General features: G+C 48.9%; 12 protein-coding genes, 1 non-coding gene and 3 pseudogenes across 22 annotated transcripts in view; 9 read left to right on the top strand and 7 right to left on the bottom strand.

Annotated features, from left to right (window-relative positions):
* CFAP144 (cilia and flagella associated protein 144) overlaps window positions 1-5,204 on the top strand; it is a 7,945-nt gene extending 2,741 nt beyond the window's left edge. The window contains exons 2-4 of the mRNA XM_065929644.1: window positions 369-428; window positions 4,263-4,366; window positions 5,094-5,204. Of these exons, the coding sequence (XP_065785716.1) occupies window positions 369-428; window positions 4,263-4,366; window positions 5,094-5,204 (275 nt within the window). The remainder of the gene's footprint in view (window positions 1-368; window positions 429-4,262; window positions 4,367-5,093) is intronic.
* LOC136153221 (high mobility group protein B3 pseudogene) lies at window positions 1,028-1,730 on the top strand (annotated as a pseudogene).
* A 6,675-nt stretch (window positions 5,205-11,879) lies between the features above and the next one.
* On the bottom strand, window positions 11,880-18,584 carry EBNA1BP2 (EBNA1 binding protein 2). The gene is made up of 9 exons (XM_065929628.1): window positions 18,342-18,584; window positions 18,175-18,258; window positions 17,804-17,973; window positions 17,087-17,210; window positions 15,430-15,519; window positions 14,415-14,490; window positions 14,097-14,190; window positions 12,193-12,355; window positions 11,880-12,055 (listed from the first exon to the last, which is right to left on the bottom strand). Exons 1-9 carry the CDS (start codon window positions 18,405-18,407, stop codon window positions 12,005-12,007), a joined length of 918 nt encoding a protein of 305 aa, XP_065785700.1. The 5' UTR covers window positions 18,408-18,584; the 3' UTR covers window positions 11,880-12,004.
* A 389-nt stretch (window positions 18,585-18,973) lies between these two features.
* Window positions 18,974-84,084, top strand: CFAP57 (cilia and flagella associated protein 57). Its single transcript, XM_065911616.1, has 22 exons — window positions 18,974-19,130; window positions 23,251-23,567; window positions 24,902-25,188; window positions 27,368-27,575; window positions 31,926-32,078; window positions 36,024-36,163; window positions 36,959-37,124; window positions 37,841-37,954; window positions 44,202-44,414; window positions 45,735-45,908; window positions 48,545-48,706; window positions 52,722-52,877; window positions 53,989-54,082; window positions 54,694-54,884; window positions 59,419-59,592; window positions 61,001-61,159; window positions 64,043-64,186; window positions 70,584-70,700; window positions 72,238-72,372; window positions 72,454-72,597; window positions 79,012-79,141; window positions 83,873-84,084. The coding sequence occupies exons 1-22, from the start codon at window positions 18,974-18,976 to the stop codon at window positions 84,082-84,084; spliced, it is 3,747 nt and encodes a 1,248-aa protein (XP_065767688.1).
* A 12,614-nt stretch (window positions 84,085-96,698) lies between these two features.
* TMEM125 (transmembrane protein 125) lies at window positions 96,699-99,380 on the top strand. The gene is made up of 3 exons (XM_065929614.1): window positions 96,699-96,838; window positions 98,145-98,294; window positions 98,542-99,380. Exon 3 carries the CDS (start codon window positions 98,684-98,686, stop codon window positions 99,341-99,343), a length of 660 nt encoding a protein of 219 aa, XP_065785686.1. The 5' UTR covers window positions 96,699-96,838; window positions 98,145-98,294; window positions 98,542-98,683; the 3' UTR covers window positions 99,344-99,380.
* Window positions 99,381-108,983: 9,603 nt separating this feature from the next.
* C1H1orf210 (chromosome 1 C1orf210 homolog) lies at window positions 108,984-113,206 on the bottom strand. Of its 5 annotated transcripts, none has more exons than XM_065914754.1 (5): window positions 113,066-113,206; window positions 112,440-112,749; window positions 111,099-111,160; window positions 110,093-110,208; window positions 108,984-109,953 (listed from the first exon to the last, which is right to left on the bottom strand). In XM_065914754.1, the coding sequence occupies exons 4-5, from the start codon at window positions 110,109-110,111 to the stop codon at window positions 109,631-109,633; spliced, it is 342 nt and encodes a 113-aa protein (XP_065770826.1). In that variant the 5' UTR covers window positions 110,112-110,208; window positions 111,099-111,160; window positions 112,440-112,749; window positions 113,066-113,206; the 3' UTR covers window positions 108,984-109,630. The 5 variants fall into 5 exon arrangements, with proteins under 5 accessions (XP_065770826.1, XP_065770821.1, XP_065770825.1 ...); XM_065914749.1 differs by having other exon boundaries at window positions 112,533-112,749; XM_065914753.1 differs by lacking the exon at window positions 113,066-113,206 and having other exon boundaries at window positions 112,533-112,921.
* On the top strand, window positions 112,510-118,787 carry LOC136153080 (hypoxanthine-guanine phosphoribosyltransferase pseudogene; annotated as a pseudogene).
* An 18,712-nt stretch (window positions 118,788-137,499) lies between these two features.
* Window positions 137,500-158,218, top strand: TIE1 (tyrosine kinase with immunoglobulin like and EGF like domains 1). Of its 3 annotated transcripts, none has more exons than XM_065914714.1 (23): window positions 137,500-137,634; window positions 140,577-140,894; window positions 140,990-141,100; window positions 143,147-143,302; window positions 143,458-143,589; window positions 143,749-143,889; window positions 144,109-144,237; window positions 145,021-145,166; window positions 145,385-145,529; window positions 147,615-147,773; window positions 147,943-148,080; window positions 148,268-148,564; window positions 149,091-149,381; window positions 150,084-150,274; window positions 152,540-152,750; window positions 152,904-153,014; window positions 153,223-153,413; window positions 154,388-154,501; window positions 154,611-154,681; window positions 155,821-155,861; window positions 155,963-156,059; window positions 156,145-156,244; window positions 157,682-158,218. In XM_065914714.1, exons 1-23 carry the CDS (start codon window positions 137,577-137,579, stop codon window positions 157,751-157,753), a joined length of 3,420 nt encoding a protein of 1,139 aa, XP_065770786.1. In that variant the 5' UTR covers window positions 137,500-137,576; the 3' UTR covers window positions 157,754-158,218. The 3 variants fall into 3 exon arrangements, with proteins under 3 accessions (XP_065770786.1, XP_065770792.1, XP_065770800.1); XM_065914720.1 differs by having other exon boundaries at window positions 137,501-137,634; window positions 140,660-140,894; window positions 143,147-143,325; XM_065914728.1 differs by having other exon boundaries at window positions 137,526-137,634; window positions 140,660-140,894; window positions 157,682-158,217.
* A 14,488-nt stretch (window positions 158,219-172,706) lies between these two features.
* MPL (MPL proto-oncogene, thrombopoietin receptor) lies at window positions 172,707-187,186 on the top strand. The gene is made up of 12 exons (XM_065929601.1): window positions 172,707-172,785; window positions 172,952-173,084; window positions 173,427-173,605; window positions 174,119-174,417; window positions 175,053-175,215; window positions 175,591-175,717; window positions 180,251-180,429; window positions 180,588-180,730; window positions 183,057-183,216; window positions 183,400-183,496; window positions 185,552-185,639; window positions 185,830-187,186. The coding sequence occupies exons 1-12, from the start codon at window positions 172,707-172,709 to the stop codon at window positions 186,115-186,117; spliced, it is 1,935 nt and encodes a 644-aa protein (XP_065785673.1). The 3' UTR covers window positions 186,118-187,186.
* On the bottom strand, window positions 179,247-179,349 carry LOC136156742 (U6 spliceosomal RNA). Its single transcript, XR_010661226.1, has one exon. It is a non-coding gene; the product is annotated as a U6 spliceosomal RNA (small nuclear RNA).
* Window positions 187,187-192,057: 4,871 nt separating the features above from the next.
* Window positions 192,058-196,301, top strand: CDC20 (cell division cycle 20). 2 transcript variants are annotated; one of them, XM_065914679.1, is made up of 11 exons: window positions 192,058-192,187; window positions 192,360-192,548; window positions 192,662-192,810; window positions 192,897-192,993; window positions 193,152-193,280; window positions 193,381-193,577; window positions 193,688-193,782; window positions 193,924-194,152; window positions 194,316-194,441; window positions 195,367-195,484; window positions 195,830-196,301. In XM_065914679.1, the coding sequence occupies exons 2-11, from the start codon at window positions 192,368-192,370 to the stop codon at window positions 196,006-196,008; spliced, it is 1,500 nt and encodes a 499-aa protein (XP_065770751.1). In that variant the 5' UTR covers window positions 192,058-192,187; window positions 192,360-192,367; the 3' UTR covers window positions 196,009-196,301. The 2 variants fall into 2 exon arrangements, with proteins under 2 accessions (XP_065770751.1, XP_065770742.1); XM_065914670.1 differs by having other exon boundaries at window positions 192,106-192,548.
* A 129-nt stretch (window positions 196,302-196,430) lies between these two features.
* Window positions 196,431-201,131, bottom strand: ELOVL1 (ELOVL fatty acid elongase 1). Of its 2 annotated transcripts, XM_065914699.1 has the most exons (9): window positions 200,978-201,104; window positions 200,179-200,271; window positions 198,392-198,451; window positions 198,067-198,257; window positions 197,770-197,850; window positions 197,592-197,648; window positions 197,396-197,501; window positions 197,173-197,309; window positions 196,431-197,002 (listed from the first exon to the last, which is right to left on the bottom strand). In XM_065914699.1, the coding sequence occupies exons 3-9, from the start codon at window positions 198,435-198,437 to the stop codon at window positions 196,781-196,783; spliced, it is 840 nt and encodes a 279-aa protein (XP_065770771.1). In that variant the 5' UTR covers window positions 198,438-198,451; window positions 200,179-200,271; window positions 200,978-201,104; the 3' UTR covers window positions 196,431-196,780. The 2 variants fall into 2 exon arrangements, with proteins under 2 accessions (XP_065770771.1, XP_065770762.1); XM_065914690.1 differs by lacking the exon at window positions 200,179-200,271 and having other exon boundaries at window positions 200,978-201,131.
* Window positions 201,132-201,268: 137 nt separating this feature from the next.
* Window positions 201,269-206,026, bottom strand: LOC136153056 (transmembrane protein 258 pseudogene; annotated as a pseudogene).
* Window positions 206,027-215,159: 9,133 nt separating this feature from the next.
* Window positions 215,160-220,392, bottom strand: MED8 (mediator complex subunit 8). Of its 2 annotated transcripts, none has more exons than XM_065929577.1 (7): window positions 220,356-220,392; window positions 218,926-219,044; window positions 217,840-217,984; window positions 217,162-217,302; window positions 216,886-216,967; window positions 216,268-216,516; window positions 215,160-215,537 (listed from the first exon to the last, which is right to left on the bottom strand). In XM_065929577.1, the coding sequence occupies exons 1-7, from the start codon at window positions 220,359-220,361 to the stop codon at window positions 215,473-215,475; spliced, it is 807 nt and encodes a 268-aa protein (XP_065785649.1). In that variant the 5' UTR covers window positions 220,362-220,392; the 3' UTR covers window positions 215,160-215,472. The 2 variants fall into 2 exon arrangements, with proteins under 2 accessions (XP_065785649.1, XP_065785657.1); XM_065929585.1 differs by having other exon boundaries at window positions 216,277-216,516.
* A 75-nt stretch (window positions 220,393-220,467) lies between these two features.
* On the top strand, window positions 220,468-273,865 carry SZT2 (SZT2 subunit of KICSTOR complex). Its single transcript, XM_065914757.1, has 72 exons — window positions 220,468-220,565; window positions 233,338-233,463; window positions 233,764-233,937; window positions 234,234-234,404; window positions 238,013-238,144; window positions 238,913-239,054; window positions 239,463-239,569; window positions 242,771-242,981; window positions 243,198-243,368; window positions 243,726-243,960; window positions 244,146-244,275; window positions 245,187-245,329; window positions 245,575-245,727; window positions 245,861-245,975; window positions 246,187-246,404; window positions 246,502-246,717; window positions 247,107-247,185; window positions 247,390-247,484; window positions 247,748-247,916; window positions 248,086-248,200; window positions 248,318-248,431; window positions 248,621-248,791; window positions 248,914-249,008; window positions 249,251-249,374; window positions 249,466-249,630; window positions 249,720-249,924; window positions 250,201-250,316; window positions 250,425-250,671; window positions 251,488-251,629; window positions 251,763-251,855; window positions 252,002-252,080; window positions 252,181-252,474; window positions 252,643-252,784; window positions 252,960-253,055; window positions 253,143-253,206; window positions 253,438-253,623; window positions 253,948-254,115; window positions 254,203-254,290; window positions 254,395-254,466; window positions 254,644-254,845; window positions 255,670-255,769; window positions 256,489-256,618; window positions 258,420-258,572; window positions 258,674-258,776; window positions 258,862-258,967; window positions 259,053-259,164; window positions 259,708-259,826; window positions 259,934-260,098; window positions 260,339-260,423; window positions 260,558-260,722; window positions 260,811-260,978; window positions 261,485-261,618; window positions 262,022-262,188; window positions 262,302-262,399; window positions 262,482-262,614; window positions 262,714-262,844; window positions 262,977-263,077; window positions 263,151-263,327; window positions 263,515-263,782; window positions 263,886-263,965; window positions 264,050-264,175; window positions 264,279-264,478; window positions 265,794-265,884; window positions 266,112-266,192; window positions 266,275-266,349; window positions 268,565-268,778; window positions 269,118-269,271; window positions 269,411-269,533; window positions 269,638-270,043; window positions 270,158-270,274; window positions 271,652-271,720; window positions 271,882-273,865. The coding sequence occupies exons 1-72, from the start codon at window positions 220,539-220,541 to the stop codon at window positions 272,023-272,025; spliced, it is 10,287 nt and encodes a 3,428-aa protein (XP_065770829.1). The 5' UTR covers window positions 220,468-220,538; the 3' UTR covers window positions 272,026-273,865.
* Window positions 272,703-275,523, bottom strand: HYI (hydroxypyruvate isomerase (putative)). Its single transcript, XM_065914820.1, has 8 exons — window positions 275,198-275,523; window positions 275,008-275,119; window positions 273,876-273,990; window positions 273,483-273,561; window positions 273,345-273,394; window positions 273,171-273,240; window positions 272,949-273,083; window positions 272,703-272,850 (listed from the first exon to the last, which is right to left on the bottom strand). Exons 1-8 carry the CDS (start codon window positions 275,394-275,396, stop codon window positions 272,777-272,779), a joined length of 834 nt encoding a protein of 277 aa, XP_065770892.1. The 5' UTR covers window positions 275,397-275,523; the 3' UTR covers window positions 272,703-272,776.
* Between the last annotated feature and the right edge of the window lie 4,541 nt (window positions 275,524-280,064).

The following is a 280,064-nucleotide window of genomic DNA, read 5'->3' as shown; positions in this document are numbered from 1 at the left end:
CAGACCAGTCTGTCCAAGAGAACATTCCGAGATAATGAAAATGTTCTCTGTGCTGCCCTGAATGGCAGCCAGTAGCCATATGTGGCTGTTGACCACTTGAAACGTGGCTGTGGGACTGACTTTCAATTGTTTTAAATTTAAACTACTCAAATTCAAGTCACCACACATGGCTGGTGGCCATCATCAGGACAGTGCCTCTCAGATTGTAAGGTCCTTGAAGATCCTACACCCTAGCACCCAGCATAATATCTAACACTGGACAGACACTCAAAAAATGCTAAATGGGTGTCCAGCATAGGGAGGAAGAAAGGGAAAAAGGCCGGGGAGAAATTTTTTTAACTTGAACCTATGATGCTGTTTTTCTCTAGTTCACACAATCGCCAGAAAGCCCATGTCTTGGCATGATAACCTGGAAGAACCTGCAGATGGTAAGTCCAGGATTTGAGAATGACGTTGAGACAGAGACAGAGGGCAGCTGGCTGGGATACTCTCAGGGTAGTGGTTCCTTAGGGCAGGTCTCAGTCCTCTGATCATCTGAAAGTTGAACTCATACTGACAACAATTACGAGAAACCAACATTTTCAAAACTGCCAGTTTATTAACTGTCAAGCCAAAAAACATGTTTCTCATGGCCCTGACATTGCATTTGTTCATCCATCCAATACTTAGCTGATAACAAGCACAGGTTCTGGAGCTCTACTGCTGCTGCTGCTGCTAAGTCGCTTCAGTTGTGTCCGACTCTGCGCGACCCCATAGACGGCAGCTCACCAGGCTCCCCCATCCCTGGGATTCTCCAGGCAAGAACACTGGAGTGGGTTGCCATTTCCTTCTCCAATGCGTGAAAGTGAAAAGTGAAAGTGAAGTCGCTTGGTTCGGCCATTCATTAACTGTGTGACTTTGGGCAAGTTTTTTTTTAACATTTCTGAACCTATCTCTTAGAGGTGTGAGAATTAAACAATGCATTGCAAGTGTTTAAAACAGTATCTGGGGCCCTGCGCTGCCCAGACTAGCAAACCATACAGCCAAGATGGCTAAAGGTGATCCTAAGAAATCAAAGGGCAAGATGACTGCTTATGCCTTCTTTGTGCAGATGTGCAGAGAGGAACATAAGAAGAAAAACTCAGAGGTCCCTGACAATTTTGCTGAATTTTCCAAGAAATGCTCTGAGAGGTGGAAGACTGTGTCCAGGAAACAGAAGTCTAAATTCAATGAAATGGCAAAGGCAGATAAAGCGCACCATCGGTAAATGAAGAATTATGGATCAGCTAAGGGAGGCAAGAAGAGGAGGGACCTTAATGCCTCCAAGAGACCACCATCTGGATTTTTCCTATTCTGCTCTGAATTCTGCCCCAAGATCAAGTCTATAAACCCTGGCATCTCTATTGGAGATGTGGCAAGAAAGCTAGGCGAGATGTGGAATAACTTAAGTGACAGGGAGAAGCAGCCATACATCAACAAGGCAGTAGAGCTGAAGAAGTATGAGAAGGATGTCGCAGACTATGTCTAAATGGAAGTCTGATGGCGCCAAAGGTCCTGATAAAGTTGCCCGGAAAAAGATGGAAGAGGAAGACAAAGAGGAGAAGGAAAAGGAGGAGGAGGATAAATTAAAAAAAACTATTGATCTGTCTCCTTGTGAATACCTTAGAGTAGGGAGTGCCGTGATTGACACACCTCTTCTCCAAGACGTGTCTGTTGCCCTCATTAGGTTTAATTACCCAGTTGGATCATGATCATGTCGTAGTCTCTCCAAGTGCTCTAGAGCATTGTCAGTGGTTTACAGGAAGTGGCCATGGGTGTCTGGAGCACCCGGAAACTGTATCAACGTTGTACATATTTCCAAACGTTTTTAAAACGAAAAGGCTCTTGTGTTCTCCTCATTCTGTGCACTTTGCTGTTGGTGTGACAAGGCTTAAAGATGTTTCTGGCACTTTTTTAAAAAATCTGTAAGATGGTGTGTTAATTCTATGGTCATTGGCTAGAAATCCCGAGTTTTCAACTGTACATATCTATGGTTTGCAAAAAGAACAAAGAAACCGAGGCACACTCTTGATGCTCCTTGCTTGGTGTGGAGGCTGTGGGGGCGATGCCTTCTGGAGGGGCCGTAGCTGAGGGCATGCACTGTGGGGCTGGACCTGTGAACACTGCGGTGGGCATCCATTTAGCTTCAGGTTGTCTTGTTTTTATATAGTGTCATAGCATCCTGTTGCCATTCTAGCTGTGGAAAGAGGGGCAGGGGGCAGCTGGCATGAGAAGTGTTTTGGATCCTTTTTAGTTGAAGTGCAGTAGTTTTAAACTTTTTTTTTTTTAACAAACCATAGAACTCTTCATTGTCAGCAAAGCCAAGAGCCACAGCACCAGTGAAAGTTCAAGAACCTTCTATACTAAACAGATCTGCAACGTTCTTTTTTTGTATGTTTAGAATGCTGAAATGTTTTTGAAGTTAATTAAACAGTATTACATTAAAAAAAAAACGGTGTCTGGTACATGGTGATCGGGACATGTTATTAATATTATTTTCATTATTACCCTGTGATAGTCACTAGAATGGGGCTGGGAATCTCATACCATAGGCAAAGAGATAGACATGTAAATACCCAGGTAAACACAGCAAGATTGGGATGGCAGCAGCATAGGAAATAGGTGCCCACCACAGACAGTGAAGTTCTGGGAAGTCCTCCTGGAGAAGGTGAGGTGGAGTATGTTAGGTGTAGAGGAATGTGGAAGGACATTCTGGTTACACGGAAAAGCACAGAAATGAGACACCAGCATGGCCTAAGAGCTGTGAGTAGTTTGGCATGGCTGTGGTAATACGGGTAAGTGGGGCCACATTTAAGAATGAGGGAAGAAGAGACTTGATAGGAAGCCTAACTCTTCTGACAAGCTTTCCTCCTTCCCCTCTACCTTCTTAGGGTGGAGTGTGATAGAGGAAGGATGTGTGATTTATGTAGGAGACAGGGCGGGAAGTGAGGGTGGGCAGGAGGAGTGAGGATTTCATAGCATCGTGGAGACAGACAAGTAAATAGACTAATAGAGAATAGAAAGTGAGATTGCCGTCTGTAGTGGGGACACCAGCCTGGCTAGAGCAAATGATAGTGGCTGGGGACTTGCAGCAATAAGGAAAATAACAGGTGGTAAGGAGTTCATTACCAGCCTCCTTGTATTCAGGATAAGCTCAGTCCAGTGCCAAGTCCTTTACTTTTTAATTCCATTCTCGGACATCTTGCTGAGGTAGATATCTTCCTCCCATTTTGCAGATGAACAAAGTGAGGCCCAGAGACGTTAAACCACCTGTCAAGCTAGTAATAGAAGGGCCATGAATGTCTGACTACAAGCCAGCTTCTTCCCCTTGTCAGACTACCTCCCTCAAACTGAGACTGGATAGGGTAGATTGAAAATGAAATCTATTCAGTCCTTAAGGTGTAGAGTTAGAAACATACCTGGTGTTGACAGCCATGCAGATTTCAATCCAGAAGGATCTGGCCTCACTTCTTATAGTCCAGCGCCTCACTGTCTCTTCTGCAGCTTCATTGCCCAAACTTGCTCATGCCCCAGGGCCTTCGTTCTTGCTGCCTGTGATGTGCTCCTCCTCCGCCTCTCTCAGGGCTAGCACTGGCAAAGCATGCAGAGAGGCCTCCCCGAGTCATCCTAAGTAGTGTGCCCTGTCTTCCCCTGCCCGCTGGCCTACTCCCTTCTTCAGAGTGTGCATCACTGCCTGCCTCTGTATAGATTTTCTTTTTCTTTTTAACTTTCCATTTTATATTGGAGTATAACCAATTAATAATGTAGCTTCAGGAGCACAGCAGAGCAACTCAGCCATACACATACATGTATCCATTATCCCCCAAACTCCCCTCCCATCTAGGCTGTCATCTGACATTGAGCAGAGTTCCCTGTGCTATACAGTAGGTCCTTGCTGGTTATCCACTTTAAACACAGCAATGAGTACATGTCGGGTTTGTTTTTATACTTGTATATTGTGTCCCCTGACCCCTCACCCAGTCTACATTACCAGGAGACCAGGAACCATGTCTATCTCACTCTGCTCTGCCTCCAGGGCCCAAACAGTGCCTGGCACAGAGTTTGTTCTCAACAGATGTTTATTGGGAGATGGGTGGAAGAACCAGAGGCCTGTGTCTTGAAGTCTAGGCAAGCCTCTGAGGCTGGTGCGCTGCCTGTCAGGAGGATGTGCCAGAGTCAAGGGCACAGCATCTCTCGTTGGTCCCCAAACCTGACTTCTTTGTAACCCCTGCCTCATCTCCCAGCCAGGTTTCTAAATCTTATCCACCACGCTGCCCAGGGACCAAGAAAGAAATACCCAGAGACACAGACTGAAGGTCAAGAGATCGGATGGGATTCTGAGCCTTTGGTAAGTGGGTCTCCTTTACTTGGAAGGTCAGGGGTAATCCAGCGATGTTTAAGGAAGCAGTATGGAGCCAGCTGCCTGGACTTGAACTCTGGCTACCACGTACTAGCTGTGTGACCCTGGGAAGTGACCAAGCTCTTTTGTGACTAAGCTTCCTCCTAGTACAATGGAGATAATCCAGCATGTCTCTCATAAAACTGTTCTGAGGATTAGATGAGACAGTGCTTAGAACACAGTACCTGGTATGAAGTGAATACTGCTAAGTGTGGATTAGACAAAGCGTGCTGATGACAGATGGCCTGAGTTTGCTCTCCCAGGTGTTAGTAGAGTGGTCTCGGGCATGTCACCTACATCTCTAAATTCTGTCCCCTTCTCTGGAAAATGTGAATGCTATTAACATGTTTTTGTCATTGATTGGAAAAGCACCACTAAGTGCAAGGAGCCTGGGAAATGCAGTCTTTAGCATATGATCTCCCTAAATGATACAGGGCTTCTGTTCCTAAGAAAGACACAGGATTTTGAATAGACTTGAACTTGAAGAACTTCCTGTCACACTTGTCTTTCAATTTTGATTATGTTGTCTTCATTTCACAAACAGGGTTTAGCAAGAAAAAGCATCAGGGGCCACATATCAGGAGATTGGGACCTGAGTCAAGTCCAGGTCCCTACAAGACAAGGTCTTCCCACTTCCCCACAGGCTTCTTTCTGACATCTGCCGCCTCCTCTCTAGGTCAACCCGCAACGTGATGACCGCAGGCTGAACCACTTCAGGGTCTACAATGACATCACTCTGTACAAGGCTAAAATGTGGAGCTTGGGAGAAGACGATCGCCACAAGTAGTATTCCCTCAGCACTGGCAATCCTTGTCATTAATGCCTGAAGTGTGTGCTGCCCAGGTAAATAAAGACACTTTTAAGCCTTGGTCTGACTGTTTCTGTGTCCAGAGTCTCACATTTCTCCCTTTTGCCCAAGTTCACCAGTCCACCTCCTTAATCTTATAAGCCAGGGAGAGAATTCCAATTAAAGATGGCAAACTAAGTGTATACAATATCTCCTCTGCCTTCTAGACCCCGATAAAGGATAATAAATTGATTTTTTAAAAGATAAATGAGAAACATTAGCAACCGAGAAAACTGAAGCCAATGCTTAGAAAATGGAAAGCTGGTGGAAGAGGGGGGAGGGAACCACAAAATGCGAGCTGAGTGGGACACCTCTGAGCACAGAGTCCTGTCCCCCCAGAACTCTGGAGAGGGGTCAGATTCTGGACAGAATGGGTGTGAGGCAGGGAACTGAAGGAGGGAGGGAGTCTGCTGGGAGTCCCATCGCACACCCCAGCACCAGAGGCCTAACTGCTCCCATGCTGGAGGTTTACTCTTGGAAGAATGGGCAAAGGCCAGGGCTCAGAGACAGTAAGACGTGGGCTAGAAGTAGGTGTGAGCCTGAAAACAATCAATGAACATCTGTGAAAGGAGGGATGAACCCCTCACCCACCAGGCTGCATTTTTACCCTGGGTTTGAAGCTAGAGGGCTCCTTTTTGGGAAAATGAGCCAGCTCTAAAGAACTGACCCCCAAAGACCCCCACATGGTACCATTTGAAGGTTCTGGAAAGAAAGAACCCGGGACCATCCAGACAGCTGAACACACAGAGGTGCTGGGAGAGTCACTCACCCAAGGAAGGCATGGACATTCCATGCACCACACCTCACCTCTCCCCCGACACCTGCCCAATACCTTGCTCTCTGTGTATCTTCTATCTAGCTGTTCCTGACTTATGCCTTGAAGAGTGAAGCCACATACTGCTGAGGTCACTCCTGCTTTTTGAAATTGCCAAGACTGAATGGAAGCTGCAATCCTGAGTGGCCTCACCCTGACGGACATTTTCATACAGTGATGGGCCAGATCAATTATTAGTGACTACATGGGGATCTAGAAGTGTGCCCGTATCTCATGACTGTTACAGTGCATCCGCTGTAAGGAATCCATGGTCAAGGACCAGGGGGTGACCCGTGATATCATAGAAAGAGATTTGGTCTTTGTCATGGTTCCTGACACAGAACTCCTAAATCCTTTATAATTTAAGTGATAGGGGTGGTAGGAGGGTCTTCTGTTCTAATGAGGTGAGTCTTGGCATCTTCTTGATAGTTTCAGGATAGTGGGCTGCTCCCCAGGAAGACCAAACTTTGGTTAGAAACTTAAAACTTCCAGCCCCACCACCCAAACTCTGGGGAGGAGGAGCTCAAAATTAAATTAATCACTGATAGCCCATGATTTCATCAATAATGCCCACATGGTGAAATCTCCATAAAGTCCCTAGACTGCAGGGTTTAGAGAGCTTCCAGGTAGGTACACATTAAGGCACTGGTGGGGAGAAGGAGCAGTGATTTAATTATCAGGACTTGTGGCTTGAGTGTGCCTGGAACTTGGATGCACCTGGTCTTCCTTCAAAGTAGTGTAGATTATTGCTCAGTTCCGTTCAGTCACTCAGTCGTGTCCGACTCTACGACCCCATAGACTGCAGCATGCCAGGCTTCCCTGTTCATCACCACCTCCCAAAGCTTGCTCAAACTCATGTCCAACGAGTTGCTGATGCCATCCAACCATGTCATCCTCTGTTACCCCCTTCTCCCGCCTTCAATCTTTCCCAGCATCAGGGTCTTTTCCAATGAGTCAGTTCTTTGCATCAGGTGGCCAAAAGATTGGAGATTCAGCTTCAGCATCAGCCCTTCCAATGAATATTCAGGGTTGATTTCCTTTAGAATTGACTGGTTTGATCTCCTTGCAGTCCAAGGGACTCTCAAGAGTCTTCTTCAACAACACAGTTCAAAATCATTAATTCTCCGGCGCTCAGCTTTCTTTACAGTCCAACTCTCACATCCATACATGACTACTGGAAAAACCAGAGCTTTGACTAGATGGACCTTTGCTGGCAAAGTAATGTCTCTGTTTTTTAATATGCTGTCTAGGTTGGTCATAGCTTTTTTTCAAAGGAGCAAGCGTCTCTTAATTTCATGGCTGCAATCACCATCTGCAGTGATTCTGGAGCCCGAGAAAATAAAGTCACTGTTTCCATTGTTTCCTCTTCTATTTGCCATGAAGTGATGGGACCAGATGAAAGATGATGCTGTGAAAGTGCTGCACTCAATATGCCAGCAAATTTGGAAAACTCAGCAGTGGCCACAGGACTGGAAAAAGTCAGTTTTCATTCCAATCCCTAAGAGAGGCAATGCCAAAGGATGCTCAAACTACCGCACAATTGCACTCATCTCACACGCTAGTAACGTAATGCTCAAAATTCTCCAAGACAGGCTTCAGCAATACGTGAACCAAGAACTTCCAGATGTTCCAGCTGGTTTTAGAAAAGGCAGAGGAACCAGAGATCAAATTGCCAACATCCACTGGATCATCGAAAAAGCAAGGGAGTTCCAGGAAAACATCTATTTCTACTTTATTGACTACGCAAAAGCCTTCGACTGTGTGGATCACAATAAACTGTGGAAAATTCTGAAAGAAATGGGAATACCAGACCACCTGACCTGCCTCTTGAGAAACCTGTATGCAGGTCAGGAAGCAGCAGTTAGAACTGGACATGGAACAACAGACTGGTTCCAACTAGGAAAAGAAGTACGTCAAGGCTGTATATTGTCACCCTGCTTATTTAACTTCTATGCAGAGTACATCATGAGAAACACTGGGCTGGAAGAAGCACAAGCTGGAATCAAGATTGCCGGGAGAAATATCAATAACCTCAGATATGCAGATGACACCACCCTTATGGCAGAAAGTGAAGAGGAACTAAAAAGCCTCTTGATGAAACTGAAAGAGGAGAGTGAAAAAGTTGGCTTAAAGCTCAACGTTCAGAAAACTAAGATCATGGCATCTGGTCCCATCACCTCATGGGAAATAGATGGGGAGACAGTGGAAACAGTGTCAGACTTTATTTTTTTGGGCTCCAAAATCACTGCAGATGGTGACTGCAGCCATGAAATTAAAAGGCGCTTACTCCTTGGAAGGAAAGTAATGACCAACCTTGATAGCATATTAAAAAGCAGAGACATTACTTTGCCAACAAAGGTCCAATCCAGTCAAGGCTATGGTTTTTCCAGTGGTCATGTGTGGATGTGAGAGTTGGACTGTGAAGAAAGCTGAGCACTGAAAAATTGATGCTTTTGAACTGTGGTGTTAGAGAAGACTCTTGAGAGTCCCTTGGACTACAAGGACATCCAACCAGTCCATCCTAAGGGAGATCAGTCCTGGGTGTTCATTGGAAGGACTGATGTTGAAGCTGAAACTCCAGTACTTCGGCCACCTCATGTGAAGAGTTGACTCACTGGAAAAGACCCTGATGCTGGGAGGGACTCGGGGCAGGAGAGGGGGACGACAGAGGACGAGATGGCTGGATGGCATCACCGACTCGATGGGCATGAGTTTGAGTGAACTCCGGGAGTTGGTGATGGATAGGGAGGCCTGGCGTGCTGCGATTCATGGGGTCGCAAAGAGTTGGACATGACTGAGCGACTGAACTGAACTGAACTGATGAGACCAGATGCCATGATCTTAGTTTCCTGAACGTTGAGCTTTAAGCCAACTTTTTCACTCCCCTCTTTCACTTTCATCAAGAGGCTCTTAATTCCTCTTCACTTTCTGCCATAAGGGTGGTGTCATCTGCATATTTTAGGTTATTGATATTTCTCCCAGCAGTCTCGATTTCATCTTGTGCTTCATCCAGCCCAGCATTTCGTATGATATACTATGCATAAGTTAAATAAGCAGGTGATAATATACAGCCTTGACATACTCCTTTCCCTATTTGGAACCAGTCTGTTGTTCCACGCCTAGTTATAACTGTTGCTTCTTGACCTGCATACAGATTTCTCAGGAGGCAGGTAAGGTGTTCTGGTATTCCCATCTCTTTGAAGAATTTTTCACAGTTTGTTGTGATCTACACAGTCAAAGGCTTTGGCATAATCAATTAAGCAGAAGTAGATGTTTTTATGGAACTCTCTTGCTTTTTCGATGTTCCAACGGGTGCTGGCAATTTGATCTCTGGTTCCTCTGCCTTTTCTAAATCCAGCTTGAACATCTGAAAGTTCACAGTTCATGTACTGTTGAAGGCTGGCTTGGAGAATTTTGAGCATTTGCTTGTTAGCATGTGAAATAAGCACAAGTTTGAACATTCTTTGGCATTGCCCTTCTTTGGGATTGCAATGAAACTGACCTTTTCCAGTCCTGTGGCCACTGCTGAGTTTTTCAAATTTGCTGGCATACTGAGTGCAGCACTTTCACAGCATCATCTTTTAGAGTTTGAAATAGCTCAACTGGAATTCCATCACCTCCACTAGCTTTGTTCTTAGTGATGCTTCATAAGGCCCACTTGACTAAGGCATTCCAGTATGTCTGGCTCTAGGTGAGTGATCACACATTCATGGTCATGAAGATCTTTTTTGTACAGTTCTTCTGTGTATTTTTCCCACCTCTTCTTAGTATCTTCTGCTTCTGTTAGGTCCATACCATTTCTGTCCTTTATTGCATTTCATGCAAAGATGGGCACAATAAAGGACAGACTGTTGCTGGATCACTGGATTTTCTTGAGTGGTCATTAACTTACAAATCTCCCAAACTCCCTCAAAATTACCTATTTTTAATCTTTTAGTGGGATTTCTAAACTAATTATCCTACTCTATCCCTATCAGATTCGCTTTTAACATTGCATCATTTGTACTTTCAATGTCACAAAATGCCTCCAAGAGCCCCTTTAGTGTGAAGGTTCCTGTCAGTATGACTTCCTCTGGGACAGCATCATCCTGTCCACCACTTTCCTCACTCTGTTTAAGTTCACACTCAGCTCTCCAGCTGCATCTCTTTATAGTCCCAGATCCGCAGCCATGTCTCCATTCCCTCGCAGCATATTCCTCCCACAACTCTATTTGCATCCTACTCAATTTTACTTCCAACTTTATCACTTTCCATTTCTTTGGTCAATTCCCTCCTTCAGTCACTTACTTTTGTAAAATGCCATTTGGCTTTATTGCTGAAGATGAGGAGGCAACACAACTGCACTCTTTGCCACCTGTGCGTGAACTGAGTAATGCGTCCAGTGACCAATCACCCACAGGCTTTGAAAGAAGCAATTTGGGGTCACTAACCATTATGTATCTTTTACGCAGTGGTTTTATGGACTGAGGAGCCAGCAGCAAAATCTTTACTTTCCACAGTTACTTGGTTAACAATACTTTGGTAACTGAAAGGTGAACAGTGTTGTCCAGGAACTGCTATTGATACGGCACCCTGACAGCTGAAGTCCATGCATGTTGGTACAAAGCAAGAACAGCCTGGACTCGGCCATGGCAACTACTAACATCCTACCCATCCTTCAATGTATGGAAATATACTTTAAAGCAATGTGAGAGCAAATACTGAATGTAGCCTGATTATACTTTAAGAGCTGGAATGGTAAAGTGATATAAATAAACTCTATAAAGTATATCTCTGAATTTAAGTGATTCCATTTGCTATAAAAAGAAAAAAAAAGAAAAGAAGGTACATTATCCAAACCCTTCAGAAGTACTCAGATCAGTCATTTACTTTTGTCCCTACTAGTGTAAACTCTGTCAACCTTAAAACTCCCCTATGTTCCACACATAATTCAAAGTTTCTTACGCTAAGGCTCCTAACTGGAATTACTATTCGTTACCCTATTCACTACTACTGTACAAATTGTCAAAATATGTTGGAGTAAAACACTGTGGTCTTCTGAGAATATGACCTATGTGCTTAGATTTTTGTTCATTGAAATTAGTTTACAAAAACTGAATTCATTCTCTTTGTTCTAGAAACAGTATCATACGAAACCAGGGAGATCTTTTAGGTACCAATGATGCTACAAGAAAACCACGCAAAACTGAGTTGTTTTTTCTGCTTAAGCATCTAGAGTTCTCAGATACTTGTAGCCTCAAAATTTCTAAACTGGAATGGAGGCAGCAGGGGCAGGAGGCAGGGTGGGAAGCTGTCTTCCCCTCCTACCTTTCAAGACAGAGAAAATCCCAACACGAAACATGGCCTGCTCACAACCTTCAACCTGCACACAGCTCCAAGCCGGCACTGGAAAACTTCAAATACATACACACCACCGTGGCTCACCAGACATTATGGAGAGCCATCCCACTCAGCAAAATAATCCCACAAAGGTATGTACTCTTCATTAGATAGCAGGAGTGTGCTAAGCATTTTGCACATATTAACTCACTGCTGACAGGAACCCTCTTTGGTAGATTCTATTATCATGTCTATATAGAGATGACAGAGCACAGAAAAATCAACTTGCCCAGGTCAAACAGCAAGTACACAGCAGAGCCAGGTGCCAAACCTGGCAGCTTGGCCCCAGAGGCCATGCTTTTAATCTCCACAGGGCTCGTTTATTTATTATCAATAAATGGCAATATTATTTAATATGTAAAAGTAACTTCTAAATCTTTTAGTCCTGAGTTTTTAACCAAGAATATATATTTCTCTGAAAATTTTTCTTTAAGTTTATTAAAAGAATTTTTACAAAAAGAAGCTAACAGAAGGGATCCAACTGCCTTGTGAAATCCCAAGTCTCCATCTCTTTTTCTTGGTGTTTGTATACAAAGATGCAGCTTGTTTAGTGTCTTCTGCTCTTCATTTTCTCTCTTGTCCGTTTTCCAGGTCTTTTCTGCAGAAAAGGAAAGATCACGTGTGTTCACCCAGCAGTTGGCCTTCTGCCCCAGGGTCTGGACACAAGGAAAGAATGGGAGGGAGATGGGAGGGGTGGGAGTGGAGGCTGCTCCAGCCCCCTCACTCCATACTCACATTTGATCCTTTCTTTCCAGGCCTCTTGAGGCCCCTGCCATGAGCTGTCTTGGCCCGGAAGCTGGATACATCATCATAGCTCTCACGAGTGTTCCACTTGGAGCCTTTCTTCTTCCCGCCATAACCAAACTTCTGGTTTTTATAGCGTCGCTTGGCATTGGGCCTGGAAAAAAAGCAGTCTTATAGGTTACCCTCAACACTGCAAATCCTGACAAATGCTACAATTCAACCATACCCTCAGTTTCCTATCTGTAAACGAAGCCCATAGATACTACTATACCCAAAATCTCATCCTTGACCCAGTATTTCTACTCTATAAACTCCCCAGACAAGATCATCTACCTACAGCCTTAACCACCAAAGCAGGAAAACAAAGCAAGAATCAGGAAAAGATCTATCATATGGCTCACCATTTATCTTCAGAGCCCATGGACTATAGCCCACCAGGCTCCTCTGTCCGTGGAATTCTCCAGGCAAGAATACTGGAGTGGATTGCCATTCCCTTCTCCAAGGGATCTTCTGCACTCAGGAATCAAACCCAGGTCTTCTGCATTTCAGGTAGATTCTTTACCGTTTGAGCCATCTGGGAAGCCCCATTTTTAAACTAAATCTTATTAAATCACCCTCAGTTGTTCCTAGTCCTCTCAAGGATATTAAATGCGGTTAACGTTTGAGTGTAATACATGTTAAAACTGATCGTCCCACAGGAATCTCAATTCACCATATCCTAAGTCATAGTCACCTCCCTCCTAGACTGGTTTCACCTTCTGTATCTACAGCCTAACTTGAGGTTGGTGGTCCTACCATATACTCAGCTGCCCACACGATGAACCTAGGGTGGATTATAATTCCTTTTTTCATTCTCTGCACCCAGCTCAATTACTGAGTCCTGCTAATTTGACCTCTTGAGTATTTCTTCAACCAATTTTCTCTTCTCTACCCCTATTACCACTTTCAGGTCACTATCCTTGTTCTCTGGACTTTTGTAATGGTCCCCTGATCAATTTCCCTGCCTCCCTCACTTACACAAGTACCACTGTAATACTGAAAACATGAAAATGACCTGCTCACCATTTTCAGTAAAGTTCATGAGCACCTCCCCACTGACTGCTGGAAATAGCCCAGGCTCCTCACAGCACTGCCCTGCACTCAGCCCAGGTCCTCCCAGCTACACCTCACCACTCCTTGCCTCATGCTGTAACCCCCATGACACCAAATGCTGGCTGTTCCTCACACACCAACCTGCTGTTCTCACCTCTACACTTCTGCTCATTCATGTTCTTCCTTCTTCCCCAAACCCATGTCTCTCCTGCTCTCCTGGTTAATTCCTACTGGTCTTTCAGACTAAGCTCTGGTGAACCCTTCTCCAGGAAGCCATCCCCAGACCATGGCACCTATTTCTAAAATGGGCTTCCATACTTCTCCCTCAATGCCTCTATCACAGCATGGACTATATTATATAGATATGATCATTCTCCTCAGGATGGGTGTCCAGGAATGCATAAAGGTGAATTAAAAGAACCAATAATAATATCCAACATTATCACTTTTATTCTTTCTAATATTAAGAGGTACTTACAATTTTTTTTTCATTTTCACAAATGAGGAAATTAACATTTAGGAAGGTGAAGTAACTTGCTCAAAGCTACCCTCCTAATGAGAGACAGAACCCAGATCAGAACCCTAGGTCTGCACACAACCCTCACACATGAGGAATCAACTTCTACTGCATATTTACTGAAATCACCTCACTTGAACCTTCAAAGACTGATGTGGCTGAGTGGGCCCATCACACGGCCCATAGGTCGGGCCATAGGCACAGCCAGCCGCACTCCTTGCAATGAGGACACACCATGAACTGTGGCCTTGCATGCACCACCACCAAAACAGAATGCAGCACTCACCCCTTCCTCATTTGCTGGCCTTTGGCTCCTTCTTTTGTGCTGCGTGCAACAGGCTTCTGATCTCCCTCAAGGAAGTCCAGTTTATCAGAGAAACCTAGGAGTGAAGTACTTTGATCAACACCATAGTGTTTTAAAAAAAGATTCAACTTCAAAAGAAGGATGTTACTTATGGAATTGGTATTAAGGGCACATCTTGCTCTGCACACCATTGTCAAACGTTAGGTCCAATAGTTCCAAATCAATCAAGCCTTCAGATGTGTTTGATAGAATCAGCAGGTACCCCTGCTCCCCTGCAGCCTTATGAGAGAATACACTCACCTTTCTGATATTTCTTAATGGCACTCATCATGTGTGATTTCTCCTTCTGCCGCTTCTGAAGAACCTCTGTTTGCACCTGGATGTGGACAGAGGACTGTTACACCCACTCAAGGCTGTGACCACCACTGAGCACTGACTGTGTGCCACAACCACGTGAAGGCTCTAAGTATGTTCTCAATTTCTCATCCCAACAACCCACTGGAGCAGCAATTCTTATGACCCCAAAACGAAGCACAGAGAGACGCTATAATTTGCCTAAGTCACACAGCAAGTGTGGAGCTGAGATTCACACCCAGGAAGTCTGTATTCTTACCCATGACACAACCTGCTACAAAACTGCACAAATCATGTTTATGTCAACATCCAATTCTCTCCCTAATTATATTAGGCAGATTAAATACCTGAACCACTGTTGCTAGGCATGAAAATATCAACAGAGAAAACCATCTCCCCCAAAACAAACAAAAAAAACCTTTAAGGATAAAAAGAGATGCTTAAACTCTAAGGCAGGGTTTCTCTATCCCAACACTATGACAGTTTGGACAGGATCATTCTTTGTCAAGGGGAACATGGCCTGTCCTCTGCATTGCAGGATGTTTAGAAGTCTCCCTGCTCTCCACCCACAAGCACCAACTGCACACTCCCCACCAAGGTGTGACAACCAAAAATGCCCCCAGACATTGCCAAATGTTCCCTGGTCAAACAAAATTATCCCCCATTGGACTGTGCTGGGAGGTCAGGTTTGGAATCCACTGATCTGGACCCAGCTCTTCACTGTACAGGTGTGCAAAGTACAGCCCAGAGAAGTGCCTGACTCGCTTGTAGTGACCATACTACTTCTGGTGACTCACAGGTGTCCAGGAGGGATTGTGTTTGTGGACACGAGCAGCCCATGCTGCTATGAGGGAGTAAACACACAAAGGAACACACACCAGGCACAGAACCAACTCAGACTAGGCAATCTACGGACAAACACCCTCGGCCCCATCCCAGCCCTGTCCATTGTCCTTCCCACCTTCTTTCCATATTTTCTAAGTGCTCGCAGCTGCTTAGCTTTTTCCGACTTCTCCATGGCGGCCTGCTTAGCCTGTAGTTTCTGTCGAATCTAAAAGACAAAATGTTGTCAGCTTATGTTAATTGAAAATGGCGTGGAAGCTGCTTAGGGTGCACTGCAGTAGGGAGCAGACACACTCTGGAGTTCTGCACACTGTGGAGCTCAAAGGAAACTTGGGAATCATCCACTCCAAGCCCTGTGTTTCACACACAAGGATAATAAGGCCCAAAGGCTAACACCTTTATCCAAGACACCAAAAGTCTTACCCTTGGAACCACAACATCAAGGCGACCTTCTTATTCCCAGTGTGCTGTTTGCTCTGTTAAACAAAACAGCTTGCTTGCCACTGAATCAGGAGAAAAGACTAACTTCTCTCCATCCATACCATCTGCAGACTGTGGTGAAAGCAGTATACAGCTTTAGCCTCCTTCTCCAGTAGACCATCTGCACTATAAAAACTCAAACTGATATCAGGTATCTAGCTATTTGCATTAAACATACACATTTCAGTTAAAGAATGAACAGTTATGACTTTGAATGTGCAGAAATGGGTCTGGGTTCATCTCTAGATTAGCTTTCTTGAATACCACTGAGACAAGAAAATCCAGCTTGAGATTCCAAGGGAACTATTTAAATATATCTTAGATTAGACGTTGGTAATTCTCTGCCTCCCAAAGTTGAATAAGGACCAAATTCTACATAACTGTCCAGTTCAGTCACTCATTCATGTCCGACTCTTTGCAAACCCATGGACTGCAGCATACCAGGCTTCCCTGTCCATCACCAACTCCCGGAGTTTACTCAAACTCATGTCCATTGAGTCGGTGATGTCATCCAGCCATCTCATCCTCTGTCATCCCCTTCTCCTCCTGCCTTCTATCTTTCCCAGCATCAGGGTCTTTTCCAATGAGTCAGCTCTTCACATCCAGTGGGCAAAGTATTGGAGTTTCAGCTTCAGCATCAGTCTTTCCAATGAATACTCAGGACTGATCTCCTTTAGGATGGATTGGTTGGATCCCCTTGCAGTCCAAGGGACTCACAAGAGTCTTCTCCAACACCACAGTTCAAAAGCATCAATTCGGTGCTCAGCTTTCTTTATAGCCCAACTCTCACATCCATACATGACTACTGAAAAAACCATAGCCTTAACTAGCCTTAACTTAGCTAACTGTAAATTATGCCAAATCTGAGCCATATATTAATCCTTCATTTTACAGCAGAGAAAAACTGAGGCTCAGAGAAAGTTAACTGTCTGCAAGTTATAATGCTGCCCCAGCAATGGCAAGAAAGAACTGTTGTCTTTTCCACACACCATGCCACAACCATGCCAGCTAGGAGATGCATAAAGATCATCTTTACCCTAGTGACCACACTTCTTACATTATCTTCCTCCCTTAACTGCTCATACTAGGAAAAAGTCAACCTTACATTTGTCCAACTGGTGTTGATTAGCATGAATCTGACATAGACAACTGAGATAATAATTGTCCTCTGACAGCTGGCTCCCTATTAATGTGCTTATGCCTTTGTTTGTTTGAACATTAAGGGAGACAAGCCAGCTGTATAGACTTAAGTACAAAGCCTCAGCCTTCCACAGAAAACCTTTTCCATTTCTTACCTTCTGCATCTGCTGATCAGACTTGGCCATCTCTGCAAAGTAATCCGCAGGCCGCTTGGTAGGCACTTTGAGCTGATGGAGGCGGGGCAGTACCGTAAGCACTGCCGCCTGGGCTTGACGGTAGCTGAGGATGAAGGACGAAGCGTGAAATGAGCTAAGGCAGAGAGGCCTTACATCCTTCTCACTGCCTCTCATAAGGTAGCCAAGGTCTAAGAGCCCACAACACCTGACCTCCACCAGCAAGAACACACACACACACACACAAAAATGGTAATGAAACCTCATTAACTCATTAGGAGAAATCTTTTAAAAGGGGTGGGGAGTATTGCTTAAAATGAATTAGTAGTTTAATAAAATGACCACTTTAGAAGTGCTCACTAACTTACAAACGCCAGTTACACATTCTTATTTAGTCACTAAAAAAAAAAGTCCATAAAAGGATCCCGCATAAGAAACTTTTTGTTTTCATAATCAACTGCACAAAAAACTTTAAAACTTAATATTTGAAAATAAACTGGACTTTAAATTGTGACTGCTGGACCACGGGGTTTTTCTCTCAACCACGGAGCATCTCCTACTCTTTAGTCCAAAGAAGCTTTCCTCCCTACTCCCAGGCTTAGGACACCTCGGAGGAACACAAGCTCACGGCCTCGATCCTCTTCCCCACTCTCTAGCACAGGGACCCACAACCTTTCACACACTAGAAAACATACATACAAGTTCATCTCACGCTTAAAGTCATCTTCTGGATCAACAGCTTTCGGATCCTGGTTCTGAGATGTTGACTGAGGTCCACTGATTTCTGGTACCGGACCCAGGGTAACATCAAGCCTTTCAACCCATTCCAGATCCCGCTTGAATTCAGCCAAACACTGCTTCAGGCCATTCTAGGAAATTCAGACACCAAGCTCACAGAAAGGTAACAGGCCAACAAACGAAGTGCCAACCTCCAAGACCCCGACAGGTAGTTGACCCTCTTGGCAATGCGCAGGATGTCTTTCCTGGAACTAGAACGCAGTCTCTGGAGCACAACAGTGCCTCGCGCGCCTCCCAAGTCTAGCATCCTCCGACCGGGCCCCCGAACTCACCACGTCATTCACGGCCTTCTTCGGCCCCTCTAGCACCACGTTGAGGCCTGGCTTTAGAAGCCCTCGGGAAAACGCATCCTGCAACTACAAGGCACGTTCCGCGGTGAGAACGGGAGAGTGAGGAGCCCTCTCCCTCGCGCAGCCCCGCGAACTCGGATGATACCTACCTCTCTGTCGGTGACAAGAGAGTCATCAGAATCGGAGTCCGAACCTGAGAGCGGGGGGGTGTCCATCTCACCACGCGCGAGTCCACACCCACCGAAGGAAGCGGAGTAGCCCGAGACGCCCGCGCCTGGAAAAGGGCGCCCCTCGCCGCGGCGGGTTTGCAGCCCCCTGCCCTCCTGCCGCGGACCCACGTGGACTCGAACCGCACCGGAGCAAACAGCTGCTCCTGAGCTCTCTGAGCAAAAGACTTCCGCTTCCGGGTGCTGACAGACTTCCGGCTTGCCGTTGCTATAGGAACCGCTCCGGCGTCGGGGAGTGCCGGTTGCTTCGGATTCGTAGGGGCAGTACCCTGGACACACGCGTGGTCTGGTGATCCAGAGAGCAGAAGCTTACAGGTGGGAGAGATCTCTGGGGGTCGTCCAGAGGAGCAGGAAGCCGCGAGGGCGAAAAGAACGAGCAGACGCAGGAGCTGGGTCTGGGGCACCGGGCGAGTTTGCTAAGGGGAGGGGGCGGAGGAGCAGTTCGGGGGCGGACCCACGGGCGTGTCGCGGGGAGGGTGCGGCAGGGTGGGCGGGGTTTCGCGTTTCTCCTTGCTCACCAGCTGCGTTGCATCTTTAGCGGAACTACCCGGACCATGTCCACTGTGGTAGCTCAGTCGCTGCATGTTTTTGGTCTTCGATCCCACGTGTCCAACAATGTCTTCTTCTTCGATGAACAGATCATTATATTTCCTTCAGGAAATCACTGTGTGAAGTACAATGTGGATCAGAAATGGCAAAAATTCATTCCAGGTAAAACTGTTTCCAATCTGACACCTAGGTAACCATGTGAACCAAATATAACACCGTAATCCCAATAGGACGATTGAAAGAAAACTTTTTTGTCCAACTTGACTATACATATAGTTTTATAAATGTAGAAGAAATACATGTCTACTTGCCTTATTTTAATGTATAGATTAATGAATCATACATACTTAAAGTCACATGTAAAATCATGTTAATTTAAAGGTACTTATTTTCACTGTGATCTAATGGAAAAAAATTCTTTTGAAGAGTTTCATGCATCTTCATTATCACTCTCTTTGTCATCACCAAGGCTGCTTTTTTACTTCTCTTTACAGTTTTCTAGAGTACACCACTTTCATTACAGACCTTTTGAATCCATTTATGATGAAGCCACTGGAGATTTTACCCCAGGTCAGAAATAACCATTTGTGTACTGTAACATTTGGTTTTGTTCACATTGGTCCTGCAAATGATATATATGATTTCCACATCTTAGACACTCTTTTCCACTGTTTTCTGCACTCAACCTGTTTTATTGTGACATGCATACAAGAGACTGTATACTACATATTTGTAGTATTTAAAAAACTATAGTAAAATGAAAATCTGCAAATCTACCAAAAGGAGAGCAAATAATACAGTACCAGTTCCTGTGTTTCTCCCTGACATCATTCATCTCACATGTGCCCACTCTCACGCCATCCTGTAATTATTCCCTTATTTCTCTGTATAGTTTTACCACATATTTAACTGTGTGGCCTTATGTAAGATATTGTTTTTGTTTGTGCTACCTTCCAACTTCGTATAAATGTAATGGTAGTGTATGTATTCTGTGACTTGCTTCTCTTGTTTAACAACATACTTCGAGATTCATGCATTTTGTACATGTTAACTGAGTTCTTTTTATTACTATGCAGTATTCCCTCATGTGATTCTAGTGTCTCAAATATATTTATCCATTCTAGTGTTGATGGACATTTGAGAATCAACATTTTTTTTTTTTTTTTTTTTTGCTTCTCTGGTGGCTCAGATGGTAAAGAATCCGCCTGCAGTGAGGGTTCGATCACATTGGGTTCAACTTGGGTTTGACTGCTGGGTTGGGACGATCCCCTGGAGAAGGGAACGACTACCCACTCCAGTATTCTGGCCTGGAGAATTCCATGGACAGAGGAACCTGGCAGGCTATAGTCCATGGGGTTGCAAAGAGTTGGACACGACTGAGTGACTTTCAGTTTCATTTTTTTGCTATTTCAAACCGTACTGCATTCTTGCATTCATGTGTTCTCATCTACTTATGCAGAGATTCTCCAGGGCACACACCAAAACAGTACTGTGGCCGTACTCGTTCACAACTGCTGTTACCCCACAACCTCACCACCCCTTGGCTATTGTTCTACTTCCTAATGTTTTGTGCATTTACCTACTACTAATGAGGATGAGAATCTTTTCACATGATTAAGGGGCTACTCCTGTTTAATCTTTTGTGAAATGTCTTGTTTAAATTTTTTATCCATTTTCTGTGTTTGGGGGGATAATTTTCTTACTGATTTATGGTCACACTATATTTTCTGTATACTAATCCTTTGTCAGATGTATACACACTACAAATAATTTCTCCCAGTTTGGGGCTTGTGTTTTCTTCCTCCTTATGGTATCTTGATGGACAGAAATTCTTGGTTTTAATGAAGTCAAATTTATCAACCTTACTCAAGCTTATTAATATATTCTCCTATATTATCTCTTTGATACGCTTCACATTTACCTTTCATCTTTTAAGCGCTGGGTTAGGAGGATGCTGAGTGTGGGGGAATAGTGAGGAACCCAGTATGCCTGGAGCAGAGGGAATAGAGGAGGAGGAGTGAACGGTGAAGCAGAGAAGTAGGCAGAGCAACATCACATGGGCTTTGAGAGGAAGGGCTCCTACTCTGAGTAAAATGAGAAGCTGGGATGGAGGATTCTGAGCAGAGCGACATGATCTGACTTATGTTTCAAAAGGTTCCTTGTGGCTACTGTTCACAGAATAGATTTAAGGAGGGACAAGGGAGGAAATAGGAGACCAGCTGAAGGACTGTGGCTGTAATCCAGGTGAGAGAACATAGTGGCTTGGAGCAGGTAGCAGGTAACAGGGATGGTGAAAAGAGATCAAAGCCTGGCTCTATTTTGAAGGTGGAGGTGACAGGTTTCCTCATCGACCTGATGTAGTTGGGAGAGAAAAGGAAGAAGCAAGGGTTTTGGCCTGAGAACTGAAAGGATGGAGTTGCTGCTAATTGAGACAGGAAAGGCTGCAGAAGGAGCAGGTTTTGTGTGGAATGTTAGTTTTTGACATGTGAAGACTGAGATGCCTGCTAGATATGCAAGACTGGGATGCCTGCTAGATAGGATCTTAAGTGAGCACTTTGATGTCATTTCTTGCCTGGAGAGTTCCATGGACAGAGGAGCCTGGCAGGCTACAGTCCACGGGGTAGCAAAGAGTTGGACCTGACTGAGCGACTAACACTTTTTCAATTTCAGTTGATGTCAATTGTGGATTCAAGAGAAAAGGCCCTGGCTGGTGATAAAAATTTGAAGGTTGTTAGCATAGAGGTGAAATACAAAGTCCTTAGAATGAGGACTTCCCTGGTGGTCCAGTGGTTAATTCTGCACTTCCAATGCCAGGGACATGGGTTCAACCCCCGGTCAGGGAACTTAAGATCCTATAAGCTTGCAGCATGGCCAAATAATAATCTTTTTAAAAAATCCTTAGAATGGATTGGATCACCCAGGGAGTAAATGAGTTTGTGAAAGAAAAGAAGGATAAAGATTGGGCAGTGGGGCCTTCCTACATTTAGTGCCAGGAAATGAGGAAGAACCTGAAAAAGAGTCTTTGGAGGAGTAGCCAAAAAGAGGAAATCCATATAGGAGGTGAACATATTTCAAGGAGAAGTCAGTCATCAACTGGGTTAAAACAACGGAAAAGCATTTACAAACTGCAATCAGTCAGCACATGTTGAGCACCCACTGGGAGTCAGACACTAGTGATTAAAAGAATGAATAAGCCGGAAAGCCAGGGTCCCAGGCCCCCAGGAGCTCTCAGCATTGTAGTGGGGACAGGTATGTATTCAAATGGGCATCGGGACTATGTAAACGAGCAGGACACCTTCTAGGCCAGGTACAGCCCTGGTAAGAAGCACAGAGAAGGGGAGTAAACTCTTGTCCTTTGCCTTCTCCTGGCAGTCTTGTCTACACTCACACTTTCAACTCCCCACCATGACTTTTACCTCAAATCTGTATTTCAGTCCAAACATCTCCCCTAGCTTTCATCATATCAAGCGGCCTGCTAAGACCTCTTTACCTGAAAGTTCCACAGTATGTATCCCACACACAATATATCCAGAATGGAATTTATCATTTCCTTTCTTCTCCCTCTTTCCTTGAGACTCTACTTTGCAAGGTATCAAAACACATGATAAAGATACGATTTAGTTCAGTTCAGTCACTCAGTTGTATCCGACTCTTTGCAACCCCATGAACCGCAGCACACCAGGTCTCCCTGTCCATCACCAACTCCTAGAGTTTACCCAAACTCATGGCAACCCACTCCAGTATTCTTGCCTGGAAAATCCCATGGACGGAGAAGCCTGGGAGGCTACAGTCCATAGGGTCGCAAAGAGTCAGACACAACTGAGCGAAAAGTGGAGGAAGAATATGGAGTGCTGGCTGTTCAGGGCATAAAGGCCTGTTATCTGACCCTGCTGCACCTTCCAGACCCATCTCGGTCACCCCTGGCTCACACAGGATGCTCAGCCATTGCCCACTGTGTGTAGTTCCTCCACCCTCTACACCGTTTCTCACTTCCACACCTTTGCCCTTCCTGACCTGCCCCACCCCCCATCCTGTTCCCACTTTGTCCTCTTTTAGGAATCCTTCCCTGACTTCTCCTCCCACCACGGGCTCAGTGAGGGGCCCATCCTCGTTATTTTCAAAATAGCCAAGGCACAGTTGTACTGAAGGATACAGGGATCAACGGTTACATTTCTGCACTTTTCTCCTGTTGCCTTGGCAGCACCCACTATGGTGCCTGGTTTGTGCTAGATCTCGGTGAATGCATGGTCACCCCTCATCAGCCCTTCTGCTCTCTTTGCAGGCTCAGACAAGAGTCAGGGCATGTTGGCCTTGGCCATCAGTCCCAATCGGCGCTACCTCGCTATCTCAGAGACCGTGCAAGATAAACCTGTCATCACCATTTATGAACTGTCAGCCATCCCCTGCCGGAAGCGCAAAATCCTTAATAATTTTGACTTCCCAGTTCAGAAGTTTATTTGCATAGCTTTTTCTCCAGACTCCAAATACCTCTTGACTCAGACCTCACCTCCAGAATCAAACCTTGTCTATTGGCTGTGGGAAAAACAGAAAGTCATGGCCATTGTTAGAATCGACACTCAGAACAATGCTGTCTACCAGGTACTGCCCGGAATAACAAATATTATGCAAATTATTAAAAAATAGTACAAGCTGTCTCTCATTGAATGCTTTCTATGTGCCAGGGATAGTGCTGATTTCTTAAAATGCATTTTGAAATTTGCCACACAACACCATATAAAGTATACATAATTGTTGTCTCTATTTTAAAGATGAAAGAACTGAGACTCCCTGACCCCAGGGCCTGTGTTCTTTATTTTGGCCCAGAACTGCTTGCTGGTCACAAGTCAGGTTCAGAGGCAGTTTGATCAATTTGCTCTCTCTCCCCAGACCTGGCCTCTCCTGGGCAGCATTTCTGGGCAGTGGGAAGACTTAAGGAAGGTGGTGTGAGGTCGTAAATGTTTAGGAAGCTATCTGTGAAATTGCAGTTATGTGAGGAGCAGAAGTTTCTATTGTGCTTTGAGGGTGAAATGCAGAGGACATGTCAGGAGGCTGGTTGGGTCCCAAGGAGGCTTTGCTTGGAGCAGTCAACCTGGTCTGAGATCTAGTGCTCAGTGTACAGGGCCACGCGCTCAGTTCTGTTCAGGTTCGGAGATACTGGCTAATCAGCATCTTGGGCACAGACTCTGTTATTCTCATAAGAGGCTGGCGTGTGAACCAGCATGCCACAACCAGAACACACATCATCTATCCGGTGTGTTTCCTCCCTTGAGAAGTGAAATTGTTAATCAACAGGTTGCTTGGTGATTACAGAATCAGAGCAGAGACAAGTAGAGCCTGAAGATTACTTCATCCAGGTCATAGTAAGGCAGGATACAGCATCCTATTCAGAGCAGGGAGCACCTTGTCTCGAACAGATTCAGGAAAATTCGCTGGATGCCTGCTCTGAACCTGCCACTGGGATACAGAGATGAAAAAGGCATAGCCCCTCCAGGTGCTCACCGTCCAGTGGGGGGGACAGATTGCCTTTGACGGCAAATGGGGATGAGGGTAAAGGGAAAGGAGGCCTAATCCCTGACATGGGGCTCCTTCGCTCTGGACAGGTCACACAGACCTGCCTGACCCTCATTTCTCTGTTTTTAGCTGAGGTTTCATTCTGTTTTGCTAACACAGAGTTTGGTGATTGTCAAGACCTGTTCATCTTGCTTTTTGGTTCTCATCAGATGACTTTTGAAGGTTTTCTAATTTGACTCATGGACCCTACAAATATAATGGACATAAATCTGTCCTCTTATCAAATATGTCTTAAAATTATATGATTTAGTGATGTTTAAAGGATCCTGTGAACTACTTGGACTAACTAATAATTAGTTAAATGGGAAATAATTTCATCAAGTTTAGTTTTATGTCTCTTTTTCTTCTTTCACATTTTACAGGTGAGCTTCAATCCCCAGGATAACACTCAGATTTGTATCACTGGAAATGGGATGTTTAAGCTGCTCCGTTTTGCTGAGGGAACCCTGAAGCAAACTAATTTTCAGAGGGGAGAACCCCAAAACTATCTCGCCCACACCTGGGTGTCCGATGACAAGATTATTGCTGGCACTGATACGGGCAGACTCTTCCTCTTTGAATCTGGAGATCAACGCTGGGAGACAAGTATCGTAGTCAAGGAGCCCACCAGCGAGACGAAGAACCTGGGGATGATCCACGAATCAGAGAGGTAACAATGCCCTCTGGGCTGGAGCTCTTAGAAAAACACACTCATCTTGCCAATAGCATCACCCCAAAACAGCATTCTTTAAAAATCATTCCCTTATCTTTTCTAGTGTTCATCCATATTCAGGGTCAAATTTGATGTTTATAACCAAAACCTAGGTACAACTATTTTTATTTTTATACCTAACCTCATTTTATAAGTGTTTCCCTGGTGGCTCAGATGGTAAAGAATCCATCTGCAATGCAGGACACCCAGGTTCAATCCTGAGTTGGGAAGATCCCCTGGAGAAAGGAATGACTACCCACTCCAGTATCCTTGCCTGGAGAATTCCGTGGACAGAGGAGCCTGGTGGGCTAGAGTCCATGAGGGTCACAAAAAGTCAGACACAGCTAAACAACTAACAGTTTCACAGACTGGTATGACTTAGTATTCAAAACTACCTATTTTCAAAAATATGTTTTCTCCTGGCTTCCCAGTTTACTAAATCAATTAAATAGATGTCCAGCAAGCCTTTGCCATGTGCAAGGCATCTTGCTAAATGCTGGGGACACAGGTCCTCAGGACTTTATAATTTGATAGGAAGCAGCAGACTAATAAGGAAATACAAGGAAATGTCAGTCAGTATGACAGAAGTGTATGGACCAGAGTAGGGGCTCAGGATGAAGCTGTCAGTTTTACCTCTACTGCAGCCAATAATAGTCATATCTCACTCATATTGGACAGTACCACTGTGTGGTCTAGACACTGCCTTAAACACTCTGTATATAACCTCATTTCAGCCTTACCCACCCTACATCAAACATATTATTATCCCATATTGCAGACTCTAAGAGGTTAAATGCCTCATCCGAGATCACAGCTCTGTTAAGTAACAGGCCAGGATTCAAAGCCAGGTGTCTGATCCCAATACCTGAGCCCGCAATCAAAACGGCACCCTGTAGATTCCTCTTCCTCAATGTCTTTGGGTTCACCCATTTGCACCACCCCCTTGCCAATGACATCTCCTTTTTGTCATGATTATGTTGAGAACTTCCTAATAAGGCCATTTCCATCCAGTTTGCTGTGTTCACCATCTTTCAGTGAGTCCAGGACTCCAAGAATAAAGCTCAGACTCCTGAACTTGGCCCGCATGCCCCTGCTACTCTGACCCTTCTCTATATCTGCCGCATCAGCGTTTGCCTCTGTCTACTGCATATCCCTCATGCACTCTCCTACTTCTGGGCTTAGTCTGCCCCTACACCGACCCCACTCCCCTGGACACTGCCACATCCCTCTTTGTCCTTCCGGTCTCAGCTGGGAGCCCCCAGCCTCTGCTCATCTCAGACAGCTGTTCTTCCTCTATATCTGTTCTTAGGTGTTCTTGTTAGCTGATGATCGGCCAATGCCATCCTACTCAGCAGTCCCTGACAGTTCTTATCATACACCCCCTAGACCATCAGCTTAGGAACTGGGTCAACTTATTTATTATTGTTTCACAGAGTCGTTAACACAACATAACTCTGGTAAATGTCATATGAATGAATGAGTGAATGCAAATATGCATAAATGAATGGAAGAGAAAGAAGGGAAGGGGAGGAAGAAGAGAAGGAAGGAAGGAAAGAAAGGGGAAGGGATGGAAAGGAGGGAAGGAAGCGGAAACCTGGATTTAAATCTCAGCTCTTCCCCTTACTCATTGTGTGATCTTGGAAACAACCCCTCAGAGCCACTTTTTTCTAAACAACAAAATGAGTATGATAATAAAAAAACTGACCACAGAGGATTGCAAGATTTCCATATAAGTGTCTAACCTTCCATCTCCCATGGAGTGCCAGTAGCACTCCCAGCCAAAGGGGCACATTTAGGCCATGGGCAGGGGGCTCACACTGAGTGGTTTCTCCCGTGTGCATGCATGCTAAGTTGCTTCACTTGTGTCCAGCTCTTTGCGACACTACTGACTGTAGCCTGCCAGGCTCCTCTGTCCATGGGATTCTCTGGGCAAGAATACTGGAGTGGGTTGCCATGCCCTTCTCCAGGAGATCTTCCTGACCCAGGAATGGAACATGGGTCTCCCACATTGCAGACAGGTTCTTTACCATCTGAGCCACACTCCCACACCCAAGGACAGTCCTTCTTTCTCATCCCTGGCACAGTTCATCTCCTTGGAATGGTCTCTGTTATCTGCGTGTGCTATTTTCTTTTCCAGCCTGATCGAATTTCCAGCAGTCTCTTCCCCAGTCCCTTCCTACGAGCAGGTCATGATGACCAGCAGCCACAGCCAGCTCTCGCTGCCCCAGGTGTTTGCCATCGCAGCCTATTCAAAGGGATTTGCCTGTTCTGCTGGGCCAGGGAGAGTTCTGCTGTTCGAGAAGATGGAAGACAAGGAGTTTTACCGTGAGAGCAGGGAGATCCGGGTAAGGAGGGGAGGAAGCAGCAATGCTGGGGTCCAGGGCATCTGTTCTCCAGGAGCAGAGCACTGACACAGTGTGTGATGCAGGGAAAGGGGCTGAGTGCAGAGCACAAAGGGACTCGAGCCATCTGTCCTGAGGGGAGTTTTAGGATGGATTGGACAGAGTTGCGGTATAGAAATAGGGAGCTCTGGATCTGAATCCTGGGAGAGAGCTTGGGTAAATTGTTTTCTCTTCAAGTTCAGTGTTCCCATAATGTGTATGGATATTTCAACATCAAGAACACCACCTGGTGTGGGACTTCTCTGGTAGTCCAGTTTCGAGTCTGCACTTCCAATACAGGGGACCTCGCTTCTGGATCCTCAGTCAGGGAACTAGATCCCACTTGCCACAACTAAGAGTTTGCATGCTACAGCTAAGATCTCATGTGCCACAACTAAGACCCGGCGCAGCCAAATAAGTAAATAAATATCTTTTTAAAAAAAAAAAAAAAGGAAAAGAAAACTACCTGGGCTTCCCTGGTGGCTCAGAGGGTAAAGCGTCTGCCTGCAATGCAGGAGACCTGGGTTCGATTCCCTGGGTTGGGAAGATCCCCTGGAGAAGGAAAAGGCAACCCACTCTGGTACTCTTGCCTGGAAAATCCCATGGATGGAGAAGCCTGGTAGGCTACAGTCCATGGGGTCGCAAAGAGTCAGACACGACTGAGCGACTTCACTTTCATTTTCACCTGGTATGCAGCAGGCATTCAGCAATCTTTGGGGAAGAAATGATACAGACCTCTGCAGAGAGAGATTTCACCTGGTTGGGAAAGAACCAGGAAGGTTTCAGAGTGTTTGAAGGTCATCTTTGAAGAAGGGTTGCAGAGGATGGATAACATTCGACAGGAAGACACAGATCAGGAAGTCCAGGTGAAGGGAAGAAATTAAGCAAACATACCGCTGACAGGGAGCAATGGTGTGTTTGGGAGATATCTGTTCCCCAGTGGAGGGGCCTTAAGTCACTGAAGGGAACGAGAGGACTAAATAGCTGGTAAAAAGATGGCAAATGCCAGCGTGAGAGTGAGTATGTAAACGGGCAAGGCATCCTGTTTTCAGTGGAGACGGTTTCCTGGCTGAGTGACTTCACATGAGTTGCTGAATGTAGCAAACCTGTGTCTCTTCATTAAGGAAACAGCTCACCCTGGTGGTTATCGAAAGGATTACACATCTGTGTGATCACTGGATGCAGTTCAGTTCAGTTCAGTCGCTCAGTTGTGTCCAACTCTGCAACCCCATGGACTGCAGCACAGCAGGCTTCTTTGTCCATCACTAACTCCCAGCATTTACTCAAACTCATGTCCATCACGTTGGTGATGCCATACAACCATCTCATCTTCTGTTATCCCCTTTTCCTCCCACCTTCAATCTTTCCCAGCATCACGGTCTTTCCCAATGAGTCAGCTCTTCACATCAGGTGGGCAAAGTATTGGAGCTTCAGCTTCAGCATCAGTCCTTCCAATGAATAGTCAGGATTGATTTCCTTTAGGATTGACTGGTTTGATCTTCTTGCAGTCCAAGGGACTCTCAAGAGTCTTCTCCAACACCACAGTTCAAGAACATCAATTCTTCGGCACTCAGCTTTCTTTATAGTCCAACTCTCACATCCATACATGACACTGGAAAACCCATAGCTTTGACTAGACAGACCTTTGTTGGTAAAGTCATGTCTCTGCTTCTTAATATGTTGTTTAGGTCATAGCTTTTCCTTCCAAGGAGCAAGCGTCTTTTAATTTCATGGCTACAGTCACCATCTGCAGTGATTTTGGAGCCCCCAAAAATAAAATCTCTCACAGTTTCCATTGTTTTTCCCTATCTGTTTGCCATGAAGTGATGGGACTGGATGCCATGATCTTAGTTTTTTGAATTCTGAGTTTTAAGCCAACTTTTTCACTCTCCTCTTTCACTTTCGTCAAGAGGCTCTTTAGTTCTTCACTTTCTGCCATAAGGGAGGTGTCATCTGCATATCTGATGCAGTGCCTGTGCTTAATAAATAATACTAGTTATTCTTGCAGTTAGGAATTAGTCCTGAGGTTTTTTGTTACTGGAGCCAAAGGGCAGTGAGGTCTAGGATCACAGCAGTGAGAAGCAGAGAGAGCCTTCGTGAAGGTTAAGTCTGTAGGACATCCCCTGAGTAGATGCCGGAGCCCAGAGATGAGGAGCTCTCAGGTAGGTTACCCAGGCTCAGATCAGGGTGCTGGGAAAGGACGCCAGGAAATAGGGGTTAAGAGCAAGGTGGGTGGGTACTAGGGGGAGTTGGTAAGTTTACTTTGACTGTAAAGCAGTTCATTCTTTTGTGTGTTCATTTATTTAACAAATATTTATTGAGTCTTTGCTATGTGTCAGGCTCTATGCTTGGGGCTGGGACATAGATGAGAAGTAACCACACTGAGACTTGTCCTTAGGGCTCAGTCAACTAGCAAACAAACAGACATGAACAGATTGTTGGATGAGGTCAGTCCTATGAGGAAGATACAGCCGGGAAAGGGCAGGGAGTCAGAGGGGCTTCTGTTCTAGAAAAAGTGGCTGGGGGAGGCCCCCCTGAGGAATGTTGACCCTTGACCAGAGACAAGGATAAAGTGAAGCAGTTTGAAACGTGGTTTGGACCTTGGGTGTGAGATCACTCACAATGTATCCATGGCACATGCACACTCACACACAGGCTCACACACACACACATATGCACACACATACTCATATACACAGCCATTGTGTTTGGCTTCTATCTGGCACATAGATGATGCTTAATTTTCACTGTTTTAAGTATTTATTATTGTAATTACTCTGTTGTTTTCAGGTTTCCCTTGTGGCTCATCTGGCTCCACTGTGGCCCATAGTGTGTGAGACCTGGGTTCGATCCCTGGGTTGGGAAGATCCCCTGGAGGAGGGAAAGGCTACCCACTCCAGTATTCTGGCCTGGAGAATTCCATGGACTGTGTAGTCCGTGGGGCCACAAAGAGTCAGACACAACTGAGTGACTTGCGCTTGCACCTTTGCTGTTGTTTTCATTGGATCCTTGTGTTAGGTAAAACCATTGAGAGAGAAAATATAGAGACAAAAAGAGGACTGAGGACAAAACTTGGCATTTCTCAGTTTCAAGACTGAGACAGGATGAGAGCCCAGCAGGACACTGAGAAGGCGAGGTCGTTCACTCATTCAGTCAACAAGTGTCTGTCGGTCACCTGTCGGGGCCAGGCTCCGGGGTGGGGCCTGCGGTGGGCGCATCGGACGTGGCGCTTCCCCCACGGACCTCACTGTCTGGGGGAGGGTGCGAGGCCACACCATGCCGTCCCTGAGTGCCTGCCGTGGGCCAGGCCCCGCTCCAAGCAGCAGGGGACAGAGTGGGAACAGACCAGGTCCCGGCCCGCAGGCTCCTGTCCACTCTATGCAGTGTGACACCTGGGACAACAGAGGGAAGCCCTGGGTGCTGTGGGCGCATTGAGGGACTGTCAGGGCCACTCAGCCAAGGGCGGTCAGGGAAGGCTGCCCAGAGCCCTCGCTGCCCAGAGAGAGCCGAAGGAGTAGACTCCATGAGGACGGGATAGGAGGTGCCAAGGAAGACAACGCCACACAGTGGGGGGCAGCTCAAGAGTCCAGGGTGTTCAGGGGAGGAAGGTGCCAAGGTCACTGCTGCAGGCTCTAGGAAAGCCCAGAAGATGAGGGCTGAGGAGGGCATCGGGCTTTGGTGATAAGGAAGTTTCTGATGTTCAGGAGGACAGTTTCAGTAAATGAGGCAGTGGAAGCCACGTTATAAGGAATTAAGAACTGAGTGGGTAGTGAGGATGCAAAGGTGATATGTGCAGACCAGCTTTCAGTAAGTTTGGTTGTTCGTGGAAGGAGAAGAAAAACAGGCAGAAGGAAACCTCGTTTAAAAATGTCCACTAGGAACTCCAGGCCCCCTGAGACTGCTGCAGGAGCTGCGGGACCCCTCCCTTCTCTCTGCCCTGTCACCCACCCCCTGTGATAGAAAGGCCTCAACCTTCCTCCGCTGCCCTGAAGCGCACTGTGTACCTAGTGCAGGTAGGCGCCTGCACAGAGCTCCCACCCGCGGGGCGAGAGTGGGGGCCAGACTGAAACAGATATACAGGTGGATCAGTTCCACCTGTGCCGCTGCCTCATTATTCAGCCACTAGTCACTTAAAAGTGAGTAGGAAACCCACAGAAACTGAAACACCTCAAAGCCTCCCTCTCCACATCCGAGGAGCATCCAGGAAGCAGGCTGATCAGGAGTCTGTAAGCTGCAAGTATCCGAGAGCATCTGAAAGTCCAGGATACCCGCCAATGCAGAGGCCTGCTGACCGCTGTCCTGTGTCTTGGGCAGATTCCTGTGGATCCACAGAGCAACGACCCAAGTCAGTCGGACAAACAGGACGTGCTCTGCATGTGCTTCAGCCCCTCTGAGGAAACGCTGATCGCCAGCACCAGCAAGAACCAGCTCTACAGCATCACCATGTCCCTGACGGAGATCAGCAAAGTAAGTCTCGCCAGCAGTGCTTCCTGCCAGCCGGGGGACGGATCACCACTAGGCAGATATTAATCCAGTTCCTGAGCATAGGCCCATTCACCCCTTTATAACAAAGTGAAAGAAACTGTAATTTCAAAATGTCCTTGTAGGAGCACTCTAATACCCGCAGGGGACCGGGGTGGGGGACACCAGAATCTGATTGTTGTAGCCTCTTTGGGTGGCATCACCGACTCGATGGACATGAGTTTGAGCAAGCTCCGGGAGTTGGTGATGGACAGGGAAGCCTGGCGTGCTACAGTCCATGGCGTCACAAAGAGTCAGACACAACTGAGTGACTGAACTGAGCCTCTTTGGAGAACACCGTGGAGGTCTCTCTTGGATTTGAATTGTACCTATCTTTTCCTCAGCAAGCAGTTGTACTTCAGGTGTTTAATATACTGCAGTACTTTGTGCAGTCCTGTGCATAGAGATGTTTATGTGTAAAGGTTTATCGTTGCTTTTGTTTTTAAATAATAAAGAAAGCCGGTATGAATACGCTGTAGATATTGTGGCAAAAAGGATAAAAAAGAAGCACTTTGTACTTATAAAAGGTTCACTTTATCAAGCAGACATTACAGTTTTAAATTTGTATGCAGCTAATAGCATGGACTCAAAATATAGCCTGCAAACTTTGGCAGAACAGCAAGGAAAAAAAACACCTACAATCACAGGAGGTTTTAATATATCTTTCTCAGCAATGATGGTTTTTAAAATAATAACCCTATTGAGTTATTCATACACTATACAATTCACCTACTTAAAGTGTACAATTCAATGGTTTTTCGTACATTCATAGAGTTATGCAGCCATTACCACCATTAAGGTTAGAGCATTTCTTCACTCAAAAAAAAAAAATGCTGTTTAGCTATTATGCTCCCATCATCCCCATCTGCCTCCCCCAGCTCTAGCCAGTCACTAATGTCTTGTATCTCTATAAATTTGCCTTTCCTGAATGTTTCATAGCAATATGTAGACTCTTGTGACTGGCTTTCTTCATTTAGCACAATGTTTTCAAGTTTCATTCATGTTCGAGCTTGTGTCAGTACTCCATTCCTTTTCATAACTGAATAATATCCCATTGCATGGATACATCATTTTTGTTGGTCTAATCATCAGTTAATGAACATTTGGGTTGCTTCCACCTTTTGGATATTATAAATACTGCTGCTCTAAACATCTATGTACAAGTTTTTGTGTGGAAATACGTTCTTATTTTTCTTGGATATGTATCTAGGAGTGGAATTCCTGAGTCAAGTAGTAACTCCATATTTAACCACTGAAGGAACTGCCAGATAGTTTTCCCAAAGTGCCAAACTGTTTTATATTCCTGTCAGCTGTGGACAAGTGTTCTAACCTCTCTGTATTTTTGTCAGCACTTATTCTTATCTGATTTTTAATTTACATTCATAACAGTGGCTGGTCTGTAGTTTTCTTGTGATGCCTTTGTCTGCATTTGGTATTGGGATAATACTGACCTCACAGAATGAAGTGCAGAGATAAGGAGGAAAAGAAAGAGTTGCTTTTGCTTCAACACAGGGGAGATTTGAGTGTATTTAAAAGCTTTTAGGCTAATATGTAAATCATTCTGTCATATACCCCAGACTAAGACATTTTTATCATTTCACATGGGGGGACCTCATTCACAAGGACTCAGAAAGGACTGATGATTTGATGGCTGGATCTTCAGTCTGTTCGCTTTCTCCATGTAGGGGGTGAGCTCACTGCATAGAGCTTCTCTCCCTGCTGTTAGGCATACCTCTCAGAGGGAAGGTTGCCTGGAAAGGAGGGAACCAGACCAGAGAGCGTGATCTTCCGTAGAATGGAGTGTTTTCATTCTCTCTCCCAGGATGTGTAAGTCTCCTGCCTGTCTCCACATGTACACTCTGCCCTTAGGCCCCTGAATTACACTCTGTTCGGCTGCCAGAGTGATCTTTTCAAAACCCAGATGTGGCTGTCACAAAATTCACATGTTCCACCACCTCCACCTTTGTCACAGCCTCAACCCCTCAGTGACCTTCCGGTGCTCTGAGAAGAACCGAGCTATGTGCACGGGGCTGGGTGATGTCTGGTCCAGGCTGCGCTCTGCCGCCCCATCCCGTCACTCCACCTGTAGAACGGGCCCTTTGATCACTAGGAGTCTGCCTGTTCCCTCTGCCGAGAGGCATCAGCACACCTGCCTCTGTCTGGGGCTCTCATACTCTCCTCTCCCCCACGTTAGTTCTTGTTAGTTCTTGCTCATCCTTCGAGGGGGAAGAAAGCTACTAGGAATGTGCTAGTAGAGACAGGGAGGTTGAAAATATTAGAGAAAGTAGGGGAAGCAGGCAGAGAATGGGAATAATCTGTGCCTACCCCCTGTTGGCTCAGATAGTAAAGAATCTGCCTGCTATGTGGGAGACCTAGGTTTGATCCCTGGGTCGAGAAGATTCCCCTGGAGAAGGAAATGGCTACCCACTCCAGTATTCTTGCCTGGGAAATCCCATGGACAGAGGAGCCTGTCAGGCTACAGTCCATGGGGATGACAGAGAGTTGGACACAACTGAGTGACTTTCACTTTCACTCTCCACCCCCTCTTTCTGACAGCCCAGCACTTCTTTCTGATATAGCAGAGGCGGGTAGACTAGATGCAGGTAGTTTCTAAGTGGGGAAGGGTCTGAATTTGAGGGAATTGCCAGCTCAGCCTTTGTCTTGGCTTGTGAGCAAAGTGTATACACCTCATTGAGTTTCCCAATTTTCACTCCTCATGCAGAAGTCCCAGGTATAATGCTTCTGATGACAAACACCTGAAATCTATGGAACATGCAGACCCGTGCAATAGGATACATTTTAACTTAAAATCATTCACCCAGTTCTCCTAGCTGCAGCTGATGGAGTCATACAGTCTCTCTGCAGAGAAATTTGGGAGTACTCATTAAGATCCTTAACACCATTCAGACCATTTTGCCCTGTATTCCATTTCTAGAAATGTATCTGTTGTGTGGGGCCCAACCTATTGGTAGTGAAGCCATCAGCTAGGAATGCTGGAGGCACTCACCCACAGCTGCATCTCTCCCAGCAAGCCCGACACACACTTGCCCCACCAGGGCCAGTGCTGGGGCCAGACAGGCCCTTTTGGTTCTTATTACAGTTGAAGGATGCTCTTGAGCAAAATCCATCAGGGAACTTTGAGGAACAAAATTTCTTACTCACAGGTTCTGGAGGGTACATAGCATGCCCAAGGGCCATATGCAGTGAGGCCATGGGTAAAGAGAGAGGCAGACCGGGGCCTCTGCCTTTATCAGGGTTTGGGGATGGGGTGTCAGAGTTTTGAGAGTTCACTATTTATTTAATGATCATTTAGCCATGAGTGTGAGAATTAGGGTACAGGAAGAGTGGGATCATTCAAGAAGTCAGTTAATTAAGCATCCAGGACTTTCTACAAAAGGGATCCTCAAGGGTGGGGGCAGCAATTCTTTAGCTGGTTGTTTTGCTGGTAACTGTGTCATACAACTGCAATATGTTTATTCAAGCTGGAGGTCCTTTGAAATAGATGCCTTGAAACTCAAAAACTTACTGTCAGGAACTTACTCTACAATATCTAAAGAATTAATCAGAGAGTTACACAGACTTACTTGCAAGAATATTTAGTCCATGTTACCCCTTGATAGCAAAAAATTGGAGACCACCTAAATGTTCCCACAGTAGAAGAATGGATAAATTAAATCCTGGTATATTTATAGGATAAAATACTTTATTGCCATTAAATTGTTTTAAAATAATAATAGCATGGGAAAATATGCATTATGTTAAAGCAACTTGCCCACAGCCTGATTTCTGTGCATCTGGGCCAATTAACATCCATAAGCAGTAATGAGAGCTGGAGTGCCTGGCCAGTCTCTTGCTTCCTCTGCTCAGTCTGATTCTGTGTGATTTCTCCAGGGGGAGCCTGCCCACTTTGAGTATCTGATGTACCCGTTACACTCGGCATCCATCACTGGTCTAGATACTTGCATCCGCAAACCCCTCATTGCCACCTGCTCTGTAGATCGGTCCGTCCGCATCTGGAATTACGAATCAAAGTAAGAAATGAAAGGCTTTGCTACTGGGGTATGCAGGATTTCGGCTGTTAAATTTTTCCATGCAAATTATTTTAGAGAGTTTTCAATTTTAATTACTTAGAAGCTTTCAGCTGGAAACCTTCTATAAAAAAATCAAGTCTGTCAGACTTCCTTTTTCTCTTTTCACTCTTGCATGAGCTAGAAAATCACTTTGTACTTTATTAAGTGTTTACTATGTGCCATACACTATGCTTGGCCCTGGGGACATAAACCAATATCTCACCTCCTTCCATACCCTCCTGTGTCCTTTGACCTTTCCTGTCCTCTCACCTTCCCCACCCCCACCCCCCACCCTCACTGGATCAGTTCTTTGTTTCATGGAGCTCTCCAGATCATTGTTTCCTCCTTTCAATCTTAATCACTGCCCCAACCACCCTCAACTTCCAACGATATTATCCTCTGGCCCCAGCTTCCCTGAGAATCTCCAGCCTAGATTGGCCCCAGAATGTAACTTCTTAGCTTTTACATATAGCTGCTGGGGCTGCTAGGGAAAGAATTGTGCAATACTTCTGAGTTGGAGATCTGAATGGAGTTGTGTCTTCAGCATCCCTAAACACCCCTTGATCAGTCCCTTCACATGCTATACTCATTGCTGAACACTGTCCTCAAGTAACCAAGATCTAGCAAAAGAGGCACCAATAATTACAAGTAATAAAGTATCTCAAATGCTGCTATAAAAATACATACCAGATACAATGGAATGCTCAAGAGACTTAGTGGGCTAGACTTGTATTCAGTAATGTATCTTTTTCACAGTTCTTTGGAACTATTTAAGGAATACCAAGAAGAAGCTTATACAATCAGCCTTCACCCATCTGGACACTACATTGTGGTAGGGTTTGCTGACAAACTACGCATTATGAATCTACTTATTGATGATATACGTTCTTTCAAAGAATACTCCGTCAGAGGTTGCAAAGAGGTAAGAACTTCTGGAGGTAAGTATCTTGGAAAGTCAGAGTTAAAATATCACGAACTAACACAGCTGAAGAGGTAGACCAAAGAATGTCTTAGAGAATTTTAGTGGCTTAAAAAAATCCAATTTTTCCACCAAAGTTACTGAGTATTTTGGTCCTATCCCTTTTCTTTTTTGCCCACCAGAGTATATCTTTGAACCAAACCGTGTGAGATCCCACCTGCAATCTGTCCTCTCTGTGACTGTGGAGTAATTTTTTTTAAGCATTGAAAAGAAAGTTATCACATATTCAGAGTCACAGTTGGGAGGGCAGGGTTGGCAATTGGGAGGGATCAGGGAAAATGAGCAACGGTGAAAGACAGTAGCAGCCTATCTGATTTCCCCCATCCCCATCCCGAAATGACTCACAGAAACAAGACAGAGCTTTAAAGCATCACTTTCCCACTCTGAAACTTCTTCCACAGGCAAAATGAGTATTCCACTCTCTGATCCAAACAACTTCATGACTCATGCACATGGTGGCATCAGCATCTTGGCCAGTATGAGCTATAGGAATAGTGACATCAAATAGGCCAATTCTGAGTCCTATTTACACCTTCCCCAATTCCCAGTCCTACACACAGTGTCAGCATGAACTCTTTGGGAAAAGAAGCTCTCGACTATAACCTCCAGGTAAACCACTCTTTCTTTCACTCTTGCTCTCTCCCTGTATTTCCTTGCAGTGTTCCTTTAGCAATGGAGGTCACCTGTTTGCTGCAGTCAATGGGAACGTGATTCACATTTTTTCCACCACAAGCCTAGAGAATATCTCAAACCTGAAAGGACACACAGGGAAGGTAAGTGAGTGAGCAGTGTCCAGGGAAACAAGGGCACAGAGTCAAACATCATGCTGGCCAATAGGGATATAAGAGAACAAAAGAGAAGTGATTCTTTTCTTGTCAGAGGTCCCTGTCTAGTTGAGGGAAAAGACAATAAAACAAATGCACATACAGATTTAAGTACTAACTGCAGAAAACTCAATGAAAGAAAAATATGGGTTGTTAGAAGAAGAAGTGATGAGGAGTTGACATCATGAAGTTTGGGATGTTCACAAAGGCATGGTCCTAAGGAGTGAGTCAGAATTAACCAGACAGACCTAGTGGGTCAAATCATTGCCAATAGGGATCCAAAGACCCTGAGATGGAGATTGCTAGAGGTGGAGGAGGAACTATCTGTGGTACTGAAACATAGGTATCAGGAATAAAACTTGGCATGAGCTGAGATTGGTGAGGTTCGCAGGGCCTGAGTTCTTGAAATCTTGTTCATGGAAACTTATAGGCCTTGGTAGCTCAGCTCGTAAAAAATTCACCTGCAATGCAGGAGACCCCAGTTCCATTCCTGGGTTGGGAAGATCCCCTCGAGAAGGGATAGGCTACCCACCTCCAGTATTCTTGGGCTTCCCTGGTGGCCCTGCAATGCAGGGACCCCTGGGTTGGGACGATCCCCTGGAGGAGGTCATGGCAACCTATTCAGTATTCTTGCCTGGAGAATCCCCATGGACCGAGGAGCCTGGCGGGTTACAGTCAGTGGGATCACAAAGAGGCAGACACCACTGAGCGACTAAGCACAGCACATACTTTATCCTCCTTTTTCCTTGAAATCACTGAAGACTTTCAGGCCAAGAAATGATATGACCATATTTGCATTTTACAAGATTACTTTGGCTGCTGAGTAAAGATTGTATTGAAAGGGATGAGGGTAGAAGTGGTAAGGAGATTGTTGTCTACATGATGATAGTATTTTGGAGCAGGATGGAGCTGGTACCAATAGGAAGAAATGTATGCATTCAAAAGATATTTAGGAAGTTAAACCAGTAGTACCTGAAGGTAAAGTGGATATGGAGCATGAATAAAAGGGAGACGCCAAGGACTGAAAGGGTAAGAAGTCAGCAGATGAATTTAGATAGGAAAAGCAGTGGGAAAGAGAGGCATTTTAGGCAGCATGTCACAGGTGAGGGGATGGGAGTATAGAACAGGACGGTGGTTTGTGGTTTATAGGCTGAAACACTGAGCACCTCTGAGAAGTGATACAAAGAGGAGCTGGAGAAATTTGTTGCATCATGGAGTATGTGTGCGCCATGCCAAGGAATTGGACATTAGTCTGTAGGTGATGAGACATAACTGGAAGGATTTAAGAAAACAAGTAATGGGATTAGATAGATAATTTTCCAGACAGTATTGAAAATGGTTTAGCGGGAAGGGAAGCTGGAGTGAAAGAGGTCAGCTAGAAAGTGAGGGTAAGAGAGGAGCTAGGAACTAAACCATGGCTTTCATAGTAGGGACAGAGAGAAGAAAGCTATGAAGCTCCATTTTGGACATGTTGTTTGCTGTGTCCAGGAGTGTGGTATGTGAGAGTAGAACTCAGAAAGAAGTCTGGGCTAAAAATCTCAATTCAGGGAATTAGGTGGTAGTTAGTGGAAGTCAGAGGCGTAGATTAGATCACTAAGCGCTCGTGCCGAATCTGAGATCTTGGTCAGGAGAGAGGTGACCAACATGTAAGGAACTGGTAAAGAGAGAGACTGCAAATGAAGGTTCAGAGAGAACCTGGAATCAAAGAATGATATCAAAGAAGCCAGGGAACTAGTTTCCAGACAGATAAAGAAGTCAGTGACCGTTGACTTCAGCAACTTACAGATCATAAGTATAAGTGCTGTTACACCCAAGGGTATTGAGAGCTACTGAGCTTCCTCCACTCCAGCAGTGTGATTGCAGAGACATAGAGGAAGGCACAGCAGGGGAATGTGATGCTCTTTTTAGAACCAGGCACATCCCCATAGGAAGCCCTGCCTCACCAACCCAGAGGAGCAGCCATTTGTTCCATCACTTTACCAGAATTTATAGCACTTGTCTCTAATCAGAGATATATGTTAGGTTTACAGGTGTACTATTAAAAGAAAATACAAAAACAAACAAAAAATATAGATGGAGCATGCAGCTAAAACCATGCGTATATGGAAATTTTTAACATTAAACATGTATTGGAAAAATGACAAAGATGAAAATCAGTGATACAACCATCCATTGAAACAGATAAGAAGTAGAACAGCAAATTAATTCAAAGAAAACGAATTGAAGGACATCATAAGGATAAGAGCAGGATGGAACAGAGAACATTTACACAATAGAAGATCATCAAAGCCAAACTTTGTTTTTTGAAAGCCCAAAATGGACAAACCTTTAGCAAAATTGTTTAAGGGAAAAAAGAGAGAGAAGATGTAAGCAACCAACATGGGTAACAAAAAGGGGGTAATGAAAAGGGGTTATCACTACAGGTCCAATAGATATTTTAAAAGATTATAAGAGAGTATTATGAACAACTTTATGTAAATAAATTTGAATAAATAAATGAACTGACAAATTCCGAGAAAAATTGAATCTTTAATTTAAAACCTGACAAAACTGTCACTGGAGAAGTATATCAAATTTTAAGGGAAGCATGACACTAATCTTGGGCAGAAAAAAAAAAACTCTTCTAGAAAATTTTTTTTAAAAAGTAAATACTTGCAGCATTGTTCTAGGAGGCCAGCATAGTTGTGATACCAAAACCTATCAAAGACATCACAAGAAAAGAAAATGGTAAACCATTCTTTTGTGTGAACATAAAGATGTCCTAAATAAATTATCATCAAACCAATCCAGCAGTATGTTAAAAGGATAATACAACATGACCATGTTGATTCATTCTAGGAATAAAACATTATTTTAGATTTTGAAATCATTAGTGTATACCACATTAATATAGTAAGGATGAAAAAGCATATGCTTATCTCTATAAATCCAAATCTAATAATCAATAGCATTAACAGTGTATCAGTAACATAACAGATTTAAAAAGTACTTAAAATAATGGGAAATGTACTTTATTATAAAAAATCTTGTATAAGACATTTATTTTAAAAGCCTACAACAATCAGCACACTTGATTATGAAGTTGTGGAAGACAGAGAACAAAACATGATGCCTTCTGTTAGCCTCGTGCTGAGTTCTATCCAGTGCAGTAAGGCACAAAATGGAAATACACATTAGTCCATGTGTTGTGCTTTGTCAACCACTCAGTCATGTCCAACTCTGCGACCTCATTGACTGTAGCCCACCAGGCTCACCTGCCCATGAGAATTCTCCAGGGAAGAATACTGGAGTGGGTTGACATGCCCTCCTCCAGAGGATCTTCCCAACCCAGGGGTCGAACCCAGGTCTCCCACGTTGCAGGTAGATTCTTTACCATCTGAGACACCAGGGAAGCCCAACATTAAGTCCATGGGGCTGCCATAACAAAATAGCCCAGACTGGATGGCTTATGAAGAGCAGAAATTTTTCCTCACAGTTTGGAGGGTGGGGAGTCTAAGATCAAGGGGCCAGCCTGATCAGAAAAGGGCCCTCTTCCTGGTTTCAGACTTCCTGTAGCCTCACATGGTGGAAGGAGCGAGCTAGCACTCAGGGGCCTTTCCTAAGAGCACTCATCCCATTCATGAGGAGAGCTCTCAAGACCTAATCACTTCCCAAAGGCACCACTTCCTAATACCATCGCCTTTGGATGTCAGGATTTCAACATATGAATTGAAGTGGGGCTGATGAGAGGAACATTCAGACCATAGCAAAATAAGAGGCATGAAGGTTGGAAAGGAAGAAATAAAGCTATTACCACAGACAGCATAACTGAGTTTGTAGAAAATTTAGAGAATTTGCAGATAAACTGTTAAAATTAGTGAATCTGGAAATATTGTTGGAAATGATTATATTTAAGTCCATTTTTACATAATAGTGACAAACAGTCAAAAAATGTGATTTAAAAGGTAGAGCTCGGGCTGAGCCATGGCTGAGGATGTGGCTGGTAGGACTGGAGTCGTGGGAACACCCACAACGGCATCCAGTTGGCCAGGAGGTTGGCTACTTATGAGATTGATCAAACGTGTTGGAGATATTAACGTATTGGAGATCATGGGAGCCAGTCACTCTGTTGGAGAAGGGAGTTACAAATATGGAAAAGGGAAAAGGTTAGAATGTTTTTTTATTTGGCGGTTTTGTTCAGTGACTTGGTAAACGAATTCTGAGAAGTCTTTTCTTCTCCTGCAGTGGGCAGCCTCGGATGTCGCTGCCCGGATGTTTTTTTTCTTGATCTTTTAGCCTGGTTACCTAGGGCTTGTCCCTGGGCTGACCTAATCCACATAATTAGTCATAGATTATGCTTAAGGCCCCTTCCCCAGTTATATTTTCACCCTTTACTGTTGGATTTTTGTTTAGAAAACAGAAAACTGTGATTTTCCTGTCACGGTTCATGGAGTTTACGCTTTTGCTCCATGTTTAGCCAGAAACTAGTAGTTTCGAGGTTCCTTCTCTGACTATACCCGAGAGGGTGCAGCCTCAGCCATGCACACCACCTTCGAGGCTGCCAGGCATAAGCATGATGTGATTTCTAAGCCTGACTTCCTGGGAAATGCCCCTGGGCCAGAAGCTTATTATTCAGTTAATGTTGGTCAGAGGTTGTGTTTAAACCCTTCGTGCTGGTGAGGCTTCCACCCTGTGTCAGTGGGGTTTTGTGCAGCATAGGAGATGCTCTCAAGTGTCCCCATATCCGGCTCTGATTGCTCCTGAGTGCGTGCAGCAGAGCACACACATCAGCCTCCCTGATCCCCACAGTTGTCTCACATCCCGGAAGGGCTCTCTCAACCCTCTCCTTACCTTGTTCTTCCTGCCATAATTCTGTTACTGCTCTGCCATTTTGCTTCTATCAGGGAGTTTCCAGCCTTCTCTTAATTGCCCTCCACCTAGATTTCCACCAATTTAGATGATGCCCGTAGGATGGAATTCTCCACGTTCTGTTCCAAATAAGTCAGTCTCCTCCAGCAGAGCTGTGGAGCTCATTGTCTTACGACCAACGTCCCCCTGGGAAGAAGTTCTGCTCTACCGCACCAGAGCAGGGGTGAGAGGTGGCAACTTTCTTTCCCAAGAGTGACCTCCTTACTCTGTGCATGGCGCTGGCAGCTGGAAAGGGGGTGGGATCCCTCATCTCTTCAGCTCTCCCCTCATGGTGTAGAACCCCCACTCATTGAGTTAACTGGGGCAGGGGCAACTGGGGTACCAGTATTCTCATGTTTCCTCACTTGGAGTAGAACTTCCACCAACAGGTGGGGACCGACTAGGGGAAGGGAGATGAGGTCCTCTTGGCCACATGTGCCTGGAATAGAGCTTCTGGGTGGGGATAAGAAATGCTAGCAGGTTTCCCAAGATGAAACCATGTCCAATGACTAAGATCTGGGGGAGAGAGGGAGCCCCACCTTTTGGCTACAGCTGCCCAGAGTACACCAGAATAAAGTGTTTGAGGAAGAGGAGTGTAAAGGAGTGGATCAGCGCCTATGTACCGCAGTCTCTGTTCCTCCAGAGATTGAGTAGATTTTGTTGAGTGAATGTTTCTACATTTTCGATATGCCCTTAAGACAATTGCCAGAGACTTTAAATAACTGTTTTTGTAAACTTTTTGGCCACACCACAAGGCATGCTGGTTCTTAGTTCCCCAACCAAGGATCAAACCTGCACCCCCTGCAGTGAAAGCATGGATTCTTAGGACCACCAGGGAGGTCCCTAAATAACTGTTTTTATGATTTTTAACAGTTACGTGTTATGTAAGGGATAGGCCAGCTGAGGTTCTTACTCTGCCATCTGGAAGTAGCTTCTCTATGCAATTTTTGCAACTCCCTGTGTCAGTGGGGTTTTGTGCAGCAATCAATTGATTGCAGCATTATAGGAATTATTATGATTCAGTCTTTATATTCATAAAGTGAAACAGAAATGAGAATGTCTTATCTTCAGTATTTTGCAAACGTCTGAGGAAATAGAATGCTAACTTTCCTGCGAAGCTATGATTTGTGTTTACTGAAAGGTATGTACCAGGAAAGGACACTCTGCCTCAGTGTAGTGAATCACATAAGGGGTTGTCCTCCTCTTCTTGAGAGGGGTGTGTGTGTGTGTGTATGTGTGTGTGTGAGAGAGAGAGAGAGAGTGAGTGTACATGCGCACTCATAACTGGGCACGTCTTCCTCCCCTGTAGATTCGTTCAGTTGCATGGAATACAGATGACAGCAAGCTGATTTCTTGTGGCACAGATGGTGCTGTGTACGAATGGAGTCTGTCCACAGGAAAGAGAGAGACAGAATGCGTGCTCAAGTCCTGCAGCTACAACTGCGTCACCATCTCTCCTGACAGCAAAATCATCTTTGCTGTTGGGTCAGACCAGACTCTCAAGGAGATTGCAGATTCCTCAGTGAGTCTGCCCCTGTCCCTCCTCTGGGCTGCTGCCTTGATCTGCAGAAGACAGCTTCCTGTGTTTACAGCAGAAAGGGGTTCTCCGAGAACAGGGCCCCTTCTTGGGAGAATACCTGCCTTCTCGTTCCTAGACCATCAGCTCAGTAATTGTTACCTCTGGAATTTCCTTCCCAGTGCCCACCTGACTCATTTAAGTTGCGGGGCCCTTTTCCATTCCTCCTTCGCTTGCTGACTGTAACTTCTCTCTCACCCTCCAGGGAAGGCGGTCAGCAGCATCTCTAAACTGCGCTCTAACCCTTGATTTGCACCTACTTCCATGGGCTAAAAACAGAACTATAGTTACTGCTATCACCTAAGCTTGCCTCCATAATTGTTTGGAAATCCCCAAAGTCTGAAATTTTAAAATTATGCACATTGGCTCCCAAATAGTTAAGGGAGGAAAGAAGAGCTTGGCAAGGACACTTCCTGGAAAAGGAGCAGTGTCCTCCTCCACGGGCCCAACCAAGAGGAGGGTATCTCTCCAGTATGCCCCCAGGTAGCCCCCAGTGTGGTGGTTTCCATGGTGCTGCACCAGAACAAAACTTCTTAAGGGGAGGGCCATGGTTCACATCTCTTGGTATCCCTACTAGGTAGCACAATGCATGGCCCACAGAAAACACTCGGTAAATAATTGGTGGCTAGGTGGCTGGGGGGGTTGATGGACAGTAGGGTGAATGGGTGGATAGGTGGTGGGTGGATGAGTGAATTAAAGAGTGAAGGAATGAATTAATTCCCTGAGAGTGTAGTTTTGTTCCTATAATGGACATTAATAACTATTTGCTGAATAAATTTATGATCCACATCCCATTATTAGTTTGAGATACACGATAGAGTAGCAGTCGAGAGCATACTCTCGGGAGCCTGAGTGTAGGTGGGTGAGTTGAGGTAACTTACCTAGCATCTCTGTGTCTCTGTGACTATGTTTCATCATCTTTAAAATAGGGATGACAGTAACTTCCTTAAGGGGTTTTTGTGAGGGTTAAATGAGTTACAGCCTGTAAAAGCAGTAGAACGCTTCTGGGTATCTTACGAAAGTTTCCTTAGTGTTATTCCTAACTCCTAGATCTGTTTACTCACCAGTCAAGCAGCCAAGAAATATTTAATTTGTGCCGTTTTATGTGCTAGACACTATGCCAGATGCTAAAAGGGATGGAAAACGCACATTTTTAAATCCAGAAGTTGCCCTAATGTTGCTATTAAAAGCAAGGAGGAGAGTGACATGGGGATGCTGGGGACACAGTTCAGTCCCTCGCCCTGAACAGAGCTGGCTGTGTTTCAGGTAATTCGAGAGATGTCAGCATTTGACGTCATCTACACGGCCATCGTCATCTCCCATTCCGGGCGCATGATGTTTGTGGGCACCTCGGTGGGAACCATCCGTGCAATGAAGTACCCACTCCCTCTGCTGAAAGAATTCAACGAGTACCAGGCCCACGCAGGTCCTGTGACCAAGGTGAGGGGGACCATTTCCCTGGGGTTCAGTCCCAAATTCAGCTCTCGAGAGATCCATCTGGTCCTGCCCTCTGCGTACCTGCTTCATCCCTTCTCCCTCCCAGCATCTTTTCTCTCCCCTTGTTTATTAATCCAGCCAAGCGTTCAGTAAACACTTAATGGCTCTTAATACTCTTTGTTTGAACTACTCCCAGGAGTTTGTCCTAGGAAGTGGTCAGAGGTGCCCCTGAAGATTTATGTTCAAGGTTGTTCATCATATTATTTTGCATAATAATATGGGCCATTTGAGAGATACTGGAGGGCCCCCACTCAGCTGTCCTCTACAGGCCAGCACCCTCATGTCCCAGCTGCTAATGGCTCACAGCTGTCCTTCTCCATAGAGTTGCTCTGGACTAAAAGGAGACATAGCCTGGAAGATGAACCCCCATCCCTCCCCAAGGGCGATAACATGAGCACACATTTGTAAATTGTCCTTCCATCCCCCCTTGTAAAAAAATCAGTATCCATGTTTACAATGGGATCCTGAAGAACAGGCACTGGGAAATGTGTTCTCTCTCCCTCCTCCTTCTCTTAACTCCAATTGAACAATACCAGCCCCTAAGGTTTTTCATTAAGTCCCAAACTTTAAATTGACTTGCCTGCAGACACATCCTTATTAGGAAAGGATTTTTTCATTATAAACCAGAACATTCCTGTACTGAACCTGAATCTTGGGTCCAAAGTAAATTACTATCACATATCTCTCCGCTTGGCTTTAGAACCACTAAATTTTGTGGATGTTTACTTTTCTGATCATAAAAGCAAGACATGTTTATTTTAGGAATAAAAATCCTAATATCGTCATTAATATAATGATGCATTTTCTTCTACATTTTTGTGCATATGCTTTAAATAAATTAAGATCATACTGTATGTACTCTTTTGTTGGCTGCTTTTTTAAAATTTGTGCTATTGTAGGCATTTTTTTTGTACAATTAAATAGTCCTCAAAAGCCTGATTTTAGCAGCTATTCAAATATCCTCTTAATGATGGATCAAAACTCATTTATCTCATCTCTTACAACTGGACGTTTAAATTATCCCATGAGCTCATGGATATCCTAGCCTGTAGATTCCTAGGAGTATCTCTGTTTCCTAAGACTAAATGTCTAGACAGAGAGTGAATCCTGAGGGAAAGAGAATGGCCATTTTTAAAGTTCTTGACACATTTTGGTGATTGTGAGAGGACAGTTTCCATAGTTGATACTTCAGTTTTCATTTTTTATTTTGAAGTAAGTATAGATTCACAAGAAATCTAAAAGACAGCATCAAGGTCTTGTGTGCTCTTCACTCGGTTTCCCCCAATAGTTGCATCTGATGTACAGTGTCAAACCAGAAAGCTGACAAGGTGGGGTCCTGAGCCATTTTTTCTCATGCATAGATGTGTGTAACCACCGCTGCATGCAAGACACAGAACTATGCCAACACCACAAAGAGCTCGCTCCGGCACCCCTCATAGTCCCACCACCTTGCCTAGTCCTCGGCAACCGCTAAGTTATTCTCCATTTCTATAACGTTGACATCTTGATAATTTTATGTAAATAATCGTACAGTATATGTATGAAATTATCAAGATGTCAACGTTATAGAAATGGAAAATAATCATACAGTACCTGGAGAAGGAAATGGCGACCCACTCCAGTATTCTTGCCTGGAGAATTCCATGGACAGAGGAGCCTGGCTGGCTACAGTCCACGGGGTCGCAAAGAGTCGGACACGACTGAGCGACTAACACGCAATCAACAGTACATGACCGTCTGAGAGGAGCTTTTTCTCACTCAGCATAATACCTTTGATCTCCATGTCAGTTATTTCATATATCAATACTTTATTCTGTTTTCTCTCAGTAGAATTCCGTGGTAAGGGCATGCCATGATTTGTTTAACTGTCTACCCCTTGTAAGATATTTGATTTTCCCCCCATAGGTTTTGGGCTGCTACAAATAAAACTGCTATGAACAATTCCGTACTGGCTTTTATGTTGACATAAGTTCATTTCTCTGGGGTAAATGCCCAGGAATACTGTTGCTGAATCATATATTGCAAGTATGTTTTATCTAGTTTTTCAAGAAACTGCCAAGCTGTTTTCTATTCCTTCCAGCAATACACAAAAGATCCAGTTTCTCTGCACCATTGCCAGCATTTAGTATTAGCCGTATTTTTTTTTTTATTTTAGCTGTTCTAATAGGTATATAGTGACATCTCATTATAGGCCTCATTTGCATTTCCTTAATGACTAATAATATTGAATATCTTTTCATGTGCTTATTTGCCATCTGTATTACTTCTCCAATGAGATGTCTCTGTATCTTTTGCCCACTTCCCAACTGGGTTATTGGGTTTTTTTAACTATTGATTCTGTAGTGTACCTAATAATTGACTCTAAAGATTCCAAATCCACAGAGAACATATACATAGCCTTATCTTTTCATTCATTCCCAGAAGCCCGTGAGGGTTGCTGTCTCACTCTTTTCTAAGATCAAATCTTCCTCCCTGGGAGGCTGTGCCTGGGCTTGCGAGGGGTGGGGATCTTGCACAACCACTGACTCAGTCCTGGTCTCCACGGCCTGAGAAATCCTCACCATGCTCCTTCTCCTCAGATGTCGCTCACCTTTGACGACCAGTTCCTGCTGAGCGTTGCCGAGGATGGCTGCCTGTTCACCTGGAAGGTCTTTGATAAGGATGGTCGGGGAATCAAGCGAGAGAGGGAGGTGGGCTTTGCTGAAGAGGTGCTGGTCACCAAGACAGACATGGAAGAGAAGGTAAGAATTTGGATCTGACGAAGAGCAACAGGGAAATTGCCTGTCGGGCTGCGTCCATTGTCCTGAGACCAGCATAGAACCCCTCTCCAGCCTGGCTTCACCTGTGCCCAGTGCAGACCCCCCCCACCACCCCCGCGTCCTGTGTCCTTCCCACCCCGCCTGTGCTTCTGCCACATGGCCACTCTGACTCACGCTGAGCTGTCCTCTCAGGCGGTAACCTCGCTCTCCTCTCCTACTCTGAAAGCAGGTGCTGCTGCTGCTAAGTCGCTTCAGTCGTGTCCGACTCTGTGCGACCCCACAGACGGCAGCCCACCAGGCTCCCCCGTCCCTGGGATTCTCCAGGCAAGACCACTGGAGTGGGTTGCCATTGCCTTCTCCAATGCATGAAAGTGAAAAGGGAAAGTGAAGTCCCTCAGTCGTGTCCAACTCTTAGCGACCCCAGGGGCTGCAGCCCACCGGGCTCCTCCATCCATGGGAGTTTCCAGGCAAGAGTACTGGAGTGGGGTGCCATTGCCTTCTCCTTGAAAGCAGGGACTGTGACGTAATTCGCTCTAATGACCAACAGTTTCCAGCACATGCTAGGCATGTGGGAGACAGACAGTCAGTAAATACTTACAAAACTAACGTGGCACTTTGAATATTCTAGTTGTATCTATGAAACTTAAATAACAGCTGGTATCTGGAACCTTCTTTTAAAAAAAATATAAAAAGAAAAAGCATTTATAAAACAGTCCTGAAATCCACTGCTTTCAATAATAAAACAATAAAAGTAATATCCAGTAACCAGCCTTTTTTGGGGGGGCTTCCCTGGTGGCTCAGTGGTAAAGAAGCCGCCTACCAATGCAGGAATCACAAGTTTGATCCCTGGATCAGGAAGATCCCCTGAAGGAGGAAATGGCCACCTACTCCAGTATTCTTGCTGGGAGAATCGCATGGAGAGAGGAGCCTGGTAGGCTACAGTGCTTGGGGTCACAAAAGAGTTGGATACAACTGTGACTAAACAACAAACCTTTTATTTAGGTTTGCCACAAACCAAACACTGTGCTAATTACCAGTACAGGAGACACAGGTTTGATCCCTGGGTTGGGAAGATCCCACAGAGGAGCAAATGGCACCCACACCAATATTCTTGCCTTTGAGAAATTCAGTGGACAGAGGAGCCTGATGGGCTACAATCCGTGGAATTTGCAAAAGAGTTGGACACGACTTAACGACTAAACAACAACAAACCTTTTCTTTTAGGTTTGCCACAAATCAAACACTGTGCTAATTACTTTATGAGTATTTTCTCATTTAAATCTCACAACTGGAGAAGATACTATTGTTTTCCTCTATGTTCCAGGAAATACTTTTGGAGAGGTTGAGTGGCATGTCCATAGTCACTGAGCTATTAGTTAGGAGTAGGCCCAGAGCACCAATCCAAACTTCATCGACAGCCCACTTCCATAATCATGACCTCAGAGTACCTTCCCTCCTGCTGATGCAACCAACAGTCCATCACATGTTTGGAGCGCGCTGAGCCCTGTGCTCCCCGAGGAAGAAGCCCACTGAGTGGTATTTTCTCAGGGCGTACAGAGCATGCACAGCTGTGCACTCACTGCCGTTCATCCAGAGTTTAATGTGCATTCATTGAGTACCTGCTGTTTGCTGGCCACTGGGGATGCATGTGTGGAAAGACAGGCCGGGCCCTGTGATCAGGAAACTCACAGTCACACGAGGGACAGAGACAAGTGAAAGCAGCAGGGCTGCAGTGCCCAAAGGGCCCCAGAGTAGGATGACAGTCCCCTGGCGATTCCAGCAGCTCACTCCGAGAGCACCCTGGAACTTTCTGCAGGAAAGGGAAGTGGGAGGAAAGGCTGAGGGAGACCCTGGGGCAGCTGGGGTCCAACCTCCAACAGGCAGACACGTGTGTCTCCTCCTCCTCCTCCTTCTCCCCTTTCTCTTCTTCCCAGAGGGGAGAGGCGGACACCCAACAGGACACAGCAGGCTGCACCAAAGCCGGAGGCGTCTGGGCTGCCTCCTGAGCCCGCCCCCAGCCCCGCCTGACAGCACTGCTGCCAACTGGCAGTGACTAGTGTGTTCCCCTCACTTCTTGAAATTCCCCTGTTTCTTGGGCTCCATGCACCCACACTCTTATCATTGCCTGTAAGCCACTGACTGTTCCTCCCCAGCAACCTTCCTGGCCCTTCCTTCACCTGGCCTTAAAAGTCACATTGCCCAGAATTCCCAACTCTCTCTTTTTCTTTATACTCTTTATGACACTCTACGTATAAACTATGTGATTCACCCAGCCACTTGGTCATTCATTTTTTCATGCATCCAACTAGTACCTGCGGAGGGATCTGCCATGTACCAGACACTTTGCTAGATCTGGGATTACAGAAATGAAAGACATAGACAGTCCTGGAGCTTATATCATGGGAGAAGGTGTGGGTAAAATTTTATTCATTTTTTTATTTTGGCCCTGCCACATAGCTTGCAGGAACTTAGTTCTCCAGCCAGCAATTGCACCCACACCCTTGGCAGTGAAAGCCTGGAGTCCTAATCACTAGACAGCCAGGGGATTCCCTAGGTAAAATTCTTAAAGGGAATCAAGTGTGTAGTGAGTGTTATGAAGGAAACGGTGCTGCGGGAGCACAGAGAAGGGACCCTGACCCAGGCAGACTGGTGTCTGAGGAAGTGAGCCTTGAACAGAGCCTCCGGGACATGAGTGGGTGCAGATGGGTGAGGGAGGGTGCTCTGAGGAGGATGCCCCGAGCTAGTGGGGTGGGGTGGAGGGGGTGCTGGAGAGAAAGGTTGGAGGTGAAGCAGAGGAAGGTGGTGAGGGGGCTTTTATAGCAGGTTTCAGACTTTGGAGATGGTTCCCATTGATGATCTGAGTTAGGCAGTGACTTGATAGACTTGCATCTGGAGAGACTTCTCTGCAGCAGCCACGTGGAGAAGGACAGAGGCAGGAGGTTGAGCAAGTGCCTCCAATGCAGTCGGAACCGGTGATTCCTGCCAATAAATGTACCCCACTTGTCCCCGGCAGACCCCCAGGGCCACGTGTTCATCTGCTAAGTGTTTATTTGGCGCTGACTCTGTTGCTGGTGCTGCACTGGGGCTCCCAGGATAACGCAGGGAAGCAAGCCAGGCCAGGGCAACCCTCAGGGAATGGTCCGGTCAGGGGAGGTGAACTTCACCCATAGTCCTGTCACTCATCTTCACCACATCAGGTACTATTCCCTAAAACCTCTCCGAAATCTTTCCGCTCTGCTCTGCTCCTCGACCTCTGGTCAGGCCCTTACCATCTCCACCAGGACTGTGCAGGGCCCCTCAACTAATGCATTTGCCCTCAGTCCTTCTCTAACCCAGCCTGGGTGCACACTGCCTGGCTTTGGGCACTTCTCACAATTGGTAGTGATATGTCTACCTGGCTGATTCAGTAGGCTATAAGTTCCATGGAGGCAGGAATCTTGATTCAAAAAATACTTCTTGATTGCCTACTCTGTGTTCAGCACCATTCTAGGTACCTGAAATACATCAGTGTACAAAACCAAAAAGATCTCAGCCTTCTTGGAGATTGAATTCTAGTGGGGGATGAAGACAAAAGGCAATAAACAAAATAATACATAACATTTAAAAGTACCAAGATCTAAGGAGATAATGAAAAGTAGAGCAGAGTAAGGGGTGGGGAGTCAGAGTGCTGGGAATGGGAATGGCAAGGGGAAGCAAGCAGGATTAAATCAGGTCCATGTAGACCTGACTGAGCAGGTGACATTTAGGCGTATTTGCAGGAGAGATGTGAGTCATTAGCATAATGCCTGTCGTTCAGTGGAGCTCCACACTGAATAGGTGCTTTGGAGATAGAGGTTGATGCTCATATGTCTCCAAGTGTCTGATCTGTGTCTTATGTGGAAAGATGACACATGCTCTGAGCAGAGCTGCAGGTCCCAGGGAACTCAAGGCCACGGGTTTAAATAGTCCGATTCAGCCGCACTGTGAATGTTCTTGATTCTGTGTCCTCCTCCCAAAGGCTCAGGTTATGCTGGAGCTGAAGACTCGTGTGGAAGAATTAAAAATGGAGAATGAGTATCAGCTTCGACTAAAGGATATGAACTATTCTGAAAAAATTAAGGAGCTAACAGACAAGTTCCTCCAGGAAATGGAGTCCTTGAAAACAAAAAACCAGGTCTGTTGAACCAACGGCCACAAATAATAAGAAATTTCCTATTCACTCAAGACAACTGGCACTCGTTCAAACAATAAGACATATGATAATGTTGATAACATCAGAAATGCTTACAGTGTAGTGCTAAGTGGAAAAAGAGAAAAAAGCAGAATATAAAAAACTCTTAATGGTGAATGCTACTAATGAGGTAAAAATAGATACACCTAGAACAATTTTTAAGAAAATAGATGATGATATGACCATCTCTGGAAGTTGAGATTGTGGATAGTTTGAATTTAGTTCTTTATGCTTTTCTATAACTTCCGAATTCTCCACCATGAGAATATATTACCTTTCTGATCAAGAGAAACTTACTTAATAGCAAAATGAAAAGTAACAAGAAAAATAAAGTAGGAAAAGAGAAAGCTTGCAGAATATTGATCTCCAGGTTGTCAGTAAGTTAAGTAAAATTAGTCTAAATGACCTTCCTGTCATTAACATTGGGCCAGGATTCTCCTGGAATGATTTCTCTGTTCCGTACAAACCTGTCTGGCCCTTCTTCCAACACTGCCAATTTTTTGTTCAAGTGATATTTGGTTCTTTTATGTTATCTCTATGAGTCTAAAGACACCCTGGCAGTTAATTTTATTATTTCATTCATTTAATCAACAAACATTGGTGCCCTCTGTACACAGAGTACAAAGTTAGGCCCCTCCCCTGCCTGCAAGGAGCTTTCCTCCTCTGTTAAAGAAAACACTTTCTTAGAAGCTGACACATTAACATATCCAAGGATTTCCTTTGAGAGCAATGTGCTAACAACAGAGGATTCAAATTCGTTCTTACCTTTTCCACCCAAAAATCCATTTGGGGCCTGTCCAAACCTGAACTCATGATTGACAAGATCCATTTCACAGAAGGGATCTGTATAGAGATAGTGTAGAACTTTCAGAGCAGAATATAATACAAATAAAAATGATAGCTTGAATGTTGTTCATAGAACAGTGCTTGGTGCAAAGTAAGGCTTGGGAAATGTTTGTGAGCGAAGGAGGCTATCACTTGTACAATTGGTGCTTCTCACCGTGGTGCTTTCTCCAGACGTGTAGAAATGAGACTATTTGACTCTGTGTCTTAGGTTTTAAAAGCCGAGAAAGAAAAGCAGGATGTACTCCATCGCGAACGCATGGATGACCTCCTGGACAAACAGAGCCGGGAACTGCAGGACCTAGGTGAGGCCACCCGTGGAGGGCCCTGGGCAGAGGGTTGGTTGGGGGCAAAGTCCGACAACCCTCTGGATTCAACCCTAGTCTATAAACAGCCTGCCTTTATCCCCTGGAGCTCACTGTGTTTTTTATTCCTGTGTATTTACTCATGCTTTAAACACAGGTTAAATACCTACTGCATGCCAGTAGGATATACAAAAAAGTGTGGGTTTGGAACCTAATAGGCTGCATTGGGTTCCAGACTCACCCTGACTTGCTGGGTGCTCTAGGGAGTCACCTAACCTCCCCCAGCCTCAGTTTACTCTTCCATAAGATGGGGGTGCTGGTACCCATTTTGCATACTCAGGACATTTCTCTTGACCCTGAACCCCTAAACATCCCTCTGCACTTTCCTAGAAACTTTTCTGCCTAACATCGAAGGGAGGGAATCAGGTTGCCTGATGAGACGATAGTGTGGGGGCCCTGTAAGGAAGATGGGTGTGCTTTTGAATCTGGCCTGTGGAGGCAGAGGCTCTAGTTGGTGCAAGAAGGGGACAGAAAAACAGCCAAGGCTCCTGAGCGTCCCCGGGGTTGGTGCTACCATCCCTCCTGAAGTAACCTTCCTTGCTTCTCTCCAGAATGTTGCAACAACCAGAAGTTGCTCCTGGAATATGAGAAGTACCAGGAGTTGCAGCTCAAGTCCCAGAGGATGCAGGAGGAGTACGAGAAGCAGCTTCGGGATAACGATGAGACCAAGAGCCAGGCCCTGGAGGAGCTGACTGAGTTTTACGAGGCCAAACTGCAGGAGAAAACCACCCTCCTGGAAGAGGTACTCACAGGAAGCTGAGCCGTGCCTCCTGTTCACAGTGCCGTCCTGCAGCCCTGGCCCGGCAACAGCCCTGAGAGCCGTGGGGAGCCTCGCTTGACCTCCTTTTCCTTCCCCGCCTTCCTTCCTGAGTGTGTTTCGTAGCCTTGTCTGGTGCCATTTCTATTTTTGTGTCCCTGGCAGCTAGGGGCCTCCCTGAGTGGGATGGTGCTCAACTTTTCAGACCGAAGTTCCTTGGCTAGACTAAGTTCATCCCCATTACTTCTAACTGTATCTTCACTGGAGAGAGCTTTCTAGAAGAAGCCTGTAGAACCTGCAGACGAACAAGGGACCTGAAGCACGGGGAAGGTGGTTGCCTGAAACCATTCGTAGCTTCTTATGTCTCACAAGATGAAATCATTCCTTCACGGACTCAACAAACAGACCTGTCTTACAGGTTTACCAGCATAAGTGCTGGGTGGTCAAGCAAAGTAAAATATGGGGCCAGGTTCTTGGTTGAGTGAGAGAGGTGGTCACACAGACTAATGTTCATCAAAATGTAGACGGGACAGTGGGGGATGCAGACACAGAGCGCCTCCCCCCTCCACCTCCTAACCCTCCACCCACCCCCCACATCACCTGCTGCTGGCCTGCAAGGTCAGGAAAGGCTGGTAGGAGCTACTGAGATCCTAGAGGCATGGAAGCTGGAATTAACCAGGAGACAGGGAAATGCAGGAGGTTAAGAGAGAGCATCCAGGCAGAGCAAAGTCATAGAATGTTCCAGCAGATGAGGTTGCCGCAATATCTCATTTCCTGAGATGAAGAGAAAATTGAGAGAGGCCAGATGGTCTCCTTTTTGGCACAAAATTCTGGCAGATGGTGTTCTGAGAGTGAGGGGGCAGGAGAATCATGAAGGTGTGGAGTGATTTTTTGGGGTTTTTTTTCTGGCTGCTCTGGGTCTTCATTACAGTGCATGGTCTTAGTTGCCCCATGGCATATGGGATCTTAGTTCCCCAACCAGGGATCAAACCCACTTTGGAAGGTACATTCTTAACCACTGGACCACCAGGGAAGTTCCCATATGGAGTGATTTTTGAAGGGAATGACGAAGAAGAGGATGGCCAGGTCTGTAGCTGAAGGCCTAACTGCCTGAGACACTAATTCTGGCAGTGGTCACCCACCAGGCTGTGTGCTTTTCCACAGCAGGGCTCTGCAAGTAAACATGTGAGCAAGGAAGGCACAGAACAGCCCTGACCCAGAGCCGGGGCCTCACCAAGTGGTGAAAATAATGGTCGGCTGGGAACAAGCCACTGGGTCCAGGCCAGAGAGAGTCAGTAAGGAACCAAGAGACCGTGGATGAATCAAGCCCAGGCCAGGGAACGTGGTGAGGTTGAGAGCCAGGGTGGCATACCTGGGATCCAACAGAGAAGTCGCCTGTGCTCAGAGAGCAGGGCCTGTATTTTAAGACTCGGAGGTGGCACTGCTCCAAGAGGTGGGCCTGAGAGCAGGTGCAGGAAGATAAGGATCACAGCACCAGGAGACATCCTAGGGTCCTCTGTAACCACCCTGATGGTGGCAGGGAAGATGATGAGTCGGCATCCGGAAGTCCTCGGTGAACTGGGAGTGGGGGTGGACTCAGTAGGAAGTAGAGGGTGGAGGCCCCACAGACTTGGCAGAGGCTGAGCTCAGATAGCAGAGTGAGAGCCAAGAGAATTCCGCCCCCACCTGAGCCCACCTGATTCCAGTTCTACAGTATGAGGAATGCTCCCTAGCTACCCTGCCTACCTGCCCAGCCCCATTTCCAGTTGCCCCATCCAGCTTCCCACATCCAATGATGTGGAGCCTCCAGAATTCTTCTACACCAACCTCTGAGCCCCTGCTCAGGACGATGCTTCTTCACTTGGCTGCTGGTGTGCACCCTCAGGGACTCAGGACAAGAGCCAACTCCTTGACAATTTTTCCCTAACCCCTCCCCCTCGTCCTCCCCCTTTTCAGTTCAGTTCAGTCACTCAGTCATGTCCGACTCTTTGCGATTCCATGAACCGCAGCACACCAGGCCTTCCTGTCCATCACCAACTCCCAAAGTCCACCCAAACCCATGTCCATTGAGTCGGTGATGCCATCCAACCGTCTCATCCTCTATCGGCACCTTATCCTCCTGCCCTCAATCTTTCCCAGCATCAGGGTCTTTTCAAATGAGTCAGCTCTTCACATCAGATGGCCAAAGTATTGGAGTTTCAGCTTCAACATCAGTCCTTCCAATGAACACCCAGGACTGATCTCCTTTAGGATGGACTGGTTGAATCTCCTTGCAGTCCAAGGGACTCTCAAGAGTCTTCTCCAATACCACAGTTCAAAAGCATCAATTCTTTGGTGCTCAGCTTTCTTTATAGTCCAACTCTCACATCCATACATGACTACTGGAAAAGCCATAGCCTTGACTAGATGGACCTTTGTTGGCAAAGTAATGTCTCTGCTTTTTAATATGCTGTCTAGGTTGGTCATAACTTTCCTTCCAAGGAGTAAGCGTCTTTTAATTTCATGGTTGCAATCACCATCTGCAGTGATTTTGGAGCCCAGAAAAATAAAGTCTGACACTGTTTCCCCATCTATTTGCCATGAAGTGATGGGACCAGATGCCATGATCTTAGTTTTCTGAATGTTGAGCTTTAAGCCAACTTTTTCACTCTCCTCTTTCACTTTCATCAAGAGGCTCTTTAGTTCCTCTTCCCTTTCTGCCATAAGGGTGGTGTCATCTGCATATCTGAGGTTATTGATATTTCCTCCCCCTTTTACAGAGCTAAGTATCCCTCCTCTGTGTTTTCAAGGCCCCCAGGCCCGTTTTACTCATGTGGCTTATACAGCATCTGAGTCTCCTGGGCTCTGCTTTTAGGGTGAATGGATCCGCCCAGAGTGGTGAGAGGCCAGCTTTCCTCCCCAGACCTCTCATAGTGATGACAAGGCTTTTCTTCTTTTGAGTCAGCAGGATTTCAACTCAGAACTTTGCTAGAGAGATGACTCACAAATGTCATCTTACTAAGCTGACTGGGATTCTTCTACTTTTTAGCAACATCTCTTAGATCAAGAGCAGGGGCTTGTGGGCCCCTCTGGGTTACAGGCAGAGTCTACTGGCCAGACTTCCGTCCAGCAATAGTCTGGTGACATGATGGGCAAAGAGAAGCCTTTGTAAGGAGGTCATTGAGCTCGGTTTTAAAACCACCTGCCTCTCTCAATCTCCAAAACACTCAGTCAAGGGATGGTATGTGCAACCTGGGAGAATGCCAGGGTCAGAATCGGAAGAAAGCCACTGATTCTGCTGAGATCTACAATGTCCACCCCCAGGCAGCAATGAGCAAGGAGGGGTCCTGCCCCAGTCACCCACCACGCTCCACCAAGCAGAGCTTGTTCTCCCAGCATCTGAGCTCTAGGCTTTTACTCATTCAGCACCAACTCTATACCATATACTGCGCACTGTGGTAGACAGAGATGTGGCCCTGCCACCATGGAGCCTCTGTATCAAACAAGCATTTATTATGTGATGGGAGGTATACAGGCTTCACACAGGAAATGATAACCTCAGCCAAGAGCTGGAGGAAGAGTCAGAGAAAGCCACAGAAAAAGACTGGAATCAGAGGTACAGTGAGTACCAAGGTCCTGTAGCTGAGGACCACGCACGTTGGGGGAACTGCAGTTAGTTCACACTAACAAGAGCTCAGGGAAGGAGTGATGGCTGAGGCTGAAGAGGTGAGCCAGGCCCGCCTCCTGAGAGTCTGTGGACTAGGTTCAAGAGTCCAGACTCTACCCTGAGGACAAGGGTGAGGCAGAGAAGTCTTCCAAGTTAGGGGTGGCATGACCAGGTGTGTGGTTTAGAAAGTTCCCCTCAACTAGAGGATGAGATTAGACTGGAGGGAAGCATGACGAGAGGCAGGAGGCCTGCTGGGAGGCTGAAAACAGTCCAGGCAAGAGATGATGGGGGCCTGGGCAGTGGCAGAGGCACAGAGAAGTGGGTGGATTCAAAAGGTGGAAAGGGTGGTACTGACTGGATTAGGGAGGGGGGAGAAATTAAAGAGTCACTCATTCATTCAGTATTTATTGGGTACCTGCTGTGTGCCAGGGTGCATTGTACACTGGGAACTCATGGTGGGCATGATAGGCTAGGTTTTTACCCTCAGGGAACTTACATCTAATGGGAGAGACAATCAAGTAATTCCAGAAATAAATATAAAGTTGTAAGTATCACAAGTTTAGTGAAAGGAAGATCGAGGCGGGGCTGGTGTCTGTGAAGAAAGCCAGAGGTGGAATGGTGGGTGTTCTGGTGGGACGGTGATCAAAGCGATGGAGCGTGGGCCTGATCTGGTAGGGAGAGAGGGACAGACAGGACAGGAAGAAAGTGGACGGGCCAAGGGACCCATGGCCTTGTTTGTCATTTCTGTGCTAACACGCGGTCTTTCATCCCCGTGATAGCCTTCGATGCTCACCTTGCCCTGGGCCCTCTGAGCTCCAAGGTGCCGCCTGTCCCCACCTCCCTGGGCCCACACTCTTCTCCTCTCCACGCCAGGCACAGGAGGATGTCAGGCAGCAGCTGCGGGAGTTTGAAGAGACCAAGAAGCAGATTGAAGAAGATGAAGACCGTGAGATCCAAGACATCAAGACCAAATATGAGAAGAAGCTTCGGGATGAAAAGGAAGCAAACCTGAGACTCAAAGGAGAAACAGGCATCATGAGGAAGAAGGTACCGGGCTGGTTTCTGAGAGGCGTGCGGGGCAGGCCTGGACCGCACTGCAGAGAAAGCATGGGGTGGGTGGACGGACACGGAGTCAGCTCACAGTGGCTCTGCCCAGGGTAGGGGCCGGTGGGGGGCAGACTGGCAGAATTCCCACCTGAATGTCCTCAGCTCCAGCAAGTGGGTTTGGAAAGCAGCGCCAGCCAGTGTGAAGGTTCCCCCTGCACAGACAGGCAGACAGATCCTTCCCACACCCTCTGTGGGGTAACCCCTGGGGCTCGCCCCCCTCTCTCCTGTTTACAGGAGACAGGGAGGTTCACCATGACGCTGGTGAACGCTTTGGGCTTTCCTGTATTGGCAAGTGGGGTTTAGAGTTTTCAGAGTTAAACCTTTAAAGTGGAAATGAGGTCTTTGGAGGTGAGATAGATGAAGTCTGCACGTGGAGGTGTCCTCAGGCTCTCAGTGTAGGGAGTCAGGATTGCTCCTGGTCAGACACTGTGGGTGGGAGAAGGATTGGAAGTAGAGGGTACTTAATTTACAAGGTGGGGAAGATGTTTGTAGTCACTGACGGCCAGGCAAGGAGGCATTCAGTTCACAGATCCTTACAGAATTGCCAATTCCCCCCAAACATTTAGCCTTTGTTGCTGTTCAGTTGCTCAGTCATGTCTGATTCTTTGCGACCTCATTGACTGCAGCATGCCAGGTTTCCCTGTCCTTCACTATCTCCCAGATTTTGCTCAAACTCATGTCCATTTAGTCCGTGATGCCATCCAACCATCTCATCCTCTGTCATACCCTTCTGCCTTCAGTCTTACCCAACATCAGGGTCTTTTTCAATGAGTTCACTCTTCATATCAGGTAGCCGAAGTATTGGAGCTTCAGCTTCAACATCAGTCCTTCCAATGAATATTCAGGTTGATTTCCTTTAGAATTGACTAGTTTGATCTCCTTGCAGTCTTAGGGACTCTCAAGAGTTTTCTCCAACACCACAGTTCTAAAGAAGCCAAATGCAAAGCAAGTTCACATTCTTTCCTATTAGAAATCACACTACTAGTCAATCTAGGGGCAGTCATGCCTTCCCTTCTTGGACGTGACTAAGATGGTTCATCACTTAGGTCACTCATCTGTGACCTTGACAGATCATGGATCCCAACCTTTCAAGGTCAGTGCTGTCATGGAAAACTCTGTATCCACCAGGGGAACTGGTCTCTAGAAGCTCTTACGGCAGACAGTCCTTTCACATAAGGGGATGGGACTGGATCTTCTTGGACAGAAGGCTACATTGTCCATTTGGCCTGGGAAATTCCTGACAGTCCCAAATTCTGATGAGGAGCTCCTAAAATCTATAGGCAGTGGGTGGAACGGAGGTGAGTTCACAGGCTCTGGTGTTCTCTGATGTTGCCGTGTGTTCCCCTAGTTCAGCAGCTTGCAGAAGGAGATTGAAGAGCGAACCAATGACATTGAGCTCCTGAAGGGGGAGCAGGTGAAGCTGCAAGGGGTCATCAAGTCCCTGGAGAAGGACATCATGGGCCTCAAACGGGAGATCCAGGAAAGAGACGAGACGATTCAAGATAAGGTAAAGGCACATCCTCTGTCCCCCCTCAACTCCAGCCTGGCTGGACCCAGGTCATGAGGACAAAGCTCTAGACAGAGTCCCTGCCTTTTGAGCTCAGTGGGGGATGAGCTGTCAGCGAAGTGCCTACTGTGTGGGTGGCACCAGGCTAAGTGCTGCAAATGCATCGCATTCAATTCCCCCCAAAACGCCAGGGACTGTGAGCAACCCAGTTGTATAGTTCAGGAAACTGGTCCCAGGGTTAAGTGTCTCACCCAGGGTCCTAACAGTTTATAGGTGACAGACTTGTGGTAAGAGCCTGAGTGCTGACTGCCAGACCCCAGCTCGCTTCTGTGCCAGGCATCCCAGGGTGACCATCCCATGGACTAGGGGCAGCTCACCCACCGCATCACCCGTGTGGGCCCCCTGATCAGCGAGCAACTCCCCTGCGGCTAGCCCTGTAACCACTGGGTAACCGCAGAAAGTGAAATCACTTTTCTGGATAGCTTTCTCACAAAACAGTAAGACAGACACATCACATGTTGTGAGGTACACCACCTCCATATCCAAAATCTCATCTCCTCCCGAGCAAATCAAGCCTCCTCGCCCTCCTCTCATCCCCTCTGCCATTGTTGCCTTAGTTGGATGCAACTCCCAGGTGGTTGAGAACCTGGGTTTCAGCCTAGTGAGCTAGGTTCCCGGGCAGCCGCTGACCATATGACAGCCTCAGGCAACTGACCCAAGCCTTGTTTTCTCATCTGTGAATGGGGCCCTCGGGGGGTCTGACAAAGACAGCATGAGACAGTGCCTGCATGTCATTTCTGCAAGTGAGCATTTGCGTTTATACCTGGGCATTTTTTTAGGTAGGAGCCAGAGCTCTCTACAGATTCTTAAAGTGTTTTTTTTATTAATTTTTATTGGTGTTTAGTTGATGTACAACGTTGTGTTAGTTTCACACGTGCAGCAAAGCGGATCGGTTATCCATGTACACATATCCACTCTTTTTTAGATTCTTTTAACTTATAGGTCATTACAGAGTATTGAGTAGAGTTCCCTGTGCTATAAGTAGGTCCTTGCTGCTGCTGCTAAGTCACTTCAGTCGTGTCTGACTCTGCGACCCCATAGACGGCAGCCTACCAGGCCCCCTGTCCCTGGGATTCTCCAGGCAAGAACACTGGAGTGGGTTGCCATTTCCTTCTCCAATGCGTGAAAGTGAAAAGTGAAAGTGAAGTCGCTCAGTCGTGTCTGACTCTTCGCGACCAGGCTCCTCCATCCATGGGATTTTCCAGGCAAGAGTACTGGAGTGGGGTGCCATTGTCTTCTCCAAAGTAGGTCCTTACTAGTTAGCTATTTTACGTATAGTAGTATGTATATGTTAATCCCAATCTACTGATTTTTTGTCACCCCCTCCCCGCCTTAAAGGGGGGTTTTCACAAGAAAGAGGGTAAGACCTTTAGAAAACTGCACCAGCCTAGCGGGTTTAACAGCCTTCCATCCCACTTCCCAACCAGGCTCCCTGCCTCCACACTCTGTAATCATTTCAGTCTCCCACTTTAAATTCTTTCGCAGCTCTCAATTGCATGTGGCAAGGGTCAGCAACCTTTTTTTCTGTGAAGGGCAAGGTAGTAAATATTTCTGTCTCTGCAGGCAGTGTGGTCTCTGCCACAGTTGCTCAGTTCCGCTCCAGTAGCATAAAATCAGTCATAGACAAGACATCAATGAATGGGCTTGGCTATGTTCCAATAAAACTTTATGAAAATAGGCAGAAGGTCAGATTTGACCTGAGGGCTATAGCTAAGCAGCTCCTGGCCTCCTGGATAAATTCTCAACTATTTAGACCCTTGCCTTCCTCCCCCTTCCCCTCCAGTCCTATTTCTCACTGCCCCCATCTACCACCACCCTAACTCACGCGAGTTCTTCTCAGCACCCTCAATACACACCATGCCTTCTGCGTGCCAACCTCTTCTGCAACACCAGTCACAGTGTAGGTTTACACTTGCTGGCGCATCCGCTTTCCCAGCTAGTATGTTTCCTCTTAAGGGTAGGGACTGTGGCATATTTCTACTTGGAATTTGTAACCTTGGCAAAAGATCTCTGTTCAGTAAATAACATGTAAATCTACTCCCCAGTTGTCATTGCCATGCAACACATTGCCCCAAGACTTAATGGTGAAAAACAACTGTTTCATTATGCTTGCAGATTTTGTGGGTCTAGAATCTGGACAGGGTACAATGGGATGGCTTGTCCTTGTCCTCAATGTCTGGTGTCCTAGTGGGACCTCAGATGGGTGACTCCAGCAGCAGTGGGCTCAAAGACCAACAGCCAGTGTGGCTTCTTCAGCCCCCTATCCAATCCTTTGGCCAGCATGGCTGGAATGCTGGGCTTAGCTGGAACTGTTGACAGAGCACCAAACATCCTATCCAGCCTACAGGTCTCAGAGCGGTGGGACTTTTGACATAACAGGTGGCCTCCCCCAGAGCATGTGTTCCAAGAGAACCAGGTGGAAGCTGCTCGATCTTTTCCAAGATAGCCTGGGAAGCCACACTGCATCACTTGAGCTGCATTCTTTGGGTTACAAGCAGATCATAAATCCAGCCAGACACAAAGGGAAGGGATTAGACCCTGCCTCCTGATGGAGAAGCGTAAGGTCATATTGTAGAAGAACGTTTGGGATGAGAGGTGCTCTCCAGGTGAGCTTTCTTCCATGCAGTCAACCACACCCTGTCTGGATGGGTGAGTGAATGACTGAAGTCTGGCACAGAAGCTGGGGAGTCAGTGGTGCCCCTGGTGGGGGGGCCCCCCTTTGTGTCCCCTCAGGAGGTCACAAGATTTGTGTTCTGTGCCTAAAGGGATTCCATACCAGGGCCTCCGGATAGCTGTCTCACACCTCCCTGCTCTCACCCACAGGAGAAGCGAATCTATGATCTGAAAAAGAAAAATCAGGAACTAGAGAAATTCAAGTTTGTGCTCGACTACAAAATAAAGGAGCTGAAGAAGCAAATTGAACCTCGAGAGAATGAGATCAAGGTGATGAAGGAACAGATTCAAGAGGTGAGAGGCCATCTGGACACCCTGGCCTTTGTCCCAACCATTCCTGGCTGGGGTGGGGGTTGGGGGCTGAAAGCAAGCTCTCCTCACAGCCTCTCTCTGCTCCCAAGGTCCACACCGGCCTCCACTCTGCACAAAGTGAAAGTGAAGCCCTAAGGAGGGGTCCAGTGGTGCAGAAGCAAAATGTTTTGAGATCTGGCTTTCCCCGGGCCCTTGGATGGGATTTAACCTTGTTCCTCCCCCGCCTCCCCGCTGTGCCTGTGTTCTGGGCCCTCGAAGGGAAACGGCGGTCATTGAGGCTTCAGCCACCGGGGGGCGATGTCGGCTCAGCCACCAGCTTGTCCTCCAGAAAGTACATCCCTCTGGATTCAACATTTTTTTCTCAGACTAAACATGTTGGCGGGAGCCCTACGTGAGGCGGCCGTATTTGGACTTCATCTGATAAGGAGTAGGAAATCCTCAGAGGCTCTTGAGCAAGAGAATGGCAAAATGAAGTGTGTGTTCTGGGAAGCAAACAGGATGAAGGCAGACAAAAGAGAGGGCTCCTGAGAGTCCAGTGGGGTACAAGTGTTCCCCGTGGGCCCCCCTGCCTTTCCGTGTGGTGGTGTTTACCTGGAAGCCTGCCCATGCTGGGCAGAGAGCAGCTGACTGGGGTCCATGGTTGATCCACACCAAGGTGCTTCAGGTAGAACTCTGGACACCTTCTGAGGCCTTCCCTTGTTAACCCCTGTATCCAAATCACTGATGCCTGTCTGATTGATCTCCAAATGATGTTTCAGATCCAACCCTCCTTGCCCTCTGCTGCTACCCACCACTCCAGTCCACACCTCTCTCCTCTCTCTTCCGGACTTGACCCCAGCCTCCAGTCTGTTCCCTACATCGACACCACAGCAAACTCCCAGTGGTATCCCATCCCACCTAGAATAAAATTCAAACTCTACAGAGGCCCCTGAGGCCCTGCATGATCCCACCTCTACCTGTCCCTTCAGTCATGTCTCCAGGCTCCTTCTCCAGCTCTAGCCTGTAGGCTTTCTGACAGTTCTGAGGACAAGCCACGCTTTTCCCATCCTGGGACCTTTGCAAATCTGTTCCCCCTACCCGGAAGGCTCTCAGAATGACAATCACCTCACTGGCTGCTTTGAGTTTTTCACATCTCAGCTCCTGTGTCACCTCTTCAAGGAGGCCTTCCCTGACCATCCTCTCCAAAACAGCCTCCTGCTCCCCCTCCATCTTCTCTAACTGTGCTGAGCAAAGCTAAGCGTAAAGGGTATAGGATGTACTGATGGCCCCATTAGAACTGGCTCCACAATAGCTATGGTGGAGAAAAGCAAAGCCTTTTCTCCAGGAGGCCCAGAAAAGAGGCCAGATGGTGCGCTGGGTTAGGGGCTGATGCATCCAGAGAGGACTTGTCCTTGTGACGATGACCTTCTCCCTGGCCTCTGGGATAAGGAAGAGTGTTCCCAGCTGGCCACAGAGCAGCTTCCTGGTGGCGTCCTGCCGTTCTTGGATAACCTCAGGGCCCAAGAATGGCAGCCTGAGCAAATAAGGAAGAGCAGGGGCCCCGCCTGCCTGTTGATGTGCCGCAGGCCCTAGACCATCTCTGCCTCCCTTCTCCCCCCACTGCATCTGACATTTGTTAAGTGCATTTCAGGTTGGGGCATCTGACATTTATTAGGTGCATTTCAGGTTGGGTCAGTTGTCTTCCACTGCCACACACCTGAAAGATGATACCTGGACCAACCGTGACTTTGATCCTCAGCAGGGAATATGCCCCCCTCACTTTGGGAATGAGTCAAACAGGACCCCTCCAGCCCCACCACAGGTGCTAGCCTCAGCCAGGGGTGCTACCTGAGCCCAGTTCCTTCCCCAGGGGCCCATGACCCAGGGACTTCCATCTGGGGGTCAGACACCTTTGGTCCACTTGCTGCAGCCCTCCCTGGGAGTTCCTTTCCCTGCAAGAAGGAAGCTGCATGTCCTCGGTACCTTTGTAGAGCTGAGACCTCTCTGCGTGGAAGGAGAATACTACACCCCCCCCCCACCCCTGCTCTACCCCAGATGCTTTTCCAGCTTCTCTTTGATGAGTCATGACTATCTCCTTTCTAGGGCAGGAGTTTCCAGAACCTTATTTTCCTTCATACATTTTTCTTTCTTCATCTAGTGTGGGGTTTATTCTCCTCGGCATTATTTACACTCTGGGGTGGATAAGTCTTTCTTGCGGGGGAGAGGGCTATCCTGTGCCTTGTAGGATATTTAGCAGCTAGATGCCAGTAGCAACCTGCCCCCCGCCCTCCCCCGGATGTGACACCAAAAATGTCTCTAGATGTTTTGCCACATGTCCCCTGAGGAGGCACGATGCCTCTCACTAGCACCCCACCCCACTGAGAATCTCTGAACTGGATGAGTAACACATGACAAGTAGATGGAATTTCCCCACCAGGAAAAGGACCCTTGTTCCCCTATACCAGCTAGTCTCCTGGCTGTCCAGCCAGTGACTCAAATTTAACATATTGCACAATTTTTCTGTGAACTAGATTTGTTTTTTTCTCAGCGTGGTTTGAGGCTTTGCTCATATCACTTCCCTTCTAACCTAATCTGCCATTGCTGACTTTAAAATTGTAGAGAAAGAGGCACAGCCAGCTACAGGCACTCAGATAGACCGTGGAGAAGTCCCTTTCACTCTCTCTCTTTAAAAAGTATTATTTATTTAGCTATGTCAGGTCTCAGTTGCAGGGTGTAGGCTCAGCAGTTGTGGCATATGGGCTTAATTGCCCTGAGGCATGTGGGATCTTAGTTCCTTGACTAGGGATTGAACTCCTGTCCCTTGCATGGCAGAGCAGCTTCTTGACCACTGGCCCCACCAGGGGAGTGTCCCCTTTCACTCTTTCACTCCTGTGGCGGCCATTTCCTCGGTCTGGGGCAGCAGCCTCTCGCCTGGGCCACAGTGGCAGCCTCCTGACTAGCTGCCTGGTTCCAACCTTGCTGTCTCCATCAAGCCTTCTAAGGTGCACATCAGGTCAGGCCACACCTTGGGCAAGACCTGTCAGCGGCTCCCTGAACTCTCAGGATAAAGGCCACGCTTCTGACCAGTTTAAACTTCTGGCCAGGATAGAGTCTGCGCTTCTCACCATTTGAGCCTCAGCCCTAGAGTCCTGGATGGCCCAGCTCAGCTGACCTGTCCAGCCCCCTCTCCCCCTTCCTCACATGCACCCCCTCCAAGGTCCAAAGGTGGCTGAACCACTTGCAGCCTGCAGAGATGCACCAGACTCCCGCGTTTCTGGTCCCTTCTGTGCACTGCCGTTCTCCCTGCCTGACGTTCTCTTTCCCGACTTTCCCTCTAAACCCTGTTCCTCCTACAAAACCCGACTGAGCATCCCTTCCTGGGCCACCCCCACCCCTCCACTGTGCACACACAGGGCTCTTTCTGTCCTGACTACAGAAGATGTTTATCCTGCTCCACCTGAACTTCTCATTGACTTCCCGCTAATCCCTCTAGACCCAGGGCTTCTTGAAGACAGAAACCACCTCTCACTCAAGTCTGTATCCCCCATGCCTTTGACAGCCGGCCAGTCCTCTCTAACAGATACATTCTTTGGTTAGCTGTGCAAATAACCACACTTGCTGCATGTCCTCTACCAGGCGGCTCCACAGAGCTCTGCAAACATTGCGTGTTTATCTTATCATTCTTCTTCCAGAGGCAGATTGTTTCAGGCCCCCCTCCTTTCCCTAGCTTTCGCTCCCCCTTGCCCTTCTACATCTGCGATGCATTCATTCATTCACATGAATGTTTACCGAGTGCCACCTTTATGCCAGGCATTGGGTCAAAGGGCTCCTCTGTCCAGACAAAATGCTTCCAGTAATTAGGCTGACATTCTCCTAAACGCTGCCCCTCCCTGTCCACGATGTGGCTACTTAGGGCTTGCTGGTACTTCAGAACATGACTGGGGAGCCTTCAAATCTGACCAGAGGGCCTGGGTTAGAGTAAAGGGGCTATTCCATCCAGTCATGAAAAAACCCAGTAAACTCCCCCAACCTCCCCCCTCCAAAAAAGTAGTCAGCAAACCTCTCTAATAACAGGAATGCTAGTGTCCACCAGATTTGGCCTGTCAGTCAGACTGTACTCCTTTGCTTTTGGCAGGAATTAAATCCGTGACACGCTCACCTACAGCTGGTCTCCTCATAATTAGAAGGTCTGATTGTCACTCACAGGTCTTTGGTTAATAGCAACACAACAGCAAATAGTCTTTCAGAAGCACACGGATAGCTTCTTTTTCTTTTGAAAATAAGACACTCTTGAGTTGTACTTTTCAAGAACTTTTCAACAGAATGATCAGGCAAAGTTCCCTTCTCAGCCTCCTCTTTCCTGTTTGATGCCTTAGACTCGGGACACCTACATGCTGGTCCTGTCAAAACTTTCTGCTTTAGAGTCGGCCCTGCTGACGTGTGGCCCCAAAGAGTCAAGATTCACTCACACAGCTTCACAGAGCAGCAAGGAAGGGGCTTGTCTGCAGAACCTTGCCTCGGGCTCCAGGTTCCAGTAGTCAGGAGTCATCCATTTATAAGGAATTCAAGAAAAGAAGGTTGAAGGAACAGAGAAACTAAGGAGGGAAAGTTCATAGCCTGGCTATAGAAATACATGATCTGGGCTTCCATAACAGCCAAGGGGGTCGGGGGCTTCGAGGATGGCCGGGAGTAAAAGGAAAGGTTCGTTCCAAAGGGGGAACTAGAAGGGAGGTGCCCTGGTAGCAGGGGAAATACTCCCACTGGAAGACTTCAGTTCTCAGATTTAATTTTCATTCTCTTACTTTTTTCGTGGAGGCACCATTGGTTTGTAATGTCATGTAAGTTTCACGTTACAACACTCTATTTCTGCTTCCGTATGCACGACAGTGTGTATAGTTGGTTCCCATCCGTCAGCACGCAGTTGCTCCCCTTGATTCATGTTGCCCGCCCTGCCCGTCCCCCTCTCGTAGCCACTACTCGGTTTTCTGTATCGTGTCCATGGTTTGTCCATTTACTTTGGTTTTTGCTTTCTTTCAATTGAAGTATAGTTAATTTACAATGTTCTATTCAAGTGTATACTTAAGTCATTCAGTGAGATATATATATATGTATACACACACACACATACATGGGTTTCCCTGGTAGCTCAGCTGGTAAAAAAAAAAAAATCCACCTGCAATGCAGGAAACCCTGGTTCAACTCCTGGGTCAGGAAGATCACCTAGAGAAGGGATAGGCTACCCACTCCAGTATTCTTGCCTGGAAAATCCCATGGGCAGTGAAGCCTGGTGGGCTACTTTCCATGGCGTCACAAAGAACTGGACATGACTGAGCACTGCACAGTGTAAGATACGGAGTATAATTGCCTGTGCTATACAATACCCACTTGTTTACCTATTTTATATGTAGTGGTGTTTATGTGTTAAGCCCAACCTCCAATTTATCCCCCCCCACCCTTAATATCCCCTCTGGTAGCCATAAGCTTTTTAACGTCTGTGAGTCTATTTCTGTTTTATAAGTAAGTTCATTTGTATCATTTTTTTTTTAGATTCCACATATAAACAATATCATACGGTATTTGTGTTTGACTTACTTCATTTGACATGATAATCTCTATGTCTATCCATATTGCTGCAAATGACATTATTTCATTCTTTTTTATGGCTCATATTCCGTTATATATATGTACCACATCTTCTTTATCCATTCATCTGTCAATAGACATTTAAGTTGCATCCATGTCTTTTATATTTCAAAGATGAATGAAATCATACAGTATTTGTCTTCCTCTGTCTGACTTGGTTCACTTAGCATAATACCCGAAAGTTCCATGTCATTGCAAATCTCAAATTTTCATTCCTTTTATGGCTGAATAGTATTCCATTGTGTGTATGTATATATGTGTATGTATATATATATAACATATATATATCTTCTTTATCCATTCATCTGTTGATGGACACTTAGATTGCTTCCATATCTTGGCTATTATAAATAATGCTACAGTAAACATAGGGGTACATATCTTTTCTAATTACTGTTTTGGTATTTTTTGGATGAGCACCCAGAAGTAGGATAGCTAAGCCCTCTGTTAATACTTCTATTCTTAATTTTTTGAGGAATCTCCATACTGTTTTGCATAGCAGCTGCACCAATTTACTTTCCAATGAATAGTGCACAAGAATTTCCTTTTCTCCACATCTTTGTTAATCCTTATAGTTTCTTGCCTTTTTGATAATAGGCATTCTAACAGGCATGAGGTGATATCTCATTGTGTTTTTGATTTGCATTTCCCTAACAACTAGTGATGTTGAACATCTTTTCCCATGCTCATTGCCCGTCTGTGTTTCTTCTATGGCTTACTTTCTTATTCCTGACTCTTTCCCCGCTGCTGTCTATAGATGGAAGCTGAACTGGAGCGTTTCCATAAGCAGAACACACAGCTGGAGCTGAACATCATAGAACTGTGGCAGAAATTAAGAGCCACTGATCAGGAGATGCGCAGAGAGAGACAGAAGGTGTGAGAATTTTCAGAGTCTGGCAGCTCTTGGATGCAAGAACTGGCACCTGTCTGCAATGGGCAGCTGGCTTCCAAGAGACAGAGCCAGCCCATCGCTAAGTTACATTCCTATTTTACTCACATTCTTTACTTGCTCACAACCCTGCCCTACTTGAGGCTCGTGTAAATTTACGTGACTGAATCCATCTGAGACTATAAAATGAGTTTGGGTAGAGCAGTCAAGGAGGCGGAAGACAATGTTATGAGGATGCTTACAACACCGGCTTGTGTGGCCTGGGGAGGGGCATGCTCAGAGAGGTCCTCTGTAGCAGGTGGTTAAAGGCTTGACCACCAAAACAGTGTTGAGCTCAAAGGACCTCAGAGATAGCCTGTTCTGATCTCTGTATGTAATAAACGAGGAAAGCAAGGTCAGAGAGATTATGAGATTAGAAACTTCACCCAGCACCCATAGCTATGTAGCACATAGAGGCCAGTCAGTGCTAGAAACCCAGTCTTCTGGTCCTGGGCCAGGACTTGGCTGCACCCCCACCCCCTGGTAGCTCAGACGGTAAAGCGTCTGCCTACAATGCGGGAGACCCGGGTTCAGTCCCTGGGTCCGGAAGATCTGGAGGAGAAAATGGCAACCCACTCCAGTGTTCTTGCCTGGAAAATCCCATGGACGGTGGAACCTGGTAGGCTACAGTCTATGGGGTCACAAAGAGTCGGACACGACTGAGCAACTTCACTTTCACTTCACTTTCACCCCCTTGCACAGAGCACCTCATAGTGTTGGTAGAATCAGATTGAACTTTTCCATCTCCCACATCAAGCCTTGACTCTGGACTAGATAATACTGGAAGCTGCAGAGCTATCAACGTGAACTGACACAGATCCTGCCCTTTCCAAACGGAAAAGGTTGACAGGTGGTTTATGATGTGTGCATAATAATTAACCGTGCAAGGTAGAAAATTATGGAGCATGACTAAATGGGCTGTAGGGGCAAAGAGAGAGAAGAGGCTCTCTAGGTCAAAGGTAGGGGAAGATGGGTATCTGAGACAACATGGTGGGAGAGCCCAAATTTGCAGATGAACCATTCTGCCCAGTTTTGTCATTATCTTCCCTACCCACTCATTCATAGCAACCCTCAGGAAGGAGAAGCACTGGATGAGCTAACTAGGGGGCAGGAAAGCTCCAGCCTGGGATCCGCACAAGGGAATCAGTGTTCTCCATCCTGGCTCTGAAAGGAGTAGGTGACCAGTGGTACCTCCTTTAGTCTTTTAAGGCCTGTGGTCCTGGACGAAATCCAGAGCCAATAAAGAAATCCATGTGTGCAGCCTCTTAAGGATGCAAAACCTTTCAGGCCAGGGGCATGGGAGTTCAGTGCCTCCCCCGCAGGCCTGTGTGCCCCTCCTGGTCTCTGGACCCCATGTGGCCCCTGGCGGTCAGTGATGAGTCCCAGATGAGGTGTTTCTTGTCCTTTTAAGCAGCCACAAGGCTGCAGCCTCTGTCCCTGGAGAGTCCCTTGCAGGGCCAGAAATAAATGCCTCTGTTCGCAGGAGCGGGACTTGGAGGCACTGGTCAAACGGTTCAAGACGGACCTCCACAACTGCGTGGCCTACATCCAGGAGCCGCGGCAGCTGAAGGAGAAGGTCCGCGCTCTCTTTGAGAAGTATGTGCAGCGGGCAGATATGGTGAGCTCTGCCTCCCAGTCCTGCCTCCCCTGTCCTCTGGGCTCTCTCCTCCCTCATGGCTAACCCCTTCTGCCCTCTCAGGTGGAGATCGCGGGGCTGAACTCAGACCTGCAGCAGGAGTACGCCCGTCAGCGGGAACACCTGGAGAGGAACCTGGCCACTCTCAAGAAGAAGGTGGTCAAGGAGAGCGAGCTGCACCGCACAGATTACGTCCGCATCATGCAGGTACCCACACGTGCCCTCAGAGACCAAGCCATCAGAGATGAGAAGGTCTGCCCAGGGCACCTCCAAGACCACTGTCCTCGGGGCTCCCCCAATGTCCAAGGGAGCCACTAGCTTTCTGCAAAGTTCCTGCTTTGACTCATCTCCTCTGACCTCCCAGAGCTCATCCTGGCAGTGACCATGGCTCAGAACCCCACCCAAGGAGGTTTTCTCAGCATTTCCATGCCCACTCCTGCCCTTCCAAGGCCCATTCATTTCTGCCCCATCTCACTTCACCAGGCACCTGGTTTTCTTTTCCACCCCCTCATCTTCATGCAAAGCACTCCTGCACCCTGCCTCACTCCTCTCCTTGACCCCGGTTTCCTCTGGACCTGCGTCCATGTGACTTTAGCTCTCCAAGTCACTGCCTTCCACCTCCTCTTTTGTGTTTCCAACTCTTGTTTCACCTATTTGTTTTGCTGCTTTTTAGTCTGCTACCTGTATCATGTGGTCCCTGCTGGCCAAGTCCTCTCCTGGGAGCATGGCCAAGTCTTTTTTCCTCTCCTGGGAGCATGCCTGTCTCCTGCCACCTCCTCTGGCTTTTCTGATGCCTCAGGTCCCTACTGTTCTCTTGGGTCTGGAGCCAAACACATCCACCCAATGGGTTGTCCTCTGCCTGATTTAATGAGGCCTCCCAGGACCCTTCCAGGGGCTATTCAGAGAGCCTAACCCCATTACTACTGCTTCCATTCAAGTGCACTTTCAGGACTGCCAGGCAGGATTCTGCCGCCAATTTCTATCTGGGTATCAGTATCATCTGAGGCAGTTAATGTGAATTAATAGTAAGAGAAAACATCAGAATTGCATTTATAAGGCACATATCTTTTAATGTTTGTATTTCTTTAATGCTATCATTTAAATACCGGAATGGGGATGAGCTACAGTTGGACTGAAACAAATTAGTTCCGAACACAGCTGGGAAGAGCACAGTGCAGTCTAGGCCAGACCCAGGCGTGGTGGGCCTCATGCCACCTTCCAACCAGCCCCTGCTTAAAAGCAGCCCACGGCCCAGCTCCTGAGTCCTGAAAGCAGCCAGAGGCCCAGAGATGGGAGTGGATCCAATGGATGGGACTCTTCGCAGCAGCTGATACACAGAGCCATTGCTAGGGGTCTCGAGTGTTCCCAAGCCTGGAGAGCCCCCGTGTGTGCTGCAGTGCAGCATGCAGGGCAGGGGGACCAGGGTGACTGCAGGAGAGGTGGTCAGCTGATGACACTGCTGAACTCTCATCTGTGATTTACCACCAGAGCACAGGCCTAAGGGGTCCTCCAGGGTCTGGGTTCCTCACTCTCTGCCAACCAGGCCCCCAAAGCAAGTGTCAATCCTAGGAGAAGAAGGAAAAGGAAAGAGAGCGGAGCCAACAGGATAGATAAGAAAACGAGCGTCAGCAAGAGGCTGCTCGGGGCTGGCAGACGGTCCCCCTTTGGCTCCCCCGTCCCCCAGGGACTGCCTGCCCACTCCTGCTGAGCCAGGGTGAGAGTCAGGGGAGCAGGAGCAGAGGGAACCCGAGCAGAGAACCCTGATGGCAGGCAGAAGAAGCCGTCAACAAGGAGCTCCCCGCAGAGTGTTTGCTGCAGCAGCATTGTAACCCTGTGTGCTACAGAGCCTGCAGATGCATAGAAGTGCCGCAGACAACCGCAGGGGGCAAGGGGGGGTCAGGACGCAGGGCTCTGGGGCCCCACCATCCCCTCAACCAGGAAGACGCCTTGCTTACTTCAGTGGGCTCTGTGTAAGATTTTGTTTGAAAGACGTAAAAAAAAACTTTCAAAACCTCTATTTTAGATGACAAAAATTGTTTCCTTCTTTGATCTTAAGGGCCAGGCAAGGTGTCAGGGCGACAAAGCATAGCCTTGTCTCAGTTCAGAACCGGTTTATCCTCCTGCTAGCCACTCTGCTGGCAGGTTCGGGGGAGGGGAGATGACTCTTCAAATTCTCCAGGAGCCATCTTCCTATCTGTACAAAGAGGAGAAGATGCCAACCTCAGCCAGTGACTGCAAGGATTGAATGAGCTAACTAATGTAAAGCATCAGGCACTGGCCCTGTACAGAACAGGGGTTCTAAAAATGCAGTTTTCCTTCCCTTCTCCTGAGCAAAAGACTTACTCAAAAACCAAGGCAAAATCCAGTAGGAGAGTCTAGAAGTCCATCACAGCATGGACTGGGGGTACCCGTGAGCTGGGGGCATAGGAGACAGCATGATGCAGCGAATTCCAGACCTCCCAGCTGGTGACCTGGGGCACCCACTGCCTTGATACGTGTTTGTAAGGAACTGTGTCTACAGGAACCAAGGCCCTGACACTTACATCTCAAAGGGCCGAGGAAGGCTGGGGCAGACATAGCATCTGAGAGAAACTTGTTAGAAGACACAGAAAATGAAGTCAGTGTTTCATTTGTACGTTCAGACAGGAGCACTTGTCACTCATTCTCATGCATGCTTGCAGATATGAAAATAGGATTTGCAATAGAATACAAATATCTAGGACACATACTTTATTCATTCAGGACACATATTTTGCGGGCTTCTCACATGCCACCTACAGGCTGACCGTGGAGGATTCCCAGATGAATGTGAAGATTTGCCTACTCTCATGGGGCTCACCTTGGGAAGAGGAGCCAGACACAAGTAATCACTGCTCCACACCAGGCATGTAGTCTGGCCAGCTCACTGGAGAGGTGGGCTTCAGCTAGGGGGCGTGGCATTTGAGCTAGGCCCTGAACGGTGAGTAGAGGGGGTAAAGGAGCAATTGAAGAAGAACCTTCTAGGCCAAGGATACAACCTGAGAACAGTCAGAGAAGAGTGAGACCTTTGAGGTGTTTGGAGACCCCGGAATCCTCTAACCTAACTTTATAGCAGAGCATGGGGGCAAGGAGAAAGGGCCTGCTGGAATGGTAGGTAGCTTAGGGTCACGTTGAAGGGGCTTTTTGTGTCACACGAAGAAGCATGCAGTTTATCTTATAAGCTGGTGCCACCCAAGTTTTCTTAAGTAGGTAGGGGTGTTATCTGTTCTGGAAATGTTACCTCTGTAGGCAGAAGGGAAAGACCTGTGGGGAAAGGCAGGTGGCAGGAAAACCCTTTAGAAGATGACTCTCATGTTAAAGAAAGATGCCAGGCCTTGGTAGGAAAGGTTGTGATGTCAGAAGACATTTCAGAGTAAAGATGATGAGTAGAAGTGTCAGGTTGGATGTGAGAGGAAGGCTGAAAGAGAAACAGAGAAATGGTTCACTTGTGCGTTTAGGCAAGTGGCGACCCCACCAGCTCGGGCTCGAGAAGGACACCACTGGATGCAGGGCTCCCAAGTTTCTGGAATAAATCGTTGCCTGCTTTTTGCACACTAACCAGACACTGCTGTATTCTTAAAGATGTCAACCCAAGGTAGGCCAGTAGGGGGTGCTCTAGGCATTTCCTCTCCATGCCCTTCTTCCTGGGAGCCTGAAGTTCAATGTCATTCCCATCTGGAGCTTTCTGGCATTGTCCTCAACCGAAGGCAGTCCTGGACAGCTTGGCAGAGCCTCTTCGTTCAGAAGGCTTTCTATCTAAACAGACCTTGGCATCCCTGAGCGTGTCTCTTTCACATACCCCAAGTCCTGGTGCTCAGCGGATCAAGGTCAGATTTTCCCTGCCAGAGGAGCTGTTGGGCATGGGGCGGGGGGTAGCTCTGAAGGATTAGAGGAGTTCTTGTAGACCATCCTGATCAAGGAGGGATCCGGAACATAGGTCTCAGCAAATCTGTTGCATTCACATTTTAATTTCACAAAACTACTCAAGGCATATACAGTTGACCTCAGTGTGACCTCTGAACTCCCCAGAACATGGGCCACCCCAGAAAGCCCTCTGGTACTACTTTGTACTAAGGCAGCCCCACTTGTACTTCTCCGAGCTTCCTTGGCCATCATCCTATGTGAGGTGTGGATGGAGGTGATGTACATCAGTGGTGAGAGAGCAGAGCCTAGGAGGTGCCTGTGGGCAGACACAACCAGATCTGAATCCCAGCTCTGCCCTCCATGCACAGCCTTGGATTCTTCTTCTGAAACTGAATCTCATTACAACTTCCTCATAAGGTGGTTGTATAGATCAATGATGTCGTGTATGCAAAGTGTCTGATACGGTGCAGGAATCTAGTCAGCTATGATGTTATTATCTTATTGTTATCATCATCAAGGGCTTCCCTGATAGCTCAGTTGGCAAAGAATCCCCCTGCAATGCAGGAGACCCCAGTTCCATTCCTGGGTCGGGAAGATCCGCTGGAAAAGGGATATGCTACCCACTCCAGTATTCTTGGGCTTCCCTCGTGGCTCAGCTGGTAAAGAATTGGGTGGCTCAGCGCTTGCTCCCTCTTAGCTCTGGGCCTGAAACACTCTTCCCTGCCCCCTGCCTCCACAGGGAGGCTTCCTTACACTGGTGAGTGACCCCCTACTCACTCCTTCAGGGCATCTCTCTACATTGGATCCACACTGGACCCCCACGTCTGGCATAGTAAGCACCTAATAGGCTTGCCATTTTTATGAATGAATGAACAGAGCGGAGGAATCGGGTTGTGCTGAGTCCTGGGCCTCAGTGATGCCCTAGTGAGGACTGAGCCATGTTCTAGAGACCCATCTAGGAGGCCAGTCTCATAGAGGTGTCCAGGGCTGGCTGTAGGGTCAGAAATGCGTAAATCAAAAGGTTGCAGCCAGAGGTCCCAGTCATGGCGACACGGTGGTCAGGGTGGAGGGAATGGCAGGGGCTCCACGTGGGGCCACCGCAGTGGCAGAGGAGAGATGCTGAGAGCTGGTGATGAATGAACACGAAATTCAGTTCAGACACAAAGTCGACCGGGTTGAGTGACAAGATGAATAGAGATTGCCTGGGAAGAAGTACCTTAAAATGTTTCTGAAGAGAACTGGGGAAATGGCACTTTTAGTCTCTGATCTTTATTCTGATAACTATTCCTTTATTGAATGAGGCAGAGGAAGTGAAACTAAGTGACATCAATTAAGAGGAGGTGTGGAGAGAGCCCCTGAGCGGGCTGGTGTCTCCAGGGGCTCCCTGGGGCTCTCTGAAGACTCCTTTCTATCTGGTCTCCCCTGACTTTACCCCCTGGTTAGTAATTTCCTCATTAGGAACATTCATCTTATTCAACTTGGCATCTTGCATTAGTTATTCATTTGCTCATCCCTTCCACAAATATTTATTAAGAACCTCTTATGAGTCAGGCAGAGTCCAAGGTCTTAGAATCCAATGAATACATATTTAATTCATTATGTCATGATATAAAGTCAGCAGGGAGGAAACCGATCATCTGAGAAGAAAATGTGGGCTGTGCATCTCCAAGATTTGGGCTGTTTAAAGGGGTTTAAAATGAGGAGAAAACCTGCTGACTTTATCAAAAAATAGGCACAAAGCTGAGCCTGAGAGAACAAAGGAGTGGCAATAATTGGGCATTTCAACCAAGAGGGAGAACATTTTTTTTTTTAATGAGGAATAGTGAAATTAAGTGATATACTATAACTCTGAAGGCAGATCTGACCTGCTTAGATGAAGAGGCGCTGGAGGGAGGGCCTGCCAAGGTGTCTGCAATTCACATCCTCATAACAGAGAAGGCTTATCCCACTGGCTGGGAGCAGCGCTCAGGATCACCCTGTCCTCTGGGCTCAGACTCCCCACTCGCCACTCTGAAGATGGAGTCCCAAGCTGAAGCACAGCGTGTTTCCGGAACTGGTCCGTCTTAGGTAGATTTGGCCAGTATTTGCTGTGCCCGTTCAGTTCAGTTCCTAGGAATCCATCCTGGTCATTCAGGCAGGGCTAAGTGCCTTTGTTCTGTGTCCTACTCCTCCATCCCAGTAAGGTGGCCACCTCACTAAAGTGTGCCCAGACCCCGCACTAAACCCTAAGCTCTTCAAGTAATGAATGGGAAAAGGCAGTGTAGTACAACGCTGAAGAACTCTGAGCTCTGGGGCCGAGCTGGGTCAAAATCCTGGCTCTGCCACATGTTATCTGTATAATGTGGGTAAGTTATATCACCTCTCTCTGCCTCGGTTTTCTCGGCATTCTGTGATTGTAACAGAATCTATGAGTAGGGTTACTATGAAACTTCAGTGCATTAAGTCCATGAAAAGTCTTGTTGTCGCTACTGATGGGAAGAGCCTGGATGGATGGGAATGGTGCATACTGTCTTTATCTTACATTGCCAGAGTCCACCTGAAGGTGAGTCAGCTGATACCTCAAGAGACCAATCCACGAGCCAGAATAAAGACTCATGCCACCAGAGGAACCAGAGATGTAATCTGGATCCAGGACCAAGCCTGACCTTCCCCACACCCTCAGCCGCAGGCCAGGGGAGGTCCTGTGCCTGCTGATCACTTGTCCATCTACACTCACTCTCTCCTCCTCCTTTTCTATAGGAAAATGTCTCCCTGATCAAGGAGATTAATGAGCTCCGCAGAGAGCTGAAGTTCACCCGCTCCCAAGTCTATGACCTTGAAGCAGCTCTGAAACTGACGAAGAAAATTCAACCAGAGGTTTCAGAGACAGGTAATGTCACCAGTGGCCAAGAAAGATAGGCACTGGGATCCAGGGGCCAGAGGCAGCCACAAACAGGTCTCCTCTTGGTTTCCAAAGCTGCCTCTCCCAAGCTTCCTCCTGCATCAGGTCACACACACCCCACGGCCTCCTGGGCACCTCTGCATGCCACACGCCCATTCCCCAAAGGCTTTGTGAGGACCCTACTGCATTCAAACACTCACAAATCCAAAATCCTTGGGGTTAGCTAAGGTTTCAGAATTCAGGATCGTTCAGATCTTAGGAAGAACATACGATGTATACCATACATTACATAACATCCCTAGAGGAGTCTGGGGCAGTGCCCTGAAATCAAACATATTAATCTTTCTGTAGTGAAACATATGAATATTCACACTAAAGTTCATGAATCTGAAATGCTTTCCATTTTTAAAGTTTTTAGGATTTTACAATTGTGGGTAAAGGATTGTGGATCTGTACAAGGAAAATAAAGGCAAAAAGAAGGACCAGAAACTATTTAAAGGGAGAGTGGGAAGAATGACCCTAGAAATGTTAAACAAGTTAGTTATTGCAGTTATAAAGTTCCTCTGAATTTCTGATAGCTAAGACAAAAAGGGAAAAAATATAATAGTTTATATAGCTCTCATATGGAGAAAGGACCTTTTTTTCTGGAGAAGCAAACCTTTCTCTGGTACTAAATTCTATGAGAAACTTAATACATGGAGCCTTATGTATTATATATAATAGGTAAGCCTTATATATAATAGATAAGCCTTATAATATATATAAAACTGTGTGTGCATGCTAAGTCACTTCAGTCGTGTCTGACTCTTTGCGAGCTTATGGACTGTGTAGCCTGCCAGGCTCCTCTGTCCATGGGATTCTCCAGGCAAAAATACTGGAGTGGGTTGCCATGCCCTCTTCTGGGGGATCTTCCCTACCCAGGGATTGAATCTACATCTCCCACAGCTCTTGCATTGCAGGCAGATTCTTTACCCCTGAGGCACCAGGGAAGCCCATATATATGATCACATATATAGACTTGTCTCACATGCCATTTTTGTTCGAGTTGAAGAGAAGTTGAGAGACTCAACTCTGTGAGTATACCAGAACAGTATCAGCTCTAAAGAACTGACATGAGAGCACCACATGTGTTAACACAGCTGAGAGACTGACTGCTTGGAGGTGAACCCATCTTCAGTTAGAAGTGATGCATAGATGCATCTGTGAATAATTGCAGAACTTCTCTTTTAAAAAATATTTCAAATATGCCCAAGCAGTGTAGCAAATAACCGCTTGAGACCTCCTCAGGACGCTGTACTATATAGCCAGGTTCTTCTAACTGCTGTTGGTTGGCCAAAAAGTTTTTTGGGGTTTTTCCATAAATGCTTTAGTAAACTCTTAACAAAACTTTGGCCAACCCAATACAATGGAAACTGTCAGACACAGACAGAAATCTAATGAATTTCCACAAATCCATTCCCCCAACTCGAACAAGTGTCAACTCCTATCACTCTTGCTTCCTTGGTATCTCCAGCCCCTCCCCCAACCCAGTTATTTCCTCCCTTATCCACAGTAGGTTATTCTGAAGCAAACATCGTGTCACTTGTTTCATAGAGCTTTACTCAAGGGAGATTTCATCTCTAACAGTTGAAGACAGGTATTACCAGTTGTCTGCCTTGAAATGAAGAAGGCTGGCTTCCAATTTGGAACATGGTGCCACCAAAACAAGTTAACCCCAAATATACATTCCCAAGCTGTTTAAAATTAACCAGTTCATTTATTAATACTTTTAAACTAGGCAAAGGCAAGTGATGCCAGCCCAAGAAGGTGGAGAGGCTGAGAGTGCCATACCTTCCCAGAGTTGCTACTCTCCCCAGGGCTCCAGGGCTTGACTGAGGAAATGGTTACCAGGAACATTGAGTAACACAGGGAGGATAAAAGGTCAAGAGTCTAGAAGAAATCAAGAGCCTAGAAAGATCAAGAACCTAGGAACCGCAGCAAAAGACAAGACAGAAGGAGCAAAGGAGAAAGAGAAGAGAAGGAGAAAGAGAAGGAGCCAGACTTCCCCTAGAAAGGTTGAATGCTGAATGCTGGCCTCATCAAACCAACTAGAGGTCCAAGGCAAGGCTGCGCACTGGCCATTGCTGACCACTTCCTCTTTGGTTGGCTATCTCTCTCTTCTTTGGCCATCATCATCTGTTCTTTTCTACTTTTTCCTCCAGGGAAGGGGTCTGCAGTGGATAGGAAAGAGACCCCTCTCCCACTGAGAGAGAAACTTGACTGTGGTACGGGAGCTGGAGACATAGTTTCTCAGTGCAGAAGGTGGCAAAGTCATTCATTAAGGGCAGAGGAGAGGGTGGATTTGACAGTTTCTTGGATATGATGCCAAAAGCACAGGCAACAAAAGAAAAAAATATAATAAACGAGACTGTCAAAATTTAAAACTTCTGGGCATCAGAGGACACAATCAACTGAATAGGCAACCTATGGCATGAGAGAAGATATTTACAAATCATAAGTCTAATAAGGGGTCAATGTCCAGAATATATAAAGAACTCCTACAACTAAAAAAAAAAAAAAAACCACCTGACTGAAGAATGGGCAAAGGACTTAAACAATTTTTTCCCAAAGAAGAAACACAGATGGCCAACAAGCACATGAAAAATGCTCAGTATTACTAACAATTAGGGAAATGAAATCAAAGCCACAGTGAGACACTGCCTCACACGCATTTGGATGTCTACTATCAACCAAGCCAAACCAAACCAAAAAGAACAAAAACAAACAAACAAACAAACAAAAAACAACCCTGGAAAAGACTGTGTTGACAACGGTCTAGAGAAACTGAAACACTGGTGTACTGTTGGTCTGAACATAAAGCAGTACAGCCACCATGGAAAATCATAAGGTGTTTTCCTCAGAAAATTAAAAATAGAACTACCATATGAACCAGAAATTGCACTTCTGGGTTTATACCCAAAAGAAGTAAAAGCAGGGTCTCAAAGAGATATTTGTATGCTCATATTCACAGTGGTGTTATTCACTGCCAAAAGGTGGAAGCAGCCCAAATTTCCGTCAACAATGAGTGGATAAATAAAACGTGCTTGCATGCTAAGTCACTTCAGTCGTGTCCGACTCACTGCAACCCTTTGGACTGTAGCCCACCAGGCTCCTCTGTCCATGGGACTCTCCAGGCAAGAATACTTGAGTGGGTTGCCATGTCCTCCTCCAGGGAATCTTTCCAACCCAGGGATCAAACCCAAGTCTCCTGCGGCTCCTACACTGCAGGCAGATTTTTTACCGCTGAGCCACCAGGGAAGCCCTAAACTGGTATAGAATGCAATGAACTATTATTCAGCCTTAAAAAGGAAGGAAATTCTGACATGTAACATAGATGAACCTGAGGACATTATGCTAAGCCAGACACTAAAGAACAAATACCGTATGATTCCACTGATCTGAGGTACCTAGGGTCGTCAGACTCATAAAGACAGAAAACAGAATGGTGGCTGCTGAGGTTGCAGGCAAGGAAGCTGCGGAGCTGTATAATGGGTATGAGGTTTGAGTTTTTCAAGATGAAAAGAATTTTGGAGACTGATTGCACAACAGTGTGCATGTACTTAACACTACTAAACAGTACACTTAAAAATGGTTAAGAGAAAAAGAAAAAAAAATGGTTAAGAGAGTAAATGTGATGTTGTATAGACTTTATCACAGTTTTCTTTCTAAGTGGGAGAAAGGAGTTGGAGTAGGGATTGAAGTTCCTGAGTGCCACTGTGGGGTATGAGAGTTTGCTGATGTACATAAAGTCCGTCTTTTGGAAACCAAGAATTCGACTCTCAGGTGTTACTTTTTCTGATAATGTGCAGCAGGCCAGATGTGAAATTGGAAACCCTGGATGGTCGGGTTATCTCGGGTTTGGGCTAGGCAGGGTACCTGGGGGAAGAGCAACAGGGCATCTGGAACACCAAAGTTCCTGTCATGATGATAGAAGAAATTCACCATGGGTCTAACTGGACAAAAAAGGGAGTGAATCTAAGAGGAGCCCATTTGGTAGATAAAACATGGAGTTGTCCAAGAAGATGAAGTCTCAATTCAGCCAAAGAAGAGGTGAATGGAGCACTGGAGTGAAACACCCTGGACGTGACGAGGGAAGGGAAGGTACAGAGCTGGTGGGCAGGCCAAGCACGTCAATGCCGAGAGTTGGATCTTGTGAGGTCAGGCAGTGGAATGAGCCGTGGGCACCAGCATTGCCCAGGAGGAGGGCTGAGAGTCTCAGGGGACATCCTCAGGGAACATGCATGAGTGACCACAGCCGGAAACATCTCCAGGAGCAGGTTTACGTGAGGACAGGCAGCCTGGAGGCCAAGCTGCGTTAACAGGGAGAGCGGCACCCTCTCTCTGTGGGGGTGTGGGGGATGAACAGCGTGCATGGAGGGGCCTCGGGGGCAGACAGACTGGGGGGATCAGAAGACAGGCCGGGCTGAGGTCAGGCTCTGCATTTGCCTTCTCACTCCAAAGCGTGTCTCTTCACTTCTCCAATGCTAGACAGAGAAATGGTGCCTCTCTTTATTCCTAGCGTCTGGGATGGAGTGTCTACCCCAGAGTAGGTGCTCCATGAACGTGTACAGGGGTGGGGGTAGGGGCTGGTGGGGGAAGGAAGGATAAGCCGCTTTCACAAACCTTTGCAGCAGTCCGGGAACAGATCTCCCAAGCCTAACCCTGCCCTGTCCCCTGCAGTGTCCAGCGAGGACTTGCCCAGTGTCCCTCCCACCATGAGGTTGAATGTGCAGGAGGAAACTGGGAGAATCATCGAGATGCAGCGCCTGGAGATCCAGCGCCTGAGAGACCAGATCCAAGAGCAAGAACAGGTCCCCGGCTTCCACCCCCTGGCTGGGGTGCAGCTGCCGTCCCTCAGCGTAGAAGCGGATTCAAAGGCCCAGACCAAGTGACACCCTCTGATGAGACATCTCCAGCCTCTCCAGAAGGTGCACCATGCTCCTGTCCTGGACTGTCTCTGGGCTGCAACCCAGACCACACAAGCCTCTCCCCCAGGCGTGGGGGAACATGGGACACAGGCAGAATAAAGGTGTTGGCCCACAACCACATCCAACTCTCCGCTTAGCCACGGAGCCGGGGAGAGGGGAAGGGAAAGAGGAACCCTGAGGCCCAGGTGGCTTCTGCTCACCCAAAGCCACCGCTGGCAACCCCTGTCTGGACACCCGGCTGCCCGCCCCTGCAGAGATCCCATGCCCCTCCCCGCACCGGGCCTCAAGGGCAGGACTGTCTGTCACTTCTGACCTTTTTCCTCTGCCAGCTGTGTCAGCCTCAGACAAACCTTCCTACATTTTCTTCTCACTTATGAAACCTAGGGAAGTTTTCTGAGGATTTTCACTTCTCTGTGAAAGTGAGGGTACCATCAAGAACACGGCACAAAGTTGGTAGCGTTCCCCAACGTCTTCCATCACCTGTGGATCCTGGTGGTGGGACTATGCTTAGAGCTCTGCCCTTCCTTCTCTTACCGCTCCATGCCTCTCTGCACTTGTCATCCTCAGTCTTCAGGGCCCTGTCCTGCTCCTCCATTTCTGGGGGGGTGCCTTTTCCCCACGACCCCTGTACTGGCTGGCCCAGCCACACGCACCAGGAAAGGTGGGTTTGTTTTTTTTTTTTTTTGAAAGGTGGGTTTTTATGCACTAAGAACCCAGATGTCCTGTCTTCTCCCACCTGCAGAGGTCAGACACCCTTCTAATACCCAAAGAACAAATATTAAGCCCTCAGCCTCTGCTGGCCCCACTGGTTGTCTTAAACCTGGCATCTCCAAGGCATCTCCCTATCTTTCCCAATCTGCTTTACCCCAACTCTGGGCACTGCTCTTGAGTTAGTTTTCTAAGTAAGAGCTGAGACAGAGCTGTCAAGCTTGCCGAGGCTCTCCCGAAGGCTGAGAACGACAAAAAGAGATGCAGAGCAGAGTCTACATGGATCTCTCTCTCTCCTGAGCGACTCGCCACCCCCACCCCCAGCCCACACCCTTTTGCAGGGGCCAGCTTATTCCCTCCAGACCAGGGTTCACCCAGCAATGTCCCCTGCCCACAGGGAGACCAGGCCCAGAACATTATCATGCCGAGTGGATGGACTCTTCTGGGAACTCGGACTTCTCCATCCCAAACTAGCTTTACCCTCTGCAGAAGAAACTGACTCAGCATGAGGTTGGGGAGGTCAGCAGGGCCAGATGGTGTGGGATCATGAAGGCAGGTGACAGGTAGGGAACCATCCAGAGGCCACCACTGAGCCACTGAGATTCACTCCCCGCTGCTTCCCAAGCTCTTGCCAAGTAGGCCTCCTTGCAGCTCCTTGCCAAATTCTTTCTTGCCTCTGGGCCTTTCCACATACTGATTGCTCTGCCTGACAGAGTCTCACCTTCACCCCTCACTCAGTGAACCTCTCCTCATCTATCAGATCATAGCTGAAATGCACCACCTTAGAAAGACCTTCCCTGACCCCTTCTTTCCCCACTTCATCGACTTCCCTCCTAGTGAAAGTGAAAACAGTGTTAGTTGCTCAGCAGTGTCCTCTTCCAATGTGTCCTCTTTGTGACCCCTTGGACTGTAGCCTGCCAGGCTGCTCTGTCCATGGAATTCTCCAGGCAAGAATACTGGAGTGCGTTGCCATTCCCTTCTCCAGGGGATCCTCCTGACCCAGGGATCAAACCCCAGTGTCCTGCATTGCAGATAGACTCTTGATCATCTGGGCCACTAGGGAAGGGCCCCTAGCCCTCCCTATGACATATCCCTTCGGTGTGATGCTTCCTTTCCCAGGCGCTCCCTTTCATGGGGCAGGGGCTGTCTGTTTTCAAAGTCCTCTCCAGAGCAGAGCATTGGCTGAGGGACCCAACGATGGTGGCAGGGACCATTAGGAGGACTCCATGGCCCACCAAACATGAGAGGACAGCTGCTGGGACCAAGATGATGACCATGGACATTCAGAGAAGAGAGTTCTTTTGACTTGAGGACTAAAGGGAGTTATCCAGGCAAACCAGGAGGGAGAAGGACCCTGCAGGGGTAACTGGGGCTCTTCTGAGGGCCAGAAGGAAATTCACTGACTAGGGTACAGCAACGTTCAGGTGACAATTTTTTCACCTTAAAAATGGCTTAGAAAAAAAAATGGGTTAGGATGAAGATGTCACATTTCACCTACAAGATGGGTCTTATGTTACTGATGAAGAAACCAAGGAGAGGTAAAGTAGCTGGCACGGGGTCAGGATTGCAGCCTGGTTTGCCCAGTGGCATCCACACCCCATGCTCTTAACCCGGGACTGGAGAGGTACCCAAACAGAACACTGGGCCAAGTGGTGGAGGTTACAGAGTTTGAGGCCCACAGCATCTAACACAGAAGTCAAAGGAGCAGACGACTCTGATGCTAAACTGTCCTAAGCCCGTGGCTGACTGTGGTCCAATGGGGAAGGACTAGGTGGGGAAATCCCAGGCGGAGAGTCCCCCACACAGGCAGAGCTTGGCATCTCAGCCACCAAGTCAGCAGGGTGCTTTCTCAGCTACACAGCTTCCTGCTGGCAAATCTGGGACCAAAGGGACAATCTTGTTTATGTCTCCATGTCGTTTTCTGATTGATGTATAGCCGATTTAAAGTGTTGTGTTAGTTTCCAAGGTATAACATAATGATTAAGTTATACATGTGTGTGTGCATGCCAAGTCACTTCAGTCGTGGGGACTTTGCGACCCCATGGACCACAGCCCGCCAGGCTCCTCTGTCCACAGGATTCTCCAGGCAAGACAATTGGAATGGGTTGCCATGCCCTCCTCCAGGGGATATTCCCAACCCAGGGATCAAACCCACGTCTCTTAAGTCTCCTGCATTGGCAGGTATGTTCTTTACCACTAGTACCACCTGGGAAGCCATATATATACATATTCTTCTTATTATTCTTTTCCATTATAGTTTATTACACGATATTGTGCTGTACAGTAGGACCTCATTGTTTATCTGTTTTATATATAACAGTTTGTATCAGTCAGCCTCAAATTCCTCATTTATTCCTCCCCCAAACTCTTTCCCCTTTGGTAGCCATAAGTTCGTTTTCTATGCCTGTGAGCCTACTTCTGTTTTGTAAAAAAGTCCATTCGTGTCATGTTTTAGATTCCACCTATAAATGGTATCACATGAGACTTGTCTTTCTCTGCCTGAAATACTTCACTTAGAATGATAACCTCTAGTCCCATCCGTGTTGCTGTAGACTGCATTATTTCGTTCTTGTTTCTGGTTGAGTAGTATTCCATTGTGCGTATATACATACCACATCCTCTTTATCCTTTCGTCTGTTGGCAGACGTTGTTTCCAACATCTCCATGTTCTGTCTCCCATGCTTCTGTGCCAGACTGTTGGCTAGCGTTGGTTAGGTGGCATTGCTGAGTGGCTGCTGCTGCTGACACTTCCCTTCACTCTGCCTACCCGGCTGGTGCCGCCGCCTCCTTCGCAGGCTCCCTTGAGCCAGTTGACCCCTCACTGATGGAACGGGCCTGGCGGTCGCCTCTGCTGGTCACCCCAGTGCCTAGGCATTAGCATATGGACTCTGCTTCTGCTCTTCTGCCTACAATCTATTGTTAAATTCTGGGGATCCACTCAGTGCTGGTGTGACAGCTGTGCCTTTGGGGGCTCCCCTCGTTCTGGATCCCAGACATCCTTTGGCTCTCTTCCGCTTCTTCTGGAGTCTTAGCCTCAGTGGTGGCCAGACAGGGTGAGCTGCTCAGCTGAGCCACCTCTGCCATCCTGCTCTCCCAACACCGAAGACGCTGCCCTGTAGGAGTTCATACGTCAGTGTCTACCCCTCCCTGTGGCTTTGTCTGCTTGTTTTACAAATTAACATTAGGTTTTATTAGAGTCCCAGGCAGCGTGGGGATGGGGCAAGAGATAAACTCCAGCATTAATAGGAACTTCTGTATTCATTGAACCTGCTCTTGTGAGAAGACATACAGACTTGTGACAATTAATGGAAATGCAACCCTAGAAGCATAAAAATATTTCAGCAACATGGAGTTGCTAGAAAAATGTATTTGAGAAAAATGGAAAAACCTGAGGGTCACTCCTCCAGAGTCAGAGAGAGGAAGATTGCCATTAAGGATGGAGCCATCAGAGAAACTAAATGTTGCTTTAGAGCAAAAGGGAAAGAGAGGCTTCTCAGAATCCCTGTTGTTATTCTCAAAATTAAAAGACCAATGTGATTAAGGAATAACTGACCTCATACATATTTCCCACTCAAGGAATACATTTATTTTTGGTGATTAAAAACCCGTTTTCTAAAAGGTTTTTAGGTAGGAAAATATGAGCATTTGCTGAATTTAACCTCCCACATTGCCCCAAAGATAATATTTATTATTTTGCCCTTCTATTAAAATTCATCTTAGCAACACAAATAGTCATAGTTTATTGCTTCAGTTTATTACTTGCCATGTTTAATTTTTAACAGATTTACAAGAATGAAATTTAAATTATTTGTATTTGTCTCTTATAATGTAGGATTAAATATTCTAAAATTATTACTTCCAAAATCATAAAAGTTGCATTATATTAGATATTTATAATCATTATTGTTTATCAATTATTAATAAATATCATTAATATTTCATAGCAAATACCATAAAATATTTGCAGGTGTTTGTGAGTCGTGACTGGTTTTCAGCCTAGAATAGTTTTCTAGTCTGATTTTTTTTTCCTCTTTTCAATAGTCCCTTCCTTTGTGAGAATGAAATTCCCTCACCTTATTTAGAAAATTCTGGATCATCAGTTGTTTTGGTTGTTTATTGTTATATCTAAAGCTATACCAAAACTTTGCAGCTTAAAGCAACAGCTTTATTCTGTTTATCACTTTATGGGTCAGAAGTTCAAGAAGGACTTCCCTTGACATCTTATCTCTGCTCTAAGTGGTATCAGCTAGGGAAGGTGACTGAGGCTGGAAGATGGCTTGCTCACATGGCTGGCAAGTGTTTCTATAATAAGTCCCCTACAAATAAACAAGTTCCATTCTGAGTGCGGGTTCATAAGTCCGATTTGTTTGTAAATCCTACAAAGTTAGCCTAGGTATCCAACTAACACAATCAGCTATCTAGTACTGTACTGTAATAGGTTTGTAACAGTTTTCACACAAATAATACAGAAAAAAATAAACATTTTTAATCCACAATAGTGGAGGTGATGGAATTGCAGTTGAACTATTTCAAATCCTAAAAGATGATGCTGTGAAAGTGCTGCACTCAATATACCAGCAAATTTGGAAAACTCAGCAGTGGCCACAGGATTAGAAAGGTCGGTTTTCATTCTAATCCCTAAGAAAGGCAATGCCAAAGAATGCTCAAACTACCGCCCAATTGCACTCATCTCATACACTAGTAAAGTAATGCTCAAAATTCTCCAAGCCAGGCTTCAACAATACATGAACTATGAACTTCCAGGTGTTCAAACTGCTTCTAGAAAAGGCAGAAGAACCAGCGATCAAATTGCCAACATCTGATGGATCATAGAAAAAGCAAGAGCGTTCCAGAAAAACATCTATTTCTGCTTCATTGACTATGCCAAAGCTTTTGACTGTGTGGATCACAATAAACTGTGGAAAATTCTGAAAGAGATGGGGATACCAGACCACCTGACCTGCGTCTTGAGAAACCTATATGCAGGTCAGTAAGCAACAGTTAGAACTGGAGATGGAACAACAGACTGGTTGCAAATAGGAAAAGGAGTATGTCAAGGCTGCATATTGTCACCCTGCTTATTTAACTTATATGCGGAGTACATCATGTGAAACACTGGGCTGGATGAAGCACAAGCTAGAATCAAGATTGCCAGGAGAAATATCAATAACCTCAGATATGCAAATTATACCACCCTTATGGCAGACAGTGAAGAAGAACTAAAGAGCCTCTTAATGAAAGTGAAAGAGGAGAGTGAAAAAATTGGTGTAAAGCTCAACATTCAGAAAACTAAGATCATGGCATCAGGTCCCATCACTTCATGGCAAATAGATGGGGAAACAGTGGAAAGAGTGGCAGACTTTATTTTGGGGGGCTCCAAAATCACTGGAGATGGTGACTGTAGCCATGAAATTAAAAGACGCTTGGTTCTTGGAAGAAAAGCTATGACCTACCTAGATAGCATATTAAAAAGCAGAGGCCAACAAAGGTCCGTCTAGTCAAGGCTATGGTTTTTCCAGTGGTCATGTATGGATGTGAGAGTTGGACTATAAAGAAAGCTGAGCATTGAAGAATTGATGCTTTTGAACTGTGGTGTTGGAGAAGACTCTTGAGAGTCCCTTGGACTGCAAGGAGATCCAACCAGTTCATCCTAAAGTAAATAAGTCCTGAATATTCATTGGAAGGACTGAGCTGAAGCTGAAACTCCAATACTTTGGCTACCTGATGTGAAGAGGTGACTCATTTGAAAAGACCCTGATGCTGAGAAGGATGGAAGGCAGGAGGAGAAGGGGACAACAGAGGATTAGATGGTTGGATGGCATCACCAACTCAATGGACATGAGTTTTAGTAAACTCCGGGAGTTGGTGATGGACAGGGAGGCCTGTTGTGCTGCAGTCCATGGGGTAGCAAAGAGTCGGACATGACTGAGCGACTGAACTGAACTGAACTGAAAGATAGAGACCCCACAGAATAAAAAGTGGTTCGCTATTAAATACAACATTTTATCAGTTAGTCAACATCAGATGTGAGTGAAAGTGCAGCTTGCCCTCTGTCTCCTGTTGCTGATGATCCTTCTGATTTACTATCTCCACCTCCTCTCCCTCCTCCAGTCAGTAACTCTTCTTGCCTTTTGACTCAATGCCAGCCTCTGTGTGCCAGGTGTTATACTGTACTACTGTACTTTTCAAGGTATTGTAGATTCAATTCAGCAAGGAATCATGTTGTTGATCAAAGCAGTCTTAGAACCCACTCAGATCCAAAGAGAGGAGGCATAGACTCTCCATTGCTTCTTACAAAGCTTAACAAGCCATTACCAACCAGCAGGTCCCAGCAAGTGTGGAAGGGGGACTGGGGGGCCTGGGAATACCTGCATGTCCAGCTTGGACCCCCAACAATCACTGTTCAGGATCTGGAGTGAGAAGTGAGAAGGCATGTCAAGACCAAGCGTTCTGGGGCTCATTCTCCTTGAGCTCTGTTGGGGTGAGCTTCCCTAGGCCTTGGAGTTTCTGGGGCCTGCTTATGCTCAGGGCATGTCTGAGATGCCATTAGACTCTCCACAGCTGAGCAAAACTGGGGAGCAGATTCTCAAGGAAGGAAATGTGCTGTGTGCCAGGCAGCAGGAAGGGATAGCATTCCTGATCACCTATGATGACCGGCCACATAAAAGAATCTGTATTTATTGCTCATCTAGTATATGTCACATGGTGGGATTTGGCAGGGGCAGCAAGTGTTGACTAGTATTGCTAATGTATTAAAATGTATGCCCTAATGTATTAAACGTAGTAAAATTGGCACCATGAGATTCTAGTTCTGAACAGAGAACTTATGGGTACACTTCTTTATTTACAAATAACAGAACCCAACTCTAGCCAGTTTAAGCAAAAAGGAGAGTTTATTTTCTAGCCCTAGGGATGTGTCACGACTGAGCGACTTCACTTTCACTTTTCACTTTCATGCATTGGAGAAGGAAATGGCAACCCACTCCAGTGTTCTTTCCTAGAGAATCCCAGGGACAGGGGAGCCTGGTGGGCTGCCGTCTATCGGGTCACACAGAGTCGGACACGACTGAACCGACTTAGCAGCAACAGCTGCAGTAGGAGTGTGTCATGGAATCTCAGAGCTGAGATACAATAAGGTCTTGAGAAGGACTTGAACTAAGACCTGGGACTTGGCTGGAACCACCCCCTCTCTTATTCTCAGCTCTCTGCAGACCAGCCTCCTGTTGCTAGTTCAGCTGGCAGAAGGGAACCCTTAGCATCACATGAGTACATGCCATAAGGCTGACATGGAGTCCCTAGTCTGACTTCAAATTGCCAAAGGCAACTGTTTGGTTTCCCAGGTGGTGCTAGTGGTAAGGAACCCGCCTGCCAATGCAGGAGACGCAAGAGAGTAGTGTTTGATCCCTGGGCTGGGAAGATCCGCTGGAGGAGGACATGGCAACCCACTCTAGTATTCTTGCCTGAAGAATCCCATGGACAGAGGAGATTGGCAGGCTGCAGTTCATGGGGTTGCAAATGTCCATAGGGTCACAAAGAACTGGACACAGCTGAAGCAACCTAGCACACACACACAGCTTGAGTCTGGAGTTCACTTCTATCCAATCAACTGTACCTGTGGTGCTGGGCCACAGAATGGAATCCTGGTTACTGGGGTTCATTCCCAGAGTGAAGTTGGTCATTGTGAGCAGGGTAGATACTCCAAAAGATGTCTGTCTGGAGCAACTGTCAGTCATGGAATCTGGAGTGGGGGCAGAGGGGATGGAGTCATCAAAGATCTACTGTTGCACCTGTGCTTTAAGCCCTTGGTCCTCCAACTGCCTTTCAGCTTAACAGGGACGAGACCGCTTTTGCTCACTGCTGTCTCCAGCACCTGCGCAATGCCTGATCCAGAGAAGGGAAACAGTAAGTGTTTGCTGGATGAATTATATTCTTCATTCTGGCCCCCAGCTATTTAGACTAAGTACTATTGTCCATGTTTTGCAAATGAAGAGATTGGGACACAGGTTAAGCCCTTTTTCTAAGGTTGCACAACTACAGCTGGGACTGGGACCTTCAAGGTCAATCTAATTTCAAAACCGGAATGTTCTCTATTGTCCATGTGTTTTCTAAACACCTATTATTTGCCAGGCCTGTTCTAGGGGCTGGGATCTCTCTACACAAATCTCTCTCTTCATGAAACTTATCTTCTAGTGGGGTAGACAGACACTATTCCAAGCAGATAAGAAGAATATATGGCATATTAGACAGCAAAAAACTAAGGAGAAACATGAGAGAATAAAGGAAATCAGAGAACTAAGGGCAGGGAGATAGGAAGTATGTGGAAGGCTGTGATTTTTTTTTTTTAATTTTTAATTTTGTACTGGAATATAGCCAATTAACAATGTTGTGATAGTTTCAAATGGACAGCAAAGGGACTCATCCAAACATGTGCATGGGTTCATTCTCCCCCAAACTCCCCTCCCATCCTGGCTGCCACCTGACATTGAACAGAGGTCCCTGTGCTGTATAGTAGGTCCTTGTTGATCATCCACTTTAAATATAACTGTTCATAAGGTTCATAACTCCCTCACTCTCTCTTCCCTCCATCTTTTTCCCCCTGGCAACCGTAAGTTCCTCCTCTAAGTCTGTGAGTGTGCATCTGTTTTGTAAATAAGTTATTTGTATCACTTCGCTTTAGATTCCCCATGTAAGGGGTGTCATACCGTATTTCTCCTTCTCTGTCTTACTTCCCTCAGTACGACAGTCCCCTATAAGGCAGGATGGCAGGGGAAGGCTCCCTGAGAAGGGGACATTTGAGCACCTTCCTGAAGAAAGGTGAGGGAGGGAGCCCAAAGGAGGAAAGCGTTCCAGGCAGAGGGAACAGTCAGTGCAAAGGCTCTGAGTAATCACAAGCAGAAGAGAGAAAGCAGGGGATGCAGTCAGAGAAGGCGTTCGAGATGGTGGAATGACCCTGGCTATTTCTCTGGGTAAGATAGGCCATTGCAGGGGTAACATTGGAGCAGTGACATTATCTGCTCCAAATGTAACAGGATCACTGCAGCCTACTGGGTGGAGTAAGCTGAGGTGGGAACTTGGCCCAAGCAGGGAGGCTGGGTTGCAGGGCCTCTCCCTTCTCCTGGGTCCTCCCACCGGCTAAGGGATCAGTTAGGATCCACACCTTACATTCTCTGCCCACTGTCGCCTCCTCCCCCTGCCTCCAGTACCAGCCATCTGAGCTGTCCCAGCGGCCTTTGCTTTGGGGACAGAGTTCAACAGCCCTGCGAGGAGCCTGCCTGTCCATCTTAACCCCAGGTTATTCGATAGACCCATAATGAGGACAGAGTGTCACCTGATCAATGTTTAAACTGAAGAAGGTTTTAGGCTTTGCTCCCTCCACCCAGAAAAATTCCCTTCAAACCCCCAGAGGAAGCGGGTGGGGGGCGGGGGTGGGTGGGGTGGGGGGTGAATCTCATGACTTACCCTGTCCAGCTCTATTCAGGACAGCCCGATCATGGGAACTGGCCCCTCCCTGGAACCAGGAAGAAAAGGAATGTCAGAGGAACAAGAGGAACACACAGCCACTGAGCCCTGCCAGGTCCTTGCTCCATGCCCGCTCCAGGGCAGGGAACTCTCTGTAATGTTTTGCAAAGTAGTAAAACCACATCTGTCCCAAGGTCCAGCCTGCCTCTTTCCCTTTTTCATTGAAGGGAAGCCATCCAGTAAAATATCTGCAAGTCATACCTGGGAAACTTTAGACAGATCGCTAGTCTGAGCTGAGATGCACTGTAAGTATAAAATACACAGACAAAATAAAAGATTAAAATAGCTCAATCACTTGTGTAGTAAAATGAAAATAATCTGGGGCTTCAATAAAAATTTTAATGTGTTCATTTCACCTGCTTCTTTTTACTTTTTTCACGTGGTTACTAGATAATTTTAAATTACATATGTGGCTTGTGTTATATTTCTACTGGACGATGCTGCTCTAGAGTTATGACCAGGCCCCAATGATCTCTGCAGACAAAGCAATGAACGGGTCCAGCATAAAACTTTGTGAGCTGATGATGGAATGAAAATGTTGATTTTGTCTTTCTTGTGTGTTTCATACACACCAGAAGGAAGAGAGAGCAGGAGGTATTACAGGGGGTTCGATCCAGCCTAGGGCCACTTCCAACCAGCCCCCTTCACCCATTATGCGGTGTGTGGTGCCAGATTCGCCCATCAGAAGCAGAGCCCTGCCCAAGTTCTTGTTATACTTCAGAACCCTCCATGAGTACCTCCAGTGAGCCCAAATGCCTCGCCAGGGCATTCAAGGCCCTGTGCCACATGAGCCAAACTTGTCTTTCCAGCTTCATCTCCCAAGCTCCCTGCGTAAAAACCCCACATCCAGCAGTTCGCACATTCATTCACTCAGCAAGGATTTACTGATTACTTCCCACATGCCAGGCACAGGGCTGGTTGCTGAGGTCACCGTGGTTAGCAAAACAGGCACTAAACCTGTATGCACTGGGAACCTCACTATTGAGGGATATTGCTGTTGTTCAGTCACTGAGTCGTGTCTGACTCTTTGTGACCCCATGGACTGCAGCACGCCAGGTTTCCCTGTCCTTCACCATTTCCCAGGGCTTGCTCAAACTCATGTCCATTGAGTCAGTGATGCCATCCAACCATCTCGCCCTCTGTCATCCCCTTTTCCTTCTGCCTTCTGTCTTTCCCGGCATCAGGGTCTTTTCTAGTGAGGGGTGACAGGTTAGTAAATAAGAGCACTCTTAGCACATGCAGTAAGAGCAGTGGGGGGGGAAGCCCCAGGGCCATGGGCACCCCAGAGAGGCACCTGAACCAGCCTGGAGGTCAAGGAGGGCTTCCTGGAGGAGGTGACATCTCAGCCGAAGAATTTAAGTTGGTCAGACTGAGGTTGAGGGTGTTGTAAATATCGCAGGGAGAGGGAACTCTGAGTTCAAAAACCAAGCAGAAGGACAGAGCAACGCAGAGCATGCATAACTGAAAGAAAGGCATTCTGGCTGCAAGGCAGGGGCCAGAGGAAAATGACTGGCCGGTATTGATGGCAGGGGTTTTGTAAACCTGTGAAGGAGAAAGGCATTTATCCCCAAGTGTTTATTCTGCAAGTGTTTTAAGCAAGGGAACCCTTGCTTTCTCCCTGAAGAGCCATTACCCAGTTCTCCCTGTCCACTCAAACCCTGCCTCCTCAGCGGGACCAAGATGTGGGGCAAACCTACCTCGGTCAGGCCCTTGAGGCTTAGAAGGAAAATGGGCAAGGGTCTTGGGGGGCTCCTGCTCAGGGGAAAGTAACAAGGAAGTAGTGGGGCTGGGTTTGTGGGACAACTGGTTTTGGAATTTGGGGCAGAGGCAGGATTTGAATTTGGAGTTAGAATTTGGGGGCTACATTCAGAAATGGGTCAAGTTTGAGGCCAAGGATGAGGTTGCAGTTCAAGACCTAATTCCAGAATTTGGAACTGAGGTTTCAAGTCAGATTTGGGGTTGGGATCTGGGGCTGGGATTGGCACTGGATTTGGAAATGGGGCTGGGGTTAGGATTGGGATTTGAGATTCAGAGCTGGGGCTGAGATGTGAGATGGAGGCCTCAGTTAGATCCAGGAGTTCTAAGTAGGGTTTAAAACTGCAGCTGGGTTTTGGGGTTGGGTTGCAGGCTGGAGTTAAAGCTAAACAGAAGTTGGAGCTGGGGGATGGGCTCAGGCCCAGACTCTGGGGCAAATGGACAACATTCCTTCCTGCTATCCAGGTCTAGGAATTGTGTTCGAGCCCTAACAGCAGCAGACAGAAGCCCCTCCCTTCCCTGGAATGCCTCAGCCCAGCAGAAGGAGCAGTGCCACGTTAGCCAATCGGCTCAGGCTCTGCCTTGGAAACACCTGTTGATCCTCCTCCCCCTCCCCCACCTCAGCTCACCTAGGTGTAGGTTAGGCAGGTGAAGCGCCTCCCCGGAAACGGAGCTGGAGTGCCCCACCTGCCCGCCCTGACTGCTCGGGATCGGATCCAACAACTCCAGGCTTCTTGTGAGTGCCCCATGGTCCCCTACCCCTACCAGCCCACCTTCTCCCACTGGCTCTTCCCTTGAGAACCCCCAACCCCAGGCCCGCGGTCCCAGCACACCTGTGCGAGTACTTTCAGACCAGAGAAGTCAGACCAGAGAAGTCCAGCTTCCCCAGGACTGATTCCAGGGCCCCTCCTCGGCCCCTCCCCCACCTCCCTTGGGGGCATCTGCAGCTGCCCCTCCTACCTCACGTGCCACGCAGCCCCTGCTGGGGGATTGGAACAACGGATACCTCATCAGGGGTGTAACCCACGTACAGTCATGAAGTCACGTTCCCAGAATGACCTAGAGCCTGCGTCCTCCATATAAAGCAGCAATCTTCGTCCTGAATTGGATGAAAGAATGCTGGGTTCTTTTATTCAGAAAGAATACTCTGCATCTTTGTGGGCCCTAGAATTCCCACTGAAATTCTGACCTGGAGATTTTTAATGCCCCCTCCCCCCCAGATGAAGGTTATTGGCCTCACTTTTCAGATTAGGAGCATGAGCTCCAAGAGGTGAACCCATGGGGGCTTCTCTAACCTCCTGCAGACCTCTCTGACTAACCCACAGCCCAGCACTCATCACAGCAGCACCCCCGCTGTAAACTGGGGATCCTTGTGGCAGGGCCTGGAATGCTGTATTTTGCCTGGTGGGAGTCACTCTGACTGGCCTCTGGAGGACGTGTTTGATGAGGAACCACTGCAAGATCCCTCGCCCACACACCCACGGTGGAGGGACTGCAGTTGGGGGGCCAGTCCAGAGCCCTCCTTCCCTTTGTACCACGCTAGAGAAATCGTGGCATGGGGGGCAGTGAGAGGAGAAGTGTGGGGGAGGCAGGAAGAGCAGTGAGGGAGTTGCGGGGGGACAGAAGTTGAAGTACAAGAGCAAGGGGATGAGGGCAGGGATGAGATGGAAAAATGTTCAGAGGTGGCGTCCCCAGGACGTGCCCAAGGGAGGAGCGCGAAGGAGAAGCAGGTTCAGGATAAGATGACAAGCTTGGGTTGGGACCTGTTGTGTCAGAGGTGCCTATGGGACGTCAAAGCGACTACTACCTTACAGGTCTGGAGCTTGGGAGAGAGATCTGGGTTTGGCAGAGAGGGGGATTCAGGTACCAGCAGCTGTGGCTATGAGATTGGACGGGACCTCAGGGGAAGGAGGGTGTTAGGGGTCAGATTCTGACTCGCAGAGAAGGAGCTGCAGCCCCAAGAGAGAAGATGCAAGGTCGGGCTGCTGGTTCCAGAAGGGTTAAATCATAAGCCCCCTCCCTCCCCTTAACCCTCCCCCCAGGAGCCAGCGGTGACAGCTGAGGCCATGTGAGTCAGATCCTGAATGAGGCTTTATCTGCGAGTCTTCATCCAGTCCCATCGTCCACTGTGACACCAGCTCCACTGGCCAGCCGGAATGGGACAGGCAACTGAGACAGCCAGAGCCAGAGAGGTCAGGGGTTGGGCAGGGGGTTCCCTAGAGGGCCGAGGGTGCTTTGGGTGGAGGGAGCTCTCCTGGGGTCTCTGGAGAGGCATTCCCAAGGGAAAGTGCTAGGGAGGGACTTGGGGGGAGGGGCGGTGGGATTGCAGAGGATGCGAGAGGATTCCCAGGGGACACGGGAGCATCCCCAAGGCTCCTAGGAAAGACCATAAGGGGCAGGTGGACTGGGGAGATAGCAAGTGTGATTCTTCCCCGGCAGGTGATGGTGACCAGACCCTGGACCACGCAAGGAATGGGACTCTGGGCCCCTAGCTGCCACGCAGGTGGTGGGGGCTCCAGGCCATGACCTGCACCTCTGCCCCCTAACGCTGCCCTCCGCCCTCACTCGTGCCAGATCAGCCATGTCTGAAGGAGAGGTTCAGGCCCCGCGGGGCCGGGGGCTGCCCCCGGATGTGCTGGCGGAGCAGGTGGAGCTGTGGTGGTCCCAGCAGCCGCGGCGCTCAGCGCTCTGCTTCGCCGTGGCCGTGGGCCTCGTGGCGGGCTGTGGGGCGGGCGGCGTGGCCCTGCTGTCCTCCACCAGCAGCCGCTCGGGGGAGTGGCGCTTGGCAGTGGGCACGGCGCTCTGCCTGTTGGCCCTGCTGGTCCTGGTTAAGCAGCTGATGAGCTCGGCCGTGCAGGACATGAACTGCATCCGCCAGCCCCACCACGTGGCCCTGCTGCGCAGCGGAGGAGGTGCGGACGCCTTGGTGGTGCTGCTCAGCGGCCTGGTGTTGCTGGTCACCGGCCTGACGCTGGCCGGGCTGGCTGCTGCCCCAGCCCCGGCCCGGCCGCTGGCTGCCATGCTGTCCGTGGGCATCACCCTGGCTGCCTCTGGTGCACTCTTGCTGCTGGGCCTGCTGCTCTACCAGGTGGCCGTGAGCGGACACTGCCCCTCAACCCGCATGGCCGCCCCCCCCACCCGCAGTGACCGCAGCGGCAACGGCAGCATCTTCAGCATCTCAGGACGGCTGTCCGCTGGTCAGCATCATGAGACCACGTCCAGCATCGCCAGCCTCATCTGACCGAGCCCAGGCCCTCCTTCCCCCAACCTGCCCTCAACCTCCAGAACCGTGCATGAGTGAGTGTGTGCAAGTCTGTATGCACATGCATACCGAGGGGATAGTGACAGCACGTGTGTCCCCAGGACTGCCCAGCCCGCTGAGGGACTGTGTGACTATGTGACGAGAAGCCGGTATGCACCCACACATCACATCACATCACAAGGAGAGAACTGCTTCTCCTTGGAGCTCATGGAGTTGTCTGTCAGTGTTCCGAGCCTCTCAGCAGAGAAGGGTCTGGGATCCCTGAAGATTCTTGACCCCTGTTCCGAACACCTCTGAGAGCCAGCTCTGCCTGTAACACCCATCACTTGTTTCCCCAGGAGAGGTCGCTGCCCACCCCCAGAGACTAAAAAGTGAGCCCTCTTCATCCAGGAGAGTGAGTGGTGGTGAAGTGGACAGAACACAGGCCCTGGCGTGACAGGCCTGGGGACAGAGCCCCCTCTACCACTCACCAGCTGAGGGCCTTGGGCAAGTGGCTTAACCTCTCTGAGCCCCAGTCTCTTAAGAGAAACAGTCATGGTCATCAATTGTTAGGATCAAATGAGATGATGTGTGGAAGGGCCAGACACATGGCAGGTGTGCAATAAAAGTGGTGGCTGCTATTACTAGTATTGCCTTTAAGCATCTCCCTTAGAAACCATCCCTTCCCTTGGCCTGCCCCTTCCCCCTCACCCCCCAGCCATCCCACCCAAAAGGAGCACTTTGTACCTCTCTCAGGCTAACAGAGGTACCTTGAAGGTGTCCTCAGCTGGGCCTGTGGCTTCTCCTCATAGGTACTAGAAAGCTGGAGGGGGAAGAGTGAGGGGATGCTCACCCTCAGGAAGGTGGCAGGTATTGGTCCCAGGGAGAAGGCGGTGTGGGTGGGGAGGCTGATGAGTCCTCATCTGCTTAGGTGTTGGTTTCACATGAAGCCTGAGTATTTAGGTTTTATCAGCTGGCTTCTCCAGAGGCTGCAGCTCCCAACCCCACCTCTGAAACCAGAACATCCTGGTCTGTGTAATCGCAGCACCAGCTGGCCTACCTCTGGGTTCCCAGGCATGGGAGGAGTGTTGGATGCCCGCTGGAGCATAAGAGTCTCTTCCTGCTTAAGGTCAGCCCTGAAAGGGCTCTCCCTCTGTGGGTGCAGGGACACTCGTTGCCTGAGTTATTTCATCACTTCCTGCTTCACAAGGTGAAGACCATGGGATACCCCTACCGAGGAAACCAGGAGCGGTGGGGAAGCTGGGCAGATGTGCTGTCTAAGAGGTGTTAAATGTGGAGCTACAGAGGCTCCAACAGGAAAATCGCTTTCAGCTGCCAAGATCAAGGCAGTTTCCTGGAGAAAACGCTGAGCTGATGGATGAGGGGAAGGGTGTTGCCAGCCATGGCAGGGAACAACGTGGGCAGAGAGAATGGGCAAGTTGAGGAGCACCGGGAATATCGTGGGCATCTCAGACTCCACATATTCAAACGTGAGCCCCTCTCCTCTCTACCTTGAACTAGCTCCCAGTCTCACCCTTCACCCAACATCCAGGTTAAAGACTTCAGGTGCCAAGTTCCCCCCTGCTTTTGCAGACTAACGTGCAGACTCCCTGACAGGACTGGCCTCCCTCTCCTCAACGCACCCACGAGCCAGCCAAGGCGCAGCATCAGCGTGACTCACCATTTCCTCGCCATCCTCCCAGGCTTCATGGCTCCCTCCTCCTGCCGTGGCACTTTTCAAGACCCTGGGCTCTAGGAAGCCACGTTCTCAGGAGTCTTCCCTGACCCTCTTTCCCTACACTAGCAAGTTACCCCTTTGCTATGGCCAAACCCTCCATTGTAGACACCAGCCTGCAGTTCTTTCTCTGTGAATCGATCCCCTTAACCAGACGGTGATCTCCTTCTGGCAGGGTCTGTGTCCTGCTCATCCATGTGTTCCTAGCCCAGCACGTAGTAGGGTGTGGATGGGTGGACTAAGGACTCAGCTCATTGAGACCCTCCTAGAAGTGGGAAGGGTGGGAGGTTATACCACTGTCTGCTGTTGGCCCTGAATCTTTCCTTCCTGAGGCCCCACACCATCTGCCCACGTAACTCATTCTTCCGGGGCTCCCGAGAGGGGACTCTCACTCTCACCCAACTCCTGGGCCATCAGAGAACCACTGAATGCCTCTCCATCCTGTAAAATGGGGGTTACGTCCTGGGTTTTTTTTCAGCTGAGATGAGATGAGATTAGATTCTTTCACAAAATTTCTTTCAAGAAACTAAAGGAAAACAGAAACATGGAAAATCAGGAGGGGGAAGAGTTACATATGAAATGTCTGGATTTGCAGTTACCATGGGTCAGGCCGTGTCAGACTCTTCTGGGACGGACGCTACATGAGGAGCACGGCTCCTGCCCACGGAGGACCTATTCCAAAGGGCAGTGGAAGTCATCATCTATACACCCAATTATAACATGGGAAGAAAGGTAACAGCTGGGCGTAGGCCCAGGCACGGTAAAAATGCTAATACTTCCTCATTCACTAAAGCCGACCCCATAACCTCCCACTTCCAGGTTGTGGCTCAAAGCATCTCACTAAAGCCCATCTTGGTCTCCATCACAACCAGCTATCCACTGACCACCTCCGCTCTCTCCCGCTCTCTTAAAGCAGTCCATTCTGTCTTCTTATTCCATCTGGTTAAGATTCTGTGACCCATCCTCTCACCCACTCCTTGACAGACTCCTCAACAACCTAGCTGCCTGACCTTTGGTCCTTCCCTCCCAGCAAAAATCCTCTCTGTGGATGAACACTCACAGCAAGTGGCTACTAGAGAAATCTGAAGAGCCAGGCAGCCTGGTGTCACCATGATTCCCCATGACTGATCTCAGCCTGGTCTGAAACTCAGTTCACAATTTACACTGTTTCCCAGGCCACCTCCTGCCCCTACACAGCCCTCAAGTTCCCTCCACTCCCTTCACACCCCAGCATCATTTCCCCTGCAGCCCCCAGCACTGCTCTCTGCAAACAACTTGGCCTCCCTCATTATGAGAAGATGAGAGTCACGGGGCAGGAAACCTCCACCTTGCTGCCACGAAATCGCTCCTTCTTAACTCCTGTCTGTCAAATGGTCTAGTCAGCCAAGCTAAGGAATTTGGACTTTGTCCTCAGGACACTGAGAAACCTGGGAAGGTTTTAATTAGGGTGGTAACCTAACCAGAATGGGATTAGGGACTCGCCTGGCTGCCCTCTGAAGGCCAGATTGGTCTAAGGAGAAAAGGAGTAAGAAAAAATGACCAGCCAGCCCCAGAAGTGCCATTTCAGCAAGCTCCTGAGGGATGAGAAGCAGCTGGCCAAGCTAGGGAGGTTGGGAAGAGAATCCCACAAAGAAGAAAGAGCAGAAGTGCCCAGAGATGAGAGAACTGGTCCTTTGAGGAACCACAGAGATTGTTAGTGGTGGAAACATGGAGCATTAGCGGGCAAGAGGCAAGGGCGTACCTGAGGGGAGCCCTGGGCCCCTCCCGGGCTTCAGAGCCTCCTTAGCAGGTAGCACAGTTTCTTGAGGTCAGGAGGAATCCAGTGATGGACTGTAAGGAAAGCAATGGCCTGGCTGAAACTGTATTTTAGAATTCATAGGAAGAGGCAAAAATGGAAGCAGGGAAAGCCTTTGTCTCTGCTCACAGAGGACTTGTTCCAAAGGGAGTGGACATCATCATCTATATACCCAACTGTAACATGGGAAGGATGGTATCAGCTGGGTGGAGGACCAGACACCAGTGGTAGATTGATGCCATCTCCAGATGACAGGGCTTGGACAAGGAGGTGTCTGCTAGGACAGTCTTATAGGATAGGTTCTATGGATGCTCAGAAAGTAGGACTCACGGGTCTTTGTGACTATCTACCTGGAGGAGCTTCTTTAGGACCAGAGAGATGTGATGGGTCCACATTGATAGAGAAGAAGTAGGTCTTTAAGTCCCTGAGCAGGAAGGTGGGGAGAGTGGATCAGAGCCCATAATGGAGTGACTGGAGCCCACAGTGGAGTGATTGGGCTCATGATGCTATTTTGATAGGAAGAAGGAAGAATGTGGACACATGTAAGTTTGTGAGCTTTGTAGCAGGAAACTGACCGACACCCACTCTCTCTAAGGCAGTGGTGATGGTGGTTTAGTCGCTAAGTTGTGTCCAACTCTTGTGACTCCATGGACTGTAGCCCGCCAGGCTCCTCTGCCCATGGGATTCTCCAGGCAAGAATACTGGAGTGGGTTGCCATTTCCTTCTCCAGGGGATCTTCCCAACCCAGCAATCGAACCCAGGTCTCCTGCTTCGCAGGCAGATTGAGGCCATTTTAAAGAGTTGCTAGGGAGAATAAACAGGGAAACAACAAGGTTGCCGAAGGCTTTGAGAGCCTGGAGAATGCTGGGGAATGAAGACTTTGAGGGCCCGAGGGAGGCTGGAAAATGGAGGCTTTGCGAGCCCGTGGGAAACTGGATAACGGGCAGGAACAGAAGCATGGACTGGGCAATGCAGGTAGCGGTGAGGGGGTGGGAGGGAGGGTTCTTCAACAGTATGCAGAGGTTAAGATGCAGGTCTCAGGTTGGAGTGTCACCTGGAGACATGATGACATGATGACATGGTGGCAATTGTGACATGATGGGGCAGGTATTGGCAAGAGAGAGGTTAACATAAAGACCCTGTAATCTAAACAGGTGTCAGGGACAAGGGGAGCTGATAAAGACAGCATAGAGTGGTCAGGACCTCCTAGAAGCTCCCACTGGCAGCAGGCAAGATGAAAAGAGAGAGAGACTTGCCCCCTGTTCCTTCTGGGTCTCCTGGATGCCTGGATCCTAGAAGAATATGTTCCAGAAACCTCCAAATCTGTTCTAGTTCAGGTGGTCCTTCCATCATATCCAGTCACACCCCACAGGAGACCTCAGGCTCCCCTTGAGGAGCTTCCTCTGGGCCTCAGGGAACCAACACAAGCTCCGTGTTTGCACGGTGACCAGTCTGCCTCCTGGACTGTTGCCCAGGACCTGCCCTGGGCACAGCAGAGAACAGCCTGCTCTGGTCCCCTCCCCAGTCAGGGATGGGACCCACCACTTCTACCCTCCCAGCCTGCTCTCCTAAACCTGGAACTTCTTGGCCCTCATTCACATGGGCAAGGGGTGCCAACTCAGGAAGGATGCGGGCGAATTCAACTACCAGGAGATTCTTTCTCTGGGTCTGTTTGATCATGACTTAGAGGTGAGATAATAGTGTTATTGCTGAGGGAAGTAGGCAAGTTGTAGTTAACCTGTTTGAGCCTCAGCTTCTCAGCCTAGCAAATGGGCTGCCTGCCCAGCAGGGCTGTTGGAAGGAAGTGCTTACACATCAGTATTATTATTGTTGCTATCATTATATCCTTCAGCATCAGAACTTTTTCCCCCCTTTTTACCCTTTTAATTATGACAGTATGATAACACATTTATAGGAAACAGAAAATAGAGAACAAAATTACATATAGTCCTACTATATATTAGAATTACTTTTAAGTGGATAAATTAAGATGTTTAGTTGCAGTTTCAATATCAAACTCTCAAAAATTAATAGAATGAATGGACAGAAAAGTAGAAGGATATAGTAGACATGAAAAGCACTGTGAACCAATTCAACACAATTAAAACAGCAGGATACAGATTCTATTCAAGTTTCCAAAGACTATAAAACAAGAAACACTGGAATATATCCAGGGATGTAAAACAAGTCACAAATATTTCATGGTCTAAAGGTACTGAAATCGTACTGAGTCTGTTCTCTTTATCACTGTGGAATTATGTTAGAAATCAATATCAAAAGGTTTTTGAAAACAACCCACGTATTTTTAAGTGCAATGTGACATTTACCAAGAGAGAGCATCAGAACATCTAATTCTAATGTTTTGCTGCTCTGGACTGGATCTTCTGACCTGAGTCCTGGGAAACAGACGCGTTCAAATCCCAGTCTAGAGCGAATGAGCAGGAAGGAGGCATGGCAAGCTCCTTCTCCAGGATTAAGAATGATGATCTGTCGTGGGGAGAGATTGCCCTGGTGGTGCCCCTACAGATACAGCTAATACTTGCAGATGCTTGCTCTCTTCTACTTTACATGTGTCACTCATTTAAGCCTTCTAAAACCTTGTGAGGCAAGTGCAACTATGATCGTTATTTTACTGAGAAGAAATTGGAGCACTGAGGGGGTAAGTAACTTGCCCAAGGTCACACAGCAGGTAAATGGCAGAGCTGGGATTTGAATCCAGGTCTTCCTGGTGGCTTAGATGGCAAAGAATCTGCCTGCGATGTAGGCAACCGGGGTTCAATCCCTGGGTCAGGAAGATCCTATGAAGAAGGGAATGGCAATCCACTCCAGTATTCTTGCCTGGAGAATCCCATGAACAGAGAAGCCTGACGGGCTACAAACCTGGGGTGGCAAAGAGTCCGACACGACTGAGTGACTCACACTTTCACTTTCACATCTGTAATCTCAACTCAGTTTGTTGCTCTGCCAGCCTTCTTCAACTTCACATCCCTGGCTTGTGTGACCCCTGGTTTAGGCCTCTACACAAGGACAAGGGTTGTGGCCTTGCTTTGGGAACAGCAGGATGAGGCTGCCGAGAAGCTGGGCTATCCTTTGCAGTCAGCTCTGGGTTGGGGCTCCCAGGGGAGAGAAGGTAGTGACAGCTACGGAGGAGTGAGGACAGGTAGCGCGTGAGGGGCAGAGGTGGCCTGGGATCAAGGTCTGAAGCCACAGGAGGGCAGACCAGAGACAGGCCTGGCTGGGTCGCAGGCCTCCCAGCAGTTCTCGGTGCCCTTGAATCTGTGGACCCGAGTGGTGTTTCCTCTTAGTGCCTGGGGCCAGGCACAAAAGCCCGCTGGGAACCATCCCTCCGGGAAACCCAGCAGGGCCGCTCTCTAGGTCCAAATTTTGCGCCACCCACAGCAGGTTCTGGAACTCTCTTGTTCTTCGATTATCCAAAAGATGTTGGCAATTTGATCTCTGGTTTCTCTGCCTTTTCTAACTCCAGCTTGAACATCTGGAAGTTCACAGTTCACATGCTGTTGAAGCCTGGCTTGGAGAATTTTGAGCATTACTTTACTAGCATGTGAGATGAGTGCAATTGTGCAGTAGTTTATGGTTTTTCCAGTGGTCATGTATGGGTGTGAGAGCTGGAGTATAAAAAAAGCTGAGTGCCAAAGAATTGATGCTTTTGAACTGTGGTGTTGGAGAAGACTCTTGAGAGTCCCTTGGACTGCAAGGAGATCCAACCAGTTCATCCTAAAGGTAATCAGTCCTGACTATTCATTGGAACGACTGATGCTGAAGCTGAAACTCCAATACTTCGGCCACGTGATTCAAAGAACTGACTCATTTGAAAAGATCCTGATGCTGGGAAAGATTAAAGGCAGGAGGAGAAGGGGACAACAGAGGATGGGATGGTTGAATGGCATCACTGACTCAATGGACATGAGTCTGAGTAAACTCCAGGAGTTGGTGATGGACAGGGAGGCCTGGTATGCTGCAGTCCATGGGGTCTCGAAGAGTCAGACACGACTGAGCGACTGAACTGAACAGCAGGTTCTGAGGGAAAGTCTCCCCTACCAACCCTTCTTGGTGCTGGGCTCAGAAATGTGTGTGGTAAGTCACTTCGGTCGTGTCCAACTCTTTGTGACCCCATGGACTGTAGCAGCCAGGCTCCTCTGTCCATGGGGTTCTCCAGGCAACAATACCAGAATGGGTTGCCATTTCCTTCTCCAAACTTCTAATCTGGGATTGGGTGCTCATCTCTGCCCACATTTCTCAGAGGTTCAATCGAGGCCCTGAGAAGCTGAGCTGCTTCCTGGCCCAGAAGTGCAAGCCAGGGCAGCCCCTCCGGGTGAGCCCCGAGGACATGTGAGGGGCACAGAAGTGACCCACCGGCTCCTCCCCCGGAGGCCAGGACACACTCTGCTACTCAGCACCCTCTCCGGGGTCTCGGGCTGGAGCAGCCTGTGCTGCTGTCCCCTGCACAGGGCCTTCCCCGGGCTTCGAGGGCCTGGGGGCTGAGGAACAATGAATACGGTTGGCTCCCCTCCTCCCCAACCTCTGCCGGCTCCTCCTCCTCTGCGGACAAACCCTTAGATGCCAGTGTTTCCCCACTGTGTCCTCACTGCCTCCTCTATCCCACCCCAGCCCTGGTGAGCTGATTCACTCCCAAGGGGCTCAGAGACCCTATTGTCAAGGATTCCCAAGGCCACATCTACAGACCGGACTTCACTCTGTGAATCCAGCTACCCCGGGCATCTACTCCCTGAAAATCCCATGTCTGGCATTGAATCCTTGCTCCCCGAAATCCTGCTCTTCCTCAAGTGCCCAGCCAGTCAGTCAGAAACCAGGGCGGCTTTGCTGACTCCCTACTCGGCGTGTCCAGTGGCCAGAAGTCCCATCAACCATCTCCCCATCCCCCCCACCTCACCCGCATTCTATCACATCCCTGGGATCTCTGTTCCCTGTGCCACACTTTAGTCACATCTTGGTCTCTTCCCTTCCCTCCATCCCTGCACAGCATCCCCTCTTCAGCTTCATCCTTGGCATGGGCACCCTCAACCCTGTACCACAGCCATCCTTGACTTCTGACCTTTTCCTCAAGCACCCCACACAGTAGTCAGCCCTCACCTTCTTTCTCCTCTGGCTCTTTCCTCAAAGGCTAACACTGCATGTAGTGGATACATCTGGGCAGCGGCCTGGTTCCCCACTTCCCCCTGTTTGGCTGGGGCTGAACTGGAACAAATGGGTGGGCTTCCCAAATCACAAGAGGACTACAGGAGCCTGTCCCCTACTGGTCGGAGCTGATCAGACCAGTAGGAGATACTTGACCCAGGCTGGGCCAATCAGATTCTATCACTGCATACTTGAAACCCAGAATGAAGAGTGTGGGAGTCTCAGGCATGGAACCTCATGCTGCCAAATCGCTTCAGTCATGTCTGACTCTGTGCAACCCCATAGACGGCAGCCCACCAGGCTCCGCCATCCTTGGGATTCTCCAGGCAAGAACAATGGAGTGGGTTGCCATTTCCTTCTCCAATGGAACCTTGTAAGTACCCATAAATGACTGAGCACTAGAGGTCCCATGCCCGACCTTAGACAGCTGGGACCACCTGCTTCCTGCCCTCCTGAGTTAGCTATCCCCCTTTAATTCACCCCCCAAACTCCTTTCCATTGCTTGCAACCAAAAGAAGCTTAACTCAAGCCTCTGCCATCTTGAAACTGTCTCCCTTTCCCCAAACTCCCCACTGGCAATCATGACCGTGTCTTTCTCCTCTCCATCAAGGTTCCATGGTCAACTCCACTCCATCATCTCTCATCCACTCACCCCTAGGCCCATGATAATTCAACAAAGTCAATAAATACTTTTTGAGTATCTACTATGTACGAGACTGAGTACACAGAACGAGGTGCAGACTGTGGCCTCAGAGAATACACAGTCTGGCCCAGTAAGGGTAAGGGCAAACTGTAACAACGATGAAAATTAAACATGGTAAGAGACCAATAGGGAAACTCACAGGTGTTATGGGAGGCAGCAGCTCTCAGGTGTCCAAAGGAGGGGATGTCTGAGTACTGCCATAGCTTTGAGTGACAGGTGACGTTTTTATGGACAAGCATCAGTTCAGGAAAATAAAAAATGAGAGACTTTATTTTTATTTAAAATGAAAAGAGATGTATTGATATCTGTGAAAAACATAATAGAACTATTTAGATTACCACTTTATTGATAGGAAAAAAATCTCAGTAAGACATTTGGCACACTGAATTTCCTCTGCTAAAAGGTTATCATCAGGTCACATCTGAAATGCTGGCAGGCAGGCAGGCCGCCTGGAGTCTACTGGCCGGGGATTTTCATCACTATCAGAGAGGACTTGGGAGGAGAGAGAGGAATCGAGGCAAAAGAGGAGTGTGAGCAAAGGTCCAGGGAGAAACAGCATGGTAGGAGCGGGAGCAATAACAAATGGTTAGCTAAGCAGGAGGTAAAGAAGGGACAGTCAAGAAGGGAAACCAAAGGCTGACAGAGGCATGATTTCAAAGTCAAGCCCTTGGTAAGCTTTATTCTGAGAACAGGAGGGAGCCATTGAGAGTTATTGAGTAAAAGAACGTCATGATCACTTTGGTGACTAGAGACGAGGAAGGGAGGATTGCTCCACCCCTGACCAGCCCTTAAGCCCTAACTACCAAGTCCCTGAGGCTTGTGGTTCCCATGAAATATCTGTTCTTCTTAAGCTGTCAAGCATAGGGATGGGGGGTGGGATAGTCCAAAGATGAAGACTCAAAGGGAGAAGCGGTCCCTGCTTGAGTCTGTCTCTAGCCCACCAACCCCAGGCTGAATGTAATTGTCCTCAATGAAGCCATCATCATCCTCATCTTCACCCACCTCGGGGCAACCTCCCTTCCCTGTTTCAGGCAGTGGGCGGTGCTGGTAGCTGGCACGGTATTTGCGGCAGAGATGGCATTTGGCAGCAAGTGCGATGAGGAGGGAGAGGACCACAGCCCCAAGGACGACCCCTACCAGCATAGGCCATGCCCGGATCCCGCTGCCCGGTCCAAGGGACAAGGTAGATGTCGTGGGGACCTCGGAGGCCCCCACAATGGCTGCAGAGAAAGGGACAGTGTTATGGATGGGGCCCAGGATCGGCTCCCAGGGGAAACTGAGAGACATGAGCGCAAGGTCCTCCCCACAATCTAAGGGGAACCCAACCCCCTCCTCAGTCTCCCGCCCGCTGTCACTCACTTTGGTTTGCCTCACTCATGGAGGGGCCAGAAGACACTGGTGAGCCTCAGCCTCTGCCAGAAGAGCCCTGGCTCTAAGGAGACCCCCTGATGCCAGGCAGCCCTGGGACAGTACTCCTGGAATATACACACACAGATGGGGGTCAGGGACGGCCACAGAGCACACGTTCCAGGCCACACTCACAGCCACAGGAGGGCACTGCGCTGACTCTGGAGACTGGACAACCGGCCATAACTAGCTGTCCACGGGAGCAAAACAAGCTGAGCCATGGACACGGACTGTTTGTAAGGCAACACCAGGAAGTGGCTGGAAACACAACTCAGTGATGGAATTTACTGAGCACAACTTATGATTCACCTGTAATGTGAGCATAAACATTATCCCCACTCCACAGGTGAGGACCCTGCAGCCCAGAAAGGTGAACTAACTCAGCCTAAGTCCCAGGACTTGAACCCAGGTCTCAGATGCCAGGGTCCAGAGCCCAGGCTGCTCCCCTGCTCCGTAAGCTGAGGGTGGGAGGTGGGGCAGAGGCAGTCCTACCTTCCAGAGGATGGACAACAGCAATTCCTTGAAGCTAATGGGCAAAGCGGAGACCACGATGGAGGATGGTGCCGGTCCCCACCCAGGACAGGAGGCCCCAGATACTGCCAGAACAGCCCTGGCCCTCTGCTCCGGAGTCAGGAGTCCTGTGTCCCCAGCCCCACCTCTACCCTCAGCCCTTCAGGCACATTCCTTGTTCATTCACCTCTGCCCCAGGGGGCGGGGAGCTGTTTTGGGGGAGTAGCCAAATGTAAATCAACTGGATCAGGAAATTACCCGGCTGAGACTCTCTAAGGCTGGAAAGGGTCTAGAGGAGAAAGAGCATCTGAAATAAGGGAATATCTGGAGCAAGATCATCTAGGCTCAGGATACCTGGAGAGAGAGCATCCGGGCCAAAGGAATGTCTGGGCTGAGCGGGGCAGCTAGGGGAGGAGCTAGGGGAAGAGCATCTGGGTTAGAGAAGTACCTGGGGCTGGAGGTGTCTGAATCAGAAGAGGACCTGGGAGGAGCGTCCAGGCAGAAGAGCACCTAGGAGAGAAGTACCTGGTTTAGGGGAGTACTCGGCCATCTTTTTTAATATCAATACCTTAACGATGCCTTCCCTCCTAAACACCACCACACTGTCACCAGGCCCCGCGAGTTCCTCCTCTCAGTAGCCCTAGAATGCTGACACCCCACCTCTGCCCCAGTTCGAGCCACCTTCATCTTGTTCCTCAACTCTTACAATAACCTCCTAACTGAGATCTCTCCTCACCTCTCATCCACGTCAGAGTGATGGGCCCATGGACCAAATCTGACCCCATTACCCTCCTACTTAAAGTCCTGCACGAGCTCCCTAGGCCCCTAGGGCTTCGTGCAGATCCTTCAAGGCTTTGCAATTCAGCACACAGCCCTCAATTCCCTCCACAAGCTACACACACACACACACACACACACACACACACACACACACATGTCCTGCCTTGCACTCTGGTTTCTCACTCACTCCCTTCTCAGTTTGTCGAGTTCCTCATCCCTCAAGGTCAAATCAGACCATACCTGCCTGTGAGGTTGTCCCAAGACTCCCCTCATCACCCCCTTCACTGCCCTGCCCACTCGGCCACCAGTCAGAATTCGGCAGTTACTAAATGTGCAGCTCCCTAGGCGGGGACTAAGCTGACAAATGTGCACCCTGCCGTAGGCAGAGAGAGAGCTTAGCAGTCAGCGGCCCATGCATGTTTGTGAGGTGAGTGGATATAGGGGGTGGAGTGGGGGAGTCATTAGAAAGGAGAAGTAAATTATTCACTCATCCATTCACCAGCAAACGATCACTGGGTGACTATCTGGCCCCATACTAAGCCTTGGGTTCTCAAAAAAAAAAGGTTTTGTTCAGTTGAAATGAGTTGTTCAAGAGGGAGGGAACATATGCACAAATATGGCTAAGTCATGTTGATTATGGCAGAAATCAACACAACATTGTAAAGGAATTAGCCTCCAATTAAAAATAAATTTTAAAAAGAACTGAAATGAGTTAAATTCGATTCTAAGACTTTACTCCTATTCCTTTCCTTCCTGCCCTGTCCCAGGGACACACACACACACACACACACACACACACACACACACGCACACACACACACACACACACACACACACACACACACACACACACACCCTCGGGCTCTCACCCCTCCCCTTCTGGCCACATTTCTTCCACCAACAAACACACTCCACCCCAATTTGTAACTCCTTTCCTGCTCCCAGGAGCCTTCAGGGATCTGTGATTTCCCGGCCCAGGCCCCCCAATGCCTTCCCATTTGCTCCCCACCTGTAGGAACTGTGCCCAGTCCGCAGAGGAGCTTCCGGTTACAGCCAGCAGGACCGGGCCAGGTGGGCGGGCCCGAGCTGCCGCACGACTCACCTGGGGACGCAGCGGGCAGGCGGGGCCGGAGGCGCGGGTGAGAGTGGAGGGCAGCGCCGCCAACAGGGAGGACTAATCCTACATCTTCCCAAGCTTTTGCGGAGAACCTTCAGGTCTCACCCCTACCCCCGGAGCTTGACAGGCGGGTGGGGGGCTGGTGCAGCTGGGATCCAGAGACGGGGCAGTCTTCAGCGGGCGGCTGCTCAAGCTGGCGGCTCTGAAAAACAAGTGAATTTCCGGTGACAGATACAAAGTCCAGAGTTGAAGAGGGTGCTCTGCAGGGCTGTGAAGGCGGTGAGCCAGAACCAAAGGGGAGAGGGGTGGGCATTCTCCAGGCAAAGCCAGACGGACCAAGCACACTCAAAACTGCCTGCAAAAGTGGATGTAAGCGTTTGTGCGTGCGTGTGTGTGTGTGTGTGTGTGTGCGCGCGCGCGCTCGGAGGCAGATGTGAAAGTCGATGGAGAGTGTGAGTTTAGAGGCCTTTTCGGAATGTGATGTGCCCTTGGGGGTTATCCTGTGTTTGTGTGTTTACCTGGACAGAGGGTACAAGCTTCTATCTGGATCTCAAGGGTTCTGTGACCCCACAAAGCTAGGCTCCCCAGGCTTCATGTGCCTCCTTGTCGTTTCAGACCCTCAGGGAGTCACCTTCCCTGAGTCCTTACCCCCCCCCCCCCCCCCCCGTCCCCCTCCCGACTTCTCTAGCAAGCCCCGCCTCCACCTTGACAGGCCCCGCCTCCACCCGGAAAGCCCCGCCTTCTCTATGCCCAGAGCTCCGCCTATCCGTCATTATTTTGTAATCATTTATTTCTTCCTCTGCTCCCTCCCCAGCTAGACTAGTTGAGGAGCTCTCCCAGGCTGGAAACAAGTTCGACAGTCTCTAGGTTCCCAGCACCTGACACAGGGCAGGCTCTCAGTAAATAGCTAAGGGAGGAAGGGTTCCATGAGCTAAATCATGCGGGCATAGCAGTTCACGGGGACCCACAGGGCAGAGAGGGAGCAAGGGCTGCGGCCGGGTTTTGTGAATGGGGCACGATTAGAAATGCGGCTGGAAAGCGGATGGCCAGTGCATGCAGGACGTTGAAGATCTTGGCATGGAGTCTGAACTCCTACTGCCAGCGGCCCATTCCTCACTCTCCCACCCACACCTCATGTTCTCTGCTGCAGTCATGCCAAACTATTTTCCATTCCTAGAACTCACCATGTGCTCATTTCCTGGGCTTTGCATGTGCTATTCCTGGGACCCCTGCTTTCCTCCAACCTTCATCCTCTCCCCCAACATATCCACCTCCCACCTGGCTGACTGTTCCTCCCAGGCCTCCCATCATGTAAGTCCCAGGTGAGGTCCTCTTGATCTAGATGCACCTTAGCCTAGGTCCCTCCTCCCCATTCTTTGCCCCTAGAAGACCCTGGCCCTTCTCCCTCATGGCCCTGAGCACACAGCAATATTGTGATTTTCTCACTTGGCAGAGTCCCCTATGAGCCTATAAACTCTGAGGATAGTGTCTGTGTCTGTCTTGTTCCCCTTCGAATCCCTAACATCTAAAATGACAACAATAAGTACCCCTGAAATAAACAAATGAAAGGAAAGTGAATATTATCCTGGATGAGGCAGTGAAGATCCAAAGAAGGTTTAGAAGTTTGGGTTGATTTTGAAGCAGGGAAATCTCATAGGATTCAAAAGATATTCATTGAACACCTACCATATGCTGGACACTGTGCCAGCATATGGTACATATGGTTTTGATGTTATTGTTTTCATTGAGGTATTCACATAGCATAACTTAGTTCACATAGCAAAAAAAAAAAAAAAATCACTCTATTCATCCATTTCAGCACACAATTCAGTGGCTTTTAGTACATTCAGAATGTTGGGCAACCATCACGCAATGTAATTCTAAAACCTTTTCATCACACCAAGAGGATTCCTCCTGCTTGTTAAATAATCACACTTTGTTTCCCGATCCCTAGCTTCCAGCAACCTCTAATCTTCTCTGTCTCTATGGATTTGCCCATTCTGGATATGTCCTACAAGTGTAATCATATTTGTGCCAGCTTTTTAATGAACTGCTTTATTTAATCCTCCTAGCTGTACTATGAAATTAACAGATGAATAAAATGAGGCCATAAGAAGGTAATTTCCATGAAGTCCCACAGAAGAAAACAAGTGAAAGTCTACCCATCCATCAGTCAGCCATTTATTCAATGAATACTTCCTAAATGCACACCACAGAGCCACAGCCAGCCCATAGGCAAGCATTGTAAAATAGCAGAAGGCAACCTGCTAAATGCTCCCACAGCATGAAGAGCAGAGAGCCGGCTGGATATTAGCACCTACCAGCCTGTCAGCCAGAAGCTTTGGTGCAGGGAACAACCTTTGCAACCTTCTGTGGCAGCCCTGGCAGCCGTGTGGTCGGCTCTGTGCTAGCTACTGCGGGGAGTTCCTGGTGCCATAGGGCTTTCATTCTGCTGGTGAAGATAGACAATACACAAGTAAAGACATGAATGTGGTCATTTCAGATAATGGTTAGTGCTATAAAGAAAGTAAAATAGCTTCAAGTGATGGAGTTGTAGAAGGGGCTCCTGTTTTATATTAGATGGTCGGGAAAGGGAGGCTGACTGAAGGGGAGGCATTTGAGCTGAGATCTGTATAAGAGTGAGACAGCAGTCATGCCTATATCTGGGGGAAGAACATTCCAGAAAAAGGGAACAGCCAGGATAAAGCAAAAGCAGGACCGGCTTGTTCAAGAAGCAGCTAGAAGGTGGGCTAATGGAGTCCATTAAGTCAGGGGAGATGGAAGAAGCTGAGATGCTGTGCCAAGTCCCTCCCTCTGTGAGATGGGGAGCTGTTGACGATCAGAGTTGGGGACCTAGGGACTGGCCTTCTTCGGCTTCAGTGTGAAGAGTGGAGGAGAGGCAGAGGTAGGGAGGCCAGTTAGAGAGCTGTGGCTATCACCCAGGAGAAGGGAAGGTGGCATTCGGGTAGTTAGGTAGAGATGGAGAAAAGTACTAGATTCCGGCTGTATTTTGAAGGTGAAGCCAACACAATTTGCTGATTGGATATGGGAGCTGAAAAAAGAAAGGGAGCAAGGAAAGCTCCAAACCGTTGACGTGAGCAACTAGGATGTAGTTATGGGGAGACTCTGGAGGGTACAGAGTTGGGAGGGCAATCTGGACCTCAGTTTTGGACATGTGACTTGTGAGATGCCCGTGATTCATCCAAGTAACATGCTAAGTAGGCAGTAGATAAACTAGCCTAAAGGCAGCAGAAGGTAGGGGCTAGAAATATAAATTGGGGAACCAGCAAAAAACAGACTTTTTTTTTAAAAGCTGGTCATCTAGGTGAGACCCCATAAAGAAGTTCAGAGAGAAAAGAGGGCTGAAGGCTGAGCCCTGAAGCCCTCAGTGGGCAGAGGTGAAGGAGCAGAGGAGAAGCAGGCAAAGGGACTGGGGAGTGGCCAGCATGATGGGAGAGAGTGTCCTGGAGGTCAGAGAAGAAAGTATTTCAAAGGCAAGAGCTTGACTAGCTACGTCAAATGCTGAGGATAGGTCCACTAAGATGAATGTGAACTGAAAATTGACATTGAACTTGGCCGTGTGGAGGCACTGGTGACCTTGACAAGCACAGTTTCACTGCTAAGTCAGGGACAAATGCCAACTGGACCCATGCCTGGGTATGGGAGCAGAGGAGGTAGGGACAACTCCTTCAAGGAATTTTCTATAAAAGGAGCAGAGAAATGGGGCAGACATGGGAGCAGGTGTAGAAGGATTTTTTTCAAGACTTTTTTCAGGGCTAGGAGCTTTTAGACCATGTGTGTATGCTGGTCAGAAAAATCCAGGAGAGGAAGGAAAGTGATGATGCAGAAGGAAGAGAAAAGAGAGAGTGAGGGGGTGGGAGGTCCTTCTAGAATCAAGGGGTGTGGGAGTTGAGCGGCCGGTGAAGGGCTGGCCTTGGGCAGGAGCAGAGGAAGGCGGAATGTCAGGTGAGTGATGGGAGTCGAGGGGTTTTCTTCCCATGGCTTCTGCTTTTCCAGAGAAATAAGAAGCAGTATTCTCTGCTGAGAGTGGGGAAGGGGTGCTGAGGTTTGAGGAGAGAAGACGTGAGTTTATCATCCTGGGGGTTTGGAGAGAGAACTGCATGTGGCAGGCAGCATCAGGACCCCCTTGAGGTGAGCAGCATGAATTTATAGTGAGATCAGTAAGGATGACTGAGTGTTTTGTTTTCTTGCCCCTCCAAGGGCAGGTGGAAAGAAGATGGAGCCTACAACTTAATCAGGGTTGGGAGACACACCAGGCAAGTCTGATAAAGGGGGCTGAGCTGTAGACAAGGCCTGAGGTGGGGCCAGGTAAAGAGGGAAGTGTGGACAGAGTTGAGGAGGTGGGAGGGACTCTGAAAAAGTGACAGAATTGATAGATTTTAGCTAGAGCATATGGAAGTGGAGGTTACCCAGGGGATGCCGTTCTTAATACAGACAAGTCCTAGGACATGAACCATGGAGAGGTCCTGAGGTAGGATCTACAGACTGGTGGTGGTTTTACTATTGCCTGCAGCATATTAACTCCTGTATCAGAGGTCAAATGATTATGTGCTACAGTTCAATGAGTAAATGGCAGAGACAGGATTGAACCTAGGTCTTTTGCCTCTAGGTTCAACACATTTCCAGATACATCCCAACTGCTCCTGTGAGTAATACTTACCATCAAGGTGTTCAATTCCTCATAGTCACTGGGAGTGACAGTCAGTGATCACTGCTTTTCAAGGATTTACTTATATTTTCCAAAGGAGACTCAAAGTGCTGCTATGAGGAGAACCAGGAATGAATGCTGAGCAGACGAAAGAACCTGGTGTCCTGGTCCCCAGCCCACAGCTACTTCCTCCTCCATCTCAACCAACTCCTCTCTGTGACAGACACAGGGCTTTTAGCCTGGGGATAGTTGCATTCCCTTTAAGAAACTGATGAAAGCCCAGGCTGCTGTCAGCCTGCACACCAACCAGCTCCATTATGGCGACGTGCAGCTCTAGCATCGTGATTAGTGATGATGAACCAGGTTATGACCTGGATTTATTTTGTATACCTAATCATTATGCAGAGGATTTGGAAAAGGTGTTTATCCCTCATGGACTAATTATGGATAGAACTGAACGGCTTGCTCGAGATGTGATGCAGCGATGGGAGGCCATCACATCGTAGCCCTCTGTGTGCTTAAGGGGGGCTGTAAGTTCTTTGCAGACCTACTGGATTACATCAAAGTACTGAACAGAAATAGTGACAGGTCCATTCCTATGACTGTAGATTTTATCAGACTGAAGAGCTACTGTAATGATCAGTCAACAGGTGACATAAAAGTGATTGGTGGAGATGATCTCTCGACTTTGACTGGAAAGAATGTCTTGATTGTTGAAGATATCATTGACACTGGCAAAACGATGCAAGCCTTGCTTTCCCTGGTCAAGTGGTATAATCCAAAGATGGTCAAGGTTGCCAGCTTGCTTGTGAAAAGGACCCCTCGAAGTGTTGGCTATAGACCGGACTTTGTTGGATTTGAAATTCCAGACAAGTTTGTTGTGGGATATGCCCTTGACTACAATGAACACTTCAGGGATTTGAATCATGTTTGTGTCATTAGTGATACTGGAAAAGCAAAATACAAAGCCTAAGGGGAGAGTTCAAGTTGAATTTGGAAACAGCTAGTGTCCCACTGATATCACCCGTGAAATTATCAAATGTTCTAGCTCTGTGACCAGCTGCTTAGTAGAGCTTATTATTGCATGTATCTTCTAAGAATTTTATCTACTTTGTATTTTAGAAATATTAGTTACTGCATTCCTGAACTCTTTATTTGCACTATGAGCCTGTAAACTATCATTTCCCTTTGGGTTAATTGTTGTTTGACTCATGAGTTAAAAAACCTCTTAAACTGTACCACTGTTGAATGAAAATATTGAAGTTGTATCTGTAAGAAACATTTAAAGAAAAGAATTTATTAGTTTTTGAATTGGTATTTTAACTTTTACATATTCAGGGAAGAACAGAAGTGATAGAACATTGTCCATTGTACCACTGTGTGTTTAGAAAAGTAGAGGTATCATTATGACAGATAAACCATACATCCTGGAATTATTTTAGTAGGTTTCAGTAGTATTAACTGTATTTTCCCACTTGTTCATATTATTTCCAGTGAATCTTTGTCAACATTTCCTTTTATTTTTTTCCAAACTTTAAACTTCTTATTTTGCATTGGGGTATAGCCAATTAACAACCAATAGTTCCTTTTAAATACAAATCAATAAGTTCCAAAAACGTACCACTTTTTGAATTCTTTACTATAAAAATTCTTAAACTAAAAACTGTCTCTTTAAAAAATAAAAAGATGATGAGGATGATGAAAGCAAGAAAATGCACGTGCACACCCAGTCACAAATATGCTCACAGGCCTGACAGGTAGGAATTGCTCAATAAAAACTTGTCAAATGATTGAATGGTCAGAATTCGGGGAGCTCACTTGCTGTCTCCGGGTGAAGGGCTGGTGCTAACACAGAGTATGCAGGAACCTCTATTCTATTATAAACAGGTACCGCCTTTGACTAGGCAGAGGACCTCTTCTTCTTTGTAAGCCTCTGGAGGGTGACTGCCCATTTTCTGCTTCCAGAGGGGGTGGCAGCCCCACCCTGCACTCTTCCTCCTTCATTCAACCCTCATTTTCCCTGGAGGCTGACCCCTCCCCATTCCTGCCCAGCTGACTTCTGGACATGCCCCAGCATTCAGAGCATCCCTGATGTGGTCCCAGCAGGGACTGAGCTTCAAACTTGGCAAAAACGAGCTCTCTGACCTGGTCATCAGTGAAGTGAGGTCAAAAGATGTGTCCCCAGTGGTGCATCCCAGCAACACCCAGAGATCACAACTTCTTGGCTTTCCCCACTTCCTCAAGGTGGACCAGCCTGTCTGGGGCCACGGTGTTTCACAAAGCCCTGATCAAGAGCTTACTAAACCTCCTCTATCCCAACCACACCACCATGAAACTCCAGTGTAATTACCTCAGATGGTTGCCACAGCCAACGTCCAGGTTCACAGGACAGCTTCTTCCCAAACCATTAGCTCCATCTTGCCAGGCTGGATTTATAATTAGACATCACAGGTGTCCAGAACAATGAAGCAGCAGTCTGGGGGTCCCCTGTGATCACCTATCTCTCGAGCAACTGGATTGGGAGTAATAGAACTCAGCAGACCTGCCAGAAGATGACTATTCCCTCTCCTGAGGGATGTCACACCTAGGCAAGTGGCCAGAGGTGACAGGACAGCTGGACAGAGCGACCCCACAGGTTGCACCTCCCAGCCCCACCTCCGTGGGCTCCTTGCAATTGGAATAGTCATCTCTTCCACATTCTTGCTTTCTCCTGGGGGCTGGAAAGGAGGAGAGTTGGTCCCATCCAAGTCCCCGGGAGTATTGGGGCATTCCCAAGTGGAAATCCTCTGGTGGTCGACACCACTCATGCCTGGGGAAAGGCAACTCTTCCCACGATGGCATGAAGCCCACTCCTGCCTGCTGTTGCACTCACACCTACCCCCAGAACAAGTGTCCCTTCCTCAGGGTGGGGGCAAGGATAGAGCACCAACGTGCCTTCAGGGGAAAAGGGTTTAAAAAATCAGGGAATGTCCCTGTGACATGGTGAATGAATGGGCTGTGTCATCACTACTCCTTATTCTCAAATAACATTCGAAGTGAGATTGAACAACCAGGAAGCCATCCCCGTGCTTCAGCCAGGCTGTGGATCCTGCAGGAAAGTGTGACTGTGGCCGGTGGTGGCAGCTTTCTCGCATGAAATGTGCTTTGTATTCTAAGTAGCCTTGCTGTTGTTTGAGGCCAAGGACAATGAGTCATTTGTGTCCCGAGCCAATGGTTCTAGAATTTCAGGGTGACCTGAGATGAAGTAAGGACCTAGTGTACCTTAAAGGCAAAATGCCCTGAAAATTCGTGCCTGCCCAGCTCTACCGGTCACACTTGCCTTTTAAAGGGCCCCTACCCAATCATGACACAGCATAGAGAAGACAAATTATTTTTCTGGAGTAAAACCTCTAATGCTTTCTGAGTAAATGTGTGCGTGAGTGCCAAGTCATTTCAACTGTGTCCGACTCTTTGCGACGCTATGGACTGTAGCCTGCCAGGCTCCTCTGTCCATGGGATTCTCCAGGCAAGAATACTGGAGTGGGTTACCATGCCTTCCTCCAGAGGATCTTCCTGACCCAGGATCGAACCTGAATCTCTTGTGTCTCCTGCGGTGCAGTCAGGTTCTTTACCACTAGCGCCACCTGGGAGGCCTGTCTGAGTACATAAGGGTTGACTTTTTAAAATCATTTGTAAGACTTTGGAGATGATGCATGCAGATGGTAGCCACCTCCCTGTAAATGCTGGCAAAGACTTACTTTTACCCTGCTTGCCATCTGAATGGGACCATTTAACAGACCTGATTCAGAGTTAAGCTCTCTGGTTCTAGATCAAATTGTCTGGGGTCAGAGCTGAGCTCCAACACATGACACCCTTAGGAAGCCTCAGTTTCTTCACCTCTTAAATGGGGATAATTATAATTAAACCTGATTCAAGAGGTAAGGAGCTAATGGGGAGGTGTCAGTGTGTTTTCCTGGCATTTGTAAATGTTCAATAACCATTTGTCACTCCAATGGAGGTTTGTTGCTGTTCTACATAAGACCTCTGCTTGCAGTACTAGATAAATTTTGTTCTAACCAAGGTCAGATATGCTTTAAGAAGGTCCTGAGCTTTAAACTATCTGAACCCTGTATGGGGTGTTGATTCCAGCTTCTATTCTCCCAGGGCTCCTCAGGGCCAAATGGCCTTTGTCAAGCAGTTTGTGTAAAAGGGACTTCATTCAAGCCTTGTTGGATTAACTGGGGCTTCCTTTAAATAAGGGCTTGTTTTCAGAAGGTTTCTTTTTTCCAACAGGGAAAAGAGCACAATAGATTCCAAGTAATCTACAGTCCTCATCACAGCTTGTCACAAACACCTGGCACATCTTTTCAGCCCAGAGTGCAAACACACACGCTCCCTCACTTACTGACTTCAGGAACCTAGCCCCAGCCTGTCCCAAAAGCATTTGCTGACAAACTTCCGCTCACTATAAAGTTATTTCCTGGAAGAATAGCAAAACCTGGTTTTGAATTAACAGTATGGCTTTAGTTGCTGCAGAAGCTAAGTGAAATTACCATTGTTACCAATTATTTACCTAAAAAAAAAAAAAAACTTACAAGAATTTCTTTCTTTCTTTTCTTTACTGATCAATATGAACAATGATTTACTGGTAAGTCATTTTCAAGCAAAGACAGGACTCAGGAATTGGGTTAATGTGTTACTTATTCCAAAAAAAAGGAAATTTCATAATGTTGGTTGGGTACCAGTTTACTTGCTGTGATGAATAGTAGAGAGAGTTAAAGCATTGATGGAATAGATAGACACCAGCATTTGCGGTTGCACACAACAAAGAAATATCTTAAATATTTTTCAAAATATTCTAGAAGCCAAGACAAAAGGGCATGCTTTAAGAGAACATAGGAATGTGGCGGGGTGGGGGTTGCATATTGGAACTACCCATTTTCTTTCAAATCAATGAGGAAGACATCACCATTCAGCCTCACATACTGACTTGACACAGTTTATATATAATAGTTTGACTTTAATCCAAGCAGCAAAGATGGAGTGCTCTGTTTGTTTTGAAAAATAATTGCATGGACACTCAGGTTATCCTCCCTTGTCTGACAGCTTTTCTTGGGAGAAGTCTGTCTCTGTAACTTAGAAAAGTACCAGTTTAGCCCCTTTATTTAGATGACCTTGGTATCAATTTTGACTAGGGTTTCCCTAGTAGCTTAGACGATAAAGAATCAATTTTGAGAGGCAAACTGAAGAGATTCATTTTCTTCCCTCTCTGTTGATTCATCCCTAAATTTCTCAAGCAATTGTGTGTGTGTGTGTGTGTGTGTATGTGTACATAATTTACAGAACAATTTCACCCAGATGGGTCTAAACTCTGCCACCATTTCTGCAAGAAGAGAGTGGAACTTGTCTACATAAAACACTAAATCAAATTCATGGGCATTTTCAAAAGAGCCTTTCAAGTGTTTCTACAAATATTTACCTGGAAGCTAAGATCATGGAAGACCACGGAAGGGGTAAAACTCAGTTCACTGTCTGAGCCACTTGTCAAGGAAGACTGATGCAGCTTGGAGAGTCTAGTTTTTCTGTTCCTCTTAAATGTGAGAATCACTTGGATAAAGGTGAACCCAGGCCCAGTAGGACCACCACAGACAATGGGACTTTACTTTCATAAAACAAAGGAATAATCAAGAAAACAGTGTTTGGGCTGATTTGCAGCTGAGTACTCCCTCCAAAGCAGTACTTAATACCACAACCAGACATTCATGCTCCTGAGTTTTCTCACGGGTGTGTGTATGCTCAGTCATGTCTGGCTCTTGGTGACCCCATAGGCTGTAGCCCGCCTGGCTCCTCTGTACATGGAATTCTCCAGGCAAGAGTACTGGGATGGGTTGCCATTTCTTACTCCAAGGGATCTTCCTGACTCAGGGATTGAACCCAAGTCTCTTGCATCTCCTGCATTGGCAGGTGAGTTCTTTACCACTGAGCAACCTGGGAAGCCCTCTCTCAGGGGTAGTAGAGTGTTTTTTGCCTTTTTTTCTTTCTGACTGTGCTGGGGCTTTGTTGCAGTGCAGGGGCGGGTGGAGGTGGGGGACGGTGTTTCTCTTGTTGCAGTGTTGCTCAGGCTCAGTATTGCTACACATGGCCTTACCTCCCAGTGGCATGTGGGATCTTAGTTCCCCGACCAGGGAACAAACCTGCGTCCCCTGCATTGGAAGGCAGATTCTTAACCACTGGGAAATCCCTTGCCTTTAAAAAAGATTATTTATTTTTGGCTGCACTGGGTCTTCCTTGCTTTGTGAGGGCTTTCTCTAGTTGTGGCATGTGGGATCCTCCTCTTCGTTGCAGTGCACAGGCTTCTCATTGCAATAGCCACTTGTTGCCGAGTACAGGCTCTAGGCAAATGGGTTTCTGTAGTTGCAGCATATGGGCCCTAGAGGGCTGGCTCAGTAGTTGTGGCCCACGGCCTTAGTTGCTCCATGGCTTGTGAAATCTTCCTGGACCAGGGATTGAGCTCGTGTCCCCCGCATTGGCAGGTGGATTCTTATCCACGGGGCCACCAGGGAAGCCCTTACTTGCCTTTTTTACAGCAAGGAAATAAATATGAGGAGTTGAATTACCATTATTTCAAACTTATTTTATTTTATTCTCAAAAAGATAATATGAATCAGAGAACAGAAAAAAGATATACAGTGAAAGTTCTCACTCTCACAGTCCCATTCCTATCTACCTTATTCTTCTCACCCCAAGTAATAACATACTTGTATTAATTCCTGTTGTATCTTTCAAGTTTCCTTATGCAAATACATGTGCTATCAATATATATTCTTATTTTCTCCTTTCTTAAGCAAAAGTCAAAGTACTGTTCTGCATCATGTTTCTTCCACTTATTAATTAGTGTGTCTTAAAGAGCGTTTTAAAATCAATATATAGACTTAGAGATTTTCTCCAATCATTTTTATGGTTGCACAGTATTCCCTTATGTGGTTACATCAAAATTTATGTAAGCAGTCCTGTGTTGATTAACACTTGGGTTATTTCCAATCTTCTACCATAAGATACAGCGCTGCAGGGAAACATTTTATGCTGTGCAGGTATATCTACAGGGTAAATTCCCAAGAATGTGAGTCAAAGAATAAATGTATTTGTGAATTTGACAATATTCCCAAATTGCCCTTCATGGGAGCTAGACTAACATGCATTATATGTGAGCATACCTGTTTCCCCACAATTCCATCAAGAATGTGTGTTGTAAAATTTGTGGATTTTTTTGCCAAATAATGGGTGAAAATAGTAGCTCAGTTCAGTTCAGTCGCTCAGTCATGACCAACCCATTGTGACCCCATGGACTGCAGCATGCCAGGCCTCCCTGTCCATCACCAACTCCCAGAGTTTACCCAAATTCATGTCCAGTGAGTCGGTGATGCCATCCAACCATCTCGTCCTCTGTCGTCCCCTTCTCCTCCTGCCTTCAATCTTTCCTAGCATCGGGGTCTTTTCAAATGAGTCAGCTCTTCACATCAGGAGGTCAAAGTATTGGCGCTTCAGCTTCAGCATCAGTCCTTTCAATGAAAATTCAGGACTGATTTCCTTTGGGATTAACTGGTTTGATCTTGCAGTCCAAGGGACTCTCAAGAGTCTTCTCCAACACCACAGTTCAAAAGCATCATGAACTCCTTATTGCCAAATTCAGACTTAAATTGAAGAAAGTAGGGAAAACCACTAGACCATTCAGGTATGACCTAAATCAAATCCCTTATGATTATACAGTGGAAGTGAGAAATAGATTTAAGGGACTAGATCTGATAGACAGAGTGCCTGATGAACTATGGACAGAGGTTCGTGACATTGTACATGAGACAGGGATCAAGACCATTCCCAAGAAAAAGAAATGCAAAAAAGCAAAATAGCTGTCTGAGGAGGCCTTACAAATAGCTGTGAAAGAAGAGAAGCAGAAAGCAAAGGAGAAAAGGAAAGATATACCCATTTGAATGCAGAGTTCCAAAGAATAGCAAGGAGAGATAAGAAAACCTTCCTCAGTGATCAATGCAAAGAAATAAAGGAAAGCAATAAAATAGGAAAGACTAGAGATCTCTTCAAGAAAATTAGAGATACCAAGGGAACATTTCATGCAAAGATGGGTTCAATAAAGGACAGAAATGGTAGGGACCTAACAGAAGCAGAAGATATTAAGAAGAGGTGGCAAGAATACACAGAAGAACTATACAAAAAAGATCTTCATGACCCAAATAATCACGATAGTGTGATCACTCACCTAGAGCCAGACATCCTGGAATGTGAAGTCAAGTGGGCCTTAGAAAGCATCACTACGAACAAAGCTAGTGGAGGTGATGGAATTCCAGTTGAGCTATTTCAAATCCTAAAAGATGATGCTGTGAAAGTGCTGCACTCAATATGCCAGCAAATTTGGAAAACTCAGCAGTGGCCACAGGACTGGGAAAGGTCAGTTTTCAGTCCAATCCCAAAGAAAGGCAATGCCAAACAATGTTCAAACTACCATATAATTGTGTTCATCTCACACTAGCAAAGTAATGCTCAAAATTCTCCAAGCCAGGCTTCAACAATACATGAAACATGAACTTCCAGATGTTCAAGCTGGTTTTAGAAAAGGCAGAGGAACCAGAGGTCAGATTGCCAATATCCGCTGGATCATCAAAAAAGCAAGAGAGTTCCAGAGAAACATCTATTTCTGCTTCATTGACTATGCCAAAGCCTTTGACTGTGTGGATCACAATAAAGGGTGGAAAATCCTGAAAGAAATGGGAATACCAGACCACCTGACCTGCCTTTGAGAAACCTGTATGCAGGTCAGTAAGCAACAGTTAGAATTGGACATGGAACAACAGACTGGTTCCAAATTGGGAAAGGAGTATGTCAAGGTGTATGTTGTCACCCTGCTTATTTAACTTATATGCAGAGTACATCATGAGAAACGCTGGGCTGGAAGAAGCACAAGATGGACTCAAGATTACCGGGAGAAATATCAATAACCTCAGATATGCAGATTATACTACCCTTATGACAGAAAGCAAAGAACCAAAGAGCCTCTTGATGAAAGTGAAAGAGGAGAGTGAAAAAGTTGGCTTAAAGCTCAACATTCAGAAAACCAAGATCATGGCACCCAGTCCCATCACTTCATGGCAAATAGATGGGGAAGCAGTGGCTGACTTTATTTTGGGGGGCTCCAAAATCGCTGGAGATGGTGACTGTAGCCACGAAATTAAAAGACGCTTACTCCTTGGAAGGAAAGTTATGACCAACCTAGACAGCATATTAAAAAGCAGAGGCATTACTTTGCCAACAAAGCTCTCTCTAGTCAAGGCTATGGTTTTTCCAGTAGTCATGTATGGATGTGAGAGTTGGACTATAAAGAAAGCTGAGTGCCAAAGAAAATAGTAGTTAGGGAGAGTTTTATTTTGTATTACTCTTACTATGAATGAGGTTGAGCATGCCCTCATAAGTTAAAGGGCCATTTGTATTTACTTTTCTATAAACTTTCATAGTCATGAAATTGTGTGTTAACATGTTATCTTTTTCATAATCTCTGTCCATTTATATATTGTATTTTATGTGTCTTTATTGATTTCTAATCTTTAATAATGAGTTTAAAATAGTTTTGACATTTGTCTTATTTTTTCTTTTCAGTTTCTTTTATATTTAGTCAGTTTGATTAATGTTTTCTGTTAAGGTCTGCAGATTTTTAAAGCTTAGTTATAAAGGTTACCCAATCCAAAGTTATAAGAGAATTTGCCCATATTTTCTTCTAGTTATTTTCTGGGTTTGATTTTTTTATGTTTAAATCTTAGGCCTATTTAGAGTTTATTTTGATATGTGATATTAACTATAAATCCAACTTTACTTTTCCAGACAGTTATCTGTTATTGCAACATCATTTATTAAAAAGAAACAAGTCTTCCCACTGATTCAAAATTCCACTTCTTAAAATTTATTTATTTTGGCTGCACTGCTCAGCATGGGGGATCTTAGTTCCCTGACCAGGGATTGAACCTGTGCCCCCTACAGTGGGCACACAGGGTCCTAAACTCTAGGCCAGCAGAGAATTCCCCATAACTGCACTTCTTTTTGAAATGTCACTTTTTATGCATACTAATTTCCTGTTTGTATTTGGGTCATTTCTGGATTTTCTCTTCTTTTGGTCTATTTGTGTGCTGACAACACATTGTTTTAATTACTGAGACTTATATATATAACAAAGGTTTGTTTAGTCAAACCTATGATTTTTCCACTAGTCATGTATGGATGTGAGACCATAAAAACCATTGGACGTAAAGACGGCTGAGTGCCGAAGAACTGATGCTTTTGAACTGTGGTGTTGGAGAAGACTCTTGAAGGTCCCTTGAACTGCAAGATCAAACCAGTTAATCCCAAAGGAAATCAGTCCTGAATTTTCATTGAAAGGACTGATGCTGTAGCTGAAGCTCCAATACTTTGGCCACCTGATGCGAAGAGCCGACTCATTGGAAAAGACCCTGATGCTGGGAAATATAGAAGGCAGGAGGAGAAGGGGACGACAGAGGACAAGATGGTTTGATGGCAACACCGACTCGATGGACATGAGTTTGAGCAAGCTCCAGGAGTTGGTGAAGGGCAGGGAAGCCTGGTGTGCTGCAGTCCATGTGGTCGCAAAGAAACAGACATGACTGAGCAACTGGACAGACAAGAACAATATATTACATATTACATATAAATAGAAAATATTAGAAAATATTGATGTGAAACAAATCATCCCTAAACTTAGTCATTTAAAACAATTGTTTTATTATATCTCACAGTCTATAAGTTAGGAATTTAGGAGAGTGTTGACTGGGTGGTTCTGGCTCATTCAGTTGTCAGAAAGGAGTCAGAACTGGAAGTGTTGGAGGGGAGGAGCTGGAGAAACTGGGAGTTGGTCAGCTATCCTTTTCTCATGCAGCTTCAAGCCTTCTCTTTTGTTTAAACAAAAAATGTAATATATTTATTTTTAATGGAAGGATAATTGCTTTACAATATTGCGTTGGTTTCTGCCATACCTCAACATGAATCAGTCCTAGGTATACATGTCCCCTCCCTCTTGAAACTGCCTCCCACATCCCACCCCTTCCCACCGCTCTAGGTGGTTACAGGGCCCTGGTTGCAGTTCCCTGAGTCAAAGAGCAAATTTCCATTGGTTATCTATTTTACACATGGTAGTGTATATGCGCCCATGCTATTCTCTCTATTCATCCCACTGTCTCCTTCCTATCCCCCGCCCGTGTCCACAAATTTGTTCTCTATGTCTGTGTCTCCATTGCTGCCCTAAAAATAGGTTTATCAGTACTATCTTTTGTTAACCTACGATATTTGTTTTTGTGTTTCTGACTTACTTCACTCTGTACAATAGGCTCTATGTTCATCCACCTCATTAGAACTGACTCAATGCATTCATTTTTATAGCTCAGTAATATTCCATGTATATATGTATCACCGCTTCTTTACCCATTCATTCAAACTTTCTTTTTTTTTCATTCAAGCGTTCTTTATGTGGTCTCTCTGTGAGAGCTAGTTCAATCTTCCTCACAGCATGGTGGCTTCAGAGAAGAGAAGACAGGCTGTTTACATGGCAACTAGAATTATAATGAAGTGCTTCCAAGAACAAACTAGAAGCTGCCTCAACTTTCTGACCCAGGCAGCACCATATTCTCTGCAATCATTTTATTACAAGTGAGTCAATCTCATCCAAATCCAAAGGGAGATGAAATGACCCCATCTCTCAGTGGGACAAATGTCAAGTTCACACTGTAAGAAAAACAGATGGAGTGGGAGAAAATACCGTGGTCAATTGGGGAAAACACAATCTACCCCATTTTACTTTCTGATAGGACTTGAATACCCTTCATTAATCTTCTATTTCAGAGTTTTTCTGGCTATTCTTACCAGGCTGTGCCACCATACAGCTTTTGGGAACCTAACTCTCGACCAGGGATCAAACCCTGGCCCTCTGCAATGGAAGTGCGGGAATCATAACCACTGGACCACCAGGGACGTCCCTAAGGAGCGTTTTTAGAAATCTGATACCTGAAGTGAATACACTGACAATCATGTCTTAATGTTTTATCATTTTCATAATATACATTTAGTTCTAACTATGAATAAGTTCTCTGAAAATACGCTTTTAAAAATTAAATAATGGAGATGAATATTGTGTTTGGTCAGAGACAGAGTGGGTCTAAAATAAAAAGCACTGCTCTTGACTCACGTAATAATGAATTGGAGACATCCTTATGAATTGATGCTTCAGTTCAGTTCAGTCGCTCAGTCATGTCTGACTGTTTGTAACCCCATGGACCACAGCACGCCAGGCCTCCCTGTCCATCACCAACTCCCAGAGTTTTCCCAAACTCATGTCCATTGAGTCAGTGATGCCATCCAACCATCTCATCCTCTGTCATCCCCTTCTCCTCCTGCCCTCAATCTTTCCCAGCATCAGGGTCTTTTCAAATGAGTCAACTCTTCACATCAGGTGGCCAAAATATTGGAGTTTCAGCTTCAACATCAGTCCTTCCAGTGAACACCCAGGACTGATCTCTTTTAGGATGGACTGGTTGGGTCTCCTTGCAGTCCAAGGGACTCTCAAGAGTCTTCTCCTGATGCTTAGTTTAATATAAATACAAATTGCTAAATATAGAAATATTTGTAGGTATATATATATATATATATATATGCCTTTACTGGTATAAACACATATATTTCCTTGCCCTGCCAGCTGAGAGGGCCTAGAAGCAATGATATACCAGTAGTAAAAAGCACACCCAGATTTTGTTTTCTAATGTCGTTCTCAAATAAAATATCAAAAAAACCTAAAAAGAGTGGTGACTCATTCTAGAACTGGAGCAGGAAAAATATGAGATGAGCCTGAAGCATCTTGTTAGAGCCAGGAAGTAAGGAAGTGGAAAACAGCAAACAAATAACAACCAAAAAAATACAAAGCCTTACATTGGTGGGAATATATCAAAGGAACATAGGAGACTGAAAGCACTGCCAGCAGTCAAAGCTGAAACAACTGAGCAACAAAATAAATGAAGTAGAATTGGATTATAATAACCCAAAATATGAAATAAATACCCATGAGGGCATGTTGTTGTAAACAAATAATTGACTAGACAGAGAAGCGGAAGAGAAAAAGGACATATCTCCATTTCAGAAGAATTCTAATTAATTTATGTAGATAAAGTCTCCCAGAGGGGCAGAGTCCTTCTCCTTAAGTGTGAGCTATATATAATGATTTCAAAGAGGAGCGTCTGTAAAGGGAGGGGGAAAGTAGTAACTTCTGGGACTTCCCTGACAGTCCAGAGGTTAACACATCATGCTTCCACTTCAGGGGACACAGGTTCAATCTCTGGTCAAGGAACTAAAAACTCACATGCCACGCAGTGTGGCTATAAAACAGGGGAAAAACAGTGACTTTACAGTGGGAAAATGTGACAAATACCACCTCAGGTAGGTGGTCAAGTTCAATATCAACAGTGACAGAACATATTGGTGGTATGTATCCTTGTTAAGACCTCTTTGGTCTTCCTCCCTAGCACCTAGAACCTCAGTCTAATAGTAAGAAAACATCAGACAAATTCGAATAGAGGGGCATCCCCCAAAATACTTGACCAATAGACTTCTCAAAACTGTCAAGGTCACAAAAAAGAAGAAAAGTCTGAGAAATTATCATACCAAGAAGAGCCTAAGGAGACACAAAACTAAATGTAATATGGTATCATGGATGGGATGCTGGAGCAGAAAAGCAAAAACAGAGAAAAACTGAAGATTTCTAAATAAACCATAGTCTTTAGTTAATAATAATGTACTAAGTAAGGTTCATTAGTTATGGCTAATATACCCTATTAATGTAAGATGTTAATAAGAGGGGAAACTGGCCTTAGCTATATGAGAACTCTGAGCACTATTATCTCAATTTTCCTATAAATCTAAAACTGTTCTAAGAAATAAAATCACAAAAAATAAAACAAACAAAAATCCCAAAGTGAAAATCAAAAACAAAAAACACTGTCCCCTCCAGCTCAGGAGAAAAGATCCACAGGTCCCCATAAGCTGGAACTGTAAGCAGTACCAGCTATTGCCCACTCCCTCCCCCTCCCCCACCAAAGCCCAGGGACTGAGGAAACCCAGCCAGGCACCTCCAGCCCCATTCCAGACTTTTCTGTAGACTTAAAGTGAAAAATCAAGCAGTCCCTAAGATGACAGAAAGGGATGTTTCCCCCAGGACCACCTCCATCCAAAGCACAGACTAAACGGGGCCTTGGCAAGTCAGAGCTCATCCGTAAGAGTAAGTTCCCACCTAGCCCTCTGCCCACATGGTCTGCTGCTCCCTAGTCCCCCAATTCTTCCCCTTCCCCTTCCTGAGCCTCCACTCATGGAAGAAAATGGTAGAGGATAGACGGAGATGGGGGATAGTTCAACATGGAGAAAAGCAGTCCCCAGACCCAAATAAGCAATACAGCAGGTCTTCCATGGTCTGGGTTCCTCGGAACACCCTGGGATCAAGTAGGACACCCAATGGTCAGAGGAGGCCAGCACACCACCCTAATTCTGTGATTTAGTCACTAAGTCATGTCCAACTCTTGCGACCCCATGGACAGAGGAGCCTGGCAGGCTACAGTCCATAGGATTCTCCAGGCAAGAATACTGAACTGGGTTGCCATCTCTTTCTCCAACCCTAATTCTGTCCCATTATTTTATTCTTCAACTTGTTGATATGGTGTGTCACATTGATTGGTTTGTGGATGTTGAAAAATCCTTGCTTCCCTGGGATGAATCCCACTTGGTCACAGTGTATGACCTTTTTAATGTACTGTTGGATATGGATTGCTGGTATTTTGCTGAAGATTTATGCATCTATGTTCATCAGTTGATATTGGCCTCTATGTTTCTTTTTTGGTGCTATCTTTGTCTGATTTGGGGTATCCGGATGATGGTTGCCTCATAAAATGAGATTGGAAGTTTTTCTTCCTCTGCAATGTTTTGGAACAGTTTCAGGATAGGTGTTAACCTCTCAAAATATTTGATAAAATTAGCCTATGAAGCCATCAGGTCCTGAACTTTTGTTTGTTTGCAACCCCATGGACTGTAGCCTGCCAGTTTCCTCTATCCATGGAATTTTTTAGACAAGAATACTGGAGTGGGTTGCCATTCCCTTCTCTAGGGTATCTTCCTAACCCAAGGGTCAAACCTCGGGCCTCCCACATTGCAGGCAGATTCTTTACTGTCTGAGTCACGAGGGAAGCCCCATAAAATGAGCTTGGAAGTGTTCTTTCCCCTGCAATTTTTTGGGAACAGTTTCAGGACAGGTAGGTGTTAACTCTTCTCTAAATGTTTGATAAAATTCACCTGTGAAGCTGTCCGATCCTGAACATTTGCTTGCTAGGAGATTTTTAACCATGGTTTCAATTTCAAAGTTTGTGATTGGTCTGTCTTGTCCCATTATTTTAGAGGAGATCTGTCTTTCCCATCACCACCCCCAAAGAGTTTAGAACCACTTATAGGAAAAACAGAATTGATGCATTACAAAAAATGTGCAGATGGTATGCAAATCAAGAAGGCCTGTATTGGAAGTGTTCAGTGTAGGGTTTTTACATGCCTGCATCTATGTAAAACTACAGTGTGTTCTGAATGACAAGGGTGAAAAGGAGCGTATCCTTACAGATGACCTTTCCAAACCCCACTTGGACTTCTTCGTCTCCTGCGGCCATCACCTCCTTGCCACTCCTACAGCACCACAGACTCCACCATAAGCCAGAAATGCTCTGTGGGTCTCCCACTATCAGAGCATCCCCATGAAACCTTTAAGCCAAGATGGCATAAAGCAAAGAAGCAATTACCTTAGGACACATGTTGTTAACTAACGGTTGCACAAAATAAATCAAGATTAAGCACAGATGTTCACAGGCACAATTCAAAGCTCTGGGGGCTTGACGCTGAGATGCTGAGTATAGTTTCTGGGGAAGGAGCCTGGAGGTCTACCTCTCTAACAATTCAAGGTGCAAGCTGCCTCTGTAAAAACTCCCTGCAAAACAAATGATGAATGCTATCACTTTTCACCTTTTTTCATAAAATTGAAAATGCTCCTCGGATCTCTTTTGGTCAGCAAAAACATGTACTAAGGCAGGTCTCTCATAAAAGAGAAAAAGTGGGAGATCCCTGTAACTCAAATTCAGACATTTATGACTTCAGCCATCTATCCCTCGACCCTCTTTGTCTGTTACCCATTAGACTAATGCTACTCAAAATGTGGCCAGTGGCCCAGAAGTCTGCAAATTGTTACAGAGACAAGGGCTAAAACCTTAGTCTCATTAATCTGCTCCTAGCAAAGGATGACTCTATGGTCTGAATGTTTGTCCCCCTCCAAAATCCATACATTGAAATCTTAATGCCCAGTGTGACGGTTTTAGGAGGTGGAGGCCTTTGGGCGATTAGATCATGAGCGTGAAATTATGGGCATATTTCATTTTATGGTGTTTTGCTTTATCATGCTTTGCAGATGATACTTTTTTTACAGATTGAAGGTTTGTAGCAATTCTGCATTGAGCAAAGCTATCAGTGCCATTTTTCCAACAGCATTTGCTCACTTCCTGCCTCTGTGTTGCATTTTGGTAATTCTCATATTTCAAACTTTTTTATTATTATTACATTTGTTATGATGGTCTGTGATCAGTGACCTTTGATGTTATTGTAATTGTTTGGGAGCAGGTGTCCATATAACATAGCAAAATTAAACGATAAATGTGTGATCTGACTACTCCACCAATTGGTCAGTCCGCTGTCTCTCCCCATCTCCTCGGGTTTCCCGGAGACACAAAAATATTGAAATTAGGTCAGTTAATAACCCTACAATGGCCTCTAAGTGTTCAAGGGAAAGACAGAGCTAATTGATACAGACTTAACTGTTGTCTTATTTTAAGAAATTGCCACAGCCACCCCCTCCTGTAGCAACCACCACCATCAAGGCAAGACCCTCCAACAGCAAAAAATTACAACTTGCCAAAGGTTTAGATAACGGTTAGCATTTTTAGCAACAAAATATTTTTAATATGTTTATTTATTTATTTATTTATTTGGCTGCATCAGGTCTTAGTTGCATGTGAGATCTAGTTCCCTGACCAGGGATTGAACCTGGGCCCCTTGCCCTGGGAGTGAAAAATCTTAGTCACTGGACCACCAGGGAAGTCCCACGTATTATTAAACTAAAGTACATATATTTTTTAGACATGATGGTATTGTAAACCTAATAGATACAGTACAGTAAGCCTAACTTTTATATACACTGGGAAACCCCAAAATATGTGACTTGCTTTATTGTGTTATTCGCTTTATTGGAGACATTAGAATCGAGCCTGCATTATCTCTTAGGGATGCTTGTAATACATTTATAAAAGAGAACTGAGAGAGCTCCTTTGCCTTTTCACCCTGTGAGGACCTGTCACCTGGAAGAGGGTCCTCACTGGACTATGATCTTGGATCCATCCTGATCTTGGACTTCTAGCCTCCAGAACTGTGAGAAATAAATGTTTACTGTTTAGAAGCTAGCCAGTCTGTGGTATTCTGTTATGGCATCCCAAAGGGACCACAACAGACAATTTCTCCAAAAGCAGCAGCCCCAAAGCTCAGATTAGCTATGAAAACATACACAACCATTGTCACTAGCACTCAGTTGATACCAACAGTTGACACAATCATGCAAACACAGAACTCTTTAGCTCCACGGCCCCACAGTGGAACACGAGGCTGCCCCCATGGGCATTGGACAGTTCCACAATTTCAGTCCTTTTTCAGTTCTTATGGGCAAAGGATAACTACTTTCATTACCTTTTCAGGTCCAACTGCAGGCTTCTTACTAGTAACATTCTAACTGAAGGTGAGTAAAATCTGGCATTGGAAAAGTAAATTGGCATGGATTGTTTACTAAAAATCTCTGCTTCAGAGTTCAACAGGAGGCCTGGTTGCCCTTAACCTCTGGTGACCTGGCAAAACCCCTATATGTGACCATGTGACAAGAGCTGGCATTCCCACTATTTGCAGGAAGGTGGCTTTTGTAGCAGTGAATCATCAGCGTTGTGTGGATTTGGTCATGCTGCTATTCTTGTTTTTTTAAAAACTAAGTTATCTTTAGCTTTATCATTATCAGCTTTGTTTTGGATTGGAAGGTTGACCTCACAATGTGTAGAACTGCGTATCTGCATTAACATTATTCTTGGCCTGTAACTTTCCAGTGACTGAGACTTTAAAGCATGCATTATGGTTTAAGCATTCCTATTGCAAGAGCAGATGTACACACAACCCACTCTAAATTTGTTGGTGCACAGATAGTTCATTAGTGACATCCTGTTTGTAAACAGATGGTATTTAAATTGCTTGCAACCTAATCTCAACACATCAAAAATACATTTTTACACTTATAGGACATTGTTTTATAATACAAATTCTTGTATACAAACTCTGCAAGATGTGCATTGTGTTCATCCACAGATCATTACTAGTGAGTTCTGTTTCCCAGTTGAAAGTGGGGCGGCCAGATGGACCTGTAGTCTTTGCCATGTTACAGAGTCACAGAGCCTTAAACTTCATTCAGAGCAAACACCTGTGCCAGTAGCTGTCATTTTCCACAACAGATGCTGCCCAAGTGCTCTCTGTATACACACAAAATGACATGAGGCCTATCAGGTTTTCCCAGAAACAAGGGGAAAGTTCTGCCTACAACCCTGCCAGACAAACTGCCCCAGCATGTCCCAGCTCCTTTCTTATGCCAGAGTCAAAAGTCTTGGCACCAAGAAAAGCTGAAGACTAAAGCATCAGTCACCCCCATTCCCACCAGAGTCTTATCCATAAAAAGCTCTTCCCAGCCTCATACCTAGGAGTGAGTAATCTGGGGGCCAACATGGTGGGGGTGGGGTGGGGAGGTCTTCCCTGATCCATTTTTCAAACAACACCAGGAGTCAACATCTCTCCTGGGACTTTTCAGGGATTTTCAGAAGAGTCCCATGCCTAAATCAGCTCAGCTAAACTGCCGAGGCCCAGATTCCCCCAGTGAATTAGAGCCTCGTGGGTCCAAAAAGAGAGTCCAGCTTTCACCTGGCAACAGACTCTGGAAGATGTCCCAGCCCCAAGGGAAGGTTGATGTCCCAGCCCCAAAGGGAGGGTGTGGACTTCCAAACCAGTCCCCTAACCTAGCACCAGGTCTCACCCCACCTCAACCACTCCATTTGAGGCCAGAGGAGTCACAGATTTTACAAGCAAGCCCAGCCATCTGATGGCTCCAACGCACTTCCCTCTGTTCCCTGCAAGGATAGACCGCACTCCCAGCCTGGCGGGCATTCTGTGCCCATGGACGATGTTCTGCTCCGGCAACTGCCAGTGGAGAGGTGGCACCAGGGCAGGGAGAGATGAGGGGCACAGCAAATCCACCATGGGACTTCAGAGCCTTTGTCAAGGGCTAGGACTGCTTCCAGGCTGCTGTCAGCCCTCAAGAGTGCAGGCACTCCCTGGGTGGGGCTTCTGCTGCCCCAGTGTCCAGGGATAATGACATCAGGCAGACAGTGTGCTGAAGCCTCTTTAGTGGCTTAAGCCAAGGATTGCAAATGCAGGAGACTCAACCCCTGTGCACTCTGTAACGTGGCTTAGCATGAGCCCTGAGGAACGGCTAAGTCAGAAGATCAGGTCCCAGCCTCGCTGTGACCTCAGAGAGCCCTCAAGCCCTGCAGGCTCAGGCCTCAGTTTTGCTACCTGTAAACCGAGAGAATAACACAAGACTGAATCAAAGGGCTCTTGCCCTGAGTGTGTTGTTTGTTCCTTTGTGTACATTCCGGATCCTGTGTTACATACATGAACCGCTCCCTAGGACACCCATGGAACTGTGTCCTGGGGTGCAAACATGAGGAATCCTGTGTTTGTGCTGGGGGAGGAGAGACCCCAGAACAATATCCTCCCCATCCCCTCTCAATAGGAGGAAGCCACCGACTTCCTCCCTTTCCTGTCTCCTGCCTCCTGCCCGCTGGCAAGACTGAGGCCCATGCGGAGAGGAGGGGAAGGGAAACGGTCCAACAGTCCCCAGGTCTGTCCTTACCACAACCCTCCCCCCACCCTCAGTGACCCCATTCCAGGACCTTCCAGGCCACACCCATCCCCAGACCAGGGGGGCCTAGAGGCCCAGAAGCAGGGTAGGTCCTCCCCACCCCTCTCTCCTGCCACCCCTCCCACCCAAGCTAACTCACTTCCTCTTCCTCCCTAACACCAACACACTGACAGCACAGCCAAGCAGCCAGACCCAGAGTGACTGACCCTGGGCCCCGCTTGTGCTGGCTGGCGCAGTCAGCCTCCGGAGTATGGTCTGGCTGGAGCCCCCTTTGCTGTTCCCCATCTTCTTCCTGGCTTCTCATGTTGGTAAGTCTCCCCTGAACCTCCCTGCCCAGGGCCTTGACGACCCCCGCCCCTGAAAACCCTATCAGCATTGCTATCTCTTTCCTCCACACCCTGATTCTCTAGAAAGTGGGATCTGGGCCTGGAAAACCCAGGCAGAAGTTAGGGATTGGGGGAGGGGAGCAGCCACAGACGGTGTTGGATTTGAACGTCAGTGGAGAGCAGCAGAGCCTCTGGGCCCCCTGAAGTTTTCAGGGGGTGCTCATACAGTCAGTGTGTGGGACTCACTCAGTTATTCATTTGACAAACACTTATTGAGCACCAACAACATTCCAAGAGCTGTGAGAGGCAGAGAGCTTCTAGAGCTGTATAACAGATCGAATGATGCTGACCTCCTATGGCTGTAACTGGGTTTCAATAAGGTAATTTACACAGAGCACTGCTAAGAGCTTCTGAATACGTGGTAGCCAATTCCTTCAGCGTGCTGCCCAAAGAGGATGAGAACGCAAAGGCCATCTCAAGAGGTTTGCGGTCTAGTAGGGGGCCCGGGACACTGGGTGAGCATGGGACAGACAAAGAGGAGCACTGAAGGGTCAGCCTACTCTACTTCAGGGTGGGAGATGAAAGGGGATCAGGACAGACTTCACTCAGACGGGTGGTCTTCATTCCAGGGCAAGCAGAACAATAGACACAAGTCTCAGAGGCTTGGAAGTACACGGGGGGCAGGCGAGGGATCCTGGAGGGAACGCACAGTAGGAGGGGCAGTGGGAACAGCAAGGGAGCTCTACAGCAAGCTCTGCATCCTGAACGGCAATAGGGAGCCATAGAAGGTTGTAGGTCAGAGTGTCACAAGGTTTCGGATAGGTCATTTTGGAGGACAAGCTGAGGGAAGAGTGTGGCTATCAGGATGGTCCACTGAAGCAAGGATGAGGGTTAGCAAGGGCAGACTTGAGGATGGGGATGAAGTCTAGAATTTTTGAGGAAACAGAATTTTGTGACTCATTGGGGCAGTCAGGATAGTGCTTCAAGGTGTGGACCTTAGAGTCAGACAACCAGGCTTTGCCAGTTACTCATTGTATGCCCTTGGGTAAGTTATTTATCTGAGTCTTAATTTGCCAGCTATAAAAATGGGGTAATAATACCCACCTCCCAGGAGAGCTGGGATGATAAAACGAGAGAACATAAGTAAAGCACGTGGCATATAACTGATCTCTGATAGACATTCATTATCGTAGCAGCAATATGAGATGTCTCGAAGTTTGTATCTCAAGTGAGTTTTGCAGTCTGCTGAGGCAACAAGTCCAGAGAACAAGTTTGGGGAGAGCCGAGAGGCCTGCCCAGGGTTATTGACTTGGAAGTGATGGTGAAAGCCTGAGAGGGCATGAGCTTGCTAGAGAAGCCTGGAGAATAATTTTTATGACCCTCCTCTGTGGATGGAAAGACACCAACTTCTGCAGAGTGGGAGGATCCAAAGGAAAGCAGGTGTTCGGCACAGGACAGATAGTCAGCTTCATTTACTTGTGGTAGGCTTTCAAAGAATATCCATTGATAAGCAAAGTAGCATCTAAACCAACCAAGCACTTGGCAGTGAACAGACAGGGACAGAGTAGGAGGGGCTTGAGAAGGCATGGGGTCCCAGGGCTGAGGAGGCTCAGCTGAGCCGAGACTCCAGCTCTACGAGGTCCCTCCTGGCTCTGGCTTCACACCGTATACCCCAGTGACTTGGAACTTGGACAGCCCCCGTCCACACCATGATATTTTTCATTCCACACATTTACTCAGGCTCCGGGACTTCCCAGTTGGCGCTAGTGACAAAGAACCCACCTGCCAATGCTGGAGACATAAGATACGTGGGTTCGATCCCTGGGTCAGGAAGATCCCCTGGAGAAGGAAATGGCAACCCCCTCCAGTATTTTTGCTGGAAAATCCCCATGGACAGAGGAGCCTGGCCGGCTACAGTCCACGGGGTTGCAAAGAGTGGGACACGACTGAAGTGATTTAGCAGGCACCATGGCATGTCCTCTGCCTAGAATGTCCTTCCCACCGATGACCTCTCCCTGTCCTCATTCGCAATCCCCACCCTGTATCCTGCTCAGCTTTAAGCCCCTCAAGCTGTATCTTCCAGGAGGCACCTCTTCAGCCCCTCTCTCCCCCATGCTGGGTTAGGTGTCCCTTCTCTGCTCTCTACAGCTCCGTGCATTTGATAGGCATCTCTACGTCTGTCTCCCCACCCTGGAGGAAGCTCTGTAGAAGGCAAAGACCAAGGCCCACCTGGTGTCTGTGCATGTTTCAGCCCCAAGTGGGCCCTAGGACCTGCCCTCCCTGCTCTGGCCTTTTGCTGGGACCAGAGCTCTCTTCCCTTCTGCCCCATAACCACCTGGCTGCAGAGTCCAGCCTCTCCCGCCTTCAGTCCTAGCACAGCAAACCGGTCCAGATTCCGGAGCGACCTGGGGACCAGAGCAACGGGAGGGGTCCTTCCAAGACACTTGTGATCTTTAGCGCTCTCCCGGCCGGCAATCTGGTGTGGGGGCGGGGGGGGGAGTGGAGGGGGGCAGGGAGAGCGGCTCCCTTTTGCGGAGCAGCTGTAGCGACAGGTCAGGAAAGGGGACTGCCGGGCATAGAGTGAGGAAACGGTGATGGGGCGCATAGATCATTCTTTCTTTCCGAAGGCTGGGCTGTAAAGGGAAGCCATCTGGCTGGAGAAGGGAGGGGATGGGGAGGCTAGGGAAGGGTCTTTGTTTTTGTTTTTGTTCTGTTAGGATGAAGAGGCTCGAGGGAAAGGGGCCAGTGCACCGGGAAGGGGATAGAGACAGGAAGGGAGGCGGATGGACGTGCCTGCTGAAGTGCAGTGCCTGGCGGGGAGGGGAGGAGACGGGAGAGGCTGCGAGGAGAGGGGCGAGAGGTGGAGGGCGGGGCAGGGGGAGGGCCGGGACCCTGCCAGATCGGAGCCCGGTGTCCCGGCCCAGGGGCGGCGGTGGACCTGACGCTGCTGGCCGACCTGCGTCTGACCGAGCCCCAGAGCTTCTTCCTGACCTGCGTGTCCGGGGAGGCGGGGGCGGGCAGGGGCTCGGACGCCTGGGGGCCCCCGCTGCTGCTGGAGAAGGACGACCGCATCGTGCGCACGCCCCGGCCCTGGCAGCCCCAGCACCTCGCCCGCAACGGCTCGCGCCAAGTGACGGCGCGCGGCTTCCCGCAGCCCTCCGACCTGGTGGGCGTCTTCTCGTGCGTGGGCGGCGCGGGGGCGCGGCGCACGCGCGTCCTCTATGTGCACAACAGCCCCGGGGGTGAGTCCGGCCGCCGGCGAGGGTGGGGCTGGGGTGGGAGAGGGGAGGAGGGGGCTGCCCTTGACCCCTGACCCCTTCCTCCATCCGCCTCGCAGCCCACCTGCTCCCGGACAAGGTCACACACACAGTGAACAAGGGCGACACGGCTGTGCTTTCCGCGCTGGTGCGCAGGGAGAAACAGACAGATGTGATCTGGAAGAGCAACGGTAAGGGGGGAGGCGTCTGAACTGGGTGGGCAGGTAAACCCAGAGTGCTGGCACCCCGGCACCTCCATGGCCCTCGAAGCTCCCAGTGCTGGCCCTTGACACAGCCGTGGCTCCATACAACTGTTACCAGCTCTGGCCAGCCTCCGGGGCGCATCCTCTCTCCTGCACCAGATCCTTGGGAAGCACCTGCATCCAACTCATCTCTGGCTGTGAGATGTCCTCCTTCTGCGCCAGGAGGACCACAGCCTCATGGTCAGCTGCCTACTTCCCTGTCACCCCCCAGTTAGCTGTATTAACCCCTCCAAGTTGGGCTCTCCCAGAAGTTAGCAAGTTCTATCTCACAGCAGGTCTGGCAGGGAGCAGAATCCCCTCTGCTGAAGAAGAGAAGGGGTAACAAAGTCCCAGCACAGGCAAGGGACATTTGGCCTCTTCCAGAGATCTGTCCAGACGGGAGCAGGGACCCGGGCCGGCCTGGGGATCTCAGCCCGGGCCTGCTCCCACCTGGCCCTGTCAGGCCCTCTGGCCACTGCAGAGGAGGAAACCATTTTTCTGTATGGCCCCAAAGATTCCTGCCTCAGCTCTCCCACCCACAGACCATTGGCTGACTCTTGTGTCCCTGGACTCTTGAGCCAAAGGTTTTGCCTCCTGAGCTCCAGGGCCCCTGAACTAATAAGAGACGTGGAGTCAGGTAGACCTGTGTTTTCTAGAATCTCTCTTTCATCCTGAGCAAAGAGGAAAGGGGGAGGGGTGCAGGGACGAGAACCCTAATATTAAGGTCCACAGACCGTGGAGGGAGAGGCTCCTGGGAATTAACTGCACAAAGAAGAGGGGAGAACTAGGTTGGATGCATGAGACAAGTGCTCAGGGCTGGTGCACTGGGAAGACCCAGAGGGATTGGGTGGAGAGGGAGGTGGGAGGGGGGATCGGAATGGGGAATACATGTAAATCCATGGCTGAGTCATGTCAGTGTATGGCAAAAACCACTATAATATCGTAAAGTAATTAGCCTCCAACTAATAAAAATAAATGGAAAAAAAAAAAAAGAGGGGAGAAGCATTCCAGGAGGAGGATTGATAAGAGCAAAGGCAGGAAGCTGTGAGATACCACATTGTTTCTAGAAGAGATAAAAGCAATTCAGGAATGCAAGATTGTGGAGAGGTATTGGGGGTATGTCCTTCAGGACAAGATGGGAGCTAACAATTCCAGCCTCACTCCTTTGAACTGTATCCTGAAAAACTGGGATAGATTTGATCCCCAGGGCTTAAAGAAGACACACCTGGTCTTCCTATGTGATACTGCATGGCCGGGGTACCCACTGGAGGACAGCGAATGGTGGCCAGTTGGAGGGTCTCTTAAGTATAATACTGTTTTACAATTAGACCGGTTCTGTAGAAAATGAGGGAAATGAGTGGAAGTAGCATATGTGTCAGAGAAGGCAATGGCACCCCACTCCAGTACTCTTGCCTGGAAAATCCCATGGACGGAGGAGCCTGGTAGGCTGCAGTCCATGAGGTCGCTAAGAGTCAGACACGACTGAGCGACTTCACTTTCACTTCACTTTCATGGGGCTCGAGAGCAGCATGGTAGCCAAACTGGTGAAAATGATGTGTTGAGGAGTCTGATGCTGTCCCCTGGGCAGTGAAGAATTATTGAAGAGCTTAAGCAGGGGAGGTAGGGTCTACTGCAGAAAAATCTCACTGGTCACCCTGAGTGGAGAATGGACAGGAAGCAGAGGGACTGGAGGCAGAGAGACAGCTTGGAAGGCTGTGGGAGGCTGGGAGCAGGGTAGTGGCAGTGAGCGTGGAGAGAGGGGGGCAGCTTTAGGAGACAAGGAGGAGGGGGACTGAACAGGACTTGGTGATTTACTGAGTGGTTGGTGGAGCGCCTCCTACATTTCTGGCTCAGGTCCAGACACTCGCTGGTGCCTTCTCCCGGTCTGCTCACTCTGCCTGGCCCACGCTAATGTGACTCAGGATAAGGTGGGCAGAGGGAGGCGACCCCAGCTCTTGTGTGATGCTGAGGCCCCTATCCTGTTTATGCCCCCAGGATCCTATTTCTACACCCTGGACTGGCACGAGGCCCAGGACGGGCAGTTCTTGCTGCAGTTCCCAAATGTGCAACCATCGTCGAGCGGCATCTACAGTGCCACGTACCTGGAAGTCAGCCCACTGGGCAGCGCCTTCTTTCGACTCATCGTGCGGGGTCAGGAGCAGAGGGCAGAGGTGGTGGGTGATATGGGAGGTTGGGAGCCCTGCGCATACTTCCTGTGGACCCCCCAGAGCCCCCAGGGGTGCCCCAGTCATCAGAGGCAGTGGTCCAGTGGGTGAGGGTCCGCTGCTGAGGGTACATTCCTGCAGGCTGTGAGGCGGGGCGCTGGGGACAAGACTGTACCAAGGAATGCCCAGGCTGCCTGCATGGAGGTGTCTGCCATGACCAGGATGGCGAGTGTGTGTGCCCCCCTGGATTCACTGGGACCCGCTGTGAGCAGGGTAAGGAGGAGGGAGCACCAGGACCTGGGCAAGAGAGGAGGCCTGGCTGGGAGAAGACTCTCCAACCACAAGGATGGACTTGGAGGGTGAGCATGTTCCAGTAGGTCTTGAACACTGAGACCCAACAGAGGCTTCTGTACCCACATGCCCTCTTTCTAGCCTGCAGAGAAGGCCGTTTTGGGCAGAGCTGCCAGGAGCAGTGCCCAGGCACCTCAGGCTGCCAGGGCCTCACCTTCTGCCTCCCGGACCCCTATGGCTGTTCCTGTGGATCTGGCTGGAGAGGAAGCCAGTGCCAGGAAGGTACGGACTAACCCACCCTCCGTAGTCTCTGACCAGACAGCCGGCTGCAAGCCTGGCCCCAGCTCTTCCTTCCGGCCCTGCCTCACACACCGAGCCCTCCACCATCCCCTGCTCACTTGACCAGTGCCCTCTCCACCCAGCCTGGCATTCCCCAGGCCCCCGCTGTGCCCTTGTTGCCTCCTACCTGTGCCCCTCTAACTACACCCCCTCGGTGCCCAGCCTGCGCCCCAGGTCGTTTTGGAGCTGACTGCCACCTCCAGTGCCAGTGTCAGAATGGTGGCACTTGTGATCGCTTCAGCGGCTGCGTCTGCCCCTCCGGGTGGCATGGGATGCACTGTGAGAAGTCAGGTAGGAGCATGGGGGGTGGCTCTGAGGAACAGATCAGCTTCACCAGATGCATCCCCCTGGCTCAAAGCCCCTCCTCCCCCTGGGGATGGGCAGCAGCCAAGGGTGGGTGGGAGCCCTGAGGGGGCTCTGACCAACCCAAAAGAGTCAGGGAGGGCCTCTGGAAAGAGGCGTGATCTCAGATGGGGTATGGAGGATGGGAGAAAGATGGCCAGGGAGAGAGCAGGGCAAAGGCCGGGGGACTGAGGACTCAAGCTTTAACACTGGGACAGTGGCGTGAGGAAAGGCTCTGGAAGTGGTCAGAGGAGGTCAGCTCTCGGGGCGTTTGAATGACAGGCTGTAGGGTTTGCACTGAATGTGATAGCCCTGCAGGGAAGGGTTGAAGAGGTCCATCAGGTGTGCTGTCAGGCATGGGTTTGAGAAAGGACCCCAGCTGCTGGGGAGGAGCGGGAACAGGAGAGCCCAGAGGATCTGTCACGGGGCCCAGAAATGATAGAGGCCTGAACCAGGGTTCTGGTGGTGAGGCTGGCGAGGGGTGTGGTCTCCATGTGGGAGGGTCTGAGGAGGCGGAGGGTGCAGGAGGCAGATTCGGGGGCCAGTAGAGGTGGGCGTGAGGGCCTGGAGGTGTTGTCGGGACTTTGCTGGCTTGCAGGCCTGCATGACTGGGATGCTGGCGGTGCCTCCACTAAGATGAAAGACGGGGTGGAGGAGGGGAGTGGTGGCTCTGTGGCAGTCGTGTGTCTGCCCTCACAGGGCCTCCGGGATGAGTGTCCCCTCTCTCCCCAGACCGGATCCCCCAGATCTTGGACATGGTCTCAGAACTGGAGTTCAATTTAGACACAACGCCCCGGATCAACTGTGCCGCGGCGGGGAACCCCTTCCCAGTCCGGGGCAGCATGGAGCTCCGCAAGCCGGATGGCACAGTGCTCCTGGTGAGCCCCATGACCTCAGGGCATCTGCCCACCCACAGGCTCCTCCACCCCTCGGGGCTTTCTGCAGGCTCTGCCCACTGGCCTGACCACAGCTCAAATTGGGTCAGGCTGATTGTTGAGGGACCACCTCCCGATCTCTGTCCCCTCATCAACCTGGACAAACACACAGGCCCCTGCCACCTTCTCTGAGGGCTGTCCCTCTCCCCTGCCTCTTTCAGTCCACCAAGGCCATTGTGGAGCCAGATAGAACCACAGCCGAGTTCGAGGTGCCCCGCTTGGCTCTTGGGGACAGTGGACTCTGGGAATGCCGCGTGTCTACATCTGGTGGCCAGGATAGTCGACGCTTCAGGATCAATGTCAAAGGTCAGTGATGTCCCGGATTCATGGAGGATGGATGGCAGATAGAGTGGGCCCTAGCCGAGGCTGCTCAGATAGGAGCAGGAAGGGCAAGAGCAAGTAAGGTCACAGCCCAGCACCAGGCAGAGAAGAGGGCTTGTCGTCAGCCCGAGGCCTGGGTCGGGCACTCCCCAGGCTGGAGCATAGCTCAGTCCCACCTGGGAAGGGAACCCATGCCCCAGAAGTGGGACACTCTCCAGCCTTGCCCCGGGAAATGCTACCTTTCTGTCTCCCCTGCCCCACAGATACACGGTTCCTTTCACTCCACTTCTGGGATGATATGTTCCCTCCAACCCCAAGTCACACCACCAGGCACCCAGTGCTACAAAAGGGGAGTGCCTGGGGCTGTGGACCTGTTTCTTTTCCCAGAAGTGCTTCCTGGTGAATAAGGAGGCAGCTGCCAGTGCCCAGGATTGCTCGGAGCCTAGCACCCCACCCCGGTCTAGGTGTCCCCCACCTTCTCCAGCACCATAAGCATCAGACGTTCACGGCCCCTCCCACCCCTGGTGCTCTTTTCCTGTGCTCCTGACCCCCGCCACCACCTCCCCTGACATGAACCCAGACCTCTTGTCCCTCTCCCTCTTTCTCAATGTCAGGCTCTGCTTCCCATCCTCTCTACTTCTCTGCCGCCCCCTCCACCACCCCGGGGTCCCACCTCCTGCTTTCCTCTTCTTACTCTCCCCAGGCCCACTTGGTTTTGAATCTTCACTACAAATTCTAGCTCCATCATCCATCTAAGTGAGTTACCTTGCCCCTCATAACTTGTTTCTCTCTCTGTAAAATGAGGATATCAGCACTCCCTTGATAGGATTGCTGTGAAGATTAAATTAGATGATGCGTTTAAGCATTTGGCACAGTGCCTGACAGAGGGTATGTGCTCAATGTATGTTGACATTTATTGCTATAGTAGTTATAATGTCACCTATTCCTAAGATTTCAACCATTCCCTGGCAACTCCCAGATAACGATCTGCAGCCTGGACCCCTCTCCTGGGCTCCAGACCTCTGTGTAGTGGGGGTCTGGTTCTGAGGTCAGTGGGGAAATCACCTGGTGCACGACTCAGGGGCCCTACTCCAGGTCACCTAACCCTCTGCGTGAGCCGCAGGCCCAAGGGCTCCATAAGATCCAAACTGGACCTTCCTCTCCCTCCAGGCCAGCACTTCTTCCTGACATGTGTGTTCCTGCCTGACAACATTGTTCCTTCCCACCCCTTCTACCACACCCTTCCATCCTCCTTGACTCTCCCCCCTTCCCCCATCCATCCATTTATCCATGCATGTATTCACCCATACATACATCCAGTTTTCTTAGAAAATCCATCTGGAAAATGTTTGGACGAAGCAAGGGAACCAGTTGAGACATTAATGCAATAATCTGGACAGAAGAGCTAAGGCAGGAAAGACAGTGACCATGGGATGAGGAAGCTAAGCAGGAGCACAAAAGCTGTTTGGGATAAGATGGGCTGATTTTAGATGGCCTGGTCAGACAGACTTTGTTTAAACCCTGGCTGCATGTCTTAAGCAGGTTGTTCCATGTCTCTGAGCCTCAGTTTCTTCATTCTTAAGATAGGGATGATGAGCCCTGCTTGAAGGCAGTTGTCAGAATTGGAGACCGTGCACATGAAGCATCTGGATAGGGCAGGTGCTTCATCACCTGCTACTTTTGTTTTTTTAATTACGAGCGTGATGAATGATGGGGGAGGGGCAGAGAGCAGGGTGATGCTGCCTTGGGCTTTAGCTTTCTGTCTTCCGCCACATTGCATGGCAGAGTGCCCTCCCCCAAACCCCTGTCTACCCATGTCACTCCCTCACTTAACATCTTCTGGGACACCCTCATCTCCTTGTTGCCGAGTCCCTATGCCCCGAGCTGTCCTCCCTAGGCCCTGGCCACTCTGATCATCTGTTGCACCTGGTCTCTCCCCAGCCCAGGGGCATCCCCAGGTCCACACTGAGACCCAGAGTTATCTTTGATGCCCAGAGCGCAGAGTCTGCCCCTGTGTCCGAGGGCTGGGTGGGCTGTGTGGGCCACGCCTCAACCTGAGTCTCCTTGCAGTCCCGCCAGTGCCGCTGACTGCCCCGAGGCTTCTGGCCAAGCAGAGCCGCCAGCTCGTGGTCTCGCCGCTGGTCTCCTTCTCTGGGGACGGACCCATCGCCTCCGTTCGCCTGCACTACAGGCCCCAGGACAGCACCATGGCCTGGTCCACCATCGTGGGTGAGGGGGGCAGGAGCTAAGGGCAGGATGGGGTGTCAGGCAGTCATGAGGGGGACGGAAAGAGGGAAGGGAGGGGTAAGTGTGCGGAGAAGAGAGGGGTTGAAGGAGGAGCGGAGGCTTCTGGAAGGGGTTGGCCCTGAATGCTGTGTGCTGTGCACCCCTCCCCCAGTGGACCCCAGTGAGAACGTGACGTTGATGAACCTGAGGCCGAAGACGGGATACAGTGTCCGTGTGCAGCTGAGCCGGCCGGGGGAAGGCGGGGAGGGGACCTGGGGGCCTCCCACCCTCATGACCACAGACTGTCCTGGTGAGAGGCCCAGAGTCACCCCTTTCTGATCCCCAGGGGTCACTGTCCCATACGCTCCGGGGTTGTCTCGGCTTGTTGGCCCTGGGGGTCCCTGCCTTTTCCACTGGAGGTTGTCCCTAGGGGTTCACCATCCCATCCAGGCCCCCAGGACCTACCAGAGAGTTCTGACCTCTACCTCTGGCCCCAGAGCCCTTGTTGAAGCCGTGGCTGGAGGGCTGGCATGTGGAGGGCCCCGACCGGTTGCGAGTGAGCTGGTCCTTACCCCCGGTGCCGGGGCCGCTGGTGGGCGATGGCTTCCTGCTGCGCCTGTGGGACGGGGCCCGGGGACAGGAGCGGCGGGAGAACGTCTCGTCCCCCCAGGCCCGCACCGCCCTCCTGACCGGACTCACGCCTGGCACCCACTACCAGCTGGACGTGCGGCTCTACCACTGCACCCTCCTGGGCCCGGCCTCTCCCGCCGCGCGCGTGCTTCTGCCCCCCAGCGGTACGCTCGGGAGGGGGTGGCGGGCTCCTAACAAGGGCGGGCCAGGCATGCCGGGGACACATGGGGCCCGAAAGGACATGGAGGTTACAGGAGCCTGGATGGACAGGCAGAGACCACAGGACGTGGAAACAGGGGCGCAGGGAAGATCTGGATGTCAGGCAGACAGGGAGGACAGGACAGGGGAGGATCCAGGATGCCGGGAGGATGTGGGCCTCCAGGAGTAACTGGGTCAGAGGAGAGCCTGGGGGGTCATGGGAGGGGGTTGGGCGTGAGGAGGACATGGGACTTGGGGGACGTGGGGACACTGCAAGGAAGACTTGGGATGTGAGGGGAAGCAGAAGGTCGTTGGTGAAGGAGGCCACAGCGAGAGGAATATTCAGCCCAGGAAGGAACGGGGAAGTTGGCAGCGGATCTCCCATCCTGGGGTCAGTAGAGCTGGGGACACAGCTAGAGCGGATCTGTCTGACCCCACAGTCACACAGCCTGGTCCCATCTGAGCCCCACCTTCCCACCCCGATCTCCCCAGGGCCCCCAGCCCCCCGACACCTCCATGCCCAGGCCCTTTCAGACTCTGAGATCCAGCTGATGTGGCAGCGCCCCGAGGCTCCAGCCGGGCCTATATCCAAGTACATCGTAGAGGTGCAGGTGGCGGGGGGCTCCGGAGACCCACTGTGGATGGACGTGGACAGGCCCGAGGAGACGAGCACCATCGTCCGCGGCCTTAACGCCAGCACGCGCTACCTCTTCCGCGTGCGGGCCAGTGTCCAGGGCCCCGGCGACTGGAGCAACGTGGTAGAACAGTCCACCTTGGGCAACGGTGAGATGACGGGATGCCCAGGCCATGGGGTCGGTCTCGGTGCTCTTCCCGGCAAGTGATCCCCTGCCTTGGATCTAGGGCCTCCTAGGCCCCTCCCAACAAGTGATAGGGGAATAGGGGCCCCCTGGCAGTAGGGGCCCCAACTCTTCCCTCCTTTCATTTTTTCGGTTTTTCTTTGATGTGGCTCTTCTTTTTTTTTTTTTAATTGCTTATTTTTGACTGCGCTGGGTCATCTTTGCTGTGTGCAGGCTTCCTCTAGTTGTGGTGAGGGGGACTACTCTTTAGTTGCCTCGTTCAGGCTTCTTATTGCAGTGGCTTCTCTCTTGTTGCAGAGCTCAGGCTTTAGTAGTTGTGGTTCGAGGGCTCTGATGTGCAGGCTCAGTAGTTGTAGCACACAGACTTAGTTGCCCCGAGGTATGTGGAATTTTCCAGAACCAGGGATCGAACCCCTGTCCCCTGCATTGGCATGTGGATTTTTAACCACTGGATAACCAGGGGAGTCCCACCCTTCCCTTCTTATGACCCATTGTCTGAGTGCTGGGAAAATCATAACATTCCAGCAACCCGCTGGTCCTAGGCCTGACATCCCCGCTCCCTCCCTGGTACTGGGATCTCTGACCTCCACCTCTGTGTGACCCCGTGGTGGCCTCCAGGTTCCCTGACCCAGGCATCTCTGTGATCTGCCCCTCTTCTTGTGTCCAGGGCTGCAGATTGAGGGCCCAGTCCAAGAGATCCATGCAGCTGAAGAGGACCTGGATCAACAGCTGGTCCTGGCTGTGGTGGGCTCTGTGTCCGCCACCTGCCTCACCATCCTAGCTGCCCTCCTCACCTTGGCATGCATCCGCAAAAGCTGCCTGCATCGCAGACGCACCTTCACCTACCAGTCAGGATCGGTCAGTCACCTGTACCTGCCGCCGGGCACACGTGTGCAGACCCTGCGTATATATGTGTCTACCTGTATACACACAAGTATTTGTACACTGTGAGTGTGTGTGTGTGTGCACGCATGGATGATTAGGTATAAGACTACACTCAACAGCATACAAAGGTGCAATCTGTAATTTTCTCCATTTCTATAGAATTGAACTCAGCTCATGAGCCCAGGTATATTAGTGATGAAATATTTAATATTCCCAGTTCAGAATCATTCGGTTATGTCCATGTTGCACCAGGGTCAATTCGGTGTTCTCCGCCTTCCCGTGAGTGGTGATGGAAACTTGGGAAGCCTGATGAGAAGGTGGAGAATGCCTGGGCTCCATGAGGACTTCTCTCTGGCCAGGTCCTCCTACACGCATTCATGGCCTGTGTCCTCAGCCCTTCTGTGACTTCCTTCGGGCCAGAAGGGCACTCGCACTTTGAGTTCCTCATCCCAATCTCCATCTTTGCAAATCCCTGGGCCTCCTTGCACGTAAGAACTCCAAGGTCCTTCCCTGTCCCCTGCAGAGGGCAGCATATTCTGCAGCCCTCAGACCCATTGCTGCAGCTCCTCCTACAACTGTTTCTACCACTCTCAAGTTGATCTGGGCCTGCAGCCTCACCTGTCACTCCTTTTGAGAAGCACAGGCCTCCCTACTCTTCTTGTCTTCCCTGTAAACCTGAGCAGCAGGCCCCCACTGAGGGGGTAAGGACTGGGGGAGGGTGCTAACTCCCCTTCAGGGACCCCAGCATCACCTCATCTGTCACCCCTCCTCCACCTCTCTCTCCTCTGGGATCTTCCCCACTGCTGTCACTTATGATCCGAACTCTGCCCTGGGTCCTCCGTGCCTGGACTTGGTATTTACAGAGAAGTTTTGGCATTTAAAAAAATAAAAAGCCCTCTTCTCTCTCAAGGGCTGATCCTTGTGATAGAAAGCCTAGTGTCCAAGGCTGTTGTCTCTGCCATGCCTCTAAAATACTCCCTTCAGAGATTCAATCGGCTTCTTTGTTCCAGGCTGCGTTGGCCTCCCTCTGAGGTCAGTGTGTGCAAAAAGCGGCCTGGCTGTGGTGGGGGAGGGTCAGGGGTATGAATGTGAAGGGAAGGAGTGAGAAAGTAGCCTTAAATGGATGTAGCATCCTAACATATATCAAGACATACCCCTGCCCCAGGCGCCTATGTGCGGGTATCTGTGCATGAACGCGTGTGCTGGGCGTGAGTGTGCCCGTCTATGAGTGCCTCCATCTGTATGCACCTGTATCCCTGACATGTGTGGCCCTCCGCTTGTTCTCCTGTACAAGCTCATGTACCTCTCATGGATGCCCTGCCTACTGGCCTCCACTAGAACACGTGTGTGTGCATGCAGGCGTGCGCTTTCAGTTGCCTATGTTTCGTGTGAATCCACGTGACCTGTGTCCTCAGACATTTCCCATCAGGCTGGGCTGCGGCTCATATAGGGACCCCACGCCCCAACAGGTCTATCTTAACCGTTCTGTCTGTTCTCATATTGGCGGTGCCCATGGTCCCATTCAGCTGTCTCCTTTCCCTGCTCTCAGCCCTGCCCAGGTGGCCCAGGTCCTACTTGGCTAGGACAAATGGATGGTCTTCTCTGTTGTGTTCTTTCTGTCTTCAGGTCCTGGGTGGTTTGAGAGCTATGGGAGCTGCCAAGTGGGTGGACAGGGGTCATCGCTGCTTCTCTGCTATGGAGAAGAAAGCCACTCCACTGGCTGCCCGCTGCTCTAGGCTCAGCATGGAGTAGGTAGTCACTAAACATACCCCAATCCACTGCCCAAGGCCAGAATCCACTCCAGAGCATCCCTGGTGACAACAGAGCCTGGTTGTGGGATCGGCACAATAAGGGGAAGCTCATTGCTCCCATCACAGCTCATTCCAGTTCCTCTTGGTTTTAGTGTTAGGAGTATCAACCTTCCATTGACTCGTGTCATGGCTTCCAGCAATTTTACCTACTCCTTGTTCCTTCAGAACCCACACACTGGATCTCCAGCCTGCGGTCTCTGCATTTCTCTCTGGACATCTGTCCACCCAATGGCCCACCTGTGGCTCCATCTCATATGATTCTGTCTCAGTATGTGTCCTCTGTCTGTCCATGCCTGGCTGGCCACTAGGTGCCCTCTGTCTGGGTCTGTGTTTGTTTGTCTGATGACTGTTTTGTCTGCCTGTCTCTGCCTCTTGCTGCCCCTGTCTCTTGTGTGGACTGTCTGCCTACTTGTCCCATCCTGTGAAGGGCGAGGAGACCATCCTGCAGTTCAGCTCAGGCACCTTGACGCTGACCCGGCGGCCAAAACCTCAGCCCGAGCCCCTAAATTACCCAGTGCTAGAGTGGGAGGACATCACCTTTGAGGATCTCATTGGAGAGGGGAACTTCGGCCAGGTCATCCGGGCCATGATCAAGAAGGATGGACTCAAGATGAACGCTGCCATCAAGATGCTGAAAGGTCCGCTGAGAGCAACCCCTGCCCCAGCCCTGACCCTCTCCTTTCTCCTTCAACCCCACGCCCCACCTAGCTTCCACCAGCAACTGACCCCAGCCCTCAACAGCCCACACCCTTGTTATTTCTGGCGAAAGTGATATTGGATTCTTTACACAGAGTATGCCTCTGAAAATGACCATCGTGACTTTGCGGGAGAACTGGAAGTTCTGTGCAAATTGGGGCATCATCCCAACATCATCAACCTCTTGGGGGCCTGTGAGAACCGAGGTGAGCCCCCAACTCATCACCTACCCCTTCTTCCACACCCACATCGTCAGCCAATACCTCTAGTACCTTGTAGGAAGCTTCAGGACACCAAAACATCACTACTGGTTCTCCTTCTTGCACCAGGTTCTCTATCTAGTACCATAAGGTGCCTGCTGCCATCCCAGGTTGTCTGAGTGTAAATCACCACCCTGTATGCCTCATCTCCCAGGTTACTTGTATATCGCCATTGAATATGCCCCCTATGGGAACCTGCTGGATTTTCTGCGCAAGAGCCGGGTCCTGGAAACTGACCCAGCTTTTGCCCGGGAACATGGAACAGCCTCCACCCTCAGCTCCCGGCAGCTGTTGCGTTTTGCCAGTGATGCTGCCAATGGCATGCAGTATCTGAGTGAGAAGCAGGTGTGTGTGGGGGGGGCGGGTATGTGTGTGTCTTTGGGGAAGTTGGGTTAGAGGGATGAGGGGAGACCATCAAGTGAACTTCAGGAGACCAAATCAGCAGGCTCTAATTGGATATGGGATTGAGGACTAGAGAGGATGTTACCCCAAGTTGCTGGCCTGGGTGAGTGGGTGAGAACACCCCCAGAGCAGGTCTGTGTTTGGGGGTGTGGTTTAGCATTTTGCAACTGTCAGTCTAGAACCAAGGAGGGAGACCTGGACCAGGGACAACAGTCTGGAAGCTGTCACTTCAGAGGTCAGGGTGCTGGTGGCCAGGGAGTGGGTGAGACTCACCAGGAGAAGGGTGGAACAGACGGGAAGCCTGAGCCCAAGTCCAAGGACACCCTGCTTGAATGAAAGGAGGGAGGAGACAGTTGGAGGAGGGGATGTGAGACTGAAGGGAGGCGTTTTGAAGTTGTTAAGGTATTGAGTATCTTTGAAAGTAGAGGGCAGGGGCTCAAGGCAGAGGAAGGGGCGATAGAGCAAGGTCTCTGAGGAAGGTGGAGGGCCCAGTGGGGAGGATATGGAACTCAAGGGAGAGATCGCTTTGGGCAAGAGAAGGGCCTTTCCATTCTCATCAGTGGAGCAGGGGTTGGGGGGAGGTCAGGGAGAGATGGGGTCAGGGAGCATTCAAAGAGGAGAAGATGCAGTGTGGTCACTGGGGAAAAGTCAGCTGTCGTCCCAGGAGAAGGATACAGCCTGAACTTGGCCATGGTCCAGATCTCAAGTAGGAAGGGATGACAGCCCCCACTGTGGCTTTTCCCAGGCACGAGTCCCTGATCCAGGTTGAGGCCCGGGGTGGGTGGGCAGAAGGGTAAAGGGCTCCTAAAGGCACAGAGGGGCCCAGGAAGCCAGCCGAGAGCCAGACCCCCTCCCTGGCCCTGGAGCCCGAGGTGCCATCATCCTCCGTCGTCCCTGACTTCTGACCGTGCCTGCAGTTCATCCACAGGGACTTGGCTGCCCGAAACGTGCTGGTCGGAGAGAACCTGGCCTCCAAGATTGCAGACTTTGGCCTTTCTCGGGGGGAGGAGGTTTATGTGAAGAAGACTATGGTGAGTCTCCTTCAGTCCTCCCCTTCGGGGCCGTGCCTGGCCCTGCCTCCCAGAACCTGCTGAACAGCCTTTTCTCCTTACCCAACCCCTCAAACCCACTCCCTCCCAGGGGCGTCTCCCGGTACGCTGGATGGCCATTGAGTCTCTGAACTACAGCGTCTACACCACCAAGAGTGATGTGTGAGTGTGGGAGCGCGGACAGGCAGGAGGGTTTGGTCCCCTAAGGATGCGTGTAGGTGTGACCTGGGCGCACCTCAAAGATGTCTCAGGTTGTCCAAGGCATGACTTGCCTATCCCTAGGGTGTATTCCAGGTATGACACAGATGTGACACGGATGTGTCTTAAGCATGCCTTGGCCATGCCCAGCATCTTAATGGGAAGGCAGGGTTGGGCGGGGGAGAATAAAGCTGGAAGGAAGCTTCATCTTGGAAGGTGTTTCAGGGGTAGCATTGGAGTAGGGGTGGTTTAGGGCTGTGTTTGACTAAGAGACTGGAGGATGCCTTGGAGAGGTATGGGGCTGCTGGCGGATAACGCCTGGGTAAATGGAGAGACCACTCAAAGAATGCTCTGACCTTCCTCTCTGTAGGCAGGTCATCCCCACCAGAGGACCTAACCAGAGCATGACCCCCAAGATGCCACTTCTGCGCTCCCTGCTCCAGACAGCCATCCTGGCACACCCTTGTCCCTCTCTTCAACCTGGCCTACCCAGCACTCTAGCCCTGGTCCTGGCCCTTCCCCATGCTCTTTGGCCTGACCTGCCCAGCTCACTGTCTACCACACCAACACCCCTCTGACCACTACTCCCCTACTTCCTACTTCTGCCCCAGGACCCCTGAGATGACTCCCCCAACTAGAACTCCCACCCTGGCCTCAGCCACCTCTTACCTGCCCCGCTGTTGTTATCAGAGGCAGCTAAGAGCTAGGGCTTTGGAGCCAGACTGCCAGAATTTGAATCCCAGCTCTGCCACTTACTAGCTGTGTGACCTTGGTGAGCTAGCTAACCTCTCAGTGCCTCAGTGTCTCTATCTGTAAAATGGGGATGATAACCCTATGTGAGGGGTAGATGAATTAACATATACATTAAATGATGAGTGCCTGACCCACAGCAAGTGCACAGTAAAAATGTTAGCTGTGATTATGTTGAGCCTGGGAGGCTGTGAAGGAAATTCAGTAGCAGAGACCACACCTGGCCAAGGCCAGACCCTTGCAAAGTAGACATAGGTAGGGACTGGGAGGGGCTGCACACGTGGGGTAGGTAGACATTAAGCTGCTGGGCCCCAGGGCCTAGAAGGTAACTCAGTTCACCCTCCTTGTTTCAGTTGGTCTTTTGGGGTCCTCCTCTGGGAGATCGTGAGCCTTGGTGAGTCCATGAGCCCTGTTCCCCAGAGGGCCCCCAACTTTCCCTGACCCCCACTCCCCTCCTCCTGGGTCCCAGGCTAAGAGAGCATTGCCCTCCCACAGGGGGCACCCCATACTGCGGCATGACGTGTGCCGAGCTATATGAGAAGCTGCCGCAGGGCTACCGCATGGAGCAGCCTCGCAACTGTGATGATGAAGTGTGAGTCCCTCAGCCTCGAGCCCTGGGCCCCCTGTCAGTCACCCCAGCGGGCCCTGACCCTCCTCTCATCGATCCCCACCCACAGGTACGAGCTAATGCGGCAGTGCTGGCGGGACCGTCCGTACGAGCGACCCCCCTTTGCCCAGATCGCGCTGCAGCTGGGCCGAATGCTGGAAGCCAGGAAGGTGAGGCGAGCACCAGGGTGAGGAGAGCTGGGCTTACTGAGCTCACAGGAGTGCCCTCGAACAGGAACCAGCAGGCAGCAGTCTCCATGGCCCTGTCCCCACCACCAGCTGCACCACAACTAAACCGGGCCCTGGGGTGTAGCGCCCTTTCTAGCTCTCACTGCGTTGGACACTAGGCCCTTCTAAAGCCTTCCGAGGCCACTGATTAGCCTCAGCAGCAAGTCCTTGTCCCAGATCCCATGTCCAAGACTCCCTGCTTTCCTCTGCTGGAGTCATCAGTCCTTTCTTGTCATGGACACCTCTTCTCACCTGGCACAGAGCTGAGTGGAATGCATGAATGGTCAGCTCACCAAATGGATGGATGGATGAGTAATACAGCAACTGAATGGATGAATGTATAGAATTAGTGGATGAATGATATAATAATCATACAAATAAACTAATTAAGGGAATTCCTTAATTCCTTGGTTGTGCAGTGGTTAGGACTCCACGATTCCACTGCAGGAGGCACAGGTTTAATCCCTCATCTGGAAACTAAGATCCTGTAAGCCACATGACAAAAAAACACGTAATTAAATAACTGAATCTAATAACCATATAAGTAAATGAATTATCAAATAAATCTAAGTGAAGAAGTACATGAAAATGAGTAATGTGAAAAGAGTTCTGAAATATGAATTAATGACTAAATAGTTATAGGAATTATTAAACTATCTTAAGAATGAAGGAATAATCAAATAACCATGAAAGCCAAAGCTGCTCAGTCATGTCTGACTCTTTGCAATCCCATGGACTATACAGTCCATGGAATTCTCAAGGCTAGCTAGAATACTGGAGTGAGTAGCCATTTCCTTCGCCAGGGGATCTTCCCAACCCAAGAATCAAACCAGGTCTCCCACATTGCAGGTGGATTCTTTACCAGCTGAGCCATCAGGGAAGGCCAAGAATACTGGAGTGGGTGGCCTATCCCTTCTCCAGGGGATCCTCCTGAGCCAGGAATTGAACTCGGGTCTCTTGTATTGCAGGCGGATTCTTTACCAACTGAGCTAAGTAGTTATAGAAATTATTAAACTATCTTAAGAATGAAGGAATAGTCAAGCAACCATAAAAATGGGTAAATCAGCAGAAATAGCCTTATGAATAGAAGAATAAGTAAATGAATGGATGAATGCATTAGCCATCAATTCATTAGATAAGGGCATGAAAAAACACCTGTCTAACATTGTGTCAAGGGTCTGTCATGTTAGCTTCCCAGCTGTGGTCTGATATTCTTGCTGCTCTGGGCTGGTGAGGACCACCCTTGACCATGGGGTCATCCTGAGTCTCCAGTACAGATCAGTGTCTCTTCCAGTACCCCAACCACATGGAAGTCAAGAACCTCCAGGGCAGGCATACCCCAGTCCCTGGCCCCCCACTAAAGCTTGCTCTGCTCCCCAGGCCTATGTGAACATGTCGCTCTTTGAGAACTTCACATACGCGGGCATTGACGCTACAGCTGAGGAGGCCTGAGCTACTGTCCGACCAGATCCTGGCTCTGCTGGCCAGAGCACACTCGGCTCTCCAACCTGTGACTGCTGATCCTTGTCGCCTGAGCTGCCTCAAGGAATTGGTTTTTAACTTAAGGAAGAAAAATGGGGATCCAGGGATGGGGTGGGCTCAGGGGGGTGGGTCCTCATCCCTTGCAGTTGCTCCCAGTGCCTCCTGCATCACTGATGGCTACCCTCACATCCTTCCTCCTGGCTCAGCTGCTCCACGTTTGCGCTCTTCTGCTCCCTCCACTCAAATCCCTGCTTCAACCCCTCCATTGAAACCAGCACTCATACCACTAACATGCCGTTTTCAGCTGCGCCCTACTCCCAGCCTCGTAATCAGGAAAAATAAATGCTCTGAGAAGCTCCATCCAATGTCTACCTTTTACTGCTGGTCAACCCCAGGGAAAAGTTAAACCAAAGAGGGAGAAACTGGACTTTCCAAGAAAATAGTCTCCCTTGTTACACTGTCATTATTTCAAGCCCTCCCTGATGGGAGACATCCTGAAAGACCCATTTTACACATACACTGCTCCCACATCAGGCTTCCCTGATAGCTCAGTTGATAAAGAATCTGCCTGCAATGCAGAAGACCCCAGTTCAATCCCTGGATTGGGAGAATCCTCTGGAGAAGGGAAAGGCTACCCACTCCAGTATTCTGGCCTGGAGAATTCCATGGACTCTATAGTCCATGGGGTCACAAAGAGTCAGACACGACTGAGCGACTTTCACTTCATAATCACTCCCCCACATCACTCTCATAATGAGAAGCCCGGTTTTCGCCTGGTCTCTTACCTGTTCTCCAGCCTCTACTACCAGTATGTCTCCCTAGATAGCTGCCAGCCTAGGATTCTTTGCTCTGTGCAAACAGTCCCTCCCAGCATCGGCTCTAGCCCAGCCTCAGTTCAGACTGACACCTGAGCACCAGACAGAGTCCGGCCTGTCTGGAGCTCCCAATTTCCTTTTGTCTCTAGGCAACCTTCCCTGGCTTGGTACTGCCCAGCTTGCGGGCCCCAAAGGAAGAAGGCAGAAGTCATTTCCAACTTCAGTCAGTCACAGCAGGATAGCTGTGCCTTCTTCAGGGTCTCTCAGTGTTTGGGGAGGTGCTCCCTGTCCTGAGAGCTAGTCCCACATCACTGCCCCTTGCTATGTGGCCTTCAGGTTTGCCCATCCTTTGGATCTGTCACTGCTGGCCTCAGGTCTCTCTCCCACTGCTCCTTAAAAGCAAGACATCTTGCTTCTCACATTTTTTTTCAGAGAATCAGATAAAATCAAAACAGCCATAGCATAGCATAACATTGTGGTTAAGAGCATAGTTTGTGGAATCACATAGACCATGTCCAAGCCCTGGTTTTATCAATTACTATCTGTGTGACCTTGGTCAACTCACTTAACCTCTCTGAGCTTCAGCTCTGTCCTCTGAAAAATGGAGTTCGTAATAGGTAGCTGCCTGTTGTTAGCCCTGAATGTGATCACAGCACTGAACCTTGGAAGTAGTATTCAGTAAGTGTCAGCTGATAACATTATATACAAATACAGGAGGTTGGGGGAGAGGTGTCCTCCAAAAAGACTTGAGTGCTAAGAGAGTGGAACTGACTTTAAGAAGAAGAAATTAACTGGAGTAAATGGGAAGCTATGCATGCCAGGGGGGATGGCATTTACTTGGATGAAATTCCATTTCTGATCTATTGCAGGGCTATTTCCAGGTCCAGGATGGAAGTATTAAAAAGTTATCTTTGATAGGGGCCAACACATAAACAAAGATGCCCTTGTGGGATGACAGATACGTAAACAAACTAAAATTACAGTGGCGTATGCTATAAGAGCAAGAGGGGGACCTGAGGGATATATAGAAAGGAGACGCAGTCAGGAAAGCTTTTCCAGGAAAAGTGACATTTTAGTATGGGCTGTGAAGAAGAAGCAGGAACCTGACAGAAGGAAACCTCCAGCAGAGGAAACAACACCTGTAATATTTGGTATGTTCAAGAGCTGCAAAGAGTTCCCTGTGGCTGGAACAAAGGGAGAACATAGGTCTGTGAGGGTAATGACCCCAGAGAGGTGACACGGGCCAGCCTGTGCTGAACCTTATAGGCACTATTAAGGATATGGGTCTTTATCCTTAGGGCAAAGGTCAACCATAAAAGAACTGGATGTAGGGGTGTGTCATGATCAGTTTTGCATTTTTTAAAATATCACTAGCCAATATGTAGAGAATGGATTATAGACGAACAAGGTGAGGACATGCCTATAAATTAGAAACCTTCAATAAAACAGACAAATACCTGGAACTTCCCTTGTGGTCCAGTGGTTAAGATTCCAGGTTTCTTCTGTAGGGGACACAGGTTCAATCCCTGGTCTGGGAAGATCACACTTGTGGGGCAACTAAGCCTGAGAGCCACACCTGCTGAAGCCTGCCCACCTAGAGCCTGTGCTTCACAGCAAGAGAAGCCACTGCAGTGAGGAGTCCACACCACAACTCGAGAGTAGCCCCCATTCACCATAACTAGAGAAAGCCTGTGTGCGCAGCATCAAGAACCAGCTAGGCCATAAACAAATAAATAATTTTTTAAAAATAAACAACTTTAGGCTGTCTGAAGAATAAAGAAAGAAAAAATAGAGAGCCAAAAATAAATAAATAAATAAATAAACAAACTCCTAGAAAGACAGGAACTACCAAAATTGACTCAAGAAAAAATAGGCATTTTGAATAGACTTAGGACAAGTAAAGAGATTAAATTAGTAATAAGAAAGCAAACCTACAAAGAAATGCCCGTGCCCAGATGACTTCACTGGTAAATTCTAACAAATGCTTAAAAAATAAATACAAACTATTCACAAACTCTTCAAAAATAGAAGAAAGAATAGCTCCCAATTCATTCTGTAAGACCAGTATTACCCTAATATCCAAAGCAGACAAAGATATCACAAGAAAACAGTGAGCCAATATAGCTTATGAATATGGACTATTTTCTCAAGAAAATAGTAGCAAACAGAATCCAACAACATATAAAAAGGATTATTATAACATAACCAAGTGGGATTTATCCCAGGTGTACAAGGTTGGTTTAGCATCCAAAAACAAGTTAGTATAATATAAATGCATGATCATCTTAATAGGCACAGAAAAAGCATTAGACAAAATCCAACACACTTTCATGTTTAAAAAAAGAAACTAAAACTAAGAGTAAACAGAAACTTCATTCAACCTAATACAGGGTATTTACAAAAATCCACGTCATGCTTAATGAATGCTTTCCGCCTAAGAAAAGGAAGAAACAAGACAAAGATATCTGTTTTCCCACTTCTATTCAACACTGTACTGGAGGTTCTAGCTAGAGCAGATGTGCAAGAAAAATAAACAGCATCCAAATTGTAAAGGATGAAGTAAACCTGTCCCTATTTGAGAATAACATGATCATGTATCCAGGAAATTCTAAGGAATCCACTAAAAAACTATTAGAACTAATAAATGAGTTCAGCAAGGTTTCAGAACACGAGATTTATATACAAAAAGCAGTTTTCTTTTATACACTTGCAATGAACAAACTGAAAATGAAAATAAGAAAACAATTCCACCTATAATGGCACTAAAAAGAATAAAATACTTAGGAATAAATTTGGCATACAAAACATAGTCTGAAAACTATAAAACATCACTTAAAGAAATTAAACCACTGCTAAATAAATGGAAAAACATCTCATGTTCATGAATTAGAAGACTTAGTATTGTTAAGATAATAGTACTGCCCAAACTGATCTATAGATTCAATGCAATCCCTATCAGAATACTAACTGGCTTCTTAGTAGAAATTGACAAGCTGATTCTAAAATTCATATGAGAACTTCAAAGGACACAGATTAGCAAAAACAATGCTGAAAAAGAACAAATTTGGAGGAATGATTCTTCCTAATTTCTAAAACTTACTACAAAGCAATAAAAATTAATGGTACCGATGTAAGGATATACAGATAGATCAACAGAATAGAATTGAGAGTCCAGAAAGTAACTCAGGTGTCTATGGTCAACTAGTTTTTGGGTTTTTTTTTTTTTCTTTTCTTTCTTTTTTTTTTTTTCTTAACTAGTTTTTAACAAAGGTGCTAAAACCATTCAACGGGGAAAGAAAAATCTTCAACAAATGCCACTGGGACACTGAATAGCCACATGCAAAAAAATGAATTGGACCTATACCCAAATACCGTAAACAAACTTAAACTGGATCAAATACCTAAATGCAAGAGCTGAAACTATAAAACCCTTAAAAGAAAACATAGGGGTAAATCTTCATTACCTCAAAAAGTACAAGTAACAAAATTAAAAATAAATAGATTAGACTTTATCAAAGTTGAAAACCTTGGTGTATCAAAGGACATTATCAAGAGGACAACACACACACAATGGTAAAAAAAATATTTGCAAAGTACATAACTGATAAGGGACTTGTATCTAAGATACATTGACTTGGTCAAAAAGTTCGCTCAGATTTTTCCATAAGATCTTACAGAAAAACCCAAATGAACTTTTTGGCCAACCCAATATAAAGAAGTGTGGACAGCTCAGTCGCTCAGTCATGTCTGCCTCTTTGTGACCCCATGGACTGTAGCCCACCAGGCTCCTCTCTCCATGGCATTTTCCAGGCAAGAAGACTGGAGTGGGTTGCTGTTTCCTGCTCCAGGGGATCTTCCTGACTCAGGGAGTGAGCCCATGTCTTCTGTGTCTCCTGCATTGGCAAGCAGTTTCTTTACCACTGCCACCTGGGAAGCCCTATAAAGAAGTATTACAGTTCAACAATAAAGGCAAATATTTCCATTTTTTTAGGTGAGCAAAGGCTCTGAATGGACATTTGCACATGAAAATATATTCAACAGTACTAGTCAACAGGAAAATTCAAAGCAAAACTATAAGGAGAGTTGTGAGGGGGAGAGAAGGATTAGGAGTTTGGGATTAGAAGATGTAAACTATTATAAATATATCGGATAGATAAACAACAAAGTCTTCTGTATAGCACAAGGAAGTATATTCAATATCCTGTGAAAACCATAATGGAAAAATATGAAAAAGAATATGTGTAACTGAGTCACTTTACAGCAGAAATTAATACAACATCATAAACCAACTACACTACAATAAAACTTTTAAAAAAAACTATAAGGAGATACCACTTCATATCTACTATGATGGCTATAACCAAAAGTCAAATAATAACGAGTTGGCAAGAAGAAATCAGAACCCTCATACATTGCTAGTGGAAATGTAAAGTGGCATAGCCTCTTTGGAAAATAGTAGTTCCTCAAATAATTAAGCATAAAATTCCCATAGCACCTCACACTTCCATTTCTAGGTATATACCCAAGAGAAATGAAACATAGGCCTACATGAAACTGTACATGAATGGTTGTAGAAGCATTATTCGTATTAGACCCAAAGTAGAAACAATCCAAGTGTCTATCAGCTGATGAATGGGTAAACAAAGCATGGTATATCCATACAGTTGAATATTATTCAACCATTAAAAGGGAATGAAGTACTGATGTACTCTATAACATGCATGAACCTTGAAAATACCACACTAAGAGAAACCAGTCACAAACAGACTAATATTGTACTTGTTTGTATTTCACTTATTTGAAGAGTCCAGAACGGACAAGTCTTTAGAGACAGTCAGTAAATTGCAAGTTGCTTAGGACTGGGAGAAAGATGGAAGGATATAAAGGCAAGAACTAAAAGATACAGAATTTCTTTTTGAGGAGATAACAATTATCTAAAATTGACTGTAATTTCATATAAACACTAAAGTATACTAAAAGCCATTGAATTACACACTTAGTTGGGCAAATTTTATGGTATGTGAATTATATCCCAATAAAGCTATTAAAAAGAGAGAGAGAGAGTGAAGATGTGATGGTGTGGTGATGAGCTGGAAGAAATACTTGGGTGAAAGACCGGGCAGTGGTTGAATAAGGGTGTGGAAGGAAAAAAAGGAGTCTAGGATGATTGCCACACTTCTGTTTAGATGACTGGGTTACTGGAAGTGCCAGTCACTAAAAGAACAAAAAACAGCTTTAAACTCAACATTAAAAGATAACTAAGATCATGGCATCGAGTCCTTCACTTTAAGGCAAATAGAAGGTGGAAAAGTAAAAGCAGCAACAGATTTTATTTTCCTGGGCTCCAAAATCACTGTGGATGATGACCGTAGCCATGAAATTAAAAGACACTCGCTGCTTAGAAGGAAAGCTAAAATAAACCTAGACAGCATATTAAAAACCAGAGGTACACCCAATCAAAAAGTGGGGGAAAGACCTAAACAGACTTTTTTCCAAAGAAGACATACAGATGGCTAACAAACACATGAAAAGATGCTCAACATCACTAATTATTAGAGAAATGCAAATCAAAACTACAATGAGATATCACCTCACACCCAATCAGAATGGCCATCACCTAAAAGTCTACAAACAATAAATGCTGGAGAGGGTGTGGTGAAAAGGGACCTCTCTTGCACGGTTGGTGGGAATGTAAACAGATATAGCTACTATGGAAGACAGTATGGAGATTCCTTAAAAAACCAGGAATAAAACCACCATATGACCCAGCAATCCCACTACTAGGCATATACCCTGAGGAAACCAAAATTGAAAAAGGCACATATACCCCAGTGTACATCACAGCACTATTTACAATAGCTAGAACATGGAAGCAACCTACATGTCCATCAACAGATGAATGGATAAGGAAGCTGTGATGTGTATATATATGATGGAATATTACTCAGCCATAAAAAGAAACACATCTGAGTCAGTTCTTATAAGGTGGATCTTATTATACAAATTAAAGTAAGTCAGACAGAGAAAAACAAATATTGTATACTAACACATATATATGGAATCTAGAAAGATGGTACTGATGAAATTATTTGCAGGGCAGTAATGGAGACATGAACATAGAGAACAGACTTATGGACACACAGGGGGAGCAAGGAAGGAAAGGGTGGGATATATGGAGAGAGTAACATGGAAACTTACATTACCATATGTAAAATAGACAGCTAATGGGAATTTGCCGGATGACTCAAGGAACTGATACCAGAGCTCTGTAACAACCTAGAGGGGTGTGATGGTAAGGGAGATGGGATGAAGGTTCAGGAGGGAGGGGACATATGTATACTGATATTGATGTTTGGCAGAAACCAACACAATTCTGTAAAGCAAGTATCCTTCAATTAAAAAATAAATTTTTTTAAAAGAAAGAAATTTTAAAAAAGCAGAGATATGACTTTGCCAGCAAAGGTCCGTATAGTCAAAACTAAGTTTTTCCTGGTAGCCATGTACAGATGTGAGAGTTGAAACGTAAAGAAGGCTGAGTGTCAAAGAATTGATGCTTTTGAACTGTGTTGTTGGAGAAGACTCTTGGGAGTCCCTTGGACTGCAAGGAGATCCAACCAGTCCATCCTAAAGGAGATCAGTCCTGGTTGTTCATTGGAAGGACTGATGTTGAAGCTGAAACTCCAATACTTTGACTGTTTGATGCGAAGAGGCAACTCATTGGAAAAGGCCCTGATGCTGGGAAAGATAGAAAGCAGAAGGAGAAGGGGCTGGCAGAGGATGAGATGGTTAGATAACATCACTGACTCAACGGACATGAATTCCAGCAAACTCTGGGAGACAGCGGAGGACAGGGGAGCCCAGCATGCTGCGGTCCATGGGGTCGCAAAGAGTTGAACACAACTTAGTGACTGAACAACAACTTACATGAAACTTAGTTACCAAGCACTGTCCCAAGAACTTGGCATATATTAATTCCTTTAATCTTCAGCAACCCTATTAGGTTGGTACTATTTTTATCATTCCCATTTAACAGAAGAGACAGTAAGTCTGAGAGGTTACGTAACTTAACTAGAGTCTGGTAGTTATTAAATGGCAGAGTGGGGATTCAAACTGAGAATTTTGGATCCAGAATCTTTCTGTTAGCCACAGTGCTATGGTGCTTCTCTGGCACAGGAGAAAGGGCCCAGCTGAGGTATGATTGTTGTTGTTCAGCCGCTAAGTCATGTCCAACTCTTTGCGATCCCATGGACTGCATGCAGCATGCCAGTCTTCCCTGTCCCCCAATACAAGCTTGCAAATCCAACACCAATACTTGGATCGCATACTGCATGCCAGGTCCTGGGCTAAGGGTGGGCCCCAAGGGTACCCTCCCCAACAGAAGAGCTCACATGTCCACTTGGCACCATAGGATCCAGGATGCCACTGCAAATAAGAACTTGAAGTCAAAGCGCCTGGCCTCTCAGCCCCACCTGCCCCAGTCTTGTCTAGCTGTGGTCTTCACCACGTCTTTCAGCAGCTGCATTCCCGCAGGGGCTGGCCTGGGTTGGATAAGCATTGGAGCAAGAGACCAGACCAACAGCACAAACTTGTTTCCAGGGAAATGATGGAAAGCGGAAGAAGGAAGGCCAAGGCACGCCTCTTAAAGCCTCATTAGGCTGGCAGCTATGGGGAAGGCAAACCCAAGCGCTTTGCTCAAGAGGCTTCGCTGCAGCCTGCCTGGGCTGCAAAAACGGAACTCCCACCCATCAGCCCTGAGTCATTCCCCTCTCAGCCCCCAAGGAAAGGGTGATTTCCTGCCTGGGCCTCTGGGCAGCTCTGGCTCCTGTCATGGGTTGTGCATCTCTTATCTCACCCCAGGCCCTCTCCCAGAGTCTGGCCGGAGTGGTCTGGTCCTCTTGTTTCCTGAGCAGGAAACATGGATTCAGAAAGAGCCCAGCAGCTCAGGAGAACAGAGGGCTAAGCAAACTGGGTCTCCGGAAGCTCTCTCTCTTGAAGTCACTGGTGGGTACCTAGGGATCCTTTGCCCTTTCACTTGAATTAAGTCTCTCCTGATGCCTATTTTCAACCCAGCCTCATCCTGTGGGAGATCCTGGCCTAGTGTGGCCCTGTGCCAGGCACACAATATTAAATACCGTAAGTCCCCTGCATACGAGCAAATTCCTTTCCGAGAACACATTCAGAAGTCCAATTTGTTTGTAAAGTCCAACAGAGTTAGCCAAGGTGCCCAACTAAAGCAATCAGCTATATAGCACTGTACTGTAATAGGTTTATAATACTTTTCACACAAATAATACATAAAAACACACAAAATAAACATTTTTAATCTTACAACATAGTTCCTTGAAAAGTGCAATAGTACAGTACAACAGCTAACATAGTGATTTGCATCGAGTGAACAGGCCAAAAGAGTTACTGACTGGATGAGGGAGTGGAGGTGGGAGATGGCAGAGCTGAGGGACTGTCAGCCACAGGAGACGGAGGCCAAGCTGCACTTTCACTTACAGCTGACATTGATGACACAGGTTCTAGTGCCTTGCTGGAACCAGATGCATGTTTGCATCATTGAAAGTCCTCAAGTTGAAGTTTCATATGTAGGGGACTTACTGTAAGTGAATGTAGTGATGGAAACAGTAGTCCTCATCAGAGGTGTCCATGTAGAAGTTATAAGAACAGGCTTTGGAGTCAGACAGACCTGAATTCAAATCTAAGCTCTACCCCTGAATCGTGACTTTGGACAACTCAGTTAATCCATTTCAGTCTTGGTTTTCTCTTGCCAGGTAAGAAAGTGTGAAAGTGAAAATTGATCAGTCGTGTCTGACTCTTTGTGACTCCATGGACTATACAGTCCATGGAATTATTCAGGCCAAAATACTGGAGTGGGTAGCATTTCCCTTCTCCAGGGGATCTTCCCAAACCAAGGATCAAACCCAGGTCTCTCACATTGCAGACAGATTCTTTACCAGCTGAGCCACCAAGGGAATCCCAAGAATACCGGAGTGGGTAGCCTATTCCATCTTCAGCGGATCTTCCCAACCCAGGAATTGAACCAGGATCTCCTGCATTGCAGGTGGATTCTTGATCAGCTGAGCTATCAGGGAAGTCCCAGAAGAAGGGCATATAATCAATTCCTCATGTGATGTAATGAGACAGTGCATTAGCACAGGGCTGGCAAACAGCAAACATTCTTTAGTGGTAGCTGGTGAGACGGAATTAGAGAGGAAGAGGCTGGCCCACCCCATCTAGCTTTTACCCCAGGAAGCATGGTATAAAATGATGGTGCCCTCTAAGCAGGGTTGACATCTTGTGTAGCAAAGACAAAGGTATGCATGGCTGTTTATATGTAAAACACCCCAGTAGAGGTGCAAAATTCTGGGGAGACTCAAAGGAAGGAAAGAATGTGTGTGTAACCCAAATATCCTCAAGGCTTTCAACCCTTTAAGGCCATCTTTTCCCTTTACATCCAATCAGAACAGCCCTGTCCCTACTCCACATCCTCTGCAAAGTCCATACCCATCTCTATTTTGACTAGGACTTCAGTACATCCTCATGATTGCCTCTCAGTCTGAATTCCTGCTCTTGCTAAATTTTTCATCACTTTCTTGCTCACTTTCTGTGGCTGCATTGTCTCTTGATTCCTCAGATATTGTCACCTTTTTCCCTTTGTTTCTAAAACACCATGTAAGGTTTTGTGGATAGAATGCCTGTACCAATAGTATGCTTTAGGGAAGCTAAGCTTTCACAAAAGAGGGAGTAAACTTAAAACTGAGTATTAGGCTTCATTGTTCTAAAATTTTCCTCCACTAGCCCTTCTACTGAAATTTCCCCCTGGTGAAGACATCTTTTCCTTGGGCTGCTATCTTTCATTTACTAGCCCTCTTTCTTCTTCTCTAGAGTTACCACTATATGCTCAGAATTCCCATGAATCTCATATTTGGCAAATTAGTTCTCTAAATCCTTCCTAGGCCCAAAGGCTCACCCAGTTGTTTCTGATCAAGGCCTCTGAAAGGAATGTGACACTGCATTTTCCTTTTAAAGTTAGACTCCCCCCACCTCCCAAAAGCCCATTACATTTAGTTGGCAGAGAAGAGTCCCAAAAAGTAATGATTAGGGACAAGTCCTGAATCACAAAGACAGCTCCAATAGGTTGAGAGGTTCTGGAGGGTTTTGTGTTTAGGGAAGAGGATCGCATTTGGGAAAGAGCAAGTGAGGGAGAGGGTCAGGAATGGGACAAAGAGAAACAAAGGGCTTCTGCTTCAGCATCAAGAGGTGAGCCTTGGTCCAAAGGATCATGAAAGGGTTTTAAGCAGGGAAAGAATAAAAGCAAATCTGAACTTCAGAAAAAGTTCTAAATAAGGGGATACCATTTGTCAACAACAGCAATGGCAAACATTAACACTGAAGAAGATATGAGGAAAACACAATGTTCCCACCCACTGCCCCAGGTGTCACTGCAACAAGGATTCTAGAGAGAAGCTTGGCAAAGTTGGGAAAAAGGCGGGGAGATGGAGAAACCAAATGCCCAAAGCTGTCTCCCCCAGGCTTTCTGACCGGATTAAAATAACAACGTTGTGAAATCTGGGAGGGACAGGGAAGGAGAACATCACATGAGTAGGTTGAAATTGGCTATTGTGCAGGTCTTGGGTTCTTTTGTTTTGTGTGTGTGTGTGTGTGTGTGTGTGTGTTTTACCGTGTGGCTCATGGGATCTTATTTCCCCGACCAGGGATTGAACTTGCACTCTCTGCATTGGAAGTAACCACTGGACCACCAGGGAAATTCCTGGAGTATTTATACCATGTGCATGCGTGCTAAGTCACTTCAGTCTTCTCCAACTCTTTGTGACCCACTGGACTGCAGCCCACCAGGCTCCTCTGTCCATAGAATTCTTCAGGCAAGAATACTGGAATGGATTGCTATGCCCTCCTCCAGGGGATCTTCCCAACCCAGGGGTTAAACCTGAGTCTCTTATATCTCCTGCATTGGCAGGCGGGTTCTTTACCATTAGCACCACCTGAGAAGCCCATTTATACTACAAAGGTCAGCAAATGCTACACAACAGGACTCCCATGCCCCCGACTCCCCTCCACCACCACCCGCCAAAGAGCAGATCAACAGCACATACCTGCCTGAGCCAGTCCTCACCCAGCAACCCTTTGAGTTCCCTCAGCAACGGCTGCACAGAGAATAAATACAGACTTTTGTAGGCCAGGGCTTTGGCTTGATATCCCAACAGAAAAGTCTAGGCCTGCTGATCTGGGCTGGACCCACTGGACTGTGACCAGAGAGTCGCAGACCTAAATGATCTTTCCCCAAGGGCTATCCCAGTCCTTGTTTGATATTCTACAAAAGCAAGGACCCAGGAAGGCATCTCTCTCCAGCTATGTGGAAGTAGAAAAAAAATGGGAAGATGACAGGGACAGATAACCGGACCCCCTTCCATGCAGGAGCAAACAGGCCCCAACTCCACTCTCTGATGGTCATAAACAAGCCCCTTGTCCTGGGGGCTCTGCACCCCTAACTCTCACAGGACTTGGTAAGACCTGCATGTAGGAGTGGAGGCAGAATGAAAATTTGAGGGTAACATTCAGGCTCCAAGTTTATATAACCAGGTTGCCTATGGGGAGATGTAAAACTACAAAGGGAAGATAGGAGGCAGGTAGGAATAGTTCTGTTTGGGACCCAGCGAGCTTGAAGCACCCACGGAAGAACAACTCAAGATGTCTAATAAGTAACTGAAAACTTGAAGTTCAAGAGTGTTAAGGTTTGGGGAGTTCCTGGTAGATTTTATAAATGGAACTGAAGCCATGAGGCTACTCAGAAACTAGTAACACAAAGGGGGAAGCAAGGAGATCTTTAGAACAGTAACATTTAAGAGAAGGAGCAAAGAAAGAAACTGGAAGGGAACATTACAGGAGTGGGAAGAAACCAGGTGAATCTGGCACACTGCAGAACCCAAGGAAGGAAGGGAGGACCAAGCATTGCAGAAAGGTTGAGCATGATGAGAATTAAAATGAGAGACACAATGAGGTTATATTGGTATGTGACCGACACAGAGAGAAGGAGACAGTGGTAGGAGGTAGGATCTAAGTAGGCCGAGATCAGATCAGACAGGACCTTGTCTTTAGGAGGTAATCTAAATGCAGTAGGAAGCATTAGGGGTTTTAAACAAAGGAGCAAAGAAATGTGATTTGCATTTTGAACAGCTCACTCCGTTCTATGGAAGATTTGCTGGAGGGATTAAGAGTGGAGGCAGTTAGGAAGCTTGTCAGTGACTCAAACTGGGACTAGAGTGGTAGGAGTGCAGGTGGTAAAAAGCATTCTGGTTCAGGGTACATTTTGAAAGACTTTCTGGCAAGAGTTGCTAATGACTTGAATGTAGGGTAAGAGGAAGATAGGAATCAAGGAGTACTGAGATTTGGTGCTTGATCAACTGAGTAGATGGTGATGCCACTTACAGAGTAGGTAAGACTAGAGGAAACAAAAAAGTGTAGGGAGGAAGCCAGACTCAAAAGAGTTTTATTTTGGCCATCCTAAGTGTAAGATGCCCATTAGATATGGAAGTAGAGATTCGAAGTAAGCAATTGGTGATCCAAATCTGGAGCCCAGGAAGGGGAGTCGCAGCTAGAGACATTAATTTTGAAATCATCAACTCTAATGTTGATTTCCCCTCTCACTTGACCCGACAAATTTGGTGCCCCTTGCTTGGGGGCTGGGAGAGGCATCCAATGTCATCTCCATTGGGCAGAGGAAGGTGGTCCCATGGAACCTGAGAGCTGGACAGGAATCAGGGCAACCCTGGCCTCAGGGACTTCTTGCAGAGAAGTGATGCAAGAGAAGCTAAGACCTCACAGGTGATGCTGAAGGTTTCACATCCTACAGTCCTCCTACCCCTCCCTACAACACTCTGTTAATAACATTAATTCAGGAGGAAGAAAGAAGGATACTCAGTCTGTAAAGCCAGTGAAGGGAGCCCCAAGTGAGGTCGGAGGGGCTAAATGTGGGAAGTTACCATGGCCTGCCCTGGCCCCACGCCCTGCCAGAGTCAAAGCTCCTGAGAGTTGGCACAAAAGCCACTACAGTTACAACATTCTCAGGAGAGGACTTGGGCTTCAGAGAAGGGATTGCACCAACTCTTCCACCACTAATGTGAAGATGAGCCAGAGCTGGAGAGCTGAGACCTACCATCCCTTGATTCTGAGCCAACCAGATAAAAGCACTGAAGCCCAGAGCTTCTCAAACTTTAATATGTATTCACATTATCTGGAGATTTGGAGACAGTGCAGATTCTGCTTTAGAAGGTCTGGGGCAGGGCCCAAGAGTCTGCATTTTAATAAACTCCCAGGTAGTGCTTTTGCTGATGGTCCTTGGACCACAATCTGAGTAGCAAAAGGATGAAAGGCGGCTGTGGAGGCTCCCCACAGTGGAGGGGGCTGTCCAGTTCCAAGGAGAACGTGTTTATTTGTGCACAAAGTGACAGAACGTATTAAAGTGGAAATAGCCGCCACTGCAAGGCAGACAGTCATCTCTTGGTGGATTTCACCTTCCAGAGGCCCTGGCATGGTTGTTAAACACTTGGGTTCTGAAGATTGATGTCCTGAGTTTTACCTCTTAGGAGGTGTGTCGTCTTAGGCAAATCTTCAATTTGTCTGCGTCTCCAGTTTCCCCATCACATAATGGAAATAATAAGACTATTATGAGGATTGGCTGAGTCAGCGGATAAAAAGTGCCTAACACGTGGCAGCAAAGCGAACAGCACTCAGTAAGTGTGCTGTTCATAATATGCCTTCTCCAGCAGTGAGCGTGGACCCGCACAGAGGCTTACTCCGCTTCTGGTACATGGTTAGGAAAAAAAAATGCAACCCCCCCATCTTTCTCTTACTGAAAGGCCTGCATCCTCCCTTTCAAATTCCTCCTCCCCTCCTGCCCACTCCCACACCCCCTCCCCTGGCCCCCAGCCCCAGTGTGGTCTGGATGGGCCCCACAGGGGCAGGGACAGGACAGGACGTGGGACTGTATCTGACAGGAACCTGAGGGGCTGGCCCGGGAGGGGACTGGGGCCCAGCTTCCTGAAGGGAGGATGGGCTGAGGCAGGCACCCAGTGCCGGAGAAGATGCCCTCCTGGGCCCTCTTGGCGGTCATCTCCTACCTCCTCCCGGCCCCCCAAAACCTGGCACAAGTCACCAGCCAAGGTGAGGTGTGTGGAGGGTAGCAAATACCCATACCCAGGAAGATGGAGCCCTGGGCGGGTGGAGGGGGGGAGGGAAGTGCAAAGTGGGAGGCCCCCACTGGTCCCCTACTCTTGCCCACAAACATGCTGGGGAGGACTGGGAGCCCAACTCACCAGCTGTTCCTCAGATGCCTCCTTGCTGGCCTCGGACTCAGAGTCCCTGAACTGTTTCTCTCGAACCTTTGAGGACCTCACTTGCTTCTGGGATGAGGAAGAGGGAGCACCCAGTGAAATGTATCAGCTGTTGTATGCCTACCCGGGGTATGTGTTGCATCATATGTATCCTATATATGTATCGTGTGTATACACCACTCCCCGTGTCTGTCCTGTGCATACTGCAGCTGAGCCCTATTCTAGCAGCTTCCTTGCCTTTGGCCCTGTCAGAGGACTAGTCCAAGTACAAGACCGAAGTAGCCACTTACTGAACAGAGGTGCTTTGGATACAGCCAGCTCCAGCCCCTACGTACCCCCTAATCCCACCCATCCCAGGCACTGAGAAGAAAACTGGCGGTAATGGAAACAGAAGTTGGGCTTGGGCCCAGACCTGGGTCCTCAGAGTTGGACAGGTGTGCATGTAGGTAGCCCAGACTTCTGTGCCCACAGGGAGCAGCCCCGCACCTGCCCCCTGAGTTCCCAGCACGTGATGCCCTTTAGAACCCGATACGTGTGCCAGTTTCCGGCCCAGGCTGAAGTTCGCCTCTTCTCTCAACTGCACCTCTGGGTGAAGAACGTGTTTCTGAACCAGAATCTGACCCAGCGGGTACTCTCTGTGGATGCTGTGGGTAAGGACCATCCTCCTGTCATCCTGGCCCCTCTGTTTGCCACCCTTGGGCTGGCTCCTAGAATCAGACCGAGCTGTGCTCTTTCAAGACGACATGGGTGCACCCCCACTACCAGACTCCCAGAGGCACCTCGAGACCCCTTTCTCATTCCTCTTAGCCTCAACGTCCAGAGCTAGACTTCGTTTCACATCAGAGACACCCCAACCTTCCCATCATTAACCTATCATTGACTCACTCATTCATCAGTTACAGAATCCTACCCTGTGCTAGGCCCTGGGCTTCAGGACAAGGATGCACAGACGAGAAGAGGTCCCTGCTCTTGAGGAGCACTGAGCCTAACAACCTGTGGTGAGGTCACTGCTCATCCGAGGACAGAACAGGATAAGGAGCCTCCGTGTCCCTGCCCCAGGGGCTGCCCTCAACCAAGCCTCGAGCACCCCTCTCCACAGTCCATGGGCTGAGCTGTAGACTGTAGCAGCCAAAGAGTTCTGATGTGCCCTGTCTCGCCCTTAGGCCTGCCAACTCCCCCCAGTCTCATCAAGGCCATGGGTGGGAGCCAGCCAGGGGAACTTCAGATCAGCTGGGAGGCCCCAGCTCCCGAAATCAATGAATTTCTGAGGCATGAACTCCGCTATGGCCCCAAGGACCCCAGGAACTCCACTGGCCCCACAGTCACACAGCTGCTGTCCGCAGAGACCTGCTGCCCAGCTCGGCGGAGACCAAACCTAGCCGCAACCCTGGACCAGTCTCCATGTACACAGCCCATGATGCCTCAACAGATGGGACCAGAGCAGACCTCCCCGACTAGAGAAGTATCCTGGCCTTCTTCTGCTCCCCTCCTATCTCTTACCCTCAATTTTGCCCCAAGAAAGGACAGGCCATGCTTTGGGGATTTCATACTGGGTTGGTCCTTGGAGAGTTAGCATAGGGTCTGATTAGTTCTCAGAAGCCATGTTTATTTAGGAATCTCCCACTTTGTGTCATTCAGACCAACACAGCTGAGCACTTCAGGTCCCCAAGTTAGTGGGGGTTTCCCTATAAAGCCCTGAAAGTGAAAGTGAAAGTATCAGTCACTCAGTCGTGTCTGACTCTGTGACCCTGTGGGCTGTAGCCCGCCAGGCTCCTCTGTCCGCGGGATTCTCCAGGCAAGAATACTGGAGAGGGTTGCCATTTTCTTCTCCAGGGGACCTTCCCCGACCCAGGGATCAAACTCGAGTCTCCCACATTGCAGGCAGATTCTTTACCGTCTGAGCCACCAGGGAAACCTATAAAGCCCTGAACTCCACCTGAAACCCACCGACCTGGCCCCCAGTCTGTGCACGTATTTATCCAGTGAAGAACTGAGTGTCTCTCCACAGGCATGTTGTGGGGCTTCAAGTATAAGAGATGTAGGCTCTCTTGGCTGAGAGGCAGACCTAGATTGTGAAGCTGGGATTCTTCTCCCAAGGCTCCATCTCTGACAATGAAGGGTGGCAGCTGCCTCATCTCAGGACTCCAGCCTGGTAACTCCTACTGGCTCCAGCTACGCAGCCAACCTGACGGAGTCTCTCTCCGTGGTTCCTGGGGATCTTGGTCCCTCCCTGTGACTGTGGACCTGCCTGGCGACGCAGGTGAGTCAACAGGGGAGTGGAGGAGGAGATAGAAAAGATCTCTAGCGACGCATGGGCTAGATATGGAAGCTCAGAGAACCATGGTCCTTCCTGATGATCTCAAACTTGCTACTGCACAGGATGAATTATATTCAGGGAGAGAAGAAAGGATAGGAGCAAATGTGCAAGTTACGTGCGTAAAGATGATCTGGATACCCTATGGAGTCGGAGCACGTGGGCTCTGATAGGGCTTCTTTCTCCGCATCCATGCTCAGTCTTTGCAACCCCATTGACTGTAGCCCATCCGGCTCCTCTGTCCATGGGATTCTCCAGGCAAGAATACTGGAGTGGGTTGCCATACCCTCCTCCAAGGGATCTCTCCTTCTCTGACCCCAGGGGAAATTGGACTGCAATGCTTTACCTTGGACCTGACGAATGTTACCTGTCAGTGGCAACAACTGGACCATGCCAGCTCCCAAGGCTTCTTCTACCACAGCGGGGCACGGTGCTGTCCCAGAGACAGGTGAGAAGTGAACCGCTGATTGAGTTTGATGTCATGGGAGAGAAGCACAACTCCACAGAAAGAAGGGAGAGATTGTCCTTGATCCTCTTCAGTCCCCTCCCTTATTCCCCAAACCAAAGGCCCTCCATGCTCTCATCCACCAATGGTTATTGTATCCTTTCAACCTCTCTTCATACCCCCTGGGAATGTGTTGGTTTAATTCTATGTAATCATGTCACCTGGAGAAGGCAATGGCAACCCACTCCAGTACTCTTGCCTGGAAAATCCCATGGATGGAGGAGCCTGGTAGGCTGCAGTCCATGGGGTCACTAAGAGTCGGACACGACTGAGTGACTTCACTTTCACTTTTCACTTTCATGCATTGAAGAAGGAAATGGCAACCCACTCCAGTGTTCTTGCCTGGAGAATCCCAGGGACGGGGGAGCCTAGTGGGCTGCCGTCTATGGCGTCACACAGAGTCGGGCATGACTGAAGTGACTTAGCAGTAGCAGTAGTAACAGCAATCATGTCACCTGGATCATTACAACAGCCTACATTCTCAATCACTTCCAATTTACCCACCCCTGCATGCTGTTGACAAACTGACCTTTCTTAAAATTTGCATGGCCTTCTCCTACTCAAAAATGTACTGCAACTTTTCACTATTTATTGGGTCCAATCAAAACTTCACCTGGTCTTCAAGCATTTCAACCAAGCACCTCACTGATCTGTCACCTCCTTCATATCTAATATATAACCAAACCTTGTTGATTTCACCTATTAAACATCTCTAGAATCTGTCCATGTTTGACCATCACAGCTATCACCCTAGTACAAGCCATCTTCATCTCTCAGTTAGGTTACTGAGAAGACTTACTAACTGATCACCTCTTGGATCCTCCAAAACATTCTCTACACATGAGCTGAAGTGAGTTTTTAAAAGCAGAAAAATAAATGCAACATTCTCTGCTTAAAACTCTTCCAAGATCCATAGCTTTCACTGATCTTAGGACAAAGAAAAGAATTCTATTGTGACCGTGTAAAGTTCTAAAAGACTCAGCCTCTATCTGTGCCTTCAACTTTATCTTATTCAGAGGGAGGCCTGGCATGCTGCAATTCATGGGGTCGCAAAGAGTCGGACACAACGGAGCGACTGAACTGAACTGAATTAATGCTGCCTTCTGTGCTCTTTGCTCCAAGGCCTACTTTCATTCCCTCCTACCTGCCACAATCCCTCCTGCCTCTGGATCTTTGTACATGCTGTTTACCCAGCTTGTTTATCTTTACTTAACCTCTACTTATCCTTCAGATCTCAACTCAGATGTCACCATCCCTGACCTTCCTTCTTAGGTACAGTGGCACTATTATATATCCTTGTTGTATCATGTACCTCTCCTTCTTAAATACTTAACCTAGTTATAATTTTACATTTATACCTTACATGGTTATTTGATTGATAACAAAATTCTCTCTCAGAGCTCCGTTGAGAAAGGCTGATCTTAACATGATCCATGAGGGCAAAGTCAGTGTCTGCTTTTACTCACCAATGTATTCTCCCTTACCATGGTGCCTAGAACAGAGTATGTGCTCAGTTAAAAAAAAAAAAAAATTGAATAATGAAAAAAACACTATTAACAGTTTTAGTGTATTCTTCCAGTTTTCTATGCATTTACACATGTCTAACAAAGTGACTTAGCAGCAGCAAACATACTATTTAATTTTCAATATAAATTGGATCACATTATATGTATGATTTTTTTTTTTTTAATAATTTTATTTATTTATTTTTAGCTGCTCTGGGTCTTTGTGGCTGCTTGGGCTTTTCTCTAGTTGTGCCGACCGGGGGCTGCTCTTCATTGCCGTGCTCAGGCTTCTCATTGCAGTGGCTTCTCTTGTTTTGTTTGGGGCATGAGCTCCAGGGCAGGCAGGCTTCAGTAGTTGCAGCACGTGGGCTCTAGAGCACAGGTTCAGTAGTTGTGACACTCGGGCATCGTTGCTCCACAGCATGTGGGATCTTCCTGGACCAAGGGTGGAACCTGTGTCTCCTGTGTTGGCAGGTGAAGTCTTTACCACTGACCCACCAGGGAAGCCCTGTATGATTTATTTTAACTTACTTTTTTACTTAAAAATGTGTCTTGGACTTCTATAATGATGTAGCTCATTCTTTCTAATAGCTGTATAGATTTCCATAGTATGAAGAGGGCCATGAATGAAAGGGTGGCAAAACCAAATTCACATACTCTCTGTCAAAACCTGCTTCTCCTCTCCTTGTCCATCCTGCCATCAACTCCATTTTCCACCCTGAACTTCTGCCTTTTCTACATCCTCCACATCCAATCAGAAACACTAGTTATTTCACTCTTTTCAGTCTTCCCTTTGAATCCATCTATTTCTCTCTACTCCCACTGCCAAAATCCTACTTTCAGATCCTCATCATTTTGTAGGTAAAATACCATGACATTGTCCTAATAAATTTCTCAGCTTCTAGCCCACCCTCACAGATCCTTTCTCACAAACTGCAGTTAGACTTTCCTAAAGTACAAAACTAGTGATGACAACTCTCTGCTTAAATTCCTTGAATGTCTCCATTGTTGCTGCAAGATTAAGCTCAAGCTCCTTAGCAAGGCAATAAGGCCACCTATGGCCTTGATCTGCCCACACTTACCACTCCCCTCCAAGCCCTCTGGCCTAAAAATTTTCTGCACCACTTACAGTTTCCCCCAAATGCCATCTCTCTTATCTGTGCACAAGCATGTGCCTGGGGTGCCTGTTTGTACCCTTTGCTTTCCTACTTATAGCCCAAGACTCATTTTAAGCGCTGCCTTGTACAAGAACTATTTTCTGACCCTCCCCATTTGGGTCAGATGACCTTCCTTGCTACTCCCAAGCCAACCTGTGCACATCACAGAAAAATACCATCTGTTTGTTTTTCTCCCTTTCCCAATGAAATGACAGCTCCTTGAAAATTTTTCCTCATAGTACCTAGCACATAGTATAAATTATCTGTCGAATAACCTAGTAAACATAAAAATACATAAAATGGTAAATGATTTTAGTAATAGCTAGCTATTTAGGGGTTATAACCAGGAAGGAGACAGGATTTATTTGTTCAATAAACAACTGTTGAAGGTGACTATGTACCAGGCTCCAGGGATAGAGTGACAAAACAAAGAAGCTTCCGGCATTGTGGGGAGACCAACAAGAAAGAAAGGAGCAAGGTTAAATGATAGAGACTACGTGGAAGCGTGGGGATGGGTGTTAATTTCATGAGTGGGTGGAGAAAGCCTTGCCAAGGAGGTGACAGGTGAGCTGAGACCCAAATGGCGAGAAGAAATGAGTGAACAGCAAAGGGACTCAGCCATACATATATTCAAGTATCCATTCTCCCTCAAACCCTGCTCCCATCCAGGCTGCCCCGTAACACTGAGCAGAGTTCCATGTGCTATACTACAGTTGCTTGTTGGCTATCCATTTTAAATATAGCAGTGTGTACATGACCATCCCAAACTCCCTAACAATCCCTCACCCCGGCAGCCATAAATTCGTTTTAAAAAGTATGAAATGCTTCATGAATTTGCAAGTCATCCTTGCCCAGAGGCCATGCTAATCTCCTCTGTATCATTCCCATTTTAGCATATGTGGTGCTAAAGCATTTATATTTTTAAAAGATGTTTCTCTGTGCAATTAAAAAGAAGTACGAGTGGAAGCAGGATCACCATTTAGAAATATGCCTTAATCCAGGCAACAGATAATAGTTTCATCTAATGTGACAGGAATAAAGGTCAAAATAAAGGCATAGCTTTGACATATATTCTGGACATTATCAGATCAACATTTTGGGTCTAAATTCTGATTGCTGTGTGGAGAACAAATTGAAGGGAGTAATAGAAACAGAGGCAGAAAAGCCCGTTAGGAGACTGTCACAATAATCTGTTAGTAAAATAACACTTAGAGGTGACTAAGAAGGCTCCCTAATGAGAATAGATTAAGAACATAAATACGTTTTGCTACAAAAACATATGTTTTGCATTACTCTTTGAAACAATCCCATTCAAAGTAGGTATTATTGACCCATTTCACAAATGGGGAAACTGAGGCAGAGATGAAAATCAAGTAATTTGTCCAGCGTTTTATGCCGATAAGCCAAGACCTGAACTCTATAGCCCATATTATTTCCCTATCTCATCTAGCTTTTTATTGGCTGCACTGGGTCTCTGTTGTAGCACATGGGTTTTTTCTCTAGTTGCTCCTCACAGGCTTAGTTGCCCTGTGGCATGTGGGATCTTAGTTCCCCAACCAGGGATCAACCCCCCCATCCCCTGCATTGGAAAGCAGATTCTTAACCACTGGGCCACCAGGGAAGTCCCTCCCTCTTTATTAAGAAGAAGAGGCTGAACCCCAAAGCAAACCTCAGAAAAAAATACACGGCATGAGAGAGAAAGCCCTGGAGGCCTGTCCAAGGAGCAAGTTAGATTAGAATCTAATTCCCTGTGAGGCTAGATTAGTCTCTGAAGCAGGCATTGAATCAAATGACTCTATTTGCCTGATTTGTAGGGACCCCGTCTGGGAGAAGTGTGAAGAGGAGAAAAACTCAGGATCACAGTCCTCCCAGTTCTCCCGCTGTCACTTCAAGTCACAAAATGATAGTGCTATTCACATCCTTGTGGAGGTGACCACAGCCCAGGGTGCTGTTCACAGCTACCTGGGCTCCCCTTTCTGGATCCACCAGGCTGGTAAGGACTTTCTTCCCTTCTCCCACACATTTCCCACCCCTACCATGTCTGACCCCATGCCCAGGATCACCAACTCTGATACTCTGACCCATGGCCCTGGTGACATGATGCCTCATGCACAGAAGGGCTTAGGCCAGTCCCTGGTGACATCCCTGTAGTGCTCATCCCCACTCCAAACTTGCACTGGAGGGAGGTCTCCAGTGGGCAGCTGGAATTGGAATGGCAGCACCCATCAGCCTGGGCAGCCCAAGAGACCTGCTATCAGCTCCGATACACAGGAGAAGGCCATCGGGACTGGAAGGTACAGTCAAGGAACAAATGACCCCAGACCTCATACTCAGGGTATTCCTGAGTTTCAGGATGTCTGTTATCAGGGGTGATAACCAAGATATCACTGTATACTCATGTATATCCGTGTCTGGGCTTGTTTATCTCTGTTCTGTCTGATTCAACTGGCATCTTCATCTCTCTTTGGCATGTGACAATGCAGACTATGCCTATTTAAAATGTTCTCTTCCCTTTGCTTTTGGGGTATCATTCTCTCCTGATTCTCCTACCACCTCTCTGACTGAACCTCCTCACTCTTTCCCGGGCTCTTCCTTTCCACGCTTCCTTAACAGGCTGCGCGTCCTGCATTCCCATCCTAGACTCTTTGCTTCTCTGAAAGTGTTAGTTGCTCAGTCATATCTGATTCTGCAACCCCAAGGACGGTAGCCCGACAGGCTCCTCTGTCCATGGAGTTCTCCAGGCAATAATACTGGAGTAGGTAGCCGTTCCCTTCTCCAGGGGATCTTCCTGACCCAGGGATAGAACCCAGGTCTCCCTCATTGAAGGCAGATTCTTTACCAACATCTAGATGTTCTCCTTGGTGAGTGCTTCAATTCCATATTTTCAATGACTATACATTAACCATCCCAAATTTATTCCAACACCTATGTGGAAAATAACTTCTATACCATAGGTGAATTACCTAAACTTCTGAAGAGTCTCAGTTTCCTCACTGGTGAAATGGGGATAAAGCTATGTACTTTCCAGAGTTATAGTGAAAATTAAATATATAGATATTTAGTATATTGCCTGGGATAGAAGGCACTCAATATACATTAAATATTAGTTTCTTTCTCTACTTTTATTCTCATTTACCACATGTATATGTGACTTCTTACCAGACAGTTCTACCTAAAACCCCCCTAGGACATTTCAGACTCAGTATAACCAAAACTGAACTTACTTTCTTCCCCAGACTTTTTTACTTTTTTATTGAGGTATACATTACATAAAGTAACACAAATCTTAAACATACAATTGGTTAATTTGTACATGTGCATACATCCATGTAACCATTACCCAGATGAAGATAAAGGTTGCTTCTGGTACCCCAGAAGTGTCTCATGCCCTCTGGTCACACACACACACCCTCCAAGACAATTACAATTCTGACATTTCCATTCATAAGTTCTGGCTATTGTTGAACTTAATAAAATAAAAAAAAAAAAAATACAGCATTTCTTCTTCAAACTTACTTCTCCTGTTCCTTGTCTCTGACAATGGCACCAACACTTAACCCAGTTACTTCAACCTGGAATTATCCTTGACTCATCTCTCCTTTTCCCTTGCCCTTCCCTCTATCAACAACTTAGTTGAGTTTATTGTACTAATAGGCCTCAAGTCTCTACTACCACTGTTTTAGTCTTATCTTTGACCCTCTAGCCCACCCATGCATGCCTTTAGTACGCAGAACACTCTATAACCCGCAATCAAGCAACTCACTCGGGGTAACACTCTTTTGAGGGCTCTGTGGTACCTTACTTATATTGTTATTACTGCACCATTACTTCTTGTAACTATTTACTTGTTTGGATGTCTTCTTCATAAGACATGTGAGGCCTTGTTTTTCTTTTTACTCAATGCCTACCCCAGGGCTTGGCTTGACACAAGCAGTTCATAAATGTTTACTACTGATCAAGTTAATAATGTCTCCCTGCTGGACTCTCCTGGTATCCCCAGCACCTAGCACAGTTCTGGCACCCTCTACTGAGAGGATGTTATTTGTAGCCTGGTTTACATGGTTATAGGCTTCCCTGGTGGCTCAGGCGTTAAAGCGTCTGCCTGCAAGGTAGGAGACCGGGTTCAATCCCTAGGTCGGGAGATCCCCTGGAGATCCCCACCCTAGTACTGTTGCCGGGAAAACCCCATGGACCGAGGAGCCCGGTAGGCTACAGTCCATGGGCTCGCAAAGAGTCGGACACGACTGAGCAACTTCACTTACATGGCTATGAGTATCCGAGTGTGTCCCGGGTTTCCATCGCCCAACCTGGCCAGTGTGTGTGTACCGGATCTCTGCCGATGTTATCATATGTATGTGTGTCAGGATGAGGAGTTCTGTGTGTAGATGAGTCAGTGTGCCGGGGGTGTATCACGCCAGGCAGGGCGAGGCTCTCTGTCCGAGTGTTCTCTCCAGCCAGTTTCCGCCAGGGATGCGTGTTTTCTGCCAGTGAGGCGCTTTGGAGGAATCCCCGGGGATTCAAGGCGGGAGGATTGGGGTCAAACAGAGGCCAAGTTCTCGAGGGCCCAACGCCCTCCCACAGGGACCGGGAGCCTGACCACCCGCGTGCACCTTTGCGTAGGTGCTGGAGCCACCTCTTGGAGCCCAGGGAGAGACCTTGGAGCTGCGCCCGCGCTCCCGCTACCGCGTACAGCTGCGCGCCAGGCTCCATGGCCCCACCTTCCAAGGTCCCTGGAGCTCCTGGTCCGACCCAGTGAGGGTGGAGACGGCCTCCGAGACGGGTGAGGGCTGAGCAGGGGCAAAAGCTCTCTGCGCCTGCGCGAGTGGAGGGGCGGGGCTCAGACCGCAGCAGGCTGCGGCTGCGCAGACACACCCGGCAGCGAGTGGGGTGGGGCTGGGGGACCTGCCAGCGAGGTTCCGGCCAGGCGCCTCCCCCTGAGGGCTGACTGCTTTTTGTCCCTTAGTCTGGATCTTCCTGGTGACTGCTCTGCTGCTGGTCCTGGGCGTCAGCGCCCTCCTGGGCCTGCTGCTGCTGAGGTGGCAATTTCCTGCGCACTACAGGTACCGCTCCGGCCAGGTGGGAGACGGGGCTGTGATCCGGGCAAGGCCGGCGGCCCCTCAAGAAGCATCCTCGGGTCACTCTTTGACGCCCGCTCTCCAGACAATCTCACATCCAGACCTGTGGCATCTGCCGCCCCCGCACGTCTTCCCTGGGAGTCCCACCGCCTCCTTACACTCGAACATGTCCACTATACGGGACACCTCAAACAGCCCCACCTTCTGGCTCCTCATCTCAGTAACAAGTCCACCTGTCACCCAAGCCAGACCACTTGGGCGCCTCCCTCCCCATTATCCAGTCTGGTCCTGTCATTCCATCTCCTAAACTTCACTCAAAACCGGCACACTTTCTCTAGCCCTACAGGCACGACCTGACTCACCAACATGGAGCCCCTTCTCCCTCCAGTCTAGCCTCCCACAGACACCAGAATAATCTTTCTAAAACGGCGCACATGAGCTTGTCACTCCGCCTCCTTAAGTTTCACTATTAGCTCCCCAGAATAAAGTCCAGGCTCTAGAATAACAAGCGAGGCTGTGCCCCTGCCGGTGTTCCCACCTCCCGCCCTGTGCATTAGCCTTGCCACCCTGTCGGTGATTTCCTCCACAAATCCAGTGGTTTTACTTCTCAGTGTCTTTGAACATAATGTTCCCTCTACCAGGAATATCCTCCCTGGATGACTAATATCCATTTATCTTTAAATAACTTTCTTCACCAACTCCTAGGAAACCTTTCCTGACCCTCCCCTATTGGCTACTCTTTTTGTGCCCCAATACAGACTTCTTTCATAGTGCAGGAAGCATTTTACTGCATTCATTTCTTTATATGTCTTCCCTGTGCCTTACATGGTCATCCTTAAATCTTCAGTACAGTGCCTGCCAAATAGCACACCCTTAAATAAATGCTGTTAATGAATGAGTTGTTTATGTGGGGAGACTAAGTCTGAGGATAAATGTCACTGGAAGTTATAAACATAAAGGATAGATTCCAGACCACCTCAGTCCTTTGACTGGTAACATCTCTTTATTCTTGAGGACTCAGCTCAGAAGGTGACTCCTCCAGGTGGCCTCTTTTGATGGCCCTAGACTGGATTAGGATGCCCCTCTTTTGGGCTCACATCTCTCCTTGAACATGTCTTGGCCTTTTAATCCTCTCTAATGTATGAGCAGACTGGGATGTAGCCTGTATCTAGATCCAGCAAAAAGGTTGAGGGAGAAGAGGGAGGCTGTGCTGCTGACCCAGATGTACTCAGTCCCTTTCCCACAATTTATCAGATACATCACTCCTCCTCCCCTGGAGAGATATATGTGTCGTCACAGAAGAGGCTCGACTGGAAAAAAAAAAAAAAGAACAAAGAAGAGGCCCAAAGGGTCATTCAGCTAAAGTCCTTCCTTGCGGAAATATGAGCCTAAGGAACTGGAGGGTCCCCCAACATACCTTAATCCACATTCTTCCCAGGGATACCATCTTCCCCAGTAACTTAATAAAAGCCCCACGAGTTCTCTTCACTCAACTAATTTCTTGAGAATCTATTTGGGGTCAGATACTGTTCTATACCCTGGAGATCCAAGAGTGAACAAGTAGACAAACCCTTTGCTCTTGGGGATTTACATTATATATATAAAATAAGATTCTAATAAATATACAATAAGTCAAGTACTATAAAGAATAATAAGCAAAGCAGGAGACGAAGAGTGATGGGGAAGGGAGATGGTTCTATTTTAGACAGGGAGTCAGGGAAGGCCTCTCTGTCAGGATGACATCTGAGCAGAAACCTAAGTAAAATGAGGAAATGAGTCGATGATCCAGGCAGAAAGAATAGAAAGTGCAAAGACCCTGAGGCAAGAATGTTTGAGGACACTCAGACTGCTTTTTTGAGGCTCCACACCCCTGACTTCCCCCCACCACCTGAGGTTTCCTTTCCACCCGTGCTCCTCTACCTTACTCTTACCTCTTCAAGCTTACTCTCCCACCTCACTGCCTCCCCACACACACCTCAGTGCTCTCACCCCCCTAATTCACTCCCACAGCTCAATCTCCTTCTCTTCCTTCTCCTCAAGGAGCCTGAGGCATGCTCTGTGGCCCTCACTTCCAGACCTACACCGGGTCCTTGGCCAGTACCTTAGGGATACTGCAGCCCTGAGTCCGGTGAGTGCACCGCCCCCCACCCGGCCACCAGCACTGCTTAGAGCTCCTTGCCCCATCACACAACTTCTTGTCCCACAAGTATACCATCCCTGGGCCCTACCTCCAGCCCAGCCCTCCTTCCTGCACAGTCCGGGTCCTGCTCCCATAGGACCTGCTCTAATCCAGACCCCTTTCCCCCCATCTCTCCCAGCCCAAGGCTGCAGTCTCAGATGTCTATGAGGAAGTGGAACCCAGCCTCCTTGAAATTCTACCTAGATCCTCAGAGAAGGCTCCCTTGCCCCTGTGTTCCTCCCAGGCCCAGTTGGACTACCGAGGATTGCAGCCTTCTTGCCTGGGGACCATGCCCCTGTCTGTGTGCCCATCAATGGCTGAGCCAGGGTCCTACTGTACCACTCACATCGCCAATCATTCCTACCTACCACTCAGCTGCTGGCAGGTCCCTCGCTCCCAGTACCCTGGAGAGATCCAAACTCTCTAGTCCTCCCTCCTGAACTTCCTAACCCATCCCGTCCCAACAGCAACCGTCTCAGATCTCACCTTCTTCCCTGTTGTCTACCCTTCTGGCTGGACTGACCTTTCACCACTGCTGCTGGCATCAATCTGGGGTCCTTTCTCCTCAGGCAAGGTTCATTCGACTAAGCTCCTCTAGCTTTTCTTTCTCTCTGCTCTTTATTGGCAAAGTCCTTGAAAAGGAGTCTCACTTCCCAGCTCCCATTTGCTCTTCAGACTGCTGCAATTTATTCTCCTGCTACCACTCTGCTAATGAAACTACTAAGGCAAAGCTCACCTCAAGTTTTCTCATCACAAGATCCAATCAGATGTTGTTAATCCTCAACCTGTTTAATCTCTCTGTTGGCATTTGTCATGGTGACTACTTATTTCTCCTTTAAATTCTCTCCTCCGTGACTGGGATGCATCACCATCTCTCCTGGCTCTGCTTGGGCTTCTCTGAGTATACTGATAGTTGACAGCATAAACTCTGTGGAGTCAGAGCTAAGTTCCTATCTTTCCCACTTGCTAGCTGTGTGACCTTGAATAAATAACTCAAAATCTTTGAGCCTTAATTTTCTCATCTATAAGATAGGGATAATACAGAGTGCTATAGAGTTGTAAAGAGCATTTAGTGAGATATTCTAAGTAAAGCACAGTGAAAGAGGTTCCCGGCTTAATGTCAGCAGCATTGCCGACATAGTGCCGACTAGGACAAAATGTTAGAGATATGTAGACTAGACTATAGTAATTTTTCCCTCCTAATCTCTTATCTTGGCTTATCTTCCACTCCTTAATTACTGCAGTCACTTAAGAGTCAATTCTTAACAGTCTCCGACCCATCTGCTCTCATAGCCTTTCTTACATGCTGACCATTCTAAAGCTCTTATCTCCAGCCCAGACTTTTACTATAGCACCTGAAATGCTTTATGCAAATAACTGTTTACATGTCTGTCTTCCATTACTAGATTGTGAGCTCCTTGAGGGCAAGGGCTGTGATTTATTTGCCTCCCCCCTCCCCCACCCCCTAAGCACCTAGAGTAGTACTTGATTCACGATAGCAGGCCTTCAATAAATGTTTTCTAAATGAAGGAAATCTTCCTGGACAATGCCACCTCATCCCATGCCAACCTCTCTCATCCTCTACACCATTCATATACAGTGGTAAATATGCTTAAGCCATTCTGATTATGGATTCCCTGACCCATTCAAATTCTCAAAACAAATGGTACTTTTTGCTGACTCCAAACATACCCACTGTATCAGTCAGAGTTTTGGCAGAAATAGATGACACACACATTCAATCTGGGTATCTGGATGAGAGTTTAATACAGGGCAATCTACAAAGATGGGGCAGGATTTAGGAAAAAGATCAAGGAATAGTGCAGCATCCTGGGGCTAACAACAATTAGGAGGTGGTGTCCACCCCTCCCCACCCTGGTTATCAAGGGGTCACAGGAGAGAGTGGTTACAGAGAGGGCTGCCTGGCAGGAGCTGTGGCAGAGGGCTGCAGCCAACTTGTGAGGATGTAACAGTAATGGAGCCAGGAGAACAAATAGCTCCTGCCTGTTCCCCCCCTCCCTCCAACACCACCCTTTGACCCCCTCTGTATTAGTTTGCAAGCACTGCCCTAACAGAATACCACAAACAACAGACATTTATTGTCTCATAGTTTTGGAGGCTCGAAATTCAAGGTTTCAGCAGGGTTGGTTGCCTCTGAGAGCGGTAAGAAAGAATCTGTTCCATTCCTCTCCCCTCGCTTCTGGGGCTTTCCTGGTGTTCCTAGACTTGTTTCTAGGCCTCTCCTCCTCTCCTCTGCCTTCATCTTCATATGGCATTCTCTCTTTACATATGTGTGTGTCCAAACTTCTCCATTTTATAAGGACGCAGGTCATATTGGATTGCTGCTGCTGCTGCTAAGTTGCTTCAGTCATGTCCGACTCTGTGCGACCCCACAGACTGCAGCCCACTAGGCTTCTATGTCCCTGGGATTCTCCAGACAAGAATACTGGAGTGGGTTGCCATTTCCTTCTCCAATGCATGAAAGTGAAAAGTGAAAGTGAAGTCACTCAGTCGCGTCCGACTCTTAGCGACCCCATGGACTGCAACCTACCAGGTTTCTCCGTCCATGGGGTTTTCCAGGCAAGAGTACTGGAGTGGGTTGCCACTGCCTTCTCGGCATATTAGATTAGGGCCCACCCAAATGACTTCATCTTAACTAATTATATTCTGGAGTGACTCTATTTCTAAATAAGGTCACACTCTGAAGCACCTCATGCGAAGAGTTTACTCATTGGAAAAGACCCTGATGCTGGGAGGGATCGGAGGCAGGAGGAGAAGGGGACGACACAGGATGAGATGGCTGGATGGCATCACCGACTTGATGGACATGAGTTTGAGGAGTTGGTGATGGGCAGGGAGGCCTGGCGTGCTGCGATTCATGGAGTCGCAAAGAGTCGGACACGACTGAGCGACTGAACTGAACTGAACTGAAGTACTGGGACTTAAGTATCCAACATATAAATTTGGGGGTGAGGGACACAATTTAACCCATAACATCCTCCCACTGGTGAAATACAAACAGAAACCAGAGCCCAAGGGAATCCACTGACGCAGGCCATGTGAGTCAGCCTCACAGGGCACAGAGCAGAGTAGAGAAGGATGAAATATGGACCTGGATGGGACAAATGGATGACATCTAGTATATTCACTTTCCATACTTCCTTCCCCAAGCCATGTTCAAGGCTCCAACTTGACTCCTAGGGACTCAAAACTAGGGTTGAGAACCAAACCACCGAAACTCTCACTTCTATACTGATTCAGTCATCATGTCCTTACCCCTTTTACTTACCAAATTCTGTCTCCTCTTCTCCATCTTCACTGAGCTATTATTGCAGCCTCTACCAACTGCCTCTGCCTCCAGTCTTTCTCCCTAAATCCAACCTGTATGTTGCCTCCAGACTGATCTTCCTGTTCATCTTACTCCTTGCTCACTCTTTACTTCTAAATCTTTAGTTTGGCTCTTCAGAACTGATCTCATTCTCTTCTGCTATTTTGCTGTGTGAGGATTAAAAGTGTTAATACAATGCCAAGCACATAGTAAATACTCAGTATTTACAGAGTTATCTTTATTATTATCCCAACTGGACTGTTCCACCCCCTGAATATTACCTATATTTTATTCCCTCTATACCTTCTCCTTCAGGTCCTTCAGGTGAGAGTTCCCTTATCTAAGCAGCTCATCAGGTATCCAGACAGCTTGCTCTACCAACAGGCCATTGCCTGCCCTCTTCTATCTCCTCAGGCTCTTTTGCCTTCATCTTCAAAGATGCATAGGCAGGACTTCCCTGGAAGTCCAGTGGATAAGAACCCACCTGGCAATGCAGTTAACACTGATTTGATTCCTGGTCCAGGAAGATCCCACATGCCTTGGGGCAACTAAGCCTGTGCACCACAACTGCTAGAGTCCAAGCACCCTAGAGCCCCTGCTTGCAGCAAGAGAAGCCACCGCAACAAGAAGCTCGGGCGACCCAACGAAGGGTAGCCTCCTCCGCAACTGGGGAAACAACAAAGACCCGGCATAGCCAAAAATAAAAATTTCAAATAAAAGATGCATAGGATCTTAGTGCTGGCCTTCCCTCCAGCTCCCTCTTTCTCATTCTCAAATTTCTTATACAAGTAGCCCATGCTTGCTGCCTCCATATTCTCCCCACCCTCCTTTCTGCAACCCCTTCCAAAGGAAACCTGAGCACCCCCTCCCCTGATCCCTTTCTCTCCAAGGTCACCCATGATTTGTTTCTCAATAGCCAACTCTGACCTTTTCTGTCATCACTCGACTATTTTGCATATTAGAATTCCTCCCACTTCAAGGTCCATGTCAGTACAATCTCCACTGGCTTCTGCCATTCCTTTATTCTTATTTTTTTTTATTTTTTTAATTAAAGGTCTTTTTTTAATGGTCTTTAAAAAAATAATTTTATTTATTTAATGTGTGGGCTGTGGTGGGTCTTTGTTGCTGTGGGGGCTTTTCTGTAGTTGCACAGAGAGGCTACTCTCTAGCTGCAGTACACAGGCTGCTCATTGTGGTGGCTCCTCTTGTTGCAGAGCATGGGCTCTAGGCCACTCAGGTTTCAGCAGTGTGGCGTGTGGGCTCAGCAGCTGCCGCTCCTGGGTTCTGGAGCACAGCCTCAGTAGTTGTGCTACACAGGCTTAGTTGTTCCATGGCATGTGAGATCTTCCTGGATCAGGGATCAAACCGGTGTCTCCTGCACTAGCAGGCCGATTCTTTACCACTGAGCCACCAAAGAAGCCCTGTCATTCCTTTACTTTTCAAGGTTCAAATTCCCTGAAGTTGTACCCTTATTTACCCTGTTGTTCTCTTCCTCTACGGTGACCCTTACTCCAGAAACTGCAAATTGCTGGCCATGCCTTGTCCTCAGAAATGTTTTGCTTGGCCCTCCCCTGAATGGAGACTCTCATTGACTCCACAATGCCTAACAGATAAAAGTCCAAACTCCTTAGCTTAACATTTAGGCCCTGACCAGCTTGACTCCTTTATGTCCTCTAGGGTTCAGGGACTCCCCATTTCCAACCCTAGACACCTAAATCCTTGTTTCCCGAGGTAATTGGAAAGAGATAACATGAATGCTTCAAAATTAAAGATAATAACAATATCGTTTGGGTGAAAACTCCAAAATTTTCTCTGTCATCATGAGAATTGATTTTAGGCTAATGATATTTTTTTTTTCTCCCCTAGCCTCTCTCTGGGACAGTGTAGAATATGGTTAGATTGCTGAGGTTAGTTAGATAGTTTGGCTTCACTAATTATTATTGGCTGTGTGCCTTTGGGCAAGTTTCTAGACTTTCCCTGACCTGGTTTCTTTCTTTCTTTCTTTCTTTCTTTCTTTTTTTTTTTTGTAAAAAGGGAATAAAGTTTCTGTCTTATGGGTTTAAGAGTTACCTGCAGTAATGTACGTAAACTCTTTTAAACATCATAGTTAGCAGATGGTCAGTAATGGTGCCCATTATCATTTTTATGATTGCTGCTTCACCTCTAAGTATATCATACAATTCACTGAAGTCGCTATTAGAGCACTCTATTGAACAGGAGTCAGATCTGGACTCCCACCAGCATGCGACCTTGCACAAATCCCTTTCTAGGCTACGGATTCTTCATCTGTAAAATACGGGTGTGTTGCTGGGATGCGGAGATGCACCACGTGCAGATTAGACTCGTGGATCTCTAAAAATCCTGACATCTCTTAAGCTCCATGGGGGTCAGCCCCAGTTTCCCTCACAGGGCTATCCAATCTTATCTCCCAGACAGGCAGGTCTGAATCCTGATCTTTTTTCTTGACCATGAGGAATTCACCCCTCTTTCCGCTTCATTTTCCTTGTTTCTAAAACAACAACACACAAAACAGTTTTTGAAAACAAACACAGGCACTTCTTCCTTCCTAGCAGTGTTCCCACAAGCACTAAGCTAACAGTGGACGCTCGGCCTTCTCTCTTCTGCTTCTAAGTTTCTCAGTCACCTCCTGCAGCACCCCACTCCCAATCTTCCTGCCTGCCTTCGGTCCGGCTGGTCGGCCACTGCCTTACACTGCCTTCTCTAAACAGGCTTAAGTGTTTAGGTCATTCTACCGAGTTCTGCACCTCGTATCATAAAAAACGATCCTCAAGCATGAAGCGTGAAGGACGGGTGCAGGGGAGCCTGAGGAATGAATGAAACCAATAGGGGAAGGCAGCCAGCGCAGGCCCCGCCCCCAGACGCGCCCCGCCCCGCCCCGCCCCGCCCCGTCTCCCGACACCTGGTGGCGTGGAAGCAGCCTTTGCCTTTCTCCCACCCTTCAAATCCCGCTCGCTTGCTGGACTCCCGTGAGATCTGGAGCTTCCCCCGGAAGACCCGCCCCCTGTGCCGTGGAGGCCAATGGGCTAGGGCGACGGTTGCGACGGTTGGATTTTGAAGGAGCCAATGAGTGCTTGGAGCGGAGAGTTTAAGTCGTCCAAGTCCTCACTGCTAAAGCCGGTCTAGGATCGGAACCTGCTCTAAATTGACGGTGAGAGACGGCTGGACTGAGCACACCGGTCTGGGACCGCGGCCGAGGGTGCTGGGCCGGGAAGGACTGCGGCAAGGGTGGTCCTGACTGTGGCCGGCCGCCCCAGAGCACGGTCGCCTCTCTTACTCTGGGGCTCAGCGGGCAGCCACTGCAAGGAACCCTCTCCCTCCAGACGCTTCCATGGCCCAGTTCGTGTTCGAGAGTGACTTGCACTCGCTGCTGCAGCTAGATACACCAATCCCCAATGCACCCCCTGCGCGCTGGCAGCGCAAAGCGAAGGAAGCCGCGGGGCCGGCTCCCTCACCTATGCGGGCAGCCAACCGATCCCACAGCGCCGGCAGGACCCCAGGCCGAACTCCTGGTCAGTAGGGTGCGGCGGGTCGCTAGGAGGAAAGGGCAAGGGCTTGAAGCAGCCTTCACGCCTCCTCCCCCTGAGCCGGGTCTGACAGTGTGGCTTCCCTGTCCCTGTCCCAGGCAAATCCAGCTCCAAGCTTCAGACCACTCCCAACAAACCTGGCGGTGACCGCTATATCCCCCATCGCAATGCTTCCCAGATGGAGGTGGCTAGCTTCCTCCTGAGCAAGGAGAACCAGCCCGACAACAGTGAGACGCCCACCAAGAAGGTATGTATCCCAGGGGACTTCTAGCAGGAAACTGGTCTGTGAAATCTAGATAATAGAGCCACCTCATCCCCACTCTTATGTGCCAGGAACATCAGAAAGCATGGGCTTTGAATCTGAACGGTTTTGACATGGAAGAAGCCAAGATCCTTCGGCTCAGTGGAAAACCACAAAATGCCCCAGAGGGTAAGATGTCAGTCTAGCCCCAGGACTCAGGGTGGATGAGATGACTGTCTGCCTTTTCCACCTAAGACTGAGAGGAAGGAAGTGCTTATCTGGCCTTCCTGTCTAAAGGCATGTAGAAGTGTCAATCCTCCCAGTCTAGATCCATTCTGTTGCCACAGGTTACCAGAACAGGCTAAAAGTACTCTATAGCCAGAAGGCCACGCCGGGCTCCAGCAGGAAGACTTGCCGCTACATTCCTTCCCTGCCAGACCGCATCCTGGATGCCCCTGAAATCCGGAATGACTACTGTAAGTTCAGTCTTCTCCTTGTCCAGCGGATGGAGAAAGAGGGAGAGAGAGGGACAAGGCAAACGGGACAGCTCATACTCTTCCCTTTCCCCTCTGGTAGACCTGAACCTTGTGGATTGGAGCTCTGGGAATGTACTGGCTGTGGCTTTGGACAACAGTGTATACTTGTGGAGTGCTAGCACTGGTGACATTTTGCAGCTGCTGCAAATGGAGCAGCCTGGGGACTATATATCTTCTGTGGCCTGGATCAAAGAGGGCAACTACCTGGCTGTGGGCACCAGCAGTGCCGAGGTGCAGGTGAGACTTGTCCTGGTGCTGCAGCTCTACTGTCCCCAGACCCAGGGGGCTTGCCCAGCAGGACGATGCTGATGCCAAGTCCCGATCCTCACAGTCTTCTCTCTCTGTAGCTATGGGATGTGCAACAGCAGAAACGGCTTCGAAACATGACCAGTCATGCTGCCCGAGTGGGCTCCCTCTGTTGGAATAGCTATATCCTGTCCAGGTCAGTGGCTTTACTAATCTGTTACAAAATCAGATTTTGGCCCCCCTCTCCCTGGACTGTACACCTCTGAACAGAAGCAGCTCTGGCCTGCCGCCTGTTTGGCACTGCTACAGGACTTGGTTCTCTTCTCCCCTCCCGCAGTGGCTCACGCTCTGGCCACATCCACCACCATGATGTTCGGGTAGCAGAACACCATGTGGCCACACTGAGTGGCCACAGCCAAGAAGTGTGTGGCTTGCGCTGGGCCCCAGATGGACGACATTTAGCCAGTGGCGGCAATGACAACTTGGTCAACGTGTGGCCTAGTGCTCCTGGAGAGGGTGGCTGGGTTCCTCTGCAGACCTTCACCCAGCATCAAGGGGCTGTCAAGGTGAGAGTGGGGCTGGGCTGGGCCTCTGCAGACTCTCACCTAGAACAACCTGGGGACTATTAAGAGGACGTGGGATGATGGAATTGGACCGAGTTAATCTGATGTGCCCGGTAACTCCTTGTCTTGCTCCAGCACCTGCTGACTTCACCTTTGTCCCATCTAGGCTGTAGCTTGGTGTCCCTGGCAGTCCAACGTCCTGGCAACTGGCGGGGGCACGAGTGATCGACACATTCGGATCTGGAACGTCTGCTCTGGGGCCTGTCTGAGTGCCGTGGATGCCCATTCCCAGGTAGTCCTTATTCCAGCCTCACTCCCAGACGTGCTGTTATTCTGTGTAGCTTTCCTGGGCAACCTCCTCCCCTCCAATCGCTTCACCGAGGCAATACTGGCATGATCGCCAAGCTCAGATGTAACCCTTCAATTCCAGACACACATTTTCAACAGTCCACAGCCAGCCTGTCTCTAACCCCACATTCTGTAAGGTGGCACCACCCTAGTATGTCCCAAATTAAACTTGTCGCTTCCCCTTGCCTCCCTGAAATGTGTGTTCCTCCTCTGCTATTTGAGAGGGATAGTAAGAAATCTGAACAAGACTCTTTCATCTTCCTCACCTAGTCACCAAGATATATCAGTTTACCCTCAGAGTATCATTCACATGTGTCCCCTCCCCTCGGCCTCATCCTTCTTCCTGTGGAGACTCACAGCACTGGTCTTTTATTGCTTCCAGTCTGCCCTCTATATTGGTCTGGGTAGTCTGTTTCTGTCCTCCTCAAGCCCTGCAAGGGCTCCCAATTACCTACAGTGTATAATCCAAATGTTTTAGAATGATATTTGAGGTCCTAGCTCAAAGGTGGGTCTCCCTGCAGGCACTGCAGCTTCCTCTCCTGACACCCCCCCTGCCCAGTACATGCAGACTTTGCTTTATTCTAGCCTCAGACTCTGGAGCCAGAGTTCAAATTCTGGCTCTGTCACCTACTAACTTAACTAATTTAATGTGCATGTGAGTTTAGACAACTTACTGAATCTTCCAACTGATTTCTCATCTGTAAAATGGTTAACGGGTCTAACTCTCAAAAGGGTTTTGTAAGGACTACAGTTACTCAAGTCTGAGTCTGTAGCCTCTGGCAGAGTGCCTGACACCACAGTGGACGCGGTTCCAATTTGAGTAGTGTTGGCTCTATGTATGTCATGCCCATGCCATCTCCTCTCCACAGGTGTGCTCCATCCTCTGGTCTCCCCACTACAAGGAGCTCATCTCAGGCCACGGCTTTGCCCAGAACCAGCTGGTTATTTGGAAGTACCCAACCATGGCCAAGGTGGCTGAGCTGAAAGGTAGGTGCTAAGTGACAGGCACAAAAGAGCACATATTGTATGGCTATTTGTATGAAATGTCCAGTAGAGGCAAATGCAGAGAGACAGAAAACAGATTAATGGTTGCCAGAGGCTGGGAGGAGAGAGTACTGAGGAGTGACTGTCTTTATGGAATGATGAATTATCATTGTGATGGTTGCACAATTTTAGAAACCAATGAATTGTATGCTTTAAAAGGATCAATTTTATAGTATGTGACTTGTTAATTATCTCAATTAAACTGTTACAAAAACTCTCAAAATTGGAAGGGTATAGGTACCTACCATCCTATGTATTGCTCTCCTTTTTTTCCTCCTCACATCCCAGGTCACACAGCCCGGGTGCTCAGTCTGACTATGAGCCCAGATGGGGCTACAGTGGCGTCCGCAGCAGCAGATGAGACCCTGCGGCTGTGGCGCTGCTTTGAGCTGGACCCTGCCCGGCGGCGGGAGCGGGAGAAGGCCAGTGCGGCCAAAAGTAGCCTCATCCACCAAGGCATCCGCTGAGGACCAACTCCTCGAAGTGTTTTGTGGGGTTTGTTTTTTGTTTTGTTTTGTTTTTTTACTTTTCTAATAAAGTCACGTCTCCCTCTCTTCTGGCATGACCTCTGTCCCAGCAGCCTTCCCAGAGGCTCCTCTCTACTGTAATCAGAGAGCTAGAAACATCGATCCTGCGGGCACCTTGACCACCCATCCTGTTTGCAGACAGGCTGGCAGGCTTTGTACCCACTTCTTCCATTGACACATGTACACACACAGCCACTGTGCTTTCCTCTGTCACTTTTAATAAAGACATAAAGGAGTGAGCAGCCTCCGCAGGCTATATTCCCAGGCCCCCCACCCACCCTGACCTTTGGCCAAGAATCTTCTACTTCATTGTGGGGTGGAGAAAGGGGGAACCTGGGTCCACAGTGACAGATTATTGCTGACCTCTTCAGTGTGAGGAAAAAGGCCACAAGACCCTGGTGGGGGCCAGCCCTGAGTGCTCCTCTCCCAAGTGTAAGGCAGGGAGGGGGAAGTAAGTGTCCAGCCCTTTCAGCCCCGGCTCTGGAGTGGCAGAGGGCAATGAGGCCACATCCCTGGGGCTGGCCGGGGGAAGTCAGGGAGGAACGGAAGCGGTGGTCTCTGTGTACCAGCTGTGGGGAGCAGAGAGCTGTCTGCTGCTCAGTCCTGACCACATAAGCCCTGGTCACAGGTGTAGCTGGGGAGGACAATGACAGCTGCTGCCCAAGGTGCAGTCCTGAGGCACTTAGGTGGGCACCTAGCTAGGCCACATTTCTTAGTTGGCCTTGACTTTGGTGGTACCTGGAACTCCGTTTTGCTGAACTACACGGGGCAGCCGCTTGCCTTTAGTGTAAGACTGATACCAGAAATTGGAGAAGAGCACGAAGAAGATGGTGCCGTACATCCAGATGAGGTGGATGATGACTGGGTACTGGTAGTTACAACTGGGCAGGAAGTAGTACTGGGAGATGTGCAACGAGACCAGGACAAACTGGATCTGGGACCAAAAGGCATGGGTCAGAGGGCACAGGGAGAGAGGACTGGAGGGCAAGGGGATAGAACACTGAGTGGGGAGGGCTGGAGTCAAAGGTGAGGTAGGTTGGGTAAAGGTAGGGTCCAAACCAGAATGCTGGGGGGATGATTGTGGGTCAGGCTCAGGCCCCTCACCAGCTGGATGGCTGTCATGTGCTTTTTCCACCAAAGGTAGGGCTGAGCCACAGGGCCAAGGGCAGACAATCCATAGTACAGGTACATGATGACGTGCACAGAGGAGTTTATCATGGCGTGGAAAGAGCCCATTCCTCCTGTGAGTGGACAACAAACAGGGTCAGGAGAGTCAAGCCTCTGGTGCCCAGGACCTGTCCCTCCCCCAGTGGCCTTCGCCACTCACCTGGGGCTATTTTTACCCCCCACCACCAGCTCCAGGGAAGCACTGAGTGATGGAAGACATGTAGGAAGGTCACCTGTCCATCTTTCTTCCGAAGAACAAAGATCACCTGAGAGAAGTGTGGGGGGAAGGGGCTTCAGAGCCAAGGCCTCTCACTTCTTTCTCCCCACACGTTCCCAAATCTCATGTAATTACTCACTGTGTCTATCAGCTCAATGAACTTGGAGAAGAGGAAGAGCCAGGCCACTCGAACCATCTGTAAGAAGTCAGGACATCTTTAGGACTGCCAAGAGCCTCTCTAAACGGGCCTATAAGATGGCACATACAAAGTACTCTTACCCCTGGTTGTTTGGGCCCTGGCCTCCGCCGCCACTTACCCTAAGTGCCTCCGGGTTGTTGGAAAAGTCCACTGGGTCGCAGCGCCAGGTGTAGGAACTTAGCCAGCCGGACATCAGGAACTATGAAGAAGTGTGGTTTAGAGAGCCAGACATCCTTCCCTCCCCCAGATCTCTTCTGTTCTCTAGACCAGCGGTCCCCAAGCATGGCCTGGAGGTTGGGCACCCCTGCTCTAGATGGAGAAACAGAGCTGAGCCTCTCTGGAAAGATGCCTCCTCTAGCCCAAGGGCCCACCCACTATCCTGTAGGAATAAAGCTGAGGCATCCCAGGGGCCTACCTCATAGACAATGTAGAGAGAAAGTGCCACCAGTGAGAAGTTGTAGACAACCATGAAGCCACGGAGCTGGAAGGGCTTCCGGTTGGCCATGATGCGAGGCCCCAGTGAGAGAACGAAGTATACATAGGTCAGGAGGATGGAGGTCATTAGCAGGGGGGACCCCATCAGAGGGTAGCCCTGGAGCCGCGGATCTATGAATAAGGGTAAAAGAAGTAAGGAAGGGTCACAGAGTCCAAATGGTCCCCACCAGGTTTGCAGACATGAGGTCAGGTCACAAAGGGTCAAGGGGTCTGTAAGGAGGAAGGGCTAGTAGACAGCATCTCACCTGCATGCTTCATCATCTCCTGGTACAAGTTCACAACAGCCTCCATCCTGGCTAAGGACTCTGGTGAGGTCAGGTGGATAGGTGTCAGAGAGGGCTGACTGTTCCCCTAACGTCTCTCCCCCCCCCCCCCCCATTTAACCCTTGACCCACAGACAGGACACAGACCAGACAGGACAGTTCCAGACACCTTGCCACAGAAAGGACACAGCAGTGAGAGGAAGGAATTGCTAGGGACCAGAGCAAGGAGGAGGCAATGGGAGGCGGGGGTGGGGTGGGTGGGGGATCTGCTTCCCACACATCCTGCATGCCTGGGAAGGGCTGTTCTGCCCTTCCTCTCCACACCTTCCTCTCCTATCCTCACGCTCTGCTCCTCTCCAGGGATTTCTACTTTCTGACTTCCCTTCCCTTCTTCTTCCACAAGAGGACTATCAATTTCTGGTCTCCTTCCAGAGAGGCTTACCTCCTACCACCAGGGAACTCATCTCCAGAACGAACCTCCTCTCCCTTCCTCGCCAGTCTCTCACCTCTCCAGACCTGGGTCTTCCTTCTCTCCAGAGGTCCTCCCCTTTAATTTCTCTTGCCCCATTTCAGGATGCACATCTCCCGGGATGGTCCCTCCTGTCCTCTCGGGAACTGTCCCTCCCTCCTCTCCCCGGCTGAGACACTCCCTCGCGCTCTCCTCTGCCCTCCTGGGCTCTCACCTCCAGCCTCTCCTCTGTCTCAGACGCTCTCCTCTCACCCTTCCTCTCCAGGAGCCTGGCTCTTTGAGACTCCTGCCCTGGCGGCTCCACCTGTCTGACTAGATCTGGCAGCAGCCCCGCCCTCTGCCCACCCCCACTGCACAGCGTCAGAGGTGGAGGGTGGGTCCAGGCCACAGGTCAGTGCCTGGAGGACCCACCAGGATTGAGAAAGCCAAGTAAGCACAGAACTCACCACCCACCCAGCCACCTCGGGCCAGTCAGATGAGCTCTAGGTTTTGAGCCAAAAACCTGGACTCCAGCCCCAGGCCTAGCCTCAGCCCAAAGAGAACTGCTGAAAACCCATACCAGGGCATCCTCTCCTAAACGAGCCATAAATTCTCAGGCTGTCCTACTTCAGAATGGGTACCATCACCCCTCTCTCCCAGGGAGGGGCCGGGAGCCAGTGGCATGTGAGGAGGTGGGGAGTGGGGGAGGTATCAGGAATCTTCCCCTCCCTCAAGGAGGGGTCATAATTGACTAGGCCCTCTGCCTCTCTGAGCCTGAAGGAATGTCGGGGGAGGGCTCGAAGGGACACAAAAGCCTTGGCCGGGAGGAGAGCCTGGGACTCCAGATAGACAGCCCCCAAGGGGCAAGGCGCTCCCCAAACAGCCAGCACAGCAGGTGCTCCGCGAGCTGCCTGCACTCGGGTTGGCTAGGTTCCCTCCACCCAGAGAAGCAACCCTGCAGGTACTAAGTAAAGAGCACAACTTCTGACAGTCACGGGGGCTGCACACACATCTCACAGACGCTCCTCCAACCTCCACGCCCACCCACAACTGCCCCACCACGGTCAGGCCCCCAGCCCTCCCACACACAGCGCCCCTGCCACAGCTCTCCCTCTGCCCCGCGACAACGCGCCAGTGGCGGGCACACGCATGCACACAGAGCCCACCTGCCTCCTGCCGGCTGCAACTGCCCTTGTCTGACAAACCACCCGGACAAGTCTCTGTGGACTTTGACATGCACGGTCCCTAATACTCAGGTCCGCTCCTAGCTACGCACACAGCTGGCAAACACACCTAAACACACATACAGGAGCCGCATTACCATGTGCAAGTGCTTGTGCTCACATGCAGGTTTCCTCTCACGTCTGTGAGTCTCAGACGAGCGCGGTCACAGACATAAACTCACACAGCCCACCTGCAGATGAATGAAGCCAACACCACCCACGCCATGTGGAGACATACACCTGCCCTGGGTGACGCACACCCACAACTCTTTTCACCGACGGCAGTCATCATTCATTCATTCACAGTCAGAGTGTTGCTGGCTGCTTATTCTGGGGTAGGGCCTGCCCAGAAGCATGTGCTCTAACACACAGCTCCTCCTCGACCCGTGTGAGCTTGCCAGCTTGTTATCTCCCAGTCTCTCTCTGCCACCATCCCCAAGTTCACCTCCCCCACCCCCACACACAGGCACCCTGGAGGTCAGGGGTGGCTTCCAGGCTTCTGGAAGGCCCTCTCCCCAAGTTTGAGGAGAGTCCGGGTGTGTCCCCAGTAGGGAAACTCGGTCTGGTCCTTCCTTCCTTTAAGATGGATGGAAGGGAAAAGGAGACAGGCGAAGGGAGCAGCGGGGGTGCAAAAGGGCGCCAAGGGGAGGGAGGAGTAAGAGACGGACAGGGGCCAAGAGTAGGAGGAGGTGGAGGAAGGCCCAGGTTCAAGCAAATGGGGGCCAGGCGCGAGGGAGGCTGCTGGGGAGGCCCAGCCCCGGAGAGCTGGGACCTCCCACCCACTCTCCACAGGCACAGCCTCGCCCACTGCCTGGGCAGGGCCGGGCCGGGCCGGGTGGCCCCGCGGGTCAGGGGCCTGGGCACGTGGCGAGCTCGCCCTGGGAGGTCCCGACTCACCAGTGGGGGCCAGGCGGGCAGTCGTGGAGGGCTGGGATGGAGCAGGGCTGGAAAGGTGTCCCCAGGGCCAGCCTGCCTGCCACTTCCTCATCTGCTGGGCCGACTTTCTGTCACCAGAGGGGGAGAGGGCGGGCCGGGTAGGGGGCGCCCGCTGATTGGGCCTCTGGTCAAGGCAGGAGGGGCTCTGCTGGGCCCGCAGGGCGGAGGCAGGGGCGGGCCGCCAGGCCCCTGGCAGGAAGCGCGCCCAGCCCCGGCTCCCCACCCCTTCCCGCCGCATCTCCTCCAGCCTCGGTCAGCTCGAGCGGCCTGGCCAGGGCCCTCGCCCGCCGAAACTGCACCCTGCGCCTTCCTAGTGTTTAGCCCCTGCGTGGCCTCCTTCTGGACCCTCTGGGATTCGTCCACCAGCACGACCAACACAGCTTCTGTTCGTAGCCGACCCACCCCACCTGGGACCTTGGAGCAAGTTCCAGGGTCAGCCGTCCCCTCATAGAGCTACCTCTCCAGAGAGTGGGACCGGAGGGGTGGGCTGCAGGTAGCCTCTCTGTCTGTGCCTGGAGAGTGGACTCGGTAGGCGGGAAGGTCTCAGCCCAGGGAGCCGCTGTGTGGGGAAGCCTTCCTTACCAGCCCATAAACTTGGGTGAGCCCAGCATTAGGAGTTGAGGAGAGGACCGTGTGGGCCGGAGGTGGGAGAATACAAGTAGCCCGGGGCAGGGGAAATTAATGAATCACTGGCTAGCTGGCCTCTTCAAGGCTGTGGAAGGGAAAAGGGGAAGTGAAGCCAGCTGTGGCTGAATGTGGAAGGCCAAATGGAGCAGTTTGGTTTATTCTGGAAGCAGAGGAGAAACCAAAGAGTTTTGAGGAGGCTACAATCAGACCTGTGTTAGTAAATACCCACATATTACTGACCACCTACCATGTGCAAGACGGGGTTAATTGCTGGTGGCACATCAATGAACAAGGCAGATGCTGTCCCCAGATGGGGTTTACTGTCTAGCCAAATCACTTCACACTGGCAGCCAGTGAGAGAGGGTGCTGGGGGGGACCAGGTGACAGACCACCCTCACCCAAGAAGGTCTGGAAGCTGACAGGCTTGGAATAGACACTGGAGGTTTCCCCGAGACAGCTGATCTCACTCTGTACACTTAGTTGTCTTTATCTGGCTCCCTGCACCTCCCCACACCATACACTCACCAACTAGACAGAACCCCTGGGTTGAGCACTAGGTTTCAGCAAAATGAAATCTGTATCTCCAGCAGCTCCTGGAACAGTGCTGATAATTGCACACAGTGATCCAGTAACTGTGCACAGGACTGTATGATGTACATGTGGAGTTCAGAGGAGGTGGCAGTTTGGGAGAAACAATGTGTTCATCAGTGGTGGAATGTAGCTTTGTGGAGGGGCTTCCTCAGTGCTGCAGCTGGTAAAGAACCTGCCTGCCAATGCAGGAGATTCAGGTTCCATCCTGGGTTAGGAAAGATCCCCTGGAGAAGGAAATGGCAACCCACTCCAGTATTTCTGCCTGGGAAATCCTATGCACAGAGAAGCCTGGTGGGCTACAGTCCATGGGGTCGCAAGAGTCAGACACTTAGCCACTAACCAACAAGCTATGTGAAAGTTTAGTCTTTGAGTTAAGAGGTCAGAGCCAAAGTACAGTTCTGATCCAGCCCACGAGTACCTACGACTACCTACCCGTGAAAGGAAATGGCAAAAGAATTTAAAAGGCTCAGACTAATTAGCATTGTACGTGAATGCTGACCTGGTCTGGTCCTCAGCCTCCCCCCATTCTCCTGGGCCACACCCTATGCTTTAACTGTTCCCCAAGGATATCAACATCTTTCATATACCCCCACACCTCCAAGCCCTGTCTCCTAACTCAAGATAAAAGCAGCTTTTCCAGGCAATAAAACAGTCCCTCCCTTCGCTTTCACAATCTGCAATTCAATTATCTGCATATCCCCTCACTGTTAAGTTTTTTTCAGCAAGGACCAATATTTTAGTTGTCTCTGTACCTCTAGTATCTGACCAATGTTGGACTCATCTGCTCCTTCACAGTGTTTGCAGAGTATTAGGGTGAATGAGAAATGTGAGAAGGGGAACAGAAGTTGAGGGACCCAGAGTCAAGTGGGAAGACAGTAAGAATTCAAAAGCTTTTCTACTTGCCTTGGGATGCCAGTATCTGTTGAGTCAATAAATATTTATTGTGTTAGGTATACTTCAGTAGCCCTGGGGGTCACACCTAACTCCAAAGACCTGATTTTAAATCTCCAGTTAGTACTTATATGACTTAATGTAAGTGCCTGAACCTCCAATAGCACCTGTCTCATAGGATTGTGAAGATTAAAGGAGATGACCCAGGTAAAGTACTCAGCACTGTTTCTACCTTGATATTTCATAGCTAAGGGGTGAAGCAAGAAGGTATATGCTTGTATGTCGATTAATGAGCATTCATTCAACAAATACTTCCTAAATAAACTGCAAAGCACTGTTTGGAGAGCACTATTGAGAGGTTTGGACTAAGTGTCCATCTAGGGACAAACAAAGCAGACTGTTACAAGTGATGAAACAGTTCCTGAGGTTAAATATGGTAGAGATGTATGTGTGGGTGCTGTGCTCAATTCTATCCAACTCTTTCCGACCCCATGGACTGTCACTCGCCAGCCTCCTCTATCCATGGAACTTTCTAGATAAAAAAACTGGAGTGGGCTGCCCTTTCCTACTCTAGGGGATCTTCCCAACCCAGGAGTCAAACCCACATCTCTCGCATCTCTTGCCTTGGCAGGAGGATTCTTTACCACTGTGCCACCTGGAAGAGATAGAGATCTTCAACTATCCATTAGTCAACTGAACCACGCTGGTATTAATAAATGACCACAGCAAGCCCTCAGTAAAGGCCCACTGACTACATGAACATGCCCAAAGACTCACTTCCTTCAGTTCCAGTCCTAGTCCTAGGAGAAAGCACCTTCAAATATCTGATATAGACCACCAAACCAGGTCTTACCAAATGGCATCTCCAAGGCACTGGGGTTCCTGAAAAATATTCACAGTCTAGAGAAGAAGACAGATAGATAAATTAACAGTTACAATAGCAAGTGGTGAGTTAAACCGAGAGGGCTAAGAGCAGCAAGGGTGTGTGTGGGGGGCACCTTACCCCAAGCTGGGGGTTAGTTCTTGAAGGCTTCACAGTAATGACACCAAAGCTGAGTGTTAAAGAAGGCAGGGAAACATTTTCAGGCAGACGGAAGCATATGTGTGAAGGCATGGAAGCAGGAGATATGGCTGGCGTGGGGAGTTCTGGGGAGTCTCCAGTCCAGAGGGCATGTGGGTAAGGGGGGAACGTTGGCAGGAGTCAGTCATGAAGAGCTCTGTATGGCCTGGTATGAGGTCTGAATTTAGCTGTTAATCTTTTTTAGCCCTGGCTGCACACCAGAATCACCTGCTGAGTTTTTAAAATATCAGTGCCTGACTCTCACCTCCAGATTGATTCTAAAGGTTTTGATTTTGATTTTTCACATATATGCCTTTACTGTGAGCAGCAGGTAGGACACTTCCGGCAACAGCAGAAACAAAAACCAAAAATTAATTTACCAAAGGAAGGATTCAGTAAGGACCCTTGGTTGGAACCCTTGGGAGCTCAGACAGACAGTGACCCAGAGCAGCAGGCAGAGGACTTGAAAGCCAATGAAGAGTGAGGCCTCCAATGAGATGAGGAGCTCTTTGTAGATATCCCAAGTGTACTTGGTGGAGGTGACCTTATAAACAAAGAACCAGGAGGTGAAGAACATGTCAACAGCCAACAGTACCACAGTCACAGGGGGAAAGATAACTGGGTTCACTGGACTGGTATATCAACTTAGGGCCTCAAGCTCCATTTTGCTGGGTTCAAGGTAATCCACTGCTCCCCTAAGGGTTGTTTTTAATGGAAAGAGGCTTAAGCGTGTTTATGTGCTGTGTGGAAGACAATGAGATACAGCACACACGGGGCAGCGGTGAGGGGCGCAGTTTAGACTTTGGCTCAGGAAAGCACCTTATAGGCTGAAATATACAGAAAAGAAGGCTAAGTTTGTCAACGGACGGCAAGGAAATGGGACCATTTAGAATCTGCAGGGAAGCTGGGTAGAAGGTCTTGGAGGTAAGATGGTCCATGGAACGCTACCTACACTGGGGGCAGGCTGATAAACTGGAGAAATTGAAAAAGTCCAGGAAGTCATTTTTGATAAGGATAAAGGCCAGATGTGCGTGTGGGCAGGGAAGAATACCAAGTTCAATAGCTGAAACTCCCCCTGAAATTCATGGAGCCTTCCTGACTAAAGGGAAGTGAGGTGACTACTTCCCCTGGGCCCCACCCTCTCTGACTCACACCTCACTCACATGGGTCTTTCTCCATCGTCCCTCCCCAGAAGATAAACTACTGATTTACCTTCTCCAGGGTTCAGTCTGAAAACCACCATCTGTATGAACTGAACTCTAACAACTCTATTTCCATGATTATGTGGTTTTATGTGTTTCTGGAAAAAAAAAAAATCTAAAGGGAAATGGGATCAAAGAAGCAGGGGGAAGAAAATGGGAAAAGGTATTATCAGCATGTGCCTGCAAGGGAGCCAGTGGAGCAGTGGAGGGAACAGTGTGGAGGCGACAGGCGAACTGGCTGAGAACAGGTACTGAGGGTCAGGCTGAGAGGCAACAGGAGTGGCAGGTAGAAATGGAAGCAGCCTCCTGGGGCATATGTTGAGCTTCTCCCTTCCCCACCTATAAAGGACAAAGGGCACTTTCTAACTGTATCCGCACAGAGGAGTTGAGGGGAGGGCTGTGTCCGTGAGGACAGAGGAGTGAAGATGAGGGGAAGGGCTTGTCGGTTAATGATTCTGCATGTCCATGGGCCTCATTCAGCTCGCTGGTGTCCTCTGCCTAAGGTTGGGACCTTGGCTGAAGGAAGGACATCCAGCCAGCAGAAGAGAGAGGCTACATGCAAACACTCATCATACCGTCTGAACTGAGGGGCTGCCTAAGCCCTTGAGAGGTCAGGGGGACAAGGCCTGATCTGCTGTACGTAGCCAATGCCAACACCCTATGAGTACTGTTCAGTGTTCACCGAACTGAGGTTAAAAAAAAATCCAGTTTGGGGGAAAGGGCTGTGAGAAAATGTGCTGGAAGAGTTCTGGAGAGAGAAAAGGGAAGGCTTCTGGTGAGGTGACAAACCAGGGGAGGTTATCAAGATGGAACAAAGAGAGTTAGCAAGATCTGGAAGATGTGGGAGAAAGGCCAAAGGGGGGAAAGAGAAAATGCAACACTTTCTCTGGCAAGCAAGGGGCCAGCTGCTTCCCACGTGCCCTTACAGTTCGGTCCTGTAAGGTAAGTGCTGTGATCATTGCTTAACAGATGGGGAAAGAATGGAACCAGAACGGGTGAAGGATTTTTTCTCAAGGTGACACAGCAAGTGAGGTGGAAGTAACATAGATGATTCAAGCTGAGGAAAAAGCATGGACAAAGGGATGGCTGGAAGGAAGACTAGGGCAGGAGCAGGGAACTGCAAGTGATTCTATTTGGCTACAGGATCCAGTGAATGAAAGGCCTTCATATGCTGTTAAAAAGTAGGTTGGCCCCAAATCATAAAGTGTTTTGAATGAAAGAAAGAGGAGTTTTTTTTTGTACTGAGATGTCCCTGGACATTTGTAAGGGGTTGGTATGATCCCCACTGTTATTTACAAAGAAAAACCTGGTGACAGCGAGATTATCAAGAGGAAGGCAGAGGAAGGGAGGCCAGGTGGGAGACCAGCTCAGAGGCACAGGTGAGACACAGTGAGGGCCTAACCTAGAACAACAGAGCAAGAAGGAAGATAAGGGGATGGGACCAGAACTGATAGCCAGACTGGCAAGCTGGATAACACCGTGGAGCAGGATGGAGGAAGTGAATGCAGTTTGATATATCCTGAGTTTGAGGAAAGATGGCCCCTTCCACAGGCAATCTGAAACACAGTACTATAAGTTTAGGAGAAAGGATGGGGTTGGGTCATGGGTGGGGGGAAGGTGGTGGTGGTGCGGGGGACAATATCTGCAAATTGTCTGCAGAGATAAAACCACACACAGTAGACTGTTGTAGCTTTGAGTCTGGTTGCATTCAGATACTTTCCCATCCCCCTGCTTTCATTTCCTTTATGGAATTTCTGCCCAACCCCACTGGTGTTCTCTCCATTTCCCTCAGTGCTCCTAATGGCGCAGAATCCAAGCAACAAGAGAGTTCTTCCATGAGATGAACTATATGTAGTAGAGAGGAGAAATGCAGAGACAGAGCCCAAACCCAGACAACACCGAGCCCCTGACCTGCCTGGAGCCAGTCACCCTCCAACTCCCCATCTGTATAACCCAAATCCATTGGGTCTCTCTTTTTTTTCAGTTAAGCTAGTTTAATTGTAGTATGTTATAATCAAAATAGTCTAATATGCTATGTGATAAAGACAAGATTGCTCAGGAGAGAGTAAGGGATTGCTCAGGGGAAGGAGAACAGTATTGGCATTTCAGTGCTGACTATATGCCTGGCGGGGCTTGTATGCCCTTCTAAGAAGCTTGGACTTTATCCTATAGTAAAGTAAGAGCAACTTAAGTTGAATTTGAAACATGCTAAGTAGAAGGTACCTTTCACTGAGCATATTATGGGATTATAGCACTGATTTAGGAGGTGGAAATCGAGGGTCTTGGAACTAAAGTAATCTGCCTAAGGTCACATAATGGATAAGTGTCCAGTTCAGTTCAGTCGCTTAGTCATGTCCAACTCTTTGTGACCCCATGAACCGCAGCACGCCAGGCCTCCCTGTCCATCACCAACTCCCAGAGTTTACCCAAACTCATGTCCATTGAGTTGGTGATGCCATCCAACCATCTCATCCTATCATCACCTCCTCCTGCCTTCAATCTTTCCCAGCATCAGGGTCTTTTCAAATGAGTCAGTTCTTCCCATCAGGTGGCCTAAGTATTGGAGTTCCAGCTTCAACATCAGTCCTTCCAATGAACACTCAGGACTGATCTCCTCAAGGATGGATTGGTTGGATCTCCTAGGAGTCCAAGGGACTCTCAAGAGTCTTCTCCAACACCACAGTTCAAAAGCATCAATTCTTCAGCACTCAGCTGTTCACTAGGTGAACAGGAGGTTGGAGCAAGAGAAAAGAGAGGGCAGACACACCAGGGAGAGGGCAAAGCATGTTTAAGGCATAGAGGTGTGAGACAGCACCTGGTCCACAGGTACTGGCTACAGCTTAGAGTATAGTGACAAGAACCATGGAGTTGCCATGGCAAAACAAGGCCTAAAGGACTGTGGTGACTGTGAAGGGAAGAGAGCAAGCATAGAGCTCTGGTGTGTGATAACCGGTGAATCACACAGCCACCGGTGAAGACCTGAGCCTGGACTGAGTGAGCGGGGACAGAGGACACATCCCAGGTGCACAGGGAGACCTCCGAGTGGTGAAGGGCCCCCTTCAGATGAGATGTGGGCAGACTGGAATTGAGTCCTCAAATAGTGTGGACAGCGAACAGATAGAGCTTAGAAGGGGTGAAAAGGAACACTGCCAGGGAGGAAGCCTGTCATATGGCCTCAACTCAAAATCACAGTTTAGGAGACCAAACTGGGCTTTAATAGAAGACTGTAGGTGACAACTAAGTGGGAGAAAGAAAGTTCACACAACTAGATGTGGAAATGACTCGTTACACTAGGCAAGTCAATGCAGAAATGCTCCAGTGTCTGCTCTGCACACAGTAGGGGATTAAATGTGTATGGAGAGTCTCTCCTAGTGTGAACGTAGCTGTGAGCACAGATGAGCTACAGAGGGAGGAAGAGTTACCTCCGCACAGAGGGACTGGTCAATGATTGATTGAAGCAACAATTGCTGACAGCAGACTTTCAGACACTACCCTGAGGATAGTTAATATTTACTGAGCTTCTACTATTGTCAGGCACACTATCCTAAATGCTTTGTATGTATCAAAATATTTAAACTTCACAGAAGCCTTGAGAAATAGCCACTAGTATTATCATCCCTAGAAATAAGCAATCTGAGGCAGAGAGAGGGAAAGTAACTCGCTGAAGGCCACACAGCTAGCAGGTGGCACAGCTAGAATTTGAACCTAAAGGAAATCAATCCTGAGTATTCATTGGAAGGACTGATGCTGAAGCTGAAGCTCCAACACTTTGGCCAGCTGATGTGAAAAGCCCATTCATTGGAAAAGACCCTGATTCTGGGAAAGATTGACAGCAGGAAGAGAAGGGGGCGGTAGAAGATGAGATGGTTAGATAGCATCACTAACTCAATGGACATGAATTTGAGCAAACTCCAGGAGATATTGAAGGACACAGAAGCCTGGTGTGCTACAGTCCATGGGGTTGCAAAGAGTCAGACATGACTGAGCGACTGGACAACAATCTGGCACTAGAAAATGCTCTTTTAACCGAAATGCTAGACTATACTCTCTTTCCAAGGTCAACCAAATAATAACACTAATAGCAGCAGCTACCACTTACAGTGTTTATAATGGGCCAGATGCCATGTATGCCAGGCATGCACATTTCTTGCCAAAGAAACTATAACTCTCAGATAGAATAATTAGATTGAAACTTTGACAGTGCAGGGTGCTTGAACTTGGGGGGCAATAAAGAACAGCAGGAGCTAGAATAAGTTTGTACAAGGTACAAATGTAGAGCGTAAAAGAGCAGGTCATTGATCGCACCTAGTGGGAATGGCACTGGGCTGTAGACAGACAGGTTTCTTGGAAAGCTTCAGAGTGTGACCTGTGAGCTGAATTTTGAAAGACAATTGGCAGAAATTAAGTCAGGAGAAGTCAGGGAGCTAGATCACAAAAAACTCGACTTGCTTTTCCAGGAAATTTGCGCTGTTTTTCAAACTTGTCCACTGCAATAAATGTAAAAAAAAAAAAAGAATAAGTATCCCCAGAGAATTTAGTGACTTAGTATGAAATTCTTGGGACTAGTTGGAATTTTCCAAAGTCTACTCTTTACTGCATGCCTGATAATTCTGCATTTTGTTTAAGTTACTTCCCTTGAGTAAAATGGGCAGTCTAGGATGAGCTTTACCTTGTAACTTTCAGTATGCCCAGCACACTGCCCCTACCAACCTGCCCAGTATGTGGACCCCAGCTTGAGAACCATAGGAAAGAAACTATCAAAAGGACGTTAATCAAGGGAATAATGTGATCAGATCTGCAGAAATCTATCTGGCAGCCACATGGAAGATGAGTTGGAGTGGGCAAGCCTGGATGCAAGGCGTCCAAACATCACTTTTAAGGTGAGGCTCCAGGTCCCCTTCTCTTCCTGCTCTCAGTCTTTCCCAGAATCAGGGTCTTTTCCAATGAATCAGCTCTTCACATCAGCTGGCCATCCAGGATGGATGGATCCTGGGGAGGCAGAACTGACAGGATTTTTATCTGACTGAGCGTGCAAGTGTTTAGGACAGTTTCCATAGACCTGGCTTAGGTCACACCTAGGATACTAGAAACAGGTTTGGAGGGAAAGATGATTGGACTGGCACATTCAGAACCTGAGGTACCTGTGGATCATAGGGGCAGAAATACCCAATAGGCATCTGCATGTCAGCAAAGAGGTCTGGGCTGTCTGATAAAACTTGTTTGAATTATGTACATAAAAGTGGTGGTCACAGAGACAGCAGATAGAATAAGAAAAGCAGGTTAATGACAGAGTCCTGGAGAATAACAACATTTAAGAAGCAGGCAGAGGGACAGAAGGCCAAAAGCTGCAGAGAAGGGAAGGTCAGAGAAGTGGGAGCCAGTAAAGGGGAAAAGGTGGAAAAGCAATGGCCAGCCCTGTTTAAAACCATGGAGATAAGTAAGAGACAGAAGGACTGAAAGAAGTCTGGATTTAGCTATCAGGTCAACAGTGATCGGAGATAGGCTAGTTCCTGAGGAAGACAGGAAGTGGGGCTAAAGATTGAGTGTGGGGCGTGAAGGAAGATGGTGATGGTAGGCTCCGTATTTCAAGAGCATGGCCGAGAGTCAAGTGAGTGGTGATGTGGGCTCAAGGATTAACATGGAAGGATACTAACCAGAGTCGTGAAAATGGGTGCAGCCCAGAGAAATGAGTACAAAACAAGGATGGTCTACACGTGGGCTGTGGGTCAGGGAAGATTAATTATCAAAATGACCATGAAGGAGAGAAATTTGGGTGACAGCAGGGAAGGGAGTGAAATGGCAGAGGAAACACAGGAAGGGGAGCAGTCCCTGGTGCCTTGGATTCGATTCCATGGAGGAGGTTATCATCATGTGGAAAAGTATAATTTGCTGCCTTTAGGGGGTATTGGAGTCTCTTGCCCAGAGAGAAGGAGATGCCTGAGTGGGAAGGTGACTTCTGGCATTCAATGTATTTATCTCTTGCCCAGAGATATATCTTGCCCAGAGAGGAGATGCCTGAGTGCATATATCGATTCCGTGGGGAAGGTTATCATCATGTGGAAAAGTATAATTTGCTGCCTTTGGGGGGGGAGGGGCGCGGAGTCTCTTGCCCAGAGAGAAGGAGATGCCTGAGTGGGAAGGTGACTTCTGGCATTCAATGTATTTATCTCTGTTGTAACTTTTACTAAAGAACTAGTGAAAGTTAGGAAACAATTTTAGGGAAGTGGTCTAGAGGGAGGTCTGTATTTTAAGCTGCAGGTGACAGGGAAATTTAGGAACAGTTTGGAGGAGTTCAAGGGACTGGCAGGCCAGTCTAAGAAAAACTTTGCCTATCATAACATAGTCATGCAATGAGGAAAATGAAACATGCCTGGGGATATACAGGCTTCAGAATATTGTCAGAGACTTGAAAGCTAGGAAGGATCACTGGGAGCACCCAGGTGAGAAAACGAAGGCCCAGGGAACTTCAGGGGCCTTGTCCATTGTGTACTTGGGGGAAGATGATATTTTGAGAGCATGTGAACTGATCAAGAGGTGACAACAGACAGCCAGAACCTGCCTCAATAGAAAATAAGAGACAGAAGTTAAAGGGAAGAGAGGAAATTTGTCCCGTAGGACAAAATACATCTTGAAGCAATGACTGGAGTTTCAGTTAGAAAGCCTCACCTGCAGGGTGGCAAACTCTTTCCAAATGTTAGCCCCTGTGTGTTCAAGGCTGTCAGGCCAGAGCCACACTGAGCCTCCATAGGTTGGTACAGTGAACCCTCCAGACTGAATCACAAAGGGACCACAGCCCCCAGCCCTGCTCCTGGCCCATTGCTAAACTTCAAGAGGCCAGCCCCCACAACTTGGAACAGATGGAAGAAAATGTACATCCCTTGGCGGTTTCTCTAGACAGTAATTAGGAGCTGATCTATCGTGGGCCTTTGGAAGGATTCCGCCCCCGTCCTGCCTGGTGCTGGGATCAGCTCACACGGCTCCTGTGTCCACAAGGCACAGAGAATACATTGTCCATAAGGAGGATTATTCTGTACAAGAAGTTCAGACAAAGGGAGAGGTTGTTCCCAGCTGCCTGGGGGAGGTGAGAAGGGGGTGGGAAAGGGACTGGCCTTGCACTAGGGCATTCCTGCAGAGATCAGCTTCTTCCCTTCAACAGCAGGACAGGAGGTGGGCACTATATCGGCTCCAGTTCAGTCCAAACACCAGGACTGATTGTGGAGTTTGAAGGAGCACTTAGCTAAAATCTGTCTACCTTGACTATTTCCCAAGAAAGTGCAAGGTCAAGTTAAATGACTAACTAGGTAGGGCAGCAATAGACACCAGCAGAGGAAGAAAACAGGGTGACTTGGGCAACGTGCAAAAGAGAGGTTCAGCAATGACAGAGTCCCAGTCTCAGGGCAGAGCTGGAGAGGGGCAGTCCTAGCAATGGGTGTCATGCAAATACTGATGTAGTAAGCTTCCACCTTCAACAGGATGACCTCTGTGCCGTAGTTAAGTTTCACAGCTGCTGCTTCTTTCGCCATCCCAGACGCACACCTGGGAGACAATGGCCTAATCTCATTTTCCCCGGGTCCCCAAGAGTAGAAGAAAGCCCAGGCCCCAGACAAAACAGAGCCATTAGAAACTGGACAACACTACCAGAGGGAAGCAAGAGTGCCATCTTTTTATCTTAAATCTGAGCAAGGGAGCAGCAGGTCAATGTCCTCTTCTCGAAACTCTATAATATTATCTCTATTCCCTCCTTTGGGGATGAGTGTGTTAGGGATGGGAGATACTCTCCATTGAGGCACTTGCTGGGCTGTATGAGCCCCTAAGTTGGTGATGCTGCTAGGTTTGTACACTCCAGAGGATCTGGGGTTGGGAGGTTGGGAATGAGAGCATGTCCTCTCAGAGTGAATATAGACGTAAAGACAGTTTGCTTAAGGGCAGGAGATAGAAGTGGGGTCCCGAGTATGCTCCTCTTGGGACATACTGGAAGGCACTTCCACTCTGGGAGGACAAGGAATCCATTTCAAATAGTACTTTGGGGATGACATTGCTATTAGTCTGAGACAACAAAGACACTTGGGGTTGGTTTCAACAGGTTTAAAATGTTTTCAAGAAACTTTCAACAGGAAGAATCTTTGGGTGGAATAAAGGAGAGTGGTCACCAAGATACTCCAGGGGTTTTGGAGACGCACACCTTGAATTCTATCCAATGTGACAGTGAGCTCGGATATTTCCAGTGCAAAGGGAAGAGAAGAGAAGGAATGAGTGAGTGGGCTGCCAGACGGGTAAGGCAGCCCTGCTGTAGCGGGGAGAACGTCTGACGCTGCCTCAGAGCTGACGGCAGGACTCGCCTTGCTCTGTGTGCTGTGATCAGTGAGCTGTGTGGATACACGTCTGGTTGTGATGGAACTGAAATGGATGTGACATCTGTGACTACTTTTTCAGTCCTTTGCTGCCACAGCCTGGCAGAGTCCTGCCTGGCACTGAACAAATACCAAAGTACTAATGTGTGACAGAAGAGAACAGAAAAAAGGCAGCTGGGAAGAATGAGCATGCCCTCTTATTACCTCTCAAGACTTTTAGATCAAACCTACAGATAAGAGGAAAAAAAAAAAAAACCTAAGAAAACTTTTTATTGGAGAACAAACAAGAATTGCCTTGGGACTTGGTGGTCCAGTAGTTAAGACTTTGGGCTCCCATTGGAGGGTCTGGGTTTGATCCCTGGTTGGGGAACTAGATCCCATATGCTGCAATTAAGAGTTCACCTGTCGCAACCAAAAATCCTGCATGCTGCAACTAAGACCCAGCACAGCCAAATAAATAAGTAAAATTTTTAAAAATATTGCCTTGCAGCAACCCTCAAAGTCTCTGACATGTAGTCTCCAAACCCCACATAGCTCTCTTAATTTACCTGCTGTCAGATAACCCTGACACAGTGGTCATCAACTTAAATAACTTTATTCAGAGCAATCCTTTGGTCCTCTTCTGCTGACTCAACTCCTGCCCTTGCTTGCAAAGGAGTGCCAAGAAAGGCAGCTTAAGCTGGTGACCCAAGCCTACTCTCCTCTCCAGCTTTATAGAAGCAGGCAAAAGTGCTGGCAGCTGCCACCTCCCACCATCCACTTGACCCTTATTGGAACTACCAGCTCAGTGGACTGGAGAAAAGTCATGCTAACTGAGCCCAGGAACCAGGCACACTTTGAGGATGACTCAACCATAAGGAGAGACAGTGTGGGGTGCAATTCCCCTCTCCCTCCAAAATACTGGGGGGAAAAAAACATCTGGAGAACAAGGGACATTTTCACGTGCTCACAAAACCCTTTTTCATGTAGTCCTGCCTGGCAGAGCCATTTCCTGAGGAAGCCCCCACCTACTGGGACTTCCACATCTTCCCTCATGTGCCCAGGGTGGGGTAAAGGATAGGGGACTCTAACTAGTTCCCAGATGAGAGCTGAATTGGCTTCTGACAGGATGGAGAGCAGAGCAGGCCCAGGCTTCTCCAGAGTTGTTAAGTGGATGGTCTGTCTCGGCCCGGAGGCCTCATCACCTGCAGCCTGGAGAGATGGCCAGGCTGGAATCTGGGAAGCAAGGCCTGCGGAGGCAGCGGGCCTCTAAGGACAGAAGCTGTCACCGGCTCTGGTGGCACAAAATAAGCACAGGCTTTCAAACAAAGCTGAGCGGTCCACGATCTTGTGTCCATCAGCTCACCACAGACATGAAGCAGTCTCAGATCAGGGCAAGTTCTGGATCGAAAATCGAGGAGGGGGCAGTGGGGAGAAGTGGCTGAAGAAACTCTCATTTATTGAATACTCATTATTTCATAGATTATGCTAAGTGTTTTCCATCGTTTTCCCATTTTAATCCTCACAACAACCCTATGAGGTAGGTATCATCATTTATAAACCAAAAAACAGGCTCAGAAAAAGCAGGTCACTTGCCCAAGGTCACACAGCTAGTTGGCAGTGGAGATGGGATCTGTCTGTGGCTGAAAGCCTGTGTTCTTTTCATTGTACCCATCCAGGTCAGCTTTGGGCAAAAGGCAGTTTCACTTCCCAACTCTGAAAAGAGCACCTGGGAGTGGAGGTTGCCACCTGCACTCACCGCTGGTAGGGATGCATGGAAGCCGACTTGATGTTGGTTTTTATCCCACTTGGCATTTTCCCTAAAAAGAACATGAAGAAAGACACCTGAAGCACAGTCAGATATTCATCATAAATCAGAAGTGTTGTCTCCCAGGTTCCCTTCTGTCACCTCCTCCATCAGCTCACAATCTGTGGCATCTGACCTTGGGTGACAAGGATCAGAGGTATGGCTCCCTGCTCAGCCCTCGACCTGAAGGTGGTCAGGAGGAGGAATAGTGGGAAGGGCTGGAACACATCCCTGCAGGCTCCTGCTCCTCCCCTAATGGAAAAAGAGAGCCTGTCCCTTTGTCTAGACAGCTTGGAAGAAAATACTTCTTCCAGCTGCTTATATCCGAACTCCTCCAGACTGTTCTTATAATTACTAAGAGTGAGCAGAAGAGACAGGATACAGAGAAGGAATACACGTAGCACTGGAAAACCTGCCTGCTGGTCAATTCCCAACACATCTACCCAGTGATCCTAATACCTAGTGTGAGACACTGAAGACACACCTACCCAAAGTTAAAGGGGACAGAAGGGTAGCTAAGGGCAACTTTAGTCAAAGTTCTTTCTCATTGTCTGGTGCCTATTAACAGAGTCTCAAATGAGGCTTTCACTCTCAAGAGTTTTTTTCCGGGTCACAGTTCAAGGGACAAAAGGAGAATGTCTCCAGTTCTGGGGATGGGGTGAGGGGAAAGTGTGGCAGATAACCCAGTTTATTTGCACAGCCCTGCTCAAGGTCTGTCACCAAGCCAATCCTTGTCACCTTACCTGGCTGACCTGCTTGGGCCATCTGCACCCCACTGAGCATTGGCTGCTGCTGACTTGGAGCTCCTGCCATCTGCACCTGCTGTAATCCTGAGGCTCCTGCGAGGACTGTTCCAGCTCCCGGCTGGCCTGGCTGGCTAGGACCACTGCTGCCTGAAGGCCTCCAGTTAGACAGCCCCTTTCCAAAGGCGACAGCTGCCACTAAGGCATTGGTGTCTGCTGGATTAAAGGTCTGCTTGTTCGGCCGGAGACCTGAAGGGCAAGGGAATTGGAGACCCTAAGGTATGCCTCTGGCCCTGGACTGCATCTAGAACCAGGAAGACCAGCTATGAGTGCCAGGGCTTGGAGTTCTGGCTTCGGTTGCATCCAGACTTCCTGGCAACCCAGAGGAAGAGCCAGAGGACCCCCATGACTATCTCAGAATTCTCCCTTCTCCCTTTGCACCTTTCTCCACCTGCCCCAGAGCTGGCCTTAAATATAGAAGGCCAAAAGAACAGATGCATACCCTTGGCTAAACAGCACATCCCTACATCCTCATTTCACCACTACCAACACCACCCTTCCTATTTCGGTGATCTTATCCCTCTTTCCCCCACCACTTTGCCACCAATCCCTCCATACCTCCACTCTCTGATTCTCGTTCCTCTTTGTTGATTTTCTCCAGAAGGTTTGAGCACATTTTGTTCAAGCTCTGGATCTGTTTCTGTAACACATGTAAGTTTGTGCAGAAATTAGGGCAAGCAAGAAATGATTACAGGAAAGTTTCTTTCTTGAGCTATTCCAGGGGCAACGGAGGCATAACCAACTGCCATACCCTACAATAGAGGAGTGGGAATACTCAGCTTCTCCAGGTAAAACTCGGGGGAGTGGGGCAGCGGGGCAGTGACTCAGTCCAACCTGTGCTGCATCAGCACCAATGCGAGCAGCATCCGTGGTCAGCTGCTTCTCTTGCTCTTCAACCTCAGGGTCAGGCTTGGTTCTCAGATGGTCAGGGACCACCTCGTGGCTGAAAACAGGTACCCGTCCTTCAGTCTGCCTCTGCAACACACAGATTTTATTGATCCTACTGTGCACTCCAAGAAGATTCAATTCTGGCCTGATATACACACAGTTCCTTTCACAGGCAAACAGTGCATTTTCAGGGAAAACACAACCTAAGACTAATAATATCTGGCTTCCTAAGACATCATCCCTCTCAATCCATCCTTCAGTTCTATCTACTCACCCCTATCTCTACCAGATCTAAGGATAAACCCCTCTCTGCCACATTTTAACCAAAGATTGAAACAGGAAAGGTTACAAAAAAACAAACTCTTTGCTCGAGACAGGTGTTGGAGGTAAAGAGGAAAAATGGTCTTTATCTTGGTGCCAGAGGCCTCAGGTTAATTTAGCACTCTTTGGGAGTGGTTCTCCCAACTCCAGAAGGACAACAAGCAAGGCCTCCAAAATGCAGCCCCCACTTATTGCCACACACTACTGTATATTCAAAATTTCTAGAATAGAAACCAACCACTGTGCTGTCAGTCCTCATTTAAGAACTTTGTTTCCTAAGCTGCATCCCTCTCCTCCTCTTACCATGAGATCTTCATCTCGGTCTGGGGACAACACCAGAGGGATGATGACTTGGTTGCGGAACAGTGGTGTCTTTTCATGCTTCAAGACCTTGTTCAAAGTGTTCAGCTGTCCAGAAAGTAAGGCAAAGCTGTCCAGGACAGATGGCCTGGTGGTGGTAAGAAGACGTCAGAATGTTCCTGGTAAAGGAGCCTCAAAGGGGTCCCTCACACTAGGAATAAACAGACTCACCCCCAAAAGACTCACAGCCCTATGCTGACCTGGGCAGGAACTAGACTGGCTCACAGGGATTATGGGGTTAAGAAAGAGGGATACACTTTGAGTTCCTGACACAGATAGAGAAAAAAGACAGGTCATTATAGCAGTCCCACTTATCCTGCGTTTCACTTTCTGAGGTTTCATCTACCCGTGGTCAATAAATAATAAACGACAAATCCAGGAAATAAACAATCCATGTTTTTAAATTGGGAGGTGTTCTAAGGAACATGATGAAATCTTGCTTCATCCCACTCTGTCCCACCCGGGATGTTAATCATGCCTTTGTCCAGCGTATCCATGCTGTATACACTACCCACACAAGTAGTATGGAAAAAAACCCCACAGTATATACAGAATAGGATTCAGTACTAGATTATGGGGAACTACTATATTTGAATGGGGTGAAGACAATGGCAAAATAGGAACGATGGCTACACTATTATCACTAGAACTTCAGAAACTGGGTAAAAGATCCCCTTCCAGATCCAAACTTTCTGAGTAGATTGGACCTAAAAGACTTGGCAACACCCGTGGCAAGAAATCCAGTATGAATACTGTGGTGGAAGGACCCACTGCAGGAGGACCTCATTCTGGAGAAGTCAAACAGGGAGAATGAAAAGCTAGAAAGAACCTGGGTTGAGAAATTGGGCATTTCACTACTTCCCTTACAGTTGGGGCCTAAGGCCAACTTCAGTGTTAAATGTTAGGAAACCCAGCTCTTTCTAAATCAAAAGACGTTCGCAAAGTGATAAATGCTGGAGATACCCTATCTAGCAAGTGGTCTAGTCCCCACCCGTGGAGCCCTCCCCAGCTTTCCCTGGCAACTCTTACCAGGTCAGCCGGTCATACTCGTTCTCCAGCTTGTAAATGAAACTCCCCAGTGAGTTCTTCAGATCAGCCACTTGACTCAGCAGTGCATCTAATGATGCCTCAAGCTGTTTTTCCTCCCTCTGAGCCAACAGGAACGGGTTGGTTACTCAGATGAGTGTAAGGATGATGCACACAGAGGACGGCTGAAAAGCCAGGGTGACAGTGTGCAACACCAGTACAGGGACACAGAATCTCATTGGCACAGGGAGAGTCAGGTTGTTTACCATCTTTGGTATTAGGATCACAGAGAGCATCAACCCTTAGACCTTTAAACCCATTCATCTGACCTCAATTCCTCCTACCTACTGATTGCTTCCTCTCGTTGCTTTTAATCCAGGCGTGATTGTTTCTCTATATTAGGCTCGGTTTTTCTCTGTTCTCCCTCAATGGACAATTTCCACCAGACGTAATGCCTGGGATTTATTATGTTTGGGACACCTCAGCAGCATACGTCTTCTGTTCTAGAACCTGCCTTGTGAACCTGGCTGTTCTTGGCAATGACATAATCTCTGGAAAACCTACCTACACAGGAAGGCTCCTCTGAATACTGCCACCGCCACCACCGCTGCCACCCCCACCTTCCTCTTCCCTCAGCATTTGCTGTTTTAACCTCTTCCTTGCTAAATTAATCTGCACTCACTTTATTGCTGTGCCAATATTCCTGTGCCCCTCTCGCAAGCTTAGTCAACCTATAAATATGTACTGACAACTACCCCTGTGCAACAAACAGTGACAAATGAAAAACAAAACAATAAAACCGCACATGCACCCAAGCACTAGGCAAACTATATTAAAAGCTGAGGGGTCTCCATAGCATTTCCTTTACGTCTACGATCGCCAGTTTTATCTCATTTCATCCTTAACTACTAGGGCACAGACTAGGAAGAATGAAGCAAAACTGCAAAACCCCGAAAGTGCAGGACAGGAGCTGGGTTCCACCCACGGCCTCAGATTATTTAGTCTGGCTTCTGGCCACCACGGTCCCACAATTCCTTCCACCCTCGGGCTTCTCTCCAACTACAGATTCTCTCTTCTGTCGACATCCAACAGCCTAGGCCGGGGCCTGAGCCCGAGCCCAGTCCACCTCTTTCTTGAGCCATCTTCCTTGGACTGCAACTTCCCAAATTACAACTTGATCCTTTTCCACACCCTAGCAAGACAGTGCTGCCTTCTCCGTCCCAACTTAACCGCAGTTTCTGTCTCCTGTCAGCCGGGCTCCACCCCCATCCCTCTCCAGAGGTCCTCGCACCCATCGCGCGTCCCCTTATCTCACAGTCGCGGGCTCGACCCCGTCCTCTCAGCCCCAACTCCTCACTCTCTCCTCGGTCAACCCACTTTCGGTCTCGTTACCCGAAACTAGCTAGCGGTCATAGCAACAAACCGGTCCTCACCTGCATTGCGGCGGCGGGGGCGGTGTCAATCACTTCCTCTTCCGGTTCCCAAGTCAGCCAATTAGAAAGCGCGAAACTCGACCCTCCCACTCACTACCGGCCCCACCAGTCGCGAGACCTCCGGGTCAGGGGTCAGGAGCGGAGCACCGTCTCTGGCCCGGGCCGGCGCGGGAGGGCTGTGTGATGGCCTCGGAGCGCCCGGAGCCGGAGGTGAGGGGCGGGCGGGCGCAGCGCTGGGCCTGGAGATCCGAGGGGGAGGGTCCGGCGGCCGTGGCCTCCTCCGGGTCTGGGGGCTGCCTGGCCATCCCGAAGGCCCAACAATAGCATCTCCTCACCCCTACTTTCCTCTGGGGGGCTAGAGGAGGAACTCGTGGCTCAGTTTTGTTTGCCGAGATTTAATCCACGACTCTCAAGTCTAGGGCTCTTGGGTTCTTTGACCTCGTAATGGCATTCAGAAAATCTGTATTTTGATTTTCTGTTGTAGTTTCAGTGGGCAGGTTTGCCGGTTGCTGCATCTTTCAAATATTATTGGAATGCCATAAACAGCATGAATTAATTAGGTTCTAGCGCTCATGCTATTGGAGAGCAGTTTAGATTTCATGAAAAAACGTTGGATTCAGAGTGAAACCTCATTCTAGTATTGGCGCTGCCCTGTAGCTGTCTGTGCAACTTCGGGCAAGTCTTAACTTCCCTGATCCTGTTTCCTTCTTCTTAAAATACCTACCTTCTGGTCTATCGTGAGGATCACACGTTTTAAATCGGAAAATGCAAATGAAGCATCCTTTAAATACTAAGGACCATGCAAGGAACTTTTGTATACATTGTGTGGTTCAGACTTCTGCAAGGAAGGTGACAATAGCCATTTTCATTTACAGACAAACTAAAAATCGAGAGAAGTGAAGTACATTACCCAAGTGCTACTCTCAGCTGGGGAGTAGCAGAGTTTTGGAATTAGAGTGTAAAATGTCAGCTTTGGAAAGAAAACATCACTAGGAGAGGTGCCCAGTGTTACAGGAGAACATGTGAGTGAATGGAAAGGGTGAGAGGTGTATAATCATGCATTGAGTCCTTACCTATTGAATGCTTACTGTGTGCCAGAGACCATCTTAGCAATATCAAAGATTACTCTCAACCCTATGAAGTAGACACTGTTATCCCCATTTTTCAGTTGAGGAAACTGAGGTACAGAGATATTAAGAGTAACAAAGTTGCACAGCTAGTAAGTGGCAGAGCCAGGACTCCAAAACAAATGGTCCCTTGTAGATCTTGTGTTCTTAGCCATAATGTTTACAATGCAAAAAGAAAGTAGCCACAGGATGGTAAATCTCCAGTGTTAGGATTTGATGTAATGAGACCCAAGATTAAATACAACTGTAGGAAACTACCCTATTAAAAAGGATCAGATGTGCTCACAGGGCTGGTGGAGTAGCCTATGCATCAGAAATACCATTACTGAGGAATACTCAAGGAATTTGGAGCATGTTTTGTGAATTAAAATGAGGAGACATGGAGGGATGTTGTGAAATAGAACAGACCTTTCATGCATATAGACTAAAACAGCATTATCCAATAGAAACCCAATGCAAACCATATGTGCCAGTTTTCTAGTAGCCGCTTAAAGAGATTTAAAAAAAATAGGGAAATTAATTTATAATAATATATTTTCTTTAACCCCATATTTCCAAAATAGTGTCATTTCAACATGTAATGAATATTAAAAATTATGAGATATTTAACGTTCTTCTTTTGTACCAAGTCTTTAAAATCCAGAGTGTATTTTACACTTAAGCATATGTCACTTTGGGCTAGCAATATCTCAAGTGCTTAGTTGCCACAGATGGTAATGGCTACCATACTGAGCAGTGCAAATCTAAAATAACTTGAATCAACACACATTCCTGGCAGTCTCACTCAGCCACAAGTTCATTTGTTAAATTCTTGATTTGCATTTGTGAAAATCTTACCCCAGAAGGTAAAGGGAGTGAAGAGTCCTGCCCCTTGGCAGAAAAGTGACTGTTAGAGGTTATTATAATCCCAAGAAGAAAGATTGGGCCTAGTCAGATTTAAGAAGTCATCATTCCTCAGATACTTAAATGATGTGTCTGTTATGGACTTGGAATTGTGCTATGTATCAGGGTGGATAGGGAGCAGTGTAAGACATTCCCTATTTTAATGGCGTGAACAAACATTGAATTATAATAAGTGCCTCAAAGGAAAAGTACAGAGTGAGTGAGTGTTTGACATTCAAGCATGAAGGAGTGGAGGGTGGCAGTGAGGAGAGGCGGAATACCTTGCAGGCAAAGGGAAATTGACAATCCAGAGGGAAGGAGAAACTGTGAGCCTTCAGAGAACTTAGAGGAAGCAGCAGCTCATGTGGGCTCGGTGACCGTGAGAATAGCTAACATGAGTGCTTCCTGAGTTATCATCTAATACTTGGGAAATCCCCATGAAATAGGCACAGTTATTATCCCTCTTTCACAGGTGAGAAAACTTAGGCACAGAGAATTTAAGTAAATTCACCAAGGCCTTATTCTAATAAGCAGTGGAACCAGTGTGTGATCTTAGGCACTCAGACTCAGGGAGGTGGATGAGAGATAAGACTGGTGAAGAAGATTCAGGTTGAAGCCATGCTTGAGGTTCAGGACTTTGGCATATGTACAGTGGTTCAAGGGCAGGTGAAAACTCTTTTATGGGACTCTGTTAACAGAAAACAGCACAGGGGTTGGAAAAGTCTTCAACAATAATTTGTACCTTAACCACCAAGGGTCAGGGGCAACAAACAAAAAGCAAATTAATGAGATGAACATTGTTTCCTTCATCCTGGCATACATAGTATGCAGCACATGCCTCATGTCTTACTCAGCTTGCTATGAATGGTATGTAGGCCTCAATGAATGTTCCAGAGAATGATAGGCTTTCTCTATCATTGTCTGATTCTCCTGGTTAATTGCCACAACATCCTTCTGAAGTAGACATTCTTATTCACATATTAGAGATGAAACTGAGGCCTGGAAAAACTGACTTGTCCAAGCTCAGTTGGATACCAAGTAGTAGAGCATATTTGAATCCAGGTCTCTGCCTTCAAAACCCTGCTGTCTCTTTGCCAGACAACTCCAGTGTACTTCAAACTCAGGAGGATTCAGTATCAGGGATTAAATCCACGTGTCAGTGCTGTGAGGATACAGCTAACTCGGGAATTCTCAACCAGTGCAGTGGAAGAGTGACTTGGGGGAGCTCATGAAGTGTAGACTCCTGAGCCCTCTCAACTCTTAATTCAGTTGGTCTGAGGTTTCTTCAGTTTAACAAGCACCTCAGGTGGTTCTGATGCCACTGGGTCCTTGGATCACACTTGGAAAAATGCCACTCTAGCTGCCTGAATTAATTCTTGAATCTTGGTTTTGATAAATTGCTTCTTGAATATGAAGAAAACTTAGAGCTGATATTTGTGAAAATGTAGTTGTTGACTTTGAAGGATACATACAAGGGGGAATGTTGTGAGAAGGCTTGAGTTAGGAAATGTTCCTGGTTTCAGGAGTGTGGATTCTGTAAAAACCGATGAACTAGACTTCAGTTTGGCCTTGAAGAGTTAGTCCGTCATTCAGAATAACCTTTGAGACAAGGTGGAGAAATGGAAGCTACACAGTAGTGGAATTAAGCAGCCTACTAACAAATAGTCTGAAGAAAGTCTTCTAATAGGACAGTGCTTGTCTGTACCCTCCATCTGGTGTATCCCCCTTTCCCTCCTGACTTAGTCAACTCTGCTCAACCTTCAGGGTCACTTTCTCTTAAGACCCACCTCTGAGTCAGGTTACTTTGTTACATGCTGTCATAAAACCACATTCTTATCCTTAGGCACACCTAGTTTGTATTAATATCATAATTAGAGTGATTATCTGATTGGTTTTTTTCATTATATGGTAAATTCTATGAGAGCAGAGAATGCCAGTGTTTGCTTTCCATCATATCCTTAGCCCTGTGTTGGCACATAGCAAACTCTCTGTAAATTTGTTGAGTGACAAATGAATGCATACTCACCTTACCTTTGTCCTCTTTGGACTTGGATGAGGACTTGATGGCATTGTGATTGAATCAACAGGGAAATTAAGCTGTAAAGAGATTTACTAGAAGAAAAAACAGCAGCCTAAGCTTCACAATAGAATAATAGGCTGGGTTTATCCAATGTAGTAGGACGAATTGAATAATTGTATGTGTCCAAAAAAAGCCAGCTGCATTAGGACAGAATAGGGGATGTGTCTAAGTAGCAGAAGCGAAAAAGTCATAGAGATTTCTCGAGTCAACAGCATGGTAAAGCTTTCCCCAAAGTAAATAGAATGTGGGATACTCTGAATCTGTGACCTCACCTGGGTCTTATACTCCATTCTGACCTCCACATTTTAAGTTGAAAAGTAGACCAGCCAGAGTTCATTCATGGGCTTGTGATCTAAGATATAAAACAGGGAACTCAAACCATGCTGTTAGAGATACACTTAAGGAACCTGAAGACGTTTTTTGTGGAGCAGCAAAGACTTAGAACCACCATCAGTTATCTGATAGATTCTCCTTTGGCAGAGGGTCAGATTTTCCCTCTGTGGCCTCAGGAGGTAAAACCCAAAGTAAGTTACATATTTTCAAGAGAAGGTCAATGTAATATCAAGAAGACAGATTCTGGCTCAATGTGAAGAAATTTCTAATTCTGCCAACCAAGTGAGGGTGAGCACAAAAAGCTGAAGTGAATGGCTGTGCAGGCCTTCCTCCAGACTCAAAGCAACAGCCCCTTGTTACTATTGATACATGCATTTATGTGGCACTTTTAACTTTACAATGTGGTTTCACCCATCATTAGGGTAGGTGGTCATATTTTATAGAGGAGGAAACTAAAGGTCAGGACCAGAGTCTCAGCTGTCACATCACATTTTCTTTCTGTAATACTGTCATTCTATCTAGAGCAAATCTATTAAGAGTCTACACCAGAACCACCCTCCCGCCGCTCCCAGAATTGTAGAGAAGATAGTATCAGTAAAGGACATACTAGTGGGCGGAGGGGGCGGCGGAAACTTGGTAAAAACAACTTTCGTGGAGGCAAAGGAAAAATCCAAACAGTAATTTTTCCACAAAGCAGATGAGGAAGGATAGGAGTTCTTGAACAACAAAAGCCAGATGTTGATAAAAGTGAAAATTTTGGAATCACTGGTAAGATACTAAGAACATAGCTTAAAACAGAGAAGAGAGTGAATGTAACTTGTGGGAGCTGTTTCTCTCATTCATACAATCATTCAACAAATACTCCATCCCCTAGTGTGTCTTGGCACTGTGCTGGTTGCCAGAGATACAGCAAAGAACAGCACAACGTACTCAGCCCCTGCCTCCCTGCGGTATCTACACTTGTTGGGGAAATCAACATTAAAAAGCACACAGATTTTTCAGTATGAACTGTGGTGGGTGCTATGAAGTAATTCAGACTGCTTTGCAAATGCCTAACAAAATACCAAACAGTACAGGGAATCATGGAAAGGTTCATTTATTAAACCCAGAGTGGCCAAGATTTTAGTCCTAGAAGGTAAAGTGACCAAGTGTCCCCAACTCTCCTTATGGTGCTGACAGGTAGACCTGTGCTCTCCCTCCTTTAACCCTGGCTCAGCATGGGGCCAAAAAACTCCTTTTCTGGCTATTTCCTTGCACAACTGAAACAAACTGACATTAAAAAAAAAAAAAGTCTTTACTAACCACCAAAGAAGAACAAAAGGAAAATAACATGGAGACTAGTGTTGTGATGACCTCACCTTAAGAAGCGTTGTACTGCCTATGACTGGTTTTAAATGTTGCATTTGCTTTGCTTAGAACATAGCGTGAATTCACTTATTCACTTATTGTATAGAGCACCCTATGGCCAGGCGGTGCCCCAGACTCTGGGGACAGAGTGATAAACAGAAAGGGCTGCTGACCTGGGGTATCCTTCTTACTCTGATAATACTGAACCCATCTCAGCCTTCTTCAAGATAAGAACTGTGGCACAGTCAACGTGTAGACAAGAGAGGTCACTAAGGCCACACTGCCAGTCCAGAGGGAGAGCTTGCCTCATTTATAAGAATAACTCATTCTGAGACCAGGGATCAGAGAAAGAGGGCATGTAATTGCTGCCGTTTCCTTTCAAGCCAATTACATCCTTTGTGTCTTTTTGGGAGTTTGGCAATAAGAGCATTCAATTTGATGGGACCTTTTGAGGGGAATGATGGTTAGAAATGATAGGAAATAACTATACCTGATTTCTCTAACTACCAGAAATCATCCTGCAACCTACTGGTTTTTGGTGTTACCTTAAGCATACTTGACACCTTTTTTTGTTGTTGTTGTTGTTACTTTGGGCTTCTCTGGTGGCTCAGACGGTAAAGAGTCTGCCCTCAGTGTGGGAGACCCAGGTTCGATCCCTGAGTTGGGAAGATCTCCTGGAGAAGGAAATGGCAACCCACTCCAGTATTCTTGCCTAGAATATCCCATGGATGGAGGAGCCTGGCGGGCTACAGTCCATGGGGTTGCAAAGAGTTGGAGCCGACTGAGCGACTTCACTTTTCTTCCCTACTTTGATTAATTATCAGTTCTTGTCCATCTTATTCTAAAGATTCCTTAAAGTGCAGCTGAGCTCACTTGTCTTAAAGGTTAATTTAGCTGACTTTTCCCAAGACCGTCAGTGAAAGGCAGTGGTGGTTTTACATTCTAATACAACTCCTTGTCTCAGCAGGGAATAGGCACAAACAGCTCACAGAATGGCTACTTTGAGTAGCTGTGCTATAGGCCATTGTCATCTCCCTTGGTTGTTAGGGGAGCTTTCTAAATCCTGTGGTAGCCAGGGGGGGATTTTTTTTTTTTAATACAGATACAATAATACTGCCCTGCCCAAAAAAGATTTAGGTAGCTTGACCTAATTCTTGGATAAAATCCAGAATCCTAGCCAGGGCCTATCTCAGGCCAGTGCAGGATAACAGTATAACAGTAGTATTTCCCAAAGTGTGATTTTAGATGGTATAGAGATAACACAAAGTAATACTGAATCACATCACATTGATGTTTAAATTGTCTTTTTGAATTATGTCACAGCATCCTTTATAAACCTCCATCATGTTCCTTCTTGTAACCATTTTAAAACTTTTCTGCTCCCAAGTCCCCAGTTTGATCCATATGTTAAACTCAGTAGATAGGCTTTCAGCTCATCAGGCGTGGGCTCGACTTCTGACCCTGTGCCTACAAATTCTAGACCACGAGAGCATTCAGGTATGACCTAAATCAAATCCCTTCCATTTATACAGTGGAAGTGACAAATAGATTCAAGGGATTAGATCTGATAGACTGCCTGAAGAACTATGGATGGAGGTTCGTGACATTGTACAGGACACAGGGATCAAGACCATCCCCAAGAAAAATGCAAAGAGGCAAAATGGTTGTCCAAAGAGGCCTTAAAAATAGCTGAGAAAAGAAGCTAAAGGCAAAGAACAGGAAAGATATACCCATTTGAATGCAGACTTCCAAAGAATAGCAGGGAGAGATAAGAAAGCCTTCCTCAGTGATCAGTGCAAAGAAATAGGGGAAAATGATGGAATGGGAAAGACTAGAGACCTCTTCAAGAAAATTGAGATACCAAGGGAACATTTCATGCAAAGATGGGCTCAATAAAGGACAGAAATGGTATGGACCTAACAGCAGAAGACATTAAGAAGAGGTGGCAAGAATACACAGAAGAACTATACAAAAATATCTTCGTGACCCAGATAGTCATGATGATGTAATCACTCATCTAGAGCCAGACATTCTGGAATGTGGAGTCAAGTGGGCCTTTGGAAGCATCACTATGAACAAAGCTAGTGGACGTGATGGAATTCTAGCTGAGTTATTTCAAATCCTAAAAGATGATGTTGTGAAAGCACTGCACTCAATATGCCAGCAAATTTGGAAAATGCAACAGTGGCCACAGGACTGGAAAAGGTCAGTTTTAATTCTAGTTCCAAAGAAAGGCAATGCCAAAGAATATTCAAACTACTGCACAATTGCGCTCATCTCACATGCTAGTAAAGTAATGCTCAAAATTCTCCAAGCCAGGCTTCAGCAATATGTGAACCATGAACTTCCAGATGTTCAAGCTGGATTTAGAAAAGGCAGAGGAACCAGAGATCAAATTGCCAACATCCACTGGATCACTGAAAAAGCAACAGAGTTCCAGAAAAACATTTGCTTTATTGACTATGCCAAAGCCTTTGATTGTGTGGATCACAACAAACTGTGGAAAATTCTTCAAGAGATGGGAATACCAGACCACCTGACCTGCCCCCTGAGAAATCTGTATGCAGGTCAAGAAGCAACAGTTAGAACTGGACATGGAACAACAGACTGGTTCCAAATAGGGAAAGGAGTATGTCAAGGCTGTATGTTGTCACCCTGCTTATTTAACTTATGTGCAGAGTTCAGTTAAGTCTCAGTCGTGTCCGACTCTTTGTGACCCCATGAACTACAGCGTGCCAGGCCTCCCTATTCATCACCAACTCCTGGAGTCCACCCAAATCCATGTCCATTAAGTGAGTGATGCCATCCAACCATCTTATTTTCTGTTGTCCCCTTCTCCTCCTGCCCGCAGTCTTTCCCAGCATCAGGGTCTTTTCAAATGAGTCAGCTCTTCCCATCAGGTGGCCAAAGTATTGGAGTTTCAGCATCACTCCTTCCAATGAATATTCAGAGTTGATTTTCTTTAGGATTGACTGGTTTGATCTCCTTGCAGTCCAAGGGACTCTTAAGAGTCTTCTCCAACACCACAATTCAAAAGCATCAATTCTTTGGTGCTCAGCTTTCTTTATGGTCCAACTCTCACATCCATACATGACCACTGGAAAAACCATAGCCTCGACTAGACAGACCTTTGTTGACAAGATAATGTCTCTGCTTTTTAATGTGCTGTCTAGGTTGGTCATAACTTTCCTTCCAAGGAGCAAGCGTCTTTTAATTTTATGGCTGCAGTCACCATCTGCAGTGATTTTGGAGCCCAGAGAAATAAAGTCAGCCACTGTTTCCACTGTTTCCCCATCTGTTTGCCATTCACTTTCCTCTTTTACTTTCATCAAGAGGCTGTTTAGTTCTTCTTCACTTTCTGCCATGAGTGGTATAATCTGCATATCTGAGGTTATTGATATTTCTCCTGGCAATCTTGATTCCAACCTGTGCTTCCTCCAGCCCAGCGTTGCTCATGACGTACTCTGCATATAAGTTAAATAAGCAGGGTGACAATACACAGTCTTGACGTACTCCCTTTCCTAGATGCAACCAGTCTGTTGTTCCATGTCCAGTTCTAACTGTTGCTTCCTGACCTGCATACAGATTTCTCAAGAGGCAGGTCAGGTGGTCTGGTATTCCCATCTGTTTCAGAATTTTCCAGTTTATTGTGATCCACACAGTCAAAGCCTTTGGCATAGTCAATAAAGCAGAAACAGATGTTTTTCTGGAACTCTGTTGCTTTTTTAATGATCCAGCGGATGTTGGCAATTTGATCTCTGGTCCCTCTGCCTTTTCTAAGATGAGCTTAAACATCTGGAAGTTCATGGTTCACGTATTGCTGAAGCCTGGCTTGGAGAATTTTGAGCATTACTTTACTAGCATGTGAAATGAGTGCATTTGTGCAGTAGTTTAAGCATTCTTTGGCATTGCCTTTCTTTGGGATATGCAGAGTACATCATGCAAAATGCTGGGCTGGATAAAGCACAAGCTGGAATCAAAATTGCTGGGAGAAATGTCAATAACCTCAGATACGAAGATGACACCACCCTTATGGCAGAAAGCAAAGAAGAACTAAAGAGCCTCTTGATGAAAGTGAAAAAGCTAGCTTGAAGCTCAACATTCAGAAAACTAGGGACTTCCCTGTGGTCCAGTGGCTAAGACTCTGAGCTCCCAATGCAGGGGGCCTGGCATTCAATTCCTGGTCAAGGAACTAGACCCCACCTGCTGCCATGAAGACTGAAGATCCTGTGTGCTGCAACTAAGACTCAATGCAACCAAATAAATAAATATTTTTTAAAAATTCAGAAAACTAAGATCATGGCATCTGGTCCCATCACTTCATGGAAAATAGATGGAGAAACAATAGAAAGAGTGAGAGACTATTTTTTTTGGGGTTCCAAAATCACTGCAGATGGTGACCACAGCCATGAAGTTAAAAGACGCTTGCTCCTTAGAAGAAAAGCTATGACCAACCTAGACAGCATATTAAAAAGCAGAGACAGTACTTTGCTGACAAAGGTCTGTCTAGTCAAAGCTTTTTCCAGTAGTCATGTGTGGATGTGAGAGTTGGACTATAAAGAAAGCTGAGCACCAAAGAGTTGTTGCTTTTGAACTGTGGTGTTGGAGAAGACTCTTAAGAGTCCCTTGGACTGCAAGGAGATCAAACCAGTCAATCCTAAAGAAAATCAACTCTGGATATTCATTGGAAGGAGTGATGCCGAAACTCCAATACTTTGGCCACCTGATGTGAAGAACTGATCATTGGAAGAGACCCTGATGCTTGAAAGGATTGAAGGCAGGAGGAGAAGGGGACAACAGAGGATGAGATGGCTGGATGGCATCACTGACTTGATGGACATGAGTTTGAGCAAGCTCTGGGGGTTGGTGATGGACAGGGAAGCCTGGCATGCTACAGTCCATAGAGTCATAAAGAGTCGGACACGACTGAGTGACTGAACTGAACTACAAATTCTGCTAAGCCGCCTAACTTTCTTGAACCTCTGTTTACTTCTGTTAAATGTTTTGTGTGAAGACTGAATGTGGTTACCTACATAAACAGCCTAGCTTTGAGCTTGGTCATAACCTGTGATAGTTAACTTCTATTGTGTTCTAACTAAGTGCCATGCACTATACTGAGCACTTCATATGTGTAGTTTCCCCTTCATCTGCAGAACAGCACAATTCAATTGATATTGGGATTGGGATTGGTATTAGGATCTAATACCAGTAGTATCTCCATTTTACAAATGAGGACACTGAGACTCAAAGTTTAAGTACTTTTTCCCCAATCTCACTGCTAATAGGAGGCTGAACTGAATCTGAAGTTCTTATACTTAACCTCTACAATGTTCTATTGAATGTATTTTAGGTATTCAACAAATATGTGTTTCTTCCCCCTTCTTCCTTCTACTCCCATCCCTGCCATTTTCTGGTGTCTCTTTCTGTATCTCTTTTCCCAGACTTTAAGCTTTTTATTTTGTGTTGGGATATAGCCGATTTAAAATGTGATAGTTTCAGGTGAATCGTGAAAGTACTCAGCCATACCTGTACGTGTATCATTGCTTCTATATCTCTTTATGCTTGCCTTCTGTATTGGAGAGAAAGGTCTTTCTTCATCATTAGTCGTTGCATCTCTGCTCTCCAAACTCCTCTCCAACATCAGGTACCCATCATTATTGCTTTTCTAGGACTTTTCCCATCTCTTCTGCATGGATATTTCCCCATTATTGGAGAAAAAAAAATCTTCCTTTCAACATCCCATTTCTCAACAGGATGTCACTGACTTCTGCTCACTTCCTCGCAGCCTGGCATTTCCCCCCTCGCGAAGAACATGGGAAGAGAAATTTGTAGTTTGTCTAAGTAGGAGGAGAGAAATCTTTTCATCTGAGGCAAGAGTAAGGGAGTAAAGGATGTTACTGATAAGGGTTAACCTTGAGGAAACATCGAGGAGTTCAGGCCAGCTGACCCTTATTTCCCTGCAAAACAGTAGGCAGGTTTATCTGCTGGGACCACGGGAGTTGACAGATTGGAAAACCTGAGGGGAATAAGGAAAGGTTACTGACCAGGGAAAGGTAAAATGATTGGTAATGTTCACTAGAAGTGGCACCACTGGCAAGGTGAGAAGTTTCTTTCCGTCAGAGTATACAGCTGGTGCAGTGTATGTGTGGATAAGGAAGAAAGTTAAATTCATCCTGAGTCAAGAGTTGGCTGGGCTTTTTGTCTTGACAGGTGAGGACACGGGCAAGGGAACAGATGGTCGTTAGGACACAGTTGAACCGACTGCCTGTGAGGCAATGGAAGGAAGGAACTGGAGCGTTGACAGCTGAGAAGGGTGGGGAGGGAGACTGTGACCCACAGAAGCTGGGCTATGAGGTCTTCGGTAGGCTTGCCATTCATCCAGTGAAGAGCTTTCAGTACCTGCTGTTGTCAAGACTTAATAGGAGGAACTGCCAGGCATTATTGAGTATCTATTCTGTTTTAAGCAATTTGCTGAGCACGGGGAAACAAAAATAGAGCAAGATGCAACCCCTGCCCTCAAAGAACTTAGAGTTTATAGGAGAAACTCACATATCCACTGAAATGTACAAAGGTCACTTGATCTGCATAGAGGTCTTTAGACGAGAAATGGGAACCAAGAGATGAGAATTGAATCCTTGGGAAGCCATTGCCCTGAAGTGGGGGTAACCATTTCACCTCTGCTGCCTTGCCTCTCGGTAATGGATTGTGAGCTTTTTGGACAAGTTACTTGCACTGTGATCCATATGTACTAGGAACTAGTGGATTTTAAAAAACACTCATTTGTCTGTGCCAGATCTTATTTGCGGCTACATGAATATTTAGTTACAGCATGTGAACCCTTAGTTGAGGCACATGGGATCCAGTTCCCTGCATGCATGCTAAGTCGCTTCAGTTGTGTCGGACTCTTTGTGACCCCATGGACTGTAGCCTACCAGACTCCTCTGTCCATGGGATTCTCCTGGCAAGAACACTGGAGAGGGTTGCAGTGTCCTCCTCCAGGGGATCTTCCTGACCCAGGAATCAAACCTGTGTTTCCTGCATTGCAGGCAGATTCTTTACCCACAGAGCCACCTGGCAAGCCCCTAGTTCCTGACCAGGGATCAAACCCAGGCCGCCTGCATGGGGAGCATAGAGTCTTAGCCGCTGGACCACCAGGGAAGTCCCTGGGACTAGTGAATTTTTATAGATTTATTACATATCTTTTTGTCCCTAGGTGGAAGAAGCCGGGCAGGTGTTCCTGTTGATGAAAAAGGATTATCGAATCTCCCGAAATGTTCGCCTGGCTTGGTTCCTCAATCACCTGCACCAGACTGTGCAGGCCACACCCCAAGAGATGCTGGTGAGGCCCAGAAATATGCACAACATGAGGGCTGACCCCAAGGACCTGTTTTTTTTTTTAGGAGAGTGCTGGAAACTGGAGGGGAGACTAACTCTGAGGGGTCCAATTCTAGGAGGGGCAAGTGACTTTGCCCACAATATTTCACAGGGGAAATTTTGTCTAGACATTTTTCCAGCTTGGAGAATTACTTGGTTGGGTTGTGGGAAGTAGAGCCAGTGGTGTGTCATTCTGGGTCTGGAAGTCAGGTCCTGGGAGAGAGGGGTGACTTCCCTTACTCTTCCCTCTTCTCTCCGTCATCAGCTTCAGTCTGAGCAGGAGCTGGAAGTCCTCAGCGTCCTGCCTCCTGGGTGGCAGCCAGATGAGCCAGTAGTCCCCAGGCCCTTCCTCCTTGTACCATCCACCCGGGTCACCTTCCTGGCCTGGCAGTATCGGTTTGTCATTGAGCTGGACCTCAGCCCATCTACTGGCATTGTGGTAAGGGGTTGGTTGAGGGGATGCAGTGGGAAGAAAGGATTGGGTAGGAAGTGAGGAATAAGAAGAGGCAGCCTGAGATAAGTGAAGAATGATCCCACAGTGGTACCACTGTGGAAAGGAGACAGGTGTGTGAAGGAATGGTGGGTGTTTGAAGACAGAGCCTGTCCCATCTGTGCACTGTGTTGGGGGGTATGATCAACCTTAAGAATCTCAACCGCGGAAGCTGCTTATACCTGCCCTCTGCTCGGGGCTGTGTTTGGTTACCCTTGAGACACCTTTCTTTGCATTGCCCTCAGGATGATTCCACAGGGGAGATCTTGTTTGATGAAGTTTTCCATGCCCTCTCCCGCTGCCTAGGCGGGCTGCTCCGGCCCTTCCGAGTGCCTGGATCTTGTATCGACTTCCAGCCTGAGATCTACGTCACTATCCAGGCCTACTCCTCCATCATTGGCCTGCAGTCCCATCAGGTATTGCATCCTTTCTCCATGTCTGTATCCTCAGACCTAGTTTTGGGTAGTCCACTGACCAAGTCCTTATCCTATCTCTACTCTCCATGCTCAAAGTCCCCAGCTCTCCTCAAACCTATTCCTAGTCATCTCTGCAAGTCTCTCTCCTCTTTAAAGTGTCTATTGCTCTGTCCTTAAAGGGCCTTCCCATAAGCATCAGGTGAGTTGGCACTGACTGGACAAATGCCTCTCTCATTGCTCCTATAAGTCTCTGGTTCTGCTCCTGAAAGTCTTTCTTCTCTCCCCTGCCCCTTTTAGTTCCATCAGAAGGCTTGATACTGTCCTAACTCTTTGCACTGTCTCTAGGAGACAGTCTTTTGGGACAGTTTTGTGGTTTTGCAATATAACAAAGACCCAGAAACATAATTTCTTCCAAGGAGAGAGGAGGGTCATTTTTCTCCTGGAGCCCTGAGAGCTGTCAGGTGTTAATGCTGACCATACAGATAATTACAGGCTTATCCAACACCCAGGCAGGCTGTCAGAAGGCACTCCTTTTGGAGAATGGCCAAGTCTGTTACTGGAATATCTGTTTTGGACTTAGATAAGTATTGGCCCAGTTTCCCCTCATCTGCTTGTAACCACCCTTAACTCATTGGTAGGGGCTTACCCTGAAACAGTCCCTGATGGCTGCATTGTCAACTTAGCTGTCAAACTGGCTTTGAGAGAGGGGGATGCAAGAAACAGCATCTGAGGGGCTGAAATATGCACATGGCATTTGGTACATGCCTGGATCCCAGCCCTCTTCCCAGGATTAAAGTGTTCTCCTAGTGCTGGTTTTAGGACTGCTGGTGGTAGACTACATCCCCAGACAGAGATCAGGCTTTGCAGGTGCTCACGGTCAAGGTGAGAAAAGTTGAGATGTTAGGTAATCACACAACACTTGGTTCACTTCAACAAACACTTAGTGAAGCCCGATCGATGCCAGGCCTGGGCTAGGTCCTGGATGAATCAGACACTGTTCCTGTCCTACTGGGAGGGGTTGAGAGCTTAGTGGGGGAGACAGATATTGAAGGAGGTAATTTCAGTTGAAAGTGATAAGGGCACTGATAAGTTATGACTCAGGTGCTGTGGGAGCACCTCGCCAACCTGTAGTAGCAGCAGGAGAAACTTTTGGACCAAGACATTTGAACTGAGTCTTGAAGGATGAATTGATGTTAATTATTTAAAACAGAGGAAATGGGCTTTCCAGGCAGAGTGGCCGGCAGAAGCAAAGACATAGAGCTGTGAAACTGTGCTGTCAGTCACAGGGGTTCTAGGGAGCTACATGTTACTCAGCTGGACACAATGAAGATTGAGTGATGGGAGGGTTGCTGCTGCTGCTGCTGCTGCTAAGTTGCTTCAGTCGTGTCCAACTCTGTGTGACCCCATAGACGGCAGCCCACCAGGCTCCGCCGTCCCTGGGATTCTCCAGGCAAGAGCTCTGGAGTGGGTTGCCGTTTCCTTCTCCAATGCATGAAAGTGAAAAGTGAAAGTGAAGTCGCTCAGTCGTGTCTGACTCTTCGCGACCGAATGGACTGCAGCCCACCAGGCTCCTCTGCCCATGGGATTTTCCAGGCAAGAGTACTGGAGTGGGGTGCCATTGCCTTCTCTGATGGGAGGATTAGGAGGGTAGTAAAGGGGAGACTAGAGAGATAAGCGGGGTCAGAATTATGAAACACCTTGGATGTCATGGCTAAAAACTTGCACTTTATTCTGCAGGGGAGTTTAGTGGTAAAGAACAGCTGTATCTGCAAGGGCCTCATGTGCTTCCCGGCTGTACCCCTTACCAGCTTTGTGCTCTTATGCAAGTTACTTAACCTCTCTATGCATCTGGGTCTTTTCTCCAAAATGGGGATGTCACCAATATTTCGTGGTGATTGAATTAATACTTGTCAAGCATTTATTAATAAAACAGTGCCTGTCACATAGAAAACGTGCAAATGTTAGCTACTGAAATCATTAGTCACAGGTAGTAGAGAACTGTTGGGGGTTTGGAATGTCAGTGACAGGATCAGATGTGTACGTTAGGAAGATGACAGTTGTTTGTGGCCAGTGAGAAGAATTGGGGGCAGGTCCTGGACTAGGGAGAACAGGTGGAAGATTATTGCAGCATGGCAGAGGAGGTGAGTTCTGAACAAGGACAGCCACTGTGGAGAAGACAGGACTGAGAACTTAGGTAAGCCTCCAGGGCTACTTGTCGCTAAGTAAGCTAAGAAGTGAGACCACTTCCTCAAGATGCATCCTGCTGTTTTTCAAAACAAAAAGTTGTCACGTTTATACTGTATGCCCTTTGAAGGAGATTGGGAAATATATAAAATATTTAAAAAAAAAAAACCTATAGAACTTGCTCATAATATACCTCCCAGAAATAGCTATTTTTGACAAGTTATGGAATGTCTTTCTTCTCTTTGAGTATGCGTTTATTTCCCTCATCACCACTCCTCGGTCCAGAGACAGAAGAAACATCAAACTTATTCCAAACAGCCAGTCCTACCTTCTGCTCTTTTAACATATGATATGGGCATTTTTTCCATATCACTAAATATTTTTTGAAAACACAGTTTTAAATGACTGCTTCTCTTAATATTTTTGTCATTTTGTGTTTTTGTCATTATATATTTAGCCAGACCTTTATTGTTGGACCCTTAGGTTGACCCAGTTTTCCCTCTTCTGAACAATACAGATCTGAACATCCTTCTCATCTTTTCACAGCCCCGGTTCCCAGTCTTCCTCTTCCCAGTCAGGCCTTTAGTAGTCCAAAGTCCCGCTCTGCCCTCTTCTGGCTGTCCCCACCCGCTGGCCCAGTTCTGGATAGAGAGTGAAGCAGTAGCTGTTGGGCAGGGAGGGCAGGGTTGGGGAGAAGTGGGCAGATGGTAGGAGTCTGATGAGAACAGGGAGAGAGGAGAGATCCCAAGGGCCACCACAGGGGCTACCAGGTCTGTATAAAATTTTTAGGATGGGAGAACTTACTCATGTTGAAAGTAGAAGGAAGGAAACCCCATGGAGAGAGAACCAAGATGTTAGAGACAAAAGATCCAAGATTAGATGGAAATATAGCTTTGGGGAGAAAAAAGAGGAAGAGGAATCTTTTCCTCAGAGTCTGAAAGGAAGAACAAGAACGCAGGTAGATCCAAATGACTGCCAAATGCTGAGGGCATTTTCGGTGGGTTAGAGAGTAGTACACCCTGAAGGTTAGGGTGAGTGGGGAGTTCCTGTTGACTGGTTTCCTTTCTCTGTGAAAATGGTGGGTGGGAGTTATCTGCCTAAGGTAAAGAGAAAGAAGGAACACTTGTTGGGGGAATAAGATTCTAAGCTTAAGAAAGAGAAAAGATCCAGAGCAGCTTCTGTGTGCAGTGCTTGGAAATCAACAAGAATAAGAACACATGAGTCAAAAGGCTTTTCCTGGCCAGATAGGGCAGCTTGTAGACAATGTCCTGGAGGCCAAGATGGAGGATACTGGAAGAGGTTAGTGGCGCCCCCATGCGGGAGCTCGGGGCAGCCCAGTGTGGCGAATAAATAGGGAGACCAGAGGGGTACTGCCCAGTGTCCCCCTGCCCTTCATGTCTCGCTCTTTCCCTCGTGCTTCTCAGGTGCTGGTGCAGGGCTGCCTTTTGGACCCTTCCCAGCGGGAGGTGTTCTTGCAGCAGGTGTACGCGCAGCTCTGTCTCTTTGAGGATAAGGTGGCCACCATGCTACAGCAGCAGTATGACCCCCAGAGCCAGGTATGTGGCAGAGAAAGCAGGTAGAGGCCGCCTAGAAGGAGGTGCTGTTAAGGGACAGAGGGGACAGAGGAAGGACAAGCCCAAATGTCCTAAAGGGAAAAGACAGCAGAAAAAAAGGGCTGAAAGCCAGGGGCAGAGGGCACCAAGGAAAGAAGTGCTAGTGAGTGCACATAACAGGTTCCCTGTTGGAAGAGGGTTTAGATAGACTCCCCAAGACACATTTTGCTGGGAGAAAATTTGGAGGCTGTTTGCTTGTGTTTTTTCAGTCCTGAATCTTCTCCCCCAGTAGATCTGAGAAGGTGATCATGGGTGACTTTGCTTTATACTATTTTGTATAATCTGGGATAAAGCTGCTTGGGTTCACCACAGTGCACTCTCTTGTTCTTTTAGATATCTGAGAAGTAGCCAGGCAGATGGTAGGTCTGTCTGTCTGAAGACTTAATCTGATTGATGTATTAATATATCTCATAATGGCAATGGAAGATTATGGAAAGGGGGCCTCACTGGCAAAAGGTGGGGAAGGCCTGCTCCAGGACAGTGTGGTGCTTCACCTGGTGCTGGACGCCCTGCCCATCTGAGGATCGGCCTCCGAGCACACTGCAGGGGAAGGAGCAGAGTTAGGACTTGGCCACACAGTAGGGGGATTGGAATGCTCATAGGATTAGGCCTCTCTGGCCTGGGCAGTGCTGGACTATCAATTCTGGCTTTGCTGTGGATGGGGCAGCAGTGCCATCTGTCCCATTCAATCTTTTCTGTAACTTGGGCCAGGCAGAGGACCAGTCCCCAGACTCAGGGGAGCCCTCAGGCCGGAAAGTGGGCGTTTCCATGGTGACAGCTGATCTTGGACTGGTCAGTATGATTCGTCAGGGCATCCTGGCGCTGCAGCTGCTGCCCTCCAACTCCAGTGCAGGTCAGTGGGAGGAATGTTGGTGAGATTGGGGAAAGTGGGGTACAGGAAGGGTGGGTGGTATTATCAGCAAAGATAGACGTTCCAGAGGATTGGTGGGCCCCAAGGAAGCGTGTCTGTTTCCTTGTTTGTGAAAGGTAAGTGTTCAGTAGTATGTATCTCGAGTACCCCCAGCACTCACAACCAGCAGGGACCCTGGTGGGAAGGAGCAGGGCTCCAAGATCACCACTTGGAAGGAGGTTGGGACCCAGCCCTTGAGAGGTTGGAGCAGGAGGGAAGGGGAGAAAGAAAGGCATTGGAGGATTATAAAACACAGTGGTTGGTGGACACCGAGGTCCTGTCCCTCAGGTGCCTCCCTGTGACTCTGATCTGGAGGGCCCCCAGGTCTGAGTCTGATGCTTCCTGCTCCAGGTATCATTGTAATCACGGATGGAGTGACCAGTGTCCCCGATGTTGCTGTTTGTGAGACGCTGCTGAATCAGCTTCGCAGTGGCACTGTGGCCTGTTCTTTTGTGCAGGTAAGGACTTTCTGGGAAGGAGGAGAGGAGAGTATCAAAACTTACAAGGTGGAATGTGGCTGGTTACTTTCTTGTAGGCACTGGTTTCCCAGGTAAAGCCAATAACATAGTTCTGGAGGGATGGTAGGGATGGGGAGGGAGCATCATGTCTAAAACAGGATAGTAAAGTGGTGGGAGAGGATTCTCATCTTTGTTCTTTCCTTAGGATGTGAAAGACAGCATGTTATAGTAAGAAAAATGCAGAATTTGCTGTCTGGCAGTCAATTCCAGTCCCACCTCCCTCATCAGATTAGTTATTCCTGTTTCGGTTGCAAGGGTCAGAAAACCCAGCTCAAACTAGCTTGCTTAAGGCAGAGGAGGGAGAGAGTATATTTAGGGGCCTGCAGCCAGTTTGGATTGACAGGCACAGAGCTGTGGAAAACAAAGCTGGAGGTTAGGTATAGGCCAGAGCGTGGAAAGGTGCTTCTGCTGTGTTAGGAGTTCCAGCATAATTGTGTGGGTGATGCTGATAGAGGGAAGGAAAGTCACTTACTGGGTTTATGTTTTATAAATGTCACTCATTGCTGGGGGCAGGACAAGAGTGGAGGCAGGGAGGCGATTAATTGTAGTGCTCAGGTGAGAGGATCAGGACTTACTAATTAGGGGAATTCAGGGTAAGAGAGAAAGGGGGTAGCATTAAGGAAATGAACGGACGGCATCAACATGACTTATGATTAGTGAGATGTGAGGGGTGAACAAGAAAAAGGGGCTAAGGGTGTCTCCAGGTTTCTGACCTCACTGATGAGTGGGAGCCGGCAGAGTCAGCAGAGGGCAGCAGTTGGGGTGGGGTGAGGACAGGACGATGAATCCAGGCGTGTGCACATTGTTCCAGGTGCCTCTGTATCACCTTTGGGGTTAGGCATGCCTGACCAGAATCCTGGCTCCACTTACTGGCTGTGTGATGTGGACACATCACTTCACTTCTTGGGTGGATTCATTTGTAAACGGAGATTGTAATAGCACCTTCCTCAGTGGGTGAGGTGATGCATTTGAAGGGTTTAGCCTAGTGCAGAATTACATAGTAAATGACTGCTATTCGTAGCAGTTAGCAATCAGACATGCAAATCAGATACTCAGGAGTCCACACTAATTGAGAGGCAGTTAGGATTTGGGCAGCCTACACATGGCATTTGAGAATAGATGAGGGTCCCCAAAACACTTGGGGGCTCCTGGGGCTTAAAGATCTTTCATAGAAAGGGGGCCCAGCAAAGAATGAAGAGGAAATAATCAGACAAAAACCAAAAGGGTCTGGTGTCAAGAATTTCAGGGTTTTGGGGGGAAAAGGAGTACTTCACAGCATGAGAGGCAGTAGAGAGATCATGTATAGTGAGAAATGAAAAGTACCCTTTGGGTTTGGCAATTAGGAGGTTATGGAAATTTTTTTTTTTTTTGAGGCTATTAAAGTCAAGAGGCGGTGAGAGAAATGATTGCAGTGCATGGAAGAGCGGATAGAAGGGAAGGATGTAGAGACAAGTGTTGACAGGTGGAATCTGGTTGTTCAGATCAAGGGAGGAGCAAGCGTACTCAAGAGAGAGTACGGCAGCCTGAGGGGAGGATAGGGTGGAAAGAGAAGGGTGTTCTGATTTGTGTTTTAAGCTAGAGACTTCATGTTTCCAAAAGGCCATGGTGGAGCAGAGTTTGAAAATAAAGGAAAGGAAGCTGGATGGAGTGAAGTCCCTTAAATTAACAGGAGGGCGTTGGCTCAAAAAGTAAACTGAGGGATTCTTGGAACAGAAGAGTGTCCTTCCTTCTCTGAGATTAGGATAGAAGTGAAGACCTGTACCGGGAGGGAGGGAGGCAGAGCTGGGAAAGAGGAGTGACGCTGAAGACTGGCCTGAAGGACCAGCTAGATTGGGTGTCATACGTTTTGATGTGGCATCACCCTACACAACTATGCAGTTTTTCTTCCATTTGGGATCCACTAAGATCTCATTTGGGATCTGGGTATAGAGCTTGTGATCCTAGTTGGGGTTTCCAGGTGGAAGCAGAAAAAAGGTAAGGAGGGCCTGGGGGTTGAGAATGTTGCATAAGAAGTTGCTTGAACATGGGATCCAGGCTGGGTTGAGAAAAGAGGGCCAGGAGGACGTGGATAGATTTGAAAAGAGCAAAGGTTCAAGGCCTGGGAGTCTTAATGGGATCAGAGAGCAGCAGGAGGAGGAAGATGAAAGGAACTTAAAAATGGGACAGAGTTATGTGTAATCAGGGATGTGGCAATTGAGTTCACAAAGAGGAAGTAGTTCAAGATGAAGCCAGGGGCCAGTGTGTAGCTAGGGGGCAGGTGAGTGGAGTAAAGTTCTTAGAGATGAAGGTTAAGGAGCTGAGTGGCCAGGGAATTGAATGAACCATCTGTAGGTATCTCCACCTCTGATCTCTAAAGCCTGATGATCTGAGGTGGAGCTGATGTAATAATAATAGAAATAACTTGCACAGAAAATGTAATACAGTTGAATCATCCTGAAACCATCCCCCCTCAACCCTGGTTCATTGGATAATTGTCTTCCACAAAATGGTCACTGATGCCAAAAATGTTGGGGACTGCTGAATTCTAGAGTATACCTCCAAGGGACCAACTAGTAAACATTTTAAGCTTTGTGGGCCAGATGGTTGTCCCAGCTACTCAGCTGTGCTCTCTAGCCTGAAAGCAGGCATGGACAGTAGGAAGATGAATGAGCATGCTGTGTTCCAATAAAAGTTTATTTACAAAAAGAGATGGTAGGCTAGATTTGACCACAGGTTGTATATGGTTTGCCAATCTCTGATCTATGGGTTTAGTGCTCAAACTACGGTCCACAGACCAGCAGCCTTGGTCTTGCCAGGGAGCTTGTTAGAAATGCAAAATCTTAGGCCCGCTCACCCCAGACCTCAGGTGTTTTGTGTGCACCCTAAAGTTTGAGAAGTGCCTTGTCAGGCACTGCAGTCTTGAGATGATGATAGGAATTTGGTGAACCATTGGCCAAAATCTTAGTGAATGGGGTCAGGCTGGTATTTGATGTGAGAGGGGTGTGGCCAGCTGGCATTGGCTTCAGACAGAAGGGCTCAGAGAAGGAAAGCCGCAGCTATGCGGGCCAGGGACAGGAGCTGCCACCCAGTCCAGTCTCTTCTTGTACTTTCTTCTCCATTGCCTCTCTTGGAGCTAGGTCTCTACTTGCTCACTTTCTTCAGGTGGGAGGAGTTTACTCTTATGACTGCAGTTTTGGCCACGTACCCAATGTGGAATTGATGAAGTTTATCGCCATGGCAACATTCGGCTCCTACCTGTCCACGTGTCCTGAGCCTGAACCAGGCAACCTGGGTCTGACTGTCTACCACCGGGCATTTCTCCTTTACTCCTTCCTGCGCAGTGGAGAAGCCCTGAACCCTGAATATTACTGTGGTGAGGGGCAGACTGGGGCAGGCGTGGGAACTGGGGGACCCTAGTGTGGACCCAGAGATGATACAGGGATCTGTCTAGGGCTGGGGTCCCCAGGCAGTGTAGCTGGGCTGACGACTTTGCCCCGTTCTCTCCCGTGATTCAGTGTGGAACGTCCCCCGTCCCTCCATCAGCTGACAGATAACACTGTCCCCTGCCCCGTCCTCACCCGGCCCCTAGGCTCTCAGCACCGCCTGTTTAATGAGCACCTGGTCTCCGCAAGCAGCAACCCTGCCTTGGCCCTGCGCCGGAAAAAGCACACTGAGAAGGAGGTGCCTGCTGACTTGGTCAGCACAGTGTCTGTGCGGCTTCGAGAGGGCTACAGTGTCCGGGAGGTCACACTGGCCAAAGGTGAGGGGTAGGCCCTGCTTGTCCCACACATCTAAGCAGAGCGGGAGACCCCATGCACCACACGTGGCAGACTCTGCCTGTCCGTCGAGCGGGGCTTCCTGCTCTTAGCATTTAGCTTCCCAGTTCCATCTCCTTCTGTTCCAGGTGAGTCAGCTGAGAGTGGTGTAGTGTCCTGGACTTAGCTTTGTTTTCAGATTTTGCCTGCAAACCTCAGTTTGTGTCAGTTGGCAGGCTGTGGCCCTGCACTCTGTGGAACCAGGCTTGGAACCTTTGGCCAGGCTAGAGTTCCATGCTGTAGGTGGAGGTTGCGGACAGGACTCAGTCCCAGGCCCTCCTCCCCTCCTGCTTCCCCTGAAGGCGGGTCCCAGCTGGAGGTGAAGCTGGTGCTGCTGTGGAAACACAACATGCGCATTGAGTACGTGGCTACTGCACCCTGGCCCCTGGAGCCTGAGGGCCCTCGAGGCACCCGGGTGGAAGTGACAATGGAAGGCGGTTATGACATCCTGCATGACGTGTCCTGTGCGCTGAGACAGCCCATTCGCTCACTGTATCGGACCCACGTTATCCGGCGGTTCTGGAACACGCTGCAGAGGTAAGCAAGGTCACCGCTCAGCGACAGAGGTCCCACTTGTGTGGAGGGACGGATGTGAAAGCGGGAGTTGGAGAGAGTCACCCTGAGCGCTAGGGGCTTGTGTCCAGACTCCCGTGGGCCCCTGGGGCTCTCCGCCCCTGACTCCCCAGAGCCCAGGGAGGCTCAGGGTGGCCCTTGCTCTGCAGCATTAACCAGACGGACCAGATGCTCGCCCACCTACAGTCCTTCTCCTCCGTCCCAGAACACTTCACACTGCCCGACAGCACCAAGAGCGGAGTGCCTCTCTTCTACATCCCACCCGGCTCTACCACCCCGGTGAGGGGGCCCTGACGCGCATTCTCCCTGTCCTGTGCTCACCCTCTGGAGCCCAGAACCACATTCATTTTCCTCACCTCTCAAATCTGAGGCCCCAAAACCAGGACCCTGAACTTTAGCCTTCAGAGCCCCCTCCTCCTCACCCCTTCCCTCCCAGGGGAGGAAGGAGTCTCTAGAGAAAGGTGGCCCTCAACAGATTCTTGGAGTCAAAGGTCAATGCAGAATGTCTCGGTAGTGGTCTCCCAGCCAGCTGCAAGCCCTCTCGCCATCTCCACATGGCATCCTCCAGTCTCCCCGGCATTTTCAGCCAACCACTGACTGCTGTGCTTCTCAAGAGCTGTGTTTTCATTTTTCCTTTGGTTTCTCCACACTTTGCCCCGGGTGTCAGCCTAGCACTGAGGGGCTGGGGGCTTATTCCAGTGAATAATAGCCTCATTCCTGAGGTCCTGCCATCACTCAGAGGCTTTTCTCCAAAGTCAGTAATGGAAGTTCCATCCTGTGTCTGGATTCAGCTTTAAGAGGCCACTCGGCCTGTCCCTGGGCTCATTTGTCTTAATCTAGCCAGTGGTCCCCCAACCTTTTTGGCACCAGGGACTGACTTTGTGGAAGACAATTTATCCATAGACCAGGGTTTGAGGGAGTCGTTTTGGAATGATTAAAGTGCATTACATTTATTGTGCATTTTATTTCTTACTATTATTTCAGCATTTCCAGCTCAGACCATTAGGCATGAGATTCTAGAGGTTGGGGACCCCTGACCTAGCCTTGGTATTGGAGGCAGTTTCTGCCTCTGTCCCAGGCTGGGCCGAAGGTTTCTTTAGCCTTACTCCACTGCCGCCTCTGACCCCGCCCCCCTCACCCCAGGCTCCGATGCTGTGCAGAGGTTATTCACGAGCTCTTCCTGCCCCCAGGTGCTCTCGCTTCAGCACAGTGGCTCCGACTCCTCCCATGCCCAGTTTGCTGCTTATTGGAAGCCGGTGCTGTCCATGGATGCTAACTCGTGGCAGCGCTGGCTGCACATGCACCGCCTTGTGCTCATCCTGGAGCATGACACGTGGGTGTCCCTTGTCGGACCACGGCCCGGGTGGAGGAGCGGGGGGCGGGAGGGACATGGAGTGATGGGGAGGGAAGACAGTGGATGAGCCCGTACCAACCTTGGCCAAGGGAAGCTGCAACCCATCCTAGCCCTCCTGCTCTTGAGCCTCCAGACCCTCAGACAGGGCCTGGAAGAGAGAACCTGTCCCTCTCCCCGACGCCTGGGGCCGGGAGGGCTGCACTCACCACACACCCTCTTCCCAGACCGATCCCCAAGCACCTGCACACCCCGGGCAGCAACGGCCGCTACAGCACCGTCCAGTGCAGGATCTCGCACTCCTCGCTGACCTCCCTGCTCCGTGACTGGAGCAGCTTCGTGCTAGTCGAGGGCTATTCCTACGTGAAGCTGCTCTGCAGGTGGGCACAGTGATGTCCCCTCCTCCCCCTCATCCTGTGTCTCTTCCTCTCACCCCAGACCCTCTCCCTCCTTCCTCCTAAACCCTTCTTATCCCAGCCAGGGACTGCTCACGGTCCCTCCGTTTCTCCCCAGTGCCCCAGACCAGCCCCCCTCCTCCTTCTACATGGTCCGCATCATCTCCAAGGCCCCGTGTATGGTGCTCCGCCTGGGCTTCCCCATCGGCACGCCAGCACAGGCTCGGCACAAGGTGAGCGGGGCCCCAGCTCACTCCATGACGACCCACGACCCCTGGAGTGTCGACTGGCTCCTTCTCCCCAGCACTCCCGGGGCCAGTCGAAGGAGGAGACCCTCAGACCAATAAGCCGTGGGGCACCAGGCTCTCCCACCTCGTCTGGGGACCCCTTCTGCATGTCCATAGGAGATGGGAGCGGGAGGGTGTGATCACAGTTTCCCCTCAGATTGTGTCGGACTTGCGGGAAGAAATCCTGCGCCTGCGTTTCCCCCACCGGGTTCAAAGCAAGGAGCCAACTCCCAAGGTGAAACGGAAAGGGCTGGGGGGCACCGGCGGGGGCAGCTCTCCCTCCAAGTCCCCGCCAGCGCTGGGGCCGCAGCAGGCCCTGTCTGACCGGCCCTGCCTTGTGGTCCTGCATAAGCCGCTGGACAAGCTGCTCATCAGGTTGGTAGCGAGGGTGAGGGCGGGCCGAGAACACTTGGGGGCCGCAACTGAGCTGGGCGTGCGTAGAGGTCAGCTGGGATTTGCCCTCGTGCCCCAGGTATGAGAAGCTGCCCCTGGACTACCGGGCACCCTTCTTGCTGACCCTGGAGCCACCGGGGCCGCTGCCCTTGGTGTCGGGCCGCTCAGCCTCTTCTAGCCTGGCGTCACTGTCCCGCTACCTGTACCACCAGCGCTGGCTCTGGAGTGTCCCGTCAGGACTGGCCCCTGCGCTGCCGCTCAGCGCCATTGCCCAGCTCCTTTCCATCCTCACTGAGTACGTCACTCAGCCTACCGGGCCACTGGGGGCAGGGAGGGAACAAGCATCAACGCTGGGCTTGGATGCTGGTAGAATGCCTAAGCCAGACATGGCCCCTCCCTCTGCCCTCATCTCTGAGGCCCCAGCTCTGCAGAGGAGCCAGCACAGAGCATGCGTGTTGCTCCGCTAGCCACCACCTTTCCCCACAACTTGGTGATTTTGGCCTCTGGTTCTCATTGGACCTGCCGCCCCTGAGGGACCAGTGGTTTGAGCAGGGCCACCAGCAGACAAGTCCGCCTGGATGGCCGCTGGAAAGGGCGTCTAAGTGGCATCAGAGGCCAGGGGTTGTACGCTGAGTGTCTCTCCCCATCTCATCCCGTCCCACCGCTGCTTCTGCGGGGCCTCAGAGTCCGGCTTTCGGAAGGGTTCCACTTCGCCTGCAGTGGAGAAGGCATCATCACCATGGTCCTGGAGCTCCCGATTCAGGTACATGCCATCCCTCACGACCCCTCCCACCAAGGTCCATCATCATCCCAGGGCACTCGTCTGTGAGCGGGGTTGGGGCTGATGGAAACACTGCCTCACTGGGACCCTGTGGCCTGAGGCCGATCCTAGGACAGTGTGGGAAGGGGCCTGAAGTTCTGAGGGCCAGGGCTGGGGCGGGCCCAAACTCTTCCCCTCCTGTCCCAGAACGAGCCCCCGGGGCAGGCTGCAGCCGAGGAGAGGCACACATGCGTGGTCCAGTACATCCTCTTCCCACCTCATTCAACCTCCACCAAGGACAGGTGAGGCCCGACCCCCGAGCCACCTTGCTCCAGTTCCCCTTCCTCCTTCTGCCCCCGAAGGTCAGTCTCCCAACCTTGAAAATCAGGGCATGGGTTGCTGTCTTTAGACACTTTATCAGGCAGATACAGTGACAGAAGGCCATGTGTGAATTGTGGCTGTCCGGTGAGCCCTGGCCTTCCTGCCCTCCATGGACCGACTCCCGACCAGGCGGTGGTGGGTTGGATTCTTGTTTCTTCCAGGCTTAGAGTCCTTCTTCCTTTAGCTTTTCAACAGATGATGACAACGATGTGGAGGTGGAGGCCCTGGAGGGAGACTCAGAGCTCAACCTGGTTACGGAGGTGTGGGTGGAGCCCCAGTATGGACGGGTGGGACCCGGCCCTGAGAGCTGGAGGCACCTCCAGGACCTGACGTACTGTGAGATCCCTCGAGCTGTGAGTGGCCTCGGAGGACCCCACCGGTCCCTAGTCCCCTGGGAGTAGCACAGCCTGATGGCTTCCTTGTCCCTCTTAGTCTCTGTGTTCTGAATGTTTGTGTTGGTGGGGGCTTCCTTGAGAGCTGGAGGGTGGGGTTAACCCCTTCCCTCTACTACTCCTCCCCTAGCTCCACCCTCGGGATGCTGCCTGCATAGGCTCCATGCTGAGCTTTGAGTACCTGATACAGCTCTGCCAGAGCAAGGAGTGGAGTCCCCTGCCCCCGGAGCCGAGGGTCTCTGCCGGTCAGTGGGGAGGGGCCCCTGGGCAGGAGCAGGGGAGGAGTGGGGAGAAGCCAGCTGTAGACGGGGACTCCAGGCCTCCCCGCGCTATTGTCTCCCCCCTACCTTCCACCCTCCCAGGGTTGGACCAGGGAAGAGACGCCTGTGTCCATGAGATCCCTTTCCGTTTTGACCTCATGGGACTGCTGCCTCAGTGCCAGCAGCTCCAGATGTTCTTCCTCCTGCTTTCCAGAGGTGGGTGAATCTTGTGCCTGGAGGGCCAGCCAGCCAAGGGGTATTAGAGCACAGAGAGCAGATGAGTCTGCAAAGGAGCAGAGCGGGATGGGGGTGGGGGCTGCAGGAGGGCCGGGCTGGCCAGGGTGGAGCCGGGGGACACCAAGCAGCAGGAGGTCCTGGGTGCTGAGCGGAGTGTGTGTTCGGCAGAGCCAGAGGGCGTCCCTCCTGCCGAGGGACCCTGTCCCGCCAATGACATGGTGCTGTGCCTGCTGCATGGCTGCCTGGGCCAGGAGCTGAGTGACCGGGAGCTCCCGCTGCCCGCCGCCGACCAGGCCGCCTTCCTGCGTGAGGTGCTTCGGCGGACCTGCCACAGTCCAGGTGAGCCCCCGCCTCTTTGCAGGTACCAGACTCTACAGAGCGATTCCCGTCTGGGTTCTGGCCTCTGCTTTCCTCCACCTCAGAGCCCTGCTCTTTCCCATCCACCTCTACCTTCGTTGTAGGTCCAGAGGGGCCAGCAGAGGGGGACCCTGGGATCCTAAAGGATCAAGCAGGCAGCAGCGCCCAGGCCGTCGGAGACCCCGGTCTTGCCAGCCTGGTCAGCACTGGTGCATCCTCTCGGGCCTTTCGTCATGGTGACCTCCTGCCATCCCCACATGTTCCTCCCCCCGCTTTCTAAGTCTGGGGATGCTCAGTGCCACCCGCCACTGACAGGGTGCTATCATCTCTCTTGGTCACCAGTCTTGCAAGCTGTCTCTGAACATGGAGTCTCAGGCAGAGGAGGGGAGTGGGCATTGGGTGGTCCCTTAAGACGGCTCTGATTTTGTTTTTCTTGTACAGAGTCCAGGCCCTCCTGAAACTCTCGGGCCTGTCAGCTCTGCCCAGCCCCCTCAGTGGCGCTGCTATGCAAGGCTTGTGACCCCCCAGCATGTTTTCCTGACTTTCCTCCCCGCGACCTTTTCAGGTACTGACTATTGACCCCTCTTACTCATCCCCTCAGCTCCCTCACTGGCCTGCCAGGCGGCTCTGAGTTATGTCTCGCTTTTCCTCTGCAGATGTCCTACATCTGGCTTCATATGGCCTCGAGGGACCCTCTCAAGAGGAGACGAGAACTAAGCTTGGGGATTGGAACGGGACCCCCAGCCTGAAAGATCTGGCAGTAACTGGGGTCATGGTGACAAAGTCCCAGGTCCCCACCCTCAGTGTCACCCCAGCCAGTGGTAAGTCTGCTGGCTCTTAAGTCAGTTAAGCAGCAGTAGGAATGGGAACAGACAGAGGCTGGATGCCATGGACCACCTCTTGCCCACAGACAGCGCCCAGAATCCAGGAGAGCTGAGCCCACCCTTCCGTCAGGACGTACCAGCTTACCCTGGGCGCCAGGCTTCACAGACAGAGGGTGCAGATGGGCCCCGGACCCGGTGTCCTGTCTACATCTATAGCTGTTCTCTGGAAGCATTGAGGGAGCAGATGGTTGGTGTGCAGCCCCCTCAGGCACCCCGAGATCTCGTCTTCCGGTGAGTGCCCTCTGTGTTGACCTAGGTCCTTTCCCGGCCCCCAGCCATGACTCAAGGGGACAGATACACAAATTGATGATGAGTGGCAGGATCTCAGCTTTTTAGCCACGTCCTGCCTGCTCAGTGTTGGATTTCCTTCAGCACATCAGTTGAAGTCTCTGGGCCATCACTGCATTTGGTAGGAACCTAGGGACAATCCACTGGAAGGTGGGGGATGGTTGAGTGTGGGCTGTCACTGAGGAGAGCTGGCCAAGCCCTCTTTCCTTCCATTCCTAGGACTCAGTTCCTTGACCAGCCTTCCCTCTCCTCAGCCTGGATGGAGCCCAGGCACAAAGAGGCAGCCAACCACTGTGCCTTGCTACAGGAGCACGCACAGCGATGCTACGTCCGCGGTGAGTGTGACGCCATGGCAAGGAGGAGCCCACTTTGCAGATTATAGACTTGGGGACTGGAGAGGTCCTCACAGAGCTTGACCTCGTGGCCCCTTCCGCTTCCCCCAGGGCTGTTCCGGAGCTTGCAGCAAGCACAGAGCGTGACCTCGCAGGACCTGCTAATAGCAGTGGATGCCTGTGAGGAGCTACTGCAGGAAATAGACATCACCCCTTTTCTGCTCGCACTGTGTGGCCACACTCGGGGTTTGCCTCATGCACCCCCAAGCCCTGGTCCTCTCAGCCCAGGGCTGTTCAGCAGCAGCATGGAGGAGGGCCCCGAGCCTCGGGAACGAGCTGTCCTGGCTTCTGAGTCCAGGTTGGGATGGTTCCTGAATGATGTATAAGGGGGCACGCAGATGAAGCCCCTATAGCCCGGGGCCTGTTGCCCTGGGGAGGCAACCAGCCGTACTTGGTCACTGGTTTCCCACCTTCTGCCCAGGATTCTGTCTCCCATTCACCATGGGCAGCAGTCTCCCCGTCTTACTCTCCTGGTTCTCCCAGCTTTCCTGTTTTGGTGTGGAGTGTTGAGCTAGGTTAGTGGTGAGGAGTTGCCAGTGGCCATCAGTGAAAGCAGAAGCTTGTTCCGAGGACATCCAGATAGTAGTGATAAATCCCCTAAACTGCTGAGTCTCACAGAGACAGAAACTTGAGTGAGAGAGGCAGTCAGCCAGACAGCTGTGTGTCTGGTGTCTGCAGGGGTCAGCGCTGGGGAAGTGGAAGGAGCGGAGGGAAGAGTACACTGGTGATGACCAGTTTCCTCTCTGGAGGTCTAGATCCCCCACCTTTCATGCCCCCCAGATGAGTGCACTTTCTTCCCACCAAACCTTGCTTCTCCACCTGGGTCTCTCTTCCACGATGAATGATATCTCCCTCCACCCACTGGTCCAAGTCAGAAAACCAGGAGTCAGCCTTACTCATTCCTCTGTTGCACAGAAATGTCCAGCCACTCATAAATATAGAGGTTAGAGTGGAGATGGGTGGGTGGGTTCTCCTGGCCTCTTCCTGCCGATGTCCTGTGCTCAGTACCTTTCCAAGAGGCAGAGGCAGACCATTGTGTGCTGCTCCCACTTGGGAAGCAGGCTCCTCTAGGACATGATGGTTCCTAACACTTACTACCCCCAACCCCACTCAGCATAGAGACCGAGGACCTAAGCGAGCCTGAGTTTCAGAGCACCCGTATCCCTGGCCATCCAGACCCGGGCCTGGAGATCTCTCTAACAGATGTCTGTCAGCTCAGAGGAGAGGCCCATGATGCCCTTCACAGCCTCATACAGGTGAAGATAGAGAGACAGAGTCCTGGCTGGGCAGTGGTCCCTCATGGTTGGGGGTGTGTAGGTGTCTGTTCTAGGGTAGGGGCAGTGTTCAGCCAAATCGCAGCTGACATCGTAGCCTTCTGACCCCAAACAGGAGAAGTTCCTGGAGATCAGCAGTCTCCATTTCCGCACGGTGCCCTCCAATCCCCACTACTTCTTCTATTGCCCTCCATCCAGCAGGCGTGAGGTAAGCGGCCATCTCCCTTACCTCCCTCCTTCCCCACAGCCTATAGCCCCTGAAACCCTGCTTGGCCCACCCAGATCCTCTTGATCCCTGATCCGTGGTCCCCTGAGGCCCCACTTCAGGTCAAGTTACCTCTTTCTCTTGCCCAGGATGAGGCCCCCCGGGACATGGTCGACAGAAAAGTCAGTGACTTGGAGTTTTCAGAGGCTGAGCTCATGGGAGAGGAAGGTACATAGGCCAGTGAGTAGGGGGTAAAGGCTGCTTCCAGCCAGGATTCAGGGCCTCCGCTGCCAGCCTCTCCTGTTGACCACATGACATGTGTCTCCAGGAGACGCATCTGCCTGCTGCGTGGTCACCGAGAGTGACCCGGAGCTGGAGGTGGAGTACCGCGAGAGCCGTGAACCGGAACTGGGGCCTGCTGGGCTGGACTCCGCCTCGCTGTCAGACGCAGACACCGTGAACCCCGATGAAGACTCCTTCAGTATCCTGGGGGGCGACTCCCCCACGGGGCCTGAGAGCCTGGCGCATGACCTGCCACCACTCTTCCTGCACCTCACGTGCTCCGTGCGGCTGCGTGGCCAGCACAGCTCAGTGCCTGTGTGCAGCCTGCCCACCTGCCTGGGTGAGTCTAGGGGTCCCCATCCCCAGGGGAGGGCCACAGGACCTGGTCCAGCCTGCATGCCTGTCTGGGGGTGGGGGGAGCCTCTGGGTGTAACTCTTTAGCCCTGGACACTTGGAATCTGTGCTTGTCCCAGGGCTCCAGTGACCCCTGACCTCCCCCCTCTCCCAGGCCAGGTGCTTTCTAGCCTGGAGGGCCCCCCCATCGGAGGCCGAGTTCCTCTGCGGGACCTCAGTGTCACTCTGGACGTCTTTGTGCTGACCTTGCCCCTGGAAGTGGAGCTCCCCCCGACCTCAGATCCTCAGCACCACCGGTGTGGCAGCAAGTTTGGCGGGGGATCTGGGGCCTCGTTAGAGTAGGGGAACCATTAAGGAATTTAGAGACGCCTGGGGACTAAGGGTACCTTAAGGATTCCAAGAAAGGATTGCTGAGGAGGCCTTGGGAGGATGATGGGTGCTGACCTTTGACCTTTGCTCCTTCCTGCTCAGGTCAACATCTGAGAGCAGTGCGTCCTTCCCACGGTCCCCAGGGCAGCCATCTGATGATGGGCTGGGGCCTCCACTGCCGCCTCCAGGGGAAGACAGGTACTTCCTTACCTCCCTCTTAGGCATCCTTGCTCCCTATTGGTTTTGTCCTCTGGAAACTAGTAAGTAAACCTTTCTTCCAATTAGGCACCCAGGACTGTCTAATTTGGCCACACCCCACAGACTGGCTGTTGAGACCACCATGAGTGAGGTGAGGGCCTTCCCTCCCCCAGCCTAAGTAACCTCCCCTCAGCACTGTAATTGACACCCTTTCCATCAGATGGTGACGTAAGACACCCCCTTTATTCTGGGGTTCAGGGAGGCCTCTCCCAGGCTGTGAGGCAGAGTCTCTCCTGGTGTCTTCTGACTGAGGAGTGTGGTGATGCCCCAGTCGGCGTGGGGGGTGTCCCTCACCACTCCCTGCATCGCTCTCCGACTGTAGATCCGCTGGCTGCTGGAGGATGAGATGGTGGGGGCGCTGCGAAGAGGGGGCATCCCCCAGAGCCCAGCCCTGCACCGCGCAGCCGCCCACATCCACAGCTCCCCCGGACGCTCCACCTGCCTGCGCCAAACGCTGCCGCTGAGTTTTGTGTTTGGGCCAGAGCGTTCTCTCACACAGTTTAAGGAGGTATGCTGCCCTCGAGGCGCTCCCTGGTCACCCTGGGGCCTGTCCCCCAGGCTCCACAGACGAAACCGGAAGGCCCTCTCTCGGTTGGAGCCCACCTCCTCACCCTGTGGCCTGCCCCTGACCCCATGCCTGGCGGCCCAGCTCACCCTTACCCCTGGGCCTGGTGAGCCTTGGGCAAGCCCCTGAGCCTTCTCATAACTCCCAGCGGGGATGCTAGTGTGTGCTTCACCGGCTACTTGTGAGGGGTCTGATGAGGAAGTATGAGGCCCACCAGTAAGGAGGGCTGCTCCCGGCTAACCTCTGCCCTTGGCTCCTGCTCCCTAGGAGTTCCGCCACCTCCACCTCCCTGGTCATGTTCTTCTTGAGGACCCTGACAGTGGCTTCTTCTTTGTGGCAGTGGGCCAACAGCCAGGTGGGTCCCACGGGGAGCCCCCTTCCCCGGCCTGGGCTTGGCACAGCCAGGAGGACAAGGCTGAAGGCCTCGAAGGGGAGGTGAGTCTTGCCTGGGCAGACCTGTGAAAGGAGCGGGTGGTGGTGGAAGTGTGGGGCTGTGCTCCAGCTTGACCTCCTGACCCTCAGGTCCTGACAACCAGCCCCCAAGCCCCTGGCTCCCCAGAGGATCCTCAGAGCCCCCTGCTCATCAGTCTGCCCAACCTACCCCAGGGAGGTAAGAGATGACTTGCATCTCCCTGGCCCTGCACCCTCAGCAGGATCCAGAAAGCATCCTCAGCAGGATCCAGAGAGGCTCCAGGCCTTCCCTTCTCTTCCCAGGGACCCAGCCTGGGCCCAGCCGGGGACTCAGTCTCATGTCCAGTCAGGGCAGTGTGGACTCGGACCACCTAGGTAAGTTGGGGCAGAGCAGGGAAGACCAAGCTAATGGGAAGTGGACTCAGGGCTGCATAGTGAAAGGTCTGGGCAGGTCTATCAGTAGGGACTAACCCAGAGGGGCCCACCAAGCTGATGCACTTGGGGCTCACGTGAGCCTCAGGGTAAGGCTGAACTTGAGCATGTTTGACACAGGTTATGATGGTGGCAGCAGTGGCTCAGACAGTGAGGGTCCCAGTGAGACCCCAGGTGAGAAGCCCCCCTTCACGTTGCGGACCCCTCCTGGGCCAGCACCTCCACAACCTTCCCTCATCGGCCTCCCTGGACCCTGCCTGCCTGATTTCTGGCTCATCGTCCGGGTGCTGCAGGACCGTGTGGAAGTGTATGCACATGCGAGGTAAGGAGAAGCTGGGCCCTGCACCCTGACTCCGATGTTAGCATTTCCCTGGTCCCACAACTCCCTTCTTCAGTGTTGTTAGAAGGCTAGACTTGGGACTGAGGTTTTAGGTAGGGATCTGACTTGTGCTCTGAGGCTGGGGGCTCCTGACCGCTTCCCACATGTTGTAACAAAGCATGTCACTCTGCTCTTCTAATGGAGTTGAAAAGCTGATGAGGATTTTGGCTCCTAGCCAAACATTAAGAGAATCTGTAGTACACAGCAGCCCAGGAGCTATAGGTATATAAAAATAAGGGATAATAGGTAATATTTAACAAGTACTTGCTCTGTGGCAGGCACTGTGCTATGTTTGTTACATGGATCACTCATTTGATCTGTAACATACCTGTGAAGTATTATTATCCTTGTGGTCCGAATGAAGAAACTCCAGCACACATAGGTTATATTACACTTGCTCAAGGTCCCGGTTAGTAAGCAGCAACGCCATACTTAGGCATCTTGTTCAGTGCTGCTCTAATCATGGGGGTGGGCATGTTAAGAGAAGGGAGGACCACCATTCTGACAAAGAAGATCGGAGGATAAAGAAGAGGTGAATTGCATGATGGAACCTCAGGTGGTACCTACATGGAGGCTGGTGAGGCAAGCCTACAGCCCAGGCTTCCAGAATTGCTGTTGAGAATTCCATGTTTCCTAGTTCCCTTCATGTTTACTTGCCCTTGTCCAGTCCTCCTTCCTTTCCATGGTTCCTCTTGGTCCCTCCTCCCATGACACCCTCCCCTCTCTCCCTCCCCACTGCAATTCTGTGTTTGATGCATCCTCCCCAGGAGCCTGATTCGGGAGGATGGGGGGCCAGGCACCGAGTGTCGCCACCTGCAGCAGCTCCTGGTGAGGCGAGTTGGGGAGATCTGCAGGGAGGTCAACCAGGTAAGGGGCAACCGGGGCAGGCCTCTCCAGGCATGGGATGCAGCCCAGATGACGAAGGAGTTTCCAGGAACTTGACTTTCAAAGGCTGTTGATCCAACTTGGACGTTTTCTCTGACCCTTAGTTACTGGGATGCTATTACTCCCCAGTGTCCTTACAACCTGAGGAGCTCTCCCAACCCACCCCCAGAGTGGGTTACTCTCTCATTCCCTTCCAGTGACTGTGAGATGCTCCCTCTCATTGCACTCAGCTAGCATTAGGGATAAGATAATGAAGTAAGACAGAGGGAAGCTTATGTCAAGTGGGGAGAGATGGATATGAAACAACTAAAACACACAAATTATTTCCGCTGCAATTGTGAAGGCTTCTATAGAGGAAAAGCAGAGACTGTGAGAGCACTTAACAGGGATCTGACCATCTGCAGTGTCAGGGAAAGCTGGGAAGAAGAGATTTTTAAGCTGAGATCTGAAGGGCAGTAAATAGATTCTGGCAAAGAGGAGAGACAGATGTTCCTCACTGGCTTCAGCACTCAGCGCCTGGAGCCCAGTGACTGTCAGACACCATCTCTGAGCTCCCAGTAATTACTGATGCTCTTTTTGACCTCCAACCCCCCAGTGATAATGGGCATTCTCTCTAGCCTTTGATCACCCCTCTCCACCACCACCAGTAGTGTATGCGGGAATATTTCAGTTCCCCAAGAGCTGATTCCTTCTTCTCTCAGCGGCTGCTTCTTCAGGACCTGCACGACAGTCATGTGTGCAACTCTCTTCTGGTGGCTGAGAGTGAAGAAGATCTGTGGCGTAGCGAGACCCCCTTCCACTCCCGTCAGCGAGTACCACTGCCCAGCGATGGTGAGTCCCACTCAGGAGCCTTCCTTACCAAAGACTGCTGAAGCTGGGAGTGGACCAAATAACTCGCCATTACTTGGTCCTCAGTGCCAGGTAACACAGTGAGAACAAGGAGAAGAGGACAGAAAACGATCACCGGGTTTGGCTGCCACGGGGTCATCAGTGACTTTAGTGAAAGTGCTTTCAGTGGAGACAGGAGTAGGAAACCAGAGGAAGCGGAAACATGAAAGGATATTGGGCTGGAGGAGCCGGGAGTCACTCCTCTTTCAAGTCATCTGGCAGTGAAGGGAGAAGCAAATAGATCCAGCAGAAACTAAAGGAAGGTGGGAGGCAAGGCAGGAATTTAAAATAAGGTAGAGACTTGAGCATGTTTCTGTTGCATGGGAAAGAGCCAGCAGAGGGGGAGCTGTTGAAGAGTACAGGAGAGAAGGGACACAGAACAGCCGCTTCTGTGACCTGTCTTCCTAAGGGCATGCTTTACCTGGCCCTGCCTTGTTTTCTGAAATCACCGTTTCTCCCCTGCAGGATGATAGCCGAGGCCGAGGAAAGGGGCAGGGGATGGTGGACAAGTAGGCCAGCTCACAGGCGAGAACACCAGAGGGGGTGGAGCCTGAGGGCCAGTAGGATTTGCCCTCTGATTGGCTGTCCCTCCAGACAGGCAGGCATAGAAACCTTTGGGGTTTCTGAGATGTCTGGTCACAGTTAGGAAACACACGATCATCTACTTGAGATGGTAATCAAAATCTCCACACTTCTGCTCCCTTCTCGTATTCCTCATGACCTCTCACCCCAGCTCACAGAAAAAAGCCAGATTGTGCCATTCCTTTGCCATTCTCCCTCAGCTCTAAAAGTAACGTCAGATCACTCCTTATCTTTAACATGCTCGGCAAGTCTGTAGACAAACGTTCCTAACAGCTACAGGAGAGTGCGTCTCTCAGCACGTCCTGGGATGTGTTCCATATCAAAGCAGAATCCCTGTTACTGATGGACTTCCCAGGGTCTAGAAGACATCTTCTGCAAATTGAATATGAGCTGGGACTGCCAAGCACTTCTTCACAGTGGCTCCCAGCAGCCCAGGGTGTGAGACTAGTCAGAGCCCAGACCCAGCCCTTCCTCATTTTAGTCTTTCCATATGGTTTTGCTGAAACCCTTAGCAACCAGCATTCCATTCCAGACTCTGCAGCCCCCTGGGTGTCCTGTACACTGCTCCCATCTTAGAGCAGCTTCTCTGGGAAACCAGATTGCCACCTTGACCTACTGGAAGTTTCCTCATCAACCTGGAAACCAGAAAGGGGTCGGTCAAGGCCTTGGGCTGTAGCCACAGGCTCTTGCAAAGAGCCACCCAACCCTTCGGGTTTTCTGGGCTAGCTGTCCTCCAGAGCAAAGGGCATAGTGTCCCCTCACTCTCCTATAGGGATATGTAAGCAGTCACACACATTCTGTTTTAATGGAGTATGTATTATTATTGCACTGCCCAATGAGTACATGAGTAGGATGTGTTCTGTATTGTATTCTGACAGGCTCAGAGTGTCCTGGCAGGATCCTCAGGATTATGCTTTGCCTTTCCTGACACCTCTTCTTAGCTCCTTCTCCATGTCTTCCTGAGATAGTTCTGAAAACCTCTGTGCTATGACCTATCTTCCTAAGAGCCTATTTTAATACCCAAAGCAACCATCTTTCCCCCTCCACAGAACGATCGGCCAGAGGAGTTGAGGGTTGAGGACAGGTAGGCCACTTCACAGGTGAGAAGTCTGAGGGCAGAGGTCTGTGTCTCATTTCTGATCCACTGTCTCCCGTCCCCCAGATTATGCTGCCGACGAGAGCTGTGGGCCCCGAGGGTACCTGGCCGCCACAATGCAGTTTGTCCCTGGCCATTTCTCCTGTGACGTCGTCTGGGGAACCGTGATTCGAGTCCACTCACGCCTCAAAATGGGACCCAGCATGGGCGTCTCTCGGGGTATGTGATTGGCATGGGAGGACAGGTGGAGTGTAGGGGGGTCTGGGGTTGGAGGGGGAATCTGGAGAAGAGAGTTTCCTAAACCCAGGTTCCCCCTACAGCCATCCAGGCCCTACGCTCTGTGCTTAATGCCTTCTCTGTTGTGAACCGGAAGAACATGTTTGTTTATCAGGAGCGAGCAACAAAAGCTGTGTACTATCTGCGGTATGTGGGTCCTGGGAAGCCGGGCCACAGCCTGGGGCAACGGAGGAGCTGTTGTCCAAAGCCCTCCCATGCCACTCTTTCCCAGGCTCCTGGAGACGTCCTGCAGTGAGCGGCCTTGGGACAGTGACGCCCTGCCCCCGTCCCTTGCTCTGTCCCGAAGCCAGGAGCCCATCTGTTCTGAGGAAGCCTCGGCATGTATCCCCCACTCCCTGATTCCCCCGTACTCCTGCAGACTTTGCTCCCTGGAGCCAGGCCCTGACCACAGTTGCCCTGCAGGGTCCTCGTTCTCCCCTGGACATGGTATCCAGCCGCAGTTCTGATGCTGCTCGTCCTGTGGGCCAAGTGGACAGACATATCCAGCTGCTGGTGCATGGCGTGGGGCAGGCAGGTGAGGGCTGTGGGGCAGGGGAGGGGAGGGATGCGGTTCCACAGTCCTCTCGGACTTCTCTTCTTACACTAGCTCTGGGCCTCCCTCGAGCAGGAGCTGGGTGGAAAGGATAGGCTCCTGGGATGTTGAAGGGTAGGACCTATAGCTGGCTAAAATGCAGCCACGTGTCTAAACTGGATGACCATGTGGATAGATGGTGGTCCCACTGGCCAGATACTGGGGCGGGTTTGGGATACATTGAGCCCAAGATATCCAGTAGGCAACTGGCTCATTTATTTATGACTCAATAAATGTATACTAGCATTGGGCTAAGACTGTTACATATGAGATAGATGCTATTATTATTCCCACTGTATTGAGGGAGGTACTGAGGCTTTGAGAGGTAAGACTCTCCTGTCACACGCTGAGTATCTTGGCAGAACTAGAACTTAGTGCTGGCTGCCTCTGGTGCACGGGAGCCTGTTTGAGTCTGCATTAAGGGATGAGATGAGGTGGCTGGATCTTCTGCCAGCGTCTCCACCTCCCCACCGTGTCCATGTCCAGGTCCTGAGATCACGGATGAGCTCGTGCGGGTTCTGCGTCGGCGCCTGGATGAGGCCACACTAGACGTCATCACAGTCATGCTCGTGCGGAACTGCAAGCTGACGCCAGCTGACGTGGAGGTCAGCTCCCTCCCAGGCTCCCTGCGTGACTCCACCGCAGCCGCCAGGACAGTCGCAGCCAGAACCTCTTTCTTCAGCTCTGACTCCCCTTCCTGCCCTCTCTGCAGTTCATCCAGCCCCCAGGGAGTCTGCCCTCAGAGGTGCTGCACCTGGCACTGCCGCCCTCCTGCCGGCCCTGGCTTCCCGCCCTGGCCTGGTACCTGCGGCAGAACCTGCTCATCTTCCTGCACTCCCCCAAGTACACGGACAGCAACAGCCGGAACCACTTCCAGGTGAGGCTGCACCCCCAGTCCACCCTTGCATGCCTGCTTGCTGAGTTAGATGTTTTCCACGGATGCCTCCCCGACCCGTGGACTTCTGTACACCCCAGCCCCTCCCCGGCGTTTATTACCTACCTGTGTCTTCCTTCGCTCCTGTGTGTACCTGTTCCCCACTCTCCTGTGGACACCTGTTCCCTGATGGCTTTTGTCCATTTGCCTGGTCTTAGCGCTCGGTGGCCCTTCTCTCCCCAGCATCCACTCCCACCACAGGGTGGCCTCCCCGACTTGGACATCTACTTGTACAACAAGCCTGGAGGACAGGGTACTGGGGGCAAAGGTACAGTGCAGCCCCTGGGCCCATGGCGCCACGGCGTGTAGGAAAGCCTGTTCCTGTCCTGCAGCTGGATTGGGTGGGGAGGGGCAGGGCCTGGAAGTCCCAGAGCTGAGCTTTTCTTTTGGATTTCTACCCAGGGGTTGCCTGCATCACTCTAGCTTTTGTGGATGAGGAGGGAGCCCCCATCTCACTGGCATCATGGCCCCCCTCTTCTCCGGGGCCCCCAGACCCACTGCAGGAGGAGGAGTTCGAGCAGCTGACTCAAGTCACTCGCTGCCCAGTCCTGCCGGACAGTTCTCCAGGTGGGGCAGCTTGGTCAGAGAAGGGGGTGTTCATTTAATGCTGTGGAAACCAGGGACACACTCAAGTAGCCCCCATTCTTTCTTCCAGCTCCAAGTGGGTCCCCACGCCTTCGATTAGATGTGTGGGAAAAGGGGAACATCAGCATTGTGCAGCTGGAGGAGAAGCTCCGAACAGCAGCTCGCCAGGCCCTGGCGGATGCCATCATGGAGCTCTGGCTGCTGCCAGCGCCACTGTGTACAGAGGATACATCCACAGGTACGTGGAGTCTGGAGAACCCCAGAGATCCAGGTGAGGTGGTGTTCCAAGTCAGGATGCCAGGAGAGTCTGGGGAGATATGGCAGAGGCTGCATCTAAAATACACATTCAACAGTTGTCCATCACCTTCTCTGCATCAGCAAGGTGATACACTTGATAGAAATGTATGTGTGCAATTGGTCACTCAGATTAGGGGTATGTGACCAGGAACTCCCTACACACACACACACGCACAACCAGGAACTCTGTACACACACACACACACACACACACACACAACCAGGAACTCCCTAAACACACACACACACACACCCTGCCATTCAGGAACAGGTGTAGTATGTAAATACATGTCTTTTTCTTACCAGTCTTGGGGCTGGCTGGGTTGCAGGAACAGGTAGAGTAAGTAAATGGCATGTCTGTCTCTTACCAGTCTTGGGGCTGGCTGGGTTGTCTGAAATGGGGGTTGATGGTCAGTGATAGGAGTCTGTAATGCCTGGTGCCCACAGGAAGTCTCAGGAGTGGGTCACTGGATTCCAAGAGCCCTGCAGGCCGAGCCAGCACCTTTCCCCCCAGCCCTGGCCCTGGCGAACCTGTGACTCCCCCCAGCAAAGCTGGACGGCGTAGCTTCTGGGACATGCTGGTAATGGGAGAAAGGGAGGTGGTGAAGTTGATCTCTGCCTTCTTGCCTGCCTCCTGTCTCCCCTCTCTATTCCCTGGAGGCCCTGCCCCAGAGCTCCTGTTATATGAAATTACTCTGTCCCTTAGACAGGAGTGTACAGAGTCTGGCATGTTCTCACATACAGATAGCCTCAGCTTAAGTGTTTTCATTTCCTCTTTCCTTGTCAGATCCTTACAGCCTGCAAGATTTCAGCAGGCCTGTTACTAGTGAGGCCACTGAGAATCCGGAAAGTTGAGTAGCCTGCTCAAGGCTGCTTGGTCAGCCTCCAGTTCTTCTGGGCTCTTATAACTAGTCTTGGATGCCTCCATCCTCCACCACATTCCCCTTCCCAGTAGCCCCTCCTCATTCACTGCATTGCCCCCAGAGTAAAACAGAATGTGGGGACTTGGGTTCCCCCAAAACAACTGACGACATTGTCCTGGATCGGCCAGAAGACACTCGGGGCCGGAGGCGTCACAAAACGGAAAGCGTTCGGACTCCAGGTGGAACTGAGCGGGCAGCGGGCCCAGAGTCTGGGGCCCAGAGACAAAGGTATGTGTGTTATCATGGAAAGTGTGCTGTGGAGTCACAGGGGCTGTTGAGAGCATGTGAACATACAGGTCTTGTGTGTGGGTGCGAGGCTGTTTCTCCTGCTGCGTCTTCAGACGGAGGACCACACAGCTGGAAGAGGGCGAGGCGGGCACCCTGCAGCCTGTGTTTGCTCGTGTCGCTCAGCGCTGGATGGAGTTCATGGCTCAGATTGGTGAGACCCCTCTCCTGCCCCCAAGCCTGTGGCCCAGCCCCCAGCCCCGAGCCCCACCACGACCTCTGTGCCCGGAATCCAGGATGCGCCTCGGTGTCCAGGAGCTCCACTCACATGGTGTCCCGCTTCCTCCTCCCATCCGTGCTGTCTGAGTTCACCACTCTGGTCACCTCAATGGCTGGCGACACCAGTGTCCGCATCTTTGAGCAGCATTTGTGAGTTTGGGGTCTCATGGAAGCTGAGGTGGGAGAGGCGATGGCCAGGGGATGGGGCCATGGATGGTCTGCTTTCTGTCCATCCCTCTCTCCCACTAGGACTCCTGAGCCAGAGCTCTTCAGTCCTTGTTCCCTTGGACAGCTGGGCCCACCGCCCCGCCCGGCAGCTGAGCGGCACCTGCTGCTTCTGGGCAGGAACTTCTCACAGTGGAGGAGACCCACCCAGCAGGGTGAGGCCACAGCCTGCAGTGGGGGTGGGGGTCTCAGAGGGACTGATCCTGTAACCTCTGACCCTGTGGGGGGCAGTGAGGGATTGAGAGGGATCAGTCCCAAGACCTTCATTTTGCCCCTTGACCCCATAGCTGCCAAAGCCATGCAGCGCTTTGAGCCGGGAGGTGACGGGAGCGTGGGGCGAAATGCTCCCCGGCAGAGGTTCCTGCTGCTGGAGGTTATAGACAAAAAGGTAGGCATGGGGCCAGGGGCTGGGTGGTAGGAGGGGCTCTGTGATCCCACTGACGCTGAGCCTTGATTTCCAGCTCCAGCTGCTGACCTACAACTGGGCTCCAGACCTGGGGGCGGCCCTGGGCCGAGCTCTGGTTCGCCTCGTGCAGTGGCAGAATGCGCGCGCCCATCTCATCTTCTGCCTCCTCAGCCAGAAGCTGGGGCTCTTCCACCACTACGGCCAGTTGGACTTCCCAGTGCGGGACGAAAAGGTGCCTGCCATCTGGGCCCCTCCTCTCCTGAGCGGTCAGCTAAAGGAAGCTGCCGTCCAGAAACAGGAGAGGGGACAGGCTGAGAGCAGGGGTCATAGGAGGGCGAGTCAGGGAGGCAGCCACGGGGTGGGAGAGGAGGTCTGAGGGCAGGGGTCCCAGACCCCTTGTGAGGCTTCGTCTCTCTCAGGAGCCAAACCCATTCCTGCTGCCGACCGTGGAAGCAGAGACCCTCATCCGGAGTGCAAGTCCCCCCTTGAGCCGTGAGCAGGGCCGGCTGAGTGGGTCCTCGCGGGGCGGGGGCCCCCTTCCCCTGGACACATTCCCCTTCGATGAGGCCCTGAGGGATATCACGGCCGCCCGCCCCACCTCCTCCCTCGGCCCTGTGCCCAGACCACCTGATCCCGTCACCTACCATGGACAACAATTCCTGGAGATCAAGATGGCAGAGCGCAGAGGTAAGCATGCTGGGTCGGGCAGCAGGCAGGGCCAGCTGTGGAGTCTGGCAGGAAGAGGGGCGGTTGCTCCTGGGGTGTGCTCCTAAAAGTCTCCAACCCCTAGAGCTGGAGCGCCAGATGAAGATGGAGAACCTGTTTGTCACATGGCAGCAGCGCTCCGCCCCAGCCAGCATGCCCATCAGTGTGAGCGCCCCACTCGCGTCCTCCGGGACCATCCTGTGACTCTGCCCTGGCCACCGGCCCAGTGCTCACTGTCCATTTCCCCAGGCCGGGGAGCTGGAGACCCTGAAACAGTCATCCCGCCTGGTGCATTACTGTGCAACGGCCCTGCTCTTCGACCCTGCAGCCTGGCTGCATGGGCCTCCAGAGACCTCGGGGCCCCCAGAGGGACAGGTGAGGCTCCAGACTCTGGATTTCTCTGGGGGACCCCCGTTTCTTAACCCCTGAGAGGGTGGCTGCCGGAGGGTAGAGTCTCTCTCAACCTCCACCCCAACAGCGGCGCCATCGCCCTGAGTCAGCCTCAGGAAGCCGAGAATCCCCCGCCAGCTGCGACTCCTCAGATGGGCCTCCGCTGGGTGCCCGGGAGGAGCCTTGGTTGAAGGAGCTGAGCTTGGCCTTCCTGCAGCAGTACGTGCAGTATCTACAGAGCATGGGCTTTGTGCTGGTGCCGCTGCGGCCCCCCTCTCCTGCCCGCAGGTGAGCCCCTCTTGTCTCCCTGCTCTCCTCTCCTCCTCCATGGCAGGTGAGGCCTGACACTCCCTTCCCCTTGGGTCCTGCTTGGGTAATGAGGGCCATGTGCACATTCAGCTCACCAGGCCCACACTGTGACACAGTTCATTTCACATATCCAGATATGTGAGTTTGTTTTCTCTCTCCTCTCTGTTTTCAGTTTGATGCCTTTTCAGAGTAGTAAATGTAAGTCATGCTTTCTTACTCAAGATGCCCCCTAGGCCCAGAAAGCCATTTCCCACCTCCTTAGTTTCTGTAACCAGCTCTCCATCTCCCCAGCCTCCCACTCTCTCCCAGACCTTAGGAAGAGGACAGGCCTGCACCTCCAGGATGTTTCATTCGGTTGCCCCTCTCATTTCTCTGGGATAGACCCCAGGAGGAACTCTGCTCATTGCCCTCCACAGCCAGCTCCCAGCAGTAGGGATTTCTCTGGCGTTCACATCCTTCCCATTCAGTTATGTTCTTCCCAGAAGTCAGAATTCCCTTTTAAGACCAAAAACACTTAAGGTTAAATATATGTTTCTAGAGGAAAATTTTAAATTAAGTCTTCCTCCCTCTCAAGTCGCTCCAGTCAATAGGCTTGGTCCCTATTTCCTTGAGGGTTAACTGGGACATTTCTTCTTGCCAAAGGTTTTGACCCCCGCCCACCCCCAGCAACAGCTCCAGCAGTTTGTAGTCCTGAGTATGATGAGTGGGTCTCATTGGCTCTTTCTATATTGTCCTCATTCACAGTACTTCTCTTTATCCCCTTTGTCTCTGAGTTGAGAAGGGAAGAACAATAGGCTTTAGATCACTGAAACTGACCTTTCCTGCTCAAAAGAGAACCCCTTTTCCCTCTCAGAGGAACCATCCTTACCAGGGCATCAAGCGTCCACTTGAGCTTTCCCCGTGAAGTCTCAAGATGGACATCACCCACTCCCCTCCCATCCTCCCCTGCTCCCCCCAACAAGCAGGTACTGCCATATCCCACAGGGGGCTCCCTTTAGTCACAGCAGCCTCGGCGGCCCCACCCTCATCCTCTTGCTGGAAGAGAGGGACCTGTCTCCACCTCCCCTTAGAGCAGCACATGCTGTGGAGAGAGCCCCGCCCCACAGTCTAGCCCCGGACTCCACACTCAGCCTTCCCACTGACCCAGCATGGGACCCAAGTAGGTTCTTCCCTCCTCTGGGCCTGTCTCCTCGCCTCCACAGTGACACCATGTGAACTGGTTCTGGGTCTGATAGCAGGGACCCTTCACCCCACAGGCCTGCCTCACCCCCTTGTCCCTCTTCCTTTTCTGCAGCACCAGTCGGCTTCGGGCTATGGCTATCCTTGGAACAGAAGGACGGGGGTCCTTTTCCTGCCCGAAAACCAAGGCTGAAGGGAGCCCCAAGGTAAACACCTCATCATGTGCCTTCCCCAGCAGTGAAATCAGCAATGCCTCAGACACCAGCATCACTGAGCCTGAATTATTTGCCCAAGGCCTAAAGTCAGGGGCCCTGGATAATGACTGAGGTCATTGATCCCAGCCTGACACCGTTAAAGCCACTGGCCCAGGGGCCTGCTTCCCCAGTGAGCCCCCATCCTTGCCCCTAAACCCCAGTCTTTCTCCTTTCTACAGAGCACAGGCTCTTCAGTCACCACATACCACCTGCAGCGGGCACTGCCTGGGGGCATCATCCTCATGGAGCTGGCTTTTCAGGTAAACAGGCGGAGCACCGCGTGAGGAGAGCCAGGCCTTCCTGTCTCTTGCCCTCCTGACCTCGTCTTCATCCTCTCTCCAGGGCTGTTATTTCTGTGTTAAACAGTTTGCTCTGGAATGTTCCCGAATCCCCATGGGGCAGGCTGTCAACTCTCAGGTAAGTGGTGAGGACAGAGGGCTGTGGGGTCTAAGTGTAGCCCCAGCAATGATCTGCTGCTGTGGGTGGCCGGGTCATTCCAGTGCCATGATTGGCCCAGCTACTAGTCACACTGCAGTAGTCCAGTGCCGTATTCAGGCATGGCACTGGGGCAGAAGGCAGTGCAGCAGAAGGCAGTCTGGCCTTGTAGTCATTCTGGCACTGACCATAGATGGCTGGACAGTGAGGACATTTGAGCTGAATGGGTGATGTGACATATGGGTGGGCCAGTGCCAGTCCTGGCTTAGAGCTGGGGACAGCCTGGCACTGTTCATATAGTCACTAGAATGTGGACTAGAGTCTCCACCCATACAGTATACCCCCACACTTACTTTTATTTCTATCCCTGATTGCCTGAAGGCAGGGCCTCTGTACCCCACGAGGGCTGAGCACTCAGGAGGGCTCAGAATGAATGAATGAGTCAGGACCGAGTGTGGTCAGGGACCTGAAGCCCTCCAGCCTTGCGTGAGTCTGGCCCCTTTGGGTTGTCAGGCTTGTTGTGCAAGGGTCTCTGCCTTCCTTGTACCTCGAGTTTCTAAGAGATCAGTGTTTGACTGGGCACAGGCTGTCACCCTCCAGGACAGACGGCATACACTCCTCCCAAATCCGGACAGCTTCAGATCCAGCTCATAGGTGGTGGGCTCTGACTCAGGTGTGGATGCCTGGTCTAGTCATCACAGGAGAGTGAGATCCAGGAAAGCTTGGTGACTTCAGTGTAGGAACCTGCCTGGGCCAGGGCACAGCAGGGAGATTGGACGGGCAGGTACTCTTCCACACTTTGCTGTAGTATTGGCTGGACGGACCCACTTCATTATTCTCTTGAGCTTCCTGAAGTCCTGACTTCCCTGACCCCTGATCTCTATCCAGCTTGGCTCTCTCTGCCCCTGCATATCTAATCTGTATCCCTACTTAGATTTCTAAGTTGCTTTATTATTACTGTTAGTTAGTAAGTGCTCAGTATACATCCTAAGCAAAGAGGAAAATTGTATTCCTGCTGTACAGATGGGGAAACTGAGGTTCACAGAGGTTAAGTGATATGCCTCTGGGACACAGCTAGTTGGTGGCAGTACTGGAGCTGCAATCTCAGGCTCATCCTTGGCGACTGCAGTGTTTATCACGTTGCTTCAAATTTATGAGGGCCTTTCCTTTATTTCCATAGTGGATGGGGAAACGGAAGCAGAGAGGTCATGACTTACCCAGGGTCCTGCAGCTACTCTGACTCCTAAGCAATTGTCTCGTTTACAGTCATTGATTTCCTTTCCTACTAGTTTTTTGGCCAGTGCCACCAAGGGCCATGCTCATGTAGATTCTGCCATTCCAGCCTCACTTATCCAACTTTAATACACTCTCAGTAATGCTGATTTCCTCCAAGAGAAGTCCAGCTCCATGTCTCTGCCTTCCTTTCTTCCTCCTTCAGTGGTTTGTTCATTCATTCATTCATTCATTCACAGATCAACTAGAGAAGGCCCACCCTGGGCTAGCCTTGACAGGATATCCCAGATGAAGCTTTACAAATGAGTGGGAGTTAGTCAGCTTTGGGGGTCAGTGGGAGCAACATTTAGGCAAAGAGAATGGCCGGTACAAAAGTGTAGAGAAATATGTGATATATACTTGGGAAGAGCAAGTAATTTGATGAGAAGATAAAGCTGGAGAGATGAGAAGTGACCAGGAAAACCTAATAGTAATTACACACCTGGCCTACCCAGCCCACCCTGTTTAAAACCGCACCTGCTTTATCCCTTGATTTTCCATAACAATCTACTAATGTGCTGTGTATTCATTTACTCTGATGTTTTTACCCTGTCCCCACTGCTTAGACTGTAAGCTCCTTGAGGGCAAGGGTGTGTATCCCCAGCACCTAGAACAGTACTAGCTAGGCACCTGGTAGGCATTCAGCAAGTATTTATTGCATGAGTTAATCTGTGCTGGACTTGAGTGGAGTCTGGGATACAGAGTTCAAAGGTTCATCTCTCAAAATGGTCAGTTTCATGTCAAAAGTTACAGCAAAGATGAATGTAATGCGGAGGGCCTCTCACAGAAGCGTTTCTGGCAGAGGGACCCACAGGACTGGGTGAACTGTGAGCGGCGTTTTCCCAGGCAGGAGGAGGGAAGGGGGGGGTTGCGCTGGGCAGCCTGCCATCGTTTCCTGACCTGGTCCCCCCCACCACCTCCCCAGCTGTCCATGCTGTTCACAGAGGAGTGTGACAGGGTGCGGGATCTGATGCACGTGCACTCATTCAGCTACGACTTCCACCTACGCCTTGTGCATCAGCACGTGCTGGGCGCCCACTTGGTGCTACGGCACGGCTACCACCTGACCACCTTCCTGCGACACTTCCTGGCCCACCACCCTGATGGGCCCCACTTCGGCCGCAACCACATTTACCAAGGTCAGTGCCCAAGGGCAAGCCAGTGAACCCGGAAAAGAACAGGCCGCAAGCCAGGCCCGAAGGGACCACTTCCGAGGGCCAGACCTTGTCTCTGTCTCTCCTGAATTGTCAGTCACCTTGTGTCACCCGGACCCTGTCCACCTTTCTGTCTTAAGTAACTCCCAGTCTGTTTCCTAAGTTTATGTCCTGAGCCGCTCTGTCCCATCTCCGTGTCCCACAGGAGTTCCCCAGAAAGACTCAGTCTGCTCATCAGTCAGAGCCTCGGGGACTGCTGTCCCCCAGCCCACCAGATCACTGTGTCTGTCTGGGGCTCAGTGTCTCCTGTAACTCGCCCCTCAGGGACCCTGGAGCTCCCCACCCCGCTCATCGCTGCCCACCAGCTATACAACTACGTGGCCGACCACGCCAGCTCCTACCACATGAAGCCGCTCCGGATGGCCCGGCCAGGAGGCCCGGAGCACAACGAGTACGCCCTGGTGTCGGCGTGGCACAGGTAAGGCGGGAGGGGGCGGGTGGAGCTGGAGCCAGGGCCGTCCTTGCCGCAGGCGGACCCATGTGCTCCTAGGCCAGAAGGGTGGGCCTGGCTTCAGCGGAACCGCAGGCTTGACGTCTCCCCGACCCCCACTGCTCAGCTCTGGCTCCTACCTCGACTCTGAGGGACTTCGTCACCAGGACGACTTCGACGTGTCTCTGCTTGTCTGTCACTGTGCTGCACCCTTCGAGGAGCAGGGAGAGGCCGAGCGGCACGTTCTTCGGTCAGCAGACCCCCTGCCTCGAATGCGGCTCTTGCCCGGTGGCCCCCCGTCCTTGCCCTGTCTCTCCTACCGACTGTCACACTCCTGCCCCCTGCCCACCCTAGGCTGCAGTTCTTCGTGGTGCTCACCAGCCAACGAGAGCTGTTCCCCAGACTCACTGCGGACCTGCGCCGGCTCCGGAAGCCGCCCAGACTGACGCCTGAGCCAGAGGCCCCTGGGAGCTCAGCCAGTAGCCCTGGGGAGGCCTCTGGGGCCGGTCTGGCCCCCGGACCAGCTCCCCTCTTCCCCCCACTGGCTGCAGAGGTGGGCGTGGCACGGGCACGGCTGGCTCAGCTGGTGCGGCTGGCTGGAGGGCACTGCCGGCGGGACACCCTTTGGAAGCGCCTCTTCTTACTGGAACCACCAGGACCTGATCGGCTGAGACTAGGGGGGCGCCTGGCCCTGGCCGAGCTAGAGGAGCTCCTGGAAGCAGTCCATGCCAAATCCATTGGGGACATTGACCCGCAGCTGGTAAGGGGCTGGGATGGGTGCTCGGAATGCCACCAGCAAGCCAGGGTTAAGGTTGCAGGAGTCTCAGAGGTGGCTCCAGGACAACAGATCCATGCCTGTGGACCTTCCCCCCAGGACTGCTTCCTGTCTATGACAGTCTCCTGGTACCAGAGCCTGATCAAGGTTCTCCTGAGCCGCTTTCCCCAGAGCTGTCGCCATTTCCAGAGCCCAGACTTGGGAACTCAGTACCTGGTAAGTTTCCTTGACCTTCCTCTGAAAGAAATCCTCATCAGAGGGATGACAGGGTCCCCCTCAAGGAGCCCCAGCCTGAATACATAGGCTCTGGAGGGAGGTTGAGATGGAGTGACTACACAGGCAGGCAGGAGGAAAACTCTTCAAGCACCAAGCCATAGCATGTGCCTCACTGAGAATAACCAAGAGCTGTGCTCTCAGGACCCTCAAAGGCCAAACCTTGGCTAGTGACCCCAAGGGCCAAGCTCTGGAACCTTTTAAGTGGTTAGTTCATGGAGGTTCAAGTGCCAGAAAGGACTTCTTGGGCTTTCAAGACTTTTTACCAAAGTGTGGTCCTTGTACCAGCAGCATCAGCCCCACCTGGGAGCTGGCTGAAGTGCAGATTCAAGGCTCCACCCCGGGATCTCTCCGCATGGCCATTAGGTTGTGTGGAGGGAGTCCCTGCTCTAGCTTGTAATAAAGTTCCTCACTGCTTTTGCATCGAAAAAAAAAAAAAAAAAGGCTCCACCCCGAACCTGCTGGCCCAGAAGCTGTTTTTCTACCATCTCCACAAGTGCACATTGGAGACTGATAGGTTGCTGGGAAGTGCAGTGGAGAGAAGAGAGCTATCGCAGTGGGCACTAGGGACGGAAAGACTCAAGGATGGGCCCAGTTGAGAGCAGCAGTTTAGGAGGGGTGAGGTTCAGGAGACTTCTGAGAAAAAAGTGCTTGGTCCATGGTGAGGGGTCCTGCCACATGGTGCTTGTGGGGAAGACAAAGCATCACCCAGAAGCTGAGGTTAGTTAGTTAGGGTAAGGCTGCAGTAGTGTGGGCGGGTGTGAGCAGATGGCGGTGCTTCTGTGGGTGGCAAGAATGCTGGAGCAGGAATGAGTTTGGGGGAAGGGCGATGAGTTGAGTCTGAGGCCCAAGAGGACCTTGCAGGACCACAGTCTAGAAGGTCTACGGCTATCGGGGACTGGAGCTCAGGAGAGGAGTGTAGGCAGCACTTACATGAACAGGTGGTCACTGAAGCCCCAGGCATAGAAGAAACTGCTTGGAGAGAGATCACAAAGCTGGGCTACATGGACGGACATCCGGGAGGCCAGAGACACAAAACCCAGGAGGCAGGGAGGGCTCTCGTCAAGGGGAGAGAGCCCCCCCTTTGTTGCTGGGCTTCAGATGGTGATGCCTGCTTGTGCAGGGCCTTCCGGTCAAGGACCACCCGCCTCATCCTGATGTCGCCAGACAGGCTGACTGGGAGCCAGTGAGGATGAGGAGCAAGGTTGCAGCGCGGGCAGGGTCAGGTGGTGATGAAAGCCGGCCTTCCTCAGGCTGGTCCAGGATGCCCTCAGGGAGAGTCTCTGCCTCACCGTCCATCTCATTGTGTCTTTGCTCTAGGTTGTGCTGAATCAGAAGTTCACGGACTGTTTTGTGCTAGTGTTTCTGGACTCCCACTTGGGAAAGACGGTGAGAACAGGGGTGGGGGGTTGTTGAGGGGCTTTGTGTCAGCCCCAGTGGGAGACTCTACCCCAAATACTCTACCCCAGAGCCTGCTGAGGTTGAGGAGCCCTGCTTCCTAGGCCCAGCCTGCCCGCCTCTCACCACTGCACCCACCCCGTGTTCCTTAGTCTCTGACGGTGGTCTTCCGAGAGCCCTTCCCTGTGCAGCCCCAGGACAGCGAGAGCCCCCCCGCCCAGCTGGTCTCCACCTACCACCACCTGGAGTCCGTCATCAACACAGCCTGCTTCACCCTCTGGACCCGCCTCCTCTGAGGGACAGGCCACTGAATGTCCTCGAATCATGGCTCTGGAAGGTTGCCCACTTGAAATCTTAGACCAGCCCTTCCAGGTCCCTGGGCAAGATTGGACACTGAGGGATGCCAGAGGTCATGTCAATGTGTCTTGGGCCTGGTAGCAGGAGCTACGCTCCCTAAACACTTGCTGCCAGTGAGCAGCGCAGAGCTCCAGAGGGTCCGCTCACCTCCTGAGGTGCCCATGTCCTCTAAGGTCCCTGGGCCCTTCCAGAAGGAGACTCCTCTTTTCTGCTCACCTGGCTGAGTCTGAGGATTCTTCACATCAGGTGGCAGGTAGACCCCTTAGAGCTGCTCTGCCTGAATCCTGTCTGACACCCACCTCCCCCACCCCCATCGTGAGCCCTCTGGTCATCAGTTCCCTGGAACATCACTGCCAGACAACTGCCATTGAGATTCACCTCCGTTTGAATCCCAGCTCTGCCTCTGAAGCAGCTGTGACCATGGGCAAGTCCCTTGGCCGTTGTACCCTTGGTTTATCTGTACAGAAGGAGCACACACACAGCAACCCGGCAGACTGGAGGACCTGAACGTGAGCTGTATGGAGGGAAGCGACCCAAAGAAACTGCAAAGTTAGACACTGTGTGTCCTCCTCCTCCCCCTCCCCCTCCAATAACACACACACGTGGAAACGTTCAGCGGGTTGTCTTTATTAGAGGAGACTCACTGGTGCTGTTCACCATCCCAGAGGCATGTGGCTGGAGTGCAGGACCTCACTGGCCAGCCTGTGGGCGGCCCCTCATCTCCCAGTATGAACGCAGCCAACTCAGGCCCTCTACGGTGTCTCCTGAGGGGAGTGGGGCACGAGGCATCTCAGCCCATGAGGAGGAAGACAGCCCCTGTCCGACATTGTCCCTCCAGGGGCCAGGCTCAGCTCACCCTCACCTCGAGGCTGGTACTCGCAGCCCACAAAGCCTGTGTAGCCTTCATCTTCCAGCAGTTGGAACAGATACGAGAAGTTGAGCTCTCCAGGGCTGTCGGGTTCCCCCCGACCCGGGACCTGTGCCACCTGCACGTGCCCTGGGGGTAGATGTAGGGGGTGGGAAGAGTGGAAGGACAGAGGAAACCTCATGGCAGACCAGGAAGAAGCCAAGAAAGGGGCCTCACCAACAATGGGCAGGAACTCACGCACGTTCCCCGTCAGGTTCCCGTCCATGATCTGCCAGTGGAATAAGTCCTGGGGCAGAGATTCCCACCGTCAGAGACCCTGCAGCCCGCACCACTGTCCACGGATTTGGAGAACACGGGCCCTCTGAGAAGCGCGCCCTCTCCCCCACTTACCATCTGTAGCTGGAGGTTGGGTCTTCCCACCTTCTGTAGGATGGCTGCCGCTGGGAGAGAAACCAGGGACGGGGTCATGAGACTCAAGGAGGGCTCGAGAATCAATGGACAGGAGGCGGCAGGGGGCTGGGGGCCTACCCTGCTGGGGCGTGTCCAGGAAGTACCGGGGATCCGTGATGCGGGTGTTTATGGGCTCCAGCAGTCCCACGAGGTTCTCCTAGCACCAGGCCAGATCCATGAGTAGAGCTGTCCCTACTGTGCTTCCCCTCCACATACATATATGCATAAAGTATGTGTGTATGTGTTTTCACTGTTGTGTGCATGCTCAACCATGTCCAGCTTTGAGACCTCGTGGACTGTAGCCCGCCAGCCTCCTCTGTCCTGGGATTTCCCAGGCAAGAATACTGGAGTGGGTTGCCATTTCCTCCTCCAGACGACCTTCCTGACCCAGGGATCAAACCCACGTCTCCTGCATTGGTAGGTGGATTCTTTACCACTGTGACATCCAGGAAGCCGCTTTCACTGTCTCACCTGAGCCAAAACCTCAGCTGCATGCCTGAGGTTCTCCAGGAAAACTGTCTCCATTTCACCCCGGACCGCGGCTCTGTCAGCCCCCTTGGGCACTCGGCCAGCCATCAGGTGAATCCTGTGGGGAAAATGGGGCTGGAGGGGGCTGTGGAGTCCATCCTCGGCAAAGAAGCCTTCACTTCCACGCTCCTGGGCACTTCTCTCCCAGCTGCCCTCCCACTGCACCAGCCTCCCATCTCCCCAGGTCTCCAGTCGGGACCACCTGGCTGTGGTGCTCAGGCCTCCCAGCGCCCTCAGACACTTATGTCAACCTAAGACCAAGACCTTTCCCAGATTCCTTCTGAAGGCCCACCATCCTCCTGCTTCAGAGACCACAGGTCCTCACTCAGCCCCTCCTGTGCATCCAGATTCTCCTTTTCCATGGCCCTTCTCCTCAGGCCTCACCTTTAAAAAATTACTTTGGCCCTTATGCTCAGGTATTCCATGCTGCTTGCCTCTCCTCCTTGCATCTGTTTCTTAACTTCTTCCCATCTGTTTTCTGCACACACACACTCCTCCCTCTGTCCCATAACTGCTTGTTGCCAGTTCCTTATCAGCCTGGTTGCCCTGTGCAGGATTTGACATTTACCTTGATCAGCCCCACTCCGAGTCCCCCACCTTCTCCCTTCACCGCCTCATCTTTCTCAGCCACCTCCAAAGCAGATAGGCTTCACCTCCAGCCTCATAAACTGTGGAATACACCAAGCCCCAGGGGCGTGAGGCTGTTGCATCCCTGCCTGGAATGTGCCTTTGGTCAAGCAAGCACCCACCACGGAAATCCAGTTCTACATCACTACCTGTTAAGAAGCTTTCTCTGATCCCAGACCGAGTTAGTACCCACTCTGCTCCCAGGTCTCCTTGAACTGACCAGTCCTCTTAATGGACCACTGCTTTGTTGACTGTGTTATGTCCCAGGTCATACTGAGTTCCCAGCATGAGGTGAGCAAGAAAGAGTTGCAAACTGAGTGACATACACAAAGATGAAATGCAAAAGGCGATTTACAAGGGACCAGGACTGAAGAGGCAGAGACGGGACTACCCCTGAGCCTCTTCTCTCGCGGATTATGGGGGCGGGGGAGTGGAGAGGAGAGGTTACCTGGAACAGTCCAGGGCCTTAGCGTACAGCACCGCCTGCTCCAGCCCTTCCCGGAAGGCCGCCTGCCTCCCGGGAACAGCCCCCAGCCCATTCTCCCCCTTCTCTCTGTCTCCTGCGGAAAGAATGGGCCTCAGCTCCCTGCTCCTTCCCCCCGGCCCCAGCCTGTCCCGGCCCGGCCCTCCCGGCGCACCCGGGGGCGTGTTGATCAGCACGACTCGTAGCCCGGCTTCCCGCGCCGCGCGCGCCAGCGCCTCCGGCGGCTCCGCATACGGCCAGCCGATCTCTGCCGCTTCGAAGCCCGAACTGCCCGCGGCCCGGAGCCGCGCGGGAAAGCCCGAGAGCTCCGGGAACAACCACGACAGGTTGGCCGAGAAGCGGAGTGGAGCCATAGCTACTCGAGAGCGCGCGCGGGGCGGAGTCTCCGCGGCTGAAAGCCTTCAACCTCGGGCAGGGTCTAGCGGGGGACTAGAGGGCCCGAGCGGCGCGCAGGGCCGGGGAAAAGGCCGGAGGGCAGCACTTGGGGGGCGGGGCGGGGCGGGGCGGAGCGTGGAGGACTCGGAAGTGGTGGAGGAACCCGGCCCGGCCGCGTGGGGCCGCGCTGGCGCCGCGAGCTGGGTGCCGGCCCTCTCGGGCTGGGAGACCCGTGGGTGATAAGAGCCGCGGACCTGCCAGGAAAGTGCACTTTTCCGGACGAGAGAGGAAGGCGCGGGGAGGGGGCGCGGGCCCAGTTAGGGTGAAGGAACGTGGATGCTAACAAACGCTTGGTGTTTACCTTCATTATATTCAGAGTATCTGTTCATTAAAGAACTTCTGAAAGCCATGTGCCACACCATTCACCGGTTAACTTTCCTGTACGGGGCAAAAACTAAACACGTGCAGTCTTGTCTTAGAAAACCCTGATCATAGTGTATATGAGGTCTTATGGCATATTATTTCGTTTTCCCCGAGAAAACCTTGAATTAGCTGCTCATTCCACATCTGAACAGCCTAGATTGACCATGCTTACAAGGGTTTCGAAGTGTGTGTGCGTGTGCGTGCTATAAAAGCTCTTTAATGCACCTTTTGGTTCCATCTCTGAATCGTTTTCTCAGGTTGCTCTTGTAGGTACAAAGTTCAAAGTCCTTTGTAAGGAAAACTGCCCCCACCCCTGGACTCCGCACCGAGCGGCTGTGGGCGGGCTGTCCCCTCTCAGCCCCAGCTGATTGGGCCACGGAAAGACATCTGATCCAAGCGCAGCCAATCCACAGGCGGGCCCGAGACCCTTGTCCAGTTTGTAAAGCTAAATCTGGCCGATTAGATTCACTCTTGGAGAGTTCTAACAAGGAAATACTGAGAGCCAAGTAAGCGGTAGGTTTGGCAGTTGGTTTGGGCTGTAGAAAATAAATAAGCCGGAATCAAGTGGTGAAGAAAATTAGAACAGAGAAGGAGAATAACCGAGCACTACGAGTAGGCATAGCACATTGACATACCGCTGCTTTAGAGTTCCCCAAGCCAGGATATTTAGACTTTCCCTGGTTTCTGTGTCTATAGTCTCCTGGTGTTTCTTCAGGTCATCCGAATAAATTTATTTCAGCCACACTAACCCTATTGAATCCCTGGTGGCTCAGAGGTTAAAGCATCTGTCTGCCTGCAGTGCGGGAGACCTGAGTTCGATCCCTGGGTCGGGAAAATCCTCTGGAGAAGGAAATGGCAACCCACCCCAGTATTCTTGCCTGGAGAATCCCATGGACAAAGGAGCCTGGTGGGCTACAGTCCACGGGGTCGCAAAGAGTCGGACACGACTGAGCGACTTCACTTTCACTTTCAACCCAATTGAATAGGCAGATTCCAGGTTGGGATTACATGGTGAAAGAGTAGGACCATGCTTAAGTTTTTTATGACCGTGCTAATGTGCTGTGGGCGCTAAGTCGCTTCTGTTGTGTCCGGCTCTGTGCGACCCTATGGACTGCAGCCGGCCAGGCTCCTCTGTCCATGTCCATGGGATTATCCAGGGGAGAAACCTGGAGTGTGTTCCCTCCTCCAGGGAATCTTCCCGACCCAGGGATCTAACCCGTCCCAAGTCTATCTGCATTGGCAGGCCGGATTTTTACCACTAGCGCCACCTGGGAATGGTTTCTCAAAAATGTAATTTTACACTCAGATGACACATGCATAGAAGCCATCTTGATCTGCTTCCTGTGCAGATATTTGACTTTTGTCAAAGTTATTTGACAAAAGCCAGCTTGACGTGCAACATCAGGAGAACTTCGTGTCCACTGTCTCTGTCACTGCTCACTTGCATCTCAAGTCAGGCTCACCCAGCCACCCCGGGTCCAGGCTGAGAGTTAGAATTAATCCAAGTTCCTGGCAGGTGCTGTTTCTTCAGCACTGCCTCCACGAACAGATGGATGTCAGCTAACGTGAAATCAAATCACTTTATTTCTTGCCCCTCCGCATTTCGCTTTGAACTCTGACTCCTCCAGGAACATGTTTCTTGGAAGAAAGTGAAAATGAAAGTCACTCAGTCGTGTCCGACTCCTTGCGACCCCATTCACTATACAGTCCATGGAATTCTCCAAGCCAGAATACTGGAGTGGATAGCCTTTCCCTTCTCCAGGGGATCTTCCCAACCCAGGGATCAAACCCAGGTCTCCCACATTGCAGGTGGATTCTTTACCAGCTGATCTATCCAGAAAGCCTGACATGTTTCTTGGGTACTGTCCAATCAGAATATGGCCTCACTAAGTTTAACATTTTAATCAGTCTCAAGTTCAGCATGTTTATGGTCCACTGTTGAACGCAGAGTAACATCTAAGGTAAGTAATTCTTATCAACACTTCACTGTAAATCTCTGAGTATGCAAATTCTATTTAAGACTTTAAAAACACCACCATCTTCTTGGGTCTTTACCAGGAACAAGATTTGTCCAGGCTCCAACGGTCTACTCGTTTTTTGCTTGTATACCCATTTTAGGGCAGCAGAGATAATGTATAAACTAGTTGTTCATGACTCACTTTTCTCCTTATATCCACCTTCACATAATGTATCAAAACATATACAAGAGGAGAACAATGCCCAGGAAAATTATTTTCTTTAGTCGTCATTTGTCTATGTCTTACCCCACTTTGCAAATAAGCATTACACTAAGTTATTATTACAAATCTCGATTCTTTGCATTTAACTTTTCTTTTAAATTTATTTAGTTATTTTTGGCTGCCCTGAGTCTTCATTGCTATGCATGGACTTCTCATTTCAGTGGCTTCTCGTTGTCGAACACCAGCTCTAGGACACTCGGGCTTCAGTAGCAAGCGGAGCGTGAGCTCAGTAGCAGCAGCTCCCGCACTTAGCAAGCTGTGGCATGTGGGATCTTCCCAGAGCAGGGATTGAACTGGTTTTCCTGCATTGCAAGGCAGACTTTTAACCACTGGACCACCAGAGAAGCCCTGCATTTAACTTTAATTAAAGAATGTTCACAGGTATGATGATCAGTTAAGAGAACAAGAGCTTGTAAATAATTATGTGGATAATGGCTGAAACTTGCACGTAGAGTTCAGAGTCTCATTTGATCACTGATTGCACTTGCCAATGTCATAAAAAAATATTGCAACTCATATTTGAAATGCAAATCAAAGCCTTAATGAAATTTCATTTAATACTTTCCAAATTGGCAAAAAAAACAAAAAAACCCACCTTAAAAGGTAGACAATAGCAAGTATTGGAAGGCATTTGAAACAACTGGAACATTTATTCACTGCTGATAGGAGTATAAATTACTACAACCACTTTGTAAATTAATTTGGCATTATCTCTTAAAGCTGAACATTCATATACCTTTGATCTAGCAGTTCCATGCTCAGGTTTATCCCCTGGAGAACTTTGTGGAGAAGAGTACCCAGAATAAATTCAGTGATGTTCATAGAAGCACTATTTATGCAGCAAAAATAAGGAACTAACTCAAATGTCCATTGATACATATATAGATGAGTTGTAGTATGGCCCTGCAGTGTTGTTTATAAAAGTGAAGGGAAACCGGTGACTTAAATGATAAAATTGAGTTGCTCTTGGATTAGAGTAATACATGAAGACTTAGTGACTTTGGATCAAATTGAAAACATCAGTATGAACACATCAAATGGATAAATCTCAGAAACATAATTGTGAGTGAAAGAAGCAAATCACAGAGAAATATATACAGTGTGATTCCACTTACATGAAGTCGAAAGCAGGGAAAACCAAGCAATACCTTGTGTAGGAATACAAACATCTGTGGTAAGACTATAAAGAAAAGCAAGTGATCATGACCACAAAATTCAAGAGGATGGTGACTTCTGGAGGGGGAGAGAAGGGGGTGGTGTTGGAAACTTCAAAATTAAGGGTCATCCCCTTTTTCTGGTGTGTTGTGATCACATACCTTTATTACATTCTCTGTATCTTGCATATATTTTATAAATATTTTGTATCTGCTTTATATTTTAAATGATAGCATTTTAAAATTTTGATATGCTTTATTACCACCTGTTGGCACATTTTATATTAACATCTTCATTTCACTATCATGAGAATCTCAAGGTTTTTCTACAGACTCAGCTTGTTTGTGTTAGACTATAATTGCTACTTTTTAGATTCAGCGTGTCACTGCTCAGCCTCGTGGTCCTTTACTATATTATGGGCTCAGAACCTGTGGGAGGCAGCCTTAAAGTGGTCCCTGGTGATCTCCACCTTCTGGTCATTATGTCCCCTCCCCTTGAATATGGACTGGACCTTGCAGTTCACTTCAAACAAATAGAATACAGCAAAAATAGAACAATGTCACCTTGGAGATTAGGTTACAAAAAGGCTTTAGCTTATGTTTGGGTATCCTCTTTCACTCACTTGCTCTGAAGAAAACCAGATGCCATATTGTGAGCTGCCCTGCGGAAAGATCTATGACTCTTTCCAGAGCAACTAAGAACTGGCCACAACTTAGTGACTAGGGGCCAATGCCTCTAGCTGGCAACCTGTGAATGAGGTTGGAAGCAGGTCCACTCCCTCTGAGCCTTAAGATAACTGTATCCTGACCAACACCTTGACTGCCTCAA

Source organism: Muntiacus reevesi, chromosome 1, assembly GCF_963930625.1.
Source record: "Muntiacus reevesi chromosome 1, mMunRee1.1, whole genome shotgun sequence".
Lineage (NCBI taxonomy): Eukaryota > Metazoa > Chordata > Mammalia > Artiodactyla > Cervidae > Muntiacus > Muntiacus reevesi.
Note: the sequence above shows the minus strand (reverse complement) of the source record. Positions and strands in the feature narration are given on the sequence as shown.

Coding starts and splice junctions, on each gene's coding strand:
- MPL (XM_065929601.1), top strand. CDS start 172,707: ATGCCCTCCTGGGCCCTCTTGGCGGTCATCTCCTACCTCCTCCCGGCC. Junction 173,085..173,426: donor CTGTTGTATGCCTACCCGGG/GTATGTGTTGCA, acceptor CTGTGCCCACAG/GGAGCAGCCCCGCACCTGCC. Junction 180,430..180,587: donor TTTCTGGATCCACCAGGCTG/GTAAGGACTTTC, acceptor ACATCCCTGTAG/TGCTCATCCCCACTCCAAAC.
- CDC20 (XM_065914679.1), top strand. CDS start 192,368: ATGGCCCAGTTCGTGTTCGAGAGTGACTTGCACTCGCTGCTGCAGCTA. Junction 193,578..193,687: donor CCAGCAGTGCCGAGGTGCAG/GTGAGACTTGTC, acceptor CTCTCTCTGTAG/CTATGGGATGTGCAACAGCA. Junction 193,783..193,923: donor AATAGCTATATCCTGTCCAG/GTCAGTGGCTTT, acceptor CCCCTCCCGCAG/TGGCTCACGCTCTGGCCACA.
- TIE1 (XM_065914714.1), top strand. CDS start 137,577: ATGGTCTGGCTGGAGCCCCCTTTGCTGTTCCCCATCTTCTTCCTGGCT. Junction 143,590..143,748: donor TGGGACCCGCTGTGAGCAGG/GTAAGGAGGAGG, acceptor CCCTCTTTCTAG/CCTGCAGAGAAGGCCGTTTT. Junction 155,862..155,962: donor CTGGGAGATCGTGAGCCTTG/GTGAGTCCATGA, acceptor GCCCTCCCACAG/GGGGCACCCCATACTGCGGC.
- ELOVL1 (XM_065914690.1), bottom strand. CDS start 201,068: ATGAGGAAGTGGCAGGCAGGCTGGCCCTGGGGACACCTTTCCAGCCCT. Junction 198,258..198,391: donor GGAGATGATGAAGCATGCAG/GTGAGATGCTGT, acceptor CCTTATTCATAG/ATCCGCGGCTCCAGGGCTAC. Junction 197,003..197,172: donor ACATGACAGCCATCCAGCTG/GTGAGGGGCCTG, acceptor TTTTGGTCCCAG/ATCCAGTTTGTCCTGGTCTC.
- HYI (XM_065914820.1), bottom strand. CDS start 275,396: ATGGCTCCACTCCGCTTCTCGGCCAACCTGTCGTGGTTGTTCCCGGAG. Junction 273,991..275,007: donor AAGGCCCTGGACTGTTCCAG/GTAACCTCTCCT, acceptor TTTTCCCCACAG/GATTCACCTGATGGCTGGCC. Junction 272,851..272,948: donor CTGCGAGTACCAGCCTCGAG/GTGAGGGTGAGC, acceptor CACTCCCCTCAG/GAGACACCGTAGAGGGCCTG.
- CFAP57 (XM_065911616.1), top strand. CDS start 18,974: ATGTCCACTGTGGTAGCTCAGTCGCTGCATGTTTTTGGTCTTCGATCC. Junction 23,568..24,901: donor AGAACAATGCTGTCTACCAG/GTACTGCCCGGA, acceptor CACATTTTACAG/GTGAGCTTCAATCCCCAGGA. Junction 27,576..31,925: donor GTGAGAGCAGGGAGATCCGG/GTAAGGAGGGGA, acceptor TGTCTTGGGCAG/ATTCCTGTGGATCCACAGAG.
- SZT2 (XM_065914757.1), top strand. CDS start 220,539: ATGGCCTCGGAGCGCCCGGAGCCGGAG. Junction 245,330..245,574: donor CTCATCCTGGAGCATGACAC/GTGGGTGTCCCT, acceptor CCCTCTTCCCAG/ACCGATCCCCAAGCACCTGC. Junction 255,770..256,488: donor TCTGCAGGGAGGTCAACCAG/GTAAGGGGCAAC, acceptor TTCTTCTCTCAG/CGGCTGCTTCTTCAGGACCT.
- TMEM125 (XM_065929614.1), top strand. CDS start 98,684: ATGTCTGAAGGAGAGGTTCAGGCCCCGCGGGGCCGGGGGCTGCCCCCG.
- EBNA1BP2 (XM_065929628.1), bottom strand. CDS start 18,407: ATGGACACCCCCCCGCTCTCAGGTTCGGACTCCGATTCTGATGACTCT. Junction 17,211..17,803: donor TTTAAGCGTGAGATGAACTT/GTATGTATGTTT, acceptor CTTCATCCTCAG/CTACCGTCAAGCCCAGGCGG. Junction 12,356..14,096: donor GGCCAGCAAATGAGGAAGGG/GTGAGTGCTGCA, acceptor CTTTTTTTCCAG/GCCCAATGCCAAGCGACGCT.
- MED8 (XM_065929577.1), bottom strand. Junction 217,985..218,925: donor GAGTATGACCGGCTGACCTG/GTAAGAGTTGCC, acceptor TACCACCACCAG/GCCATCTGTCCTGGACAGCT. Junction 216,517..216,885: donor ACGAGAATCAGAGAGTGGAG/GTATGGAGGGAT, acceptor CTTGCCCTTCAG/GTCTCCGGCCGAACAAGCAG.